General features: G+C 52.2%; 3 protein-coding genes, 1 long non-coding RNA gene, 1 other non-coding gene and 1 pseudogene across 16 annotated transcripts; 3 read left to right on the forward strand and 3 right to left on the reverse strand.

Moving 5' to 3' along the window:
- Nucleotides 1-213: 213 nt before the first annotated feature.
- Nucleotides 214-8,235, reverse strand: LOC129051128 (uncharacterized). The gene is made up of 3 exons (XR_008515211.2): nucleotides 7,967-8,235; nucleotides 7,265-7,426; nucleotides 214-634 (listed from the first exon to the last, which is right to left on the reverse strand). It is a non-coding gene; the product is annotated as an uncharacterized LOC129051128 (long non-coding RNA).
- Nucleotides 8,236-12,097: 3,862 nt separating this feature from the next.
- SOCS3 (suppressor of cytokine signaling 3) lies at nucleotides 12,098-15,613 on the reverse strand. Its single transcript, XM_002827891.6, has 2 exons — nucleotides 15,066-15,613; nucleotides 12,098-14,500 (listed from the first exon to the last, which is right to left on the reverse strand). The coding sequence occupies exon 2, from the start codon at nucleotides 14,410-14,412 to the stop codon at nucleotides 13,735-13,737; it is 678 nt and encodes a 225-aa protein (XP_002827937.1). The 5' UTR covers nucleotides 14,413-14,500; nucleotides 15,066-15,613; the 3' UTR covers nucleotides 12,098-13,734.
- A 17,397-nt stretch (nucleotides 15,614-33,010) lies between these two features.
- PGS1 (phosphatidylglycerophosphate synthase 1) lies at nucleotides 33,011-81,316 on the forward strand. Of its 12 annotated transcripts, none has more exons than XR_008514929.2 (11): nucleotides 33,011-33,523; nucleotides 46,902-47,091; nucleotides 49,822-49,890; nucleotides 50,728-50,805; nucleotides 52,686-52,785; nucleotides 53,782-53,971; nucleotides 55,112-55,290; nucleotides 57,982-58,503; nucleotides 69,270-69,418; nucleotides 73,950-74,129; nucleotides 78,444-78,570. XR_008514929.2 is itself a non-coding variant. In XM_054535185.2 (11 exons), exons 1-10 carry the CDS (start codon nucleotides 33,381-33,383, stop codon nucleotides 74,067-74,069), a joined length of 1,740 nt encoding a protein of 579 aa, XP_054391160.1. In that variant the 5' UTR covers nucleotides 33,011-33,380; the 3' UTR covers nucleotides 74,070-74,079; nucleotides 81,296-81,316.
- On the forward strand, nucleotides 54,369-54,497 carry LOC112129796 (small nucleolar RNA SNORA30/SNORA37 family). Its single transcript, XR_002912149.1, has one exon. It is a non-coding gene; the product is annotated as a small nucleolar RNA SNORA30/SNORA37 family (small nucleolar RNA).
- DNAH17 (dynein axonemal heavy chain 17) lies at nucleotides 78,075-234,350 on the reverse strand. The gene is made up of 81 exons (XM_063718301.1): nucleotides 234,213-234,350; nucleotides 231,270-231,640; nucleotides 229,321-229,514; nucleotides 228,225-228,417; nucleotides 227,912-228,011; nucleotides 227,581-227,666; nucleotides 226,880-227,005; nucleotides 226,018-226,170; nucleotides 225,807-225,893; nucleotides 223,643-223,810; nucleotides 223,267-223,383; nucleotides 218,479-218,744; nucleotides 217,502-217,697; nucleotides 214,938-215,084; nucleotides 209,179-209,287; nucleotides 208,014-208,117; nucleotides 199,140-199,280; nucleotides 193,128-193,271; nucleotides 190,694-190,876; nucleotides 185,930-186,184; nucleotides 183,777-183,946; nucleotides 182,905-183,127; nucleotides 180,116-180,232; nucleotides 179,887-179,973; nucleotides 178,254-178,406; nucleotides 167,946-168,194; nucleotides 163,537-163,659; nucleotides 161,387-161,734; nucleotides 161,200-161,291; nucleotides 160,642-160,768; nucleotides 159,085-159,237; nucleotides 156,684-156,809; nucleotides 156,388-156,495; nucleotides 155,526-155,657; nucleotides 154,968-155,128; nucleotides 154,035-154,191; nucleotides 152,728-152,832; nucleotides 149,594-149,751; nucleotides 148,662-148,800; nucleotides 148,296-148,523; nucleotides 147,732-147,869; nucleotides 146,331-146,463; nucleotides 145,146-145,273; nucleotides 144,399-144,547; nucleotides 139,931-140,213; nucleotides 139,667-139,840; nucleotides 139,257-139,464; nucleotides 138,575-138,740; nucleotides 134,343-134,445; nucleotides 133,171-133,318; nucleotides 132,711-132,802; nucleotides 130,554-130,715; nucleotides 129,122-129,286; nucleotides 128,731-128,922; nucleotides 122,524-122,790; nucleotides 120,547-120,708; nucleotides 118,034-118,267; nucleotides 116,748-116,912; nucleotides 115,421-115,516; nucleotides 115,044-115,261; nucleotides 114,261-114,468; nucleotides 113,825-113,940; nucleotides 110,917-111,109; nucleotides 110,561-110,796; nucleotides 109,446-109,568; nucleotides 107,565-107,769; nucleotides 106,778-106,942; nucleotides 106,352-106,492; nucleotides 105,519-105,689; nucleotides 101,583-101,705; nucleotides 100,649-100,842; nucleotides 96,430-96,578; nucleotides 94,433-94,560; nucleotides 93,016-93,243; nucleotides 89,420-89,611; nucleotides 83,485-83,664; nucleotides 82,884-83,066; nucleotides 81,290-81,472; nucleotides 80,820-80,963; nucleotides 79,725-79,950; nucleotides 78,075-78,536 (listed from the first exon to the last, which is right to left on the reverse strand). The coding sequence occupies exons 2-81, from the start codon at nucleotides 231,612-231,614 to the stop codon at nucleotides 78,289-78,291; spliced, it is 13,389 nt and encodes a 4,462-aa protein (XP_063574371.1). The 5' UTR covers nucleotides 231,615-231,640; nucleotides 234,213-234,350; the 3' UTR covers nucleotides 78,075-78,288.
- LOC100450922 (ran-specific GTPase-activating protein-like) lies at nucleotides 175,478-176,061 on the forward strand (annotated as a pseudogene).
- Nucleotides 234,351-256,683: the final 22,333 nt, after the last annotated feature.

Consider the following 256,683-nt stretch of genomic DNA (forward strand, 5'->3'; position numbering starts at 1 on the left):
GGTGTCTTTAGCAGAGCATAAAGTGGCATTTCACTTGTCCCTGTACCCAACAGCAAGGAAGTGGACCTCTCTTAGGCTTTTCTTGGAAGACGAAAGGAAAGAAAGAATGTTCTCAATGTGAGATCCTACAGGACCACTGTACTGGGTCGAATAGCGTCCCCCCCACCAAATTCATGTCTGCATGGAACCTACAAATGTGACCTTGTTTGGAAAGAGGGTCTTTGCAGATGTAATTAAGATGTACTCCACAGGCCTGGAGAGATCAAGGCCAAAAGCATGCTGTATTAGGATGGCCCCAGTCCAATGACTGATGCCCTTATACGAGGGAATTCTGGACACAGACACACAGAGGAGGCCACGCAGTGGTGGAGGCAGAGACGGGAGAGATGTGTCTGCAAGCCAAGGAGCGAGCAGGACCGCCGGCCACCACCAGAAGCTGGCAGGGGCGAGGAAGTCATTCTTCTGTGGGGGCTTCAGAGGGAGCACGGTCCCAGTACGCCTTGAGTGTTGGCCTTCTGGCCTCCAGAGCTGCGAGAGAATCCATTATGGTTGTTTGAAGCCGCTGAGTTTGTGGCGTTTTGTTACGGCTGTCCCAGGAAAGGAATACAATCACCAAATGTCAACCACAGGGCAGCTGGGAAAAACAAGAAGGAAATGCATGAGGCATGTGAAGAAAAGACTTGGAAGAGACCAAGGAGGGACAGGAAGGAACGCTTCCTCAACTTCCTCCTCGCACCCGGACGGGAAGTCGGAGACCTAGTGGCTGAGCCTTGGAAGAAGCGGCTACTTTTTCCCCCCACAAGAGTGGGTGAGCTTGGATGTGGGATGAATGAGAAGTGTCTGAATCTTGCTGGGTCCCAGGGAGACCCTGTTAATAATAAACTCATGATATGGTCTTGTCTCATCCTCACCACAGTGCCTAAAGCAGGTTTTATTGAAATCCCCGTGTATAGATTAGGAACAAGGCAGGGCGGTTGGGTGCCTGCCTGGGTTCATATGCCAGCAGCAGTGATCTGGAACCCGAGCCCAGCTTTCCCACACCCTGCCCTTACCGCTTGTCCTCTCCTGGTCCAGGGCTCCAGTGCCCATGTCCAGTGCCTTGGTGGGACTGGGCCAAGAGGCACAGCGAGCCCCCTGGCCACAGGCAGGGGCGTTGGAGCCCTGCTGCCTGGGTTTGGATCCCAGTCCTACTCCTGGTGAGCTGTGTGACCTTGGGCAAGTTACATTACATCCCTGTTTTGCAGTTTCCCCCACTGAGAAAATAGGGACAAGAATAGTACGTAACTCATGGAGTTGCTGGAGACCTCCATGGGTCAGTACGTTTCAGGTACTTAGAATAGTGCTTGGCACATTGGAAGCATAGCCATAAAAGTGTTGTGAAAGAAATAAAACCCGCTGGGCGAGAGAACTCTTTCCTTCATAACTGGGGCCGAGGAGAGGGCTTCAGGATGGTGGCCTGTCTTATTTTTACTCCACAGACATGGAGAGATCAGGGCCAATAGCATTCTCATGCAGTTCTCTTCTATTTCCCATAGAACCCTCAAGACCAGCAAGCGGGACACATGAGAGCAGAAAGCAGAGTTGCGCCCACATTCTGGGCAGGCTGACTCAGTTGCTAGAATCCTGCCTCTAGGGCCAAGGTCACCGTTTGATCCTGGTCTGGGCCAGCTTTGTCCTACTGGAGGAAAGCTTGGAACCCTGAATCCTCCTTGGTCGTCTCCGGCTTGGCTGTTTTGCTCACAGTGGGAACCCGGTCTGGGGTGATTCACTATCACTCATCGCTCCACAGAAAGATGGTGCCCGGTGCACATCCCCAGGATAGTGTTACCCGTCACCTTTACGCATGGCACTCAGAACGCGCAGAGTGGTGCGTGCATGCGGCAACGTGTATACACCGTGCGTGTCTGGGAGGTCCTCCAGTCATCTCTGGCCGCGTCCTGCAGAGGGTCCTGCAGCCTCTACCTGGCCTCTGGCTCTTTCTTTCCTCTCTTTCCTTTCCTTTCTTTCTTTCCTTCTTTCTCTTCCTTTCTTTTCTTTCCTTTCTCTTTCCTTTCTTTCCTTTCTCTTTCCTTTCTTTTCTTTCTTTCCTTTCTCTTTCCTTTCTTTTCTTTCTTTCCTTTCTTTCCTTCCTTCCTTCCCTCCCTCCCTCTCTCTCTTTCTGTCTTTCTCTCTTTCTGTCTTTCTCTCTTTTTCTCTCCCTTCCTTCCTTCCTTCCTTTCTCTCTCTCTCTTTCTTTCTTTCTTTCTTTCTCTTTCTTGCGGAGTCTTACTGTGTCGCCAGGCTGGAGTGCAGTGGAGTGATCTCGTCTCATTGCAACCTCTGCGACCCAGATTCAAGCAATTCTCCTGCCTCAGTCTCCCAAGTAGCTGGGACTATGGGCATGCACCACCACAAACAGTTAATTTGTTTTGTATTTTTGGTAGAGACGGGGTTTTACCATGTTGGCCAGGCTGGTCTTGAACTCCTGACCTCAGGTGATCCCCCCCACCTTGGCCTTCCAAAGTGCTGGGATTACAGAGGTGGCTCTTTTAATTGACTCCTCTCCAGGCATCTCTCCTTCCAGCCACAGAGCCTGGCCTGATGGTCTCAGGGCCCCAGGGCCCCAGGTGAAGGCCTCTCTCCTCCCCCACTCAGGTCTGACCAGCTCTGTTTCCATCCTGGTGTGGGCACAAGGTCTCTTGCTGTAGCTGGGCCAGTTTGCTGACCTTCTCAGCTCCTTCTCTTAGACTGAAGAGGCCTGGAAGGGTGCCCGAGGGAGGGTCTGGGCTGCTCTCCTGGGCTCCTCCCCTCCACTCCAGGGCTCTGGTTGGAGCCTGGTCACGGTCCTTACTGAGTTATCAGCCAAGCCCCAGCCCTGTGATGGCCTGAGGGGTCTGGTGGGGAATCCCCAAAGGGAGGGCTCCATAGCCCTCCACTGTCCCTCCCCCAGCATTGGGCAGTGCCGGCGGTCTCCGAAGTTCTTCTGGGTAGCCTTCCTGCCATATCCTCTTGCCTACTTTCTCCAGGTGGCCAAGGGACACTAAAAAAGGCAGTGAATAGCTAGAGGACCACTCTTGAAAATCAGTCTGCCTCCCTCCTGGTGCCAGCTCCTCTCCCTCCAGCCTCCTTTTCATAGAATTCTACAACAGGAGGAAACAGAGAGGTCACCTCCTCCACCTTCACCAAGTTTCCAGAAAGGATGGGTTAGAGGGATCTGGCGTTCTCTGAGGCTTCGGGCCAAACCTTGGACATTGGGATGGCCAGAAATCTTGCTGGGGTTGTCTTGGGAATTGTATATCGATTGGGAGCACTAGCTCTGAACACCTGGGGCTCCCCACTTGCTAGGAGCTGGGAGGACTCTGGTGTTCCCTGCAACCCCTCAGGGTCTGGGTGGACGGAATGGCAGCCCAAGACTGTTCCTCAGGCTGACCTGGACTCTGATGAGAGCCAAGAGTGGACCTAGCTGTCATTTAGATCCCTGGGGGAGCCTTCACAGTAGCTGCCAAGCGGAGGTCCTGGCAGTGGAGAGGGTTCTCACACGTAGGAGAGGCAGTACTTAAGCAAGTAGCAGTGGAAAGGGCACTGGATTTGACGTCAGCTGAGAGGTGGTCCATTTCTGCTTCTCTCACTGCTTATCTGTGATCTGAGGCAAGCCTAAACTCCTCTACAGCTTCGTTTGCTCATCTGGAAAGTGTGGTATATTTTCTTTTACCTGCCTTACATCTGAGGCATGGAGGGAGGACGGAATGAGATCACTTATTAAAATGCATTTTGAAAAAACAAAAGTGCTATTTATGCAAACACATGGTACTAAAAATAAAAGATGTCTGTTTGCTTCTGGAAGTAAAAGTTGTGAATGAGGCCGGGCGCTGTGGCTCACACCTGTAATCCCAGCACTTTGGGAGGCCAAGGCGGGTGGATCACAAGGTCAAGAGATTGAGACCAACCTGGCCAACATGGTGAAACCCCATCTCTACTAAAAATACCAAAAAAATTAGCTGAGTGTGGTGGCGCACACCTGTAGTCCCAGCTACTCAGGAGGCTGAGGCAGGAGAATCACTTGAACCCGGGGGAGGTTGCAGTGAGCCGAGATCGTGCCATTGCACTCCTGCACTCCAGCCTGGTGACAGAGTGAGACTCTCCATCTCAAAAAAAAGTTGTGAATTAAGTGATATTTTAATGATCCAGGAACGCCATTATTTAAAGAACATTTTGTCTTTTGTACAGCCACAGAGCCAGTGTTTGATGAGTTTCCAGCAAGCATCACCCATTCTGCTAGATTTTGTGAGGAACATAAAAAAGCAGAAGATATAGGGCCTGGTACGGAGTTGGCATTCAATTAATAATCACTGGGCAGGGCACGGTGGCTCAGGCCTGTGTTCCCAGCACTTTTGGGAGGCTGAGGTGGGTGGATCACCTGAGGCCAGGAGTTTGAGACCAGGCTGGCCAACATGGTCAAACCCCATCTCTACTAAAAGTACAAAAATTAGCCGGGCCTGGTGGCACATGCCAGTAGTCCCAGCTACTCGGGACGCTGAGGCAGGTGAATCGCTTGAGCCTGGGAGGCAGAGGTTGCAGTGAGCCGAGATCATGCCACTGCACTCCAGCCTGGGTGACAGAGTGAGACTCTCTCTCTCTATATATATATATTAATAATCATTGGATGAATAAGAGCGAATTTCTTCCATCTGAGAGTTCACAGTCCAGTTTGGACGGGGACAGTCATGTGACCAGGTGATGAATGGGTGGTGCAGGCTGTACATATAATATGCATCTGGAGGGCGGAGAGGTCTCCAGGGTGTGGGAGGCTTCAGGGAGGAGGCAGGAAAGGAGAAAGCCTCAGCAGAGAGGGAGAACTAGAAGAGAGAATTGGAGGGGCTGGCTGGGAAGGCGGGCGAGCCCCAACATGGGCTCCCAATCCCAAGTGAGCTGGGAAGTGATGAGTATGGTGAGCAGGGGAGAAGACCACCCTGATGGGAAGAAGTTTGCCTCCTAGTGTGGGGTGGAGTCGGGGCAGAGTAAACTTCCCATTGGGGCTACAGTTGAAGGGTTCTGGAAACCCGGCTTAGTGGAAAATGCCAGGGAGAACCAGTATAGATCCTACAGGGACGGGCTGCCTGTGTGCATGACATCATGAAAGCAATATTTTTAGAAGATGAGTCTGGCATGGATGGGCCCATGGGGACATACCAAACTTCTTGAAGTTCCCCAAAGTTTCCCTTTTCCAGGCTATTTCCCTGTTTCTGAGAATGCCCCATTCTCCCAAGCCTGTGGAAGGAACACCTGCTGTTTCGCCTTAACTTACGCGTCACCTCTTCTGGGAAGCCGCTAGAGGTCATTTCCTCCTGGGCACCCCCAGCTGTACCCTGTCTACCACTTTATTTTTACACCCATTCCTTTTTAGGATACTTCTTGGTTTTCACATCTGGTTCCCCTTTCAGACTGTGAGTCTCTTGAAGCCTGGAATATTTCCTGATTGTTATTTTTGTCCAGCAACAGGCATGGTGGCCAGAGCCGTGTTTCCACCTATGTTGGTATCACCTGGGGCACCTGGGTCCCAGGTGATACCTGGGTCAGGCAAACATCAGGTGCTGCTGATACACCCTAAAGTTTAGGAACACTGCAGCTCCACCCCTCTCACACAGCCTCATAGGACAACACCTACAAAGAGCATATCATGATATAAACAGCACCCCCTGGAGCTGTGCAGCACAGAGACCTCCTGGAGGACCCAGGTCCTCATGGATTTAGTTTTGTTTTGTTTTTTTTCACTTTATTTTCTTTCTCTCTCTTTCTCCTTCCTTCCCTTCCTCCCTTCTTCCTTCCTTCCTTCCTTTCTCTCTTTCTTTCTTTCTTTCTTGGTGTGTCACTCTGTGACTCAGGCTGGAGTGCAGTGGCACCATCTGGGCTCTCTGCAACTTCTGCCTTCTGGGTTCAAGCGATTCTCCTGCCTCAGCCTCCCGAGTAGCTGGGATTACAGGCACCGCCACCACACCTGGCTAATTTTTGTATTTTTTGTAGAGATGGGGTTTTGACATGTTGGCCAGGCTGGTCTCAAACTCCTGACCTCGAGTGATCAGGCGTGAGCCACCGTGCCCAGCCGGATTTAATTTTTCATGTCTGTACCTTCAACATTCTGTACATTACAGGGGCTAAATAACATTTTCTGTAGGAAAATACTATGATTGGAGATTTGGGGGAGGGGAGGTGAAAGAGAGGAAATATATCTTCTTGTGTAATGTAAATAACGAACTTGCATTCTGTTTTTTATTTTTTTTGTTTATTCATTTATTTATTTATTTATTTTTGAGACGGAGTCTCGCCCTGTTGCCCAGGCTGGAGTGCAGTGGCGTGATCTCGGCTCACTGCAAGCTCTGCCTCCCGGGTTCACGCCATTCTCCTGCCTCAGCCTCCCGAGTCGCTGGGACTACAGGTGCCCGCCACCACGCCAGGCTAATTTTTTGCATTTTTAGCAGAGACGGGGTTTCACCGTGTTAGCCAGGATGGTCTGAATCTCCTGACCTTGTGATCCGCCCGACTCGACCTCCCAAAGTGCTGGGATTACAGGCTTGAGCCACCACACCTGGCTGTTTTTTATTTATTTTTATTTTTTATGTCTGGGTTTGCAGTCTTTTCCTGAGGCTGGGTCTGAATAGTGCTGTGAATACTGGCAGTGACGGTGTTAACTGGAAGAGCCCAAAGTTTTAGCATTCAGAACCCTAATTTCTTTTCTGAAAAAAAGCCTGAAGCCTACAACCCAGCGTTCCAGCCTGCAGCCCAGCCTTCCTTCCAGGCTGCATCCCAGCCTTCCAGCCTGCAGCCCAGCCTTCCAGGCCGCTACTGTTGCTTAAGGCTGTGCTGCAATCAGAGCGCTCAGGAGTGGGAAGTCCAGAGTTCTACCCGCTTCTGGGAACAGCCCCCCATCCCCCTCCCGGCACCAGCTTCCACAGGCAAGTCCTCATGACAGTGGGTCAGGCTCACCCGAGGATTTCACAAACGCCTGGCCTGTTCCCAGCACAGCACAGCTGGGAGGGCTCAGCGCTGGGGGGAAGGAGCATCCTCCTCCTCCTCCCTCGGCCCTGCCGTCCTCCAGCTCAGGGAGAGGGAAGGGCTGCACTTGTCCATGCTTGCCGCCTACAGGCCCGCGAGCTCGGAACCTTCCCTCCCTGCTGATTTCCCAGCTTTGGCTTAGTCAAGGTACAAAGAGGAAATGCACTGTCTCACAACAAAAGGAGCATCCAGGCTTGGCTGCCCTGAAGGCGGCTGCGAGAGGTCTCAGAGTCACCTGAGGAGGCGGTTATTCAGATTCCAAGGCTGTCTTCAGGCTTCGGATTCAGAAGAGCTGGGTCGCAGTCCGGGAGTCAGCAGTTTCATCCACACCTTGGGGGACTGGCCGTAGGTGGTCCTCTGTGCTTTCAGAGGCCTTGAGGGGCAGAGAGGTGGAGCTCTGGGCAATAAAAAGTGTTTAGCTCATAGAACCCAGGATTCTAAGTTAGGGCCACCAGCTCTTTCTCTAGCTCCATGACAATGAAAGAACTGTCCTTGGATTTGGGGCCTGTTTCTCCATCTCTGAAATGGGTGTGTTCGGACCTGAGGGTACAGAGACCAACTGTCCTAGTTTGCCAGACTTTCAGAACTAAACTGGGACAAGCTGGCCACCCTACTGAGGGTGGATGCATGCTGTAATGGGAATGTGATTTGAAGATGCGTCTTCGAGGCACAGGCTATATTTATTTAATTTACATATTTACTCGTTATTGTCTGGTTGCTCCCACTTAACCTCTGAAGGGCAGGGCGAGCAGGGCCTTGTCTTGCTGGATATAGAACAGTCCTTGACCGTGGGATGTGTTCCATAGAGATTTGCTGAATGAATGAATGAATGAATGAATGAGTGAATGAATGAGTGACTAGAAGGGGAGAGGGCTGAGGCTCCAAGAACAGGCTCCCTGAGTAGAGCGTGTGTGGGGGGTGGGTTTGCTCCGCTGACCTGAAGGGGGATCTCGGCTCCCCTGGGACAAGAAAACTTGATCCACTCACGGCCGGGAAAGAGTCCAGGCTTTCTGAGCAGCCGCCCCTCGGAGGGGTCAGTGACCCCCGGTGACGAACGCCTGACTGCCCCCTTCCCCCACGCGCCCAGGGCGGCCTGGTCCACCCTGTCTCCTCCCTCTCCCGCCCCCCACCCCAGGGAGGTGCGCCTGGCAGCCTCCCGGCCGAATTTCCTGGCACCGGGCTGAGAATAAACAGCGCTCTCCGCCCGTAATCCCGTTGCCCCGGCGACCGCGCTCCGCGGGCGGGGGCGTGGCGGGGGCGTGGCGGGGCGGGGCCGTACCCGAGGCGCACGCTCTGCAGGGCGCAGCGGCGGCGGCCGCGGCGATGCGGGCCCGGGAGGTGCCACCCCCCGTGCTCGGCGCGGACATTCTTCGCATAGCTCCGCCAGGGCTCCCGCGGTGTCCGGGAAGTGACTCTTCCTGGCAGAGGGCGGCCTCGAGGCGACGCGCCCGCCCGCCCGCCAGCCCGGCGGCCGCCAGATCTGGAGGGGAGTGGGGGCGGGGCGCAAGAAGGTGCTCCCAGCACTGGGGCTCCTGTCACCCTCGGCCTCGATCGTCCCGCCCGGCGCTCCTGGGACCGGAGTCCCCTACTCCCATAGACTCTGGACTGCCTCTCCGCCCAACCCCCGCCCGGTACCCCTGCGGCGCCCCCTCCCAAACATCCTTACTCATTCCTAAGACTAGGACACATCGTGCAGGCTGATTTTCCATCGCTGGCTCCCCTGTCTGAGGCCTCCTTCCCTCCCTCCCCCAGAGCAGGCCTTAGATTTCCGATTCTTGGCTCTAGCCTCAGGAGGCCTGCCCTAAAACAGCACCACCGGAGAGAGGATAGGGCCTCTTGGGATGGAGTCTTACAGCTCTAGAAGCAAGGTAATAGGGCACAGGGCTGGGAGCGGGGATTTCTCCCCTTTCTGTTGGCCGGGGACCCTCAGCCTTGTTTTTAACCAGGCCGAGGCACGAGTGCCTGCCCAAGCCAGGAGGAAGCTGCCCACTGCCTGCAGGACACTTGTCAGCACATCTGGGAGCCGGGAACACCCCTCCTCCCCCAGCCAGGCCAGAGGGCCCCCCACTAAGTCCCTTAGAGGAGGGTGTCTTCCCTTCTGAGGATTGAGAAGTGCAGAAGGACTTCTGTTATGGGGTATGGGATGAGGAGAGAAAGGAGCTGGTGCTGAGCAGAGTCATCTGGGGGAGAGATTCTTTCCTGACCTTACCACCAGCTTGTTGTGTGGGCTTGAGCATGTCGATTCCCTTCTCTGGGTCTCAGTTTCCTTGTCTGCAAACCCAAAGGGTTGGTCCAGTCTGATCTGAAATGGAAAGACACACCAGGCGCGGTGGCTCATGCATGAAATCCCAGCGCTTTAAGAGGACGAGGTGGGCGGATTGCTTGAGCTCGGGAGTTAGAGACCAGCCTGGGCAACATAGCAAGATCCCATCTCTACAAGTATACTGTACAAAATTTAGCCAGGTGTGGTGGTGTGTGCCTGTAGTCCCACCAACTCAAGAGGCTGAGGTGGGAGGATCGCTTGTCCTCTGGCAGTTGAGGCTGCAGTGAGTTGTGATCCTACCACTGCACTCCAGCCTGGGTGACAGAGCTAGACCCTATCTCAAAAAAAAAAAGAAGAAGAAGAAGAAGAAGTGGAAAGACAGAGGAAGGTTGAGATGGGCAGTGGTCTGGAGGAGGGAAATGAGTCTTCTTGCCTTTGCAACTCCACAAAACCAAGTTTCGACCTCCCTGGGGTGGGCAGGGAGAACTACTCCCTCCCTGGCCAGAGAAGATCAAATTCTTTTGCTAGCATTCTGTGAACACTGGACAACCTAGCTAAACAGCTGCCTTCTGGGTCAAGCACAGGGACCCAGTGGCTGGGCAGAGTGGCTCATGCCTGTAATCCCAGCACTTTGGGAGGCTGAGGCTGGCAGATTGCTTGAGTTCAGGAGTTCGAGACCAGCCTGGGCAACATGGCGAGACCCTGTCTCTACAAAATATACAAAAAAAATTAAAAATTAAAAATAACTGGCCATGATGGTGTGTGCCTGTAGTCCCAGCTACTCAGGAGGCTGATGTGGGAGGATTACCCAGATGTGGGAGGATTACCCAAACCCGAGAGTTCAAACCTGCAGTGAGCTATAATAGTGCCACTGCACTCCAACCTGGGTGACAGAGTGAGACCCTGTCTCAAAAAAAAAAAAAAAAAAGTACAGGGACCCCAGGTTCACGGTTCCCTCATGGCTGTTATTCCAGTGAAAGGAGAACTCTGTGCAGCTGAAGGCAGGCAGTGGTGGCTGACCAGCAGACCCCAGGGCGAGGAAGACCCATCATCCTTCTGGAAGGCACTCGGGAGCCACACCCCACTGGGCCCCCTCACCTGCACTTGTGCTTTGGGAAGGTGGCCCTACCTGGGTCTACATTCCCAGTCTGGAGTTCCTTCATGATGCCTGTGGTGTGGCTCCCACATGCTCTGTCCCCTCAGCCGCCTCATGCCTGGCCTGGCCCCTTCTCGTCACTTCAGGTCATTTTCTCCAAAAGTCCCAGGAAATAGGAAAGAAAAACGACTTTGTTTATTTACTCTCTGTTGCCTTTTGGACCCCGATTCCTGGAGCGGTATATTGGGTGCAAGGGGGCCAGGAAGAGGCTCTGGTATTTGTGTCATCTGAGACAGATAAGGGCCCCTGACTTGGGGTTAACACTCATTTCCCAGCTGTCAGGTCATGGGGATCGGAGGAAAAGGAAGCATGAAAGGAGAATACCTCGAGAAGGTGGTTTTGTTTTTGGTTTTGGTTTTTGTTTTTTAAATTGAGACAGGGTCTTGCTATATAGCCCAGGCCGGTCTTAAACTTCTGGGCTCCAGCCCTTAGCCTACCTTGACCTCCCAAAGTGCTAGATTACAGGAGAGAAGATGTTTTTTGCTATTAGAAGAACCCTAGTGCTGAAACCCCAGAGTTGGGGAGAAGGGTACTAACCTCTTGGCTTTTAAGGAGGGACTCACTCTGGGGGCAGGTATATGCTGAGTGTATAGAGAGGCAGAGAGGCATGGGCTTTGGAAATCAAATGCTCCTGGGTTCCAATCCTGTTTTCCCCATATTCCCAAGTGGTGTGCCCTTGGCCAGGTTGCTTAACCTCCCCGAACCTGAGTTGCTGCCCCTACTTAGTTGACAAATATTTACTGAGCACCAATCTAGGCACCAGAAGTGACCAGTCCAAGTCCTGGCTCACATGGGGCACATGGCCATGTCTGAGAACACGGGGATGAGAATGCTGCCTTGTGGGAGCAGGTGGGATGCTTAATCCAGGTAACCTCTAAGTGCCCCTTAGTGTTTAAATGAGAGTGACTAAAAATAGATGGGCTGAGGGGAGGATCCCTTGAGTCCAGGAGTTGGAGACCAGCCTGGGCAACATAGCGAACCCTGTTTCAAAAAAAAAATAGATGAATAGATGGCTGCTTTTTGGGAGGAGGGTGATCCTGTCCGCTGCTCAGGTTGGGGCCCCTAGGAACAGGGAAGGGAAGCAGGCATGGGGAGCAGTGGCCGGGAAGCCCCTGAATGCTTGGGGTCCTGTGGTGGTGGGGGGGTGGGGCCCCACCTGCATGCAAGATTTGCTTCAGGACCACCCCTCCCCCCACTTCCAGTGAACCTGGCTAGACTGAGGTCATAGGTCACCACCAGGACCCTATGTCTGGGCTTTCTCGGAACGACTCCCTGCCAAGGAACCAGAGCGCCTCTAATAGCCTGGAGCCTCTAAAAGCTTTGACCACAGCTCAGCTTGCTCCCTGCAAGCCCTTTGAAGCGCTTCCTTCGAACTTGCTTTGCATATTCTGGTCAGATCTGAATCAGACTTGCAGGAATTACCCCTCTCGGTAACAGTCTAGGTGGCTGCCTTAGCTTGTCAGTGACACACGGGGCAGGCGTGCTGACGTAAGGCTGAGACGTATTTGATTCCAGCGAGGGGGCAGAGCCACCACCCTCTGCAGCTCTCTTCCTCCTCTCTGATGCAGAGTGTGGGTGTGGGTGAAAGAGAAAGCAAGGCACGGGGTGGTGGGGGGGGGGGCGGGGGTGGAGAAAAGGCTCAAGTCATGTTTTTCATTAAAAAATAGTGCTCTTTATTATAAATTACTGAAATGTTTCTTTTCTGAATATAAATATAAATATGTGCAAAGTTTGACTTGGATTGGGATTTTGTTGAGTTCTTCAAGCATCTCCTAATAGCCTCAAGGGCCTGAGTAGGGGGGAGGAGAGAGGACTGGAGGTGGAATCTTTATAAAAGACAGAGTGATTGAGGCAGATTGTAAACATTATTAAAAAACAAGAAACGAACCAAAAAATAGAGAAAAAAAACCACCCCAACACACAACTGCCCTGTCCAGCCCAATACCTGACACAGAATACTTTGTGTTTGTTTAGTTGTCCCCCCACAAAAAAACAAAACAAAAACAAAAACAAAAAACTGTTCCAGGTAATTCCATCACTGCTACATTCCTGTAAGTTGTCACTGATCAGTGCTATGGCAGAGCGGGAGCACCCGGGGTGGCAGCAGTCCAGCCTCTCCAATGACCTCCAGCCTCCCCCACCCAGGCAGGAGGGAGGGCTGTGCAGGGCTGGGGGCAGTGGGACCTGGTGGCTCTGCTCTGACCACGAGGCGCCTGACTGGCCGATACTTGCTGGGCTAACATTTCCAGTGCTCAGCTGGGAGGCATGGGTTTCCGCCCCCCCTCCCCACTTCCCTGGCTGTGGGCTGGCTGGGTGCCCTCCGGTGAGTCCCTCAGCCTCTCCACGCCTCCAGGCTGAGTATGTGGCTTTCCTATGCTGGGTCCCTCTCCATGGGACAGGGAGCATTTAAGGCGAATCTCTTAGCCAGACATAGTCAGGAGGCACAGAGTAGAATCCCGTCTTCTCTACCAGGAGCCTGAGGTGAAAGATGTCCCGTTTCCTCCATCCTCCCGCTCCATCCACCCAGGTACAGGAAGGTATAGTATGAGTAGGAAAAGGAGACCAGCTGACCAGCCCATCCATCCCCTCCAAATGTTGCTTCCCCCTTAAAACGGAGGAAGGGCCCTGGGCTCTCAGGCACCAGGTGGACTTTGGAACCTGTGTTTTCGGTGACTGTCCCGGAGGAGAGGATGTGGGGCACCAGGATGTTTCCCTTCAGGTCACCCTAAGCCCTTCTCCCCGGAGCCAGAGAGAGGAGCATGCCACCAGGATCCTCGCCTGGGGTGGGCGGGGGGTGTGACCATTTCCTTAGCCAGCCCGCAGCCCTGGGGCCCTAAGGACCTCTCTCTCTTCCACCTTTCCCAGGCTCCACAACCAGCTCAGGTTTAAACCAAATCAAAGAGCAAACAAGTTCCGTTGGAAAGTTTGAAGATTCCCTGGCAGTTCTCATTAGTTCAGCATTCCCCAAGTGTCCCCTGTTTGGAGGCAGAGGGGAAGCTGAGGAATTGGAGGAGAATCCACTTGTGGTTGCTATCGTCCCACCAGGCCAGCTGGCTCCTCCGGAGAAGCTGGAGACTCAGGTGGTACTCCCCTTTCCCTCCAACACATTCCAGGTCCGCCTGCCACATTCTGCAGGGGGAGGGAGAGGGAGGGGCCTGTCCGCCCTCTTTCCCCCCAGAGCTACAGGACTCTCTCCTGGTTGGCTTCTTGTGCTTGTGCCATGTGCCACGGAGGAGAGGGGACGCAGGCCCCTCTCCCGACCCATGCCCTTTGCGCCATTTACCCCTTAAAGCGGGGCATCGTACTGGTCCAGGAACTCCCGAATGGGCCCCGGCAGCTGGGTGACTTTCTCATAGGAGTCCAGGTGGCCGTTGACGGTCTTCCGACAGAGATGCTGAAGAGTGGCCACGTTGGAGGAGAGGGGCCGGCTCAACACCAGGGGGATCTTCTCGCCCCCGGAGTAGATGTAATAGGCTCTTCTGGGGGGACTCCCAGGGAGTGGCTGGGCAGACGGCTGCTCGGGCACCTCGGAGGAGGGTTCAGTAGGTGGCGAGGGGAAGGAGGGGGCTCCAGGGGGCGGCATGTAGTGGTGCACCAGCTTGAGCACGCAGTCGAAGCGGGGCACGGGCTGCGTGCTCCGGGGATCGCTCTGCAGAGAGAAGCTGCCCCCCTCACACTGGATGCGCAGGTTCTTGGTCCCAGACTGGGTCTTGACGCTGAGCGTGAAGAAGTGGCGCTGGTCCGAGCTGTCGCGGATCAGAAAGGTGCCGGCGGGCTCGGCGCTGAGCAGCAGGTTCGCCTCGCCGCCGGTCACTGCGCTCCAGTAGAAGCCGCTCTCCTGCAGCTTGCGCACTGCGTTCACCACCAGCTGGTACTCGCTCTTGGAGCTGAAGGTCTTGAGGCGCAGGCTGGTGTCCAGGGGGCGGCTCATCCCGGCGGCGGGAAACTTGCTGTGGGTGACCATGGCGCACGGAGCCAGCGTGGATCTGCGCGGCGGCGGCTGCAGCTGCTTCGCGGCCTTCGCACAGCGGCCGCTACCGCATCCCGGGGGGCTGCGGAGAGGAAGGCGCGAGCGCGTGAGTGCCCGGAACCCTCCAGCGCGCCCTGCCCGCCCCGGCTCCCCTGCCTCCGCCGAGCGACTGAGGCACCCACTGCCCCGGGGGCCCTCTCCTGGGCCCGCGCTCCGATCCAGGCGCCTCACGGAGCCCGCACGGCTCCCGCCCCTGCCGGCAGGGTGGCCCCGGGCAGCCCCTTCCCCAGCGCGCACTGCAAGGGCGCAGCGTGGGAAACTCGCGCGCGGAAGTTAGGTCTCCAGGAGTGTGGCCGGGTGGGGAGCAGGAGAAGGGCCCCCGGGACTGCCTGGGCGCCGCTTAGTCCAGTGGCCCCGAGCGGTGTGGACGGAGGGAGAAACCCGAGGCACGGGGGTAGGGAGGGGACAGGAGAAGCCCGAAGGCCCCAGCCGGAGTATTCCGGGAACCTGGGATCTCCGGCTTCCATCCGCTCTGCCCCTACCTCGTCACCTCCCTGCCGGGAATGACCCGGGAAGGGGAGGGGAAACCGGGAAAAGCTCCCGGGACTGAGCGAGACCCCTCCCCACGCCGCGCTCCTCCTTCCTACCTGGTCCCGAATCGAAGTCTCCGTCCTTGGGGCTGAGCCCCCTCGGGTCCCCAAGGCGACGCGGCGGCGAGACGGCCAGCGGTGGCCCGCGCTGCGCCCAGATGTTGGCGGCCGTGAAGTCCACAAAGGAGCCTTCGCGCGCGCGTCCCTCGAGCTTCCCCTGGGCGCCCGCCCTGCCCCCTGCGCACCCCCGGACCAACCGGGAGGGGACCGGGAGAGGGACCGCGGCAAGGGGCCGCGGCGGGAGCTGGGCCGGGCGGACGGCGGGCGGCTGGCTGCGTGCGGGGCCGAAACGGCGGCAGCGGCGCGGGGAGTCCAAGTCGGAGCCGCCGCGGAGGCCGCGCTCGCGGGTATATAGGCGGCCGCCGCGCCCCGCCCCCCGATTCCTGGAACTGCGCGGCCGGCCTTCTTGTAATGTTTAGTCACTACTCGCAGCAGAGAAAGGCTGAGCGCGGAGGGTGAGGGAGGGGCCGCGGGCGCCGAGGGCGGGCCGCGAGCAGGGGCAGGGACCGGGAGGGACGCGCGCGGAGACAAAGCGCGACGAGAAGCGGCCGAGGCGGCCGGTGGGCGCGGCGCCAGCCCCGGCGGCGCGTTCCTGGCAGCGGCCCCTCCCCGCCGCGCGCTCCGCCCCCAACTTCTCATTCACACTTTCCCCCCACCCCCCTCCCTTCTAAGAAGGCCAATTTCTGGCAGAGGCGGGGGCGCCACTTCGGGAGAGCGGGCAGTTCTAGGAGGCCGACCTGGAGAGCCTCCCGGTTCCCCTTCCCCTTTTCTCGGACCCCGCGGGGACACCCCCTCGCCGCCACCCGGGCCTCCCCGAGGGCCCAATTGCGGGTCCAGGAGGCCCGGGCCAGCCGAAAGAGAAGTGGGGCTACCCCACAGACAGGCAGCGGGGCTGGGGTCAGACCCGGGAGCCGGAGGTTGGAGACGTGCGACAGTCACCTGCGGGCAGATCCCAGAGGGGAGACCCAGGGCTGCAGGGGACGCCCCTGCGTGGCAGCTACCCAGCCTCGGCCCACTGCCAGGTTCTTTGCCAACCCTAACGCGAATGTGGAGCTCCCCCCCTCCTCTCCCCCGTGAAAACGCTTTCATGCACTGGGGTCTGAAAACCTGGTTGGTACGGTGTGGGTTGGGCCAGGTGCTCTCGGCCGGGCTGGAGAGCGCGAGGTGGAACGATGGCCCCAACCTACGGCCCGCGTCCGCCAGAGGGCGCCCTGGGGTCTCCTAGGGGCGTGCACTTTGGTGCTGCGCGCCCCAGGCCTTGGAATAGGCACGCCAGGGGTCTGCGGGAATGGCTGTCTCCGGAGCTGGAAAGGTGGCCGAGAAGGGGGAATTCACACCCCAGGCTGGGGTCAGACCTGGGAATAAAATTCTAGCAGGAGAGAATTTCCGGAAAGCAGTTTTCAGGGGTTCAGGCTATTGCCAGATGGCCCACACCCCCTGGGATGTGACCCCCTGCCTCTCTTGGGGTGGGGGGAGGACTTGATCGCTGGCAGGGAGGGGGTAGAGGGGAGGAGAGGAAGTGATTGAGGTGGAAGATTGGTTTGCTGCTCGTCACGTTGGCACTGATGTAGATAGTTTGGGCTTGGAGACCCGGGGCCAGCCTTATGAAGGATGGCAAGTTTTGTCATCTTGTCCCCAAATGGGCTGTGTGGTGCTGGAGACACCCAAGAGCTGCCTCAGTGGCATTTAGATTTTCGCCTCCCGGGATGCAGAGGCTGTGGCCTGGGGCCCTGCACTCTTCCTAGATACCAGAATAATGAGGTGCTGAAAGGGAAGGAAGAGACTGCCGCCAGGGACAGGGAGCTTGGGATGCCAGAACCCAGAACTGGACCTTTCGCCGGCCCTGGAATTGATAGGTGCACACTGCCCTTGCCACTGTATCCTCAGTCCGTGCCATCACCTCTGTCCAACATGTGCTGGGGACTCAGTGATATTTGGACAAGACACACAGTTTCTCTGGGCTTCCGTTTTGCCATCTGTAAAACTGGAGCCAGAACCTTTTCCTTCCCTTTGGCAGGCGGAGGCCAGAGGATCACTCGAGCACAGGCATTCAAGCCCAGCCTGGGCAGCAAAGTGAGCACCCCCATCTCTGCAAAAAATAGAAAAAAGTTAGCCAGGAGTGATGGCCTGTGCCTGCAGTTCCAGCTACTTGGGAGGCTGAGGTGGAAGGATCACTTGAGTCAGGGAGGTGGAGGCTGCAGTGAGCCATGATCGTGCCACTGCACTTTAGTCTGGGCAACAGAGTGAGACCCTGTTTAAAAAAAATAATAATAAAATAAAAAGGGCCGGGCATGGTGGCTCATGCCTGTAATCCCAGCAGTTTGGGAGGCTGAGGTGGGTGGATCACGAGGTCAGGAGATCGAGACCATCCTGGCCAACATGGTGAAACCTCGTCTCTACTAAAGATAGAAAAATTAGCTGAGTGTGGTGGCACATGCTTGTAATCCCAGCTACTTGAGAGGCTGAGGCAGGAGAATCGCTTGAACCAGGGAGTCAGAGATTGCAGTGAGCCGAGATCGCGCCATTGCACTCCAGCCTGGCAACAGAGCTCTGTCTCAAGAAAAAAAAAAAAAGGAAGAAAGAAAAAGAACGTTTTGCCATAAGAGATTTGAAATTAAAAAAAAAAAAAAGATTCTGCACATCAAAGCGTGATAGAAATAGAAGTAACCTAGTTAGTTCAACTCTCCTCCAGCCTATTAGGAGAGCAGAGGAGGAAACTGGTTTATTCAACACATTTCACAAATATTGAGCTCCATGCACCAGGCACTGGGCTGGGCATTGATATATAATGATGAGTAGGACCTGGTCTTTGCCCTCACAATGCTTGCAGGGTAATGAAATGGATTCTCCTTCTCTCTGTAATCAGTTCATTCTTTTTCTCATCCATTCAGTGTTACGTGGCTGCATGACCATACACTTCTGGGTAGAGCCCAGTGAAGACAAAGAAGACTCAAGGAATAGCCCTTGAGCTAATGGATGAGAAAGTGCTTTGTAAATTACAATGCTCTGACACAAGTCAAGTTCATTCATCCATTCCATAAACCTTTGCTGAGAGCCTGCTTTTGCCAGGCACAGGGCAAAGTGCTGGAAGACAGAAGTGCTGGGTGAATCCTGCAGGGGTAGATGGCCGAGGCAATCGACATGGAGCCCCCAGGTGATGAGTGAGGTGGGAGGTGCAGGGCTCCCTGCCTACTGACTCAGGAGATCCAACTGCTGTTCGGGCTCTATCACCCAGTAGCTGTGTGACTTTAGGCAATCTGCCTTACCAGCTGTGCCTCGGTTTCCTTATTTGTAAAATGGTTGGAGAGTAGTACCTACCTCATTGAGTTGTCTGGAGCTCCCACATGCAAAATGCTTAGAGTGGTGCCTTGCACATAGGAAGTGCTCAGTGCATTTTAACTGTCATGATTTTGAAAGCACTGGGGAGGCTTTGAGGAGAGGGAGGAGTGAGCTGAGCTGCTGCAGCTTGGGCTCATAGGGTTGGCTATGGATGTAAGCTGCCTTGTTTTGGGGAACCATACATCTCCTATGGAAGATACATTCCAAAAAGCTGCTTGTCTTGAAACAGGTCAACCAGCCACCAAGCTTCTTTTTTTTTTTTTTGAGACGGAGTCCCACTCTGTCACCCAGGTTGGAGTGCAGTGGTGCCATCTTGGCTCACTGCAACCTCCGCCTCCCGGGTTTAAGTGATTCTCTTGCCTCAGCCTCTCAAGTACTTGGGATTACAGGCGTGTGCCACCATGCCTGGCTAATTTTTTTTGTATTTTTAGTAGAGACAGGGTTTTGCTATGTTGGCCAGGCTGGTCTCGAACTCCTGACCTCAGGTGATCCGCCCGCCTTGGCCTCCCAAAGTGCTGGGATTACAGGCGTGAGCCACCGTGCCTGGCCTTCCCTTTGTCATTCTCTCCCATGGTCTCCCATCGCTTTCTGGATGAATCCAGACTCCTCGGTGCAGTGTGTGTCCCACGCTGCTCCATGTCAGTTTCATCGGCTGCCACTGCCTCAGCGGCTGGTGCCTCGTGCTCTAGCTACATGGAGCTCCAAGCTGTCCAGAAGGTAACGTTCCTCAGTCCTGGGTTTCTGCACATTTGCTTCCCTGTCTGGGGACAAGGAGGGAACTACCTTCCACACCTTGGCTGATTTCTACTTTTCCTTTAAAATTTGGCAGAAGGGCTGGGCGTGGTGGCACGTGCCAGTAATCCCAGCACTTTGGGAGGCCGAGGTGGGAGGATTGCTTGAGCTCAGGAGTTTGAGACCAGCTTGGGTAACACAGTGGAGACTCCATCTCTACAAAAAATTTTAAAAATTTGCCGGGCATGTTGGTGCGCGCCTGTGGTCCCAGCTACTCGGGAGGCTGAGGTGGGAGGATAGCTTGAGCCCAGCAGGTAGAGCCTGCGGTGAGCTATGATTGTGCCGCGGCATTCCAGCCTGGAAGACAGAGTGAGACTCTGTCTCCAAAAAAAAAGGAAAAAGGCAGACACTCTAAACTTTCAGGTAGCTCTTTTTGCATTAACCAAAATGTTCTGACCGCGTCTCCAGTGAGGATCTTGGGGAAACAGACTATATTTGATTTTTTTTTCTTTTTAAGACTGGAACCTGGTACGTAGAATGAATCTCTAAGTCGAGGATGATGTTGACTTTTTTCCATTGTTTTTAGAGACCACAACCTGCTTTCTTCTAGAGTACTTTTTGGTTTTCCATGCAGGGCTCAGGAGCTATACAGATGGGATAGAGGGTGTGAGTGCTGGGAAGCCCCATCCATGGTTCGCTGGAGATTAGGAGGCCTGTTAATCTGAAGACAAAGGAATGAAGATGAAAACATTTCTGAAAATGTGGGTGGAGACACCTGGGCCTTTACAGGGTACACTCCAGAGCTGCTTCCAGGCAGGGACCCCGACTGAGAGAAGCCAGAGCCAGAGAGTCACAGGCTTGCTTGCTCTTATCTTCCCTCCGCTGGGGGAGTCAAGGGGAGATCTGGCCCCTCTGCTCTGCCCTCCTGATTTCCCGTCTAAGGGATTTAGGAGACTCTCGCCTTTTCCTAATCTCTCCCTTTGCAGAATTTCTGCGAAGTCACAATCCCATTTCCAGGCAAAGGTGCTTGGTCATAAAGATAATAAAGATATTCATTCATGATGGAGGGGAAGTACACAGTGGTTTCAGCTGCCTGTAGGGCTCCACTTACTCATGGTGTGCGACAGATGCTGAGCCCTTCCCCAAATCTCATGGATGGGAAGGAAACCTGGCACCGCAGGGTGGTCGCGGGAAGCCATGGCATGGCTTGGTGAACACAGGCTTGCCAGCCCGGGGGCGGATGCTGAGGTTGCCATTGTTGGTGGCTGCATCTGCAGCTAGATGGGTCAGGATGCCGGCCTCAGACCACAGCGTTGCTAAATGCCAAACCCAAGGCCTCCCTGTCTTTAACACTGCTGGGCATTCTACAGCGCAAGGAGGCAGCTGGGGCTGGACTGCCCAGTGCCTGCCATTGACTGTGCATCTTCTGCCTGTGAGCTAGCCTGCCACACCTGGGGATACACGGTGGGGAAATCAATCAGCTTCCCTCCCTTCTAGAGCTTCAGGTCCGGCGTTGGTGTCTAGAGGCAAGGGGAGAAGGCAGGGAGGCCTCTTCCTTTCTGTCCCCCTTTCTCTTGGCCAATTTGGAGGACATAGTGGGGGACCTGTTTCTCATCTGACCTCCTGGAAGCCCTGCCTGCTGCTCCAGTGTGGCTCTCCCAGGGCTGAGGCCTGGAACCCAGGGCTGGGCTACCTGGGGTGCTCAGCTCTGCCGCACCCCAGCCCTCCTCGGCTGCAGCCCTGGCTTCTTTTCTTACCCACCAGGATGGCCCGTGGGACTAACCTTGCAGCCTGCAGGACTATGGCACAGATGACCTTTCCGGAGCAGGGGAAGAGTTCACAGGTCTCAGACCAGGTTGACCCTGAGCCCTCTCCTTCCTGCTTCGCATAGGGGCGGGCCAAGGGAGGCAGGGACAATGGCATTCCTGTTTGCAGGCCTTTGTTCCCGCCAGGAGGGGCCCCGGAGCTAATAAAAAGGTTTGTGGCTCCGACGTCTAAGAGGCAGTGGAGGAGTTCTTTCAAGCCTGACATTCCAGGCCCAGCCGGCCTCTGGCATTTCCCAGAAAAACTTCGAGGAGGGGAGGGGAAAGAAAACACTTGAGGGACCCACCCACCTACCCACCGCCCGCCTTCTCGGATTCCTCGTTCCCTCTGGGGATTGGGCTGGGCTTGAGTGCCAGGACCCCTGCCCTGGGGGGCCCATTCCTCCACCCACAGAGGGGCCCTGGGAAGTTGAGAGGGTGAGAGTGGGTAAGTGGGGGGTGACTCTAGGAGGGTGCAGAGAGGATGAAATATTGGGGGCGCAGTGAGAAGAGGAGGAAAGTTTCTTCCCACTTTGTCAAAGAGGAATCCACATCTGCTACAAGTTTGGAGTTGGAGGGTGGGGAGTGAGGAGTTAGCTCCTAGCCAATATCTCCTCTGACCCCAAACCGACAAACGCTGCTGTGTCCGAGGCTGGGGTGGGAAGAGTTTCTATTTGCCCTGAAGCAGCTGCGGGAACAGACATCAGGGCAGCAGGGCAGTTCTGGGAAGTGAGGCTGTGGTGAACCATCTGGGCGGCAATGCAGACGAGGCAGTGCCCAGGAGGGGGAGGGCCCGGGAGTGGGTGAGGAGGCCATGCTGTCTCCGGGAGACGTGCCTCTTGGGATGTCCTGGGCCCAGGCGCCCTTGGAGAGGCAGGAGCTGGTGGGGGACCAGCTGAGTGCAGCTGTTCGGCTCGCCCTGCAATACTGCAGTTGGGCTGGCTGCTGGAGCCAGGGGGGCACGGTCGGGTGCCCTGACTCTCCTGGGGCTCTGGGGCAGGTGCTCCTCACAACCATGGTGTGCCTGCAGCCTCTGGTCAAGCTCCTGCAGCCCGGATGCAGGCTTCCTTCTGAGCCTCTCACCCTCTGGGAAGTCTGTGCCTCCTCTGCAGGGTGAAGCACACCTGGTGTGCACTGTGCCGTGCACTGATTGTTGGACAAGTTCAAATAGAAAATGATAGGCCGGGCGTGGTGGCTCACACCTGTAATCCCAGCACTTTGGGAGGCCAAGGCTGGTGGATCACCTGAGGTCAGGAGTTCGAGACCAGCCTGGCCAACATGGTGAAACCCTGTCTCTACTAAAAATACAAAATTAGCTGGGCGCAGTGGCGCATGCCCAGTAATCCTAGACCCTCAGGAGGTGGAGGCGGGAGAATCGCTTAAAACTGGGAGGTGGAGATTTACAGTGAGCTGAGATTGTGCCATTGCACTCCAGCCTGGGAGACAAAAGCGAAACTCCATCTCAAAAAAAAGAAAAAAGTAAAAGAAAAAGAAAAAAGAAAATAATACCTCTCTCTGGCTCCCAAGATCCTGAACCAACTTCGAAGGCAGAGAAGTGGGGCTGGAGCCTCCACCAAGGACAAGGAGGTGAGACTCTAAGGCGTCTAAGGTGAAACTGGGGCAGCTATCCCCACGTGTTCCTTCCTCCCTCCCCTTGCCGGCACTGTACTCACTGGGCCTTAGGTTGCTGTTGTTCAGAGTTTCTTAACCTGGAGTACATGAACTGCCTCTTCCCAGGTTTCATACTCCCCCAACAGCCACTCCCCCGATAATTGCAAACAAAATGCTGGCGGAGGGTCAGGCCCCTGGGGGCTGCAGGACCCGCTTGGAGTCACTTCTTGTCTCTGCAACACTTGTTTTTTGTTTGACATAGTATCGCTCTGTTGCCCAGGCTGGAGTGCAGGGGCGCGATCTCAGCTCACGGCAACCTTTGCCTCTGGGGTTCAAGCGATTCTTCTGCCTCAGCCTCCTGAGTAGCTGGGATTACAGGTGCACACCACCACGCCTGGCTAATTTTTTGTATTTTTAGGCAGAGACGGTGTTTGCCATGTTGCCCAGACTTGTCCTGAACTCCTGAGCTCAGGCAATCCACCGGTCTCGCTCTCCCAAAATGCTGGGATCACAGGCGTGAGCCACTGCACCCAGCCATAACACTTGTTTTACACTACCATTCATTCCTTGAGTAGTTATTTATTTATTTATTTATTTATTTAAGATGGAGTCTTGCTCTGTCGCCCAGGCTGGAGTGCAGTGGCACAATCTCGGCTCACTGCAACTTCCGCCTCCCAGTTCAAGTCATTCTCCTGCCTCAGCCTCCCGAGTAGCTGGGACTACAGGTGCCCACCACCACGCCTGGCTAATTTTTGTATTTTTTAGTAGAGATGGGGTTTCACCATATTGGCCAGCCTCCTGACCTTGTGATCCGCCCGTCTCAGCCTCCCAAAGTGCTGGGATTATAGGCATGAGCCACCGCACCCTGCCTGGAGTAGATATTTATTGAGCACCTACTATGTGTCAGGTATTGAGTTAGGTGCCAGAAATTTATCAGTCTTGGATCTCATGGAGCTTAGATGTTTTTCCAGAAGGACAAGATTCTTCCAGAATTATATCGGGATTGATTAATTTTGACTGTGCTGCGTACTATGAAGAAGTCCCAGGAGCTATGTGAGCCTATTACGGGGAGACCTAATCTATTGGGGGGACAACCAAGGGGGATTCCCTGAAGAAGTAACACATATAGGCTGATGGGAAGCTGAGGTCTAGAGCGGTCCCTGCCCGGTGCGAGGTCTCCCAGTCAGATCGTGGCAGAGCTCCAGCTGGTGCCCAGGTTGGTTGACTAGACTCCCAGGCTTTCCCCACACACAGGCTTGTCCGGCCTCCCTCCAGGCCACTCGGTGGCATACACAGGGGAGGGAAGGATGGGGAGCTGGCAGAGGCAGGGAGGACCTGCTGGTGGGACAGGCATGCCCCTGGTGCCAAGTGCCCAGGCGTCTGCTGCCCACTGTCTTTTCCCATTCACTTCTACTTCACTCTCCCTCTCACTCCCCAAAGGCCTTAGCCCCCTGCTTCCAGCTCAAGCTGAAGTGGCTGTGAGCTGAGCTAAGAAGACCCCACTTCACCAGGAGGAGTGCCTCACGCCTGTAATCCCAGCACTTTGAAAGGCCGAGGCAGGTGGATCACGTGAGGTCAGGAGTTTAAGACCAGCCTGGCCAACATGGCGAGACCCCTTCTCTACTAAAAATACAAAAATTAGCCCGGAGTGGTGGCGCGCACCTGTAGTCCCAACTACTCAGGAGGCTGAGGTGGAAGAATCTCTTGAATCGGGGAGGCAGAGGCTGCAGTGGAGCTGAGATTGCGCCACTGCATTCCAGCCTGGGGGACAGAGTGAGACTCTGTCTCAAAAAAAAAAAAAAGAAAAGAACCCATTTAATTCTACCTGTGGGAGGTGGTTCAGGCATTTGTGGAACTTTGAAAATTGAAAACATAGTTTGTGAATAGGTAAGACAGCCAGCCCCATAGGTCAGCATTCGAAAGGTGCAATCAGGCAAGCCAGAGTCTTCCCCTCCTGTTCCCTGGCTTCCTGTGCCACCTGGGGCATTTTTTTTTCTTTTCTTATTTACAGACCAGAAGATTCAGGCTACTCTGGGCACAATGCCTGTGAATTAGCCCTGCTCTGCAAGAAGCAGCCAAAAAAAAAAAAAAAAAAGATGCAGAGTGGTGGCGTGTGCATGGCTGAATGCAGTCTGTAGATGCAGTAGCTGTGTGGCCTATACAGAATTAAAACAATTTTTGAGACAACATTAAGAAAATCTGGAAATTTCACATCTACATTTAAATCTGGAGCTTTTCTTGGAAAAATGGGACACTCTGTAGCAGTAGACCACATTCTGGCACATCCCCATTGGCCCTTCAGGTGGGGCATGGGCTCCCCAGGTCAGCACAGGCCCACCCTCCAGGGTGACCACCTTCCCCTTCCTTCCCTTCCCTGCCAGGGTCTGCAGGCATTGAGGCAGCAACTCAGCCTGACCTCTGCCTCTCCCAAGCTAAAGGGCAAGGAAGGCTATGGACTTTGGGGGATTTATTTTGAGTCTCTTTCCTGAATTTGAGGAGACTGGAAATAAATAAAGTCTGGCCAGGAGGAGGAGTCCAGCTCTTCCTGTCCCACTGGCCCTTCCCTCTTGGACCTCATCTTAAGCAGGTATGCTCGGCCTCTTCCTCTACTTCATGGTGGGGGCTGGGCAGGGAGAAGCTGCGGGGCCGGGGACCCTGGGATTCCCTGGGACATCACTGGGTTCCCCATGCTATGGGCTGCTGGATCTCGAAGCCTGCAGCTCCTTGCTCGGGTGGTGCTGGCGACCCGCCATGCCACAAAAGGCTGAGATTCCCCTGAAACCTAGAGCTGCTTTTATCTCTCACCGGTGACAGAGAAACAAACCAGGATGCTCTGCCCAAAAGGCATTTCCAGAAATCTGGGCTCTGGCTTCTTGTTGATCAAATGCCAGAACATCCTGGGCTTCTTTGTGGCGAGGGAGCCATTGAGCATGGGTGTTTTGTTTTGCAGATGACAAGATTTTCCACACTGAAAAGTTTAAATGATGAATGGAAGAGCTTTGACCGGCTCCCATCCCTGCACAGGGAGGTTGCTGATTCGAGCTTCCGTGTTTGTCTAATTTGTTCCTTCCGACTTTCGGCTCTTTTGCACCTTCCCTCGGCTCCAACAGGCTCAGGACCCTAGTCCCAGAAATCCTCATCTCTTCCAGTTTTAGGGCCATACAGGTCTAGCAGGGCCCATGCCAGGTACATGGCAACGGCTGTGGGGAAAGCTGTTTTTTGTCGTTGTTTCTTTTTTTAAGTACAGGGTTTCAGGCTGGGTGCGGTGGCTCATGCCTGTAATCCCAGCACTTTGGGAGGCCAAGATGGGTGGATCGCTTGAGCTCAGGAGTTCAAGACCAGCCTGGGCAACATGGCAAAACTCTGTCTCTAGAAAAAATACAAAAATTAGCCTGGCGTGGTGGTGCGCACCTGTAGTCCCAGCTACTTGGAAGGCTGAGGTGGGAGGATGGCTTGAGCCCCGCAGATGGGGGCTGCAGTGAGCCAAGATCATGCCACTGCACTCCAGTCTGGGCAACTGAGTGAGACCCTCTCTCAAAAAGAAAAAAAAGAAAAAAGAAAAAACACAGGGTCTCACTCTGTCACTCAGGCTGGAGTGCAAGTGGCTATTCACAGGCGCGATCTCGTTACTGATCAGCATGAGAATTTTTACCTGTCCCTTTTCCCACCTGGGCCGGTTCACCCCTCCTTGGGCAACCTGGTGGAGGCCACCATATTGATGCTGAATTTAGTGAGAACACCTGATTGGCATAGTGCCCTACAGCCGGAATTCCTGGGCTCAGGTGATCCTCCTGCCTCAGCCTCCCAAGTAGCTGAGACTATAGGCACGTGCCACTGTGCACAGCAGAAAACTTTTCTAAGCCAGGAGTTGGCAAACTATGGGGCACGTGCTGGAGGACGATTTTTGTAAATAAGGTTTTATTGGATTGCAGCCAGGCTCATTCAAATTGTCTGTGGCTTTCACACCAGAGTTGAGTAGTTGCCACCGAGACCATCTGGCCTACAAAGTAGAACATATTTATTTATTTATTTGTGTGGGGTTTTTTTGTTTGTTTGTTTGTTTGGCTTTTTTGAGACAGGGTGTCACTCTGTCACCCAGGCTGGAGTGTAGTGGTGTGATCACCGCTCACTGCAGCCTCCACCTCCCAGGTCCAAGTGATCCTCCCACCTCAGCCTCCCAAGTAACTGGGACCACAGGCATGAGCCACCAGGCTTAGTTCATTTAAAAACATTTTTTTTTTGTAGAAATGGGGTTTCACTATGTTGACCAGACTGGTCTCAAACTCCTGGTCTGAAGCCATCCTCCCCCTTGGCCTCCCAGAGTGTTGGGATTACAGGTGGGAGCCACTGCTCCTGGCCGAAAATATTTACTATTTGCCCTTTAAGAAAACATATGCTGGCCAGGTGCGGTGGCTCATGCTTGTAATCCCAGCAGTTTGGGAGGCCGAGGCGGGAAGATTGTTTGAAGTCAGGGGTTCGAGACCAGCCTGGCCAATATGGAGAAACCCTGTCTCTACAAAAATGCAAAAAAATTAGCTGGGCATGGTGGTCCATGCCTGTAATCCCAGCTACTCTGGAGGCTGAGGCACGAGAATCTCTTTTTTTTTTTTTTTTGAGACGGACTCTCTCTTTGTCGCCCAGGCTGGAGTGCAGTGGCGCAATCTCAGCTCACTGTAAGCTCCGCCTCCTGGGTTCACGCCATTCTCCCGCCTCAGACTCCAGCTGGGACTACAGGCACCTGCCACCATGCCTGGCTAATTTTTTTTTTTTTTTTTTTTTTAGTAGAGACGGGGTTTCACCGTGTTAGCCAGGATGGTCTCGATCTCCTGACCTCGTGATCCGCCCGCCTCGGCCTCCCAAAGTGCTGGGATTACAGGCGTGAGCCACCGCCACCACCATGCCCGGCCGAGAATCTCTTAAACTCGGGGCGGAGTTTACAGTGAGTGGAGATCATGCCACTGCATTCCAGCCTGGGTGATAGAGCGAGACTCTGTCTCAAAAAACAAAACAAGACTTGGCTGGGCTTGGTGGCTCATGCCTGTAATCCCAGCACTTTGGGAGGCTGGGGCGGGCGGATCACCTGAGGTCAGGAGATCAAGACCAGCCTGGTCAATATGGTGAAATACCGTCTCTACTAAAAATACAAAAAATTAGCCGGACGTGGTGGCAGGCACCTGTAGTCCCAGCTACTCGGGAAGCTGAGGCAGGAGAATCGCTTGAACCCAGGAGGCGGAGGTTGCAGTGAGCTGAGATTGTGATTGCGCCATTGCATTCCAGCTTGGATGACAGAGTGAGGCTCTGTCTCCAAAAAAACAAAACAAAACCAAAACGTATGCTGAGCCCTGCTTGTAGGGAAAAGAAGTCTGTCTTGTGCCAGGGAGAGCTGGAGTTAGGGCTTAGTGTTGGTGGGAACGGTATCAGGGACTGCTGTGAATGATCAGAGTAACAGCTTAGCAGGGAGAGGAGAACTTGGGGAGGTATTGGAAGGGGATGAAGACAGGAAAAGGGCTGGGGCCTGTGGGGAGACTGGGGGCTCAGGGAAGCCAGCCCCAAAAGGTGGACTGAGCTTTCAGCTTGCAAACTGATAGCAAACAGCAGGTCAGAGGTCTCCCCAGGAGGCCAAGCCACCCTTGTCCCCAGCATTGGTGGAAAAGCAAGACCACAGTGGTTCCCTGTTCCAGCTGGGAGGCTCCAGAGCTCCCTGCCTTTGGCCCCATGTGCATTCCTCACTCCAGCATTGGTGCCCGGTTCTGGGGCCAGATCCTCTTCACAGTGCTCAGAGCACACAAAGATTCATGAGCTTGCCTTCTGATGGGGCAGAGACAAAACACACAACAGCAAACGATTAGGTCACTGTATGGAAGAGGAAGAAACTAAAATCCTGTCATCCAGGTTGGTCCATCTTCTTCTTCTTTTTTTTTTTTTTTGAGATGGAGTCTAGCTCTGTCGCCCAGGCTGGACTACAGTGGCGTGATCTCGGCTCACTCCAACCTCCGCCTCCCAGGTTCAAGCGATTCGCCTGCCTCAGCCTCCTGGGTAGCTGGGACTACAGGCACGTGCCACCCCGCCTGGCTAATTTTTTTGTATTTTTAGTAGAGACGGGGTTTCACCGTGTTAGCCAGGATGGTCTCGATCTACTGACCTCATGATCCAACCACCTCGGCCTCCCAAAGTGCTGGGATTACAGGTGTGAGCCACTACACCCGGCCTCCATCTTGCTTCTAACCTTAAGCCGTCCTTGTTGATTCCTGGGCATAGGCCGAACTAACTTTGGGAAGGAATTCAGTTCATGGTTTGACTCTGAAACAAAATTGACAACAGCCCTTTCCCGAAAAGACTCCCTTCTTGCCTGGGGTCCAGTCTGCCTTTGCAGGACTAACAAATTAGCTATAAGATTAGAAATTACAGTTTAGGGTCATGCAGCCTCTGGCTCCAAGAATCTGAACCTCCCCAAATTGCTCCTGGGGATAACATCACTATTGTAAAACTGCAGATCAGTGCGTGAGATATTTTGCAGACCCTGCACTCATGGATCAGCTGACACCACCCAGACTGGTTATCTGGCTCAACCAGTTCTGCCATCCCACCCAGGAATAGAAGACAGCAAGAAAAACTCACTTCAACCTTCTACGATTCCATCTCCAACCTGACCAATCAGCACTCCCCATTTCCCAAGCTCCCTTACCAGCCAAATTCTCTTTAAAAACTCTGATCCCCGAATGCTTGGGGAGACTGATTTGAGTAATAATAAAACTCTGGTCTCCCAGTCTCCCGCACAGTCAGCTCTGCGTGAATCACTCTTTCTCCATTGCAATGCCTCTGTCTTGATAAATCATTTCTGTCTGGGCGGCAGGCAAGGTGAACCCATTGGGCAGTTACAGTTTCATCCCATCTCCAGCACGCAGGCTGCATTCCTTTTAACAAAGAACAGGCTCCTCACAAACAGCTGATCAGCCCCCCGGGACAGTTTCTCATCTCTGGAGGCAGAAGGTGGGCCGGACAGCCACTTCCTCCCTTTGGAATTTGCTAACAGCTCTGTGTTTGGGAGAGACCCTCTCTCAGCAAGCAAGGTAGAGGAGGAGGGGCCTTCCTCTTGTGTTACTGTGATTTTCGGTTCAGGGAGTGAATCACAGGCAGTGAGGCGTGGGCTGTTGGCTCAGGATTTCCTGGTGTTTCCTGCCTGGGATAGCTGCCCCACTCTCAGGGGCAGCAGCCCACCACTCCTTGACGTCAACTCTCCCCCCAATGAATGGGTTTCCTTTTCCGTTTGGGAAGACATGGGATCTGCCGTCAATCCCGTCGACCCTGTCTTTCTAACTCTGGCACCTCCTGTCTGGGAAGGAGCGAGTGCGACTAACGAGAAGGCAGTGGGTGAGGGCAGGAGGGCGAGGGGGACTCAGAGGACAGATGTCTTCTTGCCCGCAGTCATTGAGATGGGAATCCAGAAACCCCATCCACAGCAGTAGTGTCCAACCCAGATTGCGAGCTGGCCAAGCAGCTTTGGGATACCCTGAGTGCTCCCAGGCAGGCTCTCTGGGTCACCTTTGTTGTCTGGGAGGGTCTTATCTCCTCTACTTGTTTTCAGTAACTAGCCCAGATGAGACCTCCTGACACGAAGAATGCATGTGCTGTCATCCTGTAAATGGAATCATTTAAAAATTGCACAATCTCTGAAAACCATTATTTAACATTTTTGCAACCTCGAAATGTATGTGTCCCCGGGCAAAGTCGTGGTTGCCTCACTCTGGTGAAAGCTCTGTCTGTTTTAAACTAGCCATGAAGGCCAGAGGCTCTCGATGTGTGGTTTCAGAAGGGACTGGGTCATTCCTTGATGTTTATCCTTAGTGTAAATACTTATTAGTGTGACTTACCATGCTATCAATATTGCTGTCTGTTACTAGCATTTCTTTAAGGTTGGGAATTCCCGGTGAGCCTGTACCATGGCTGTTTGTCTCAGTACCTCGCACAGCAAAGTGCCCATGCAGAAAAGCTGCCAGCTCCTTCTAGGATGATAACCAGGCTCCCACAGCCCATGTGGCGCTCACCGCTGATCATGACGGTGTAGCCATACAGCAAGTGTTTACTCTGCAACAACCGTGGGCCAGGAACAGTGCAAAAGTGGAACCATGCAATGGATGGCCTCATTCTAGTTACTGGAAGTTAGGAAATTTGATGATTCACCATTTCTAACTTGGAAGGGTTGAATCAAATTCCATGTAGTATTAGTAAAGCTATCTAAATGCAAAAGAAAACTTTAAGCCAATCTGAAATACTTGTTGATTGTCAACAATTTGGAAACTCCTTAATGGCACCAAATAACCAACATTAACATTTGGGGGTATTTACTTTCAGTCTTTCTGTATACATACACGCATTTCCTCTTTCTTTCTCGCCTTTAATGAAATGAGATGGTCTCTACACTACTCCTTGGTAATTTGGCTTTTACACTAATGTCATTAAATATTCTTCCAGAACACGTTATTTTTATGAATGTGTGGTCTTCCAACATACTGATGTATCATTATTTAACCAACCCCCCTACCCTGAAGATATGCTTCCACACTTCTGATATCATGAACAAGGCTGAGATGAACATTCTTGTGGGAATGTGTAGTTGATTTCCCTGCATAATCTGTGGAAGTGGACTTTGGAGTGTTTTTTTCAGTGTGTCCATATCTTTTTTTTTTGAGACTGAGTTTTGCTCTTGTTGCCCAGGCTGGAGTGCAATGGCGCGATCTCGACTCACTGCAACTTCCACCTCCCAGGTTCAAGTGATTCTCCTGCCTCAGCCTTCCTGAGTAGCTAGGATTACAGGCATGTGCCACCACGCCCGTCTAATTTTGTATTTTTAGTAGAGACGGGGTTTCTCCATGTTGGTTAGGCCGGTCTCGAACTCCCGACCTCAGATGATCCGCCCGCCTCGGCCTCCCAAAGTGCTGGGATTACAGGTGTGAGCCACTGTGCCCGGCCCACATGTCCATATCATTTTAACCTCACAACACAGTACACTATGATTATGTCCTACAGCTTTTCCAGTTTCCAGGTCCCAGCCTATGTGGGTCAGCCAGGGAGCTGCATATTACAGATCAGAGATCACCTCTCCTGCCTTTCAGAATGCCACAAAGTTTTCCATTTTAAAATTAGCTGCAAAAAGTGTTCTTGGGCCGGGCGTGGTGGCTCACGCCTGTAATCCCAGCACTTTGGAAGGCCGAGTTGGGCGGATCACTTGAGTCAGGAGTTTGAGACCAGCCTGGCCAACATGGTGAAACCCTGTCTCTACTAAAAATACAAAAATTAGCCAGGCGTGGTGGCGCACGCCTGTAATCCCAGCTACTCCGGAGGCTGAGGCAGGAGAATCTCTTGATCCCAGGAGGCAGAGGTTGCAGTGAGCCAAGATTGCGCCATTGCACTCCAGCCTGGGTGACAAGAGTGAAACCCTGTCTCAAAAAAAAAAAAAAAAAAAGTGTTCTTGGTGTATGAGGATGTGCTCCTTCAGCTTTTTGGGCATAGAACTGTGTGTTGCCAGGGGCCAGTGATATCTGTGTACTTGGGCACATCAGGAGGGTGGAAGACTGTTCATCTCACGCAGATTTACTGAGGCTGTTCTGTGCCATGGAGCTGCAGCCTCTGGGGCTAACAGGGTGAAAAATGATTCCTCCCTCAGTCTGGCGGGGATTTTCTGTGGTTCTGTGCACCTTAGTGAGTCAGCGTTAACCAGGTTACAAGACTTTGTACAAGAACAGACTTTGTTCAAGTTTAACATCTTAGGGGTGTTGTACAAGTCTAAAGAACACCCTATCAATTAGAGCCTCAAACAGTAATTTCCCCACTTATCAGTGAGGAGTCCTTTTTTTTTTTTTTTTTGACGGAGTTTTGCTCTTGTTGCCCAGGCTGGAGTACAGTGGTGCGATCTTGGCTCACTGCAACCTCCGCCTCCTGGGTTCAAGCGATTCTCCTGCCTCAGCCTCCTGAGTAGCTGGAATTACAGGCACGGGCCACTGTGCCCAGCTAATTTTTTGCATTTTTAGTAGAGATGGGGTTTCATCAGGTTGGCCAGGCTGGTCTCGAACTCCTGACCTCAGGTGATCCACCCGCCTCTGCCTCCCAAAGTGCAGGGATTACAGGCGTGAGCCACTGCGCCGGCCGAGGAGTCAATTTTGACAGCCAGTGGCCAGGCTTGGTGGCTCATGTCTGTAATGGCAACACTTTGGGAGGCTGAGGCTGGAGGATCTCTTGAGCCCAGGAGTTCGAGACCAGCCTGGGCAACGTAGTGAGACCCCCCCATCTTGACAAAAAAGTAAAGAATTAGCCGGGCATGGTGGCACACGCACTTTGGTGGTCCCAGCACTTTAGGAGTGGTCCCAGCACTTTGAGAGGATCCCCTGAGGCCAGGAGGTCGAGGCTGCAATGCGCCAAGATCGCGCCACTGCACTCCAGCCTGGGACACAGACCGAAACTCTGTCTCAAAACAAACAAAGAAAAGCTTTTTTGACAGCTGGTGAGTTGGAGCCAAGTGTGAAGGTGCTAGAGCCCCTGCGCCGCATCCTTTCCTCTGCGACCTGTGACGAGTGACTGCAGGAATGTAGTCCACCTGGCGCCCTTACGGATTTAACAGGCGGGCTTCCGACCCCTTCCTGCGGCGCGACCACTGTTCCTCGCCTGTGGTCGAGGCGAGGAACCCAGAGGGGAAACTGAGGCTTGGGGGCGGTGCAGCACCGCCCTCCCCGAGCCAGGGCTTCCGCGCCTGCGCGCCTGCGCCGTGTCCGCGCTCGCCTTTGTCAATAAAGTTCGCGCGCGCCGGGAGCGGAAGCGGAAGCGGCGGGTCTCCATGGCGGTGGCGGCGGCAGCGGCGGCGGGACCCGTGTTCTGGAGACGACTGCTGGGCCTCCTGCCTGGCCGTCCAGGGCTGGCCGCGCTCCTGGGACGCCTGTCCGACCGCCTCGGCAGGAACCGGGACCGCCAGCGCAGGAGGTGAGAGAGGCGGCCGGGCTGAGAGTGTAGCCCTCGCGGCTGCGGCCCGGCCCCCCGGCGCTCAAACTCCCGGCCCCAGCGTCCTGGGCATCCGCAGCGAGTCCCTCTCCGGTTCCCGGGCCCATTTCTGTCTCCCGGGGCTCGGCGCCTGACCTATGTGCTTCTTCACTGGCCTTCTTGAGGGAGGGTGGGCGACTCGTGCTCCATTATCGGCCGGGTCCAGCCGGCGGGCCTCCTGCGCAGCCCGGCCAGTCCTTGCTCCCCGTCTACACCGTGCTTGTTGGCGAGCCCCGGCCACCGTGCACTTACACGTTAAAAGAGGGACTGTGTGTGCGTTCAGGGAGCTTCGGTCAAGCTCCAGAGGCTGTTTATATCATGGTTTCGGCCCCAGGATGTGAGTGTCGGAGAGTTCAGAGGGGTCTTTTCCTTAAGTAATCCTGGCTGTGAGTGAATCACCCTTGCTGGGATTTTGTGTATACAGCGTTTCTCACATCCTGCCAGAAAGAGCTGTGAAGCAATCCTTAGTAACACTCAGGCATGGGAAGAGGAGCCACTCGAAACACTTTTTACACATTTCAAAGGGCCTGTGTTCTGGAAAAGTACTGAAGTTATGTAAATGATGAAGTAGGCTTTGGAGCAATTTGTTCAGGCAGTGGTCTTTTAAAATAAACATTTGCCAAGAACATGCTGACCTGAGGCTTGCTAATATTAAAAAAAAAAGGGGGATAAATAATTCTTGGCCGGGTGTGGTGGCTCACGCCTGTAATTCCAGCACTTTGGGAGGCCGAGGCAGGTGGATCACCTGAGGTCAGGAGTTCAAGACCAGCCTGACCAACATGGTGAAACCCTGTCTCTACTAAAAATACAAAATTAGCTGGGCGTGGTGGTGCATGCCTGTAATCCCAGCTACTTGGGAGGCTGACCCTGAGGCAGGAGAATCGCTTGAACCCAGGAGGTGGAGTTTGCAGTGAGCCAAGATTGCCCCATTGCACTCCAGCCTAGGCAACAAGAGCAAAACTCTGTTTCAAAAAAAAAAAAAAAATTATCTTGTGTGCAAATAGTTTTCTTTTCTTTTCTTTTCTTTTTTTGTTTTTTGAGACAGAGTTTCACTCTCGTTGCCCAGACTGGAGTGCAATGGCGCGATCTTGGCTCACCTCAACCTCTGCCTCCCAGGTTCAAGCGATTCTCCTGCCTCAGCCTCTCGAGTAGCTGGGATTACAGACATAAGCCACCACGCCCGGCTAATTTTGTATTTTTAGTAGAGACAGGGTTTTTCCATGTTGATCAGGCTGGTCTCGAACTCCCAACCTCAGTTGATCCGCCTGCCTCGGCCTCCCAAAGTGCTGGGATTACAGGCGTGAGCCACCGTGCCCGGCTGCAAATAGATTTCTTAATTGAGTCTTACACTTGATCTTTAAAAAAAAAAAAATCTTAGAACTGCTTCCTTTAGTTGAGGTGGCATTGTGTTAAGATTTTCTATCTGTACCTGTACTCCTTGGGTGAGATTTGACCTCCTGGGGTCAGACATCTAGTACAGAGATCTGGGGTCCAGTCATGTGTACTGATTCCAGGTACAGAAAAGAGCTTGCTTCATGGTGATCTATGGTGGAAGATTTTCATCGAAAACTCAAGTTTGATTTAGGGGAATTTTTAGGTGATAGAAGCAGGGCAGGATGGCGCTCTTGGAAACCTGCTAAGTTTCACGTTGGTGAACCCAGCAGTACTGGGGCTGTAAAAGAAATGGCCTCTCCATTTTTTGCATTTTCATTTTTTCAGTGTTTGACAAAAGACCTGCTCATCTGGGTGGTGAAGTCAGATGACTTCTACATCCTGGCATCAAACCACTGAGATTTGGTTCACAGTTTCAAAAAAATGTTCTACCCTCTAAGACAAGATTTAGGTGACTTTGTCATTTCCCTCTATATGTTTAAACTATATGAAAAACACTTCATTATAAATCATTGTTCAACGTTGGAATTGATTACTAAAGGATGTTGGGGCAGTTGACACAAATATTTTAAAAAGAAATCTCTCATGAGTGTGCTTTTTTTTGTTTTTCTTTTTGTTTTTTTTTTTTTTTTTGAGACAGAGTCTTGTTCTGTCGCTCAGGCTGGAATGCAGTGGTGTAATCTCGGCTCAGTGCCACCTCCACCTCCTGGGTTCAAGTGATTGTCCTGCCTCGGCCTCCAGAGTAGCTGGGTCTACGGACACATGCCACCACGCCTGGCTAATTTTTGTATCTTTAGTAGAGACAGGGTTTCACTATGTTGGCCAGGCTGGTCTCGATCTCCTGACCTTGTGACCCGCCCGCCTCGGCCTCCCAAAGTGCTGGGATTACAGGCGTGAGCCACTGCACCCAGCCACTTTTTTGTTTTTTGGTGGTGGGAGGGGCAGTGTGGCAGTGGAAATAGTCTAAATTGACTTTCTAAACTCTTTTTTTTGTAAATTGTATGAGTGGATGCAGTTTGCGTGCCTTCATCCTTCTTCATTAAGCTGAGAGAGATGATTGTTTCTCTGGGACAGCAGTTCAACCAGCAACTCAGTTTCTTGGGCATTAAGACAGAAGTTCTTGCTTTGTAATCCTCGGAAATAATGCCTATGGTAGGACTGAGGATAAATGCTTTGACCGGTATTGAGTGGTAGTGTAGGTTTCTGAGCCTTTCTTTGCCTTATTCGGTTTGCACTTTTTTTCTGATTTGTTGTGGCCTTGGTGTTCGAGTTATTCATGTTTGTTGTGGCTGGTACCCTTTATTGGCTGCTGACTTTCATTTCTTCTCCATTATTCAGTTGCACCTCCCAATTTCTCATTCCCCGAATGATGTGGTTTCTTGTAACTCGCTGATCATTGATTCATTGATAATAGTTCTGTGCAGTCATGAGCTTGAATTATTTTAGGTTTCAGGTTGTCGATCTGAGTCAGCTGTTGGAGGGCCAGTGAACCCTCGTGAGGGGACGTTCCTTTTACTGCCGCGGTTTCCTTTCAGGCATAGAGACAGCCACAGAGACAGAGAACTCTACTTAAAATTACTTCTATTAATGATTTAGAAGCACTGTCATTTCCTCTTAAGCTAGCATCTGACTCATTATCATTAGGGACTGCTGGATCCATTAATTTATTCATCATGTGTGTATTGAGCACTGCTGTGCTGTGCTAGGTACTCAGGAAGCAAAGATAAAGACACAGCCCCACCTCCAAGACGCTCAGACCCATCAACAATTAGAAGAAGTAGGTAGAAGCTCATGGCAGTACCTTGGAGAGGTCATGGAGGGCTTTCTGGTGCAGTGGCTGAGAGCTGTTTTGAAGGAGGGGTCGGAGTAGTTAGTCTCCGTGAAGAAGAGGGGGAGTGGATGTTCAAGATGCGATAGTGGCATTGACTGCAGCGAAAGGCAGTTCTGAGGGCCCACCAATACCGAAACCATTTCCAGGAGCTGACTAGGGGTACCAAGTAGGGGATGGAGGGAGGGAAGAAGAGGAGCTAGGAGCAAGCCAGTCTGGGCCGGAGACCCAGGAAGACAAGTTCTGAGATTCCATCTTTTGATTCTGGTTCAGCCTGAGATGGTGGGGGCTTTTATATGAAGTCAGGGGCAGTGGGAGCAGAAAAGAGGGCTGGGTGAGAATCAGTCTTTGATGGGGTGCATGGATGTTGGTACATTTCACGAAAACGGAGTAAAGAAGAGGCTCAGGTTTTGGGGATAATGGTAAAGTGCATTTGGGTCATGTTAATCAGTATCCAGGTTCCTCTAGGTGATGTGTTCAGTGTCCAGTTGACTGTGGCAGAACTGGAGCTCAGGAGAGGGAGACAGATGCTTCAGATAGGGTTTTTTTGAGTCATCCGGCTACACAGAATGGTCTTGTTACTTGGAGTAGATGAGACCAAGTGGGAAATGTATCATGAGAGCATTAGTTCCTAATCTTGAACTTGCCTACTATACAAGGAAATATTTATCTGTGGCTTACTTTTTTTCCTTTTTAAACTATTTTCAGTTTTAGCTATACATGCAGAATCATCTTTATGTTTGAAACTTTTTCACAATTCGAGGAGCTTGTGAGTGTGTGTGTTGGATGGGTTAGGGGTTCCTAACTTCTCTGAGTTATAAGAGGGGAACAGGTGTCCAGCAGATTATTTTCAATTAGATTTTGTTTCCTTTTTTTTTTTTTTTTTTTTTTGAGACGGAGTTTCACTCTTGTTGCCCAGGCTGAAGTGCTGCAACCTCTGCCTCCCGGCTTCAAGCCTTTCTCCTGCTTGAGCCTCTCGAGTAGCTGGGATTACAGGCATGTGCCACCACGCCCATCTAATTTTGTATTTTTAGTAGAGACGGGGTTTCTCCATGTTGGTCAGGCTGGTCTGGAACTCTTGACCTCAGGTGATCCGCCCGCCTCGGCCTCCCAAAGTGCTGGGATTATAGGGGTGAGCCACCACGCCTGGCCTAGATTTTCTTACATTGTAGTGGCAGGTCACTTGTTCAACATGTAAGTAGTTTTTACTCTGAGGGACCACCAGATTTCCAGAAGTTACGTTTCTTTGAACTTTGTGATGGGATTCAGTCTTCCTTACTCTTCAGAGTTTAGTATAACCATCTCTTGGTTTATTTGTAGCAGTATAATGGATGGGAAGGGCATATTTAGAATCAAAGCATAGTTTTCCCAAATAATTCAGATTTGATCTTGCAGTGAATTAAAAGATTTACAACAGACTGACTTTTCTCCATTGTAGCTTTAAGTGAATATTAATGTGAGTATCCCTGAGCATATTATAGTTGGTGATGAATTAGACTCAATCAGTTGTCTGCTGGTAGGCAAATAGAAACCAGCCTGGGATTAAAATGGTCTGAATGATAATCCCTTTGTAATAGCGTGATGTGATTTATGTAAACGGGTCAATTTTGAGGGGGCTAGGAGTCAGGCTGGCTGAAGCCCTTTGGAGTCATAGAACATGCGATTGGTTCTCGTCAGGTACTTTGATGTGCCTGGTGCATTTGGCCACCCAGGCTGTATTGTGGGTTATAAATATATTTTGGATTTCTGGCCCCCAATGTAATCGACTTCCTTTTGGCGAAGCCAAAGGGAGAGTCATCTAGTCAGCATGTAGCTGCATGCTGGCAGCCTGGGCCTCTCGTGCCGGACTTGTTATGGGAGTTCAGCAGGCCGTTGGTCTTTTGTAACCTACGGGAATCCACACTCATTTCCCTTACTCGGGGTTAGGTCTTGCATTAGTCAGGAAGGGCCGCCTGCTGCCAGGGTTGCAGGAAGTACGGTACCTTCTTGTAGTTTCTGGAGCCTTTCTCAGGAAGTGTTATGACTGTTGCTTTTTCTCATCAGTTCACTTTTTTACATTTAAATATTTGTGACTGAGGGGGTAGGGTGAGTTCTCAAAAAGTAGTTTCTGAAAATATTGCAATCCAGAGAGCTCAGTTTCTTTTAAAAACTTCTTTTTTCATGGTTTTATACAGATTTGGATGGGTTCCAGGCCACAGAGTCTGTACCGTGAATGTTACCTTACGGTTAAAGAAGGGCCCCCTGGACCTTCAGACCACGCCTCTGAGGGACACTGAATTACCGACCTGTGTTCGGTATGGAGAGCGCAACTTCTGCCCTGTTCAGTGAGGACAGCCCTCCAGCTTTACCGTACTCTTTCATCAAAGTCCTACATACCCTGTTTTGAAAAAACCCCAAGAAGTTGGCCTGTTACATGTGTCCCATTGGTAGTGGGTGACAGTAAGTACTGCAGCTCTAGGGGGAAACACGTGTTCTCTGACACCGGGAGAAGATGTGGAAGGGATGTCTAAAGGTGCAGTGTAGACCACGGTGTAATTCCCTGGCGTTTGCCTGTCTTCAGTGGCATCCCTTCTCTGAGAAGTGGGAGCTCGGTAGGGCCTCCAGGCGCTGTTGACACGCACTGAGGAGAAAGGCGAGGCGTGCCAGTGTTTTCCATGAAGCAGAGCACGCGCAGCTGCAGAACGGTGAAGTGGAAAACCGTCTCCCCACAAAAGGGAGAAATGCCTTCTGTTTTCCCCAGGTTTCTTTCTTTCTTTCTTTCTTTTTTTTTCTGAGATGGAGTCTTGCTCTGTCGCCCAGGCTGGAGTGCAGTGGCGCAATCTCGGCTCACTGCGACCTCCGCCTCCTGGGTTCAAGCCATTTTCCTGCCTCAACCTCCCAAGTAGCTGGGATTGCAGGCGCCTGCTACCATGCCCGGCTAATTTTTGTATTTTTTTTTTTTTTTTTGAGTTGGAGTCTCGTACTTTCGCCCAGGCCAGAGTGCAGTGGTGTGATCTCGCCTCACTACAAGCTCTGCCTCCCGAGTTCATGCCATTCTCCTGCCTCAGCCTCCCAAGTAGCTGGGACTACAGGCGCCTGCCACCACACCCGGCTAATTTTTTGTATTTTTTAGTAGAGACGGGGTTTCACCGTGTTAGCTAGGATGGTCTTGATCTCCTGACCTCGTGATCCGCCCGCCTCGGCCTCCCAAAGTGTTGGGATTACAGGCGTGAGCCGCCGTGCCTAACCTAATTTTTGTATTTTTAGTAGAGACGGGGTTTCACTGTGTTGGCCAGGCTGGTCTTGAACTCCTGACCTCATGATCTGCCTGCTCGGCCTCTGAAAGTGCTGGGATTACAGCCGTGAGCCACTGCGCCCAGCCCCCAGGTTTCTTTTGTAAACAGGTGTGTTCCATAGCTTCTCAGCTGCTTCCTGCTCTCACTGTTTCAGTTTGGCTGATTATTGTGAGCTCAGTTCCCACTGAGGCCTCTCATGGGGGCAAGTGTGTGCAGGGCGCGTTGTCCTGCCTGGGGCTGCCTGGGTGGCTAAGCAGGCTTCCCTCTCCTTGCTTGGTGGTGGCCGCAGTCCTGGCTCACCGCTTCGTCAGAGCGGTTCAGATGTGGGTCTTCCTCAAGATGATGGGAAGAAACTTTCCTCCCCTCCCCAAGGCACCCTGCTGCCTTCTTTGGCCCTCTCTCGGTAGAGAGGACCTGTCTCCGTCTGGGGTCCTCAGCACTTAGGCCCAGCCCACTCCTCAGTTCAGGGAATTTGCCTGCAGATTCCACAGGAAGCCTTAAATCAGGTGGACTGAACCTTTCTCCGGAGTCAGGCTTCCTGGGGTGGTGGCTGGAGCCGGGCCACGGGCTGGTCCTCTGAGAAGATGCTGGTCTCATTTCACCTTTAGAATGGCAGGCTGAGGATTGTTTTGCATTGTCTGTCATTTGTTTTGGCTGTTGCTGAGGTTGGTGTGGTGATGTAGTACGGCTGGTTTGATTTTGAATGCTGGGGCACTGGTGCTAGGGGGTATCAGTGGCTCTTGCCCTGGTCCTATTCTCTAAACTTCTCCAATATTCCAGGGTAAAGGAGTGGCCTTCAGAGAGGCAAGGGTGGCAGAAGCTTATTATCTGACTCCCCAGCCCCCACCACTTCCTCCTTCCCATAACTAGAACTGGGCGCTAGATGGTGTCTAGAAAGAGATGATTCAGGGGAGCCCAGGTCTTGATGTGGAAATTGTGTGTGTACTGGTTTAGTTCTCTAAATGGTGAATGTGACATGTAACTAGGCTTTTTTGGTAAAATAACCACAGCCTCTGCTTCCTCACGTCTCTTGGGGCTTTGGGGTTGGGCCATGTGCTTTCTTGGTAAGTAAGCCTCCCTGGGATGGGGGAGTTGCTTGTGTAGGTGGTCAGCCCCTGGAGGCTGGGATTACTATGCAGTGGGGGCTGCTCTAGCACGGGGATAAACCTTTTCTGAGCAAATTCCCAGGAGTTACATTGTGGAAAGCCAGGAACTGACCCCCATGGGGTTCTGTCTAATGTGAAAGAAAAAAATAGGTCCCTGAGCACCGAGCAGTATAGTTTCAGAGCAGGAACTGGCTCCTTCTGTCCTGGCCGATGTGCAGCAGTTAGATTATTATTATTATTATTATTTTTTGAGACAGAGTCTCTCTCCGTCACTCAGCCTGGAGTGCAGTGGTGTGACCTCTGCAACCTCCACCTTCCAGGTTCAACCGATTCTCCTGACTCAGCCTCCTGAGTAGCTGGGACTATAGGTGTGCACCACCATGCCCAGCTAATTTTTGTATTTTTAGTAGAGATGGGGTTTTGCCATGTTGGCCAGGCTGGTCTCGATCTCCTGACCTCAGGTGATGTGACTGCGCAGGCCTCCCAAAATTTGGGATTACAGGTGAGAGCCACTGTGCCCAGCCTTTTTTTTTTTTGAGGCGGAGTTTTTCCTCTTGTTGCCCAGGCTGGTGCACAGTGGTGCGATCTGGGCTCACTGCAACCTCCGCCTCCCGGGTTGAAGTGATTCTCCTGCCTCAGCCTCCCGAGTAGCTGGGATTACAGGCATGTACCACCAGGAGCAGCTACTTTTGTATTTTTAGTAGAGACGGGGTTTCTCCATGTTGGTCAGGCTGGTCTTGAATTCCCGACCTCAGGTGATATGCCCGCCTTGGCCTCCCGAAGTGTTGGGATTACAGGTGTGAGCCATCGCGCCCAGCCTTTTTTTTTTTTTTTTTTGAGGTGGAGTCTCACTCTGTCGCCCAGGCTGGGGTGCAGTGGCACAATCTTGACTCACTGCAGCTTCGAACGCCTGGGTTTAAGCAGTCTTCCTGCCTCAGCCTCCTTAGTAGCTGGGACTACAGGTGCACGCCACAATGCCTGGCTAACTTTTAATTTTTCTAGAGAGGGGGTTTCTCTATGTTGCCCAAGTTGGTCTCGATCTCCTGGCCTCAAGTCATCCTCCTGCCTCGGCCTCCTAAAGCACTGGGATTATAGGCACATGCTACCATGCCTGGCCATTCAGTTTTTTTGAGTGACACCAGTCCAGATGTGGTCTCCTTGGCGTATGTTGTCATTGTGGCGACCTGTGTAAAACACTCGGCTCCTTTTTTATGCACCTTCCTGTTTTGGGTATTTAAAATTGCCACTTGAAGGTTAAGTCTCCTCCATAATGTATCCATGAAACGTAGTTGGCTTTCAGCTCCTTTTCCTCTCTAACAAAAATAAACCTGTCAGTACACAGATTAAACAGGAAGCCAACATAAAAAAGCCTTCAAGAACTCTTGGCCTGAGGCCCTGGTGGAACATTCCCAGTGAGAGCTGCCTGGTAAGGAGGAGACCTGCCTAGGATAACCCCAGAGGCTCTGGGCTCATCAGCCCTGTACCTGCCAAAGTGGGTCTCTGCAGGTAGGACGGAGGTGATAGGTGAACCCTGACACCTGTGTAGGCTCTGTGTATGTGTGTTTTCTCTGGACTATTGAGGCCCTCTTGGGTTTTTCTGCTGAAAGTGGTCTTGTTCCTGTTTATTTCTTTCTGCACTTGACCTCTAGGGTCACGCGATTGTCCCACCTCAGCCTCCTGAGTAGCTGGGACTACAGGCACGTGCCTCCACACCTGGCTAATTTTTTTTTTTAAATTTTTTGTAGAGACAGGGTCTTGCTGTGTTGCCTAGGCTGGTCCGGAGCTCCTGGTGTCAAGCGATTGTCCTGCCTTAGACTCCAGAGTGCTGGGATTACAAGTGTGAGCCACTGCACCCAGCCCAGTTTCTTCTGCTTACGTCCCTTCACACTTCCTGCCTGAAACATCCTCCCCTCTGAGTTCCTTGTTTGAATCCTACCAGCTTTTTGAGGCCACTGGGGGAGAATGCTGCAGACCCTTCCCAGTAGCCCAGGCATCACCAGCTCCCCTTTTTGATGCCTTGAAGCACATGCACTGTCTATTTGGACATTGATTTAATTTTAGCATCTTTTCTTGTGTTCTTAGATGATGTCAGGTATGTAAGTCTGTGAGGCTACCAAGGTTGTGGGAGGCAGAGACTGCCTGGGTCAGGTATGTAAGTCTGTGAGGCTACCAAGGTTGTGGGAGGCAGAGACTGCCTGGTTCTTCATTTGTACCCTCCATGGTATGTCATGTGTGCTCACCTGATGGCTTTGTTGGGGGTTAAGTTGAACTTGCCCTCTCCTGGGTTGCTATGTGCCAAGGAGTGTTTCCTCTTCTTCCTTTTTTTTTTTTTTTTTTTTTTTTGCGGGGGGACAGGGTCTTCCTCTCTCACTCAGGTTGGAGTGCAATGGTGTAATCTTGGCTCACTGCAACCTCTGGCGCCCAGGTTCAAGCAGTTCTGCCTCAGCCAAAAATTAGATGGAGTATCGCTCTGTTGCCCAGGCTGGAGTGCAGCGGTGGGATCTCAGCTCACTGCAACCTCCGCCTCCCAGTTTGAGTAATTCTTCTGCCTCAGCCTCCTGAGTAGCTGGGACTACAGGTGTGTGCGCCACCATGCCCGGCTGATTTTTGTATTTTTAGAGAGACAGGGTTTCACCATATTGGCCAGGCTGTTCTCGAACTCCTAACCTCATGATCCGCCCGCCTTGGCCTCCCAAAGTGCTGAGATTACAAGCATGAGCCACCACGCCGGGCCCAATTTTTGTATTTTTAGTAGAGGTGGGGTTTCACCGTGTTGGTCAGGCTGGTCTTGGACTCCTGACCTCAGGTGATCCACTTGCCTCGGCCTCCCAAAGTACTGGAATTATAGGCGTGAGCCACCGCGCCCGGCCCCTTTTTTTTTCTTTGAGACGAAGTCTCTGTCACTCAGGCTGGCATGCAGTGGTGCGATCTTGGCTCACTGCAACCTCCGCCTCCTGGGTTCAAGCAATTCTCCTGCTTCAGGCTCCCAAGTAGCTGGGATTACAGGCATGTGCCACCACACCCAACTAATTTTTTTGTGTTTTTAGTAGAGACGGGGTTTCACCATATTGGCCAGGCTGGTTTTGAACTCCTGACCTCAAGTTTTCTGCCCGCCTTGGCCTCCCAAAGTGCTAGGATTGTAGGCATGAGCCACCGTGCTGTGCTGCGGCTCTCAGCTTCTTTGAAGGCTGTGTGTGGACTGACCACATGACCTGGAGCAGTACAGCTGGCACCTGATTTTTGGATGGTCTGAGAGATGGCAGAAGTACTGTGAGGCAGGGGAGACATCGATTTTCTGCTGCTGTTGCCTGTTCCCCCGCCCACCCCACAGACCATGTTTCATTAGTGAATAGGAGACTCTAGCCCCTTAGGGCCTCGGGTTGATGGATCGCTGTGCACCTTTCCCATTGTCCGGTGGTTTCTGCTGCACTGAAGGGTCCTTCGCTCTCCTCTCTTGAGCTTTGCAGGAGGGTGGCCCAGGATTTGGGAAACCCAGGCAGCGAGCCCTGCGTTACACATCTAGGCCCTTCATATGCAAGCTGATGCCTGTGAGTGTCATCACCCCCTCTAGAGACAGTGGGGGAGAACAGCTGTTTCCCACCTCTGCACTGGGTGGCCACGGCCAGTCGCAGACTTCCAGGATCCACAGAGCCAGCACCTTCTGCTGTTGACTAAGGTTTTCTTGGCAGTGAATCGGCAGTGACAGACCGGTGGGCTTTCTGGGAAGCGCAGCTGTGGGCCATCTGGTGTCTGTGTAGGGACATTTACGAAGCCTGGGAAGATTGAGGGTTTTATCATGAAGCAAGGGAGTGAAATCATCTTCCTGGAATTTGTGGCCATTCAGGCCTTGGGATGTTTGAGCATCCTCTCCCCCACGTTCCTCTTGAGGTCACACACTGAAGAGGATTTTCCTGCTGCTGTTTGCAGGACTAGGATTCATAGTAGGTCAGGTTTGTGTGGGGCTCTGGGTGTGCAGTCCCTCCACCCCCGTCTCCCGCAGGTTTTTAGTCATTGAGCGGCAGAAATGAAGTTCTGTGGGCAGAAATGCATCTCCTTCAGCCTTGGCCTCAGTGGAGTGTGGAGTCCACCGGGGTGCAGCTTTATGTGGTCGAGCTAACACTGGCCAGAGATGGTGTGTGACCCCACCAAATAGGATGTATCTGATGGTGAAGGAGTATGGCTCATCATCACTCTTTTTTTTTTTTTCTTTGAGATGGAGTCTCGCTCTGTCGCCCAGCTGGAGTGCAGTGGCACCATCTCAGCTCACTGCAACCTCCGCCTCCCAGGTTTAAGCGATTCTCCTGCCCCAGGCTCCTGAGTAGCTGGGATAACAGGCGTCTGCATCATGCCTGGCTAATTTTTTTGTATTTTTATTTTTAGTAGAGATGGGGTTTCACCATGTTGGGTAGGCTGATCTTGAACTACTGACCTCAGGTAATCTGCCCGCCTCGGCCTCCCAAAGTGGTGGGATTACAGGCGTGAGCCACCTTGCCCGGCCACAGTTCATCATCACTCTTGAGAGGAGCTCATTTTCTCCCGTCTCTCCCTGCTCCAGCTTTTCTTTCCGAGTCTGATTTTGATTGATTGAGACAGGGTCTCGCTGTGCCACCCAGGCTGGAATGCAATGGCATGATCATAGCTGGGAGAACAGCCTTGAACTCTTGGGCTCAGGAGATCCTCCTGCCTCAGCCTCTTGAGTAGCTGGGACTACAGGTTTGTGCTACCATGCCCAGGTAACTTTTTTTTGAGACAGAGTCTCGTTCTGTCACCCGGGCTGGGGTGCAGTGGTGCGATCTCGGCTCACTGCAACCTCCACCTCCCTGGTTCAAGCAGTTCTCCTGCCTTAGCCTCCCAAGTAGCTGGGACTACAGTCACATACCGCCACGCCCGGCTAATTTTTATATTTTTAGTAGAGATGGGGTTTCACCATATTGGTCAGGCTAGTCTCGAACACCTGACCTTAGGTTATCTACCTGCCTCGGCCTCCCAAAGTGCTGGGATTACAGGTGTGAGCCACAGTGCGCCCAGCCTGCCCAGCTAATTTTAAACAATTTTTTGTAGACACTGGGTCCTGCTGTATTGCTCAGGCTGGTCCTAAGCTCCTGGACTCAAGCAGTCGTCCTGCCTCGGCCTCCCAAAGTGCTGGGATTATAGGCCTCAGCCACCATGCTCGGCATAAGTTGGATTTTTAAAGAGAAAAGTTTCTTTTTCTGGGTGCTTCCTTGAATAGAAATCTTGTTTATCTCATGAGTCATAAAGCGGGGCGTCTGGGCTGTAATCATCAGACTTCTGCCAGACTTACCCTTCTGCTAGGTGTGTTTTAGTGGTGGCTGCAGGCAAATATTTTTGAGGTAGATTCATTAGAAGGTTGCCGTGTGGTAGCTAACCATGTGGTAACTTTTATGAGTTTACTTGTGGTTGCTCTAAATTTGGTTCCTGAGTTGTTTGGAATTAAAGTTTGGGATTTATCTATAGGTATTGACACTTATCAAGTTGCTCAGTTAGTAGGCTCTTCAAGGAATAAGAGGAAAGGGGGCTGAAGGAAAAATCCTTTAGCAGAGCTTGAGTTGGGCTCACTTTTTAAAATGTTCTAGGAAATCTCACATTCATAACACAAGCAACACACCCATCTCCCAGCCCCTCTTCACCCCCCCAGTAACTGAGGGGGTCTTCTGCAGAAGTATTTGAGGTGTGACCCAGTTGCATATTTCTTTAACCAGGTCACCATGGCTGTTATTGGCTCCCTTGCTGTCCCCAGCTGTTCCCCAGGTCACCTCCCCACCTTGCTGCCTGTGTCCAGAAGGCGTGCACCGGTTCCAGTGGATCAGAAACCTGGTTCCAGAATTTGGAGTCTCCAGTTCTCATGTCAGGGTGCTTTCTTCCCCGGCAGAGTTTTTTGAGCTCATGAAGGTAAGTGGTATCTAAAGGAAAGAAGTTTGAGTTAGAGCTTTTGGGGATCAGGTTGGTGAGTCCTGAGTGCTTTCTAGTCTAGAAACTTTTGATAGCTGCTCAAGCTTATTCCTTCTGGGTTTTACCTGTCAGGTTTCAGCTTCATAGATGGTTGAGCTGAACCACAGTCAGAAACTTGCCTGTGGGGCCAGTGTCTCAGGTGGAGAAGCTCTGAGAAGGCAACAATGAGGACAAGGACCTAGACCTTATTTTTATTTACTTATTTTGTTATTTTTGAGAAGGGGTCTCACTGTGTTACCCAGATGGGTCTTGAACCACTGGGCTCAAGTGATCCTCCTGCCTCGGCCTCCCAAAGTACTGGCCACCGTGTGCGGCCACAGGCCTAGACTTCGATTCTTTTTTTTTTTTTTTTTTTTTGAGACGGAGTCTCGCTCTGTCGCCCAGGCTAGAGTGCAGTGGCTCAATCTCGGCTCACTGCAAGCTCCGCTTCTCGGGTTCATGCCATTCTCCTGCCTCAGCCTCCTGCGTAGCTGGGACTACAGGCGCCCGCCACCACGCCCATCTAATTTTTTGTATTTTTAGTAAAGACGGGGTTTCACCGTGTTAGCTAGGATGGTCTCGATCTCCTGACCTCGTGATCCACCCGCCTTGGCCTCCCAAAGTGGTGGGATTACAGGCATGAGCCACCGCGCCTGGCCTAGACTTTGATTCTTATGGGTGCACTGATTCCTTTTCTTCCATGGTGAAGTTGTGGACCACGAGAAGGGAGGTTGGTGAGGACTGAGGACCCGTGGGCCACATGGGTATGTCCTTGCTAAAGGTGACAGGTGAGGAGGGCATCTTTATCTAGTCTGTGTATGATGGACCCTTAACCCGGGAATCATCTCCAAACACAGTAGTGTTATCTTGGTAGATGTAGTAGGAAGTAAAAACTCGTGGGTGCGATTTGATATGCATGAAGAGGCCTTTCAAAGTAACTGGGAATCTAGACATCCTGGGTCTAAGGCTTGTAGTCTTGGTTCTTTAGGGACTCTGTCTTAAGTGTGTGTCTTTCCTCTCCTGGTAGTGATGTAAGTTTTGCATTTGGGGGGTTCAGCTTTCAACATGTTACTCAGGTTTACATGCCACGTCTGGTTATTCTGGTTAAACTGCTAATTGGAATGAAGTAATTCAACGCTAATTTTTAACAGCATGAACTCTGAGTTTGTATTAGCAATGATATTAGAATGAAGGTCTAGGCCAGGCACGGTGGCTCACGCCTGTAATCCCAGCACTTTGGGAGGCTGAGGCCGGTGGATCACGTGAGGTCAGGAGTTCGAGAACAGCCTCGTCAACATGGTGAAACCCTGTCTCTACCAAAAATACAGAAGGGTGGCACACACCTGTGGTCCTAGCTAGTCGGGAGGCTGAGGCAGGAGAATTCGCTTGAACCCGGGAGGTGGAGGTTGCAGTAAGCCAAGATCGCGCCATGGCACTCCAGCCTGGCCAACAGAGCGAGACTCCGTCTCAAAAAAAAAAAAAAAAGAATGAAGGTCTGATGGGGCCAGGCAAGCAGGCAGAATGCTGAGAGACAATAGGAAATCTAGGTAGAGACTCACCTTTCACCTTTGTGCAGAAAATGAACTCTCACTCATTTGAGTGCCTGCCCATTTTCTCTCCTTTTGCGCTTTTGTTCTGTTTGTTGATCCACACACAGCTTGGCTGGCTCATTCAGAATGCATTCTGTGTGTGCACACAGGTGTGTCCTTTTGTTCTCCCCTCTCACCTGCCTCCCTGCTCTGCTCACCTGTCTTGGGCATCCTTGTTTGTACCGAATGATGCTGCAACTGTTGGCTCTTTGCTCCTACTTGATTTTCTCCTTGGCTTGAAGAAACAGGTTTTTCTTTTCTTTTCTTTTCTTTAAGACGGAGTTTCGCTCATTGCCCAGGCTGGAGTGCAATGGCACGGTCTCGTCTCATCACAACCTCTGCCTCCTGGGTTCAAGTGATTCTCCTGCCTCAGCCTCCTTAGTAGCTGGGATTACAGGCGTGCACCACCATGCCTGGCTAATTTTATATTTTTAGTAGAGACAGGGTTTCTCCATGTTGGTCAGGCTGGTCTCGAACTCCCGACCTCAGGTGATCTGCCTACCTTGGCCTCCCAAAGTGCTGGGATTGCAGGCATTAGCCACCGTGCCCAGCCTGAAGAAACAGGTTTTTCAAAGGCAGTTTTCTCTGTCCTAATCAACTCTGGGAGGATGACTGACTGTCTCCACATAGTGATCCCCTGGCCAGGAGGTTGGGCCCTGCCTGAGGAGGGTGGGCCTGCAGAGAGCAGGAAGGGGCAGAGAGGCTTGCCTCAGCAGGCCGAGAAGACGCCAGGGCCTCCTTTCCCTGCCGTCTGGGCTGAAGCGTGGGCAGATTCTCCTGGTTTGTGTCACACCGAGTAGCACGTGTTTCTTCCCAGGGTGCACAGCGAGAAGGGAGGACAGTGCTGGTTTCTGCCTGGTCCCCGTGCCTTCATTATCGCTGTGGGGCCTGGTGTCCTGTAGTAAACAGTCAGATATGCTTTGGTTGCCTGAACTAAATTGTCTTATGCCTTATTTATTTTTTCCCTTTCTTTATAATCATCACCCCCACAAACATCTATTTTAATTGGTAACAAAACAAAGGAAATAGCAACCTTGGGAAGCTGCTTTGTTTTTTCCTTGTCCGGAAGGCTTTCCTAGTGATTGTTCATGTTTCTGTCTAGGCAAGTTGCCTGTCTTCCCGTGTTGACGATGCAGGGTGGGCTGTGATGTTCCTTCTGATAGGGAAGCAGGTAGATGTGAAGCTGCCTCCCTCTCACCTGGGTCTCCTGTGTATCTTTTGGAGGTTTGACCTATGGTAGCACTGCCATTCTTTGTACCCCTGCCTCCTTCTCTGGGGTGGGGCTGCTAGGGAGAGGCCCCTGGCTGTTAGGACTGATGTGGGGTATCATCTTGGGGCACTGGTGTGTTCTGCTCATGTGTCTGTATTCCTGTCCGTCTACGTTTCAAGAGTGATTCGTGCTCAGTATGGACATTGGAAACTGTGCAGATGGGTAGAAGGTAAAGAAGGCAGGTTTGAGACAGAATCTTGCTCCATTGCCCAGGCTGGAGTGCGGTGGTGTGATCACAGCTCATTGCAACCTCTGCCTCCTGGGTTCAAGTGATTCTTCTGCCTCAGCCTCCCAAGTAGCTGGGATTACAGGCATGCGCCACCATGGCCTGGCTAATCTTTATGTTTTTAGTAGAGACAGGGTTTCGCCATGTTGGCCAGGCTGGTCTCGAACTTCTGGCTTCACGTGATCTGCCTGCCTCGGCCTCCCGAAGTGCTGGGATTAATAGGCGTGAGCCACTACACCCAGCCTTCCTTCATTCTTCTTAATGGCCGTGTTGCATTTTATAGTTGGCCTAAACTGAGCTTTACTTTGCAGGCTGAGTATTTTCATTTAGGATTGTGGGACCTTATTTGAGAGGTTACCATACACGTTTCGAGCTTGCTTTAAATATTAATTGGTGAAGACATAGGATAGTTCAGCTTGGAGTGGGATTTGCCTCCCAGGTCAAAGCGTTCTGTTTTCTTAGTGAACCGTGAAAATGATGAATTTGAATTTTGAATTTTTCTCCTCTCTCAGGGGCAGATAAGAGTAGCCAAGAGGCGGGTCGTGATGGCATCCCTCTACCTGGGGACAGGTCCTTTGGAACAGGAGCTGGTAAGGTTTGTGGGGAGATGGTCGTGGCAGCAATAGTGAATGGGCCCCAACATGCCACAGCTTTTTGTGCCATGGAGGTGGTGTGGAGCTGCCTTTCCTTGGCCTCCATGTCAGAGCCAGCTCTTGTTTTTGTTGCCCCAGATATGGGCATGTCAGGAGAGCCTGGTGAGGAGAGCGTGGGGGAGGGTCTGGTGAGGAGAGCGTGGAGAGGTCTGGTCTGGGCCTTCTAGGCCTCACTGGCAGTGTCCTCCTACCCACACAGGGCCCCAGGCAGCTCTGTCTGCCAGTTCAGGGCTTGGCCGACTGTGGCCTGCCACCTGTTACGGTGTAGCCTGTGAGCTAAGAAAGAATGGTTTTTACATTTTCAAATAATTGGGGAAGAGAAAAAATAAAATTTTGTGACTTATGAAAACTTTAAATTTCTGTATTGGTAAATAAAATTTTGTTGGAACACAGCCACGCTCATTCATTTGTGTATTGTCTGTGGTCACTTTCATGCTGCAGCGGCAGAATGGGTAGTTGTGACAGCGCCCATCTGGCCTGTAAAGCTCCAAATATTTACTCTCTGGCCGTTTACACAAAAGGCTTTCTGACCCTGTCCTAGACAAACGGACCTGAGTGCAAGTTGGGCTGGCTGGCTGTTTCTGCCAAGGGCTGGTGTCAAGTGCCAGGGCTGCGGCCAGCCTTGTTTCCCTTGGACTTGCTGTTGTGCCACACTTGTCACTTACAGTGAGATAGGTGGGTGGGAAGGAGCCAGCAGTCACCAGGTTTATATGAAGTGTTGGGGCCAGCGCAGGTTCTGGTGCATGGCGGGATCTGAGGCTCAGCTGAAGTGAGTCTGTGAATGAGATCAGTGCTTTCTCTTGGTCTCCTGGGATTGCTTTCTGCTCGGTATAGTGAAACAGATGGGCCCATTGCCCAGAGTTAGTGCTGTTTCTTGGTCTGTCCTTGTTCAGAGTCACTGGTGGGAGCTATAGGGATTGGAGTGTGGAGAGAGAGGTGCAGTGGGTTCACATGAGCTGTCCTCCCCTTTCTGCCTCTCCTAGGAAGGAGGCCTCCCTCTTTTTTTTTTTTTTGAGATGGAGTTTTGCTCTTATTGCCCAGGCTGGAGTGCAATGGTGCGATCTCGGCTCACTGCAACCTCCGCCTCCCGGGTTGAAGCGATTCTCCTGTCTCAGCCTCCCGAGTAGTTGGGATTACAGGCATGCGCCACCACCCCGGCTAATTTTGTATTTTTAGTAGAGACGACGGGGTTTCTCCATGTTGGTCAGGCTGGTCTTAAACTCTTGACCTCAGGTGAGCTGCCCGCCCTGGCCTCCCAAAGTGCTGGGATTACAGGCCTGAGGCACTGCGCCCGGCCGCCTCTCTCTATTTTTAGGATATACCCTCCACTCCAAGCCTGGAAGCCTGTCTGTTCTCATGGGAGAAGAATGGAATGCCCGCACTGCGGAGGGTGGCCAGTGGGCAGGCCATGTCTTGGATTCATTCATTTGCCAAATATTTACTAAGCACTCTTTACGAGGAGGGCACTGTTGGTTGTGTCTATGAGGATTGTCTGTGTTGAAATGTACGTGAGACCTGGTGTCGTAGCGTTTCCAGGGTGGCATGGGCTGGCTGTCAGGCAGCACGCCTCTGCCTGCAGGTCCCTTTCCATTCCTGGAGGCCTGGGCCGATCAGGCCCCTGAGTGCTGCTTCTGATGATCATGAAGGTGCTCTTAGACAGAGAGCTTTTGTGGTGTTGGTGTCTGAGTGCTGATGGCACAAACCTATCTTTGGAGAAGATGATGAGGGCACTAGCCGATGGGGCGATTTGTTTTTCTTTAAGTACACACACCTCTTTGGGTCTTCATCTTCTCTTCTTCTGTGTTCTTTCTTGGTAGGTGGACTGCCTGGAAAGTACTCTAGAAAAGTCACTCCAAGCAAAGTTTCCTTCAAATCTCAAGGTCTCCATTCTCTTAGACTTCACGCGGGGCTCACGAGGTAGGTGGCATGCAAGCCTGGCCCCTCATGCTTCCTGTGTCAGATCCTCAGTCCCAAGAGGAGTTACTGTCACCCCCTCGGCCCCAGGCAGAGACAAGGCTATTTGAAGATCATCCAAGCTGGCCCAGGACTGCCTGATTGTGTGAGTTAGAATTTTTTTCTGCAGCAAGTGACTGAAAGCCCAACTAAAAAGAGCTTAGGCAGGAGCTGAGTGTAGTGGCATGCCCTGTAGTCCCACCTGCCTGGGAGGCTGAGGTAGGAGGATTCCTTGAGCCAGAAGTTTGAGTCCAGCCTGGGCAACGTAGCCAGACTTTGTCTCTTGAAAAACTGCCTTAGGCAAAAAGACTTTTTCTGGACTCCTGTGACTGATCTGCTTTGGGTGGCTTGTGATTTGGGGTTTGGCCGTGTCGCCAGGATTCATCCCCTAGCTGTTTCCTTTGGGCTGGCTTCCTTCTCAGGCTCTGTGTGGTGGCCCCTGGTGGCTTAGGCTTGTCTCCCCATGACACCTTGTCCTTTGGAAGAGTTTGGTTCCATGAGAATCGAGTCAAAGCTCCTGACTGGCCTGACGGTGGCATGCCCAGCTGGGAGCTTGGAGTGTGCCAAGTAGCCCAGCCCAGGCCTGCGTGCTCCCCCATGGAGCTGGGGGTGAGGGGCAAGGTGGGTAGGGTCGTCTTCAGCCAGAGCAGAAATGCTGCGAGTGGGTGGGGTAGTGCCCCAGGAGAAGGTTGGGTGCAGTTACCAGGAGAAGGGTGAATGGGTGCTGTGTGGCAAAAAGAGCAGGCGTCTGCCATGCCGAGGACTTCAGGCCTGAGACGTGGCCAGCATGCAGGACAGAGGTTGGCCTGGAAGTCCTCTGTCTAGGAGTAGCCCCAGCTGGTGTGACTGATTCAGGTGGACGGCACAGGTGAAGGCGAGGCCACGTGGAGGTGGCTCCTCATTGGGGGCAGGACACCTTCCTGTCGTGAGTCAGCTGCCGCTTTCTCTGTCTGTGTTCAGGCCGGAAGAACTCCCGCACAATGCTGCTCCCGCTCCTGCAGAGGTTCCCAGAGCAGGTCCGAGTCTCCCTCTTTCACACGCCGCACCTCCGTGGGCTGCTCCGGCTCCTCATCCCTGAGCGCTTTAACGAGACCATCGGCCTCCAGCACATTAAGGTGTACCTCTTCGACAACAGTGTCATCTTGAGCGGGTGAGTGCTTCCCACCGTCAGTGCTTTTGCCCTCCTGCTCTGCAGACTGGAGGGCAGTGGAATAGGAACAGTGGGAAATCCGTTCCCCTCAGCCTTGGAGAACCTGCTTGTAGGTCTGGCTGCTGTGCACCCGCAGCACCTCCCCGACATTGTCTCTGCCACTAAGGCTAGAAGCCCCCAGGGGCTGACTGGAAGCCACTGTTGACTGGGCACTTAGCCTGTGCTGGCCACTCAGGTGTGTTGTCTGTTTCCACCCTCAGTGACCCTCTGTAGTATTTTCCTCACTGTGTACATGTGGAAACAGATCAGAGAAGATGAGTCACTTTGTCAGGTAGACAGAGCCAGAAAAATAAACAAGAGTCAGACCTGGAAGTCCAGGTCCTTAGGTTGATAAATATGGGCCCTTTCACAGGCCCTCCCCTCGGCAGTGGGGCCAGGATTGGGTTGCTGGTGCTGAGAGAAAGCCCTTGATTGCATCCTTGCTTTGGGACTGTACCAGTGGCAGCTGTCACTTAGTGGGACAGAGAAAACAAACAAACATGGGCGCTGATAAATAGCCCTGCATGGGCTGGGCGCAGTGGCTCCTGCCTGTAATCCCACACTTTGGGAGGCTGAGGCAGAGGGATCACCTGACGTTAGAAGTTCAAGACCATCCTGGACAACATGGTGAAGCCCGTCTCTACTAAAAATACAAAAATTAGCTGGGTGTGGTGGCGCACGCCTGTAATCCCAGCTACTTGGGAGGCTGAGGCAGGAGGATCACTTGAACCTGGGAGGCGGAGGCTGCAGGGAGCCAAGATCATGCCACTGCACTCCAGCCTGGGCGACAGAATGAGATTGTCTCAAAAGGAAAAAAAAAGCCCTGCGTGGTTAGTTGACTTTCTGTGTCTGCATCTCCTCTTCTCAGCTAGATGGTTGGCTCCTTGAGAGGAGGAGCCTGTGGGTCACTTTGCTGTGTCACCTTGGATCGACTCTGGCTTTGTCTTTTGCACATGTTCATTGCTGAGTAGCTATTTGTTAACTGCATCTTGACCTGAGTTTGTCACCCTCCTGCTAGTTCACCTGAGACCTGGGTCACCAGGACACGCTGCTGCATACCCTTGCCTGAGTCCTCCTCACCTGCGTCTTCCCTCCCTGTAGTGCAAACCTGAGTGACTCCTACTTCACCAACCGCCAGGACCGCTACGTGTTCCTGCAGGACTGTGCGGAGATTGCCGACTTCTTCACGGAGCTGGTGGACGCGGTGGGGGATGTGTCCCTGCAGCTGCAGGGGGACGACACGGTGCAGGTGGTGGATGGGATGGTGCATCCTTACAAAGGTAGGGGCTGCTGCTGACACCCTTCTGTGGCTGTGGGTGGGGTGGAGTGAGGGCCCGCGAGAGCACACCTCTGGGTGGCCCTGCCACAGGCATAGGGGACTTGGGTGGCAGGGCTTCATTCTGCTTTTGTCCTTGAAGCCAGACAGATGTGACTCACTGACCATCAATCATGCTCTGTGGGTGAGAGAGCCGGCCCAGGAAGGTGGGAGCGTGGGCTTGGGACTCCTACTCCTTGAGGCGGAGTCACTCAGGTTTGCACTACAGGGAGGGAAGACGCAGGTGAGGAGGACTCAGGCAAAGGTATGCAGCAATGTGTCCTGGTGACCCAGGTCTCAGGTGAACTAGCAGGGGGGTGACAAACTCAGGTCAAGATGCAGTTAACAAATAGCTACTCAGCAATGAACACGTGTGTCTGGGCGAGTGACCCAGGAGCCCGCCCTGCATCACAGGAAGCAACCAGGCCAGCGGCTGTTCGCCTAGGGCCCATTTCCCCAAGCCTATCATCTGGGCCTGTGGCTCCCAGCTCCCTTGAGCTCTGTGGCCCCCTGCCTGGAAAGTGAAGTGGAAGAGCTCTCAGCTCTGCCCACTGGAACCAGGCAGGTTCTGGCGCGAGTGTTCTGGGGCATTTGCATTCCTGTGATTCCCGTGGCTGTGGCTGCCCCATGGCCTTTACAGGGCTGCTGCTGGATCTGCAGCAGTGTTCTCCACGTGGGGAGGAGGGGCTGAACTTGGACCTTGTTGGGAGAAGGGCTCTCCGCGTCTTGTGGACCTAGAATGGAAGCATTTAAGTGGGCCGTCTGGTGGAAGCCCTGTCCTTGTGTCAGGGGAGCCCTGGGCCTCAGACCCCGACTGTGATGGTGTGATGCTCTGCCTGCCGCCATGCTCAGTTCCTACTGTTGTATTTTGAATTTCATCTGTAAAGAGCTTGTGGAGCTCTGTATCTCTCTTGCTGAGTGCCTACCTAGCATCCTCAGCTTTGCCTTTTGGCCCAGAAAGCCTAAAATATTTACCATCTGACCCTTAAAGAAAATGTGTGTGGATCCCTGGTCTGATGTAACGGGCCAGGCATAGATATGAGAGAAAACAGGGCATACTTAGGCCAGGATGAGAACCAGCACGCTCGGAGCAGGAGCGGGGAGACTCGAGCCCAGCTGTGCTTGGGAGAGTGAGTCCACAGAGAGGCTCAGGCTGTGCTCAGGGCCCCCGGCGCTCCTCCCTCCCGCAGCCCTGTCCAGCATGCGGCAGTGTGACTCCTTTCTCCCCTGGAGGGTGTTGGCATCAGCAGGCTAGACTCCTGCATGGGCTGGTCCTTCTCTTTGTTCTGTAGCCCAGCCCCGAAAGGCACTGAGTGTCTGTTCCTGCCCTCAGCTCAAACCATGCAAGCCAGCAAGGATGACCTGGGACAGCCGTCCTTCCCTGTTTTACTTCCCTGATCAGCCTTGTCAAAGCCTTGTTGTTTTATCAATCCTTTATCAGACAATCAACTTTGGACAGTTGATATTCTCCATTTTTGTATCATTTTCATTCTAGTAATTTCTATTCATATATATACATATATATACACACATATGTATGTATATATTTTTGAGATGGGGTTTTTTGCTCGTCACCCAGGCTGGAGTGTGGTGGCACGATCTCAGCTCACTGCAACCTCTGCCTCCAAGGTTCAAGTGATTCTCCAGCCTCAGCCGCCCGAGTAGCTGGGGTTACAGGCACACACCACCACACCTGGCTAATGTTTGTACTTTTGGTAGAGGCAGGGTTTCACCATGTTGGCCAGGCTGGTCTCAAACTCCTGGCCTCAGGTGATCTGCCCGCTCCAGCCTCCGAAAGTGCTGTGCTGGGATTATAGGCGTGAGCGACTGTGCCCGGCCTGTTCTTATTTTTATTTTTTGCTTCTCTATACTGTATTCTTGGTTTTATTCTGTTGTTTCTTTCCCCTGTCTTCTTGAGTTGGATGCTTAACTCATTAATTTTTAGCTTTGTCTTGTCTGATAATAGCATCTTTCTCTTCAGAGTGTCTGCGTGGTCACCTGTCACCAGTGTCTTGTCCGAATACAAAAGGCACCCCATGCAGAGCCTGAGCCTGCCTGTTCTTCCTCTCTCTCAGGCACTGTCACTGCTGTGGGAAGCCTTCCCACATGGTGATGTGCTTATCCAAGCTGATGGCTTGCCCTGTGACCCCATCTGTGGAATACGTACGCTCCTTTTTTGGTTATACTTGCATGTCTTTATTTGACTGAGCTTCCTTATTGAAGTAGAACATGCACCCCGAGCACCAGTCGCAGGTATACAGCCATGAACCTGTTTCTAGTGGACCTGCTTCCTGGAGGCCCCCTGTATGTCCCCCCAAAAGGAATTATCCCAAAGGTAACCACTATCCTGATTTCTCTCCCTGTCAGTTTGTCTTGCCTGGTTTTGAGCTTGTTTGTAATTGGAATGATATGTCGACATGCCTTTCACTTCTGCCTGAGTGTGGCCTACTGTGGACCAGGCCCTTGTCTTGGGCAGACTGTATCCCCAGAGGAGCGTTGCTCTGGGCTTGGGGTCCTGGGCCCACTCAGTGAGTGTTCATTGAACATCCAGTTGTAGCATCTGCACCTGCCTATCACATGCCCTGTCCCCTGAGCTGGGCAGAGTCCAGACCCTCCATTTCTCTTCCCTTCACCCTTCTTTCATGTCTTCCTCTAGGTGACCGGACCGAGTACTGCAAGGCAGCCAATAAGAGGGTCATGGATGTGATCAATTCAGCCAGGACCCGCCAGCAGATGCTGCATGCCCAGACCTTCCACAGCAACTCTCTTTTGACCCAGGAAGATGCAGCAGCTGCTGGGGATCGCAGACCAGCCCCTGACACCTGGATTTATCCGCTGATTCAGATGAAGCCCTTCGAAATTCAAATCGATGAGATTGTCACTGAGACCCTGTTGACTGAGGCGGAGCGTGGGGCAAAGGTCTACCTCACCACTGGCTACTTCAACCTGACCCAGGCCTACATGGACCTGGTCTTGGGCACTCGGGCTGAGTACCAGATCCTGCTGGCCTCACCAGAGGTGAATGGCTTCTTTGGGGCCAAGGGGGTGGCCGGCGCCATCCCAGCGGCCTATGTGCACATCGAGCGACAGTTCTACAGTGAGGTGTGCAGCCTGGGACAGCAGGAGCGGGTCCAGCTTCAGGAGTACTGGCGGAGGGGCTGGACGTTCCATGCCAAAGGTGCGCAGCGGCTGGCTGGAGGACGGCCCAGCCTGGGACAGCCACAAGCATGGGCAGGGGGTGGGGATCCCTGGCGCCTGCCTGTGAGAGTGCTGCACTTCTCCCTTCTTACCTTCCCAGCAGCCCTTGCAGGCACATCATAGCTGTCCCATGACTTGGGGAGAGGAGAGCATTCATCTCAAGGGGATTTTTTTTTTTTGAGACAGTCTTGCTCTGTTTCCTAGGCTGGACTGCAGTAGCATGATCTCAGTTCACCGCAACCTCCACTTCGTGGTTCAAGCAGTCCTCCCACCTTAGCCTTCTGAGTAGCTGGGACTATAGGTGCGTGCCACCATGTCTGGCTAATTTTTGTATTTTTGTAGAGATGGGATTTTACCATGTTGCACGGGCTGGTTTTGAACTCCGAAGCTCAAGTGGTCTGCCTGCCTTGCCTCCCAAGAAGTGAATTTCAGTTGTGTAAAATCCGTCTCTTTTATGCATCAAAGACTGTATATGGTCACATCATTTGGTGGCTGTGGTAAAGATGTGGTGACATAACCTCTCCTAAGAGATGGAGAGGGACATGCCTTAGCCGTGAGATGGAATATCGCTCTGGTCACCCAGGCTGGAGTGCAGTGGTGCGATCTTGGCTCATTGCAATCTCCTCCTCCTGGGTTCAAGCAGCGATTCTCCTGCCCCAGCCTTCCGAGTAGCTGGGATTACAGGCCTGTACCACCACGTGTGGCTAATTTTTTATTTTTAGTAGAGATTGGGTTTCTCCATGTTGGTCAGGCTGGTCTTGAACTCCTGACTTGAGGTGATCCGCCCACGTTGGCCTCCCAAAGTGCTCGGATTACAGGTGTGAGCCACCACGCCCGGCCCTTAGCCTTGTCTTGATTGTCAGAGTTTCTGTTTGTTGGCAACTTTTTTTTTTTTTTTTTTTGAGACGGAGTCTTGCTCTGTTGCCGAGGCTGGAGTGCAGTGGCACGATCTCGGCTCACTGCTACCTCCGCCTCCCGGGTTCAAGTGATTCTTGTGCCTCAGCCTCCCTAGTAGCTGAGATTACAGGCATGCACCATTACGCCTGGCTAATTTTTGTATTTTTAGTAGAGATGGGATTCCACCATGTTGGCCAGGCTGGTCTCGAACGTCTGACCTTGTGAGCCACTTGTCTCGGCCTTCCACAGTGCTGGGATTACAGGCGTGAGCCACTGCGCCTGCCTTTCTCAGGGAGAAAGAGGATTCATTGGGGATCATTTGTTTTGGCATCAGCAGCCCAGTTGTTTTGTCTTTTCCTCACTATTGCTATTGGTTTTTCCCTATATGCCAGTGTCTGCCTTTTCCCCATAGCTGAGGAAATGGAGGCTCTGTGCACAGTCTTGCTGGTGGGGGTGGTAGGAAGAGGGTCACCCTCTCAGGCGTCTGGCGGAGCGGCCGAAATGGGGCACAATCACAGGGGCAGCTCTCCGAGACATGGGTACAACATGCTGGAAACCTTGTGCTTAGCAGTGGGCTTACCCCATGGCCTCTTAATGCTGGGAGGGTGCCCGCCTCTAGCAGCGGGACCATAACTCCTTTCTGACGCTGGGGACTCCCAATCCTGGGGCTAGTCTGTCTAGAGAAGGGGAAATGGTGCCTGGAGGCCCCTGCGCCGCGAGTACATCCCACGGCTTGTCTGGCTTCTCCCGGGCAGTCCAGAGGCCTGTTTTGCTCATTCTCTTGTCCTGGTCCTGGTGGCTTTCGGAAGAGCCGAGGGAGTGGAAGACCGCCACAGCTGGGGAATCTAGGCTGTGGGCTGCCGTGGGCACACAGCTGTGGTGTTGACACTTGAGGCATCTTCCAGTGCTTAGGTGGTTTGTTTTTGTTTTTGTTTTCTTTAAACCAATGTTTTTCAACTGGGGGATGTGTCGTAAGACATACTGAAGCCGGCCAGGCGTGGTGGCTCACGCCTGTAATCCTAGCACTTTGGGAGGCCGAGGTGGGCAGATCATGAGGTCAGGAGATCGAGACCATCCTGGCTAACACAGTGAAACCCTGTTTCTACTAAAAACAAAAAATTAGCCAGGCGTGGTGGCGGGCGCCTGTAGTCCCAGTTACTCGGGAGGCTGAGGCAGGAGAATGGCGTGAACCCGGGAGGTGGAGCTTGCAGTGAGCTGAGATCGTGCCACTGCACTCCAGCCTGGGCAACAGAGCGAGACTGTGTCTCAAAAAAAAAAAAAAAAATACTGAAGCCCAGGTTCCCCTAGACCTTCATCCAGCTCTGTGGGGATTGAACCCACCATGGTGTTTGAAAAACGCCCCTAGGAGATTCTGATGCCTAGCCTAGCCTTAAGAACCGCTGTCCCAGCTTGGAATGGGAAGCTTCTGGCCTGTCCAGGGCATCCCATGTGCTGCTTTGAGGCCCACAGGCCTGTCTAGGCAGGTGGCATTGTTTGGTGCGGGAAGTGACTGCCACACTGTCCTGCAGGGCCCATCCTGGTGTGTGTTGTGGCTGAACCAGGCTGGTGGTCAGTGTCTCACGGCAGGTGGCCCCACCCGTGGTGGGTGTGGAAAGTATTTTTGGATTGGCATTACTTCTGGGAATAACAACATTACCCAGGGATATAGGGTATTGAAAGAGTTGGCCAGCGGGGCAGCTTTGACCTTTGGGGAGGCCTCAGACCCACACTGTCGTGTGCTGGAGAGGTGCAGAGGAGTGGCTAGGCGTCGGTCTCCTCAACTGCACTGTGCTGGAATGATGAGGAGGCCCCTTAACTCAGCCTGGAGGGTGGGAGGCTTCTGGCCTGTGGCTTCTGACTCTGCCACGGGTTATTTCCCTGAAGCAGCTTTGATAAACGTGAGCTGACTCCCCAGTTACTGCTGAAACAGAAACGCCCAACCTGCTTTTCCGGTGCGTCTTGCCTTTTCCCGGACTGATGTGCTTCTGCCGCTCCCTCTCTCCTGCCCTGGTGTGGGTGGTGTTGGGTGGGTGGATGGGGGGGTGCCCTGCAACCCAGGAGTGCTGGACGAGTGGGAAATTGGGGATGATCTTACAGCTGGATCCCAGGGCACGTGCCCGTGTGGGGGATGGGATTGGGGGAGAGTTGGCAGAGGTGGGTGAGGGATGGATGGTGCGTGGAGGGGGCTGCTGCTGAGCAGAGGGGCTTCACCTAAAGCCAGGAACCAGAGGTCAGAGGTCACTTGATGCTGAAGTGAGAGGCGAGGGTCCTTCCCTGCTCAGTGGTTGTGTCCCCAGTGGGATCTTAAGTCAGCACCTCTTCAGGCCCATCTTTTGATGGTCACTTCCTCCAGGGCAGCCTGTGTCAGGTGAGAGATGAGTGGGCAGCCGCAGGGTGCTTATGGATTTCGATGGCTGGCCCAGTGGACCATTTCCTGACTGTCTACCCTTTGCAAGGTGCTTGCTGGGTACAGGCTGTGTGCCTCTTTGGGTGTGTCTGTGTTTGGGCCCCAGAAAATTCCTGCCGGTGGCTATGCACTGATACCTCCACTCCCTTACTCAGGCTCCGGTAGGACAGGCCTGGGCTGATCTCAGCTCCTCCTGCTCCCAGAAGCCCTTGGGCAGAGGCGGGTAAGCCAGGACTGTGTGGATTCCAGATTCTTGCCCCTCAGACAGCACTCTGCTGTCAGCACAGCACTCTCTGGGAGCCAGGCAACAAGAGGCTTCACGGAGTGACTGTGTTGAACTTGCTGGTGGCCCCATGAGTGTGGTGATGCAAGGAAGAGCAGCGTGGGGGGAAGAGGCACCTTCTCATGTGAAATGACTCCGTGGCTCAGCAGCTGCCAGTGGATTTCAGTGCAGTCTGGTGACAGAAAATTCAGAGGGCTGGCGTTTATTCTTTAGTGTTTTCTGTGTTGTCAAGTATTGCCAGGACTGTCTGGCAGTTGCTTAGATGCCTTGTTGGAAAGATTCTTGTGTGATAACCATTTGCCGATTGTTCAACAGCCTGATACACCTCTTTTGCATACTATGCTGATTTCTTAACATATTTTATCTATCAATCAATCAGTCAGTCTATTATGTATCTCTATCACATTTCAATAAATTGAGCTGTTTCTAAGAACCAGAGGAACACTCAGCTATTTAAAGGCATGCACTAGAGACTTCTTTTGCAATATGGTTTATCTGTTTCATTCTTACTTGGATTTTTGCAAAGGGTGTCTATTTAGAATACTCAGGAGAAGCCATGCAAGTGTGATTTGGCGTAGGGATTACTAGACTTGAATTCTAGAAGCCTGGTTCTGAGTCCACATTTACCTGTGGCCACAGCTGAGGGGCCTGGCTTAACCTCCTTCCTGTGCAGTCGGGGGATGGCTCTAGATTGTCAGGAGGACACGGGGAACAGGGCTGATGTTTGACTTTCTGTAAAATAACCGTATGGTTCCTAGGCCAGGTGAGGCACCCTGGTGGGGTGCGTGGAGGTTGAAATCACACTGGGGGCTGAGGGCCGCTGCGCGTCCCTGAGCGAATAGATTGGCAGAAAGGAGTCAGGTGGGGGTCTTGGATCCCTTGGTGCTGTGTCTCTGGCCTTGCTCCCTGTAGTTCTGTTGCGCTGATTCGGTCGCGAAGGAAGGTGCTGCCAGGCCTCTTCACCTGCATCGCCTTGGCTTTGGGAGGTGGGGCTCAGTGGGCATCTGGATTGGAGCTCAGGCAAGTGGCAGTTCCTCTGATTCATGGTTGTCAGTTTCCTGTTGCCTGGCCCTCGCTCCTCGCCCAGTAGGTGTGGTGGGACAAGGTTCTGGGAGCTGGGGTAGAATTTGGACTCTTAACGGGAAGTGCCTCGTGCTGCCGCAGACACATCTGGATGGGTGCTGAGCTTTCCTTCCCAAACCCGGTCCTGATCGGGGGTGGGGTACAGTCAGGAGCAGCCCGGCCTTGTCAGCCATTGAAAGTGTGGTATCTGCTGGGTGCCAGTAAGCTCACTTCGAGGTCTTGAGAGGCAGCCGCAGGGGAGGCTGAGTATGAACTGTGTCAGGCCAGTTCTTATGTCTCTCTTCATCTTTCTGCTCCATGGAGGTGAGGGACAGAGTGAGTAGTGCCCATCCCATTATCACATTCAGGCAGGAACCACGCTGTGCTGAGCCAGGCTGTGGCCGTCTGCTGGGACATGGGCTCTGCCCTCCGGCGTGCATTTCATGAGGAAGATCAGAAAGTGAGTTTTAACATGTTGACTTCGATTTCTTCTGGACGCAGTATTCTAGCACTAACAACATAATGTGGGTGGCTAGGGCGGAGCAGGGTGTTGGATTAAGAGATTTCTGGCTCATGCTGACAGGGAAATCTGTTAATGGTTGTGAGAATGTCACTATTTTTATTGCCTTCCTGATAGGCCAATTGGCATTCTGCCCAAAGGTGAACTGATGGTGAGAGGCGGGCATCCCCACCCTGTTTGCCTAGGCCACACGTGGGGTGGTTCTCCTCTGGGCACCCCGTGGGTGTGGTAGGGGTGCTGTGCCCGTGCAAATTGCTTGCTTCAGGCTGAGCACACACACCAGCCTGTGGGCCCTTACAGTTTCTCAGAGCTGTACTAACGTCAGAGCAGGCGAGCGCTTATCCTGTAAGGATAAGACTGTGATGTCTTCTGTCCCCTCCGTGTTTTTACTGGAGTCTGAGAAACTTGTGAGATTTATTGCAGAATACTGTGGGAGCGCTTGCGGGAGGAGTACGTGTTCATGCATGTACTCTTAAAATGTTCATGCACTTCTGCCTTAGAACTGCAAAGGCCTGGCACAGTGGCTCACACCGATAATCCCAGCACTTTGGGAGGCCAAGGTAGGTGGATCACCTGAGGCCAGAAGTTTGAGACCAATCTGGCCAACATAGTGAAACCGTGTCTCTACTAAAAATACAAAAATTAGCCAGGTGTGGTGGTGCATGTCTGTAATCCCGGCTACTCGGGAGGTTGAGGCATGAGAATCACTTGAACCTGGGAGACGGAGGTTGCAGTGAGCTGAGCTCGTGCCACTGCACCCCAGCCTGGGCGAGACTCCGTCTCAAAAACAAAACAAAACAAAACAAAAAAACAAAATAGGCCAGGTGCAGTTGTGGCTTTACCCCTGTAATCCCAGCACTTTGGGAGGCAGAGGCGGGTGGATCACCTGAGGTCAGGAGTTTGAGACCCAGCCCGGCCAACATGGTGAAACCCCGTCTCTACTAAAAATACAAAAATTAGCTGGGCATGGTGACAGCCGCCTGTAATCTCAGCTACTCAGGAGGCTAAGGTGGGAGAATCACTTGAACCCAGGAGCCGGAGGTTTCAGTGAGCCAAGATCGCGCCATTGCACTCCAGCCTGGGTGACAAGACGAAACTCTGTCTCAAAATAAAATAAAACCAAAACTTCAGAGCTTTTTTTTTTTTTTTTTTTTTTTTTTTTTGAGATGGAGTCTTGCTCTGTCACCCAGGCTGGAGTACAGTGGCATGGTCTCGGCTCACTGCAATCTCCACCTCCTGGGTTTAAGCCATTCTCCTGCTTCAGCCTCCCCAGTAGCTGGGATTATAGGCATGCACCAGAATGCCCAGCTAATTTTTGTATTTTTAGTAGAGATGGGGTTTCAGCATGTTGGCCAGGCTGGTTTTGAACTCCTCACCTTGTGATCTGCCTGCCTTGGCCTCCCAAAGTGCTGGGATTACGGGGGTGAGCCACTGCACCCGGCCGTCAGAGCTTTTTTTACACTTAATTTGACCTTTTTTGGGAGAGACATTGTTACTCTCAGTTTGTTTATTTTATTCAAACAGATACTTAACAAATAACACCTGTGTCCCAGGCATCATTCGGGACATTGGGAATGGATCACTGGGTACCAGATAGACTAACTCCCTGCCCTCCTAAGACTTATAGTTTGATGGAAAGCAGATAATAAGCAGATGCGTCTCTACAAATATCAGGGAACGAGCTACAAAGAGCAGAGCAAGAGAAGGCTCCAGGCTGCTACAGGATCTGTTACAAGGGGGCTCAGGGAGGGCCTCTCTGAGGAGTAGACACTCGGGCAGTTGTCCTGAGTGAAGAGGGAGCATCCATGCCACCGTCTGGGGCCGGAGTGTCCTGGCAGAGGGGACAGAAATGAGAAGCCCCCTCGACCACATGGGGCTTGCAGAACAGCAGGGGCGCTGGGAGTGGTGGGCACTGAGATTAGCGGGTGGGCAGGGCCTGTTGGAAAGGGCTCAGAAGCCACGGTGCGAGTGCTGAGGGAGAGCTGCCGTGGAGGCCAGGAGTGCCGAGGCCTGGATCAGCCTTCCACAGGGCAGTATGACTGTGCAGAAGAGCAGGGGCAGGCGTCCTTTCTGAAGAGGAGGCCCAGAGCTGGGAGGCAGCAGCAGTCCCAACTCCAGTCCAGGTCCTCCCCTGGTGTCCCCGCGACACTTGATTTATAGTGAGTGTTTGTGGAGTAGCAGCTGCCTCTGCTTCCCCTGCACCCTGCCCTCTCTGGCACCCAGGGCTGCAGCATTTATCTCTGCCCCATGAACTGCCAGCAGTCAGTCCCCTCCCAAAAGCACTTGGTCCGCAGGGGGCTGCTTCCTCCCTCCCCAGGCTACCGTTCCTGCTGCAAGTCTCCCTAATCTGATGGTTCCTGGAATAGTAAAGATGTCAGGCCCAAAGGTCAGGCCCTGGGATGAAGAGTCGGGCGTGATAACCAGTTTACAGCCTTGGACTGGGAAACAGATTTCCCGACAGCGAGTCCCAGGCCTGATAGTCTTAGCCCTGTGTATACACAGCCTGACATCCTGACTGGTGGTGCAGGTCTGACCGGAGCTCCAGACCGCTTAGGCCTAGAGCGAGGGAGATGAAACGGAATTTAAAGGGCTCCTGCTTTTTTTTTTTTTTTTTTGAGATAGGGTTTCTCTCTGTTGCCCAGGCTGGAGTGCGGTGGGGGTAATCTTAGCTCACTGCAGCCTTGACCTCTAAAAGGGCTTTTAGATTCCCCTTCCCCCATTGGAAACTTCCCAGTTGTCCTCAGGGCACAGACCAATGGTTAAAACTGACTTGGAGCTGAAATCTTGAAAAACCATTGTTCCCAGCTGCCCTGGCCTGTGGGGCACGCTGGGGTGTGGGCATGTCACAGCAGCACCCTGTGGCATCTCTGGACCTGGCAGGTGCTTGACTCATGCTGTCTCTTTAGGGCTCCCCAGAGGGCATCAGACTGGCCTGTGGTCGTTATTTTCTTTCTGATGGAGAAAGATTGCAGTGCAAATAATTCTGGTGGGGAAGTTCATGGGCAATCTCAGGTACATTGAAAACGTGAGCTACCTCTCTAATCCTGAGCACTCACCTGCTGAAAAACCCTTATTCTTTCTATATGAGAAACATAGATAGACATAGAGACTGTCTACAGATATGTATACAGTCTGTCTTGGGGTCAGGAATGAGCAATAGATGGAGAAGCGGTTGTGCGTATGATGAAGTTGTGCACTGGAGGTGGCCTGCCTGCCTCTGAGCGCTGGCCTCTAGGTGGCCTCATAAAGAACGGAGCCAGTGCTTAGGTGGATTTGGCAAATAAAAAGTATGTGTAGAAGCACGCACCTCCAACCTTCCCCACCAGATTCTGTGGTCTAGGAGCTGTGGGGTGGACACCGAGTCATGGTGGCGTGACACAGAGCAGCCTGACCCTCGTCACCCATGTGGGCGTGTGGCCTTCCTACTCGTCACCGTCACTCTTCCCTCAGTGGGCTCAGGAGAGCCAGCTGGACAAGTCACACTGAACAGACCCAGTGTTTTAAGAGGCTGATCTTGTCATCAGAAAAGTTGGAATGAGCAACGGCAGGTGGGAGGAAGCTCCTGTCTCTGGTCTGAGGCTGGCGGATGCCTGCCTTGCACCTCGTCTTGCCAGCTCCATGCTCTGGGGAAGAGGGGGTGGGAGGGGGGCTGTGTGTACGAGGGGCCACGAGTGCTCTTCTGCTTGGACCAACCTGGGCAGCGTGAGCCATCTGGATCAGAGCTGCCAGGGGAAGGGGGCAGCCTGCCCACTCCTGTGGTCCTGTGAACGGCCTGCACGGCCAGTGGCCCAGCGGGGCAGTACTGTTTATGGCGCGATGCACACAGGCCAGCAAGTGGCTTTGATGTGGCCCTTGGAGGGGTGGAGACGAGCCATTACAGGAACAGGCGTAGGGCCTCGTCACCTCTTACCCAAGATGTTCTTGGAAATGCTCTTGCTCTGAGTGAAGATTAGGAAACCGTCTTCTATTTTAGGAGCCTGGTGTGTGTTATGTACTGTGTTGACTCGCCCATGACGATTGTGTGGGTCCTTTGAAAGGGGCGTGTCAGTGGGGGAGAACTTGAGACCCCATGGGGAGGGGCGACTCGGGGATGCTGGGATTAGTGCAGGGCACCCCAGAGGAGCCCGTGGCCACCTGCTTACCCTCACTCACAGCTGCTCACGCCACTTAAACTTACTCACACCTGCTTGCTCTTGCCCACAGCCACTCGCTCTTGCTCACACCTGCTCTTGCTCACACCCGCTCCCCCTCCCTCACACCTGCTCACTCTCATTACCTTCTCACCCCCACTCACACCTGCTCACACTGACATCAGGCAGGAAGCATTCTTGGTGCCGGTGAAGGGCAGCACGGAGGGAGGTCTTGAGCTCAGGCCGAGCCTGGGTGCCCTGTGGGAGGAAGGGTGTCTCAGGCAGCACGTGTCCTTGGGGTGCTAGGTCTTGGTAACAGCCTTTTTAGAAGTAGTTCTGATGGGTGCTGGGCAGCGGGAGTCGGCCCTGGACCTCGGGAAGTTGTGGAACGGGGCGCAAAACTGTGCCTGTCATCTCAGGTAACACGTCAGTATTCTGAGGACGCCTGTGGCCTTGTTACAGAAATGGCCCCGTAGTGTGGCTCCCCCTGCCACACGGTGGCACCCCATGCCCTGCTTTTTCTCTAACTGTAATACTGACTGGCTCATTTCCCAGCAAAAAGGGGGATATTGTTCTCTGGGTGGGACAGAAACTTACAGGGCCCTTTGGCTTTCTCCTCCATTGCCTTTTCCAGCCAGGAAGTCCCTGGGCCCTGTGGGCAGTGATGGCAGAGGTCTCAGGCCTGGACCCCCTTTGTCCTCACAGGATTTTGGTGCATCAGCAACTTGAAATAGGGAGGCTGAGTCAGGGAGACTCACTACATGTTCCTCAGTCAGAAGGGCACAGACGGCCTACCCAGGACCTGTAAGGCAGCCAGCCTTCAAGGCAGACCTGTTCTTACCAGCCGCTTTTGCCACCCCGCTGACAACCCCACATCTGCTGGCTTGGGTCGCGTGGTTGTCCTTCACCATCTGCCATGTTGCGCGTGAGGTGGCTGCTTCTGAGAAGCACGTGTGAGCTGATTCTCAGTGCTCACAGGAAGGGATGGCCAGTGCAGGCTCTGAGATTAGTAGGCAGTGTCAGCAGGTCTGGATGTGCAGAGGCAGTTCAGAGTGGGGTTCGAGGCCCTGAGCTTTCTGGGGAGAGGCTTACTGGGCAGCTGGGCAGGGGTATATGAGAGCAGGCCTGTAGGCAGCGTCACCATGTTCCCTTTGGGAAAGCCTGCTTCTCGTCCTGCTTGGGACACAAGGCCACAGTGTGAGTGGTGAAAGCAAAGACCAGCAGTTGAGCTGAGGCTGCACCCTGATCCTGGGTCCCTGCTTCCTGCCACGCCGGGGTGGGGGTGGAAGAGCGACTCCTGGCGTGGCCTGTCCGCCGCTCTGCAGCAGCCCCTCGTGTCCAGGCACCCAGGGTGGGCCGCCTTTCTCTTAGATTGCAGCAGCGTGTGGAGAGGACTTCGGCAGATGCTGTGCTCATTTCCTGTCTGCACGTTTCCTTTTCCCCGCAGGCCTCTGGCTGTACCTGGCAGGGAGCAGCCTGCCCTGTCTCACGCTGATTGGCTCTCCTAATTTTGGGTACAGGTCAGTTCACCGGGACCTGGAGGCCCAGATTGCGATCGTGACGGAGAACGAGGCCCTGCAGCAGCAGCTTCACCAGGTTGGTCGCAGCAAGTGGGATTTCCCAGGGCGCTGAGGGTGTGGCTGGGGGCCCAGGCTCGCCCATGCTGTGGGGCTGCCCTGAGAGCTGTTTCCTGAGGCAACGAGTGCGACTCAGAGCAGAGCAAGAAAGACTCTGGGTCTCCAAGAGTGCAGTGATGGGTGGCTGAGCCTTGAAAGCTCATGCCTGTGACTTCCCAGACGCTTCGCACCCCACGTCCTGGGGACTTTTTCTTTCTCTGCACTAGAGGAGACCACCATTTTCTCCCTGGGACCTTTCCCTTTTAAGAAAAAGGGTCAACTGTTAAAGGTTCGGCATTGGGGCTGGGCGTGGTGGCTCACGCCTGTAATCCCAGCACTTTGGGAGGTCGAGGCGGGTGGGTCACCTGAGGTCAGGAGTTCAAGACCAGCCTGGCCAACATGGTGAAACCCCACCTCTACTAAAAATGCAAGAAAGTAGCCAGGCATGGTGGCAGGTGCCTGTAATCCCCGCTACTTGGGAGGCTGAGGCAGGAGAATCGCTTGAACCTAGGAAGCAGAGGTTGCAGTGAGCCAAGATCATGCCATTGCACTCCAGCCTGGGCAACAAGAGCGAAGCTCTGTCTCAAAAAAAAAAAAAGGGTTCAACAGTGGTTTCGGCCCTCCTTTGATAATAGTAGCCCATTTTCTCTTTGAGGGAGATAAAAGAAGGTTAACAGGAGTTGGTGAATGCTTCGGGATGACCCTCTGATGACCTGTGACAGTGTGGATAGACTTTTGAAATGGGAGAGCGTTACCCTTTTGTCTGAGACCTTGATGGTGCCTTGGGCTCATGAATTCGTGACCTTTGCAATAACACTTTTCTATGGAAGGCACCAACTTCCCTTTTCCATTCCTGGAGATGCAGATAACACTGCTGCAGGCCAGAGCCCGGAGGCATCGGAGGGTAACTTTGTGAAGCTTTTACGCTCCAGGGTTTGGGAATAACTGTTGTAAAATTGTCAGAGCCTTTGTTGATGGATGAGGAAATGGTCACTGATGTGTTCTCTGGGATCTGTCCTCCTGCAGCCTGGGAATCTTGTCAGTGACCCATTGGGGCCTTGGTGCCAGGAAAGGCTTCACGACCACGACAGGCGCGAGAGGAAGTGAAGTGGTCATACTCTGGGTGGGCCAGTGGGGTAATGGGTTTGCTCAGGTTTCTTCCTACAGTGAGGTTTACAGCAAATGACTGAGGAAGCCCCCACAAGCTGAGAGATTCCAGTAATAGGGTGACAAGCTGGCCTTGGAGCCAGGCTGGTGGGAAAGACCTGAGCCTGCAGCTTTCAACAGCGGGCTTTCCTGGACTTCTGCTTCAGTTGCAGAGAGCTGTTCGCAGAGACTTCCACCGTAGCTCTGCGCCAGGGCGGTAGAGAGTCCTTGGTGACTTTGGCCAGGGGCCGGGATGCGTTCTGCATGGATCTGAGTTGCTTGGGGGAGCAAGTCCTCCAGGCCTGTGCCTGGGGTCCTGATACTGACCGTCCTCCCCCACTGCCCTAGTAAGGGCACTGAACCCACATCCTGGATCTTGAGAAAAGCTGGGGCCGCTTGTGGTTAGCAGCTGCTTTCTCAAATGACATATTTGGGATATTTTCTTTTTCTTCCCAAACCTGAATCCCAGGGGCTTTTGCCTGTGGGAGGGTGGTGGCTCTGCTACTGTAGCTCTTCCATTCCTTAGGGATAGACTGATTTCTCTGCCTGTGAAACGCAGAAATACGTTTCCAGATAATTCCACCTATGCTTATATACTGGGACGGCAGCTGCTCTCCTGAGCCCTACAGTGCCCGGTCCCTAGATGCCAAATCCTGCTGGGACTGCCCAGCCTCTAGCCTCCCCACAACCGAGAAAGTCCCTAAAGCCCCAGCCACCGTGGGCTCCCTGCTCTCTGAAGCTGTCTCTGGAGATCTACTTGGGAATTCAGGGAGGGGCCCTCCTATTCATGTCACATTGGGCGCTGGGAATGGGGAGATATTTTTATCAGAATCTGAAGTCCCTCCCTCCACTTAGTACATACAATAAACACTGAAAGCTTCCTGGTTTTGTTCAGGGAACACAGTTTACCACTTGTGACCCAAGAAAGACTCCCTCGAACAGCGTCGTAACCTCGTCAGCTGACTTCCTTCTCCATCCCTGTTGTGGAGTCTGTGAGGAAACCTAAGTGTTTCTGGTAATTTAGTTGCAATCTTGGCCGGGTATTCATTTGAAGACACAAAGCTGGAGCCAGGTCTGTGGAGACTCCTGCAAACCAGCCCCCTGAGACCAGAGCTGGCTCTTCCATCAGGCACGTCCAGCCAGGGATTGGGACCTCAGCAGCAATTAGGAGGCCCCATGTCTGTGACACGTGGGGCTGTGGGGCTGCTCAGTTGGGAGTGTGGCATGGACCCACGATGGGGCCCACTGAGCATGGGACGGGGGCAGAGGGAAATGAAGTCGGGGCCTGGCTTTCCCCAGCTCTTGATGGGAAAAACCAAGGCCACAATCTGTAGGGTTCTGGAGTGTGGGGTGACCCCTTCCTGACCCCCTGGGGCAGAGGAGTTGCCAGGGCTGTGTCCTCCCTCCCGGCCCCCTGAGCAGGGAGTGTGCCACTTTGAGTGGCACAGGCCACCGCTGCTGCTGTCCTGCGGTTGGCACTGTGCTTCTGTGGTCATCACCTGTGGTCCTCACGGCAGTGTGGATGTAGGTATGGCTTGGACATTACAGTGGAGAGTGCTGGAGACTCAGTGGAGGAGAGAGGGCTAGAGTCGCGGTACGACTGTGTGAGCGCTGCCAGGCGCCCCACTGAGGAGAGAGCACTTGGAGGGTAGACTCTTACAAGAGAAGCTTTTCAAAGATCCCGAACACCATTTCGGACAAAACATATATAAATTAATTTTTTTTTTTTTTAAATGGAGTCTTGCTCTGTCGCCCAGGCTGGAGTGCAGTGGCGTGATCTCTGCTCACTGTAACCTCTGCCTCCCGGGTTCAAGCAATTCTCCTGCCTCAGCCTCCCGAGTAGCTGGGATTACGGGTGCACGCCACCACGCCCGGCTAATGTTTGTATTTTTGGTAGAGATGGGGTTTAATCATGTTGGCCAGGCTGGTCTCGCACTCCTGACCTCAAGTGATCCTCCGACCTTGGCCTCCCAAAGTGCTGGGATTACAGGTGTGAGCCACCACGTCCGGCCGCATATATAAATGTTTTTAAACCTGTTATTAAATATGAAATTAACAAGTGTTCACTATAAAAATTAAGAAAAACGGAAAGAAACTAACCCTTTCATGTAGGGAAAACCACTGAAGCCACTGTGATGATTGGCTGCCTTCCTTCTGTGAACAGCACATGGAGGCAGAGCTTTAAGCATCAGATGATGATTCTGTCGTGTGCGTGTATTTCGTGTCCGGCTTCCTTTGCCTGCCGATTCTGGGCACTTTCCCATATGATTAGGTCAACGTTCTTCTCATGGCAAAAACTGGTTTGTCATATGAGTTGTTAATAAGTTCGTGGTGAATGCTCGTTTGTCATATGAGTTGTTAATAAGTTCGTGGTGAATGCTGGTTTGTCATATGAGTTGTTAATAAGTTGACTGTTGGACATTTAGGTGGTTTCCAGTTTTTCCTTGTTATAAATATTGTGATAAATATCTGTATATAAAAATCTTAGTGCATAGTGATTTTCTTGGGGTAAGCTCTTGCAAAGGGAGCTTTATAAGGTTCTTGATACCTGTTGCCGGAGCTCACTCTAGAAGATGACTTGTCCCGGACCCTTGCCTTCAGCACTAAGCGTTCATCAGTGTGGGGGATAATGACATCTCAGAACAGCTTTGTGCCAATTTCACAGAAGAAAAACCGTGTCTCATTTAAAAAATACCTCATTTTAATTTGCATTACCTCGTTTAGTGAGGGTGAACATTTAAAATATTTTTTCTACCAGTTATATTTCTTCAACTCTAAATTGAAGAAATTTAGAGTCCTTTACATGTCTTGGTCTTAAAAGCTTTTTGATTTTTTTTTTTTTTTTTGAGACAAGGTCTCACTTTGCCACCCAGGCTGGAATGCAGTGGCACCATCACAGCTCACTGCAGCTTTGACCTCCCAGGCTGAAACCGTTGCCTGCCTCAGCCTCCCAAGTTGCTGGGGCTACAGGCACACACCACCATACCCGGCTAATCTTTAGAATTTTTTCATAGAGATGATGTCTTCCCTGTGTTGCCCAGGGTGGCCTCAGACTCCTGAGCTCAAGCGATCCTCCTGCCTCGGCCTCCAAAAGTATTGGGATTATAGGCTTTAGCCACCGTGCCCAGCCCTTAAAAGTCTTTAGGAACATGGCTTCTTAGCTTTTCTAAGGAATGTTTGACAGTGGCAACTTGTAGGGCCTGGCCTCGCCTGCCACCAGAGCACCCTGGGAATCTCTGGGCCAGGTAAACATGGGAAGTCAGGGTTTTCCAGGCTGGCCTGAGGGGCTGGGCTGGGGCCAGCCGGCCATGTGGTATGGTGCTGGAGGGGACTCCTCACTATTCCTGTCTGTTCCTCTTCCTCAGGAGCAAGAGCAGCTCTACCTGAGGTCAGGTGTGGTGTCCTCTGCCACCTTCGAACAGCCGAGTCGCCAGGTGAAGCTGTGGGTGAAGATGGTGACTCCACTGATCAAGAACTTCTTCTGAGGACAGACAGGTGCTGTCTCTAGCATCACCTCTCAGCACGGTTTTCCCGAGAGTTCACAGGTGGGGCAGGTGGTCGTTCTGACTCAACCAGAGCTCCCAGAGGGCTCTTTGAGCCCTTTCTCAGTTAAACACAGAGCAGCATCTTTAGGGGCATGGCAGCTGTCCTCAAAGTTAGAAGCTGGATGCTAAATTAGGCAGTCTGTTCACTTTCCATCTGGTACCCACTCCACTAAGTCCCAAGGTGCCTGTGCTGGGGTCGGCAGTGGCAACCTGTAGTCCCCTTCTGCTCTCCCTTCCCGGGGGGTCCTGAAGAAGCCCTGGGTCAAGGGCTCAGGGATGAGGGGGCAGAAAGGCAGATTGAGCCCCTCCAAGCTGAGTACACTGGTGCAGGAGATGTAGACGTGGGAGGAGGGGAGCACGGTTGCTCGTGAGAGCAGCTCTGGCTTGCTGCCCTGGCCAGCTGTAGCGCACAGGGTGGGGCGTCAGTGGAGCCAGACCGTGGGCTGCTGCCTGGACGCCTCGCTGACATCCCTGTGCTGCGGTTAGAGATGCGCCCTTCTAGACTCTGGAAGTTGAGTAACAGGACCCGCTCTGCCCACCCAGGAGGGGCCTGCCGCTTCACCAGAGGCACCAGTGGGGTCCCACAGTCACCTGAGGTACCCCTGGACTGTCTTGACGCCTAGAGGTCCGGGCAGGTGGTGGCTGCCATTAAAGGTGGGGTCTTTGCTGAGTGACCTTTTGTGTCCTGGATCCTTCAGGGCCTGGACTGCACTCCGGGTGGGATCAGGCTCCCGAGGCCCCTGCTCTCTGGGTCTGGATGTTGTGGGTAGTTCTGTTGCTTTGGATGGTTGGGCCTTTGGATGGTGGCTTGTGGGGAAGGGACGGTGAAGAGTCAAAAAGATGAGCCAGGATCCATGTGGCCGGCACATGCACTAGTGCCGGCACCTCACGTGTGCAGTGTGGGCTCCCTTAGTGCCTGACACCTTAGTTCTCTGCTAAATCTCATTTTTTAAAAATGTGTAGTTTATCTTGCAGCTTTTCCTAGTTATTTTAATTACTTTTATTTAAATAATATGTGCAAATATAGAGCGTAAAACAATACTGCGGCCATTTCCTGCCCTCCCTTCCCCCAGGCAGCCACTCTTGGCTTGTTTCTTCTGATGTGCACACGCGTCCGTATTTCTAAATAACGTGCATGTCTTGCTATCTTCCCCCAAAATGTGTACTTAACCAAAACAGCACCAGTGTCACTCCTGAAACAAAAACTGCCAAGAATGTCTTAGTGTCATCAAATACCTAAATGGTGTTCACAATTCCAGTTGCCTTAAAATCTTTTCGATTATTTGACTTGAAGTCCAATTAAGGACTATACCTTGTGATTGTTTTTTCCCTAGCAATTTATTTTTTGAAGAATGAACTTTATTTTTATTGGATCTACTTAAAACATTTTTGTGTCACCTAGTAGCAGGGGATTTTGAATACACGTCATGTGTTTATAAAGCCAGCTCTCCACATCCCCCAGTGTCTCCAGGAGCCGCTTTTGTGACCTCACTGCCTGATCTCTTTATTGTCAGGTGCTTGACCCTTGCACAGAGAGAAGCTTCCTGGGCTACAGGGCATGGCAGCCTGTCCTTTCGGGGAGTGAGATTAGATTTAGTCCCTGCACTTTGCCTCTCTAGAAGCAGCTTCTCAACTTTCCCTCCTGAGGGCTGGCAGCAGTCACTGTCACCCTTCATGGGGTCTGAAAGGTTGCATGGGCTCACCTGGTCTTAGACAAGGACAGCTGCAGCTTCCACACCAGGCAGACCTGCAGTTTGAGTGGCTGGGGATAGGTGGAGCGGCGGCCTGGCCACAGTGCCCTGGACAGCAGCACATCAGTTAACACTGTTTGCCTTCCAACTAGTTATTATGGTGTCCTGTGGGACAATTAGACTGGAGGAGCCAAAGGAATGTGCAGGGGCACTGGGTTTCTGTTTGGAGAGAGGCTCTCGGTAAACAGAGTTCGCATTCCTCCAGATTCTGTGGGACCAGAGTAAACATCATTGTGCCACAGCCAGGCTTAAGCAATCTGCGGTGCCATTCCCACAGCGCACACTGCTCCCTCTGTCTCTGCTAATGACCTTCGAGGCTGTCCTAGGCAGGTTTTCCCTGAGGAGCTCCCCACACCAAGCCTCCCTAACTCTGCAAAGCAGCCGGAGCAACAGAGAGCAGCCGGTGGCGGCCGCCGCAGTCCTCCTGGCATTCTAGGTGCACGGGGCTGTCCCTGTGTTCCAGTCCCTGTGTTCCCCGTCGCTGGAGTGCAGCTTAAGTGCGAATCATTTCTTGGAAAGTTTAGAGATAATTTTGTCAACTACCCACAATACGTATGTGTGGAATAGGTTACTTTCTTATTTCAGGATCTAAAGGCAAAATGGAAAAAACTTGACATTTTGTGGTTATTACCAGGGACTGAAGTGAGTTGCCTGGTGGCCCGTGGCGGCTTTATCTCCCCTGGTCACATGAAGGGCTGCAGTGACCCCTCCTGGCCAGCAGAGGTATTGGCCCAGCCAGGCTGGGGGAGACTGAAACTGCTTCCTTCTCTGCAGCCGCAAAGGGCTGGATTCCTTGGGCGCCAGGAGGGGAGGATTTTTCTTCTCCCTCCGATAGCCCTACTGGGCCCTAAGATTGTTGTGAATCATTACCCTCAGAATTTGGACTTTATAGCTGCTTCTTAACCCATGATTTAGGTGAGTAAACTTGGAAAAATGTTTTTGCAAAACTTGATGATCAAGCTGAACTTAGAACGATATTCCTAGTGGGTGTGTTTGCCTTTTTTCCCCCTTTTGAGACAGACAGGGTCTCACTCTGTCACCCAGGCTGAAGTGCAGTGGCATGATCATGCCTCGCTGCGTACTTGACCTCATGGGCTCAAGCGACCCTCCTGCTTCAGCCTCCTGAGTAGCTGGGACCACAGGCACATACAACATTCTCAGCTAATTTTGTATTTTTGATAAGAGATGGTTTTGCCATGTTGCCCAGGCTGGTCTTAAACTCCTGGGCTCAAGTAATCCGGCCGTCCTGGGATTAGAGGCGTGAGCCGCTGCACCGGCCTGCTTTTCTTTGAAGCCTAAGAAACACTGAGGGCCGGGCACAGTGGTTCACACCTGTAATCCCAGCACTTTGGGAGCCCGGGGTCGGTGAATCACCTGAGGTTAGGAGTTTGAGACCAGCCTGGCCAACATGGTGAAACCCCATCTCTACTAAAAATAAAAAAATTAGCTGGGTGTGGTGGCGGGTGCCTATAATCCCAACTACTTGGGAGGTTGAGGCAGGAGAATCGCTTGAGCCCAGGAGGTGGAGGTTGCAACGTGAGCCGAGATTGCGTCATTGCACTCCAGCCTGGGCGACGAGTGAAACTCTGTCTCAAAAAAAAAAAATAAATGTTGACCCTGTCTTGGTCCCCCTGGGATCCGTCTTTTCTGATGTTTGCCGCTGTCTCCCCTCATCCCCCAGGTTGCTAGTTAATTCTCTCCCCTTGTGCCTGCACCCTGCTGCCCTAGCTAGCCTGGCCACCTCACTGCCGTGTCCTGCGTCAGCACAGCCACAGAGTCCTACAGGTCCGGGGCTTGCTTGTGGGAATGGCTTGTTCTTCTAGACTCTGGGGGCGGGGGCTTGGGTGTGTTTCCTTACTTGTAAAAGGTCCTGTTGTTTTTGGGAGCGGGGAGTAATGGCAGATGAGACGCTGTGTGGAGGCGGCAGCTCCTGGTATGGGGTAACGCCCTGTCCCCTCATTGGCAGGTGGTTTGCACGTAGCATCAGGCCAGAGGGTTTGAGTGCCAAGCCCTCACCCCACATGCTGCTCGTGTTAAAAGCAAACCCCACTGACCCCCCCCCAGGAAGTCAGGATTTGGGGTTTGCTTCCTGGAATGCTTGCCTCTGGCTGCTGGGAATTGGGGACTTTCCCCAAAGCCTGAGCCGGGCCTCACAGTGGCCATCAGGCACAGAATGGAGTCGGATGGGCACAGCTGAGTGGCTCCACTGGCTTTAATCTGCCCCGCCTCTTCCACACCAACCTCCACCCTCTGGTTAGTTCAGATGTGCTTGGTTACAAAGCACCTTGATTATTTAAGAGAACAAAAAACCACCACCAGTTCCTGTAAAGAATAAGTCACAGGTGCACAGGTGAAGGGCTGAGTTGTGGTCCAGCCCCAGGGAGTGTGGGCTGTGAGGCAGGAGCGAGCTAAACCTGTAGGAGCAGCGCCACAGCTGCCAGGATCCACTTCGCTGCCTTCTCTTTGGTCTTCAAGTTAAAGGTCCAGACATAGGTGGGGCCGCGGATGCGTGTTTTGTATACGGGACACTCATAGATGTTCTTGGTCTCCATGCGGTCCACAGGAATGGCCTTGATGAAGATGACAGGCATGGCCGGGGTCAGCTCCTTCAGCCGCGCTTCGGCGATGACTCCAGTCTGGGTGTCCCAGCGAGCCCCTGCAGGGACAGTATGGCTGAGGGTCAGGTGTGCTGCCAGTAAGTGAGGGAGGGGCTGGCAGGAACGGTAGGGTCCTCACACTCCCCGCCCTTTGCAGAGATGGGCTCCACCCCAAAAGGCTTCAGGCCAGGTGCCACAGCTGGAAGCAGAGGCCTTCGTAGGTGATGGCCTGCATGTTGTAACTACCCCGTCTCGCTGGGCACAAGGAACAGGTCAGCTAAAGCCCTTGGGTTCCATCCGTTTAAATCTGTGGCATTTTCAGAGCCTCATCTGTCAGCCTTAATGTCACTGGCAGGAAGTCATAACTCCAGCTAAAAATTACACATGAAGAATCAGGGAACGTTACTCTAATGTCTGCCCTATGTGTACATATACAATATAATTATATATCTATGCATATAAATATTATTTGCCTTTAACCAGACTATTATTTTTACTCGCCCTATTTAATGGTGTTTCTGTTTCCTGTCTGAAATCTCAAAATAAACATGGAGAGCTTATCTTTGGTTGTGTGGGAAATGGGGTGCCTGAGCCATTGCTGGCCCAGCCCTGCCACCCCACAGGTAACAGGGTGACGTCAGCTGTTAAAGGGGACAGATATGTGGTGGTGGCACTGCTGTTCAACTCAGAGGCGGGCTGAGGAGATGGCCGGCCTCAGTGTCCTGTCTGACCTCTTCTGTGTAGCAGGACGGGGGTGATGTGGGGGCGGACTTCTAACAGGTGCCCCAGCCTCTTTTCCCTTGAACCCTGTGCTCCAGGAGCTGCAGCAGCTGGGGAGTGGGTGAGACTGGGCCAGCCAGCGTGCCCTGGAGTCTCAGCGCAGCCACAAAACGCACTTCTGTCCTGGGCTGACTGCTCCATGGCAGGGAAGGCCGGAGCTTTTCAGCGCTTTTCATCAGGTCGGAGCTGCTCTCTCACACGCTCTGCTTTTTTCAGTAAAGCAGAGGCCAGGTGACTGGGGTGTTTTTGGTCTCCTCCAGACCCCTGCACATTCCCTGAATCCTCTCAACCCTCTCTAAGGTCAGCGTGGCTCTGACCTGCAGGCTGATGCCCCCTGAGAGCACCTCTGTCCTGCCTGTCCCCACAGCTCTTGAACAGCCTGTCTTTGCCAAGAGCTAGTTTTATCTTGTCTTGGCAAGTAGCACTGGCTCTGGAAGCTTCTGCAGACAGACAGGAGCCCTCCTTACCTTCCATGAAGAGTCCGTACACATAGGAGCCCTCTCGGGGGGGAGCGGCCATGTCCTCCCGGCTTTTCTTGGTCACCTCGACAGACAGACACATCTTGTCCAGGGGCCACTCATTCCTCCTGGCCATGGACTGCATGATGGCCGTGAGGAACGACTGGGGGTTGAAGAAGCCGGCCAGCCACACGGTGGTGGGCAGGGCAAAGTCTGTCGTCCAGGCCTCAAGTTCCTGCAAGGACACATGAGCCGCTAGGAGGAGAAGATGTAGAATGACATGGGAATGACAGGGCCTTGGCCGTTCTGAGCAGGGGTCACGCCAGAACCTTCCACGGGCCACTCAGTTAGCTAGAAGTGCTGGATAGAGTAGGGGCCATGGAGCCCAGCCACCTGCCATGACGCAACTTTGGTGTCTGCTTTTTCTTTGAGATGAAGTCTCGCTCTGTCACCCAGGCTGGAGTGCAGTGGTGCAATCTTGGCTCAACGCAACCTCCACCTCCCGGGTTCAAGCAGTTCTCCTGCCTCGGCCTCCCGAGTAGCTGGGATTACAGGTGCAGGCCACTATGCCCGGCTTATTTTTGTATTTTTGGAGATGGGGTTTCACCATGTTGGCCAGGCTGGTCTCGAACTCCTGGCCTCAAGTGATCCGCCTGCCTTGGTCTCCCAAAGTGCTGGGATTACAGGCGTGAACCACCACGTCCAGCTGCTGTTTGCTCCATTTTAAACAAGGGAATGGGTAGAGAAGGGTAAGGAAGCAAATGGCTTCCCGTTTGTGGATAATTTAGGAGCCCAAAGAGGCTCTTGCCTTCATTGCCTCGCTCCTTATAGAGGACGGCTTACCCTTTGAGGGTCGCTTGAGGAGGAGCTGATGGAAGCTGCTCTCTGCGGCCTGGCTTGTTTTCCTCCTTTGGGAGGAAATGGCTGCACTGTCAGGGCATGGGAGGGGCGTGGGCTAGGCCCTTCTGGCCCTGATGTGACAGAGGACAGGCCCCCAGGAGCCCCCTTGCCATGCTCCTGCAGGCTCTAGGGTGTGGGGTGTGCCGAGCTCTGGGCACTCGGTCCCCGAGTCTTAGGAAGCCTCTCAGAGAAAATGGCACTTACCCTGATGCGGAGCAGCAGATCTGCGTACCAGGCAGCCAGGCCCATCATGGAGGGGTAGGCCCGGGCCATCCACGTATCAGGCACAGTGTCATAGAAGAGAGCCGTGGACAGATCTTCCATGTCAGTCGTGATGGTCAGTTCTCCCTAGGAGACACACAGATGGGTGTGGGGAGCCCTGAGCTGGGGCCTGGGAGAGCACCAGCCCCAGTGTGTGTCATGAGTTGTCAACACAGTGTGGCTTCGTGCTGTGCCTCTGGAGACGCCCTGCATCAGGGCTGCGCAAGCGCTTGCTGCTGAGGAACGGTCTAGATGAGCTCCCGGGGCTTGTTCTGGAACTGCCAGAGCTCTGGAGAGGGAGCAGTACCATGCTGATCCCGGGGCCCGTGCTAGGCCTGGGTTGGCAGAGGCCTGGGTTTCTGCTGGTTTCACCATCCAGCCACGTCTCTGGGGCCTGGCTGACCCATATTTACCTTCAGCCCTAGGTTCAGCTCCTTCAGCGAACGGCGCATTTCGTTGGTCAGGATGTTCATTCTTTCACATTCTTGAAAGGCGACTACCACGTAGGGGGTCTTTTCCACTGCCTTTGCCATGATCTCAGCCATGTTGAAAGTCTCCGGAATCTTCTCCAGGATGTCGTCCAGCACGGCCTTCACCTGGAAGCCAGTCCCCAGACAGCCCCTGTCACTGCAAGGAGCCCGCCCCACCCGCTGCAGGGTCAGGGAGCCTGCCCAAAATGTTCCCAGCCCCAAGTCCTGGAGAGGAGGGAAGAGGCAAGTGGAGTTGCCAGAAGTGCAGGGTCGTGGGTGCAGCTACACATTTGACAAGGGGAGGGAGCCTTGGCCAGCAGCTCCGAACGTTCTGATCTCACTACAAGTCCCTGCAGCTGCGGCCGTGGGCGCCTCAGGCCACCTGGCTCGGTGCCTCATTTGTTCCTTCCCATGCACCAGCCTCTGGTCAAATTTAGCCAGCGGTTGAGGGATTGCGACTTTGTCCTTTACGTGGGCTTTCTGTAGGGACCATGCTGGTCACACCCTGTTAAGGAGTGGCCCACACAGTGCAGTGGCCACCTGCACCACCGTCTATCAGTCAATTACTGATTTCAATCATTAAACTAAGAGAAAGTCCTGGACCTAATAGCAATAAGGGTCTCACATCAAGAATTCAGTCTTTACCGGGAGGTCCAGTACTTAGCTAATACATAGTAGAGCTTTTCCACATTCTATTAAGAAGTACAGGCCAGGTGCGGTGGCTCACGCCTGTAATCCCAGCACTTTAGGAGGCCGAGGCGGGTTGGTCACCTGAGATCAGGAGTTCAAAACCAGCCTGGCCAACTTGGTGAAACCCTGTCTCTACCACAAATACAAAATTAGCCAGGCGTGGTGGTGGGCGCCTGTAATCCCAGCTACTTGGGAGGCTGAGCCAGGAGAATCGCTTGAACCTGGGAGGCGGAGGTTGCAGTGAGCTGAGATCATGCCACTGCACTGCAGCCTGGGCAACAAGAGCAAAACTCCATCTCAAAAAAAAAAAAAAGTGGAGGTACCAGGAGGCAGCACAGAGCTACCCAGACAAGTGAGAATTTGTTCAGAGCACTGGCGTCCCCGAACTCTTCTAATCCTTCGAGCAGTAACAGGACCTGCCATTGTGGCCACTGAGCTGCTCTGGAGCACCTGCCTGCGCGTCCGGCTGCCCTGTGTGAGCTGCTACTGCTGTTGTGCTGGCCAGGCCAGGGTGGGGAATGGTCGGTGCCCTCCCTGGAGCTCAGCTGGGGAAGCTGGAAGACTGCAGGGTAGAGGGCTGGGACGCTCTCGGAGCCGCATCCACACGCCTAAGGATCCCTTTTGTCTGGGCCCATACCCTCACCCGAAGCCTGCAGCTGCCACGCCTGAGGACCTGCTGACCAGACTGTGGGCGACACCCCAGTGTTTCTGATATCCAAGCTCGAGGCTGGGGCAGAGTGTACCTCACCAGCAAGTTCCCCTGTACTGCCGCCAGTCCCTGTGACCCCCTCCCCAGTTCTAGATCCTCCCCCTTCCTCTCGCTTGGGAGCAGTTTTAAAGATCCTGCCTTCTCCTCGCGGGACACTCCTGTGCCTGCCCCCGAGTCCGTCTCTTTCGGCTGCATTTCCAGGACAGTGCGGAACAGCTTCTCTGAGGTGACCGTCAGAAAGCCAATCTCTGCGTTGGGGTGCAGGCCATACAGATAGGGACTCTCAGGGGGCAGGTTCTCATCGATGTATTCGTGGTAACCCTGAAAAAGAGGGCAGTTTGTAAGCAGAGGCAAAGCTGTGCAGGCTGAAACCCATGTCCTGTTGGTTAAGCGTTCCTTGCCAGAACGTTCACCCACATCTTGCTGTCTGTACAGATCCCACTTGTTTCCCAGCCCCCTTTGTGGGCTGCCCCCTGTGCTCCCAGCAACATAAAGGAAAATTCCATTCCCCCTTCCCTGAGGCTGCATTTCTTTTTTTTTTTTTTTCTTAATTAAAATAAAAAAAGGTTGTTTGTATTAGCCTTGTGCTTCTTCCAAGTGAGACGCATTTCTCATCCTCTCTTATTTTGGTTGCCTGGGTTCTTGCTCAATTATTGATACTCCATTTATGCTGCCAGGCTCCCACTGGGAGGCACGAGCCTTCATTACATTGAGCTCCTGTTTAACTTGTCATCCTTACCTTGTAGTCCAGGTTGGGGGGGATCTGAAAGCCGGGGGCCAGCAGGACGTCTCCCTCCAGCATCTCCATCCGGATGTATTCAGCCAGGTAGGTCCTGCACAGCCGACGGTCCCAGTCATCTGTGATGTGGCCGCCATACATGATTTCACCAAAAAGGTAGCGGAGATCGTCCCAGGGCACCTGAGGAAGGATGACAGCGGGTAGTGGAAGGTGCCCCTGTGCCCCTTCTCTGCCATGAGAGGGTCAGGCTCAGGCAGGCAGGGCGTGGGAACCCAGCCTTCGGTGCTGCGTCCTTCTCACCCTCCAGGTCAGCCTCCTGACCATTTACCTTCAGGGTCACCAGGCCCCAGGACCACCTTTCTTCCCCTCCCGCGCCACCAGACGCCAGTGTCCGGCTCCTTTGGCTTCTCTCACAAGGGGCTGTGCGGCACCTCCCTCCACCTTGCACAGTGCTTCCACAGCCGGCGCGCTCTGCACCTCCCGTGGGACAGGTGTTTCTGCTGTGCCTCACTGTGCCTCAGAGGCCACAGGGCTGAATCGGAACTCGCTCCCTCTGCCTCTCCCGCGCTGTGTTACCATCCGAGACTCTGCCCTTCACGGTCCAATTTCAACACAAGTGGTTTGATTCCGTGTGGCTCAAGGATTGACTCCAGTGCTGTCAACCTTTTGGCCACGAAGTCCAGTTAGTCACGTCTTCAGATGCATCTGGTGAGTCTCCCTTCCACCCTGTGGAAGTAGAGTCCTTCCTGGTTCTCATCCTTCCAGTAGCTCCTGTGCTCCAGGGTCTTTGCAGCCACACAGAGGGTTTGAGCAAGTGACTTATCTGACCGAGGCTGCCCGGGCCTTAGGGAACGAAGACCAGACTCGGCCGTGTGGACCAGAGCACACGCCAGGCAACCACATGCTTCCCACCCCGCCGCCTTCCCACTGCCCTTCATGCTTCCTTGCAGTCTCACGTCACACCTTCGCCCCGGAACACTCTTCCTCCTACAAAGCCTGGCTCATGGGCGGCCTCGCCACGAAGCCGGGCCCTTGTTCCTCCCGCCTCCGTGTGCCCGTTTTGGAGCCTCTTTCTCCTGCACAGCGCAGTTCAGCAGAAGGACGGTGGGAGCCACGGATTGAGGCCACGTGTCATTTTAAATTTTGTGGCAGCCACTTTTTTAAAAGAGATCATTCCAACATGTAATTGGGATAAAAATAAGATAATTGACATTCTTTTTTGGTACCCAGCATGTGAAATCCTGCTGCTCATGGTCAGCTTCTCTCCGCTTCTGCACACCTGTTCTTTCCCTGAAGTTTGCAGCTCCTGAAGGGCGAGGCAGATGTTTTTATAACATCACTTCCACTGTGCGCTGCCCGGAAGAGCTGTCATCAAATACCAGTGAGAGTTCATTGAATAAGAATCAGTTGATTAATCAATTATCTGATTTGGTCTCATGAATTCATATACATATATATATATTTTAGGTTGCTTATTTTTGAGGTGGAGTCTCACTCTGTTGCCCAGGCTGGAGTGCAATGGCACAGTCTCTGCTCACTGAAACTTCTGCCTCCTGGGTTCAAGCAGTTCTCCCTGCGTCAGCCTCCTGAGTAGCTAGGATTACAGGTGCACACCACCACAGCCAGCTAATATTTTGGATTTTTAGTAGAGATGAGATTTCACTATGTTGGCCAGACTGGTCTCGAACTCCTGACCTCAGGTGATCTGCCTGCCTCAGCTTCCCAAAGTGGTGGGATTACAGGTGTGAGCCACTGTGCCCAGCCCATATGTATATGTTTTTTAGACAGGGTCTTGTTCCATGTCCCAGGCTGGAGTGCAGTGGTACAAACATGGCTCACTGCAGCCTTGATCTGGGTTCAAGCGACCCTCCCACTTCAGCCTCCCAAGTAGCTGGGCCTACAGTCACTCATCACCATGCCAGACTAATTTTTTTATTTTTTGTAGAGACAGGGTCTTGCTGTGTTGGCCAGGCTGATCTTGAACTCCTGGGCTCAAGCAGTCCTCCTGCCTCAGCCTCCCACAGTGCTGGGATTGCAGGCTTGGGCCACTGCACTCGGCTTAATCTCAAGACTTTTTACTCAAAACACTAATATTTTCCAAATTATCATTTGCGACTTAAAACCTCCTCTGTCTGGTCAACACGACTGTATGCGGGCTGCTTTTCCTGCATCTTGCTTAGGAGCTTTGGAGGCAGCGTCTGTGTCTCCCGAGAGGCAGGGAGACCTGTGTCCCACTCCCCCTCCTGGCCCCACACGCTCCTCAGGAGGGTTTTGCTTCCCGCAGGGGGCGGGGGTGAGTGCTGTCTGCATTTCCCACACCTGCTGAGGGAATCCCCCAGAGAATCCTGGGGGCGCTGTAGCTCTCAGGCCCCTCCCTGGAAGTCCCTGCAGGTTGCTCTGTGTTTCAAAGCAACGTTCCAGCAGACTTCTGTGTTCCGTTCGCATGGGAATCCCTGATCTATTTCTCCAGAGCCCAGAAGGCTGAGCAGACCATGGACACAGATGACATCATTCCCGGTGGTCACTCAGCGTGTAGCATGACCTGTGCCATGAAGGGAATATGGGAGCTGGTGGGGAGTCTGTGGAGGGGGATGGAGGCCTGAGGACAGAGGGAAGGTTGGCCAGCGCAGGCCACATCAGGACACAGCTCCTCAGGATGTGGCAGCCGCTGACGTACATGGTACTCGTGCGGCTTCTCAGCAGCTTAGAAGCTGACACTTAGAAGTGTCAGTGGGCAACGGCTAAGGAAATGTCTTAAAAATCCTAACCTGGCCAGGCGCAGTGGCTCACGCCTGTAATCATAGCACCTTGGGAGGCCGAGGTGGGCAGATCACTTGAGCCCAGGAGTTTGAGACCAGCCTAGGCAACATGGTAAAACCCCGTCTTTACAAAACAAAACAAAAAAACAAACAAACAAATAACCGGGCGTTGTGGCCCCTTGTAGTCCCAGCTACTTGAGAGGTTGGGGTGGGAGGATCACCTGAGCCCAGGAGGTTAAGGCTGCAGTGAGTTGTGATTGTGCCACTGCACTCCTGCCCAAGTTAACTGAGGCCCTGTCTCAAAAAAAAAAAAAAATTTTTTTTAAATAAAAATTAAAAAAAAAAAAATTCTAGCCAGGCTGTTTCTCTCAAATTAGTCTCTGCATGGTTGGGCTGTCCCTCTGTGCTGAAAGTCCCTTTGAACATCTTGTGTGCCTCTGGGAGTGTTTTCAGATCCGGGTCTTGCTCTGGGTGAAACGTCCCGCCGACACCCTGCCCCACTGACCGGCAGATGGAGGCTGCCTTCCCCCAGTGGCGTCTACGGCCCATGGTGGCCCATTGCCAGGGAGCACAGGCGAGTCTCGGCCCAGTTCTGCTCCCTGCTGCTTCAGGGCTGGTGTGCCTCCCAGGGAACTAAGCATACCAAGTTCCAGGCCCAGCCTTCGCCAGCAGCGATCCTGGGAGGTCGTCGTCCTCCAGTCTCGGTGAGGAGGCTCCGTCATGGCCTCCCAGGCAGGGTGCTTGACATCAGAGGTCACTTCCTGGGGGCCTTCTCAGGACACCCACTGGGAGCACGTGTGCCGTGCATGCCTGGGGCTTAGTGGCCCAGGTCTTGAGCTTTATTACAAGGAGATGGAAAAAAGGAGGGGGTTCCTGAGACTGGCATTGCTAGGCCAGGCTTCCCTCATTGAACCCCCAGGCCCTGAGGCGGAGGTGTCATCCCCGTTCCGCCCATGAGGAAGCAGGCTTAGGAGTCCAGTGACTTGCTCGAGGTCTCAGTGAATGAATAGCAGAGCAGGCTTCAAACATGCCCCCCCCCCACCCCGGTGCCAGCACCGTTTCTCACCACATCACAGGGGCAGGTGTTTCGACCACCCAGGCCCTGGGAGTGCTCCAACCCCGAGGCCCCACGCAGGCAGCAGCCCCCCTGGGCAGCTGAGTGCAGCTTTCTTCCCATCCCTCTCCCAGTCTGTAAGAGGGTGCCTGGGCCTTGCTCTCTCAGAGCCAGGGTCCATGTCGCTATTGATTTGGAGGCCGAGAGTGAGGAGGAGGACCCAGGGTTTATAGGGGTGTGCACCGCCCCCTCTGCCTTCTGGGCGAGGGGCTCCTGGGCCCATGCCAGGCTTAGCTTGAGTCAAAGCTTCGTAAGAACCGTGTATGGTGGGCACTGCCGCTCTCTCCAGTTTATGGGTGGGGTAGTCAAGCCTTAGGAGACCGCAGATGGGGCTGCAGGGCCTAGCAGGGTGCGTGCTGCTTACAGAGGGCCCCCCTCCAGCGAATAGCAGGTCTGGGATTCATACGCTACCGTCTGGTCCCAAACCTGTGCCCTCCCTGCTGCGCACCTTGCTCTGTGCCCCGAGCTGCTGTGCCTCCTGCTGCAGACCGTTTCTGGAGGACGTGTGGCTTTCTACTCAGTCCTGTGGCAGTCTGCATGTGCCTTTATGCATTCTCATAATGGACACAGCGCTCCCTTCTATCCAGGGAGGTTTTTTTGCCCCTCCTGCTCCAAACCTGGGTTCTCTCCAGACACTGACAGAGCTGTGGTGAGGCCTGCAGCCCGGGAAGCCCTGCTTGTCCTCCCCACTGAGTCCCAGCTCACACCCTGTGGTGCCAGGATTCTGGGGAAATCCCCGTCCAGGTGCAAGAGGGGCAGGCAGCGTGGAGTGTGCTAACAAGCAGAAGAGCTGCCCAAAAGCCGGCTCCTGCAGGAGGTGGGGGCAAAGAACTCGACCATCATAATTATATCAGGTTGGAGAGATCACAGATGGCGCTGCCTTTCAAGTTCTCTTTGGTTTGTGAAACCCTCTTGATGTCTTTTAAGCCTAAGACAAAGACCAAAAGGAAAGGGAAGGAGGGAAGGAGGGAAGGAGGGAAGGAGGGAGGGAAGGAGGGAGGGAGGGAAGGAGGGAGGGAGGGAAGGAGGGAGGGAGAGGGAAGGAGGGAAAGAGGGAAGGAGGGAGGGAGGGAAGGAGGGAAAGAGGGAAGGAGGGAAAGAGGGAAGGAGGGAGGGAGAGGGGAGGGAGAGGGGAGGAGAGAGGGAAGGAGGGAGGGAGGGAGGGAGAGAGGGAGGGAAGGAGGGAGGGAGGGAGGGAGAGAGGGAAGGAGGGAGGGAGGGAGGGAGGGAGGGAGGGAAAGAGGGAAGGAGGGAGGGAGAGGGGAGGAGAGAGGGAAGGAGGGAGGGGAGGAGAGAGGGAAGGAGGGAGGGGAGGAGAGAGGGAAGGAGGGAGGGAGGGAGGGAGGGAAGGAGGGAGGGAGGGAGGGAGAGAGGGAAGGAGGGAGGGAGGGAGGGAGGGAGGGAGAGAGGGAAGGAGGGAGGGAGAGAGGGAAGGAGGGAGGGAGAGAGGGAGGGAGGGAGGGAGGGAAGGAGGGAGGGAGGGAGGGAGAGAAGGAGGGAGGGAGGGAGGGAGGGAGAGAAGGAGGGAGGGAGGGAGGGAGAGAGGGAAGGAGGGAGGGAGAGAAGGAGGGAGGGAGGGAGGGAAGGAGGGAGGGAGGGAGGGAGAGAAGGAGGGAGGGAGGGAGGGAGGGAGAGAAGGAGGGAGGGAGGGAGGGAGAGAGGGAAGGAGGGAGGGAGAGAAGGAGGGAGGGAGAGAGGGAGGGAGGGAGGGAGAGAGGGAGGGAGGGAAGGAGGGAGGGAGGGAGGGAGGGAGGGAGAGAGGGAGGGAGGGAAGGAGGGAGGGAGAGAGGGAGGGAGGGAGGGAGGGAGGGAGAGAAGGAGGGAGGGAGAGAAGGAGGGAGGGAGGGAGGGAGGGAGAGAAGGAGGGAGGGAGGGAGGGAGGGAGAGAAGGAGGGAGAGAAGGAGGGAGGGAGGGAGAGAAGGAGGGAGGGAGGGAGGGAGGGAGAGAAGGAGGGAGGGAGGGAGGGAGGGAGAGAAGGAGGGAGGGAGGGAGGGAGGGAGGGAAGGAGGGAGGGAGAGAGGGAGGGATATATCCAAGCACAGGGCACACTGAGCCCCTCACCTTGGGGTTGGCCTCCAGGTAGTTGTAGAGCACATTGATGGAGATGGTGAGGTCCCCGTTGTTGAAGGGGTACGGCCGGTTCCAGCCCTGGGCGCCGAACTTGCGCCTCTCTGCCACCACGGCGTGGAAGTAGCACAGGGCGAAGAGGATGCACTTGAACTCCACCTCCTTGGTGCACATCTCCAGGGTGTCCTGTGGGGCACATGCTCCGGTCAGGTGTTAGGGAGAGGGAGAAATTTACACAGAAATGCCCCCGAGGGTGACCAGCGTCCAGCCTTTGCCAGATACTTTGCTAGGGTGGGGGCGGTGGGGGGACGAAGCTGTGGGCTGAGCGGGTCTCCATCAGACCAGCTGCAGGGAAAGCTGGGCTGTCATGGCTGAGTACGATCTTCTTGTTTCTTTCAGAAATGCAGTTTTATCTCTTTTAAGTACTTATTACAAGTTGAATTATTGATACTGCTTCCTAATAAGATCTTCCCAAATCCTGGACATTTCAGGACTACTTTAATAAGAAATAATGTTCCTTTGTAATTATCAACATTCCTCATCACTTCTGCACAGTATCCCAAACTCTAAAAACAACTGGTAAAGTTCCATCAGGATGGGGGATGGGATAGAGGATGGGGGATGGGATGGGGTCGCTTCTCAAACCCTTTCTTTTTATCTGGCTCCAGGGAAGGGCCAACTGAGCGCAAATTGTGACTCCTTCGTCTCTGGATTCGTGAGCTTTTACTCATTAATCTTTGCTACATAGTGACTCCTGAACACACAGAGGCTTCTGGAAGCCAAGCTGTGCTCCATCTGCTCTACTCAGCAGCTGATGGAGCACCTCTGGGGCCAGGCACTCTGCGGGTGGCGGGGGGGCTTCAGGCACAGTGGCCAAGACTCCTGCTGGGGAGGGACAAATAAGTGCCAGGGGAAGTATCCTGGGTGGATCAAGAGCAGGGCCCTGTCCTGGGCATCGTGGAAAGCCTGGCACAGGCCCCTCTGGCAACATGGACAAGAAGGGGAGCAGCTGGGGTTCCATCACTCGAGTATCCCCTCCTGGCTGCCTGGGATGGAGACGATGGGCCCAGGAGACTGGCCTGGCCAGTCCCTTTCAGACCTCAGCTCCCTGAGGAGGGTGCTGGCAGTGAACACTTGGAGAGCCAGAGCGACACCAGCCAATGGGAGACTCACCAGCCCCCAAGGACAAGGGAAGGCCTGGCGGGTGTCACCGTCCATCCATCCTCCAGAGTCCATCCGATCCAGTGCTTTTCACCAGCCTGTCCGCACTCAGGTCTGTGGCATCATGGCACACAGGTTCCACCCACCACTGCTTCTTCCTGTGGGCCCTTGTTTTCAGAGGCCCACAGCCCCTCAGAGACAACTGGTCCCTGAACTTGTGAAGGGTCTCCTTACCCGCAGGTCTCAGCTGTCACTCCCTGGCCACCCACCTCCCCAGCCAGAGATGGGATGAGGTGCCCACTCCCGTGTGCTGGCTGGCAGGGCTCCACGCTGGCTGGAAGTGAAGGCCCAGTCCCTGCCTAAGTGCCCCAATCCCTGTCTGTCACTGACTGACACTTTGCAAAATACAATAAAATGAAACACCAAAGGAAAAACTACCCCTGTGCTTGGATTCAAAACAGTGTCGGGTCGCTGCAAAGTTTGCTAAGTGCCTCCTGGATTTCTGCGCTGATCTCATACAGACTGGCAGAAACCGTTCCAGGACTGGTGCTGACCTCAGGGCCGCTGTGAACTGCATGGCCCCGTAGCACCGTGTGCACCCCACAGCACTCATCACACTAGGGTGCTGCTTCCAGGACGTATCCTCGCGCCTCTCAGCAGGGTGCAGGCGAAGGTGGGAGGCGCGTGGTATTGATTGATTGGTTAATGGAACGAGGGACCCATTTTAAATATGTTTTTCTGCTTTTTCTTTTACTTTCACACTTTGACAAGGGTGTATCCTTTAAAAGCTGGTTGGAAATTGTTAATGGGTGACTCTGATATTTCTATATAAGTAGTTTTTAAAAATGTATCAGGCATGGAAGCCACGCATTCATGGACTGATACACCCCATAAGTAGATCTTTGTTAGGTGTTACAGAAGAATACAGGGTGTCGGCCGGGCGTGGTGGCTCGTGCCTGTAATCCCAGCTATTTGGGAGGCTGAGGTGGGTGGATCACCTGAGGTCAGGAGTTTAAGGCCAGCCTGGCCAACATGGTGAAACCCCATCTCTACTAAAAATACAAAAAACTAGCCAGGAGTGGTGGTGGGTGCCTGTAATGCCAGCTACTGGGGAGGCTGAGGCGGGAGAATCACTTGAACCCAGGAGGCAGAGGTGGCAGTCAGCCAAGGTTGCGCCCTTGCACTCCAGCCTGGGCAACAAGAGTGAAACTCCGTCTCCAAAAAAAAAAAAAAAAAAAAAAGGTGTCAAAACTCAAAAAAGTTTTAGGCTCCACTTGGTTGGGAGATCAAGTTTGTACACAGAAAAAGTTCTAGACAGAGAAAATGCTGAGTTGCCAAAAGAAGAAATATTGACATGAGGACCTGCAGACAGGAGCACCCCCGAGGACAAGAGTGGCCAGGATTTGGGAGCCTGAGGCAGGTGGATCACCTGAGGTCAGGAGTTCGAGACCAGCCTGGCCAACATAGCGAAATCTCATCTCTACTAAAAATCCAAAATATTAGCTGGGTGTGGTGCATGCCTGTAATCCCAGCTACTCGGGAGTCTGAGGCACAAGAATTGCTTGAACCCGGGAGGTGGAGGTTGCGGTGAGCCGAGATTGCACCAATGCACTCCAGCCTGGGTGACAGAGTGAGACTCCCATCTCAAAAACAAACAAACAAAAAAAACGTGGCCAGGAAGGCTGTGGAGAAAGCTGCATTTGGGGGAAGCCTTGAGGTCTGTGAGGGAAGAGTCAGGTGAGGACAGACCCCAGGCAGATGCAGAAGTGGGATCCCAGCCAAGGAGGGTCCTCAAGCCCCAGGTGCCAGGCAGGCCAGGCCCTCACCCTCCGTCCTGGAGGCAACCAGCAGCCGCTGCAGCTGTTAGCAGAGGAGGACCAGGCTCCCTAGCTAGCTGTGTTTTGGCAGCTGTTCCTGCTGATGGTGGGTCAGAGCGGGGTTGAAGGCAAGGAAACCTGGTCACGAATCCAGAGCCTCAGCGAGTACAGCATCTCCATCTTCCCCGGTTACCCATAGCCTCCAGCAGTGGGGCTCTGTACTCCCAGGAAAGCTGACCGACCTCCAGGGAGTCCCCCACAGAGCTTGGCCCCATTTCCAAGGGCCAGTTATGATGTGTTCCACGCTCTTCAAACACAATGGACAGCATCTACCAGCCCTCATTTGCAGGTTCATAGAACCGATTAAAAACTATGTGTTTCTGCATCTAAAGCTTTAAGTAATAAATAGTGCCATAGCACCTTAAATTATTTGCATCTTTCCGCCTTTTAGGAACATGTTGATTTTGACTGCGAGGGGCGTGTGGACGGGAAACCCAGAGGGGAGGTGTCCCCAGAGTTCAGGGTGGTCCTTAGTGGTCCTCAGGGCCCCAAGGGATGGATGCCAGGCCCTGGCACGGGATGGGGAGGCAGCCCGAGTAGGCGTGGCCCTACCTGAGTGAACAGGTCCAGGGCCTTGTGCAAGTTGGCATGCATGCCCGTGGGGGGCTCGTTGGTGATCTTGATGGCGTTCTCCAGGATGCCCTGGGGGATGATGTGGGTCTCGGGGCTGGGTGCAGGCTCTGCGCTCATGAACACCCGGTAGTCCTCATGGCTGCCTGTGCTGTAGCGCTCCAGCTTCTTGTCCAGCGTCCCCAGCCACCGGGCCACCAGGTGGATGTTCTGCAGCCAAGACCAGAGGCTGGTTACACGCTTTGCCCGGCCCCGGGCCCACGAGGAGAGACAGGCACGCAGCTGTGTTCCCTGGTGAGGGAAGGGCTCTTCTGCCAGCACCCCACACTTGCCTGGTGCTGGCACTGCCCCACCCCTCACCTGTCCACCCTAACCAGGTGCTGGGCATGCCAGGATGTCTTCAGCGAAGCAACTGAGGCCCCAGAATCAATTTTTGTGTTCAATGAATTGGAAACCTCCAGCCTTACGGTGAGTCCTTCGTGGCCTCCCTGGCATAAGGCTGAGATTCTGTGGTCCCCAGCCCTGCTCTTGAAGCTGAGGGCTTCCCACCGGGGCAGGCTTAGCCCTGTGGATTGAGGTCGACACACACTGTAAGACCCGTGGAAGCTGGGACAGGCCCAGAGGCGCTCGAGGACAAGCGGTAGTGAGGAGGGGTCTTGGATGGGCTCCAGGGCTGAGGAGGGGTGGTTGTGCTAGGGTTGAACCAAATGTGCAGAGAGCATCTCCTGGGCGCTCTGGGCTTCGCTGCCTGCCCCAAGCGAGGAGAAGGAGGAGGAGGATGGATGCTTTTGTCAACCCAGTACTTGTTTTTTTTTGTTTTTTTTTTTGAGACAGAGTCTCACTCTGTCGCCCAGGCTGGAGTGCAGTGGTGCACTCTTGGCTCACTGCAACCTCTGCCTCCCGGGTTCAAGCGATTTTCCTGCCTCAGCCTCCCAAGTAGTTGAGGTTATAGGCATGCGCCAGCACACTTGGCGAATTTTTGTATTTTTAGTAGAGACAGGGTTTTGCCATGTTGGTCAGGCTGGTCTCGAACTCCTGACCTCAGGTGATCCGCCTGCCTTGGCCTCCCAAAGTGCTGGGCCTACAGGTGTGAGCCACCGTGCCCAACCATTTGTTGTTTAAATAATCTCTGTTTGGGGTACTCTCGTGTAAAGCCCAGCTTCCCTCTCACTGTTGAAGAATCCACGCTTTCCTCTGGGCAGTCATGGCGCCCCACACCACCCAGCTGACTCCAGCAGAGCCGACACTGGGGGTGCCTCCTCCTTGAGTGGTGTTAGGATTTCCACCCACATTTCTCAATGCAAACTCCACATCCTGCTTCCTTCCGGGCCTTCTGGCCCATCCCCACGGCCGCCTCAGTGCGGGGAGCCCTTACCCCGCAGTGCTGGCCCCCTCGTACCTGCAGAATGACCCAGTGTCCTTTCTCTGCAGCCACATCCAGGGCGTTCTCAGCCACCACCTCTTGTCCCTGCCCCAGGGACACATTATGGAGTTTTCCATTGTCTATGGTAAACCCTAGTTTTTTTCCTAAAGAAAAGAAAAACAGGAAAAAACACCAGGTAATTAAGTGACACAGGTTCAGGCTCTGTCATCTACAGCCAGGAATTCCACATGCCTCCCTCATTTAGTTTTGGTGGTGAAATACACATGACATAAAACTTGCTGTTTTAAAACCCATCTTAAAGCATACAATCACTGACATTCAGTATATTCACAATACTGTGCAATCATCCGTTTGGTTCTAGAACATGGTCATGGCCCAAGAGGTGGTCCCCATACCCATTAGACAGTCACTCCCAATCTCTCCTCCAGGGGCTCCTCCAGGAGCCCCTCGTCCACAGTCTCCGTTGTATCTCCATGGATTTACCCATTCTGGATATTTCATATCAAGGGAACTGCACAATATGGGGCTTTTGTGTCTGGCTTCTTTCACTGAGCATAGTGTTTTTGTTTTCACTGAGCATAGTGTTTTGAGCATACATCCACGTTGTAGCATGTATCAATCAGTACTTCACTTTTTTTTTTTTTTTTTTTTTTTGAGACAGAGTCTCACTCTGTCGCCCAGGCTGGAGTGCAGTGGCACCATCTTCGCTCACTGCAACCTCCACCTCCCGGGTTCAAGTGATTCTCCTGCCTCAGCCTCCCGAGTAGCTGGGACTACAGGCGCCCACCACCACACCTGGCTAATGTTTGTATTTTTAGTAGAGATGGGGTTTCACCATGTTGGTCAGGCTGGTCTTGAACTCCTGACCTCAGGCGATCCACCTGCCTTGGCCTCCCAAAGTGCTGGGATTACGGGTGTGAGCCACTGTGCCTGGCCTCACTTTTTTTTTGAGGCAGTCTCACTCTGTCACCTAGCCTGAACTCCACTCCCCAAGCTCAAGTGATCCTTCTGCCTTGGCCTCCAGAGTAGCTGGGACCACAGGCATGCACCACTATGCCCAGCTAATTTATAAAATTCTTTGTAGAGACAAGGTCTCCCTATGTTGACCAGGCTGATCTTGAACTCCTGGGCTCAGGTGATCCTCCTGTCTCAGACTCCCAAAGTTCTGGGACTACAGCTGTGAGCCACTGCACCTGGCCGACTTCATGCTTTTTTTTTTTTTTTTTTTTTTGAGACAGGGTCTTACTCGGTCACCCAGGCTGGAGTGCAGTGGCTTGATCACGGCTCACTGCAGCTTCAACCTTTTGGGCTCAAGTGATCTTCCCACCTCAGCCTCGCAAGTAACTGGGACTACAGGCGTATACCACCATACCTGGCTACATTTTTTTGTACGTTTTGTAGAGACGGGGTTTTGCCATGTTGCCAAGGCTGTTCTTGAACTGAACTTCTGTGATCAAGCGATCCGCCCACCCTGGCCTCCCAAAGTGCTGGGATACAGGTATGAGCTACCGTGCCCGGCCTGCTTCACTCTTTTTTAATCGAGGGATACTATTCCACCGTATAGATCCACCACATTCTGTTTATCCACTTAACCATTCATCAGTTAATGGACATTTGGGTTGTTTCTGCCTTTTGGCTATTATGAATGAACGTTTGTGTAGAGTACTTGCTTGAACACAAATTTAAATTTCCAATTCTTTTGGGTGTATACCCAGGACTGGAATTGCTGGGTCATGTGCTAATTCTATATGTAACTTACTGAGAAACCACCAGACTGTTTTCCACAGCAACGGCCCCATTTTACATCCTCTCAGCAACCTACAAGGGTCGCAGTTCTCAGGCCTCACAACACGTGTTATTTTCCTGTTCTTGATCATTCCCATCCTACGGGCGTGAAGCAGCGTCTCGGGTGTGAAGTGGTGTCTCGTGTGCTTTTGGTGTGCATTTTCCTGGTGCCTGGTGATGCTGACAATACTCCGTCTTTGAGAACATCACTTGCCTGCTACACTTACCCAGGGCTTCCACGTCTTTCAAGGGGTCAACCCCCGGGGAGAGGATGAAGAATATTGGCGTGGAGGGGCTGCTCTCCTCGTAGGACTTAGAAAACTCAACGCTCCGGCCTTCCACGAACTTGCTGCCCATCTTTTCCTCCACGAAGTTCCTAGGGGTGGAGTGCATCAGAGGCAGCGGAACCTGAGGCTCTGGGCCAGGGCGGGGGGCTTGGGGTGGGCTGTGGCCCAGGCAGGAGGGCCATTTTTTGGTGGACTTTCTTCAGCGGGACAAGGCCTGTGGCAGGAGAGCAGTCTTTACCGGTCTTTCCTTTCTGCGAGGGATTGGCCTTGTTTGCCCCGGGCACCCTTTCTTTCCCGAGGGGCCCTGCACTGTGCTCCTCCTTGGAGCAGTCTAAGCAGGTGCAGGGAGAGGCCAGCCTTGGAAGGCACCCAGGGTCAACTGTGGGGGGTGGGGGGGCTGAGGAGGAAGGAAGTTCAGATTAGAGCAAAGCTTTGGTGAGCCTAAAAAAGTCAAAGAAAAAAGCCACTTCAGATGATATAAACATCTCTCTCTACAAAAGCCCCCAAATCTTTCTAACATGACCCCAATAAGTCTGGGGTCAGTCGGGGTCTCGGCTAATCCTCCCATGGAGGACCTAGTGATGTTCTGGTGATCTTTGGATCAGGTGTCTGCCTTTCTCCTGTGATCACAGAGGCCTGAGCTTACTGTATGTGGAAAGAATGAATCACCTGAGCTAAGATTAGTAAACTTGCCAGTGCAGTGGCTCACGCCTGTAATCTCAGCACTTTGGGAGGCCAAGGTGGGCAGATCACTTGAGGTTAGGATTTTGAGACCAGCCTGACCAACATGACAAAACCCTCTCTACTAAAAATACAAAAATTAGCCAGGCGTGGTGGCACAGGCCTGTAATTCCAGACACTCAGGAGGCTGAGGCAGGAGAATCTCTGGAACCCAGGAGGCAGAGGTTGCAGTGAGGTGAGATGGCGCCATTGCACTCCAGCCTGGGCAAGACAGCGAGACTCCATCTCAGAAAAAAAAAAAAAAAATTGTAAGATTTTAGTGGCCAGCTGGTCTCTGAGAGGAGGACAAATGGCCGCATCCCAAGGGGTGAGAACTGCTCGTCCCTGGGCAGGTGAACGCCCGAGTGCTCCGAGTCTGGGTTGACTTTCAGAAGGGTCTGCTCACACTCAGGCCGCCCAGCACGCACCTCAGCTCCTCTGGTTCAACCAGGAATCAGCCGGCTAGTGCCTCTCCATGCCCTTGGGACTTTCTGGGGACACCTGGATCTGCTATTCCTTTCTCTGCACTGGCCTTCGCTGGCTTCTCTCTGGTGTCCTGAACTGGGGCCAGCCTCAGGCAAGGGTGGGGAGGAGTTGCACCTCCTGAAGGCCCCCAATTCTTTTCAGGCCTCTGGAATGGACCCAGACCCTAGATGCTGTGATCCTTGTCTAGGAAGGAACTTCCAGAACATATGAAGTCCTGCCCCTAGGCAGGAATGACTCTAGATCATCTTTGCTAATTACTTGGCCAGGCCAAATGGTCATCGGCTGTGGATGAATTAATGACGCGGAAGCACGCATGCCGGGTTCCAGTCAGGCGGAAGCACGCATGCCGGGTTCCAGTCAGGCGGAAGCACGCATGCCGGGTTCCAGTCAGGCGGAAGCATTATGCATGCCGGGTTCCAGTCAGGCGGAAGCATTATGCATGCCGGGTTCCAGTCAGGCGGAAGCACGCATGCCGGGTTCCAGTCAGGCGGAAGCACGCATGCCGGGTTCCAGTCAGGCGGAAGCATTATGCATGCCGGGTTCCAGTCAGGCGGAAGCATTATGCATGCCGGGTTCCAGTCAGGCGGAAGCACGCATGCCGGGTTCCAGTCAGGCGGAAGCATTATGCATGCCGGGTTCCAGTCAGGCGGAAGCATTATGCATGCCGGGTTCCAGTCAGGCGGAAGCATTATGCATGCCGGGTTCCAGTCAGGCGGAAGCACGCATGCCGGGTTCCAGTCAGGCGGAAGCATTATGCATGCCGGGTTCCAGTCAGGCGGAAGCACGCGTGCCGGGTTCCAGTCAGTCAGGCGGAAGCACGCGTGCCGGGTTCCAGTCAGTCAGGCGGAAGCACGCGTGCCGGGTTCCAGTCAGTCAGGCGGAAGCACGCGTGCCGGGTTCCAGTCAGTCCGGCGGAAGCACGCGTGCCGGGTTCCAGTCAGTCAGGCGGAAGCACGCGTGCCGGGTTCCAGTCAGGCCTCACCACCTCTGACATGCAGGCTTTGACAAAGGAGCGCTGGAGCCGGCTGGTGACAGCTTGCAGCACACCCCGGCAGCTTGCAGCAGACCCTGGCAGCTAGTGCAGCCGGCCACAGAGGAAGCACTTACACCATGGAAACTGGCACGTGCTGTGCGTCAGGGTTTGTGGTGCGAGCCCGGGGGTGGCCTGGCCTGCCCTCCCAGTGCCTGTGACCTGAGCGTGGAAGTGTTCCCACGGCTGCCAACGTTTCCAACAGTGCCTGACACGAGACACCCTTGGCCAGTGCTGGCTTTGTTGTTAGTCACGTCTGTTTCGATCTCCTTGCTTTTAAGCGACCCCCTCCCTATACAATCAGGACAGTAAATCTGCTTTGCTCCACGTCATAGAAATGTGAAACATGTCAATGCTGAGGGATGATCTGGGCTCACGGGTGTTTGGGATGGTCCAGGCCACCGCAGAGCACGCAAATGCTTCCGCAGTGGGTGGCTGTTTCCTTCTTTGAGATGGCCAGAGTGCAGTCACACAGGCTAAACTTAGGCGATTCTCAGAAGCTCTCAGGAGACGGGGAAGCTCACCTCACCTCATCCTCTAGACGAGGAATCGGATGCACACTGGGTCTGGTGACCCAAACATCCAAACATGCTGCATGCTCCCACAGGAGAGGGTGATCCCGCTGCGATGGCTGAGGGACCTTTACCTTGGCCTTTCCCAAACTCTGACCCCCGCTTCCTCCAGCTCTGAGTCCGGGACGCAGCTGGCATTCTCCCTGGACCTCACTGCTTTCCTGTATCACAGAGACTTCAGGCTGCATTCCGCCCCCTCCTCCCCACCGCCCTCAGTCCCTGTCCTCTCCTATTGGAGGAAAACAAGGCAAAAAAAACTCACTCCTGGTAGTTAGGCCTCTGCTTTGTCAGAAGGGAATTCTTTTTATTTTATTTTAATTTTGAGGCAGGGTCTTGCTCTGTCGGCCAGGCTGGAGTACAGTGGCGCAATCTTGGCCCACTGCAGCCTCCACCTTCCGGGCTCAACCGATTCTCCCACCTCAGCCTCCTGAGTAGCTAGGACTACAGGAGCCCGCCACTGCGCCCGGCTAATTTTTAGACTTTTTGTAGAGATGGGGTCTCACTATGTTGCCCAGGCTGGTCTCAAACTCCTGGGCTCAAGTGATCCTCCCCAAAGTACTGGGATTACAGGTGTTAGCCACCGCACCTGGCCATCAGAGGCTAATTCTATGAGGGACATGAGTGTCTTTCAGGAAACCTGGCTGCTTTCAGGCTACTTGGAGAAATGAAAAGGGAAGAAGCCAGACAGGCCACAGGTGCTCTGAGGACGGACCCCAAGCTCGTTTCTGTGCTAAACGTCACCTCCTTCCTTTAACAGCCCATCCTTCCAACAGGGAAGAGTTTCAGGTCTGGAGAAATTGTTGGTGAAATCAGAACAGTTCTTTTGCAAACTAGCCATATTAATATACTTTGATTGACTTTATGTTTTGCCACAGAGGTACTCAAAGTCCTCGAATGCTGATGGTTTTGCCATTGTTTTCTCCCTCAAAACATCCTAAAAGGACCCCATTTTTATGGCCTCGGTGCATATTCACGTCCACACTTGACATCTTACTTTCAATCTAGGAGGCTCATGTGGGGAGTTCCTCTCATGTATCACAGGGCACCCCTCCCTCAGTCAGGTTAGCGGGGGACAAGGGGCTCCCCTAATGATACTCTGAGACATTAAGGATTAACAAGAACTCAGGACTGGAGTCTGCAGCCTGGGGTGGAATCCTGCCGGTCCTCGAAGAACTTTGTGTGAAATGATTTAGTCCCTCTAAGCCCTGTTTTGTTTCTATGTAAAATGGGGAGAAGAAAGAAGTTCAGGGGATCAACTCAAGTCCACAGATTGTCTAGCACAGCAGCTTGGTCAAGCTTCCATCAGGCCTGGGCCTCGGGGGCGGGGCCGCTGGCGCAGCGGGACACTCACTGGATGGCGTAGGTCATGCGGTCCGGTCGCATGCAGCGCACCATGCACAGCTTCTGCAGGGCCGTCTTGTTCTTCCACTCCTTGGGGAAGATCTCCTTCTCCGGGGCTTCCGACTCCACCAGCTTTTTCCAGCGCTTGGCAGATCCTTCGATGTCACTGTCCAGGTTTTTGAACTCATCCATCTCCGAGAGGGCCTAGGGGCAGAGGCAGCGGGCGCTGTGACTCTTCCCACTTACCCGGGTCCCGAGAGCCTTCCTGTACAGTTCATTCAAGGAGGAGAGGCCATTGCCCTCCGAGGAAACTGGGGCTCTGGGATAAGGAAGCCCAAGAGGCCAGCCACCAAAGCACGAGCTGTCCGTGCCCAGCTCAGGCATCCCAGGACAGTGCCGAGAGCCTCCTCGGCGGGGTCCAACCTGGGGACATGAGGCATGGGAGGGGCTAGGGGCTGCTTCTCTAGGGGTCTCTAGAAATGGGGCCATTCTAGCTCAGGGGACGACCTTCTTCAGGTCTTTTTGAACAGACCTTGAGACTCGAGGGTCCCTGACCGTGTCCAGGAATCTGAAGAACAAACTTTTCACTTGCCACTTCCCTTACACTGGGAGGAGGGGAGGCTGGGGTAGGAAGGGAGGTTGAGGGAGGGATGGTAAGAGGCCCTGAGGCCTCTTCTGGCCCCCAGAGGATGTCAGTCTCTGCTTGCTGTGTGCAGGTCTCAGGGACCTAACACATGTCACGTTCCCCATAGGAACGCAGAGCTATCTGTGAGCTGGCAGCCAGCCCATCTTGGTCTCCATCCCTATCTGTGGGGCCTCCTTGCTTTACTGAATTTTATGGGCCACAGAGCCTGGTATTCTGGCCTTGTAAACATCCACAGCATCAGCTGGAAAGGCTCCATGGCAGGAAGAAAGCACAACGTGTTCAACATCTAAAGACGAACCTTGATCCCACCCCAGCCTTGATGCTGCAGGAAGTCCACTGGTGAGACCACTCCGGCCTTAAAAGGGAACCGCAGGAGGAAATCCAGCTCCACTGGGTTCAGCTCCTTCTTCATGGACAGGACCTGGGGGAACATGGAGGTGTACACACTTAATGCAGCCAGTAAAACATCGGCAGCCCTGAAGAAGTGCGCTGGACCCGAAGAGGAATTCACACTCCCGGCCTGCAGGGGGCGCCCTGTCCTGCCCCTTTGGGTTGGGGTAAAGTTTTGTCTTCACCTTGTCTCGCTTTTTAAGTTATGAAATACACATACCATAAAATTGACTATTTTGGCCAGGCACAGTGGCTCACGCCTGTAATCCCAGCACTTTGGGAGGCCGAGGGGGTGGGGGTTGCGGGGGGAGGGGGGTGGATCACTTGGGGTCAGGAGTTCAAGACCAGCCTGGCCAACATGGTGAAACCCTGTTTCTACTAAAAATACAAAAAAATTAGCCGGGCGTGGTGGTGCACGCCTGTAGTCCTAGCTAGTCGGGATGCTGAGGCAGGAGAATCACTTGAACCTGGGAGGCAGAGGTTACAGTGAGCCGAGATTACGCCACTGCACTCTAGCCTGGGCAACAGAGTGAGACTCTGTCTCAAAAAAAAAAAAAAAAAAAAAAAAAGGACAATTTTTATTTTAGTGTACAATTCAGTGGCATTTCACATATTCACAGCATCGTGCAACCGTCAGCACTCTCTAGTTCCAGGACTTTTTTGTTACCCCCTCGCCCTTTAAGCAGCCACTCCCCATCTCCCCTCGCCTCTGAGAGCTGCTCATCTGCCTTCTGCCTAGGGATGCCCCTGTTCTGGATGCTTTGAATAAATGGAAGCACACAACGTGCCCCGTTTGCATCTGGAATCTTTCACTTAGCGTGATGCTTCTGAGGTTCATCCACATTGTAGATGTGTGAGAACCTCCTTCCTCTGTAAGGCCGAGTAATATCCCATTCTTGAATATAACCACGCTGGTGTTCTCCATTCATCTGCTGATGGATAGCGGGTCGTTTTGGCTGTTGTGAATTGATTGGCTTTGTTGATTTTTTAAATTTATTTTATTATTTATTGTTATTTATTTTTTTGAGACAGAGTCTCACTCTGTCACCCAGGCTGGAGCGCAGTAGCACAATCTCAGCTCACTGCAACTTCCACCTCCTGGGTTCAAGCGATTCTCCTGCCTCAGCCTCCCAAGTAGCTGGAATTACAGGTGTGTGCCACCATGCCTGGCTAATTTTTGCATTTTTTGTAGAGATAGGGTTTCACTGTGTTGGCCAGGCTGGTCTTGAACTACTGGCCTCAAGTGATCTGCCCGCCTTGGCCTCCCAACGTACCAGGATTACAGGTGAGAGCTACCACGCCCAGCCTTCTTGTTGTCTTTGAGAGACAGGGTGTTGCTCTGTTGCCCCAGCTGGAGTGTAGTGCTGTGATCATAGCTCACTGCAGCCTTGAACTCTTGGGCTCAAGCGACCCGCCCATCTCAGCCTCCCAAGTAGCTGGGACTACAGGCGTGCATCACCTCACCTAGCTATTTTTTTGTGGAGATGGGATCTTGCTATATTGACTGGGCTAGTCTCAAACCACCTCAAGTGATCCTCTTGTTTTGACCTCCCAAAGTGTTGAGATACTAGGCATGAGCCTCAGTGCCCGGCCTCATCTGGCTTTTGGCTGCTGTGATTAATGCTGTTGTGAATGCTGGTGTACAGGAATCTGGACAGATGCCGGACTTTGGCTGCTGCGATTAATGCTATTGTGAATGCGGTATACAGGAATCTGGACAGATGCTGGACACCTGTTTACAGGTCTTGTGGGTGTGTGCCCAGAAGTGGAAGCCTGGGTCATATTCCATGCCATCTTGTCACTTGTGCATGCCGGCCCTCTGGACCTCCTGTGGGCAGGGTCTGGGTCATTTTAAAGTGGTGTATTGGGCAGCTAACCTGGCACCCTCTATCTCAGATGGGCAGCAGGTGGCTGGGAGCAGGGGCAATGGCCACTGCCATCTCCTCAGTCAAGTGCCCAAAGGGTCTGTTTTTCAGATCCCATAGAGAGTTTCTTCCTGAGCCGGACTCTTTCTTTTGGTCAAACAAAACGTTCTTTGGGACCAAAGAGAATGCTTTCTACCCTGGAAAATTAGGGGGAGCACTGAGGAACTCTTATCCTGTGACCTCTCGGCCAGGAGAAAATCTCATAGTGAACCTATGATTCAGAGATTCACATGTAAAAGGAACCTTCGTAATATGGACGCCATTGGTTCAAAGTTTGAGTTTGAATTGAAAGCTAGGCTTACACTGATGCGCAACCTGTTTATACAATTAGTGTTGCCTAGCCTGGGCAATGTAGCAAGACTCTGTCTCTTTAAAAACATTAAAAAAAAATTAGGGCTGGGTGCGGTGGCTCATGCCTGTAATCCCAGCACTTTGGGAGGCCGAGGCTAGCGGATCACCTAATGTCGGGAGTCCGAGACCAGCCTGACCAACATGGAGAAACCCCGTCTCAACTAAAAATACAAAAATTAGCCGGGCATGGTGGCACATGCCTGTAATCCCAGCTACTTGGAAGACTGAGGTAGGGGAACTGCTTGAACCCGGGAGGTGGAGGTTGTGGTGGGCTGAGATTGCACCATTGCACCCCAGCCTGGACAACAAGAGCAAAACTCCATCTAAAAAACAAAACAAAACAAAAAACAGAAAAAAAAAAAAAATTAGCCAGGCACAGCAGTGTACACTTGTATTCCCAGCTACAGGGAGGTTGAGGCAGAAGGATCACTTGAGCCCAGGAGTTCAAGACCAGCCTGGGCAACAGAGTGAGACTTTGTCTCTACTAAAAAATAAATAAATAAATAAATAAAAAATAAAAAAACTGAAGAATTAGCCTAGCATGGTGGCACATGCCTGTAGTCCCAGCTACTGAGGAGACAGAAGTGGGAGGATTGCTTGAGTCCAGGAATTCAAGGCTACAGTGAACTATGATTGCACCACTACACTCTAGCCTGGGTGACAGAGTGAGATTCTGTCTCAAAATAGCAGCAGTAGCAACAACAACAAAAACTAGTGTTTCCAACCATACTTATGGCACAGTGTAAAGGAAATTGCAGAGGGGCTGTACTATGGTTTGAATGTGTTCCCCAAAAAGCATATGTTGGAAACTGAATCCTCAGTGCAGCAGTGTTGGGAGGTGGGGTCTGAGAGGCAACTGGGCCGTGACAGCAGAGTGAATGGCTTAATACCATGATCAAGGGAGTGGGTCTGTTACACAAGGAGTTTGGCCCCTTTTGTGCTCTCTCTCACCCTCTAGCCTTCCACCATGGGATGACACAGCAAGAAGGCCCTTGCCAGATGCCAGCACTTTCATATGGAACTTCCCAGACCCCAGGACCATGAGAAATAAATTTCTATTGTTTATAGATACTCAGCCTTGGGTATTCTGTTATAGCAGCACAAAACAAATTAAGACAGGCTGTTTAATCAATTTCAGAGAATGCAGATCTTTAAATATTTTAGCAGGACTGTATAAACAGGAGGAATATTTGTTTATTCATACACTTATTTCTTAAGAAACATCACTCACCCCACAGTGGGCTAAGCACTAATGCAGGACTATTTACTCAGCACAACTTACATGTAAAATGAATTTCCTTGTGAAATTCTCCTTAAAACACCACCCCTTCACTAGCTCCCACTGGAATACTGTGCCAGCTTCCCGAATATCAACTAAGAGAGCCCCAGGCCTGTTCCACATCAGGCATCTCAGACTTTATAATCACCTGGGTATGTTGCTAAAATGCGGATTTTTAATCACCAGGTTTGGGTGGGGGCCCAAGAATCTGCCTTTCCACAAAGCTCCCAGGGGTCACTGACACCGCTGGTCCACGGGCCACACTAGGAACAGTGAGGCCAGACATTACCTGAAACGTAACTTGTGCCAGGAAAATGAGTTTGTCCCTCTCGAAGAGCCCCCGGGCCGTGTACATGTAGACGGAGTAGGTGATCTCGTCCGTCAGGTTGATCACCCGCTGCTTCACCTCATTGGCAGGGGTGGTCCTCTGGATGGCTTTCTCAAACACCACATTGAAGGCCTGGGAATCCGCCACCGAGAGCCGTGGAGGTGTACAGAGATGGAGCCCGTCACCGCTCCCCGCCACCACTCCCTGCCACCTGTGGTGGCCCCCAGTTTGTTTTGTTTGAGACAGAGTCTCGCTCTGTCGCCCAGGCTGGAGTGCAGTGGCATGATCTTGGCTCACTGCACCCTCTGCAGTGAGGGAGGTTGCAGTGTTCAAGTGATTCTCCTGCCTCAGCCTCCCAAGGCACATACCACCATACCTGGTTAATTTTTGTATTTTTAGTACAGACAGGATTTCACCATGTTGGTCAGGCTGGTCTCGAACTCCTGACCTCAGGTGATCCACCTGCCTCGGCCCCCCATGGTGCTGAGATGACAGGCATGAGCCACCATGCCAGGCCATCTAGTTTGTTTTGATTGGGTTGTGGGTGCCTGGAGGCACCAGGGGAAGAGCAGGGAGGAGAGAGCAGCTCATACCCTCTCCTGGGGAGAATGGGTGTAGGACTGATGGGGGCCCCTGGCTCCCCCTCTTCCAGCCCCATCTGCAGGCTGGACCAGGTCTGCCCTCTGAGGGTGGCCCTGGCACTGCCTGATGGCTGTGCGGGCAACAGGCCTGGCTGTAGAGCCCAGATGCAGCCCCACCTTAGGGAGGCACCCAGCCCCAGCTGCAGGGCACACCTTGAGGGAGAACTGGTAGATGGGGTTGATTTTGTTGAGGTCGTTCAGTATGAAGTAGAGCAGAGATGCCCTCTCTGCAGCCGGGCGGTAGTTCTCTCTTGCTTCATTGATTTTAACTTCTGTGATTTTTGCCTCCACCACCTCGACACAAACAAAAGGGGTTTGAATAACACAGCAGATGGGCAGTGCCATGAGCAGGTGGACTTATTCCCAGCCACCAGCCTCGCTCCCTGGGAAGCCACCCAAGGGCTCTCAGCAGCAGCTGGGTACAGGATGGGAGCCCGGGCCCCTTCTCCTGCCCTGGGCCCACTCGGGCACATATGACTGAAGCTACTTTTCTCCTTGCTCATGGGGGAGGCACCGATCGCCCGTGGCCCAGCCTCCCATGGCCTGGCTGCCAGGACACGTCACCGAGGCAGCTCTGACCTTCTCCTCGATCTCGCTGGCTGTATGCTTGGTGGTCTCCAGATTCTCCACCAAGGCGGTGTCTCCCAGAAAGTTCCCCGACGCAGCCGACAGACGGGCCAGGAGCGAATCTTCCAACTCTTTCAGAACAATCTTAAATTCGTTTTGAGACTTGGTGAGGTTCGCCTGCAAGGGGAGGTGCAGTTGTCACTGTATTGCCAGGCTCTGTCCACCGGGCACCCGGGCCTCCCTCAGGTGGCCATGTAGCTGAGCCAAGGCCCAGGCTTTGAGCGGGAGGAACGAGCTCAGGGCCTGGAAGGGGCTGCAGAAGCGGAGCCCCTGGAACCTCAGAGAGGCCCTGGCCCTGCTCCCAGCCTCGAGGCTTCCTGTAACGGAGACTATGGGGGCAGAACGGGGACAGGCGGGCCTGAGCCTCCTGAGCCCACGCACATGGCTGAAACAGCCAGACACGTGGCGGGCACAAGGGCTGGCAGCCAGGCCATTCTTGCAGGGCAGCCCTTTGGAGCTTAGAGCCCCCTGAGGACTGCTGTGACTCATGTTCTTTAAGCAAAGCAGTCATGTGACTTAGAATTAAATTTGAGAGCTGGAAGAGGGGACAGCTGGGGAAAGAAATGACCCATCCTGTCATATGAGAAGCTGCGATGCCCCGGGACACACTGAGGCACCTTCAGAGAGAAGCAACAACACACACTGGGCTGGTGGCCCTGGTCGGGGACCCTCATGGTGACCCGGCCCCCTCTGCGTGGGACAGCCCCTCCTCCCGTGTGACCGACCTTGAGGCCGTTACCTTCAGCTGTTCTAGATCTGGGCGCTCTTTGGCCACCACAGCAGCCAAGAGTTGGTCCTCGAGTCCATCCCTGGTGACCAGGAAGTTGATGAGGGTGCACTGAGCCTGCATCTCTGGCTTGTAGTGTGGGTTGAAGTACTTGGTGTGCAGGATCAGGCGGAACTTGGGGTGGTACTCCACCTCCTTGTCGCCGATCTTAATGTACCTGGTGGTTGGTGGAGGAAAGGGTTAGTGGGCCTCCCAGTGACCAGGGGAGAGGAACACAAGTACAGATCACCTTTCATCCTAGCCCCAGGCCAGGCCGCCACCTTGAACCCTCCTTCTGGTCCCTGGAAGAGCACTGCACCTTTCTTGTCTGTTCCTCCTCCCCAGATTGTGACATGGGCCCTTCTGGGAGATGCACCTGCTCTTTCCTTGGGTGATCAGGCTCATCTTTGCAGCAGAGTTTACACCCCTCTGGCTGCACACTGTGCTCCCCTGGGAGCCCTGACCGAAACCCTCTGCTTGGCCTCCACCCAGACCCATTTGCAACATCATTCCATTCTGGAAGCTCCCAGGACTGCAACCCTGGGTCTGCTCATCCACTGTGGGGGGCGCTTCTCTCCAGCTCTACACCCTGCTCTCCCCTCTTTGTAGTTGGGCTCACTTTGAGGGGTCTCTGGCTAGCTCAACCCCTCAGCACTTACACCAGGCCCTTCCCAGAGTCTAGGACCTCCGCATATTGATTTGCCACCCCGTTCTGGGTTTCTGCATGCGTCTCTGCATTTAAAGGTGGCTTCTGTCAGCTCTGACATTTACATTTTTAAAGTAGATTTAATTTTTTAAAACTGTAAAATGAATAATACAAGCTCCATGCATCAGCTGATGAGTGGACAAATAAAATGCGCCCAGCCACACATGGAAAATGATTCTGCCATAAAGAGGAATGAAGGACTGACACATGCGACCACGTGCATGACCCCAAAAAACATGCTAAGTAAAGGCTGGGTGTGGTGGCTCCTGCCTGTAATCCCAGCACTTTGGGAGGCCAAGGCAGGTGGATCACCTGAGGTCAGGAGTTCGAGATCATCCTGGCCAACATGGGGAAACCCTGTCTCTACTAAAAATACAAAAATTAGCTGGGCATGTTGGTGTGTGCCTGTAATCCCAGCTACTTGGGAGGCTGAGGCAGGAGAATCACTTGAACCCAGGAGGCAGAGGCTGCAGTGAGCAGAGATCGTACCACTGGACTCCAGCCTGGACGACTGAGCGAGACTTCGTCTCAAAAAACAAACAAAAAATGCTGAGTAAAAAGAGCCAGACACAAAAAAGACACACGTTGCTTGATTCTATTCAGAGGAAATGTCCAGAATAGGCAAATCCACAGACACAGAGAACAGACTAGTGGGTGTCTAGGGCTCAGGAGGGAGGGGAATGAAGAAGAAGAGTGGGTACAGGGCTTCCTTTCGGGGTGGTAAAAATGTGCAACTGGACAGATGTGTTTGTACAACATCGTGAGTGTACCAAATGCTCTTGAATTGTGCACTTTAATGTGGTTAATTTTATGTGAATCTCATGTGAATTTTTAAAGGTAATACAGTCCCAAGATTTGCAAAATGCCAAAGAACAGAAAGAAGAAAGACGTCACCCTCAAGTCTCCCCATCTGGAGGCGATCACTGATAAAATGTTGGCGGAGATATTCCTAATTGGGATGTGGCCCCTCTTTCCAGTCGTTCCTTGGGAGCTGGGGGTTCCTTCCCACCAGCAGGCATTTTGTAAAAGCCCTTGCTGCTTACCAGGGAAGCAAAGGAAATTCCGGGCGTTTCTCTACATGCGCACACCCAGGCCTCGGGCCTGAAGATGTTTACCTGGCTCAAGCCACGGAGGTGGAAACAACTCACTTTCCCTTTTTAATCGTGTTCCTGCCCAGTAGAGGGTCCAGCACGGGGTCCACGGTTTCGCCGATGTTCTCAATGAGCAAGGTGTCCCCTTCCGAGATGGCCTGCTCGATGACATCCAGGTAGCTGCGGGCACAGCACGGAAGCTGGTTCACGGCAGAGGGCCTCGCGATGGAACAGTGCGCACGCGCCGACCAGCAGCCCCTGCCCTCTGAGCGAGATGGCGCCAAGCAAGGGCTGACCTAGGAGCCCACAACTTGTTCCCAACAGCTCGCCCTTTCCTGAAAGGAGCTGAGGGGCTTCTTTGTAAACTGCCCCTGTGCTCTTATGGGAGTAGAGATGAAAATGGAAAGAGTTTTGCTTTTTGAGACAGGGTCTCATTCTCTGGCCCAGGCTGGAGTGCAGAGGCGTGAGCAGCGTTCACTGCAACCTTGACCTTGGCCTCCCAGGCGCAAGTGATCCTCCCATCTCAGCCTCCTGAGTAGCTGGGACTACAGGCTCCTGCCACCACACCAAACTAGGTTTTTTTTTTTTTTTGAGAGATGAGGTCTCATTCTGTTGCCCAGCCTGGTCTCAAACTCCTGAGCTCAAGCGGTCCTCCTTCCTCAGCCTCCCAGAGTGCTGAGATTACAGGTATGAGCCACCACGCCTGGGCTGGAAGCAGCTTTGAGTAGCTTTATGGCCACAGAGGCAAATGTTTTCATATCCACCCGCCACTGGATTTTCCAGCACCGCTAGGAAGGCAGGGCATCACTGTACTTGTGTCATTACAGCCATTGTTTCTCAACTGTGATGAGAACACAGACCACGAGACCCAAGAACATGACCAGCCTCAAACCTCCCAGCCAGCAAATGGCAAAGCAGGAGGCAACCCCAGGCCTGAGCCTCCATCTCACTCTCCTTTCCCTACAGGAGCAGCAGGTGATGGGGAAAGGGGAAGGGAAAAGAGCTCCTCATTTCATTCTTTACTACTGCTGCTGTTCCCCAAGACAAATTTAAAACCTGTGGGCTAGTACTTGTATTTAAAGACCCACCCATCCATTGAACAAATGTGGAATGCCTAAGGTGCATTTCCAAGCAGAGGTGGGCTTTGGCCCAGGTCCTGCGCCCACACACACCTCTTCTGTCCCAGGCGGATGGCTTTCAGTTCACTCCTGTATTTGTTTTTGATCCACTTGATTCCTTGGAGCTGGGCGTCCACGATCAGTGGCCACCGCTCGGTGTTGCACAGGATGGTGGCATTCTCGGTGGACATGCGGTCGCTGGGGAGGCCCTGGTTGTTCCAGGTGGCCACATCTGCATCATCTGTCAGCAGGCTCAAGGGATCCAGGCCATTCGTGATCGGGATGGGGACCTGACCCGGGAGGCACACTTTCTTAGATCTCCTGACCTCGTGATCCGCCCGCCTCGGCCTCCCAAAGTGCTGGCATTACAGGCGTGAGCCATCTCGCCCAGCCAGGACTCCACTCCTTACCTTTAAGTTACGTATGTAAGGGATCCAGAATTTCTCCATCAGCTCATTCCGGTATTTCTTGGTGAAGTAGCCCACGTAGGATACGAAGGCAGAGATGAGCAGGACATCCCCACACAGCGTGACCCCCTGGCTCCTGAAGTTCTCCACGGACTCAGCCCAGCGGATGTTTTCCGATGCTAATCCCCCCACCAGCCTGAAGCGGAACGAGAGAGAATAAAACATGTTTGCATAAGTGAGAGAACTGGACCAGACAAGCCTCCACCTCTGCACCTCTGTGAATCTTCAGAAGTGTCTGCACCTGGCTCAGTGGCTCAACGATGAAAATGCTCTTGGGGAGTTTTTGTGAGGAAATGCTTTAGAGAAGCCCAAATCATGCTTTGTGGCCGTGTGTGGTGGTCATGCCTGCAATCCCAGCACTTTGGGAGGCTGAGGTGGGGGGATCACTTGAGGTAAGGGGGTCGAGACCAGCCTGGCCAACATGGTGAAACCCCGTCTCTACTAAAAATATAAAAAACTAGCTGGGTGCGTGGCCCATGCCTGTAGTCCCAGCTATTCAAGACGCCAAGGCAGGAGAATTGCTTGAACCCGGGAGGCGGAGGTTACAGGGAGCCGAGATTGGGCCACTGCATTCCAGCCAGGGTGACAAAGCAAGACTTCGTCTCAAAACAAAAACAAAAAACTCCTTGGCAGCCCTTAGGAATGCTGTGTTTCCTCTTCCCAAGTCGCCCGCATTGACACCCAAGTTGCCTGCATTGACACCCGGCTATGGCTGATGCCATTTGATTGCCTCTCCCCTGTGCTGAAGATGCCGCCAGACACCACAGAGCACCGTCTCGACCAGCTGGTGACAGAGCCCGGGTGAGGACCACGGTGGCCACAGAACGATGTGGCATCCAGAAGGCACCTGGTCCTGCATGGAGCGGGGACTCCACAGTGCACCTCGTGCTTCTCAGGCTACCAGCTTGAGGACTGGTCCCTGATCTTCAGAGGCGCACCATGGGTCTGAGAGCGTTGGCATGTTTGTTGCAAGTCCAGGTTTCCTGTTAGGGCCACTGAGGGTCTGTCTGTGGCACCATCTGAGCAGCCCTTACTTCCCAGTGACCTAGAGATCACTTGGATTTGGCAGGTGAGGTTAAATCCCTCATACCTGGGGCACTACCCTGAAGGCCAGCCTCATACAGCCTGGGGCACTCACGGCTGACAACTGGCCCATCGCTGCCAGCCACCCACTGAGGAGGAGAAAACACAGCTTGCAGGCCTGGAACAGACTCAGCCCCAGGCTCTGCTGAGGCTCCAGGTGCTCCCCTGTGAGAACAGGAAAGGCACACTCCCGAGCTGCATTGTTCAGCAGGCAGCTGCCAGCCCTGGGGCTCCCAAACACTGGGACCATGGCAGGTCTGCTCTGAGATGTGCTCTGTGTTAAAAGGCATGAAGGGGCCGGGTGCGGTGGCTCACGCCTGTAATCCCAGCACTTTAGAAGGCCGAGGCAGGTGGATCACCTGAGGTCAGGAGTTCGAGACCACCCCGGCCAACATGGTGAAACCCTGTCTCTACTAAAAATATAAAAATTAGCCGGGTGTGGTGGCATGCATCTGTGGTCCCATCTACTCGGGAGACTGAGGCACAAGAATTACTTGAACCCAAGAGATGGAGGTTGCAGTGAGCCAAGATCGTGCCACTGCACTGCAGCCTGGGTGACAGAGTGAGACTCCATCTCCAAAAAAAAAATTAAAAAAAAAAAAAAAAAAAAAAAAGACATGCAGAGTGTCAGGGCTCAGGGTGAAAACAAGCAGAGGAAATACCTCATTGATAATTTTTATATTAGTTACGTGTTGAAATAATATTTTGGATATTTGGGGTTAAATAAAATTATAACTATTTCTTTGTACTTAAACAATTTTTTTTGTAGAGATGGGGAGATGGGGTGTCACTATGTTGCTCAGGCTGGTTGCAAACTCCCACCTCAGCCCTCCAAGTGCTGGGACTACAGGTGCGCACAGCCATGCCTGGCCTTTTTTTTTTTTAGACAGTTTTACTCTTGTTGCCCAGGCTGGAGTACAATGGCACGATCTCGGCTCACTGCAACCTCCGCCTCCTGGGTTCAAGTGATTCTCCTGCCTCAGCCTCCCAAATAGCTGGGATAACAGGCACCTGCCACCACACCCAGCTAATTTTTGTATTTTTAGTAGAGACGGGGTTTTTACCATGTTGGCCAGGCTGCTCTCGAACTCCTGTCCTCAGGTGATCCACCCACCTTGGCCTCCCAAAGTGCTGTGATTACAGGCGTGAGGCACTGCGCCCGGCTTGTCTGGCTAATTTTTGTATTTTTAGTAAGATGGGGTTTCGTCATGTTGGCCAGGCTGGTCTCGAACTCCTGACCTCCAGTGATCTGCCAGCCTCGGCCTCCCAAACTGCTGGGATTACAGGCGTGAGCCACTGCACCCAGCCAGCCTCTGTGCTTTTTAAATGTGGCTGCTGGAAAAGTTAAGGTGACACATCCACATCTGGCACCTGGCATTATATCCCTAGTGGACGACACTACTCTGGAGCCCCAAACCGTGATGTAATCCGTGAAATGACTGTCCACTGGCGCAAAATGACTCTGGAAGCCACGTGGTGGCTGAGAGTGGGTTATGACTGAGTAATGCCCCAGATCAAGCCCCGTGGGACCCAGTGTCCCAGGCCAGTGTGGGTTACTTGGAACCACGCGACAGGGCATATTTTGTGGAGGCCACTGACTATGCAAGAGGCCAAGTTTTATCCTAATTACTTTGAGCTCAAGAAGTGAAAGTGGCAACCTGGCTGCTTCCACCTGGGCTCCCTCCTCTTCCTCCCAAGGCAGGTGCATGGGCTTGTCCCTCTCAGGGGGTCTGAGAGCAGGAGGGTGGTCTCGGGGAAGAGCCGATACCTGTTCGCCAGTAAGATCACCCTGTTCGTGGCATCGGCCTCTTGCTGACACTTGATTTTCTCAGCTGTTGCTTTTTCAAACGCTGAGGTTAGGTTGCTCAGGTTGGCGTTAAGTTCCTGCAAAACCAAGTTGGAAAGCCGCTGGAAAACCCCACTAGGCATCTCTAGCACCCTGCAGCGGCAGCAGGGCTGGGCCCTGTGAGCGTTCAGTGTGGAAGAGGCTTCCATAAAGGCTGAGAGCCCTCTGGAGCATGGAGGCCAAGGACACCAAGCAGCTCCCGGCACCATCTGGCCCCTGCCTCTGGCTGCATCCTCTCTCACTGCTGAATAATTCACGACGGCGGGCCGTGCCAACCCATTTTCAACAGAGGTATTGACCGGCAGCGCGAGCAAGTGACTCTGGTGTTTCGCAGGGACGGGAGCGAGCCGGCACTTACGGCAATCTTGTTTTTGATCCGGGACAGCTTCTCTTGCGCCTCTGCCAGCTCTGCATTAGCCTCCTCCAGTGCCTGCCTCTTGGGCGCCACGTCGCAGTAGACCTCGTAGAAGCGGACGATGTTGATGCACCAGGAGCACAGGCCGGCGGCGGCCGTGGACTTGGAGCGGATGAACTCGGGGTCGAACGTCGGGTTGCCTTGGTAGGGCCTAGCGAGGGAACACCAGCGGGCCGGAGTCGTCACCCTGTCCTGCTCCGGCAAAACGGGCTCAGAGAGGCTGAGTGTCTTGCCCAGGGTGGCACAGCTCTGGAGGGGCAGCGCTGGGATTCACACACTCAGGCTGGCCCTAGAGGCCACCCCCCACCGGCTCTGCTCTCCCACTCCCATTACCCCACAGTGGCATTGCCCAGTTTTCCAAGTCGGCACCAGGAGACTGAAACTATAAGGTTAGATGGATGAGACGCAGAAGAGATGATGTGGCAGGTGTTACATTTTGGGGATGGTATTCATGTGTGCAATGCATGTACTTGTGTGGTCAGCTGTTCTCACAGGTGCCGCTGACCTCTTAGGGCCTGGCCGGCCTCTCTCTCAGACCTGTGACCTGAGGGTTCCCGCTGCTGAGCTTGTCAGCTGTGTTCTTGGGGCGCTGTATGGGGAAGGGGCTGCCTAGATTTTGAGCCACAGGCCCCAGGAGCCTGAGGCCACGCTTCACCTCAGCACTCTGCCTTGGCCTGATGGAGAATCGGAGGGAAGCCCTGGCCGTGAGGCCCAGCCCCGACTCACTTGAAGGCCTTCAGGCAGGCCTCGGGGATGTGCTCCTTGTCAAACTTCTTCAGGGAGTCTAGGAAGGTGTCCACCTTGCCCATCATGATCTTGGCCGCCTTCCAGCTCTTGTCCTTGGGGATCTTGCCCCCAGGCGCAGTCAGAATCATGACGGCGGCGGTGACGTTGACCACGGCGTCTGGTGGGGACCCAAAAGACTTCAGCTCTGTCAGGTTGTTCTGCATATAACAGACAGGATGAGTCCGATGGAAGTTTGGACCGGGTCCTCGGCGATGCCCCAAGGAAGCCGCCATGAGTGTGTCACCACCCACGCCAACAGCGAAGGCAGCTTCCTCTCCAACCAGGCCGGGGTCCCCTTTCTTTCCCTCCCCCTTTACCTTATTCAGAGTGTCCAGAGCCTCCTGGGCTGCCAGCAGGGCCGGTTCTGCTTTGGCCAGGTCTGTTTCACAGGCCTTTTGCTTCTCAGTGACATTCTGGAAGGAAGACGGACAGAAGAGGTTACTGCAGGTCTGTCCGTGTGCCTGTGGGGGCGTGTACATGCATGTGTGTGCATGTGTGTACATGTGTGCATGAGTGTATGTGTGTGCATGCGTGTATGTGCACATGTGCATGTGTAGGCAGCAGTGGCGAGGGGCAGCCCAGGCCCCAGCAGGTCTGAGCTCCACAAGAGAGGCTGCCCCTCCAGCCACCACTCATTTGCTGCATTTGCTGACTGTGCTGCTTTGCCGACATCCCTCCGTGTGTGCTTGGCCCCTGTCTGGAGCCCACCTTCCTCCCTGCCTCCTCTGCTCTGCCCCACAACGCTCAGGTCAGAACGAGCAATGCCTTGGCAGTTGGGTGGAATTCTGGAATGGAAACTATTCCTTCTATTGGCTTGAGCTTCCAAGACTGGAGGGGAAATCCAGGGGCTACTGAGACCACCTTGACTTTGCAGTCCTGTTTCTGGGGCTGTTTCATAATCCATCCAAAATGGAACATCTCAGAGTGTATAGCTCACCCACCTCTAAGAAAGTAGCACCTCCCTCATTCATGCACATACTCATTCATTCACTCAGGAGACAGTGGGCAATGACTGGAATGCTCCTAAATAATTACACAGATGTGGGACTGATGACCAAAAAAGCACCCAGGGAGGGGTGATGAGAAGCTGCACCAATGATGCTGTGACCTTCAGGCTCCAAAGATGATGAAGACGCTCCCTCTAAGCAGTGGTTCTCAACCTCAGCCACCCCCCAAACCAGCAAGGAGCCCACCCCCAGGCCAGTAACATCCTACCCTCTGTGGGGGGCCCCAGAGCCGCACGTCTGAGGACCAGGCTCCAGTGAGGTCTTCTTAACCCCTCCCATGCTCACGGATCGTGGGCATTTTGTTGACATGCAGGCCCCATTGAGCAGAGCTGAGCTGGAGCCCGAGAGCCTGCATTTCTCACAAGCTCCTGGTGAGGCTGCCACTGTGGGCTGGGGGCTGAACATGGAGGAGCTCGGCCACGAGGATGGGAGTTTTCTAAGGAAAGCCTGCTTCAGAGTGGGGGCCTTCCCTGGGAGAGACTCCTTTGGGGGTCCCACTGGTTTAGGAACCTTGTCCTTCTATGTAAGTCTCAGCCTTGCCCACGCCTGTCAATGGCACCTGACCACATGGGGAAGCCCGGGAGGCCTGGCCAGTGCAGCAGCCTTCCCGAGGCCACGCTGGGCTGCCTTCACCTACCTTATTGATGACCTCGACCTTGACTTCTTCCTGGTCAGCAATGGCCTTCTCTTTGCTGACCTTCTCGGCCTCGATGCCGACCACCTGGATCAGTTTATCTGCGCTCTCATTCTTCTGCGTGAGCTCAGCCTCCTGAATCGCCAGCTTGGCTTTCAAGTCATCCACCTGGGGAAGGAGAAACCGAGAAACAGCAAGCGTGGGCCTCAGCCAACACATGCTGCTCCGCACTGGGCAGACGAGGGGTGGGAGCCACAGAGGGGCAGAACGGCAGGGCTGTGTCTTAACGACTCCCAGTGACTCATTTTGGAGAGTCTTTTCAATATCTTAAAAGTAAGTATTGAACCCTGACTGCGTACACAGGGTCAAAAGTATGAGACATTCCTGGTGCTCAAAGGAGTTGGCAAGGTGACTGAATAGAAAAATATCAACTGCAGCCTGGGCAACAGAGTGAGACCCTGTCTGTATAAACAATAAAAAAAATTAGCAAGGCATGGTAGCCTGTGCCTGTGGTCCCAGCTACCTGGGAGGCTGAGGTGGGAGGATCGCTTGAGCCCAGGAAGTCCAGGCTGCAGTGAGCCATGATTGCACCACTGCATTCCAGCTTGGATGACAGAGCGAGACTCTGTCTCAAATGCCAACTGAGTTGCAGTGCTGAGCAGGGCTGGCCAGGGCCCCTCCAGGCTGGTGGGAGAGTGACAGCGAGAGTTTGGGAGGGGGGCAGGGGTGCGAAAGCTCCCCCGGAAGCAAGTGGGAGGTCCCAGTCTGTTCACAACTCCAGCAGGGAGGTGGCAGCTATTTTCAGGCCCCCTCACACGGTGTCAATGGTAGGCAATAAAGATGAAGGAGCCGGGACTGCACGATGGAGGAGGCTTGAAGCAGGCAGAACCCTTAAAGATCAATACGGTGTGGAGGAAAGGATCCAGGGAGGTTTTTGAGCCAGGCCCCATGGTATGAATGGCATTTACGAATGAACAAATGCATTTTTATTGACTGCACTGGGCATGATGATCAAATCTCACCAGACACGGGGCAGCTGCCATCCCCTGTGTAATGCGCCTCCATACGATCAACATCGTGAAAGCATTTTGAGTCTGTTTTTTTGTTATGACAAGTATACTAACTCTAGCATAGGAGTGAATGCTTCTCAAAGGCAGGAAGTGTGCTCATCTTACTTTAGGCAGTGCTGAGCCCCGGTGTGACCAGCCCGTAGATGCCTGTGACAGTAGCAGCTCCTGCGAGGCCTCCAGGGGACTCACGGGAGCTGGCAGCCAGCCCCTCTCTCCTACCTGGGAAGCTGTGCTCTGCAGCTTCATCAGGCCATTCTCCAGCCTCTCGATTTTGGCAACAAGTTCCGTTCTCTTCTTGGCCAGCAGGTTCTGGTACAGTTTGATCTGCTCCAGAAAGGTTTTGGGTGTGGTGTAGTTGTAGCGCCTCTCGGTAGCCAGGTACACCCTGGACATCTCGTTGACGGTGGTGTGCACGTAGGACATGAAGAAGCTGATGGAGGCCTTGACTTCCCACTACAAAGATGAGACAGCCAGTCATCCCTGGGACACCATCCTGCAAATCAGCAAAGTGGGGCTCCCCGGACTCACCAGGGGCCCTGGACAAGATGCCCCAAGACCGCTCTCAACCTCAGTGTCTTCAACTGCCCAAAGGGGCTCCTGAGAGCAACAAATCCTGGGGCCCTTGTGGGCACTGCACCATGGAAGGGTTTAACTCAGTGCACAGGACACAGCAGAGCTTATTATCATTATCTGACACACACACGCATACATGCACACACATGCATACACGCACACACACGTATATGTGCACACATTCACATACCTGCATCTACACACATGCACACGCATTCACATACCTGCATATATACACGTGCACACACATTCACATACCTGCATATATGCACGTGCACACGCATTCACATACCTGCATTATGCACGTGCACACGCATTCACATACCTGCATATATGCACATGCACACACATTCACATACCTGCATACCTGAAAAAGTACAAGGCTGAGAATATGTTTTCATATCCCAGGTAATTCTGCAAATATTTATTGTTCATTACCAAGGCCGGGTCCTGGGATTTAGAACCTGTTTCCCCAGCCCTTTGGGCCTGCCCACCTACGTGAAGGCAGGCACTGGGAGCTTTGCCCCAGAAGTTGTCTCAGCAATGTTAATTTTAATTCAGGACGTTTTGAAAAGTAATGAATTCATCCAACACACACATTTCAGGATGTATATATAGTGCTGGTGGTGGGGCCAATGCCTGTTTCTAGGAAGTCTCCGCCTTGGGAACTAGAAACCCAGATCTATGCTCCAAGGGACACCTTTGAACTGCAGAGTTCCTGGGAGTGGCTAATCTCATAAAATGAATGCTCTAATGGCAAGCAGGCTTTTTTTCCCATCTTTAAAAACTAGGAAAAAGAGAAGCTAGTTTCAGGTTTATTCTTTTTTTGAGACGGAGTCTCGCTCTGTCACCCAGGCTGGAGTGCAGTGGCGCGATCTCGGCTCACTGCAAGCTCTGCCTCCCGGGTTCACGCCATTCTCCTGCCTCAACCTCCCAAGTAGCTGGGACTACAGGCACCTGGCACCACGCCCGGCTAATTTTTTTTCTATTTTTTTAGTAGAGACGAGGTTTCACCATGTTAGTCAGATGGTCTCGATCTCCTGACCTCGTGATCCACCCGCCTCGGCCTCCCAAAGTACTGGGATTACAGACGTGTGCCACCGCGCCCGGCCTGTTTCAGGTTTATTCTATTTTACTTAATAACTGAATATGTGTTCAAAAGAAACAAGAGATGGTAATAAAGGGAGGTTTATTCCAAGGGCTGCTCATCCCCACTACTGAGTTGGTCAAAAGTGAGCCAGGGTTTATGGGTAATTTCCAGGCAAGCATTGAGCTCAAACAGTGAACATGGGCACCATCTTTCACTGTTTTTTGTTTTTTTTGACATGGAGTCTTGCTCTGTTGCCCAGGCTGAAGTGTGGTGGCACAATCTCGGCTTACTGAAACTTCCACCTCCCGGGTTTAAGCAATTCTCCTGCCTTAGCCTCTGGAGTAGCTAGGATTACAGGCATGCACCACTACACCCGACTAATTTTTTATATTTTTGGTAGAGACGGGGTTTCACCATGTTGGCCAGGCTGGTCTCGAACTCCTGACCTCAAGTGATCCGCCCGCCTTGGCATCCCAAAGTGCTGGGATTACAGGCGTGAGCCACCGCCCCCGGCCCTGGGCACCATCTTTCAATGAAAAGAGACTGCAAGAGAATGTCGGACTTGTCATTTCCCCTGAGGTGCATGAGGCAATGCGTGTGCCCTTGTGTATACTTATCCCAGCAAATACAGGCTCTCCAGCCAAGTGCTCGAGGCAAGGCAGAAAGCCTGAGTGGCCCGATCTGTCTGCACGCTGCGTGTCCTCAGCCCTCCTGAACTGGCCCTGGAGCCTTGGCCAGGCGGGGGCTGATTGGAAACCACCCCTCCCTGGCACAGGATTGCAGGACAATGAAACAAAAAAACCCAACAGCCCACCTTGGTTTACAATTCTGATGGTGTGTTGATCATGAATTTTTTAGCGCCAATTTTGATTTTCAAAAATATTACATTAAAACCTCACTTATCTTGATGCCTGAGGTTTCTCGCAGCCTCTTAAACGTTGAGCCCAAGGCGGATGCCTCACTTGGCTCGCCTTAATCCCAGCGCCCTTTTCTCCCAGGGAGCCAGCCCTTGGGCCTGTCCTTGTCCTCTGGGCTCTGTGCTCAGGCAGAGGTGGCCTCAGTGACTCACAGGAATCCCCTCGGTCTCCTCCAGGAAGCGCGCGCTGACGGACACCAGGGCATCTTCCGGCCACTCGTGGAACCAGTCGATGGCCGTGCAGTTGACCACAGCTGGAAATTTTCTGGCTCGTACCCGCAGCACGGAGCCCACAGGGGAGAAACACAGGATCACCTGGGTGTGGGAGACACAGATGCGCTGCCCACTGGGACTGCAGTGCTGGGGCCTAATCCATCACTCTGCAGAAAGCTCTGCCAGAAAGCAATGCACCCTGCTGGGCTCAGCTGCCCAGGGTCTGGGCAGCACAGTCCCAGTTCTGGGTTTGAAGGGCGGCCGCTGCATTGCAGTGGATAAATGCTCATCTGGCTTCATGCCTCTCACTAGCAGTCCCAATCCCTCTGGAAGGGGCCCTTGCCTCTCTAAAAAAGGCCGGGCAAAGGAAGGAATGAGGAGTGGGCATCCACACTGGGCAGATGAGGCCCCAGAATGGGCCGGGCTCCAAGCCCTTAGGTTTAGCAGGAAGGGTCCCCGCTGGGCCCTGAGAGATAGTGGCTAATTCCAAGAAAGGGCAGGGAGTCCCTGGGACCCCAGCTGGAGAAGGTGCTGTGGAGACAGGCCTGAGGGGCTCTCTGGCTAGATGAGGACCTCCCTTGTCATGGGTCTCAGCCTCCCAGCTGCCCTTGCTCTCTGGTCCCCTTTCGTGGCGTAGGTGTTGCACGGACGCTGCCATTGATGGGGGTGGCTCACGCTTGGCTGACTTTGCACCCTTCACTGCGTGATGACGTGAGGGTGAGGACAGAGCCGGCACTGGCAGGGCACCAAAGAGGATCCAGAAGCAGGCAGCGCCCATCAGGGGACGCCTTTGGCTCACAGATAACATTCACTAACTGGGCTACACAGCCCGCAGAGGGGAGGGAGGGCCCCTGCTCTGTTTGAGTCAAGCAGGGGAAAACGATGGCCGGCAGGTGCCCAGGAGAGCTATGGGGTTGTCACCCCGCAAAAGGCAGCACCACCGAACTCTGGAGAGGATGGGGCCAATAGGTCCAAGGGGTTCTCTGTCCTACTAGGGGAGTTTAGCCTGCTTACCCTAGAGGCGATGTCGAAAGTCAAGGTTGGCCAGGCAGCACTTTGGGAGGCCGAGGCAGGTGTATCACCCGAGGTCAGGAGTTCGAGACCAGCCTGGCCACCATGGTGAAACACCGTCTCTACTAAAAATACAAAATTTAGCCGGGCGTGGTGGTGGGTACCTGTAATCCCAGCTACTTGGGAAGCTGAGGCTGGAGAACCATTTTAACCCAGGAGGCAGAGGTTGCAGTGAGCTAAGATCGCACCATTGCACTCCAGCCTGGGTGACAAGTGAAACTCCATCTCAAAAAAAAAAAAAAAAAACAAAAAAAAAAGAGAGAGAGAGAGAGAGTCAAGGTGCATTTATCTACTTAAACTAGCCATGTATGGGGAGGGGGTCCACATAGAGTCGGCTGTCTGTCTACATCTGTGGATTTAACCAACCATGGACTGAAAATTGTTAAAAAAATAATATAACAATAAAAAATAATACAAATAAAAATATAGTATAACAACTATTTACATAGCATTTTACATTATATTAGGTATTATAAGTAATCTAGAGATGATTTAAAGTACAGGGGAGCGTGTTCAAAAATACGACACTGTTTTATATCGGGGCCTTTAGCATCCATCCCTCCGTGGATTCTGGTATCCATGGGGGTCGTGGAATCCAACCTCCTCAGATACCAAAGGACGACTGTAAAACACTTCTTTTGGCCCCAAGATACCTCTAACAACCCACGTGAAAAAGTCTCCAGGCTCGGGTTCATCAGACAGCCCCACCCCTCACACTCTCCTAACAGGATTTCACATCCCGTGAAGGATCATTCCTCCTGCTCTATGCAGAGCAAAAACTCAAACCCTGTATGCCACGGGCACCAAGCTGGGCTCCTGAGGCCCTGCCGAAGACGGGAGTCCCACCTTGAGCTGTCTGCGCACTTTTTCGATGAAGAACTTCCAACATGTTTCCCGAGTGTCATTCATGCCAAGGGACTTGACTTGGGGTCGCATGGAGGAGATGATGTTCTCCACCTCATCCTCCATAAACAGCCCGGGGATCTCTCCTGAAGCCAGCAGGTCATTGATCAGCACCAGAAACTGCTCCTCGGCCACCTGGGAGTCTGTCATCAGGAACACCGAGGGAATGTTCTTCACGGCAGCCTTTATGTACTGAGCAGCGAGGTCGATCTGGACGGAGTGAGGACACGCTTAGGGGCCTTGGTAAGAAGATGCTCAATTAGAGACATCTTCCACAACCACCCAGAGCACAGGGCCATGGGGCCAACTTTTTTTTTTTTCTTTGAGACTGAGTCTCGCTCTGTCACCCAGGGTGGAGGGCAATGGTGCAATCTCGGCTCACTGCAACCTCCGCCTCCTGGGTTCAAGCAATTCTCTTGCCTCAGCCTCCTAAGTAACTGGGATTACAGGCACATGCCACCATGGGGCCAACTTTCTTTTTTCTTTTTCTTTTTTTTTTAAGACGGAGTCTTGCTCTGTCGCCCAGGCTGGAGTGCAGTGGCGCGATCTCAGCTCACTGCAAGCTCCGCCTCCCAGCTTCACACCATTCTCCTGCCTCAGCCTCCCGAGTAGCTGGGACTACAGGCACCCGCCACCAGGCCTGGCTAATTTTTTGTATTTTTAGTAGAGATGGGGTTTCACCATGTTAGCCAGGAGGGTCTCGATCTCCTGACCTTGTGATCCACCCGCCTCAGCCTCCCAAGGTGCTGGGATTATTGGTGTGAGCCACCGCGCCCGGCCCACGGGACAAACTTTCTAAGAAACATAGGCCAGGTGCGGAGACTCATGCTTGTAATCCTAGGGCTTTGAGAGGCCGAGGTAGGAGGATCGATTGAGGCCAGGAGCTCAAGACCAGCCTGAGCAACACAGCAAGACCTTGTCTCTAAGGAAAAGAATAAAAGAAGGGTGCAGGAGACCCAAAACCTTGAATGGGGCACGGCCAGGTTCACAGCAGCCATCAGGACAACCCAAGTGTCCATCCATGCATGAACAGGTACACAAAACGTGGTCCATCTGTGCAATGGAATATGATTTGGTCTTAAAAAGGGAGGAAATTCTGACATGTGCTATAGCATGGACAGACCTTCAGGACATGATGCTGAGTAAAATAAGCCAGACACGAAAGGACAAATACCATGTGATTCCACTTACATGAGGTCCCTAGAGCAGTCAAAGTCAGGGACAGAAAGAAGAATGGAGGTTGCCAGGGGCGGGGCTGGGGGATTGGGGAGTTGTTGTTTAATGGAGACAGAGCTTCTGTTTGGGAAGATGAAAGGGTCCTGAAGAAGGAGAGTGGTGACAGTCACACAACAGTGTGAATGTGCTTCATGCCACCAAACTAGACGTTAAAGGTGGTGAAAATGTCTTATTATTATTTTTTTTTTTTGAGACAGAGTCTCACTCTGTCGCCCAGTCGCGATCTCGGCTCACTGCAACCTCTGCCTCCCGGGTTCAAGGAGTTCTCCTGCCTCAGCCTCCTGAGAGATTACAGGCATGTGCCACCATGCTGGCTAATTTTTGTATTTTTGGTAGAGATGGGGTTTTACCATGTTGGCCAGGCTGGTCTTGAACTCCTGACCTCAAGTGATCTGCCCACCTCGGCCTCCCAAAGTGCTGGGATAACAGGCATGAGCCACCGTGCCCAGCCAAAAATATCTTACTCTATTTGTCTTAGAAAAAAAAAATTTAAAAACAGGCCGGGCACGGTGGCTCACGCCTGTAATCCCAGCACTTTGGGAGGTCGAGGAGGGTGGCTCACCTGAGGTTAGGAGTTGGAGACCACCTGGCCAACATGGTGAAACCCCATCTCTACAAAAAATACAACAATTAGCCAGGCATGGTGGCACGCGCCTGTAATCCCAGGTACTTGGGAAGCTGAGGCAGGAGAATCGCTTGAACCCAGGAGGTGGAGGTTGCAGTGAGCCGATATTGTGCCATTGCACTCCAGTCTGGGCAACAGAGACTCCGTCTTAAAGAAAAGAAATAAATAATAGTGAAAATGGTCAATTTTACACTATGTATATTTTACCACATATGCAAAGGGAAAGAAAAAAATCTTAAATGGAGACCCTAAAAGGGGCCCTGAATAAATATACTGCAGGCTTGGACTGGGAGCCTTAACAGTCAACCCCCTTTCACAGTCATCCACAGCAGGATTTAAGGACAGGGCGAGAAGATGATTTCATAGGAATTTTGCAAGAATAAATGAAAAGTGTTTTTTTTTTTAAGCATTTTACAGAGCAGTAGGAATAGCTCGTTATTTTTGAATATGCCATTTCCACGTATATATACGTTCAGAAACGCCTGCCAATTTCATCCAAGTAGTGATGTGTATTTCCAGCGCTTTGGCGATTTGCTTATCTATAATATTTAATTTAAAAAACAAGACCTGTGGGCTTCTGTACTTATTGAAGAGGCTTTAAAAGTGTCCATATAGGGACCCCAGTGGCTGCTCCATCCTTCGGAAGCAAGTCCGACTCCCTGAAATCTCTCTGTTCAGAGAGAAACCTCACTAGGCCTCCTCTTTGGGAGTTGACTGGGGTCAGAAGCCAGCCTCAAATCTCCTATCTTTTGACAAGCTAAGAAAAAGCAAGGGGAAGCTCTGAGCCTGGAAAAGCAGGTGGGCCGCAGGTGGGACTTGCGCCAAGGCTACGTCCTTAGACCCTGCCTCGAGGCAAGGGGCATAGTGTGAGAGCCAGAGATGACCTTGAGTCAAAGACAAATCACTCTTCTCATTTCACAGTGTAGCAAGGACATTGGGTGGAGACTGACCATACCAGAAATCTTTTCCTTTTTTGTTCTTGTTTCTGATTTTACTTTTTTAGAGTTAGGGCCTCACTCTGTCGCCCAGGCTGGAGAGCAGTGGCATGATCATAGCTTATTGTGGCCTCGACCTCCTGGGCTCAAGGGATCCTCCTGCCTTGGCCTCTCAAAGTGTTAGGATTACAGGCTTGAGCCACCGCTCCCAGCCCGTCTGGCTTTCACAGCCACACTGTCCCATGTGGAGTGGCCCTCACCCTGCCCACTGTGACTGCTGGGCTGCCCCTGGATCCTGGGCTGTCCCCACCTCACCTTCCCCGCTCACTCTCTGGCACAGTCCCCTCCACTCCCGTCCTCTTATGCTGCTGAGGCTGGCCCCCACATCTCTACCCGCATCCTGTCCCTGCACTTCCCAGCCCCATGTGTCCCGCTGTGCACTGGCCACCTCATCCCCAGGTATCTCATCTCCTCCGGGCCTGGCTCCAGGGTGGTTCTCCCCCACCCTCCCTCCTATCTTGGTTGAGAGCCCCATGGTGCTACTGAAGCTGGAGCTGCCTGCGTCCCTGTCATCACTGTCAGCCAACGATGGCAATCGTCACCTGCATCTAGGCCCGTCTAGGGACCAGCCATTAATAAGAGGGCACAGGCTTCCCTTTCTCTGGCCAAAACATCAGCAGCAGTGCCTTTCCTTGCCATAGCCAATGCCACTGGCAGTAGATAGGCAGGACATGGAGCCGAGATTTGGGAGTGGGGGTGTGTGAGACATTAGGGTTAGGGAGTAGGGGTGTGAGGGTTAGGATTAGGGAGTAGGAGTGTGAGGGTTAGGGAGTAGGGGTGCGAGGGTTAGGGTTAGGATTTGGGAGTGGGGGGTGCAAGACACGCAGCAAGGCCTCCTCCCTGAGAATAACATGAGGCCAAGCCCCCACCCCACCCGATGGCTGCTTCTCACCCCTCCCCTTTCATTTGCAGGAAGCTGGGGGGTGGGGGGTGGGGGGTTGGGGGCCGGGGGGCCGGGGGACCTGAGCCGCTGAGACCACGGCCCCTCATTCTGCTGACAGGCTTTCTTCATGGGGCAGCCCAGCTCTGGCTGCTGACTCAGGCCGGGGGGGAAGGTTTCACAGAAATAAAAACTCCCCACTGCCTGGCCCCGGGGGCTGTGTGTGGGGTGTGGGGAAGGGAGCTGGGGTAGCACCTGAAGGTTTCGGATCCTGGACCCCAGCCGAGTCCCTGAGGTCACGCACGCCGTCTCTGCAGGCACAGCCCCCGCTGGCCCTGGTTTCCCCTCACCCTCTGTTCTCCCTTCTCATCGCACCTGCCCGCTTTCAGCCTTTGTGGGGTCGCAGAGCTTGTGCCCCAGCTCCACCCAGGTCATCCTTCAGCAGTTTCTGTGCTTTCAAACTATCCTTCCCGTGTCCTAGAACACTACCATATCCTGCCCGCTCCATCCCCTGATCAGACATCTTAATGGAGTCTGGTTTTCTTGGGACCAAGCCCAGGGCTTTTCACACGGCACGCTGTCCTCCAGGGTCCATTCTCCACCCATTTCCTGTGCACCCCTAGCCTCCAGCAGGTGCCACAGCTTCCGGGACCTACTTTATAATATTACATAATCACAAACATATGTTACCCTCATAGGGGTGAGCCTATTACTATGGCAGCACCATTAGAACAATAATCATGTGGAATGGCTCAGGAGTCTGGCTCCCCCAATACAATACAGGAACTTTTAGCCCTGTTTACCTCTGCTCTTAGTTCTGAATCCACAGAAGCAGCTTAAGAAATGACAGTGATAGCAAAGCTGATTTGTGATGGGTGTAGGGGCAGTGAAATTCCACAGCCCAGATCATAGAGCCGCAGCAGCTGATGCTGATGAATAAAATAGTACCGCTGAGGCTGAGGCTGAGCACCCACGATCAGCCCCAACAGGGAGGATCAGGGAGAAAATCCCCACAGGGAGGCAGAGCAAGAAAACGATGCCGTCATGAACGTAAACCAACATGATTTAGTTAATAGACTAGAGATTTCAACGGAGAAAGCTCAGTAAAACTATACGGCTCCAGGTTCAAATGACACTTGAGTGGCCGCAGATACCAATATGAACTAACTCCATCAGATGCGCTGAGAACCCATGACACACTACCACTCATGGGTCCAGAGGACAGGGCTATGTTCGGGAGTGCCCATCTGAGGAGTTCAAAAAAGAGCAGACCGGCCCCTTTATACATGGAATAGAATCTGCTGGGAAGGCAGAGAACAGCCAGCCAGAAACTGGAGGCTCTCCCAGAGGTTGGCTGTCCCTGGCACAGCCTGCATTGCCCCTCCAGGGTCTCTGTCTGCAGACATCTCCCACCACTCCCAGCATCACTGGCTCCAGGTCCGCCTGCTAAAGCCACCAGCCCAGCGACTGTCTCAGGGCCACGTACTGCGGGAGGGTCCCCTTAGGTTCCCCCTTGGGTCTGGCATCGTCCTGGCCCCACAACAGCGGCCCCAGCACAGACACAGAGAAGGCATGGCTGTGTAGAATGGTCCAATCAATTTCAGGTCTAATCTCAAGTATGATGATTCCTTCTGAACTAATGGCACGCAGTTGCCTGGGAGAGCAGATTTTCAGGAACAAGAAATCAATAAAAATCCGCAGCAGTGTGTCTTGGGCATGGGAGACCTTATGTTTACTCTAATGTTTATTTCATTCATTCCAAAAGCAGCCATTCAGCATCTCAGGCATGCAGTTAGACACCCAGTCATGGCTCTGAATTCTGTAATCTGGAGAGAGAATAGGGAACAATTTGGAACACTCAGTGACCAAGGGCAGGAATCCAATCTCTCTGCCTCTGTGATCTCGGTTGATTCTGTGGACTTGTGTCCATCGAGTAGTCGACAGATGCACGCTCCACCTCAGTCACCCGGGCACGCACACGGGCCGGAAGCTTTCACACCCTTCACCCTCAGTCACACAGGCCGGAAGGTTTCACACCCTTCACCTCAGTCACACAGGCACGCACACTGGACGGAAGATTTCATACCCTTCACCTCAGTCACACGGGCCGGAAGGTTTCACACTCTTCACCTCAGTCACCCGGGCACACACACTGGCCAGAAGATTTCACACTCTTCACCTCAGTCACCCGGGCCGGAAGGTTTCACACCCTTCACCTCAGTCACACGGGCACGCACTCTGGCCGGAAGGTTTTCTGGCCTCTGCTTTCTAAGATAAAGACCCTTTAGATAAGGACTGTTGGTGATGCTCGGACTCCCTGTACTCGCTGGCTTCATTTTGGAAAAGGGAGTGAAGTTTTTCTTTACTCCCTAACCCTACCCCAAAAGGCAGCTTATTGAACAGTAAGCTCTCACCTTGAGGTCGGGGATCCCGTAGCCCTTCTTGAGGGTGATCTGAAACACGTCAAGGCCACTGATGTACGCTGCCAGGCGGGAGAGGCTCTGTTTGCCACTGCCACCCACCCCCACCAGCAGGGCATTTCCCCGGGGAGACTCCAGGATGCGATTAATTCTGCAGATGTGAGCCACGGCGTCCTCAAACAGCACCTGCAGAAACCGGAGAGATCCCGCAACATCCTGTAGCACCTGGAATCACCTCTGTCACCAGCACGGACTCTGCACACGCTGAGGTGTGCACTGTGTGCCGTGCAGCCCCACACAATGCCACTCAGATGTCGATAATGCAACCGGAGAGGGTGACCCTGTCCAGGTCCTGTGCCCTTGCTATCAGCTCCAGCCTGCTCACCAAATTCATGACTGCATTAACTTCATTGTAGCTGTCCAGGACGTCCGCAAGGAGCTTGTTTAGAGGAGCCATGTCGGTTACAGGAATGTATTTGGGATCACCAATCCCTTGAGCAAAGTGGCAGAAGATATTTGGCTTGGCAAATAAGAGTTCATCACCAAGATCCTAGGAAAAAAAAAGACAATACTTCTGGTTTTTGCCAGCATGACCACACAGATAGTTAACAGCAGCTCAGTACTTTGCTAAGGTGGCCTAGGAGGTCATCCCAGGGTACGAGGCCAAGTCTCCAGGGGCCCCAAACCTGCTGTCGTGGGCCCAGCAAACCACTGGGGCAAAATTTCCTAGAGTGGGAGGGTCTGATCCCCACTGTATCAGGAACCAATTCATAGTCCAAAGAAATGATTCCGCCAAGGACACATGGGACACACCAGCGAGGCACACTGAGCCAAGCAGGGCCTTTCTCCACCCCAAGTAGACAGAGGGAGGTGATCACACCCTGATCTACTGAGCGGTCAATTCCTCCTCACTCCGATCCACAGCCACGTGCCGGAATGCGTGGCACCCTCGGACCCACAGCCACGTGCCGGAATGCGTGGAACCCTCAGACCCACGGCCACGTGCCGGAATGCGTGGAACCCTCGGACCCACGGCCACGTGCCAGAATGCGTGGAACCCTCGGACCCACGGCCACGTGCTGGAATGCGTGGAACCCTCTGACCCACAGCCACGTGCCGGAATTGTCGCGTGGAACCCTCGGACCCACAGCCACGTGCCGGAATGCGTGGAACCCTCCGATCCACAGCCACGTGCCGGAATGGTCACGTGGAACCCTCGGACCCACAGCCATGTGCCAGAATGCGTGGAACCCTCGGACCCACAGCCACGTGCAGGAATGGTCACGTGGAACCCTCGGACCCACAGCCACGTGCAGGAATGGTCGCGTGGAACCCTCGGACCCACAGCCACGTGCAGGAATGGTCGCGTGGAACCCTCGGACCCACAGCCACGTGCCGGAATGCATGGAACTCTCGGACCCACAGCCACGTGCAGGAATGGTCGCGTGGAACCCTCGGACCCACAGCCACGTGCAGGAATGGTCGCGTGGAACCCTCGGACCCACAGCCACGTGCTGGAACGCGTGGAACTCTCGGACCCACAGCCACGTGCAGGAATGGTCGCGTGGAACCCTCGGATCCACAGCCACGTGCTGGAATTATCGCGTGGGACCCTCGGACCCACAGCCACGTGCCGGAATGGTCGCGTGGAACCCTCGGACCCACAGCCACGTGCTGGAATTATTGCGTGGAACCTAACACAGATCTTCCCACCCCCAACAAAGGGCCCTTCTGAGAGGGCTGCAGTTCTCATTGGCCGCCGACGCTCCACCCTCTTGGAGCCATTCTGGGCTTGGCAGAGGGACTGGGCAGCTTACATCAAAGAACTTCTTAGTGGAGGCCATGGTGACTCTATGCAATGTTTCCTGGTCTTTTTCGTCAACCATTTTGTCACCATACACTCGTTCAGCCTCATGTAGCCAAAGGCGGACAAGGTCCAGTGGGGTTTTCAGAACTTCTGCTGTGGAAAATAAGAGTCCCTACCCCAAACACGGGATGGTCAGCACCATCAGCTGTTACGAAGGCGCTGGACATAGATGACCCTGAGGAACAGCCCCCTCCCCCGGGGCGAGGGGACCTGTTCAGCTGATGGCACAGCATTCACTTGGGGCCAGGGAAGCCACTCATCATGGAGGTCCCACAAATCCCGGATGCCAGTGTGAGTGTGTCCTGAGAGATGTGGAGTTTTCCTCGTAGAACAGGATTGGGGCCTCATCCTCTAGTAGAGTGAACGGTGGAGAAGGGACAAGGGAGGCCAATTGCAAAGGAAAGCAGGTGACTGATGCCACAGGGCAGGTCACAGGCTTGGGTACCACAGCAAGCCTATCTGGTCCAGTCCTGGCTTGGCCATTTACTAAGCAAGCGACTCTAGGCAAGCTCGACAAGAGCTTATTGAGGGCCTGGAATTTCCCAGGCACAGCAATGATGCAACAGACCCTGACGCTGCGGAGTTGACATGCTAGTGGGGGAGGTGGCCAGGTACACAAAGAAATAAGGTAATTGCACAGTATGGTGTGTGCTCTGAATGACACACCCAGGGCAGTAAGACAGAGTGTGAGGGATGAGGAGTGGCCTCTGTGAGAGCGTGACATTTGGGCCGATACTTTATTTTTTTTTATTGTTACTTTTTGATATGTAGTCTCACTCTGTCGCCCAGGCTGGAATACAGTGGCACGATCTCAGCTCACTGCAACCTCTGCCTCCTGGGTTCAAGTGATTATCGCATCAGCCTCCCGAGTAGCTGGGGCTACAGAGGCACACTCCACCATGCCCGGCTAATTTTTGTATTTTTAGTAGAGACAGGGTTTCACCACGTTGGCCAGGCTGGTCTCGAACTCCTGACCTCGTGATCTGCCCGCCTTGGCCTCCCAAAGTGCTGGGATTACAGGCGTGAGCCACTGCACCCAGCTGGGCTGATACTTTATATGGGAGGAAGTGGGCATAACTTAGCCTCCCTCAGCCACAAACTCCTGCTCAGTAAAATGGGGATATAAGCACCAAACTTATGTGTTGTTGGAGGAGGAGAAAATGGGAATGTAAGGTGCCAAACCCAATCCCTGACTCAGAGTAAGCAGTCAGTAAATGAGAGGAAATATTACCATCACCGCCATCACCGCCATCACCACCATCATCACCACCATCACCATTATCATCATCTCCACCATCACCACCATGTGGCATCATCACATCACCATCATCCCCACCATCACCACCATCACCACCACCATCACCATTACCACCATAACATCACCATCAACACCATCATATCACCACCACCATCACTATCATCATAACTATCACCACATCACCACCATCATCATAACCATCACATCACCACCATCATCACCACCATCACCATTATCATCTCCACCACCATCACCACAATCACATCACCACCACCACCATTATCACCATCACATCACCATCACCACCACCATCACTGCCACCACTGTTATTATCATCACCACCACCATCACTACCACTATCACCATCATCGCCACCATCACCACCACCATCGCCATCATCACCACCACCATCACCACCATCACCACCATCACTATCATCACTATCATCACCACCATCACATCACCACCATCATGACCATCACCATTACCACCATCACTACCACTGTCACCACCATCATCACCACCACCACCATTATTAGTCATTATCACCATTACCATCACCACCATTATCATTACCATCACTATCACCATCATCACAATTATTACCATCATTACCATCACCACCATCACTACCACTATTGCCATCATCACCACCACCATCACCATCATTATCACCACCATCACTATCATCATCACATCACCATCATCACAACCATCACCATTATTATCATCATTATCATCACCACCATCATCAGTCCACACCTCCCTGAGAGCTGTGATGAGGAGAGCACCTGTGGATCAGGCACTGGGCTGTAAGGCAGGCATGACATAAAGCTACAAGAGCAGTACCTGGAAAATACTGGAGAGGTCCCTGAGGTTGAAGACATAATGAAACTTAATGGCCGTGGGAAGAAATGTTGCCGCGATTTTCTGATGCAAAGCTGTTAGAGGAAAAAGACGCGTCAATTCTCATGTCCTCTTAATGGCCCCAGGAAGTGCAAGCCTCAAGTTTCTAAAGCCAATGGACTACGAAATGGTGACAACTGGAGTAAGAAATCTGCACAGCTCTTTGAAGTGGGAGGGAGTTTGCTGTTCTCCTTAAATCATTTGTGTATAGAATTTCCCAGCCTCTACCTCCCCATGAAGCAATTGTATTTCACAGTTTCTCCTGTCGAAACATAGCATCGTTTTTAAGATACTGATTTAGAATTATAAATAAAATATTTATCAAGGGAAAATGTGAAGAACCATCAGCCCACAGAGCCATAGGTTTTACCGATGGGAGAGGGGATGAGGCCAGCCAACTTACCCAGGGCCGCGGCCACCAGCTGGCTGCTTATCCTCTGGATAGCCACAGAGACCAAGCGGAAGGCCAGGTGCTGTGTCAGGATCGTGTTGTAGATGGTGGTGAGGGCCTCCTGGCCGGGGAAGCTCACAGCAAACACGCAGAAATGGCGCTACCCCGAAACAACCAAACGTTCCCGTCAGCCAGCTCTTGGGGACCTGCCCGGGGCCAGGGCCACCTTCGCGGGAAAGTGGCCCCTGTCCTCATGGGCTAAGGCCTTTTGGGCACTGTCAGAATGGGCAGTTACCCTCCTTGTGCCTTGCACGTGGTAAAACCGCATTAAGTATCATTACACATCAAACAGCCAAATTTACTTCACGCTCTCAAGAAGAATTTTGGCAAAGGCAAGAGATGGGCTCAGAGTACAGGCCTGGGTTTAAATCCAGATCTCTATGTGTTTAGATAACTTAGAGGCAAAGTCTGTCTGGGTAAGGGCTACAGATAAAATACAGGATGCCCTGCTAAATCTGAATTTCAGATAAACAATACTTTTTTTTTTTTTTTTAAGGAATAGTATGTCCCAGGCCGGGCATGGTGACTCACGCCTGTAATCCCAGCACTTTGGGAGGCCAAGGCGGGCAGATCACTTGAGGTCAGAAGTTCAAGACCAGCCTGGCCAATATGGTGAAACCCCGTCTCTACTAAAAATACAAAAATTAGCCAGGTGTGGTGGCACACACCTGTAGTCTCAGCTACTTGGGAGGCTGAGGCAGGAGAATTGCTTAAACCCGGGAAGCGGAGATTGCAGTGAGCTGAGATCACACCATTGCACTCCAGCCTGGGTGACAGAGTGAGACTCAGCCTCAAAACAAAAACAAACAAAACAACAACAGTATGTCCCAAATATTGTATGTAACATACTTAGACTAAAAACTTATTTATTTATCTGGAGTTTGGATTTAACTGCATTTTTATTTGCTAACTCTGCCAGTTGACCAGGTCACAGGGAAGGCTGGCTAGCTGCTTGTCCTCTCCATGCCCTGGAATTTTCTGACACATTCTGCAAGGTTAAAGAGTTCTCCAGAGAATGTCGGCCTGCAGCCCTAACACCCTAAACCAAAGCTTTTCCTCTCATTTGCCAGAAGCAAGCCTCAGACTCATGGCAGGTGACAGGGATGAGTAAGGTTTCTGCTTACCTGAAGCCTGGAGTCGATGGTGAAGGATCCAGAAGTGGGGTTCATGCAGGCCACGTACTGACAGTTATGGACGTCTTTTAACGTCAGCTTATGTCTGTCATACCTGAGGGGGGAGACCAGCATTCATGTTGTGCCCCCAGCCTGGAGGAGCCATCCCCTGCCCCTACTTCGCTCCTAAGAATGCCCTCCTTGTTTTTTTTTTTTTTTTTTTTTTTTTGTTTTTTTGAGACAGAGTCTCGCTCTGTCGCCCAGGCTGGAGTGCAGTGGTGCAATCTCGGTTCAATGCAAGCTCTGCCTAATTTTCTGCATTTTTAGTAGAGACAGGGTTTTCACTGTGTTAGCCAGGATGGTCTCGATCTCCTAACCTCGTGATCCGCCCGCCTGGGCCTCCCAAAGTGCTGAGATTACAGGCATGAGCCACCGCACCCGCCCCCCCAACCCCCTCCTTTTTTTTTTTTTTTTTTGAGACGGAGTCTCGCTCTGTCACTCAGGCTGGAGTGCAGTGGCATGATCTTGGCTCACTGCAACCTCCACCTCCTGGGTTCACGCCATTCTCCTGCCTCAGCCTCCCGAGTAGCTGGGACTACAGGTGCCTGCCACCACACCCGGCTAATTTTTTTGTGCTTTTAGTAGAGACGGGGTTTCACCGTGTTAGCCAGGATGGTCTTGATCTCCTGACCTTGAGATCTGCCCACCTCAGCCTCCCAAATGCTGGGATTACTCCATGTGGTTTTAAAAACCCTCCACAGATACTGATAGTATGTGAAGCAGCTGCTGTGACTTCATGCTCTCAAGAGAAATTTTGAAACAAGAGGCAAAAGAGTGGCTCAGAGAGCAGGCTGGGGTTTATGTTCCAGCTCTTCCCCTGAGCGGTGCTGGGGTCTGGGAAGTTGGTTAACATCTCTGTGCCTCAATATTCTCACCTGTGCAATGGGTCATTAGGAGGATAAAATGAGCTAACATATGAAAAAACACTGGGAAGTGTACCTGACATACAGTAAGTATGCAATAAATGTTCACCGTCCCTGTCATCAGGATAATTATTAATGGCTGCTATTATTAAATAAGCTGAATAGGCCGGGCACAGTGGCTCACGCCTGTAATCCCAGCACTTTGGGAGGCTGAGGTGGGCAGATCACTTGAGGTCAGGAGATTGAGACCAGCCTGGCCAGCATGGTGAAACCCTGTCTCTACTAAAAATACAAAAATTAGCCAGGTGTGGTGGCAGGCACCTGTAATCCCAGCTACTTGGGAGGCTGAGGCAGGAGAATCGCTTGAACCTGGGAGGTGGAGGTTGCAGTGAGCTGAGATCATGCCATTGCACTCCGGCCTGGGCAACAGAGCGAGATTTCATCTCAAAAATAAAATAAAATAAGCTGAATAATTTCCTTGATGTCACACTACACTAGTTACTTTTTTTTTTCTTTCCCCTGAGACAGGGTCTTGCTCCCTCACCCCAGCTGGAGTGCAGTGGTGAACACAGCTCACGGCAGCCTCTATCTCCTGGGCTCAAGCCATCCTCCCAACCTCAGCCTCACACTACCATGCCCGGCTAAGTTTTTGTAGAGACAGGGTCTCACTATGTGACCTGGGTTCAAGTGATCCTCCCGCCTCCACCTCCTAAAGTGTTGAGATTACAGGCCTGAGCCACTGCGCCCAGCACCTTTTTTACCCCCATTATGCACTTTGTGTGTTGGAAATTGTTGTCTCTTGTTAGTTTCTAGTAATTCCTTGTATATTTCAGATATTAATCCACTGTCAATTTTATACATTGCAAATGTTTTCTTTCATTCTTTTATTTCTCTTTTATATCTGTCCATGGTGTCTCTCACTGAGCAAAATTCCTTAATTTTAATTTAAATCACAGCCATCAATGTTTTGCCCTTCTGTGTGTGCTTCTGAAATTTTGCCTGTGCAGTCCTCCCCTGCGCACACTTCTCAGGTCACAGATGTTGTCCCTGTTTGCTTCTGCCCGCCTCACAGTTCACCCTTTGCCTGCGGGCCCGTCCTTCCCACGGGCCCCACCCTTGTCTGCCTTTTTCTTCCACAGGTGAGAGTTTTCCTGACACATCCACTAAACAGTCCATCCTTTCCTGTTGTCATGGGGCCATGTTAATCTGATATTCTAGAGGGATCTTTTGAAAACTCAAATCTCACTCTGCCACCCCTCCTGAAGATCCTTCAGGGTAAACTCCAGGGCAGATGTGGACCTAGGGCTGAAGCTTAAGAACATGGAGGCTCCTCCTTAAGGAAAAGAAAGCAAAAATCTTAAGCAAATTTTACAAGGGCACATGACCGTTTGAAGCCCTTGGAAGGGGCCTCACGAGTTGCAGGGAAACTGAGGCTGAGCCCCCACAGCCCTCACAGTAGACCTGCCTGCAGAGAGGAAAGGGTGGGCTCTCATGCATGCACCTGCCCTCCTCTCCTGTCTGGATGCCCTCAAACCTCCCACCCCACACCACGTTCGCTTCTCCTCAAATGATGTCAAACTCTCTCCAGGCTCCCTGCTCAGAGTGGCAGCTTTGTCACCTCCCCCAGGGAACCACCTCTGATGCCTCCATCCCCACATCACAGCCTGCAGCCCAGCATAGGCTTCCTATAGTTGTGAGCTCTGGGAGTGTCGTTTAGTGAAGAAAAGACAGGTGATGCAATCAGACATATCTGAACTCAAAATCCAGCTCCAGCTGAGCGTGGTGGCTCACGCCTGTAGTCCCAGCACTTCAGGAGCCTGAGGCGGGCAGATCACCTGAGGTCAGGAGTTGGAGACTTGCCTGGCCAATACGGTTAAGCCCCATTTCTACTAAAAATACAAAAATTAGGTGGGCATGGTGGCGGGCACCTATAATTTCAGCTACTCGGGAGGCTGAGGCAGGAGAATCGCTGGAACCCAGGAGGCAGAGGTTGCAGTGAGCCAAGATTGTGCCATTGGACTCCAGCCTGGGCAACAAGAGTGAAACTCTGTCTTGGAAATAATAATAATAATAATCCAGCTCCGCCACTCATTAGGGCCATGACCTTAAGTAGGCAACCTAACCCCTCATGCCTCCCTTTCTTGGCATGAGGCCAGGCTTCACGAACAAGCAGACTGGTTTCTAGGCTCCTTTGGCCTGAGAATGCTCCGGTTTGGCCTGGGCTACTTACTTATTTTAAGAGACAACTGCAGCTGGGCACGGTGGCTCACACCTCTAATCCCAGCACTTTGGGAGGCCGAGGCGGGCGGATCACCTGAGGTCAGGAGTTCGAGAACAGCCTGGCCAACATGGCGAAACCCCTTCTCTACTAAAAGTACAAAAATTAGCCGGCGTGGTGGTGGGCACCTGTATTACCAGCTACTCAGGAGGCTGAGGAAGGAGAATTCCTTGAACCCAGGAGGCGGAGGTTGCAGTAAGCCAAGATTGAGCCATTGCACTCCAGCCTCAGCGACAGAGCGAGATTTCAACCCCCTCAAAAAAAAAAAAAAAAAAAGACAACTGAACTGAATATTCTCATCTCTCCAAACTGCAAACCTAAACGTGCCACCCTCGGCTTCTCGGTGCCGTTAGGAGAAAATCTGCACTCTGTCCCGAAGCCCTGGGATTCCGGCTGCAGCTGCCCTGGGCACCCTCTCCCTCTGGCTCTCACATCCCTGCCACACCGGCCTCCCTGGGCTCCTTCACGTGCGGCAGGGCCTTTACACTTGGCAATCTCTCCACCCAGAATGCTCTCCCTCTAAGGTCCCACAGCCAGCACGACACTACTGCCAGCTTCCAGCTGCGCACCATCTCCCCAGGGGCATCTCTCTGCTGGGGCTCCCAGCTGGGAGGCTCCTCTGTGACTGCACTGGGGGTTTTTCTCAGGGCTCTTCCTTTACCGGGTAATGTGCTTCTTCCTCTCCCGGCGGGACACCTCGGTGGAAGGGGGGAAGGAGGATCCCCCTCCACTGGGGCTCTAGGCCACTGCTGCATGTTTGTGAAACGGGCGATGGATGAAACTGATACAACCTCTCCCCTGCCCTGGCCCTGCCTCAATGCCTTGTGGCCCCACAAGCTTGGGGGCCCAGCTACGACCCGTGTCTCCTTACCCACGTTGCAGTCCCGTCCCCACCGCCCCCACCGCCCCCACCGCCCCCACCGCCCCCACCGCCCCACACCAGTCCCGCCCTACTGCCCTGGGGCTCCGCCTCTTCCTGCGCCCCTCCCTGGCCCCGCCCTCACCGCCCTGTGGCCCCGCCCCCAGGCCCCGCCCCGTCTAACCAATGCCGGTGGTCCATGTGCTGCCGGATGAGGGTGTGCGGGGCCACCGTCCCATACTTGTCCACCTCGGGCATGTTCATGTCGTCGATGAAGTAGACGAGCTTCTTAGTGCCTGGCGGCCCGTAGTTCCTCCCCGATTTCTTCTCCAGCGGCTTCTCCAGCACCCCTAGAGAGGGCAGAGGGTCAGCCGCCCGCCTGCGCCTCCTGAGCCAGAGCCTGTTAGGTAGGGAGGGGGGCTACCTGCTCCCCCGGAGGACAGAAGGTGGGACCTGGCTGGGATCTAGGTTTACCAAACGCACCTGTCCTGGGAGTGGCCCTTGAGGGGGCACCGGGTACAGCCCCAGGAATAAACAGAGCGATCAGAGGCGAGGGTGGCAGGAACCTTGCTCTCCGTCACCTTTGGGTCACCTCAGATTGGCTGAGACACTCCTGGGGGACCTGCTGCCTCGACTGGCCATCAAATCCCCATCACCATGCCCACCAGGGAACACCAGAAAGAGGGGTCCCGGCTGCTCCTCCTCTGTCTCCGACTCAGGAAGGAAAGGCCAGCGGCTGGGGTGTGGGAAGTGAGGAGGTGCAAAGTGGCTAGCGAGTGCGTGGGTCTGCAGTGAGAGGGGACAGGAGGGAATGGGGGCTGGCGGGGGGCAGCCGGGTAGGCGGGGCGTGGCCGGACCAGCCTCACCCTGCAGCATGGCTGAGGTCGTGTAGAAGTTGAAGGGCACGGCCTGTACCAGGTAGTTGTCGGTGTTCAGGCTTTCCAGCTTGTCCCCCATCAGCACCGACTTGCCCGTCCCTGCGTTCCCCACCAGCATCACCGGCCAGGACTTCTCCATAAGCAGGTCCATGAAGTAGCGGATGCGGATGGTTTCCGTGGTGTGGACCAAAGAGGCCTGGGGCAGGGGAGGGGAGGGGAGGGAGCCGTGACTCTCAGATACTTCCACCTCTCATTAGCATGCAGGCCATGTTCTACCGAAAAGGTCCTACTGTTGAAAATCGGGTGTGTTTGGACATTCCGTGCAGGCGTGTGGGGGGTGCTGCACCGATTCCTGCCTCTAAATCGCCAGTCGGTGGCCCTGCTTTGGGGACAGTTACCTGCAGTGGGACATCGGGATCCAGCTCAAAGGAGGGCACTTTATCTGTCCAGGGCAGGAACTTTTTCGTGTCGGGATCAATGTAGTAGTCGAAGATCGTTCCCTGCGAGGGGAACTTGATGGTCTTAAATTCGTTGATCCACCATTTGCTGAACTCCACTCGATAATCTACAAGCTGTTGAGACACAGAGGTGAAAATAAGGGCCCAGCTAAGCAGGATGCCGAGAGACCCTGTGTGGGTGGCCAGGCCCCCTAGGTGCATCACCTGGTCCTGGAACATGGCGCCACCGAAGGCCCAGAAGCAGGCGAACACGAAGTACAGCTCGTACAGCTCCCTGGGGGAGTCTGGGGGCACGGTCTTCTCCGTGAGCAGGCACTCCAGCAGGTACAGGATCGTTTGGATCACCGTGATCTCCGGCACTGGTGTGATCTTCTTGAACCCAAAGCGCAGCTTGTCCAGGCACGTGGGCAGGTACTTGTCAAAGAGGATCATCAGGTTGGCCTTCTCTGACTGCACCTTGCGCCTCTCGATCCAGCTGCTCACCACCCTGGGGGTGAGAGGAGGCGCCGATGACACAGCCGCTGCTCTGGGTCTGCCAGTGTCCCTGCCTTGGTAAACGCCCCTCCCCACCTCCACCCAATTCTGCTGGGGCTGCCCTCAGGGTCACCATGCCTGCATGGCAATGGGTCCAAACGAGGGTGCCAGGGGGGCCAGTTGCAGGCCCTAAAAGGGTCGGAGGAGGATGCTAGGGTCGTGGGGGCTGTGCCCTCTCTGGGCTTGCTAGCTATGGGGGTGCTGTAGGTCTGGAACAGCTGGGAGCCGTTCTTGCTACTACATGGGAAGCACATACCAAGGGCTGGCAGATGGGGCAGAACAGAAAAGGAGAAAGATCTCATGATGTCATCTGGGGGGGCAGGAAAGTGGGAACAGGAAGGGAGGAGAAAGGAGAGACAAGGATAGGAGCAGGGACATTTCATTACATCATCTGGACTCCTGAATCCAGCCACGCCTGAAGCACCCCTTGGTGCTTTTTTTTTTTTAAGCTTCAGTTAGTTTGAGTTGAATTTGTCACGTTCAGTTTAAGAGTCCAAATCAATACAACCAGCAATCCTTGAAGAGCCACGCCAGACTGTCGGCCACAGACACCTCTGGGTGGCCGTGTGGAGGTGGCCCACCACGGCAGTGAGGGGTGTGGACTCTGGGGCCTGACTGCCCAGGCTTGAGTCAGCTCTACCATGGCCAGCTGCTGCCTTAGGCAAGTTACTGCACATGCCTGTGTCCCTGGTTTCTCATCTGTAAACAGGGGTGATGTTTCCATGACCCTCATTTCCAAGGACTACATGGGCTGATATTTTTAAAGCTCAGAGAAGGGAGCCTGGTCCAGGGTAAGTGTTGCCAAATCAGCATCTGCTAAAAGCATCACTAGCGCCTGGCTCCCTCGAGTGCCAGTGAGCTCAGCATGTGCATCATTTCCAGGATGCCCAGGGCCTAAGAAGGAAGCTCCTGTTAGCACACACAGCCAGCCTGCCCTGCGTTGACCGGCAGACATGCCTCTTTAGACAGACACTCACTCTTTTTTCTTTTTTTTTTTTCTTCTTCTGAGATGGAGTCTTGCTCCATAGTGCAGTGGTGCGATCTCGGCTCACTGCAACTTCTGCCTCCTGGGTTCAAGCGATTCTCCTGTTTCGGCCTCCCAAGTAGCTGGGATTACAGGTGTGCACCACCACACCCGGCTAATTTTTGTATTTTTAGTAGAGACAGGGTTTCACCATGTTGGCCAGGCTGGCCTTGAACTCCTGACCTTAGATGATCTGCCCACCTCAGCTTCCCAAAGTGCTGGGATTACAGACATGAGGCACTGTGCTTGGCCAGACACCCACTCTTCTGTGAGTGTGCCCTGGGGGAGCTCCGCTTCTTCCTGAACCTCTATCCAAGAGAGAATTAAGAGCTGAACATCTTTGCCGCATAGCATCCCGTATTATCCAGCATAATAGAGTAAACCTTTATACGTCTCTAAGCGAAGCAGGGTGTCTCCATGCCTGTCGCAACTAAGAACTGAATTCCGAGTCCAGTTGGTCTTCAGTAGGGGAGACCGATTTGCAAATCTACGCAGAGGCTGCTGCTTTCTGCCTTCTACTTTGAAGATGTTTGTGTCGAATTTGTGATGCTGCCTTGGTAGGAGTCACTGAGTGCGGGTGGATGTGTGTGCTGGCTTTGATATGCGTAGCACAGGCCCCAGGAGAGGCACATGCTTGTGAGACAGGCTGACTTTCTCACCTCTGGTCCATATGGCTTCTTGCCCTGTCCCCAAGGCTGTTCTGGGTGCATCCGGCATTCCTGCCCCTGGCAGCTGCCTATAGGAGGGCTGCTCCTGCTGTCTGGGGACCCTGTGCCTGCTTCTCGTCCACTTCCATTCTCTCCTCTGCCAATACTCAGGTCTTCTCCTCCTGCTTCCTCCAGGTCACTCCTTGGAGGCATCCAGTTCCCTGCCTTGGCCCATGCTGGCTTTGTTTCTGGCTCCCTCTTCTCCGCTCCCATAGGGTGTCCCCCTGAGGACTCCACGATCCTGTTTTCTTCCTGTCCCCATCCCCATGTCTCAGCAGCTCCTACCCAGGCTTCATTTCAGTTCCCCGGACATTGTCTTTGCCTACTGTGAAAACTCCCACACATGGTATAGTGGGTAGGATGGTGGTCTACAAAAGAATGTCCACCCAGAACCCAGAATGTGCCCTGATTTGGAGAAAGAGCATTTGCAGATGTCATCAAGGATCTTGAGACAAGATCATCCTGGATTTAGGGTGGACCCTGAATCCAATGACTGTGTCCTTATAAGCAATGGGAAATTTGGACACAGACATACAGAGAAGGCCACGTGGAGACAGAGGCGGAGATGGGAGGGGTGTGTCCATAAGCCGAGGGATGCCAAGGACTGCCGGGAGCCCCCAGGAGCTGGGAGAGAGACCTGGGACAGGTTCTCCCTCAGAGCCTCAGAGGGAACCAGCACTGCCTACTCCTTGACTTCTGGCCTCCAGCACTGGGAGAGGATAAATGTCTGTTGTTTGAAGCTGCCCCATTAGTGGTCATTGTTTCAGCAGCTGGAGGACGCTGTATAAGTAGACAAGTGTTGCTGGAGAAGCCAACACAGAGGCACCCAGGCTCAGCAGCTCCTGGCCCTGTCCCCATAGGGAACATTCCACTTGGTATCCCTCTCAAACCCTGGCCACGCTGTGCTGCCTGCCTCCCAGCAGAGGGTCTCACTTCCCATGCAGAGAGCAAAGTAGTGCATCAGCATGAACTCCGGAAAGTTAATTTTCTCTGCCTATAGACTCGCATGCATCTGAAAACAGCCACGCCTGCATCCCATAGCCAAACATCATTCTTGTCTCGACAAATACTACAAAGCTTCATTCCTCTTGTTCCAGCCCTACCCTCCAGCACTCAAAGGCAGGACTCGCCTCACTTCTAGCGCCTCCTGCGGCCTCCTCCATACCTCATTGCTGTCTGGCTCTGCCCTCAACACGCCCTGAAGCTGTTCTCCCTGAGCGATGGAGGTGCGCCTAGTTCCCAAATGCAATGGGAACTCTTCTGTCCTTGGCTTGACTCTGGGTGCCATCCTACTGAGTCTGCTCCCTTCTGAAGCTTTTGTTGCTGGGTGTCTGGGATGACGCGTCCTGGGTTCCCTTCTGCCTTTGGTTCGTTCCTCCTCTGAATCCCTCACAGATTCTTCTCCCTCCCCAACAGTGCTGGTTTTTCTCAGAAAGCCAACTTCTTTCATCACTCTCTACATCTTTCCTGGAGAGCCCAGCTCCTCAGCATGGAATATCCTGGGGTTGGACACACATGGCAGGTGTGCAAAGTACTGGGTGGGTGGGTAGGTGAATGGATGGATGGGTGGGCGGATGGATAGATGGATGAACTATGACCTGCAGCCAAGACGCTCCTCTGGAGCCTCTTGCCTCAGGAACCCCCCACTGGGATTTCTGCCTAAGTCCATGCAGGACATTTGCACAAAGCTGTTGTTTCTATGTCCCCAGGAAATCCCTTACTCTGTCAATCACCAGCCATGTGTCCGAGCCTGAAAATATGCCTCTGGAATCAATATCAAGTCTTCCATTTCTCCAGATTTCAGATATTTCTTAAACCTATCCCTTCCTCTCCGATCCCTAGCGGCCCCCGTCTTGCTGGCATGACCGGCTGCTTTTCCTCGTCACGTTAGAAAGGGCCGCTTGCACCCTGGCCCAGCATCAGCGCCTTCCCGTCAGGAGCAGCCTCCCCCTTTATGCTCTGGCCAGGAGAATCTGACCACTGCCCATCAGGGAATGCCCCACTCCTCGCCATGCCCTGTGAACACGGGCTCTTGTCTGGTGTGCTTCTCTGTTTTCGTCCCTGAGAGGCAGCCTGACCCTCAGATGGCAGCCCAAACTTCAATCACCTGGGAAGACGTCCCACCTCCACAGAGGTCAAGACCTCCCTTCCCACACCAGCCCTTGTTCCCGGCACTTTGTGCAAACATCCGCTTGCTCAGCCGCCCTGCCTCGTGTCACTGTGAATTTACACCATTTATTCCCAGGTCTGTCTCTCACCCCTTCACTGCTGCGACCCTGGTGCCCGGTGAGGGCCTGGTACACAGTTTGTGACATGGATGATAAATGAATATGCAACTCTGAAACAGGCCAACAACTTCCTCTTTCCCTGCCGAGGTTTGGAACAGGAAAGCCAGAGCCCCACTCACGGGTTCCACCCCAGGTCGGCTGGGTTGATATAGAGGATGCCGGCTCTGGAGACGGTGGCTGGGGTGGCCGTCCTCAGGTGGCTGATTTCGAACACCAGCCTCATGGTGCGGTTCAGGGGGATCCGCTCGTTGCTGGCCAGGGTGAGGACCTAGGAGGGGGACAGCAGCCCATGGGGTCCTACGGCGACACTTGCCGTCCCGATGGTGTTCCGGGGCAGGGGTCACTCGGAGCAAACCTCTGAGCAAGGAGGAGGGGCTCAGGCCAGCCCTGCCACCCCTGGCCTGCAGCCCTAGTCCCTTGGCCCAGGGCTTCTCTGCCCTGCCTGACTCCAGCAGCCTCGAGACACCCACACCGTGGAGGCTACAACATGGAGTCAGGGCTGCTTTCTCAAACCATCACCCCGCCCCATCCTGGAAAGTCTTGTGTTCCTTCCTGCATCCGACTGAGGAACCTTTTTAGAAAATGGCTTCTAGACAATTCTAAATAACCATTTCTGCTTCCCAGGCCTTTACTCTGAACCCATCCTGCTGCTAAAATGTAAGGTGAGGCACACGCAGAACCACAGCACATGTGACAAAGTCTCGCGACAAGGTGCCCCTCACTCATAGCTTCCTGTGGAGTTCCAGACACACCACCTGCCCCAAGCCTGGCGTGCAGGGCCCGAGTGCTCCATAGGCGCCTCCCTGTGAGCCCCCGTTGTCCCTGCCTTGGGTGGCCTTGGGGCTTAGAGTCCGGGGCCCGCGAACCTTGTTGTCATCCATGACTGTGTTGAGAGACTCGATCCACATGGGGTCTATGTCTCCGTCAAGGATGATCCACTTGGGGCCGTCATGGGTGATGTTGGCCAGATCTCGCATGATGGTGGAGAACAGGCCTGGGGGAGGCGGGTGGTGTAACCCCGGGCCCTTCACTCCGGCCCCATTCCAGTCCCCACCAGGCCTGACCCTGGCCTCTGTCTCGGAGGGGGCCTCTCCCCTACTTCAGAGGGACAGCAGAGGCCCTTGGGCATGAGGTGCCCAGGCTCCCTGCCCTCCGTTCTCTGTGGCCTCCCTCCTACGTGCCCTCTCCATGCCTGAGGCCCTGCCTGTCCTCCTCCGACCCTGCACCCTCCCTGTCAGCTCCTCTTTGTGGCCCTGGCTGGCTCAGTTTTTCCAGGCTCAACACCCCACGGGGCTCAGCACCTGTGCACCCAGCTCTGTCCATCTGTCCACTCATACGCTCAGCAGAGGTCTGCGGAGCACGCTTCATGCGTCACGCATGGAATGGAGCAAGGTAGGTGCTGGGGGTACAGAGCTTGCCTTCTAGTAGGGGAAGTGAGCTGTACATGCAGGAGCCAGCAAAGGGGGACAGGGAAAGCGGGTCAGGGGTAGGGCCGCTTCTGATGGGTAGGGTGCGGGGGACAGGCTAGGCACAGCCCTCCACTAGGCTCCTGGTCAGGACCACCCTGCTCCCGCTGACTCCTCAGCTCTCGCAGCTCCTTTCTGCAGCCCACTCTCCAACGTCCCGAGTTTCTTTCATAAAGTGCAAACCCGATCACGCCACCTCCTGGGGGAAGCTCCTCCCCAGAGCCCACCGACTGAGGCCAGGGCTCCCCGCACAGCCTCCAGCCTGCACGTCTGGGCTCCCATACACTCCTCACAGGTCACACCCATCCTTGCTCTGGCCTCTCCCCTTGGCCTGCCCAGGGCAGGCCTGCAGTTCTCACTGTCCCAGCTCCTGTGGCCCCCATTCCTTACCCCCCAGCCCGGGTGCTACGTACCCACTGCTCCCCATAAACTTTGTTACCATGGTGCCACCATTGCAGGCCACGTGCCTGTGTACCCCACCCTAGCCTGGGGAGGCTGGCCTTCCACATGGGAACGGCTCAGCACACGCTTGCTGCACTGGACCGGGTGCGCCCCCGCAGCCCGTCCCGGGACCACCCTTGTTACCATCTTTCCATTCCCTGGTCGCTGGGTTGATGATGCCAAAGAGCTCGTCGCAGGTGACGGCCTTGGGGTCCAGGTCCACGGCGACCGGCTTCCTCTTCAGGTTCTGATAGGTCTTGTTGAGGGATTTGAGGACCTGGCAAAGGTGGGGGTCACTCACGTGTGACTCCCTGTTCCTGGAACATCCTGCCCCACTAGCCCCAGAACCATGGGTGGGCCTGGATGCTTTTTTTTTTGAGATGGAGTTTCACTCTTGTCACCGAGGCTGGAGTGCAGTGGTGTGATCTCAGCTCACTGCAACCTCTGCCTCAGGGTTCAAGTGATTCTCCTGCCTCAGCTTCCCGAGTAGCTGGAATTACAGGTGCCCACCACCACGCCCAGCTAATTTTTGTATTTTTAGTAGAGACGGGGTTTCACCATGTTGGCCAGGCTGGTCTCGAACTCCTGACCTCAGGTGATCAGCCCGCCTTGGCCTCCCAAAGTGTTGGGATTACAGGCATGAGCCACCGTGCCCGGCCCTGGATGCCTTTTATGAACCACCAGGCTGAACCCTTCTCTGGATCACGTTTGCTCTGGAGGCACGTAGGTGAGTTTACACCCCCCAACCATGGCCGAGGCAAAGGTGGCCTGGGTGATAGGAAGCTAACTGTTCGCTGTGCATGTCTGCAGCCCGCAGAGCGCTGCTTGCCTAGACTGTGCGAGGCTCTGAAAACATTCACATTCCTTTCTTCCTCATGGTACAAGTAATACGCACTCACTGAAATACCATCTAGGAAAACTCCCCATGATCCTCCATTCAGGGAAAATGAGCTTTAAAGACGCGGTTGAGGACATTTCCTGTATGTGTATGTCCGAGTTCCTTTTTAGGAAACTGGGCTCATGCGGCCTCTGCCTTTTAAAACATCACTTGTGGTGAGCTTCCCCGTGTGACTGGCTTTGGGAGTGATCTCAAACAATAGCAGAAGGGTCCAGCCTGTGGGCCTCTGGCTGGACATTTGGCTGGCATGGAATTTTCCACATCACAGACATCAGTCACGTCCGCCACCACCCTCCGCATGTCACCACTCCCTAGGCCATGGCAGGGGACAGGAGGGCGATGGGTCAGGCCGGCCACAGGGACAGGGAGACAAGTGACTGACGTCAAGGAGAGAAGAGCAGGAAGACAAGGAGGAAAAGGGAGGGAGGCCTCACCCAGGGATCAGGGATCAGGGCTGTGGCCGCTCCTCCCCTCCTCCTCGGCCTCCAGCTTCCTCCCTGGACCATGACTCAGGCCGGAGGGCTCCCGGGAGGGATGTGCTGGGTTGGGGTCTCCGGGGTGGCGGGGAGTGAAGGAGGGCCAACCCTTCGCCCCAGCCCACCCCCACCATGCCGGGTCCCTGCAGGTCCCTGGAGGGGGTGACACACCTGAGATTTGCCGCTGCCTGCGTTCCCGATGACGAACACCGAGTGGCGGACCTGCAGCAGCTCCTCCAGCTGCACCACCTTCAGCACGAAGCTGTCCTCCGCCTGCAGCTTGAGCTCCACGATGCTCTGCTTGATGATCTGGAGAGACACGGATGAAGCTGGGTGAGGAACTGAAGCAGCCTTTCTTTCTTCTCGCTGGGAGGCTGGGAGGCTGGGGGGCTTCCTGCCCCGCTGGGGAGATGATAAAGGCGCCCTTGCCCTCCGACACACATGCGTTTGCAAGTTCTGCTATCAATGCTGAGAGTTCACATAGCTCCACCTCGACCTCGTGCAGGGGGTCGGTTTGCCCGAAGCCCCCCAACCCCAGTTGAGAGAGTGACCTCCCCCAGCACTGAGAGGGTGGGGCTGGCCAGGGCCATGGAGGCAGCTGTGGCTCAGAGATCTCTTTGTAGCACCGGGAAACGTGCGTGTGTGACACGGGTCTCCACCCGTCCAACATCAGAGGGAAGGAAGCCCCAGCCAGGCAGCCTTCTCCGGACAGACCCGAGGCCCAGGAGTACCGACCTTTTCAAAATTCAGGTCTCGTTTCCGAGGCACGTCCAGAGCCGGGAAGAGGTCCCCGATCAGTCCCATGAACACGGGCAGGTCGTCTGTCACAATCTTGGGGATGTTGAAGTCTCTCAGCGCCCGCATGAGCACCTGGTCCTCTGCCCGGCTGGGGTCGCCCCTCTTCAGGGAACCCGCCACCACCAGCACAGATTTGATGGCTCTCAGGCCCCAGTCGTAATGATCCTGCCGGCAGCGGGCACAGGTGGGCAGACGTGAGCTCACCTTCCCACGGCCAGCAGGCAAGTCCGGAAGCCAACCCTGGCTGCTTCCCGCACCTCAGCCTCCCACCCGCACCCGCCGTGAGCTCCGGGACACACACACCTGCTTCGAGAGCAGCTCCTTGCACAAGGTATACAGGGTGATGAACTTCCTGGCCAGAAGGCGGGCTTCCAAAAAGCCCTCGGCCACCAGCATGATCTCACATATCAGTTCGAAGTCGGGGACAACCATGGCACAGGGCCTGGGGAGGTCAGTGGTGCCCATGGGCGTCTGCCCACTCTCTCTCCCACCTACACCCCCGCCTGTCCCTCTTCACCTAGGAGAGCACACCTCGACTGCCAGGTGGACCACAGCAGAGTGTTGAACCTTCTGTCCTAAAGCCGGGCTCCCAGCCCGCCTGCTCCCTCCTTCCCTCCTCCTCCCACATCATCTGCTGGGTGCACCTTCAGGCCCCTCCTCTGAGAGCCACCCCAACCCCCCAACCCCCCAACCCTGCTTTCCATCACTGTGTCCCAGGTGCGGTCCTCCCGCCCAGGGGAAGACAGAGCACTTTCTAAGGAGGCCCTTGGCCTGCCTCATCCTGGGAGCTTTTTTTTTTTTTTTTTTTTTTTTTTTGAGACAGAGTTTTGCTCTTGTTGCCTAGACTGGAGTGCAATGGTGCCATCCCGGCTCACTAGAACCTCTGCCTCCCGGGTTCAAGCGATCTTCCTGCCTCAGCCTCCCGAGTAGCTGCGATTACAGACATGCACCACCACACCCAGCTAATTTTTGTATTTTTAGTAGGGACGGGGTTTCACCATCTTGACCGGGCTGGTCTTGAACTCCTGACCTCAGGTGATCCACCCTCCTCGGCCGCCCAAAGTGCCGACATTACAGGAGTGAGTTACTGTGCCCGGCCATCTTGGGAGTTTTGATGACTTCTTCCCTCCCCAGCTTGCCCTCTGCCCCTCCCCTCTGCCCACTCCTTGGCACTGGGACGCTGCTGTTGCTGGTCTGGCTCACCGCAGCCACTCACTTTCACCTGGGCCACGTACCTGAATAAGGCTTTTAGGTTCTCAGGCAGCTCTGCGCGTCCGGCGTACCCAGGGTTCATGGTGATGAAGATACCGACAGTGGGAATGAGGCCTATGATCTCTCCCAGGAAACTGAATGTTTTTTTCTTGGCCCGAATTGCATCCTGGACACATTTTACCTGCACAGTTGGTGACACAGACATGTTAGCACGGAAATGGCCAGCTTCCACAGGCCAGAGGGGCCTTCATGTATGTTAAAGCATGAGGCTGCGAATTTGCGCCTGCAAATTCAAACCTCTTAGTTTCTTTTTTAAATTAAGCCTTTTATTTTTGAGAAAGTTGTAGATTTGCATGCCATGTAGGAAATAATACAGAGGGCCAGGCACAGTGGCTCACACCTGTAATCCCAGCACTTTGGGAGGCTGAGGCTGGAGGATGATTTGAGCCCAGACTGGGGCAACATAGCAAGACCCTGTCTCAACAAAAAATACAAAAGACAGGGATTGGGGGGAAGAAAAAAAACACAAAGGCAATTCTGCGTACTGTCTGCCCCATGTACCCTGATAGGAGCATCTTGCCTAATGACAGTGCCAGTCACAGTGGGGGCGGCAGGGGGCGGGGAGGGTGGGCGTGACACTGAGGCCAGCATTGCTGTCACCACGGGGACCCCTATATCGCCTCTTATAGCCACACCCACTTCCCTCTTGCCCCCTTCCCTCCATTTGACCCCTGGCAACCGTGTCCTTTGTTTCTGTGATTTGGTCGTTTCACAGATGTTATATAAGTGGAATTGTATCATACATGATCTTCCCAGATGGACTTTTTTTTGTGTGTGTGTGTGTGTGTGACGGAGTCTCACTCTGTCGCCCAGGCAGGAGTGCAGTGGCACAATCTCGGCTCACTGCAAGCTCTGCCTCCCAGATTCATGCCATTCTCCTGCTTCAGCCCCCCAAGTAGCTGGGACTACAGGCTCCCGCCACCACGCCTGGCTAATTTTTTGTATTTTTTAGTAGAGACAGGGTTTCACCATGCTAGCCAGGATGGTCTCAATCTCCGGACCTCATGATCCTCCCACCTCGGCCTCCCAAAGTGCTGGGATTACAGGCATAAGCCACCACGCCCGGCCCCCAGATGGACTTTTATCACTCAGCAAAATTCTCTGGAGATGTACCCAGGCTGTTGCAGGAACCAGTAAGTATTTCAACACCTCGTCCCTGCTGAGCGGAGCTCCACTCCCAGCCGTTTTCTGTCCTGTTACTACTCCGGCAACGACCTGTCAGAGGACCGGTTAGCGGCCACCTCCGTATCAGTCTTGAAGGCCACCTGTCAGCTACGAGGTTAATCCTAGAGCGTCAGGGGCTGTTGCCTGCTTGAGGTCTCCTCTGGAAACCTGCAGAAGGCAGCTGCGTCTCTCCAAGTTGCCACTTGAGGGGGCCCAATACTCGCGGTAAAGCTGCTCCCAGCACCTGCCTTTCCCTGTCTTCCCCAGGAGAGCCAAGTCCTGGTGTCCTGGTGATCCCAGACACCCCCATGCCCAGTCTGCTGAGCGTGCAGCTCGCCCCCTGGCAGGACTGGGGCCCTTCGGAACGGCACTGCTTCCTCCTAGGCCAAGCCTCTCCTGTGGTCTCCATCGGAGCCCGTGAACATTCAGTGCCCGGAGTAGGGGCCACGTAAATATTCTGGGGTTTGTTCATGGACGTCGGAGGTGCTCAGCAACTCTGCTCCTGTGCTGGGGGCAAGGGAGAGGGTCCCCACGGCAACAGCCAGCACTGCCCATGGTTTGGGGTCCCCATTCTCTTGGTCATGTGGCCTCCGGCCCTGGGGCTGGGGGATGACTGGGGCAGAGGGGGCATAAGGAGAGGAGGAAGCAGCCACCCCAGGCCCCTCTAATCTTGCTGGCAGACCTGTGTCACCAACACTGTTTTACAAATTAGAAGACGGAGGCACAGGGAGTCCACATCACTGCCAAGCCGAGAGTCAGGGCTTAAGTTGGTGTATAAAGCGGGCTCTCAGCCGGGCGCGATGGCTCACGCCTGTAATCCTAGCAGTCTGGGAGGCCGAGGTGGGTGGATCACCTGAGGTCGGGAGTTCAAGACCAGCCTGACCAACGTGGAGAAACCCCATCTCTACTAAAAATACAAAATTAGCCGGGCGTGGTGGTGCATGCCTGTGATCCCAGCTACTCGGGAGGCTGAGGCAGAAGAATTGCTTGAACCCGGGAGGCGGAGGTTCAGTGAACCGGGATTGCACCACTGCACTCCGGCCTGAGCAACAAGAGTAAAACTCCATCTCAAAAAAACAAAACAATAAATAAATAAACAAACAAACAAATAAATAAATAAAGCGGGCTCTCCACCCAGGTTGTGGGGCTTGAGCAGCCCAGGAGGCATTGGCACGTCCACACCCCACATGCTCCTGTCTATCCTGGGGTGGGAGGACCTTGACACCGTCAACGCCCTGACTTGCGTTTCCTTTTGGAAGAGCACAATTGTCCCAGGCCGCTAGGTCGGCCTCCACTTACCTTAGAGAGCCCAGTGCTTCTCAACCCCCGGGCATGTGTCAGGATCACCTGAGGCATTTGTTTAAAATGCAGAAATGCTCATCCTATCAAGTGGGGCCCATGCTGGAGATTTTAACAAGCATCAGTGGGGGCGGGGCGCTGGCCCAGGCCACTCCCCACTCTGAGGTCCCTGCGCCCAGGTCACTCCAGCCACTCGGCTGCACGCTGTGTGCCCCAGCATGGTTGTTCCCAAAACACACGGGCGCATTTCCTCCCTCCTCCTCTTCCTCCCTCTCTCCCTCCTTTCTTTCTTTCCTGCCATTCCCTTTCAGCACCTCCTATGCCCAGCTCCGCTGATACCAGTAACAAAGCACTTTGTCCTTCTTTCCTAAGCAAAATTAATTATTCTCCCACTTGTATTTTGTTACATGTACGCTACCATACACGTAACCTGTAATCTGATTCTGTTTTCAATGTGTTTGCCTAACCAGGCTGCGGGACCCTGGAGGGCAAGAGCTCAATGGCACCACACCACCCTTCGGTGCTTGGAGCGTTGCAGACAGGCAAGGGGGGTCTATCTGGTGTGTGAGGTCACAGGAAAGCCGACGAGCCAGTTACCCGACGAGACCCCGAGGCCACAGGCAGGGGACTTTACCTGCACGGCAATCACAGACAAGACTTCCACTGAGATGCGATTAAACTCATCAAAGCAGCCCCAGGCTCCCGTCTGGGCCAGGCCCTTGTAGATATTTCCACAGGACTGGAAAGGGCGAGATGGAGAATGGAAGAGCTGGGAGGCTGGGAGGGTGGCAGGGAGGGCGGGCGCTGCAGGGGCCTCCCCCTGCCTCTTCAGCTGTGTTCTCTCTCCCCAAAGCTCGCTCAGGCCCCGGTGCATTGGGGCCTTCCTCAGGCCAGCAGGCAGGTCAGCTTACTGCCCAGGGTAACACCGTGGAGGGCTGGGTACTAGGAAGAGCCCATCCTTTCACCCTTGACCCCCAGAGCGTCGAGACCCCAGGGTGGAGACTTCCTGGAGTCCCTAATGAGGGGGCTCAGAGGAGCACACCGAAGTTCTAAACCTCGCATGTTTTCTCAGCCCTTTTCTTTCTTGCGTGGAGAGGAGAGGGAGTCCTCTAAGGTGGGATGGGGGCATGTCGAGCAGGCCAGAGGCTTTTCCTCAAGACATCTGTGTCCCTCTAGGCCCCACCTGGGCAATCAGAAGGACTCTTCCCATCTACACCTGGGATTCCAGGTGGATGTTAACTCCCTTCTAGGGAGATCCAACTTCAGATTTCACTTTTCTAAAATCCAGGAGGCGGATGTGGACTGTGTGGCCTTGACAGTGAACTTGGGCTGCTTGCCCCATCCTCAGCTTCAGGAGGGGTCCCCCAGATTGTGGGGCTCAGATCCAGGCCGGGGAGGGGAGACCCTCTGCAGGCCTAGGGTCCAAAACTCAGGGATCCATCCCCCTTGCCTCCCCATCTTGCAAGAGGCTGCTGCAGCCTGGAGCTCCGAGGTATCCCCTCCCTTGCCTGGCCTTCTGTGAGCTGACGATGTCCTGTGCAGGCTCTGATGACTGACGGGACTGGGCCCGTCCCCTGCTCCCCTCCCAAACCCACCTGGACATTGCTTGTACCCCACCCCATGCTGAACCATGAGGAAGGTGCTTACCCCTGTGTGGAGTCCCCAGTTTGGGGCAGTCTTACAACTGAAATTGAGAGAGGGTCACCTCCAGGGCAGGGGCAGGACATTTGGGGCTGCGTCTGTCCACCCTGGGAGTCTCTCCAGAGGGACCACCTGAGAGGGATGCTACCAGCAAGTGGGGGCCCTAGCGCCTCCTCCCCAGTGTCATTCACAGGTATCCAGAGATCTGGAGTTCACTGTGGGGCCTCAGAGGACAGGGTGCTAGGATCTGCTTCTATAATAGGGGACTCTGGGTCCCTTCTCCGGACCCCGGCTGCGTACCTTGTAGTCCATCTGCTCGGAGCAGTTGAAGACGTAGACCATGGTGCCCAGGGCTCTGCCCAGGTCCTTGGTCGTCTCAGTCTTACCAGTCCCAGCGGGGCCAGCGGGGGCTCCACCCATGATGAGATGGAGGGACTGGGTCAGGGTGATGTAGCACCTGCAAGTGACCACAGGTAAGTGCGTGTGCCAGTGACCCCACGGCCTCCCTGCTTTTATTTTTTTGAGACAGAGTCTCACTCTGGCACCCAGGCTGGAGTGCAGTGGTACAACCTTGGCTCACTGCAACCTCTGCCTCCTGGGTTCAAATGATTCTCGTGCCTCAGCCTCTCAGGTAGCTGAGACTACAGGCGCCCGCCACCATGCCCGGCTAATTTTTGTATTTTCAGTAGAGACGGGGTTTTGCCATGTCGGCCAGGCTGGTCTCGAACTCCTGACCTCAGGTAATCCACCCACCTCGGCCACCCAAAGTGTTGGGATTACTGGCGTGAGCCACCACGCCCCGCCACAGCTTTCTCTTTCATTGCAATTATTACACTTGCTCGGCCCCAGGAGACACATGGGAGAGGGCAGAAAACCTTCAGGTGTGACAGAGGAACCACCACCGTGGAGCAGAGGCAGCCCAGGTGCCTTTCCCACCTGCGGCACTCAGGGAGGTGGGCACTGCTACGACGACCAGAGTCTGCTCATGAGGGTCCATAAAACATGACCCCAACTCAGCAGGCCCACAGAGGGGTACAGGAACTCTCCCAAGGCCACACAGCCAGTGCTGGAACAAGGACACGGTGGCAGAACTGAATGTGAACACAGGTCCACCTGACACAAATGCCCAGTCCTTCCAGCCTCCACAGCTGACATCCAAGTCGGACAGTTCCAAGAATCATGGGGAAGGGACCCACCAAGAGCACATGTGAGTTACTCAGGGACAGGCCTCACCTGTCAGTGAGTGGGGTGATGACCAGCCGCGGCGTGTTGCCCAGATACTCGTAGGAATACTGGATTTGGGCATCACAGATGTTGGCAAAGCAGTGTCGCTTCTCTTCGTCCCAGCGATGCCGGAGCTGGGCCTGCCAGGTAAAGGCCTGAGAACTCTCCACCTGCAGGATGAGCCGGAGCTCTTGTTGCCAGGTGGAATGCAAGAGCTAGGGCTGGCTAAGGAAGGCCAGCATGCCTCCAAGGCCGGTCCCCTGGTGCCCAGGGAACCCTCCCCAGCCCTCTTTCCCCCTCCAGCGCCCACATCCAACTGTATGGCCACCCTCAGTGGAATCTCGCTACGGAATGGCACTTCCAATGGGCGGGCACCGCTCATCTGACTGCTGTGTGTTGCTCACCAGGGGTGAGTCCGGGCAAGGTGGTTATGAGGCAGCTGCAGCCAGCAACAGAGTCAGTGCCCCAGGAGGAGGAAGTGGCAGGATCTGGAGTCCCTGAATGCACTGCCCTGAACCCGGTGTCCCCTTGCCCTTCCCCAGGACCCTGGGACAGGGGCGCTCATGCCTTGGCCATGATCATTTTGGCCACCACGTCCCGTGCATGCACATCGATGGTGCAGATGGTCATGATCTTAATCCTGTCGCCAGCGTTGAGGTTCCCAATGAGCAGTGTGATGAGTACGTTCAGCTGGCTAATCTGCGGGGGAGAGTGCCTTCGCTGAGACGCCACGGGGGCCCACATGCACTAGGGGGTCTTGTGGCTGGGTGCCCACAGCTGCACAGGGAACACCACGATGCTCTTGTTTACAGTAATGAAAAACAGGAGTGCCCTTGGTAGGCCCCAGCCAGGCACTGGTTTCACCAGGGTGCAGCCCTGATGGGACACCTTGCAGTGGCTAGCACGGACGTAGTAGAAGGAAATTCAAGGCCACGAGAGAGGGTGGATGAGAAGCAAAAACAGCTGACTTTAACGCCATCCAGAGTCTGTATATTTTTACATATGAATCAATTATACACACACACAGAGTGGCAGGTTGCATAAGGGAACAGTGTCATGCTTGGGTTGTGGAATTACAGGTAAATTCTCCTTCTTTTCAAGATGATCTTTAGTTTCCATATTTCTAACCAAGGACTTTTCTTTTTTATTTATTTATTTATTTTTTAAGACTCACAGTAGCATTTGCCAATTTTCAGGTGAGAAATCAAAGTACATATTTCTGAAGGTGTCTGTTACTCGAGGGGAGAGGTGCCTGGGGCTGCGGTGCGTGGCTATTATTTGGCCTGTGGAAACGACGGTTTTGCGGGGCTCAGCCTCCCAGAAGAAGGCGCTCCAGGTACTCGCCCGGCAGGTTTCAGAAGGACACATGGGGCCACACACCTGCTTCTTAAACAAGTTTTAAAAACATAACTACACGCTAGTGACGCACCTGCTTTTTGTTATAATCTTTGATAGCGTTTTCATAGCCTTCCTCCAGCCTGGCAAATGCCAGGCCCACCTCGGTCGTCCACCAGATCTGGGTGCAAGTCAGGGCCACCTGAAAGTAGACGCCCCCCCATTGCCCACGCAGTGAGCGATCGCTGGCGCCAGCTAATGCAGACGTTCCTGCTGAAAGCTTAGACGGTTTTCCAGGGAACCACAGTTAACAGGGGAGCCCGTGAACGCAGAGAAACTCGCCCCTTATCTCAGCCACGAGGCACTGCCGAGCCCCCACCCGCCTCAGACCTGGGCCGGGTAGTCCATGATCCACTGCTCCCTCGGCTTCTCTTCGTAGGTCACCACGGCCTCTGGGATTTCGTGCCGGAGGGTGGAGCACATTCGGTCCAGCACTCGATTCAGCCACACCTCCACCTGGGGACGGGAGCCACAGTGACCAATACAGCCATGTATGCCTGCCTCTAGTTCCAATAATTTTGTTTGTATTTGTTGTAAAGAAAAACGTTTGTCATCATCCTCATCCCAGGGGCAGACATGTCAAGGATTTTACAGAGCAGTAACAGTGACACACCTTTTCTTTTTTTTTTTTTTAAAGACAGAGTCTCACTCTGTCACCCAGGCTGGAGTGCAGTGGCATGATCTCGGCTCATTGCAAGCTCCACCTCCCGGGTTCACGCCATTCTCCTGCCTCAGCCTCCCGAGAAGCTGGGACTACAGGCGCCCGCCAGCACTCCCAGCATTTTTTTTTTTTGTATTTTTAGTAGAGGTGGGGTTTCACCATGTCAGCCAGGATGGTCTCGATCTCCTGACCTCATGATCTGCCCGCCTCGGCCTCCCAAAGTGCTGGGATTACAGGCATGAGCCACCGTGCCTGGCCACACATTTTCTTCTTAAATTGAGATAGGATCTCGTTCTGCTGCCCCGGCTGCTGTGCAGTACTGCAGTCATGGCTCACTGCAGCCTCCACCTGTGGGCTCAAGTGATGCTTCCACTTCAGCCTCTCAAGCAGCTGGGACTACAGGTATGCACCACCACACCTGGCTAGTCAAAGACTCACTTAAAAAATGTGGCTGGGGACCGGACACAGTGGCTCACGTCTGTAATCCCAGCACTTTGGGAGGCTGAGGCGGGTGGATCACCTGAGGTCAGGAGTTCAAAACCAGCCTGGCCAATATGGTGAAAACCCGTCTATACTAAAAATAAAAAATTAGCCAGGCTTGGTGGCAGGCACCTGTAATCCTAGGTACTCTGGAGGCTTAGACAGGAGAATCACTTGAACCCGAGAAGTGGAGGTTGCAGTGAGCCAAGATCGTGCCATTGCACTCCAGCCTGGGCGACAAGAGTGAGACTCCATCTCAAAAACAAACAAACAAACAAACAAAAAACAAATGAACAAAAAAAAAACCATACTCACAAGTAAATGCTACTGGGAGAAAAAAACCCTCAAGTGGACATGAGGGTAATTTTTTTTTTGGAGATGAATTTTTTGGAGATGAAGTCTCGCTCTATTACCCAGACTGGAGTGTAGTGGCGTGATCTCGGCTCACTGCAACCTCTGTCTCCCAGGTTCAAGTGATTCTCATGCCTCAACCTCCCGAGTAGCTAGGACTACAGTTGTCTGCCACCACACCTGGTTAATTTTTGTGTTTTTAGTAGAGACCAGTTTCGCCATGTTGGCCAGGCTGGTCTTGAACTCCCGACCTCAGATGATCCACCCACCTCAATCTCCCAAAGTGCTGGGATTATAGGCGTGAGCCACAGTGCCCAGCCAGAATTTTCCTTTTAACTGTAAACACAGTGCAGGTGGGCCTCGCTGTGGTCTGCAGTTCTGTTGGCAAGGGGTAAGCCCAGGAAGCGAATCTGGACAGATGCTGTCACTGCCCCGCCCACCCCATCCACATAGAGCAGGCCACGTGTGTGCTGTGTTCAACTCTTTGAACCTCAGGTTTTCTCGACATTTTTTTTTTTTTCCTACAGCTGATTTACCTCTGCATTGTATTTTCCTCAGGCTGATGTTAAAATGGTTGCTATTGCTTGATCAATAGTTGGGTAATGAGACAGGGGAGGGGGCAGCCCGGAAGTTTTCTGACGGCAGAAGGAGCCCGCCCTGAGCCGGGAGACACGCTTGCTGGGGAAGGAAGAGGCTGTGGAGGCCGCTCTGAGTGGTGGGTTGTGCAGCCGATTATTTTGGACAGGTGTTGGGAATTGGTGGTTCAGAGATGTGCAGCCCCTTTTAAAGCAGTCCCTTTGGCAAAAGCCATGGAAAGGATTGAATGACGTTGACGGGGCTTTTTTTTTTTTTTTTTTTTTTTTTTTTTTTAAGAGATGGAGTCTCACTCTGTCACCCAGGCTGGAGTGCAGTGGCGCGATCTTGGCTCACTGCAACCTCCACCTCCGGGGTTCAAGCGATTCTCCTGCCTCAGCTTCCCTAACAGGGCTTTTCTCCCGCCCTTTCCCCTCCCCTTTCTCCCTAAGGATGCACTCGTGCTATATGGGTAAGGCTGTGCCAGAAATTCTATAAAGAGGTCCATCCCTTAAGCGTTTTCTAGAGGCAGAGGAGAGGAGCAGGGGTGGGCTGGCAGCTGCACAGGGTGGTGGTTCTATGGACGTCACCATCTGAGGGCGTGTGGCCCACATGGATGCTGCACCCTTGTCCTGGGTTCCCTGCGTGGTGTTCGCACACACTCACCTGCCCCGAGAGGTCGCATTCCTGATCAAAAACCATGTACTCGTCCTCCTTGCTGTACATTCCCAGGCCCACCTTGAGAGGTTTGTCATTGGCATCGAGACGGAACTTCAGTTTACACAGGCTGTCGAAGAGTTTGGACAGGTGGCGGCTCACCTGGGTGGAGGGGAAAGGCGGGAATTATGCAACGGGGGATTTGAAAGGCATGTGTGTGGCTCAGGCTTTCCGTGGGTGGTTTTAGGCATCATTCTTTTTGGAATATACTCCCCATCTTTGATTAACGTTAACTAAACATGGCTAAGTCAACAAAAGGAATCAGTGAAGACTGCTCCAAGTCAGGACACAGAAACCAGGCCAGGAACTGCAGCCCTTCTAAGCCAAACATCTATTCTGGAAGATGCCTTTTTGGCGGGACATGGTGGCTCACGCCTGTAATCCCAGCACTTTGGGAGGCCAAGGTGGGTGGATCACCTGAGGTCAGGAGTTCGAGACCAGCCTGACCAACATGGAGAAACCCCATCTCTACTAAAAATACAAAATTAGCCAGGCATGGTAGTGCATGCCTGTAATTCCAGCTACTCAGGAGGCTGAGGCAGGAGAATCACTTGAACCCGGGAGGCAGAGGTTGTGGTGAGCCGAGATCACGCCATTGCACTCCAGCCTGGGAGACAAGAACGAAACTCCATCTCAAAATAAAAAAAAAATTAATACATAAGATTTCTTCTTTTTGAGAAGGTTCTGTCCCAGATCCCAAGCCACACACTCAGTCTATTCTTGCATATCCCTTCTTCTTGTGTATCCTCTAACCTTACGGTCAAAATAAAATGCAGGCGCTTTTCCTTCACCTATTTTGTTTTTGTTTTTGAGACAGTCTCACTCTGTCGCCCAGGCTGGAGTGCAGTGGTGCGATCTTGGCTCACTGCAACCCTCTGCCTCTCGGGTTCAAGCAATTCTCATGCCACAGCCTCCTGAGTAGCTGGGATTACAGGTACATTTCACCATGCCTGGGGTAATTTTTGTATTTTTAGTAGAAACGGGGTTTCACCATGTTGACCAGGCTGGTCTTAAACTCCCAACCTCCAGTGATCTGCCTGCCTCAGTCTCCCAAAGTGCTGGGATTACAGGTGTGAGCCACTGTGCCTGACCTCTTTTCTCTTTTAGAAGAGCCCCAAGGAGGCACCTGTTCCTTGCTCTCGGGACCCTGAGATTTACTAGCTGATCGGAGGATGACCCACTGAGAAGTGTGTCTTTCGGAAACAGTGTCTTACTAGGCCTCTGGCATATGACCCATTTTCTAGAAGGGGAAAATGAGGCACAGAGAGACAAATTAACTTCTCCAAAGCCAGGCCAAGTGCAGAGCAGGATGTGAGGTGAGTCCGGCCACGTTTCTGCCATTGCTAGGGACCCCAGGGCAGCTTCTGGTGCAGAGGGCTTCCTGGAGATGATGGGGCACGTCCAGGGACACTGTTACCCCATCCTAGGGCAGTTCAGGTAGAGGTGCCCGCCTGGGGTCTGGCAAGATGTTGGCTTAAACACCAGAATGCAAGGGGCCCCACCTACCTCCACGGGGTCATTGCCATTGGAGAGAATGTCCAGGAGGTCAGCCGAGGAGACAAAATAGAACCTGGGGAAAGCCAGTCTTTTCGTCTCTAAATACTCTGCCAAAGCCTTTTCACAGATGGCCAAGCTGGGAGGAAGGAAGGAAGTAGAGGAGGTCAGTGACCCTACTCTGTAGGGATGTCTGCCACCCACCCTATTGGCTCAGGAAACTGATCATCCTGGAGATGCCTAGACTGCTGTTCACAGGCCCGGTTTAATTCAGAACCTCCTACCGGAGGCTCTCATTTCTTTGCCATCCCCTGACCTTGTGGGCACTCCTAGGCAGGAGGGAGCATCATTTATTCTCCGGGTCATTGCTTCCTTCAAGGCCAAGGCATCGTGTGGTGGGATGAGGCCGGGGAGTGTGTGCTCCCCAGGAAAAGGCAATAGATTAACCCAGGACCCGTGGTTTTGCCCTGTCCTGGCCAGCGGGCTGCACAAGACTGAAGTGCCCTCAGACTTAAGACTTAGGGAATCAGCACCCCTGACTCCCCTGGTCTGGACAGGTGTGAGCTGCACCTCTTCTTCAGGGCCTCCAGTTTATCGTAGAGGCCGGGTTGGTTGGTGGCTTCCACCACGTTGGGTGTTTTCACTGCATCTTCCATCAAGGCCTGAGAAGAGAAGGGGATTGCCAAGGCATTAGGGACCCCGTTTTGTCCAACACAGTCATTTCTGAAATGCGTGGGAGCCACCGGGCTGTGCTCACCTTGAATTCCTGGTCGATGTCGTCAAAGCGCTGGGAGTCCCCCGGGAGCTGGGCGCGGATGTCTTCGGAGCCGATGAAGATGCTCTCCAGGTGGCTCCAGGTTCGCTGGACCTCAAACCAGATGGAGATGACGGAGTCTGCCGTGGACAGCTTCTGCTGCCAGCTCATCACCTCCTTCAGGAAGTGGGCCAGGTACTTGGACGTCATCAGGTTCTGCAGCTGCACCTGGTTGTCCTCCAGCGTCTCCACCAGCACCTCGCTGGACTTGAGCATCATGGTGCCTGTCCGCGGGTGCGGCTCGTGCTGGAATTCCATCATGCTCCAGGTACTGTCCAGGGCTTTCAGCACCTTTTGGGGGAAGAGAAAAATAAGGTCACTGAGCATTTGGCATGCAAAGCTCAGGCAGGACCCAGAGTTTCCAGGACATAGACTGAAGCTCCATGATTAGAAAGCAAAAAGGCTCAAACCAATGTATTCACAGGAGCCAAAGACAGATCCAACCCGAACCTTCATCCCCCAATGATGGATGCATGTGATCTCTGTCCATATAATGGAACATAAGCCACTAAAGGAATGAGGTACAGACACCTGCCACAACGCGGATAAACCTGAAGACCTTAGGCTGAGTGAAAGAAGACGCACGCACGGACCACATAGTGCATGCGAAGGAGCTCAGAACGTGCCACCCCAAAATATGCCATCCTGCAACTGATGATTTTGAGTCAGAGGCACTTGAAGGGCAGCAGATGCAGGACTCTCTCTCTGAGCCTCATGCTGTTCCTGGGAAGCAGGAGATGCAATTCCCAGGTGAATGATGCTTTTCTGGAACCAGAATGAAACGATCATTCTCATCACTAGGATGGGAAGTGGAGGTGGAAAGAATCCTGTCCGCTCAGACCTTTTTAGAATAGCTCTCACCTTCCAGCCTCTCACACAGATTACTTTTCTACAACTTACGCTTTCTGCAACTCAGTACTTAAGTGTTCAACTCTAACTGCGTTTTGGAGTCTTCCTTTCCTCCCATACCACAGAAAACTTGGATTAAATAATTTGCATCCTTTTCTCCTCTTGATCTGTCTTACGTCAATGGAATTCTCAGACCCAACTGGGAAAAAACCTACAAAGCATAGAGTGACAATGTTGCCTCCTCTACCTATGATGCCATTCCTATGAAAGTGTGGAAGAGGGGGGTCTATAGAGGTGGAAAGTGGATTAGTGGTTGCCTAGAGCTGGAGATGGGGACACGTGAGAGGAAAGGGGTAGGGGATGATGGCTAAAGGATATGGGTTTCTTTTTGAGGTGATGAAAATATTCTAAAATTTGTTAATTCTATTTTTTATTTTTATTTTTTAAAAATTATTTTATAATTTTTTTTAGGGACAGGGTCCAGCCCAGGCTGGAGTGCAGCAGCATGATCACAGCTCACTGCAGCCTCCATCTCCTGAGCTCAACTGATCCTCCCACTTCAGCCTCCCAAGTAGCTGGGACTACAAGTGTGTGTTACCATGTGCCCAGCTAACTGTTTTTTTTTTTTTTTGAGATGGAGTCTCACTTTGTCACCCAGACTAGAGTGCAGTGGCGCGATCTCAGCTCACTGCAACTTCTACCTCCCAGGTTCAAGCGATTCTCCTGCCTCAGCCTCCCAAAGCGCTGGGATTACAGGCATGCGCCACCACGCCTGGCTAATTTTTGTATTTTTAGTAAAGACGGGGTTTCACCATGTTGGCCAGGCTGGTCTCAATCTCCTGATCTTGTGATCCACCCACCTTGGCCTCCCAAAGTGTTGGGATTACAGGCATGAGCCACCACGCCCGGTCCTCAGCTAATTTTTTTAAATTTATTTATTTATTTATTTATTTTTTAATTTATTTAACTATTATTATTATTATACTTTAGGTTTTATGGTACATGTGCGCAATGTGCAGGTAAGTTACATATGTATACATGTGCCATGCTGGTGCGCTGCACAAACAAATAGATTCCAGAAGTATTTTTTAAGATTTGTCACAGGTTGTGTAAGAAAGGCCCCCCAGACTTCCTGTGAGTGCGATGGGGCTGCAGGACCCCTCTGGGTGCTCTCAGTGCCGGGGGGCGGGTGCAGTTTCAGGCTGATCCCACGTGGCACAGACAGCGCCGCCAGCACGGCCTACCTTTTCCATGCCCGACTCCTTCACGGCCTTGTCCACGATGTTGCGGACCTCATCCTCATAACTGTGGAGGTTCAGCTGCAGTAAATCCGCCAGGGTCGTCTCTTCTGACATTTTAAATTTCACCTAAGGGAAAAAATTCAGGCAGGATTCATTTCAGGTCATGTGCACTCTGCAGTGGGCAGACATCATCATCCTTCATGGAGAGCCATTGCCGGGGCGCGATCCCGGGCTGCTGGAGGGAGGGAGGCGAGCTCTGCTGTCCCTTTTTCAGCTCTGGGACTTGAGGAAGTGACTTCTCCAAGCCTCACCTTCCTTCCCTGTAAAACCGCATAAGAGCAGAACCCACCTGCACTGGGCGGAATTGCGGCCCCCTCAAAATTCACATCCACCCAGAACCTTCGCATGTCACCTTATTTGGAAATAGGGTCTTTGCAGATACTAAGGATCTTGAGATGAGTTCATCCTGGATTTTCCAGTGAGATATAAATCCAGGGCCAAGTGTCCTCAAGACAGGAAGGAGAGGGAGATCTGAGTCACACAGGAAAGAGGGCCTTGTGACCGAGGCAGAGATGGGCATGATGCAGCCACAGGCCAAGGAATGCCTGCAGCCCCCAGAAGCTGGAGGAGGCAGGAAGGACCTTCCCCCGGAGCCTCTAGAAGGAGTGCAGCCTGCTGACACCCTGATTTCAGAGTCCTGGCCTCCAGCACTGTGAGAAAACACAGGTCTGTTTTCTTTCTTTCTTTTGAGACAGAGTCTCCCTTTGTCACCTGGGCTGGAGTGCATCTTGGCTCACTGGAACCTCCACCTCCCGGGTTCAAGCGATTCTCCTGCCTCAGCCTCCCAAGTAGCTGGGATTACAGGCACGTACCACCACGTGCAGCTAATTTTTGTATTTTTAGTAGAGATGGGGTTTCACCAAGTTGGACAGGCTGGTCTCAAACTCCTGAACTCAGATGATCCACCTGCCTCAGCCTCCGAAAGTGCTGGGATTACAGGCATGAGCCACCGCACCCCTGGCTAGATCTGCTGTTTTAAGCCTCTGGGTTTGTGGTCCTTTGTCATGGCAGCCCCAGGAAGTGAATCCACCACCTTCGGCAGCTGCCGCGTTCACAATAGGCAAAGCACTCTGTGGCGGTGGCCGAATCACAGGTACTGTTACTCTAGTACCAAATCACCGTTACTCCAGTACCAAATCACCGTTACTCCAGTACCAAATCACCGTTACTCTAGTACCAACATACCAGGTACTTGCCTAGTGCCACCCACTTCCCAAATTGCTTCCATGTCCCTTGTCTAATATTCTTTTTGGTGTCACATAGTCAGATGTTTCTGAGCACCGATTCTGAGCCCACCATGGAATTTTAACCAACAGATGGAACCTTGCATCTCTCTAATCACATTTGGGGACATATGTGCCCAAGGCTTACCAAGACCTCAGCTGTGCCCAGCTCCTTTCATGGAGATATTTAGCTGGCTGTTTATCACTGCCCAAGCGTCTCTCCCAGGGCACCCAGAAGGGGCACATGAGCCTGTTACCAGGCATCTGGGAAATCTTTTGTCTCAACACTTGAGAGGCACACCCAGGGGCTGGCTCCCAGACACCCGGACACGCAAATCCCTGGGGAGCAAGTGCGTGCCCCTGTGCCCTCAGGGTGGCCTGCATAGCTGGGTTTGCTTTTCCTTCCTTTGGCCTAGGGAGCAGCAGAAGGGCCCTGGACAGTGTGGTGGGGGCGGAGCGGAAGCCTCTAACACTTCTCCTAGGTGGGCACCCTCCTGGGCTGGCCGGGACCTAATGAGAGATGGAGGGAACCATTTGTCCCCATTCTTCTACTTCCTGCATAGGTAGGGATCTCTTGGGAAGCCGTGGGCTAAGCATTGCCACTGTGCAGGCTTTGGGCCACGCTGCCCTTGGTCCTTGGGGTATGTTCTCGCCGTTGTTCTTGCATTCTTTCATGCCGAGCCCTGTCCCAGCCTTTCTGCTTGTCTTCACAGTTCTCACTCCCAAGGCCCAAGCCAAATTTCACACTCACTCAGAGCTTTTTCTTCCCTTCCCACCCCTTGAAAGTGGCACCCTCCTCTAGGTCTTGGGATCATCACTGAATAGCTCCTGCACTTGGCATTCAAACCTGATCACGAAGGTTGGCAGAATTTGCCACCAAAATATGCCACTTTGGCTTAAGGGTTGTTTTGAGCTGAAGGCAGTTGAGAAGAAGCAGATACAAGAGAAGCTCTCTGCCCTCCCCCTACTTGCCTACAAGCAGGAAATAAATTTGCCAAGGAGTCCCACCGCCCCCTCTACCAAGAATGATAGAAGTTAATCAATAGAGACCAGGTGCGGTGGCTCATGCCTGTAATCCCTGCACTTTGGGAGGCCAAGGCTGGCAGATCACCTGAGGTCAGGAGTTTGAGACCAGCTTGGCCAAAGTGAAACCCCTGTCTTTACTAAAAATACAAAAAATTAGCCAGGCATGGTGGCCTGTGCCTATAATCCCAACTACTTGGGAGGCTGAATCAGGAGAATCACTTGAACCTGGGAGGTAGAGGTTTCAGCGAGCCGAGATCGTGACACTGCACTCCAGCCTGGGCGACAGAGTGAGACTCCATCTCCAAAAAAAAATAAAATTGATGGAGACAGCTTTAGCCCCTTATCAGCCCAGAGGAAGGAGAGGAATCTACACAACGCACCTTGCTGAAGCTCACCTCATCCTGCTGTAAAACAAAAATAAAATCCTAAGCCCCCGAACAAATTGAATGAACCCCTGTCTCTGCTAGGGGCATTCCAAAGTAAACCTGAAAAACGAGTTCAGGCCATGATGGGAAGGGGGTTGGGGGACAGGCCTCATTATATCCCCTTCCCTTTGGGATTCAGGCACAGCTGACCAGCATTAACATCAACACAGAGATCCTAAGACTGACCAAACGGAATGTTTGTAGCAACATGATACATCACATGACAGATAGCAGGCCCTGAAAGAAATCACAATATTTTACCCCAAAATATCTTTCTTTGACATAGTTTGATAGTCCTGCAAAGCTGTCTCTTGTAGGGGAAATCTACATTCTGTAGAGAATCCCCTTCTCTTTCCTGGTCTTTTCCTATTTTGTTAGAGACAGAGTTTCACTCTGTCACCCAGGCTAGAGTGCAGTGGCATGATCTCGGCTCACTGCAACCTCCACCTCCCAGGTTCAAGCGATTCTCCTGCCTCAGCCACTCAAGTAGCTGGGACTACAGGTGTGCGCTACTACACTTGGCTGATTTTTGTATTTTTAGTAGGGATGGGGTTTTGCCATGTTGGCCAGGCTGGTCTCAAACTCCTGGCCTCAAGTGATCCACCCACCTCGGCCTCCCAAGGTGCTGGGATTACAGGCATGAGCCACCGTGCCCGGCTTTCCTCTAGTTAATCTGTCTCTCATCGGTCTAATTTACAGGAGCCCCAGCCAGGCAACCTAAGATGGATAGATGGAAAAATAATTTTTTTCTCTGCTGCAATTGCCAGTACTATTATTTCTTTGCTTCCTTGAGAGCAGGGGCCATGTCTCCTTTCTCTCTGTATCCTTTGCAGCTAGGTGGGGCATCTGCAGAGTAGCTGCTTAAAGTCATTTTTTTCAGTGTTGGCTGAGAGAGGGGAGTGTTCCTGTTAGCCTTCTGCAGGTGTCAAGGCCAGTGCCTGGCAGTACTGTGGGATATTCCTGGAAAGATTCAGTTGCTAAGACTCTGAGTTCCTGGGGTCATGAGGACCCCAGTGAAGCTGTTCATTTGCCCCAAACTTCCTGAGCCTTATGAACATGCAACCTACAACCAGAACTGCCTACCTAATTTGCAGGGCTCAGTGCAAAATGGAAATGAGGGAACTCCTGTTCAAAAATTACTAAGAATTGGCTGGCGCGGTGGCTCATGCCTGTAATCCCAGCACTTTGGGAGGCTGAGGCATGCGGATCATGAGGTCAGGAGTTCGAGACCAGCCTGGCCAATATGGTGAAACCCCGTTTCTACTAAAAATACAAAAATTAACTGGGTGTAGTGGTGGGTGCCTGTGGTCCCAGCTACTTGGGAGGCTGAGGCAGAAGAATTGCTTGAACTTGGGAGGCGGAGGTTGCAGTGAGCCAAGATTGCGCCACTGCACTCCAACCTGGTGACAGAGCAAGACTCCGTCTCAAAAAAAAAAAAAAAAAAGAAAGAAAATTATGAAGAATTTTGAGATGGTGAAGTTGAGATGGTAAACGGAGCCTGCCCCACCACCCCCAACCAGCATGGAGCCCTGTGTGACTGCACAGGTCTCTTGTGCACAAAGCCAGCCCTGCCCACATTGGGCCCTGAACACCTTGGCTAGGCAGCTCAGGCCAGCCCATCCTGCAGCAGGGCTGGCCGCCAGGGGCGGTCCCCTCCACCCGCCATGGCGCATGGTACCTGGGTGGCCTGCATGAGCTGCTGCCAGTGGCGTTCCCGAATGGCAGGGTTCTGCAGCTCGCTCACGGCACGCAGGGATGTGATCATGTTTTTCACGGTGTTGTCGAGCCCCACGAAGGCATCCCAGGTTTTCATCTCCTTGTCCAAAGACCTCATGTCCTTGGCAAACTTCTTACAATCTATGTCCATCTGCTCAACGTTGATATCTTTCCACTTGGTGGTCTTCCAGTCCTCGATGCTGGTATTTACCTGAAACAAAAACGTCCCGTTTCTCCTTCCACTCTCGTCAAGGAGGATTCAGGAAGAAAACCCTCTTACCTTTCTGCACTTACTTGCAGGGAGCAAAGCCCAGTGAGGAATATTTAGAACTAATACCTGAGATCAGTAAAGTGATTAGATACAAGAAAAAACAACTGTGGCATCACAAAAGGTAAGATTTAAAAGTTAACAGTTGGCCGGGCACGGTGGCTCACACCTATAACCCCAGTACTTTGGGAGGCCGAGGTGAGCAGATTACCTGAGGTCAGGAGTTCGAGACCAGCCTGACCAACATGGTGAAACCCCGTCTGTACTAAAAATACAAAAATCAGCTGGGTGTGGTGGTACGCACCTGTAATCCCAGCTACTTGGGAGGCTGAGACAGGAGAATCACTTGATTCTGGGAGACGAGGGCTGCAGTGAGCCGAGATCATGCCACTGCACTTCGGCCTGGGTGACAGAGTGAGACTCCGTCTCAAAAATAAATAAATAAAAATAAAAGTTAGCAGTTAAGAGGCATTTTAGCAAAAGCCTGTGTTAGGGCCCTGCTGTTGCTGGCCAGGACCCAGTTTTCTCTCACTTCTCAGTATGTCCACGTAGCTTGCCTTCGCCAAGGAAAGGTGAGTGATGCCTGACAATACCCAGCTTGGCATTCCCCTTGCCTGCCTTGGCAATCACGAAGGGGCATCGCTGAAACACAGCCTGCGCTGTGGAACCAGTCCTTGGCAGGTAGCTTCCCAGGAAACAACTGCTTGGAACTACAGCATGCACTTTGCATGAATGAGAAATACACTTTTGTTCAGTACAGACATGTGTGGGGTTGTTACTGCACAGTAACGCAGCTTCCACTGACTGGTAAAAAGACAACAGAAGAAACTTCATTCACAACAATATGAAACAGAATATACAAACTACCCAGGAATAACCCCACCAACAGTATAAACATGAAAATGGCTGTGAAGCTGGAAACTGCTAGTCATTGAGGGAATGAGAGATTGTTGACACGGGCATTTACAGTGAGAAGATCTGGACTTGAGAAACATCCGTGCTTGAGAAAGTAAAAACTGGGGGTGTTTACAAGATGTTTGCCTTGAAGATACGATGATTTGAAACTTTAATCTACACAGGAGTTGATGGCTTTTTCTGGCAGGTTCGAGATTACCCTGCATCCTATTATCATAAAATGTCTTGGCTAGTGTGTTTTGGATAGTTTTTCTTGAATTATCCTGACTGCAAATGCTGTCATCTCCTGGGAAATGTGGACTTTATTCTCCCGTCTACGCAAACAATTTTTTGTCGTGGGAAAGCGTATATCCCATTCTCTCAGATGCCTGCTACGTTCTGTAATGCCACTCATGTAAAAGAAACTTGAGGCCGGGCGCGGCAGCTCACGCCTGCAATCCCAGCACTTTGGGAGCCCAAGGCGGGTGGATCACCTGAGGTCAGGAGTTCGAGACCAGCCTGACCAACATGGTGAAACCCCATCTCTACTAAAAAAAAAAAAATACAAAAATTAGCCGGGCGTGATGGCAGGTGCCTGTAATCTCAGCTACTGGGGAGGCTGAGGCAGGAGAATCACTTGAACCCGGGAGGCAGAGGTTGCAGCGAGTGGACATCATGTCACTGCACTCCAGCCTGGGCCACAGAGCGAGACTCTGTCTCAAAAAAAAAAAAAACAAAAAAAAGGACAGGGAGAGACTCAAAATCAGTTAATTATTGAAAAAGTATCAAGAGGCCTTCAATCCGTACCTTCTGTTAAGGCCTGGCTGTAATAAAGCCTGTGTCTCTAAAAACGTTTCTCCCCCCTGTGTAAGAAATATGCAGACTCAGTACGGTCAGCAAGAAGACATTTACTATAATGTATTTTAAAAATTAAATAAAAGAAGAGACAGAGCACGCTCTTGTATGGGAACATGGAATACTGCCAAGAGATTAATTTTCCTCAAATGAGTTAATTCAATTCCATTTAAAGTCATAATAGCTTCCTTTTGGAGGGGAGGAAGATTTGACAAATTATTCTTTTGTGTTTGAGACAGAGTCTCACTCACTCTATCGCCCAGGCTGGAGTACAGTGACATGATCTCAGCTCACCGCAACCTCCACCTCCTGGGTTCAAGTGATCCTCCTGCCTCAGCCTCCCCAGTAGCTGGGACTACAGGCACATATCACCACACCCAGCTAATTTTTATATTTTTAGTAGAGATGGGGTTTCGCCATGTTGGCCAGACTGGTCTCAAACTCCCGGCCTCAAGTGATCCGCCCACCTTGGCCTCCCAAAGTGCAGGGATTACAGGCGTGAGCCACCACACCAGGCCGGATTTGAAAAAAGTTCATTCAAAAAAGTAAAAGAGGAAAGAGTTCAACTATTTTTTAAAACAGATGAGTGAAGAGGAGACAGAATGGCAGAAACCAACATATACACACACACAAAAGAATACTTGGGAAAAAGAGGCCCTGTGCTTGGAGTCCAGCCTCCCTTCACACACCGAGACTTGGCCTGTCCTTATCTTTCTGCTGCCTAGGAGGCCACATAGCAGCCTACAGAGACATGATCCAGACTGTCCTTGTTTGGTAAATTCCCAGGCTCCCGAATTGCCTCTTCTTCTCCCTGAATATCACCCCCTCCACAACCTACCCAAATTCCCATTTCCTCAGGGCTGTCTTAGCATCTGACCCAAACAAAAGGCCTGCTGGCTTTGTTTAAATAGTTGTTAGTTCTTTCATTTCTGCCAAGATGGAGCAGCCCTGCTACTTCCAGCTTCTCCCTCTTACAACTGAAAAAGCTTGGAGATATCACAACAAACAAGATCATGGAAGATTGCTCATATATTGAGGAAATACTTAAGACAGTTATGTTATAGTTAAGAGGGGCAGAGGTGAGGGCAAAGAGATCTAAATGGAAGTAAGATTTCTACACTCAAAAGTGATAAAATGTTGACATCAGTGACTGTCAAACAGCCACTAAGAAAACTATATAAAGCGCTATGTTCAGAATCACTCTAAATAAATCAGGATGGATCCTAAAAATGTTAAAATAAAAGAGAGTCAGAGGAATGAGAAACAAAGGGAACAAACAGAAAACAAAATGGCAGACATAGGCTGTAACATGACGATAATTACCTTAAATGCAAAATGGTCTAAATAGATCTATTAAAAGCCAGAGACTGGCAGAGTGGATGAAAAAACATGACCCAATCATATGCTGTATATAAGAAACTCAAGTTCAAATACAAAAATATAGGTAGCTTGAAAATTTAAAAATGGAAAAAGATCTATCAGGACGAACACTAGTCAAAAACAATAGAAAAAACAGAAGCAGCTATACTAGTATCAGATAAAGCCAACTTTAGAGCAAAGAAAATTCCTAGAGACAAAAGGAACATTATATAAGGGGAAAAAGGGTCAACCTATAAGAAGACAATAATCCCAAATCTGTACACACCAAGCAACAGAGCCTCGAAATACACAAAGCAAAAACTGATCGAGCTGAAAGGAGAAATAAACACATCTATAATTATAGTTGGAGAGATTTCAACACCCCACTCTCAGCAGTTTATGGAATTGCTAGACAGAAAATTAGCAAGACTATAAAAGGACAGAACAACACAACCAACCGACAGGATCTAATTGACACGTATAAAACACTCTGCCCAACAAAAGCAGAATACGCATTCTGTTCAAGTGCCCGTGGGACATTCCCCCAGACAGACTGTATCCTGATCCATAAAATAAAGCTTAATACATTTAAAATAATGAAAGTTATATACAGTGTGTTCTTTGACCATAATGGAATCAAACTAGATATCAATAATAGAAAGGAAACAGGAAAATCTCTAAACACTTAGAAATTTAAAATATAGGCCAGGCGCGGTGGCTCATGCCTGTAATCCCAGCACTTTGGGAAGCCGAAGCAGGCGGATCACGAAGTCAGGAGATCGAGACCATCCTGGCTAACATGGTGAAACCCCGTCTCTACTAAAAATACAAAAAATTAGCCAGGCGTGGTGGCGGACACCTGTAGTCCCAGACACTCGGGAGGCTGAGGCAGGAGAATGGCGTGAACCCAGGAGGCGGAGCTTACAGTGAGCCGAGATCGCGCCACTGCAGTCTGGCCTGGGCAAAACAGCAAGACTCCATCTCAAACAAACAAACAAACAAAAAAAAGAAATGTAAAATATACTTCTAAATCATCCATGGGTCAAAGAGGAAGCCTCAAAAGAAATTAAAAAACACACAGAGCTGAATGTAATATCAAAATATGTGGGACACAGCTATTGTAGAGAGGGAAATTTTATAGCACTAAGTGTTTCCTTTAGAAAAGAGAAAAGGTCTCAAATCAATAATCTAAGTTTCTACCTCAATAAACTAGAAAATGAGCAAGATAAACCCAAAGCAAAGGAAGGAACAAAATAATAAAGATCAGAAACTGATGAAATTTAAAACAAAACAACACAAAAATTAAACAAAAATCTTGTTCTTTGAAAAATCAATAAAGTTTATAAACCTCTATTATGACCGACAAAGATGAAAAGAGTGAAGACATAAGTCACCAATACTAGGAATGAAAGAGAAGATACCACTGCTGAGCTTGCAGCCATTTAGAGGATAGTATGGAACTAGTATAAACAACTTTATGCTTGCTTGAATTAAACAATTTAGAAGAAATAAACCAATTCCTCAAAAACCACAAGCTACCAAAATTCACTACCAAGATTTTCACAAATTTGAAACAGACCAACATGAACAAGCCTATATGGCCATTAAAGAAACTGAATTTGTAACTGAAAATCTCATAGAAATGGCCGGGCGCGGTGGCTCACGCCTGTAATCCCAGCACTTTGGGAGGCTGAGGTGGGTGGATCACCTGAGGTCAGGAGTTCGAGACCAGCCTGACCAATATGGTGAAACCCCGTCTCTATTAAAAATACAAAAAATTAGCTGGGTGTGGTGGTGGGCGTCTGTAATCCCAGCTACTCAGGAGGCTGAGGTGGGAGAATCGCTTGAGCCCAGGAGGCAGAGGTTGCAGTGAGCCAAAATCACACCACTGCACTCCAGGTCTGAGCGACAGATAGAATGAAACTGTGTTTCAAGAAAAAAAAAAGTCAACGTAATCCACTATCTTAGCAGACTAAACAAAAATCAATCATATCAGTAAACACAAAAAAATTTGACAAGATCTAACACCTGTTCATGATGAATTAAAAAAAAAAGGAATAGAATTTCAATTTGAAAACTTACAGCTAATATACATAATGGCAAAGTGGTTTTCTCTTAGACTGGGAACAATTCAAGGATGTGTGAACTCACCACTCTTATTCAACAGAGTACTGGAAGTTCAGGCCACTGCAATATGGCAAGAAAGAGAAGTAAAAGACATACAGAATGGAAAGGAAAAATAAAACTGTTCCTATTTGCAGAAGATATTATTGTCTATGTACAAAATCCCTCAGGAGTCTAAAAAAGCCATCCTAGAACTAGTAAGTGAGTTTAGCAAGGCCACAAGATAAAAACAAACACACAAAAATTATTCACATTTGTATATACCCAAACAAACATGTGCAAACCAAAATTTAAGATGCAATGCCACTTATTAATACAATCACTTCTCAAAAGAAAAGGAAAGACATATGAGGTATAAATGTAACAAAACACGTATAGGATCTTAAATGCTATAACAAAATGAAATCACAAAAAAATCAAAGAAGAGCCAAATAAATGGAGAGATACACTATGTTATAGACTGAGAGACAGAGTCAACATGTCAGTTCTCTCCAAATTGATTAATAGTTTTAATGCAATTCCTATAAAACCTCCAATAAGGTTTTATTTTTTTATAAGCATAACAAGCTTATTCTAAAATTTATATGGAAAAGTACAGGTCCTAGAAGAGCAAACCAATCTTGACAAAAAAGGATAAAGTGGGAGGAATCGCTCTGATAACAAACCTTACTAGATTGCTCTAGGAATCAAGACTGCAGTATCATGGAGGGACAGACACAAAGACCAATGGTACAGAACACAGAACCCATTAACAGCAGCAGTCTAAGGTGCCCAACTGACTTTTGACAAAGATGCAAAATAAATTAAATGGAGTGGGGCCAGGTGCTGTGGCTCACGCCTGTAATCCTAGTACTTTGGGAGGCAGAGGCAGGTGGATCGCACGCCTGTAATCCTAGTACTTTGGGAGGCTGAGGCAGGTGGATCACTTGAGGTCATGAGTTCAAGACCAGCCTGGCCAACATGGCGAAACTCCATCTCTACTAAAAATACAAAAATTAGCTGGGTGGAGTGGTGCGTGTCTGTAATCCCAGCTACTCAGGAGGCTGAGGCAGGAGAATCGCTTGAACCGGGGAGGTGGAGGTTGCAGTGAGCCAAGATCGCACCCAGCACTCCAGCCTGGGTGACAAGAGCGACACTCCATCTCAAAGAAAAAAAAAAATTTTTTTTTTTTTTAATGGAGGGACCGACTTGTCTACAAACAGTGCTGGAGCAATTAGATATCCATAAACAAAAATAATAAATGAAACTCAACCCAATAAACCTCACTCCTTATATAAAAAATTAACTCAAAATGGCTCATAGACAAACAGAAAGAAGAAAACTATAAAATAAAAGCATAGGAGAAAATCTTGGATCTAGGAAAAGAGTTCATAATCTATGAAAGAAAAATTGATAAAATGGATTATATCCAAGTTTCATATTAAAAACTTTAAAGATTATACTAAAACTGGCCGGGCATGGTGGCTCACGCCTGTAATCCTAGCACTTTGGGAGGCCAAGGCGGGCAGATTGCCTGAGCTCAGGAATTGGAGACCAGCCTGGTCAACATGATGAAACCCCATCTCTCCTAAAAATACAAAAATTAGCCAAGTGTGGTGGCGTGCGCCTGTAATCCCAGCTGCTCGGGAGGCTGAGGCAAGAGAATCCTTGAACCCAGGAGACAGAGATTGCGGTGAGCTGAGATGGTGCCACTGTACTTCAGCCTGGGCGACAGAGCGAGACTCCGCCTCAGAAAAACCAAAATTATGCTAAAACTCTTGCTCAGCGAAATACCTTGTTAAGAGAACAAAAGGACAAGTTACAGACTAGGAGAAATTACTTGCAATCACAACCTGACAAATAGCTAGATTCTAGAACATATAAAGAACGCTCAAAATTTAACAGTAAAAAACTTAGTTTTGGTTGCCAGGCGGGAGGAAGGTGCTGGCTGCAGAGGGAAGGAGCTCCCAGTGGCTGTGGAGAACCCATCCCAGCTGAGCCGAGCCACGGCCACCATGGCGGCTACCAAGGATGCTCACGAGAACCACAGTACCTCCACTGAGAATGCAGACAAGTCCAACCAGGACCCTCAGTATGAGCCAATAGTTTCTATTCCTGAGCAAGAAATTAAAATGCTAGAGGAAGAGGAAGAGGGACTTTTTAATATGTGAGTGAAACTATTCTGATTTGTTTCAGGGAACATCTTCCGGAATGGAAGGGTGGAGGCACTGGCAATGTCAAGCTCCTGAAGCACAAGGAGAAAGGGGCCTCACGAGGAGGGACAAGACCCTGAAGATCTGCCAGCCCCAAAGTCACGCCCATGATGGAGCTGAAGCCCAACGCAGTCAGCCACCGTGCCTGGGTCTGCAACACCCACGCCGACTTCACCCATGGGTGCCCAGGCCAGAGCTGCTGGCCGGCCGCTTCCTGAATGCTGAGCATGCACGGAAATTCCAAAGTTCAGAGAATGCAAAAAAGACATCAAAGAGAGACAAAAGAAAGGACCGGGCAAAAACAATAATGCCGAAAAAGTGGTGGAAAAGCTGGAAGCTCTTTTACTAAAGAGGAGACCAAGGAAGACACCGAGGAAAAGCATTAAATTCTTCCTTTCTTTCCTTTTTCTTTTTTTTTTTTTTTTTTGTTTTTTGAGATAGGGTTTCACTCTTATAGCCCAGGCTGGAGTGCAGTGGCACCATCATAGCTCACTGTAGCCTCCACCTCCTGGGCTCAAGTGATCCTCTCACCTCAGCCTCCTGAGTAGCCGGGATCACAAGTGCACACCACCACGCCCAGCTAATTTTTTGTATTTTTAGTAGAAACAGGGGTCTTGCTATATTGCCCAGGCTGGTCTTGAACTCCTGAACTCAAGTGATCCACCTGCCTCAGCCTTCCAAAGTGCTGGGATTATAGGCATGAGCCACTACACTCAGCCTCCTTTTTCTTATCTGTTTATTTGAGACGGAGTCTCACTCTGTCCCCCAGGCTGGAGTGTGATGGCGAGATCTTGGCTCACTGCAACCTCTGCCCCCTGAGTAGCTGAGATTACAGGCACCCGCCACCATGCCCAACTAATTTTTGTATTTTTAGTAGAGACGGGGTTTCACCATGTTGGCCAGGCTGCTCTTGAACTCCTGGCTTCAGGTGATCCACCTGCCTTGGCCTCCCAAAGTGCTGGGATTACAGGCGTGAGCCACCCCGCCTGGCCTCCTTTTTCAGTTTTACCCTGTCCCTCCTTTTCAGTTTGTTTTTATTGTATTTTATTTTTACAAGGGACTTTATATGAATAACTGGATTAAAAATAAACTTAAAAAAAGTCAATTAGAAAAAAAAGTCAACTAGAAAATGGACAAAAGACATGAATATGCAGTTCACCAAGGAGGATATATAGACGTCAAATAAGCCCATGAGAAGATACTGGAGGCTGATGCCTGTAATACCAGCACTTTTGAAGGATGAGACGGATGGATCGCTTGAGCCCAGAAGTTCGAGACCAGCCTGGGCAACACAGCAAGATTCCATCTCTACATAGAAGTGTAAAAATTAGCTAGACGCAGTGGCACAAGCCTGTAGTCCCAGTTACTAGCGAGGCTGAGGCAGGAGGATTGCTTGAGCCCAGGAGGCAGAGGTTGCAGTCAGCTGAGATCGTGCCACTGCACCCCCAGCCTGGGTGACAGAGCAGGACCTTGTCTCAAAAATAAATAAAAATACTTCTTAAAAAAGAAAATATGCTGGCATCATTAGTCAGTAGGAAATACAAATGAAACCACAAAATCTTTCTCATAGATTGAGCCTCTGATGGTCTGAATATTTCCCCCAAAATTCCTCTGTTGAAATCCTTACCTCGTATTAGGAAGCAGGGCCTTTGGGAGGTGATGAGGTCATCGGGGCGTGGCCCTCAGGAATGTGATTTGTGCTCTTATTTATGTGTTTATTTTTTGAGATGGAGTCTCACTCTATCACCCAGGCTGGAGTGCAGTGGCGCGATCTTGGCTCACTGCAGCCTCTGCTTCCCAGGTTCAAGCAATTCTTCTACCTCAGCTTCCTGAGTAGCTGGGATTAGAGGTGCACACCACTACGCCCAGTTAATTTTCGTATTTTTCGTAAAGACAGGGTTTCATCATGTTGGCTAGGCTGTTCTCGAACTTCTGACCTCAGGTGATCCACCTGCCTCGGCCTCCCAAAGTGCTGAGATTACAGGCATGAGCCACCACACCCGGCCTGATTCATGCTCTTATAAAAGGGACCCTGGAGAGATTTCTCAGCCCCGGCCTGCTCCCTTTCCACCGTGTGAGGATGCAGTGAGAGGGTGCTGTCTATGAGCCACAAAGTGCGTCCTCACCAGACATTACATCTGCCTTGATCGTGGACTTCCCAGCCTCCAGAACGGTGAGGAATAAAATGTTTGTTGTTTATGAGCCACTCAGTTTATGGGATTTTGTTAGAGCACCTTGAACAGACTAAGTGGTATTCCTTACTTAAAAAAATTTCTTTAAAAGAGGTGAGAGGTGAGAGAGAATGAGAGGAGGAGGAAAAAGACAAAGGGAGGGAAAAAAGAGAGGGGGCAGTCGAAGGCGAGCCCCCACCCACATACAGAGAGAGGTGAACATATCTGCTTTAGTGGAGGTACCCCACCTCGTGATCTCAGGGCCCTTCGGATGCCTCCACCCAACACTAGAAACCTCGTTGTCACATTCTTACAACCAAAGGGTGCCTGGAGCCTGCCCTCTTGTTTCTGGGGGCAGCTCCGTGCAGAACCCCAGGCCCCACCCACGCGGCGTGCCCTGCACTCACCATGACAACCATGTCCCAGAGCTCCTTCAGCAGGCGGACCTCCCGGTGGCAGGCCTTGAGCTGCTTGTAGTCTGGCACGGTGACTTCAAACAGGCCTCCGGACTTGGACAGCGCCTCCATGATACCTTCCATGGCGGAGATGCTCTTTTGTTGCTAGGGGCGGCGAGGGGGCCGTCAGCAGGGCTGCCTACCCTCAGCGGCGCCGCGCCCCACCCCACTCCCCGACGTTCTGCCCGTCTCTCCAGTGTGTCCTCCCTGATAAACCTTCTAGGAGGAGGTATCAATACAACGGTGTCCCACTGGGAGGGAGTACAGAGCCCTCCATCCCCCAAGGCCTCCTGGGTCCTACCTGCAGGGCAGGGCGGGTGAACTCTACCCACCCCAGCGTGGGGACTGACTCCCAGTGGGCATGGTACAAATGCCTCATTTCCTCCTGAGAGTTCCTGATTTCCCAGCATTTCTTCAACTTTCATATTATATTTTTATCTTATTAAAAATGACTTAAGTAATGCTTTGAAAATGAGATAATTCAGATAAGCAAAGAGGAAAAATCCGCAGTGTCCTCTCAAATCCCATGACTGAGCTGGCCGTCGTAGCACCTGGTGTTAGTGGGTGTGTTTGCGTGGACACGTAACAGGCAGGCTGTGGCAAAGGTGGGCTCGGAGCATGTGCACACACATGGACACGCAGGGACCGCCTGCTGGAGCTCCACAGCTCCCCTTGGATGGGCATGGGGCACCCCTCACCCCAAATCTTTCCAGAAAACCCAGCCCAGGGCCCTAGGGAGAGAATGGCTGCATCTCCATCGTGGCTGGAGGAATGCGACATGAGGAAATGGCCATGAGGGAGGGTCGGATTGGAGCTGGGGGCCAAAGAGCCGAAGCTCAGGGAGGGGAAGAGTGGGGCAACCCTGAGGACCCTGGGGTTCATATTTGCTAGAGCCTGTGAGGCGGAGGTGCAGGTGGGGCTGGCCCAGCAGTACCTGGGCACCGTACTGGGAGCAAAGAGGCACTGACAAAGGCCCCACTGGGCCCCAAGAGGCCCCCCTGGGCCCTGAGCACCCCACACGCTCCTGCCCACAAGGGCCTCTTGGGCCTGAGCTTGAGTGGGCTGCCAGGTCCAGGGCTGTGTGAATTTGTGCATTGGACGTGACCATGAACTTGGACAGTGGCAACGGAGTGGGAACACGAGTGCAGCCTGGCTGCTGCCCGATGTGGTGGGTCAGGAGAGGCAGGAGGCAGGGAGGGATGGCAGGTGAGTGTTAAACCTGGGGGACAGGAAGCTGCTAAATGTGAACAGAGTGGGGATTAGGGGGCGGAGCCAGGCTAAGGGACTGTGGGTCACACAGGGTGTTAAGGGGCCTGAGCCGTGGGCCTGGAGCCATGCTCTGAGCTGCAAGACACAGAAGGGACACCCTGTGGTCTGGGGGCTGCTCGGTTTGCATGTTCACGTACACACCCATGCATGTGCTCGCACACATATGTGCATGCATACACATAACAGCACTCGTGCATGGCCCCAAGGTCAGTCCTGCGGAGACCACGTTTCTGGACTTGAAAGAATAACTACTTGAGAAAAGAAAGCAGTGGGGTTCCCAGACTTACCCCCTGAGCTCACCCTTGAGCAAAAATACCTTATTCAGGGACTTGTAGGGGTTGGGGTCGCTGAAGGAGAACGGGGCCTCGCGCCTGAACCTCTCCCTGAACTCATGCTGCTTGAGCTGCGAGAGGAGAGTGCAAAGTACAGAGAGTCACGGGGCGGCCACCTGCCCCAAGGGTGGCCCCACCCTGTATGCCGCAGGGCCCTGTGTGAGCCCCACACTGCTCCCTGGAAATCCCGCCGCCCTGCCCTAGGTACAATACCTCGAATTGCTGGCATTTCCGCCGCAGGATGCTGACCTCGTTGGCCTGGAGTGGTGCCACGGTCTGCTTCACCTGAATGGCCAGTTTCTTGGTATTTGTCCAGTGCTCCGGCAGCTCCTGCGGGAAATAAAGGCAGAGGAGGGCTCCTTTCTCGTTTCTTTTCTTAAACCTTCTATTGTGAAATAATTAGAGACTCGTAAGAAGCTGCAAAAACAGTGCAGGGGCCAGCGCGGTGGCTCACACTTGTAATCTCAGCACTTTGGGAGGCTGAGGTGGAAGGATCACTTGAGCCCAGGAGTTCGAGACCAGCCTGGGCAACAAAGTGAGACCCCATCTCTACAAAAAATACAAAAAAATTTTAGCTGGGCGTGATGACATGGGCCCGTAGTCCCAGCTACTCAGGAGGCTGAGCTGGGATGATCACTTGGACTCGGAAGGCAGAGGCTACAGTGAGCCAAGATTGTACCACTGCACTCCAGCCTGGGTGACAGAGTGGGACCCTGTCTCAAAAAAACAAAAACAAAAACCAGCCTCCTTAATGGTGAACTAGGACATCGACATTGGTGTCTCTGTTAACTAGACCAGAGAATGTACTCACCTTTCATCATGTTTTTAAACCTGAATCCATTTGTGTGGGTGTGTGTGTGGGTGTGTGTGTGTGTGGGTGTGGGTGTGTGTGTGTGTGTGTGTGTGGGTGTGTGTGGGGGTGTGTGGGTGTGTGTGTGGGTGTGTGGGTGGGTGTGGGTGTGGGTGTGGGTGTGGGGGTGTGTGTGTGTGTGTGTGTGTGTGGGTGTGGGTGTGTGTGTGGTCTCCTATGCAATTTTATCCCACGTATAGATTTGTGCAAACACCACCACAATCAAGATACAGATTGTCCATTACAACAGAGAAATTCCCTTTCCATCCCTCCACCACAATCCTGCCCCTGGGGACTGCTAAGCTCTTCTCCAGCTCTATAATGTTGTCGTTTCCAGAATGGCTGCAACAATCAGATGGATTTTTGTATTTCCCAAGTTCCCCACACTTGGGTAAATATTATAGTTGTAAATATTTAATTATCATTAATTCATTTTTGAGACAGAGTCTCACTCTATTGCTGAGGCTGGAGTGCAGTGGCGAGATCTTGGCTCACTGCAACCTCTGCCTTCCGGGTTCAAGTGATTCTCGTGCCTCAACCTCCCGAGCAGCTAGGATTACAGGCGCCTGCCACCACACCCGGCTAATTTTTAAATTTTTAGTAGAGATGGGATTTTGCCATGTTGCCCAGGCTGGTCTTGAACTCCTTGGCTCAAGTAATCTGCCCACCTTGGCCTCCCAAAGTGCTGAAATTACAGGCATGAGCTACCACACCGGGCCAGAAAATATTTTAAAGAAAAAAAAAAAATCCCAGCCCATGAACTTTTTGCCCACAGTGGAGACTTCTCTATTTCTTCCATGGTTGCTGGCTCTATGGTTTCTCTCTGCATTTTTACTACCCCAGTTGCCTCGTGTGTGGCTTGGAGCACCTCAGGGTGGGACGGCTGAGAACCTGCTCAGTCATTTCATTTCCTTTCTTTTGACACAGGGTCTTGGCTCTGTCACCCAGGCTGGAGTTCAGTGGTACAATCATAGATCACTGCAGCCTTGACTTCCTGGGCTCAACTGATCCTCCCACCTCCTGAGTAGCTGGGACTACAGGTGTGCGCCACCATGCCTGGCTAAATTTTTAAATTTTTTGTAGAGACAGGGTTTTCCTGTGTTGCCCAGGCCGGGGCCCCCCATCTTGTCACCCCCAGGGCTGTGGGGTCTTGGGCACTGGCTGGAGTCGGTACATAAGACAGGGGAGTGGGCCCCGTCTGTGGCTGGACACAGAGAAGGGGAGAGGGAGGGAGGAGGGGTGGACGGGCTGGGAGGAGTTGGAAACTCCAGGCCAGACTCAAGAGAGGAGGGAGCGGGGTCTCCTCGGTGGCCACACCTAGACGTGGCTGGGCGGCAGCTCTAGGACACACCCTCTCCATCCTTCCACCCTCGCCCAGCCTGCACACACCCCTCCATGCTGACAGCCGAGGTTCTTTGAATTCGCTGTCAAGTGCTGTGCAAACGCAGCTGCCAGCCCCGCCCCCTTCAGCTGCCTAATCCCTCCCCAGGGTCCCCCTGACCTTGTTCTCTCTCCACCATCCTGGCACCCACCTCCACCGGCACTCCCACCAGGCACTCAGGAGGAGATGTGGGACATAAAGGCATTTTGTATTTTTTTTTGTTTTTTTTTTGAGACAGAATCTCTCTCTGTCGCCCAGGCTGGAGTGCAGTGGTGCGATCTCAGCTTACTGCAACCTCTGCCTCCCTGGTTCAAGCAATTCTCCTGCCTCAGCCTCCTGAGTAGCTGAGACTACACTAGCCAGCCACAGCTGGCTAATTTTCTGTATTTTTGTAGAGATGGGCTTTCACCATATTGCTCAGGCTGGTCTCAAACTCTTGAGCTCAGGCAGTCTGCCCGCCTTGGCCTCCCAAAGTGCTGAGATTACAATGAAGACATTTTTAATCCAACAAAACACCAATGGAATGGAGGGAGCACTGGCCTCAGTGTGGAGGCAGTCCCCAGGGTCTCCTGTCCCCCAGAAACCTCCTCCCCGTGCCTCCCTGTTCCATGGGGATACGATGTCCAGAGGGGATCTAGCCCGCAGCGTCCCCCGTGGTTGTGTGTGATGGGCTGATCCATGGTCGCGGCCGGGCTGGCTCTTCCTTTGGTGGTGCCTCCCGCAGTCTTCTCCCTGCTCACCTGGACGCAGCCACACCCACCCACCACGTACCTGCAACTTCAGGTGGATCTCCTCTGGCATCTCCTCCCCGTAGGTCTTGAGCAGCTCGATGGTTTGCTTCAGGGGCTCAAACATGTTGTCGGTGGCCGCTTGCCTCTCCTTGACCTTCATCAGGTGCCCCATCACCTCCACCAGCCCGTCATAGTCCCCCTCCTTGAGGGGTTTGGTCAAGCCCATTCTGGCGACTTTCATGAAGGCTTCCAGGTCAGCCAGGCTAGGGGACAAGGGGACCATTTGTGATGGGCCCAGTCCCCCTTGGGCCCACCCTTGATGGTACGGAGCCCCATCAGAGAGGGACGACCGTGGTGAGGTCAACTGGCCATCACTGAAGGCCCCAGGTGGGGAGGAAGCACCCCTGCCCACCTTGGATCCTTCCAGCTCACTCAGCCCCTGCCCGGACATCACCCCAAGCCTCAGCAACTTAGCTCAAGCCCATCCTCGAGTCCCAGGCTACAGCCACCTCCCAGAGGCCTTCACTAGCCTCCCGGATGGAATTCAGCCAGGCAACGCTCTCTCCTGGCACTGTACCCAGCATGGCCCTGACGGCCGCCTGTAATTCCACGGCTGCTGGTCTGTTTGTTCAGTGCCAGCCTCCCCTGCCAGACTTCAGGTTTCCTCCGCATCTGGCACCCGGACAGAGCAGGTGCTCGGTACACCAGGGTTGGAGGAGGAATAGTGTTTGCTCGAAGCCTGGTGACACCTTTCTGCTCACGCTTGGTGGGGCAGTTGGCCTTGGAGCCCAGCCTCCAACCCCTGCTACCCCGGAGGAGGCACCTGACAAATGCCACCCACTCGAGTGGAGGGCCACTCCCCGGTGCTCTGCACATTCCTTGGGCTCCCCGAGGACACGGCTGGGGACCCACCTTTTGGTGACATGGTTGCTCAGGTGCCGCTTGAACATGAAGCCCCAGCGCCGGATTGTGCTGAGCAGGGCCTGCTTGAAGGGGCGGCAGTCGCACTGCAGCCAGCCGTGGAACACCTTGGTGTTCTCGCACTTGGACACCTCCTCGTACAGCTTCTCGTAGGAGTCGATCTGGAAAACACAGCCACCGGCAGCCTGTCATAGCCTGCAAGCCTAGCGGGGGCGGCGTCAGCACGGGGCCTCAGTTCAGGGCCTTCCTGCACTGCACCTGTGCCGCTCACCTGCCGGCCACGGTGGCGCCGGGGTCAGCAAAGGGCAGTACGGGACACATGGGGGCCCTCTTTCCAAGTTATTTTTCCTTCCAGCCCCAGAGTCTAGCCCCAGAAGGTGCCAGTCCATCAGAAAGGGGCAGAATGGGTCATGGCAGCAGGACTTCTGAAGCTGGGTAGGACAGAAACTTCAAGAGGTGAACCGGGTCACAGGCTCCTAAAGGGCACCCCTAGCTCATCCTTCTTGGTGCTGATTTACGACCTGAGGCCCCTGTCACTCCTCCTGCTGCCCCAACCCTGTGCTACAGAATGTACCCCTAGGCATGGGCCACCGTTGCCCACAGGGCCCTCTCTCTCACTGTGTGTTGGGAACAGAGCTAGAGGTTTGTGCGTTAACTATGTTTTCTTATTTTCTACATTCTTTCTGCAGCTGTTGGATAAAGTGTTCTGCAGCTGTCTGTTGGTCCCTGTGGTCTAAAGTGCAGTTTAACTCCAACGTTTCTTTGCTGATTTTCTGTCTAGATGATCTGTCCAACGCTGAGAGTAGGGTGTTGAAATCCCTGTTACTGTATTGGGGTCTCTCTTTCCCTTTAGATCTACTACTGTTTGCTTTATATATCTGGGTGCTCTGGTGCTGGGTGCATAGATATGTAGAATTGTTAAATCCTCTCGCTGAGTCGATCCTTTTGTCATTACATAGTGACCTTCTTGGTCTCGTTTTACTGTTTTTGACATCAAGTCTGTCTTTTTTATTTTTTGAGACAGAGTCTCGCTCTGTCACCCAGGCCGGCATGCAGGGGCACGATCTTGGCTCACTGCAAGCTCCGCCTCCCGGGTTCACACCATTCTCCTGCCTCAGCCTCCCAAGTAGCTGGGACTACAGGCACCTGCCACCACGCCCAGCTAATTTTTTGTATTTTCAGTAGAGACAGGGTTTCACCGCGTTAGCCAGGATGGTCTTGATCTCCTGACCTCATGATCCACCTGCCTCAGCCTCCCAAAGTGCTGGGATTACAGGCGTGAGCCACCGCGCCCGGCCGACATAAAGTCTGTCTTATCTGACGTAACTATAGTTATTCCTGCTTGTTCTTGGTTTCTGTTTGTGTGGAATCTCTTTTTCTATTCTTTTGCATTCAATCCATCTTTACAGGTGAAGTGAGTTTCTTCTAAGCAGCATATATTGGGGTCACCTTAATCCATTCAGACAGTCTATATCTTTTAAGTGGGGAAGTGAATCCACTAACATTTGAGGTTATTACTGACAGGTGTGATCTTCTGTGTTCTTCATGCTCTGACATCTGAGGTCTTGCCCATGGACGACCACCCACCCCCCCAGGCCTAGTCGATTTCGAGAGATAACAAACAATTCACCTGGGGGTGTGGTTTCACACGCAAAAGAGCCAACCCGGAGCCCACACCTCCGACCATCCCCTTGATGGGGCTCTCACAGGGTTTTACCTTCTGGGCTGCTACTCACTCGCCCTCAGCCCTCATCTCCCTGAGGTCAGGTACCAGAGAGCACCTATAGCCTAGAGCCTGCTGAAATTATTCAAACTTGCCAACCCTAAGCCTGTGACCTCTGCCCATTCCTTCCCTGGAAGCCACAATAAAGGATCTTTACTGCCCACATTTTCCTCAGCTCCCTCTGCCTCCTGACTGACCCTGATGCTCCCCCGGGAAGGCCTGTGTGGTGTGCTATGCCCCCTTCTTGGGAACGGTGAGTAACAAACTGCCTTTCTAATGGTGGTCACCTCCTGATGTTTGCCTTGCCCTACCAGGAAACCTGCATCTTAAAACAATTCACCCAAGTTTTAAAGCAAGCCTGGTGATCCTCTCCTGGAAGACTCTGGAGACAAGGAGGCTGGTGGGTGAGGTCTGCACGCACCTGCTCCTGGAACTGTGCCAGGGTGGGCGGTGTCTTGGGGATGGTGTCATCTGTCCGGGTGTCCAAGTCCTCCGCAGTGACTGCACACCCATATATCAGAAAATTCTTCATAAACTCCTGGAGGTTGTCCGTCCAGAGGTAGGAGTACCTCTCAAAGGAATCCTGGTACTCCTCGGCCTCCTTCATGGTATTGATGACCAGGCTGGACACCTCCTCCCTCATCTCTATGAGGTCTGTATCATCTTCCAGGTCCATCTGAAAGGGGCAGGGCAGAAGCAAAAAGGGGAGGTATGTTGCCTGGTTCATAATTTAGGTGTTGTCCTCTCGGCCTTGAGAAGTGGTTCTCTGTTGGCGAAAGGGCTTCCAATCTCTCATGATCACCTGCTCTTTTTCCAGCCTGGGCCGATTCACCCCTATTTAGGCAAGCTGGTGGTCCCCCGCTCCTGGGAGGTCACCATACTGATGCCAAACTTAGTGCATAGCACACTACAGCTCAGAACTCCTGGGCTCAAGCGATCCTCCTGCCTCAGCCTCCCAAGTAGCTGGGACCACAGGCACGTGCCACTGTGCCTGGCCCAAGCTCTCCTATAGGAAATAGGAACCTTTGCCAATTTGCAATATTCAGCCATGGGAAGATATGCCAAGTGTGACGTTTGTCTGGGGAACCCGAGATGACTCACACATCGATTCATGCATTCAAAAGCTCGCCTTCGCTGTGTACCACATGCTGGGATAGATACTGGGGACACAGGCAGAGAGTGTACAGCCCAGGAATGGGGTCCGACATTCATCAAAGAATCACAGAAAAAAGCATCTCCGCCCTCCCCCTTGTTTCAGGTGAAATGGGGAGCAGGTCAGGGAACGGCCCTGAGGAAATGGCCATTGGTCTGAGAGCTGATGGATGGGTAGACAAGGAGCAAGAGAAGCGGCTTTACTGGCAACAGCAAAGCCCATGCAAAGGCCCTGTGGTAGGAGGAAGCAGCGTGTTAGGGGAACTAAAAGAAGTCTACCGTCGGTGGCTAGAGCAGGGAGCACAAGAGGCCAGTGCTGGACGGACCTTTTTAGTTGCCAGTGACAGAAAACCCAACCCAAACTGGTTAAGCAAAAAGAGAACTCATTGGCTTATATACAGGACTGGAGAATCCCAAGGTGGTCGGTGTGTGTATTAATCACATTTTTATTGTCTGTATCTTATGAAATTTTGACATCTTTATTTTTTTTTTTGAGACAGGGTTTTGCTCTGTCACCCAGGCCGGAGTGCAGTGGCCCGATCTCAGCTCACTACAACCTCTGCCTCCCAGGTTCAAGCGATTCTCCTGCCTCAGCCTCCCAAATAGCTGGGATTACAGGCTCCCACCACCATGCCTGGCTAATTTTTTGCATTTTTAGTAGAGGCGGGGTTTTACCATGTTGGTCAGGCTGGTCTCAAACTCCTGACCTCAGGTGATCCACCTGCCTCAGCCTCCCAAAGTGTGGGGATTACAGGCGTGAGCCAATGCGCCCAGCCCAATTTTGACATCTTAAAAAAATAAAATAAAAAAACCTATGAGCCAGGAAGAGCCTGCCCTTCCCAGGGCTAGGCAATTCTTTGAGACAGCAAAAGGCTCATCTGGGGGCATGCCTTCCATATGCAAACCAGCCGACCGTCAACCACTCCCCTTTACCCAACTCTCACACCAAGCCAGTATTTCCCCTGCCCTAAATCACCCAGGGTCAGGTACCAGACAACTGAAGACGGCCTATAGACCAGAGCCCACATGACAGCTGCAGAGAGGCCCCATCGGGACCCAGATGTGCATGGAGATCTTGTCTGTGCAGGGGACCTCGTTGGTAAGGGGTGGGACAAAGAAACGGTGTAATTGAGGAGGTGAAGTCAGTGGGGCTGGGATGGAAGGGGAAGGTTGGCCCTAGGGCTGGACCGGGCCACTCTGCATGTAAGTTGTAGATGAAAAGAAACCACAGGGGAGAGAAGCCTGAAGCTCCTCGTGGCTGCAGGAAAGCATTTGGTGTGTGCTTCAGAATTCAGCCACGGGCTGGCCTGTGCTGACATGTGGCTCTCGCCCCTCCTCATTGCCCCTGTTTCTGCTCGGGGTCGGGAGTGCAGTGTTCACAGCACAGGCAGGTGCTTCTGGATTTCAGTGTGGTAACTTCCAGGCATCCACCTGCTCCAGCCGAGATTGTCCCCTGCACTCTTTTGGATCTCCCCAGATGGGATCCAAGTTCCAGTTGGGGTGGGCTGGTGGCAGCCTGGCATACCAGAGGCAGGTGAGGCCTACTGCCTGGGGTCTTTGCGCCTTGCTGGTGTCCCCTGTGGGCACCTCAGCTCTCTAGATCCCTGTGGCAGCCTGGGGCCCACATTCTCTCTCCTCCTTGTCCTGACCCCAACTCCTCTGGGTTGGCCACCCTGGTACCCATGGGAAGCATCCCTTGGGTACTCTCTGCCACCAAGCTAGGGTACTTGGGTCTCTGGGAAGTGGCCCTGGGACCCAGCGGTCTAGATGCCTGACCCTCTCATTGTCTTCCACAGCTTGGCACCAGGTAAGACTCTGCTAGACCAGCAGGCTTTTGAGGGACCCTTCTCCCGGGCAACAGGCCCTTCAGCTCTGGAATGTTCTGCCTGAGCGTCCCAGAGTGTCTGCAAGACAGCCTGAGTGTGTGTGCTGGCAGAGCCCAGGGGTGGAGCAGCTCTGTCTGCAGCAACCGTGGGTGCCCGAGAGCAGCCTGCTTTGGGGACAGTGGGAGGGGCACAGCCGGGACACACTGATTCTGAGGACACGTGCTAACCTAGCGTCTGCGTAACTGGGGCAAATTCTATTCTCAACTCTGGAACAGCTTGCTGCCTGCACTTGGGCTTAAAATCACAGCCATCTTCTCAGCATGGAAACCTCCTCCCGCCCTCCCAGAATCCGTTCACATGCCCACTCCTCTCGGGAGCTGTCCTTGACCTTCTCAGGTCATTAGCTGTTCCCTCGTGTCCTCACGTCACCTCTGTACATGCATGCCTGCCTGCCGCACGTGCATACACACACGAGCACACGCACATGCCTCCCTCCCGGACAGGACAGCTCATCTCGCTGTAAATATTTGTTATGACAAATCATACGTGTCCATTATTTTACAATTCAAACAACACAGAAATGCATGAGGAAAAGCCTGCAGCCACATCCCTCTCCCCTCCCTCCTTTCTCCCATCCTGGTAAGCACTCAGCCAGATTTTTGCTTGTTTAAGCAAATGAAACCATATTCTAAACATTGTTCTATAACTTGATAAACATCTAATAACCTGTCACAACACCTTTCCATCCTTGGCTCATTGTGACAATTCACAGAATCTGTGTTTGGGCCAGAAGTGGTCAAGCCACTCCCCTCTTCCACAAACATTTAGGTCATTTAAGTCTTTTCAGATTTTTTTTTATTGCTATACAAACAGATGCTTTGACAAACACACCACCTCAAACCTCCCTTAAGCGGGGAGCTAAATTTCCCATGACTTTTGTCCTTCCTACCCCAGAGCCTGGCCAGGCTCTCCGTGTGTCTTGTTTGATGCGTTTAGAAGAGATGATTTCAGAAGGCAGTGGGGAGAATCAGTGTTTACATTACAGGACTGAGGCTGGGCACGGTGGCTCACACCTGTAATCCCAGCACTTTGGAAGGCCAAGGCGGGTGGATCACAAGGTCAGGAGATTGAGACCATCCTGGCTAACATGGTGAAACCCCGTCTCTACTAAAAATACAAAAAAAAAAAAAAAGAAAAATTAGCCAGGCATGGTGGCATGCACCTGTAGTCCCAGCTACTCAGGAGACTGAGGCAGGAGAATCGCTTGAACCCAGGAGGCGGAGGTTGCAGTCAGCTGAGATTGTGCTACTGCACTTCAGCCTGGGCGACAGAGCAAGACGCTGTCTCAAAAAATAAAAAAATAAAAAAATAAAGAAGTTTAAGACCACCCTGGGCAACAACATGGCAAAACCCCATCTCTACAAAAAATACATAACCAAGTTGGGCTTGGTGATGCATGCTCGTAATCCCAGCTACTTGGGAGACTGAGGTGGGAAGATCAATTGGGCCCGGGAGGCAGAGGCTGCAGTCAGCCGAGATTGAACCACTGCACTCCAGCCTGGGTGACAGAGTGAGACCCTGTCTCAAAAAAATTACAGGACTGAGTGAAGAGTCAGGAAGTTGGGAAAGGTTACCCTCTTGGCATCGTGTCGGGGGATTGGAGGAATGATGAGGGAATGAAACCCAGGCAGGTTGACTGAGAAGCTGCTGCTTTGGGAAGGAGGACAGATGTGGGAGTGGGGAAAGAAGTGGCCATGTCATCCTAGAGGTCACACGATGTCATTTAAAAGGTAAACAGGGCTGGGCACGGTGGCTCACGCCTGTAACCCCAGCACTTTGGGAGGCCGAGGCAGGTGGATCATGAGTTCAGGAGATCGAGACCATCCTGGCTAACACGGTGAAACCCAGTCTCTACTAAAAAAAATACAAAAAATTAGCCAGGCGTGGTGGCAGGTGCCTGTAGTCCCAGCTACTCGGGAGGCTGAGGCAGGAGAATGGCTTGAACCCAGGAGGCGGAGGTTGCAGTGAGCCCAGATCGTGCCACTGCACTCCAGCCTGGGCGACAGAGTGAAACTCTGTCTAAAAAAAAAAAAAAGAAAGACAAAAAAAAAAGGTAAACAGCCAAGCCTTGCTGAGTTAGGGCGGCAACGCCAAATGGGGAAAGCAATGGATGGCCCTGTGTACAGCCAGAAGAGGCCAGGACTGACCTTGTAGTTCATCCTGTCCTTGGCCAGCCGAGGGATAAGCCTGGCTACGTTGTAGATGTCATTGACCAGGCCCTCGATCAGCGCCAGGAAGCCGCGATCTGAGCCCACCTCCAGGGTCGGGTTGAACGTCAGCCCATCCTCATCCAGCTCCATGCGGATCTCAAACAGGGGAGCGATACTCTCCTGAAACAGGGGTGGGGTTGGCAGTGGTCAACACCTCTGTCCTCCATCGGACGATTATCAGTGCCCTGATCATCTACTCCGTACCATCAATGTGTCACTGCCTTCCACTTATCTGAGAAGCTTCTGAGAGCTCATGTCTCAGCGCACCCTACTCCTTGAGCAATCGCTGTGGAGCCAAATGCACAACCACAAGGCCAAAAGCAGGCAGGGGCAGGTTGGGGCAAAGGGAAGGGCAGGATCAGGTAGAACTCAGACCTCGGTTCAAAGCCCGCACCTGCTACTTGCCAGCTGTGAGGCCTTGGGGAATCACTTAACTCCCAGTTTCCCCAAATATATAAAATGAGGCTAAATATTTTATAGAATGGAGACATTGTTGGCTGGGCGCGGTGGCTCACGCCTGTAATCCCAGCACTTCGGGAGGCCGAGGCGGGTGGATCACCTGAGGTCAGGAGTTTGAGACCAGCCTGGCCCACATGGCGAAACCCCGTCTCTACTAAAAATACAAAATAATTAGCTGGGCGTGGTGGTGGGTGTCTGTAACCCCAGCTACTCAGGAGGCTGAGGCAGGAGAATCGCTTGAACCCAGGAGGCGGAGGTTGCAATGAGCCGAGATCGCACCATTGCACTCCAGCCTGGGCGACAAGAGCAAAACTCTGTCTCAAAAAAAAAAAAAAAAGAATGGAGACATTGTTTCCATTGTTCTGGGTTACTGCAGGGGCTAAATGAATCACTAACACACAAAGCAGGTACTGCAGGGGCTGGCCAAGCCTGCCTGTCCCTCTCCCTTGGAAGTCCCCATTTACAGAGCTATGGAGGCCCCTGTGAGGCTGCAGGGCTGGAGGTGCTGGTCTGGTTTACAGTGATGGGATTGAGGTCAACCCTAGTGCTTTTCCTGCCAAACTAATGATTCTCAAAATGTGGGCCAGGATCCACCAGGCTGTGAGATCACACCGTGGCCACTGATCTGCCCCCGAACGAGTCCTCATTGGACCTGTGGGTGGTGGGCTTTTGAGCCCCCCAATTTGTCTATGAGCAGGAGGGGGCTGTATCAGTATCTGAGTGAGGTGCTAATTGGGACTAACGGTCAATTGTCCTGGACTTGGGTGACCAGACTTTTCTAAAGACTCCGGTCTGCTCCTGCCCCCAGGCTACTTGCAAAGTAGGAGGACTCCCCGGAACTCTTTGAGGAGGACACTTTGTTACTTGGACTTCTTTATGGTTTTCATTGAGACGCTTTCATTGGGACAGTTGTAGTGACGACTACTTTTGTCAACTGAATTTTGGATCTGTGACTGGTTACCAGCTGGCCTCTGAGACCCATATGCCAGGCTCAAACACCATCCACCCTCCCTGATCGGCATGACACTGCCGCGTTCCTTTGTTGTTGGTAGCCTGGGGGAGCCTTTGATCTTGGCCTCCTGGTGGTACTCAAAATCATTTGGAAACCATCACAACAAAAAAGCAGCAGGGCTGGGCCCGTGGCTCATGCCTGTAATCCCAGCACTTTGGGAGGCCGAGGTTGGTGGATCACGAGGTCAGGAGTTCAAGACCAGCTTGGCTAAGATGGTGAACCCTCACCTCTACTAAAAATACAAAAATTAGCCAGGTGTGGTGGCAGGCACCTATAATCCCAGCTACTTGGGAGGCTGAGGTAGAGAATTGCTTGAACCCAGGTGGTGGAGGTTGCAGTGAGCTGAGATCATGCTACTGCACTCCAGCCTGGGCAACAGAGTGGGACTCTGTCTCAAAAAAATAAAAAATAAAAAGAAGATACAGGTAGGAAAGGGGCCATTGCCATGGAAAGCCTGCCTCCATGGGATTAACCAGCACAACCTCTTTGCTGACTGGTTTACCTTCTACTCAGCCATATAGAATTGAGTAGGTGAGTGGCTGTTGTTGCTGACAGGAGACCCTCCCCTCAATCCACATGAGTAGAGGGCAGTGGTGTCCACTTTCCTTCACCTGGCAGTGAGGTAGGGCCAGCCTCTTAGATCTCTTGAGGTTTTCTGCGGCCAAATTTATGTTATGGCAGATTTAAGGTGACCAGTGGTCCTGAGTGCCTGGGACTGAGGGGATTCTGGGATGCAGGACTTCCAGGTTTAAAACCAGGTCAAGTGGATTGCCTAAGGTATATTTTAATAAGTCTATTTATAAAATGATAGGCTGTTCTTTCATCAGGAAATTAGAAACTATAGATTCTAACAGATAAGAATACATATACATATATATATATATTACGTTTACAACTTACATCTATAACCATGTTGTCCATTAGGAAATTCAGAGATTTGCGAATGAACAGGTCAAATTCATCTAAGACCATGTCGTCAATGTAGATGACATAATCCTTCCAGGGCAGGCTCAGTGTGTCTGCCCTGAAGAGTTCTGCGTTTTCCTGCAAACAGAAACACACAGTTGGGCCTCACTTCACTGGCTGTGCTTGCTCTTTGATCACACTGTTTAGTGACTCTCTGGACCGCCCGTCCATGTTCACACACCGGACACACGGGGGCTGCTTTGAGCATCTTGCAGGTGCTGGCCTCCTCCCTATGCGAGGCTTTGCACGGCTGCTCCCTCACTTTCTTGCTGGGTCTGGCTTCCAATCTTTTTGATTTCAGCTCAAATGTCCCTTCCTCCCAAAGGAACCCTCCATCTCTAGTTGGGTTTCCTCTAGCAACCTGTTATTTATGCCCGCCATGGCTCAGAGGGCCACTCAAAATCATTTTATTTACCTGTCTGATTTGTCTTTGGTCTGCATGCCCTTTTGATGCCCAAATTCACGAGGGCGAAGGTTGACCATCCTCTCCACCACTGTACCCCCAGCACTCGGCAGTAGGCCTGGCACAGAGCAGGGGCTGATGGGTGTTCGGGTGGGTGGGTGGGTGGCTGGTTGTACGGGTGGATTAGTGGGTGGGGTGGGTGGATGGACAGATGAATGGGGTGGATAGATGGATGGATGGGGTTGGTAGATGGGTGAGTGGGTGGATGGGTGGGTGCGTGGATGGATGGGTGGGTGGATGGATAGGGGGGTGGATGGATGGATAGGGGGGTGGATGGATGGATAGGTGGGTGGATGGATGGGTGGGTACGCAGATGGATGGGTGGGTACACGGATGGATGGGTGAGTGGCTGGGTGAGGGACTGGGTGCGTGAGGGACTGGGTGGGTGGGTGAGTGAGTAGATGGGTGGGTGAGTGAGTGGATGGGTGGGTGGGTGAGTGGGTGAGTGAGTGGGTGGGTGGGTGAGTGAGTGAGTGAGTGGGTGAGTGAGTGAGTGGGTGAGTGAGTGAGTGAGTGAGTGGGTGGGTGAGTGGGTGAGTGAGTGAGTGAGTGGGTGGGTGGGTGGGTGAGTGAGTGGGTGGGTGGGTGAGTGAGTGGGTGGGTGGGTGGGTGAGTGGGTGGGTGGGTGGGTGAGTGGGTGAGTGGGTGGGTGGGTGAGTGGATGGGTGGGTGAGTGGGTGGGTGAGTGGATGGGTGGGTGAGTGGGTGAGTGAGTGGATGGGTGGGTGAGTGGGTGAGTGAGTGGATGGGTGGGTGAGTGGGTGAGTGAGTGGATGGGTGGGTGAGTGGGTGAATGAGTGGATGAGTGGATGGGTGGGTGGGTGGGTGAGTGGGTGAGTGGGTGGATGGGTGAGTGGGTGGATGGGTGGGTGGGTGGGTAGGTGGGTGAGTGGGTGAGTGGGTGAGTGAGTGGATGGGTGGGTGAGTGAGTGGATGGGTGGGTGAGTGAGTGGATGGGTGGGTGAGTGAGTGGATGGGTGGGTGAGTGAGTGAGTGGATGGGTGGGTGGGTGGGTGAGTGAGTGGATGGGTGGGTGAGTGAGTGGATGGGTGGGTGAGTGAGTGGATGGGTGGGTGGGTGGGTGGGTGAGTGAGTGGATGGGTGGGTGGGTGGGTGGGTGAGTGAGTGGATGGGTGGGTGGGTGAGTGAGTGGATGGGTGGGTGGGTGGGAGGGTGGGTGGGTGGGTTGGTGGGTGGGTGAGTGAGTGGATGGCTGGGTGGGTGGGTGAGTGAGTGGGTGGGTGGGTGAGTGAGTGAGTGAGTGAGTGGGTGGGTGGGTGAGTGAGTGAGTGAGTGAGTGAGTGGAAGGGCGGGTGGGTGGGTGAGTGAGTGAGTGGATGGGTGAGTGAGTGAGTGGATGGGTGGGTGGGTGAGTGAGTGAGTGGATGGGTGGGTGGGTGGGTGGGTGAGTGAGTGAGTGGATGGGTGGGTGGGTGGGTGGGTGAGTGAGTGGATGAGTGAGCGGATGAGTGAGTGGATGGGTGGATGGATAGGTGGGTGAGTGAGTAGATGGGTGGGTGAGTGGGTGAGTGAGTGAGTGAGTGGGTGAGTGGGTGAGTGGGTGAGTGGGTGAGTGAGTGGATGGGTGGGTGAGTGGGTGAGTCAGTGGATGGGTGGGTGAGTGGGTGAGTCAGTGGATGGGTGGGTGAGTGAGTGAGTGGATGGGTGAGTGGGTGAGTGAGTGAGTGGATGGGTGAGTGAGTGAGTGAGTGGATGGATGGGCGAGTGAGTGAGTGGATGGGTGGGCGAGTGAGTGAGTGGATGGGTGGGTGGGTGGGTGAGTGGGTGGGTGGGTGAGTGGGTGGATGAGTGAGTGGATGGGTGGATGGATGGGTGGGTGAGTGGGTGAGTGGGTGGGTGAGTGGGTGAGTGAGTGGATGGGTGAGTGGGTGAGTGAGTGAGTGGATGGGTGAGTGGATGGGTGAGTGGGTGAGTGAGTGGGTGAGTGAGTGAGTGAGTGGATGGGTGGGTGGGTGAGTGAGTGGATGGGTGGGTGGGTGAGTGAGTGGATGGGTGGGTGGGTGAGTGGATGGGTGGGTGGGTGGGTGAGTGGATGGGTGGGTGGGTGGGTGAGTGGATGGGTGGGTGGGTGGGTGAGTGGATGGGTGGGTGGGCGGGCGGGTGGGCGAGTGGGCGGGTGGGTGAGTGCATGGGCGGGTGAGTGAGTGCATGGGCGGATGGGCGGATGGGCGGGTGGGCGGATGGGCGGATGGGCGGGTGGGCGGGTGGGTGGGTGGGTGAGTGAGTGGATGAGTGGATGGGTGGGTGGGTGAGTGAGTGGATGGGTAGGTGGGTGAGTGAGTGGATGGATGGGTGGGTGGGTGGGTGAGTGAGTAGATGGATGGGTGGGTGGGTGAGTGAGTGGGTGAGTGGGTGGGTGGGTGGGTGAGTGGGTGAGTGGGTGGGTGGGTGAGTGAGTGGGTGAGTGGGTGGGTGGGTGAGTGGGTGGGTGGGAGGGTGGGTGGGTGAGTGAGTGGGTGGGTGGGTGGGTGAGTGAGTGGGTGAGTGGATGGGTGGGTGGGTGAGTGAGTGGGTGGGTGGGTGGGTGGGTGAGTGAGTGGGTGGGTGGGTGAGTGGGTGGGTGAGTGGGTGGGTGGGTGGGTGGGTGGGTGAGTGAGTGGGTGGGTGGGTGGGTGGGTGAGTGGGTGGGTGGGTGGGTGGGTGGGTGACTCTGTGGGTGGCTGGGTGGATGGATGGGTGGATGGATGGATGGGTGGATGAGTGGGGTGGGTAAATGGATAGATGAACAGGGTGGATGGATAGATGGATGGATGGGGTTGGTAGACGGGTGAGTGGGTAGATGGATGGGTGAGTGGGTGGATGGATGGATGGATGGATAGGTGGGTGGGTGGATGGATGGGTGGGTACGTGGATGGATGGGTGGGTACGTGGATGGATGGATGGGTGGGTATGTGGATGGATGGATGGGTGGGTACGTGGATGGGTGGATACGTGGATGGATGGATGGATGGGTGGATGGGTGGATGGGTGAGTGGGTGAGTGGGTAGGTGGATAGATGGATGGATGGGTGGATGAGTGGGGTGGGTGGATGAGTGGGGTGGGTGGATGGGTGGGGTGGATGAGTGGGGTGGGTGGATGAGTGGGGTGGGTGGATGGGTGGGGTGGATGAGTGGGGTGGGTGGATGGGTGGGGTGGATGAGTGGGGTGGGTAGGTGTGTGAGTAGATGGATGAATGGATGAGTGGATGAGTGGATGAGCGGATGAGTGGATGAGCGGATGAGTGGATGGGGTGGGTGGATGGCTGGGTGAGTGGGGTGGATGGCTGGGTAAGTGGGCTGAGTGGGGTGGATGGCTGGGTGAGTGGGGTGAGTGGGTGGGGTGAGTGGGTGGGGTGGGTGGATGAGTGGACAGATGAATGGATGAATCTCTAGGATACTAAGTGCTTTAGGGAAACTCAAAGATTAATTCCACTCAGTCTATCCCCTCAGTCAGGTTTATTCTAATAAGGGAGAGAAGACTTGGGCACAAATAACTTCAGCATAAGATAAAAAGAAATAGCTCTAATGACTGTCATGAGAGTAACCATATGTGGTGACAGAGTTGTGCACAAGAGGCAACGCCATCTCATCACAGTTGGGGAACAGGATAGGCTGGCTTGTTGCCTCTGCCCCTCTTAGGCTCCTGTCCCTGCTGCTTGGCCTCAGCCTCAGCCCAGTCCTGCCTTCTCGCCTGCCCTCTTGCTATGCTCCTGCCCTCTGAACCTTTCCTAACCCTAAGTCAAATCTCTCTCCTGTGCTCTTGTTTCCAACCCTTCTGAGAGTGTTAACAAGCTAATCAGTTAACTCTTCCAAGTAACATTTTTGCAGTTTAGCATTTTAATTTAGAGGGAGCTTCTGGCACCATGGCAGGGAGGGGAGGGATGGGAACTGGGAATAAGGCAAACAGATTCTGGTTCAGTCAAGTCACTTCCTGGGGTGATCTTTAGAGCAATGACGTAACAATAGGAACAGCCAATAATGGCTCATCCCCCGGGTGCGGCCTGTTGGTCTGTCTGGAAGGGGTGACTCATCATTAAAGTCCACACCACTGATTTGCACCATCCACTGGAAACCCCCACCAAAAAAACTGCCCTAAAATACTTTTTTTTTTCTGAGATGGAGTCTCACTCTCGTCACTCAGGCTGGAATGCAGTGGTGCAATCTTGGTTCATGCAACCTCTGCCTCCCAGGTTCAAGCAATTCTCCTGCCTCAGCCTCCAAAGAAGCTGGGATTACAGGTTCCTGCCACTATACCTGGCTAATTTTTGTATTTTTAGTAGAGACAGGGTTTCGCCATGTTGGCCAGGCTGGTCTCAAACTCCTGACCTCAAGTGATCCACCCACCTTGGCCTCCCAAAGTGCTGGGATTACCAGCATGAGCCACCACGCCCAGCCATATTTTGAGCTCAAGGGAGAATATTCTCTTTTACAGGCCAATGCAAAGCTCCACCTTTCACATTCTCCTCAGAGACAAACTAAATTGCAAGCTGGGTGAAATGACTACCAAGTAAGGAGGACATGAAAACCCTTACAATACAATGTCAGGACTCCAGACAGAGCACCCAGGAATGCCAGTCTACTGTTCTGCATTCTCCCACTGAACGTGCCAACCATGGGGGCTCCCAGGAGGCTGGCAGGGACATAGAGTCATGTGCTGTTGGGACTACTGGCAAGAAGGACCAGCCAGCATCCTAGGTAGCAAAGCAGTGTGCGTTATCACATTCTATCCGTTCCCATGTGTGGGTAGTGATACACCCTGTGCACGTTCGAATGGTCCTCGCTCTTCCCAAGTTACTGTTCCCTGCCCACACTCATGGATGGGAAATCCACAGGGGATACCGATAAACACACGGTGCCTGCCCTCAGCAGTTCATCCTGGGAAGACAAGATTTGTTGACCTAGTGTGAAGACGTCACTTGGCCATACCCACATTGTGCAGGGCGAGGGCTCTGGTACCCTTAGCGGAGGGCAGGCCCATTACAAGAGGAACCAGGCTTGGAAGTGTAGAGCCAGGGTGGTCCACTACTTAAAGATAAGGCTCACTTGGATTAAAGATCATAGGCTTTTTTTTTTTTAGAGTCTCACTCTTTCACCCAGGCTGGGGTGCAGTGGTGCAATCTTGGTTCACTGCCACCTCCGCCTCCCAGGGTCAAGCGATTCTCCTGCCTCAGCCTCCCGAGTAGCTAGGATTACAGGCATGTGCCACTGTGCCCAGTTAATTTTTGTATTTTTAGTAGAGGCGGGGTTTCACCATGTTGATCAGGCTGGTCTCGATCTCCTGACATCAGGTGATCCACCCGACTCAGCCTCCCAAAGTGCTGGGATTACAGGTGAGAGCCACTGCATCCAGCCAGATCACAGACTTCTATGATTACTAAAAATGTGTCACTAATCATTTTTATGAAATCTCCACTTCTGCCTTTACTCTCTCCTCCCTGCTAAAAGCAGGTGGGTTCTCAAAAAACCTCCTGAATGTTTCCTTACTGCAACCATGGCTTGGATCTTCACGCCAGCATCCCGGACTGCTGTGTAGCGCTTGTTGAGGTTGGCAATTCTTCCATCCAAGTCTAACAGGGCCTCTTTCTTATTGTCCTTTCTTTCAAACAGCGGGTTGGCCGACCAGTCCTGGAAGGAAAGCACAGGAGTGAGAAAAGGTGTTCTGGAGAAACCGCTTTCGGTCGCAGTCCTTTGCTGCATGCTTTTGGTGTGAGCTTCCTCACTGCTGCCTGATCTTGGATTGGAGTCTAGTTCTCCATGATCCGTGCCCATCAGGGGCCACTAAGGACCTGTGCCTAATTGACTGTTGACCAGAGAGCCTTAAATAATTTAGCTGAAAACCAAAACCAGGGCCTAGGAGAACCACAGATAGACCATTGAGATGTTTCACTCAACTGGGCCAGAATGGGGTCACTCTCAGGAAAGGAGCATCTAATTCTCTCTTTAGGGGGACGGAAGGACCTGAGGGTCGAGGAGTGTGTGGTCGATGCTGGGTGGATCGTCCATAGCTGCAAACGGAGGGCCAAGTGGAAGTAAGTCCCTTTTGTGGGGGCCACTGACCTGCTGACAGGGGTGGGAAAGGGTAGAGAGTAGGGTCAGGACCCTGGCTCCCCTGCAAGTGGGAGTTCCACCACAAGGGTGGTGGCCACTTGGCCGAGCGCGGTGGCTCATGCCTGTAATCCCAGCACTTTGGGAGGCCGAGGCAGGAGGATCACGAGGTCAGGAGATTGAGACCATCCTGGTTAACAAGGTGAAACCCTGTCTCTACTAAAAATACAAAAAATTAGCCGGGCGTGGTGGAGGGCGCCTGTAGACCCAGCTACCGGGAGGCTGAGACAGGAGAATGGCATGAACCCAGGAGGAGCAGCTTGCAGTGAGCCGGGATTGCGTCGTTGCACTCCAGCCTGGGGCACAGAGCGAGACTCCGTCTCAAAAAAAAAAAAAAAGGGTGGTGGCCACTTATGATTTGGACTTTACTGTTATCTGTCATTAGATTTTTTTTCCCTATACATCTCCATTAAAATGATACATACATGGTAACAAAACACCTAATAAGTTTTTTGTTTGTTTGTTTTTTTGGGTCAAAAAACAGTCTTTGGCCCATGTCTCCCTATCCTCCATCCCATCCCCCACTGGAAACATGAGGGAACCTCAGCTTTCCTCCTCACGGCTGCCTCTGTCACTCTGACCATTTACGGACTCTATATCCGTTCAGCTGTTTCTCAGCTGTCTCTGACTCTGGTGTGAACAATGAAGACTTAGATCACCCGCCTCCCTCCTCTGGCCAGTATCCGATATTTACATGAGTACTTTTAGTTTTTCTACTGACGCTTTTGTGTGAACATAAACGATGTGATTAAGCCTCTGCATTTCCCTTGTTAGAAGGATTTCCTTTTTTTTTTTATTAGCAGTTTTATTGCTTCATGGTCAGAAAAATGTGTTCTGTGTATGTCTTAGTCAGCTTGGATTACTATAAGCAAAATACCATATACTAGGGCGCTTAAGCAACAGACATTTATTTCTCATAGGTTTAGAGGTTAGAAGCCTGAGATCAAGGTGCCGGCATGTTTGGTTCCAGGTGAGGGCTCTCTTCCTGGTGTGCAGACGGTAACGGCCACCTTCTTGCTGTGTCCTCACATGGCGGAGGGGCAGAGTGAGCTCTCTCATGTCTGTTGCTATAAGGGCACGAATCTCCTCCGTGATAGCTCTATTCTCATGTTCTAACTGCCTCCCCAGGGCCACGTCTCCAAGACCCATCACAGTGGGGATCAGGGCTTCCACAAAGGAGTGTTTGGGAGTCACAAACGTGCAGTCCGTGGCACTATAATAATGCCGCGTTAGCCTTCCCATTACATTTGCGTTCTGCCCATTTTTCAACTCTTCTAATAGCTTTTGCTTTTATTTATATATTGACAATATTCTCATTGGGAACACAATATTTTAGGACAACTATAATTTTTATATAGATTTTACTTGATTATATATGGTTAGCTAAACATATATTTTTGCCCCGAGTTGTTCTTTGCCGATTAATATTTTGTTTATGTGTATGTAATGTATGCAAGGATGTATATATATGTCTGTGAATAAGATTACCATTCGAAATTGCTTTTTTTTCTCCCTTTGAAACAGGGTCTTGCTCTGTCACTCAGGCTGGAGTGCAGTGGCACAATCTCGGCTCACTGCAGCCTCAGCCTCCCAGGCTCAAGTGATCCTACCTCAGCCTCCAGAATAGCTGGGACCACAGGTGTTACCCAGCCTGAGCAACATAGGAAGGCCCTGGGCTCAAGCAATCCTCCCGCTTTGGCTTCCCAAAGTGTTTGGACTACAGGCATCAGCCATTGAGCTCAGCTGTGAGAATTGCCATCTTTTAAAGGTCAAAAACAGTCAATTATTAGAAGTTTCATACGGTTTCACCTACTTGTCAATCATTTTGTCTTCAACCTTTCCATTTTGTTTTAGATATCTCTTGGAAGTAACATATAATTACATTTTTAAACAATCTAAATATTTTGCTTTTAAATAATTTATATATACTGTAACTAATGTTTGCCCTTTGTTATCACGTTTTATCCTTTCTGCTTTCTCACTGTTTCCCTTTGTTGTGGTATTTTGCTTTAAAAACTATAGCTTATTTGCTTTTATATTCTTTAGTGATTTGGATAGGAGAAATCCTGTTTATAATTCCACTAGAACTTGCCATTAAGTTTATTAAAGCTATCTTTTAAGTATTTCTATAATTTTGGAAATAAAAATTGCAGCTCGGCGTGGTGACTCATGCCTGTAATCTCAGCACTTTGGCAGGCCAAGGGTGATGGATCACCTGAGGCCAGGAATTTGAGACCTGCCTGACCAACATGGTGAAACCCCATCTCTACTAGAAATACAAAAAATTAGCCAGGCATGGTGGTACATGCCTGTAATCCCAGCTACTTGGGAGGCTGAGGCAGGAGAATCACTTGAACCCAGGAGGCGGAGGTTGCAGTGAGCCGAGATTGTGCCATTGCACTCCAGCCCAGGTGACAGAGCGAGATTCTATCTCAAAAAAAAAAAAAAAAAAAAAAAAAGAAAAGAAAAATTGCTTTTGATTCCCATTATCCATGTTTAGGAATTTAGGATATGGTTAACTTCCCTGCCCCACCTTTTTTCCTCCTCCTAACTTCCAGTTATTGATCACGTTTATCACCATGGATATGGTTTCTACCATTTAAATTTTTATTTTTGTATTGCTTTTGACTTTGGAATATAACCTTTTACAACCATATTTATCTCTTTATATACTTATCTCTTTAATTGGTTCCAAGCTCATTGCTAGTCTTTTTAAATGTTAATTATCTTCTTGGTACTCTAGAATGTGGTTGATCTCTTGGTGTCCTGGAATACATCCTGGGATAGGTTTCTCAGGAAGGGTACCCAAATGGTATTTTTCTAAGCCCCTGCATGTGTGAGGATGACTTTACTGTTGCATTCACAGATAATTGTCAGGAGCCTCTCTCAAGACTGGCCATTTTTATCATGTTCTGGAAATCTGTGTAAAGTCAAAAGGCTGCCTGATTTTTGTTTCTGTGTGGGCTACCTGCTTGATAGAAACACGCAGAATGTTGTTCTGTATCCTTGTGATTTAAAATTTTGGTCAGAATATGTCTACATGTGTCATCTGGCCTGGAAATCAGTTACCCACTTTGACCTCCACACTCAGGCCTTCCTTTAATTTTTGTCTCCCCAGCTTGAGAAAATTTTCTTCTATTACATCTGTGTTCATTACTTTTTTTTTTTTTTTTTTTTTTTTTTGAGATGGAGTCTCACTCTGTCGCCCAGGCTAGAGTACAGTAGTGTGACCTCATCTTACTGCAACCTCCACCTCCCAGGTTCAAGCAATTCTCCTGCCTCAGCCTCTCTAGTAGCTGGGATCACCGGTGTGTGCCACCACACCTGGCTCCTTTTTGTATTTTTAGTAAAGACAGGGTTTTGCCATGTTGGCCAGGCTGGTCTCAAACTCCTGACCTCAAGTGATCTGCCTGCCTTGGCCTCCCAAAGTGCTGGGATTACAGGTGTGAGCCACCATGCCCAGCCTATTACTTCTTTAGTAACAACTATGATTTTTATGTTGTTCGTCTCCCTCATCTTACACATTATCTATTGTTATTTCCCTTTGCATGTTAGCAATTTCCTGAAATTGTCCTCCGTTTAATACATCCACTGTTACACAGCACTAGTTCTAGTCTAACTGGTGCTTCAGTATATTTTAATTCTGCTTTTGCAGTTTTGACTTTGTTAGCCATGTCCTTTCCCTTCTCTGCTTTCCTCTCATTCTGTTCTTCGTTCTCGTTCTGTTGTTATTTCATAGATGTCATGGACTTTTTTTTTTTTGAGATGGAGTCTCACTGTGTCACCCAGACTGGAGTGCAGTGGCACGATCTCGGCTCACTGCAAGCTCCGCCTCCCAGGTTCACAACATCCTCCTGCCTCAGACTCCCGAGTAGCTGGGACTACAGGCGCCCGCCACCACGCCCGGCTAATTTTTTGTATTTTTAGTAGAGACGGGGTTTCACCATCTCGTGATCCACCCGCCTCGGCCTCCCAAAGTGCTAGGATTACAGGCGTGAGCCACTGCGCCCAGCCATGGCCTTTTTAATTTAAGAAAAAATGTCTTAGGTTTACTACATAAATAGCTTCAATCGTGTTTTTCTGAGATACCAAAATGACTTGCTCCTCTCAAATGCTGCACAATCTTTGAACAGCCTCATTTTGGTCCTAACCCCTTTGCTGTTCACCTGAGTGCTAAGGGCACAGCCTGAGAATGTACAAACTCCAAACAGGAATTATTGATTCCAGGCCTGATGGACTGAGTTTGAACCATTTTCTTTTCCAATTGCTTGGTTTTCTCACTAAGCTGGGGAGCTAGATGCTGCTGGCTGTCATGTCTGTTTTTGCTAGTTTTGAGGTGGCATGATGCATCTGAGGGCATGTGCCTGGGAGCCAGTGTTCTGCCCGGCTCTGCTTCCGCACCTAAGTGCAGAGCACGCTGGCCCCTCCACCAAGCCCCTTGGCTTTCAGCCTGGTCACTGTGCAGCTGCTGCAGCTTCAGAATGGACATGATGAGGAAAGTGATGGGGATGGAGACACAGGAGGTCAGCTGATTCTGACTGTGGCCAGTTTGGTGATTATTCTCCTTATAATGGGGGTTAGCAGAGCCCCTATTGGGTGAATGTTATGAACTGCACGTCTGTGTTCTCTCACCTCCCAAAATTCACATATTCAGGTCCTAGCTCCCGTGTGGTTGTAGTAGGAGGCAGGGACCTTGGGAAGTGCTTGGGTTTAGATGAGATAATGAGATCATGAGAGTAGGGCCCACCCCCTGATGAGGTTAGTGTCCTTTAAGCAGAGAAAGAGACACCAGAGCGACCTCTCTCTACTACGAGAGGAACATCGAGAAGGTGGCCGTCTGCACGCCAGGAAGAGAGCCCTCACCAGGAACTGAGTCTGCAGTATTTTCTTGTAGCCTGCTGAAATGACCAGGACAGTGAGCCCAAGTGTTTGCCTTCCCTGCTCGGAGGTCACCTTTGCTTTTCTGATGCAGAGGTGAACTTCTTCAAAACGCACCCCTGAACCCAACAACCTCAGAATTGGCCAACAGATCATTCCTTCCTTGATGCCCAGAGACCCAACTACCCGGCTTCAGCATCTCAGCTCAGCACCAGGAGAAAGCAAATACTTTGTGGTTTAGTTAAAACTTCTGGTGCAAACAAGCTAGCTCAGGTAAAGGGGGGTTTACGTAAGACAGTGGGTCTCAGAGATGGAGAGAAAGTGCCGCCCTGGTCCTCTGATGGGCGGTGGGCAGCAGGCAAGCCGGGGCCTCAGGGGCAGCAGGAATCTCTGCAGGATCTGCCTCCAGAGTGGGCCTCTCCTGTCTCCTGCTCGCTCCCCACCGCCCAGAGCCTGCAGCCGACCCTCTGAGACCCTGCACCTGCTGCGGCCCCTGCTGAAGATTCGGAAGCCTGTGGGTTTGAAGGGCCTGGTTTCTGGATTTAACAGTTCAGTAGAGGAGAGAGAGAGAACAGCCACAGAGGAGGCTGCGTGAGCATTGCAGGCAACAGAAAGGACAGAAACCCCTCGGCGTGAAACAAAGTGAAGAGATTGAGAAGCCACACGTGCAGAGACAGACAAGAGACCTGGCCCCCAGACCTGAGACGCTGGGGAGATGGACTGTGTGCCAGAGCAGACAGGGAGGTGTGGGGAGGAGGAGGAGCGACGTCATGCCCCCGAGCTGGCAAGACAACACCGTCATCAGGCTGGAAGAATGTTATGACGTCCAGCAAACATTAACACAAAGAGGCACACGTCTGGACACTTTGGTGACATTTTCTGACCCTAAAGATAATGAAGAACTCTGCACGCCCCAGACAGAGAAGACAGGCTCGTGAAGGAAGGAGCTAGAGCATTGCCAGCCTGCCCAGCACCAAAACTGGGGCAGGGCTGGTAGGGGCTGAACTGTGCCCCCCAAAGCCATGTGTAGGGGCCCTGACACCCATACCTCGGAATGCAATGGCATTTGGAGATGAGAGCTTTAAAGAGGTGCTTAAGTTAACATGAGGTCATTAGCGTGGGCCCTCATCCAGCATGACCAGTGCCCTTATGAGACAAGGAGATGAGGACACAGACACACAGAGGGAGGACCCTGTGAAGCCACAGGGAGAAGACAGCATCTATAACTAAGCAGAAGCCAACCCTGCCGACACCTTAACCTTGGCCTTCCAGCCTCCAGAACTGTGAGAAGAGAAACGTCTGTTGTTGAAGCCGCCCAGACTGTGGCACTTTGTGATGGCGGCCCTAGCGAACACACACACAGCCGTTTCTAGAGCATTGAAAGAAAAGGACCGTATCAAAAAATCCCTGACCTGGACAAGGTCATTGTAGATGAGGTCAAAAGAAAGATATTTTTTGGACAAGGGAGGACTCAAAGGATGCTATCAATGAGCCCTTTCTGAGGAAACTGCTTGAGAAATTATTCCAGTCAACTGAAAATTGAATCAGAGCCAGGTGCAGTGGCTCATGCCTGTAATCCCAGCACTTTGGGAAGCTGAGACAGGCAGATCATTTGAGGTCAGGAGTTCAAGACCAGCCTGACCAACATGATGAAACCTCATCTCCACTAAAAATACAAAAAAAAAAAAAAAATAGCCGAGCATGGTGGTGCATGCCTGTAATCTCAGCTACTTGGGAGGCTGAGGCACGAGAATCACTTGAACCTGGGAGGCGGAGGATGCAGTGAGCCAAGATGGTGCCATTGCACTCCAGCCTGGATGACAGAGCAAGAACTCTGTCTTAAAAATAAAAGAAAACTGAATCAGGAAAAAAATAGTGGCGAGCAATGATTTCTGTCCACAATTTACTGGGTAAATCTAAGTGGATGATGAGGAAATGAACATGAACTATAAGAAGTTTCACACTGCGACAAGCCAAACGATTCTTGGACTAGGAGAGGTATGTTCCAATGAAGACATTAATGATGGCCCAGATCAGAAATTCTAAATGATTTCTACTCAAGGGTTTGTGGGGAGGTTGGGGAGGGAAGTGGTGTAGTGGAATGACATGTAATCTGAAGTCCAATTGTAGTGAGTGGTAAAACAGAGCAGGGTGGGTGGGGCATCATGATGATTTAATTTTGATATGTTGATAGAGAAATACAGCTTAAACATCATCATTTAAAAATGAAATAGAGTTGCCTAGGCTCAGAAGCTCACACCTGTAATCCTAGCACTGTGGGAGGCCAAGGCAGGCAAACTGCCTGAGCTCAGCAGTTCAAGACCAGCCTGGGCTACACAGTGGAACCGCATCTCTACTAAAAATACAAAAAAATTAGCTGAGCGTGGTGGCACACACCTGTAGTCCCAGCTACCGGGGAAGCTGAGACACAAGAGTCACTTGAACCCAGGAGGCAGAGGTTGCAGTGAGCTGAGATCACACCACTGCACTCCAGCTGCAACAGAGCGAAACTCTGTCTCAAAGAAAAAACAAAAAGAAAGAAAAGAAAAGAAAAGAAAAAAATAGAGTTGCAGAGTAGACATTGCAAATTAATGAGAGGAGACATTTCTTAAAACTTCATTTTGGGACCGGGCGTGGTGGCTCACGCTTGTAATCCCAGCACTTTGGGAGGCTGAGGCGGGCAGATCACCTGAAGTCAGGAGTTCAAGACCAGCCTGACCAACACAGAGAAACCCTGTCTCTACTAAAAACACAAAATTAGCTGGGCATGGTGGCGCATGCCTGTAATCCCAGCTACTTGGGAGGCTGAGGCAGGAGAATCGCTTGAACCCAGGAGGCGGAGGTTGCGGTGAGCTGAGATCACACCATTGCGCTCCAGCCTGGACTCGAAACTCCATCTCAAAAAACAAAAACAAAAAAACTTCCTTTTGGATATACTGCTGCAAGTGTTTTTGCACATTAGAGCATCAGTGACAGACCAGACCACCTAGAAGGCTAATGAAGGATTTCCCCAGTGCTCTGGAAGGAGCTTGAGTTAGAACTGTACTGCTTCTGTACTGAGCAATGGGCTCGTTCCCAGTGGGGGTGAGTCTTGGCAGATCTCTTTCCACCCCTTGCTACTGGCACTGGCCTGGCAGAGAGGGGGCCTTGCTGAGCTCAGCAGAATGGAGCAGAACTAAATTCCACAGAGCAACTGGGCTCTTTCTGCCCTGGGACCACTCTGATATCATCCTACCAGTGGAGAGCACTGCACGGCGGCTCCCACTGCACCCCACACATCACAGCACTTTCTATGGGCCTCTACGCAGGCCGGTTTGCCCCAGGGCAGCCCCAGGCCCCCACAAAGGCCCGCTCTGTGCTCTGTCCCTTGCTTACCTTCATAGCCTGGGAAATTCCTTCTATATTTTGTTTTGCCTTTTGCATCCTGTTCTGCAAGTTGTGCAGAATTTCTCGCACCTCTTGAATGTACTGAAACACACCTAAAATGGAAGCGTAACGGAATCTTACAAAATGAACAATTCAGGCCGGGCGTGGTGGCTCAAGCTTGTAATCTCAGCACTTTGGGAGTCCAAGGCAGGCGAATCATGAGGTCAGGAGTTCGAGACCAGCCTGGCCAACATGGTGAAACCCTGTCTCTACTAAAAATACAAAAAATTAGCTGGGCATAGCAGTGGACACCTGTAATCCCAGCTACTCAGGAGGCTGAGGCAGGAGAACAGCTTGAACCCGGGAGGCAGAGGTTGCAGTGAGCTGAGATTGTGCCATTGTACTCCAGCCCGGGTGACAGAGGGAGACCATCTCAGAAAAAAAAAAAAAAAAAAAACAATTCAGCAGGATGAAAACTTCTCTTGGGTTGGCTTAAACTCATCACTACGAGACAGCCCTGGGAAAATACCCTTCCTATTCTGGAACATGATTCCCAGAAGAAATCGTTGAGCGTTCTCTGAAATGAAATGCCAAGGAATCACAAATATAGTTTCCCTTTGGACATAGGGTTTGGAGAATATGTGGACCCTTCACCCCACGTAGGAGCCCCAGACTCCTCATGTTAAAGGGTTCCACCTCTGGGAGCATCAGAGATGGGGCCAGGGGGTCGAGGACCTTCTGCCTCGTCCAGTGGTGGAATGAAGGGAAGAAGGGGACTCGTGACTACACTTCTTTCTACTTTCCTGATGTCTGCCCTGAGTTAGCCAAGACGTGCACCGGCTCTGCTCACCAGCTGTGCATACTCTGTGCATGCTTGATAAACCAACAGTGGAAACCGGGCCTCCAGCAAGCCCCGTTTGGGAACCTTGCAAACCTCTTGGCAGTTCCCAGGGAGTCTTTGCCGGATTCCGTTCCTAAATGACACAGATGGGCTTTTTTTTTTTTTGGCCTGGGCAAGCAGGGAGAAGTAACTATCCTTTAGCCCCCTTGCAGTTAAAGCAGATCCATGCAGCCAGGAGGCAGAAGTGGCCACTGCAGTGGTGTTTGAGGACAGATGCTGGGCAGGGTGGACCCCCAAGTTTCACCCAAGGTTGGAGGAATGTGGCCTCTGTACCTTCGCCATTCCAGAATAATGTTGTTTCAGCGCTCAGTAACTTGACGTCGATTGCTTCCAGTTCTGACTTTATTAGTAGAAATTCTACTGCCTTCACTGAAGTCTTTATCTGCAAAACAGAGGGGACACGTTTTGTTCCGAATCCAACCAGATTTTACATTGTTCTCTGGTAAGGACTTTTATTTCTCAACACCAACTAATACGGTTTGGATCTGTGTCCCCACTCAGGTCTCATGTTGAATTGTAATCCCCAATGTTGGAGATGGGGCCTGGTGGGAGGTGACTGAATCATGGGGACAATGATCTCATGAATGGTTTAGCATCATCCCCTAGATGCCGTTCTTGGGATAGTGAACGAATTCTCGTGCAATCTGGTTTTTAAACAGGTGTAGCACCTCCCCCGCTTCTCTGTTGATCCTGGCTTGTGCCAAGTGGTATGCCTGCTTCTCCCCTTCATCTTCCACCATAATTCCAAGTTTCTTGAGGTCCCCTCAGAAACAGAAACCACTATGCTTCCTGTACAGCCTGCAGAGCCATGAGCTAATTAAACCTCTTTTCTTTATAAATTACCCAGTCTTAAGTTTTTTTGTTTTTGTTTGTTTTTTTGAGATGGAGTCTTACTCTGTTGCCCAGGCTGGAGTGCAGTGGTGTGATCTTGGCTCACTGCAACCTCCACCTCCTGGGTCCAAGTAATTCTCCTGCCTCAGCCTCCCCAGTAACTGGGACTACAGGCGCCCACCACCACACCCAGCTAATTTTTGTATTTTTCATAGACACAGGGGTTTCACTATGTTGGCCAGGCTGGTCTTGAACTTCTGACCTCAAGTGATCCACCCGCCTCGGCCTCCCCAAGTGCTAGGATTACAGGTGTCAAGTATTTCTTTATAGCAATATGATAATAGCCTACTATACCAACTGAGCCAATGATGATTAATGTTTTTTGTTTGGAAATCGTATTTCAGGACACTCCAACTTTTAGAATGACTTTTATCACCGAGGATTTATGTACACAGTTACTGTTTTTATGTTATAGTATTCCTCTTTCTAGCCCATACCATGGCTAATTAAGAATCAACTGTGTATAGGTTGGTACAAAAGTAATTGCCATCTTTGCCATTACTCTTAATACATAAATCGTTGGTATGTAATCCCAAACTTTTTGTATTTGATATCTTTTTATGATTCTAAGCCAAAGAAATACATGTGGATCACTGAGCATTTCTTGGCTCAGACCCTTTCCCCGGTCATAAATCTAAAGCTCAAAATCTTTTTTTCTATTTTTTAAAATATAGAGATGGGGTCTTGCTATGTTGCCCAGGCTGGTCTCAAACTCCTGAGCTCCAGCCATCTTCCCACCTCAGTCTCCCAAAGTGCTGGGATTACAGGTGTGAGCCACCGTGCCCAGCCCATTTTGGTACTTAATGTTTTTTTTTATTTTTAACTTTTTTTTGAGACAGAGTCTCACTCTGTCACCCAGGCTGGAGTGCAGTGGCACAACCTCTGCCACTCAGGTTCAAGCGGTTCTCCTGCCTCAGCCTCCCAAGTAGCTGGCATTACAGGCTAGCCTGACACCACGCCTGGCTAACTTTTGTAGTTTTAGAAGAGACGAGGTTTCATCATCTTGGTCAGGCTGGTCTTGAACTCCTGACCTCGTGACCTACCCACCTCAGCCTCCCAAAGTGCTGGGATTACAGGCGTTGAGCCACTGTGCCCAGCTCATTTTGGTACTTTAAATAGTGCACCCGCACCCATGCCTTCGAATGTTTTCCAACCATTAACTCTTAGGATAAGTGGGTAGGGCAGATAAATAGAGTGTAAGGGCTGTTACTGGCTGAAAACCAGACAGAAGTAAAGGATGCATCTACAGGATTACAAAGCAAGATGATGTGTAGCAGGATTCCATCCATCAGGGTTGGGTTGTTAAACAATGACAAGGACAGTGGTTTCTCCCCAATCGAGGAAACTCTGCTCTGAGACTACACTCTACGTGAGAGAACCTCAGAACACACCTCTTTAGTGTGCTCATGAGTAAATCACGATGCTCCTACCATACCTGGAGTCCAAAGGGGGATATCTTTAGACAGAATTTAACCAGCTAGAAAAAGTTGCTGTGTTTCTAATGAATGCACTGTGGACAAAAATATTAGGGCCCCTGGTAAACAGAATCCGGGGAGCCCTGCCGCGGCTGCCAGGGAGGGAAGGGCTCCTCTGTGTGAAGGCTGGGCTTCAGGTTTTGCCCACAACTTACACAGATCCTCAGGAGGGCAATGTATTGTCTCACTGTAAATAGCCCAGAAAAGTGCCTAATATTATGACTTTGTAATTGCCAGAGTGAACATGGCTGGTGGGGGTGAGATCCATTTAATCTACCCTGCTGATTATTTTTCCACAACCGATATTGGAAAGTCCATGTGAGGGCTTCTTCTCCGTCCCTTGGGGTCTGTCCCTTGCCTGGGCCTCTCAGGCCACCTGCTCCATTCCCCCTGCAGCCTGCGTTCCTGCTCACTCGTGGTGTCTCTGATCCTCCATGGCTGTAGTGTGGATGGGGCTGGGGCTGACTGTACGATTCCCTCCTGTACCCACCAGCATCGGACTGACACATCCTCTCTGGGACCCAATTCCAAATTCCCAGGATTCTAAGGAGAGGGAATCTTGTTGGCCCCTGTTGGATTAGATCTATAGAAGGCTAAATTGTGGCTCCCAAAGATGTCCACTTCCTAATCCCTGGAACCTGTGACCATAACCTAATATGGTAAAGAGAATTTGCAGGGGATGACTGCCTTAAGGATCTGGATGGGGGTTGCATATGTGGGTGGGCGGGATTGTCCAGGGAGGCCAAAGGCAATCTCAAGAATTCTTGTAAGAGGGAGGCGAGGCCAGGCGCGGTGGCTCACGCCTGTAATCCCAGCACTTTGGGAGGCCAAGGCAGGCAGATCACCTGAGGTCAGGAGTGCAAGACCAACTTGGCCAACATGGTGAAACCCCGTCTCTACTAAAAATACAAAACTTAGCTGGGCATGATGGTGGGAGCCTGTAATCCCAGCTATTTGGGAGACTGAGGCAGGAGAATCACTTGAACTTGGGAGGCGGAGGTTGCAGTGAGCCAAGATTGTGCCACTGCACTCCAGCCTAAGTGACAAGAGCAAGACTCTGTCACACACACACACACACACACACACACACACACACACACACACAGGGAGGCAAGGAGGTCAAAAGAGAAGGCATCAGTGTGACGACAGAAGCAGAAGTTGGAGTGATGTGCTTTGAACATGAAATCATGTGGCCATGAGGGTTAATCTGTCAACAGGACTGTGCCACGGGGTGCCGAGATTAAACAAGGTTTCTGAGGTGCATGTGAGGTTGTTTCTGGAAGAGATAAGCATTGGAATGGGTGGGCTCAGGAAAGCAGATAGCCCTCCCCAGTGTGGGTGGGTCTCATCCAATCATTGAGGGCCTGAATAGAACAAAAGGCAGAGGAAGGAGGAATTCACCCCTTGTTTCTGCCTCATGGCCTGAGCTGGGCCATCTCATCTTCTTCAGCCTTTGGACTGGGATTTACACCATCTGTTCCCCTGGTTGTCAGGCTTTGGACTCAGAGTAATACCACCTGCTTTCCTGAGTTTCCAACTTGCAGACAGCAGGCTGTAAGACTTCTTAACCTCCGTAATTGCATGAGGCAATTCCTCACAATAAATCTCCATATATACATGTCTATATCTCTATCTGTCTATCCATCCATCTCCATCCATCCATCTGTATCTATCCCCCATCTATAGCTATCTATCCATTCCTCCATCCATATAATCTATCCATCCATCTACCTGCTTTCCTATCTCTCTAGATAACGATCTATCTATCCATGCATCCATCCCTCCCTCCATCCTCCCATCTGTCTATCCCATTGGTTCTGTTTCTCTGGAGAACTCTGACTAATACAATGGCCATGAGGCCAGGAATGTGCAGCCTCTAGATGCTGGAAAAGACAAGGAGACAGACCATCCCCTTGAGCCTCCAGAAGGAGGCAGCCCAGCGGATGCGTTGACTCCAGCAGAATGAAACAGATTCAGGACTTCTGACCTCCAGAACTAGAAGGTAGGAAATATGTGCTGTTTAAAGCCACTCAGTTTGTGGTGATTTGTTACAGCAGCAACAGGAAATGAACAGTGTCCAGACTGGCCCCTTTCCGCCGTGGCTTGGGGTGGGGTCAAGGTTGTATGGTACAAATGGTCACCTTTCCCAGGACATATGAGTGGAGTCCATAAGAAAGGGTGTCTAGAAGGAGGACAAGCACAGTGACTGCTTGCTGAGCCCCACAGCCACGCTCTCCGGGCCCCTCGTGATTGCACAGGGATGTTTGTAGCAGATTTATTTGTAAAAGCGAAAACTGAAAACAACCCAAATGTCCATCAACAGAGGAATGGCTAATAGTGCTATATCCATGCAACACATTGCTACTCAGCAATAGACTCAAATTTAAAAAGAAGAAGAATGGTGCTACATGCAACAATGTAGACTAACTCAAAATAATTAATCGAGTGAAAGCAGACAGAGAAAACAGAACACGTATGATACCATTGCCCTCTGGTTCCCGACTCGGCTTCCAGGGCCTCGTACCAGGAAGGAGGTGCCCTCAACAAGCCCTGTGTTGCTGGATGGGACCGCCCCCCCACCTCCAACAATTACTGGGAAGTTTTTCCACAGTCAACCTCTTTTGATTACTGTGTCAGGTCCCTAGATCAGATGGACGCCAGGAATCAAGGCCAAAAAGGAGTTCTTGAACCAAAGAGCTGAGCGGGGACCGCCACCTCCCAGCCCCTCACACACAGCTTCCTCATGATAATCCTGCTCTGGGTTCCAGGAAATGCCCATCCAGTCCTCCTCACATTAACGGAAGTAATGGAAGCCATGTTGAGTGACTTTAATATTATCCAAAATATATTCAGGACGGTAAATGGATCTATAAAGAATCATGTAATTGGCCAGGCTTGGAGGCTTATGCCTGTAATCCCAACACTTTGTGAGGCAGAGGCGGGCAAATCACCTAAGGTCAAGAGTTCGAGACTGGCCTGGCCAACATGGTGAAACCCTGTCTCTACTAAAAATACAAAAATTATTTGTATTTTTACTACCACCAGCTGGGTGTGGTGGTACATGCCTATACTCCCAGCTCCTCAGGAGGCTGAGCCAGGAGAATCGCTTGAACTTGGAAGGCAGAGGTTACAGTGAGCCGAGATTGTGCCACTGCACTCCAGCCTGGGTGACAGAGTGAGACTGTCTCCAAAAAAAAAAAAAAAAAAAAAAAAAAAAAGTAACGTAAGCCAAAGCCCAGTGGGAATAAGATATTCATCACCAGCTGTTCTGAGTCATCACTATCTTTGCTGCTGCTATTTGCATGAATAATGAAGACTAGCTTGAACCATGTCTAAATATTAAAATACACACTAATTTAATTCTGTTCCACTTGGAGATCTTACACCAGCAGTTGTTGGGTGACAACAAATGCTGGTGTAAGATCTCCAAGTGGAACAGAACAGGATGGCAGGACAGAGATCTCTGACTCCCTAGTCACGAATTTATCCCAAGCACATACACATAATAGGTACTCAGTAAATATGCAGTGAATGAAAGAATGAATTTGAGTGAATGGGAAGATTTCCCAGGAAGAGCCACACCTCTGAAACACACAAACTGCAACTTGACAAAAAACAAAAACAAAACAAAGCTGCATCAGGAATAGTGCCAACTCACCAACTCACCTCATTATACCAGCCAACGATGAGCTCCAGGTTGCCCACAAACTTCCGGAAAGTTTCGTTCTCTGAGAACAGACTCTCTGCACTGTCTGGAATCTCTTTCTGTTGCTGGAAATTCAAATACTTGACTTCTCTCAGAACTGCCACCAACTAAACGACAAATGAAGATCAAAGAACACGTCAGCAGGTCACGTCAACAGTACAGTGTTCAAGCAACAGAAATGAGCATCTGCCCTGGGATGTTTTGACAGCCGGGGAGAATCTCAAAGTTGGTGGGAGGCAGTGTTTGCTGGCAGGACCAGGACGTTTTCACCCTGTTGGCTGATCCTGAGCCAGAAAGCACTGATATCATCCTTATGGGTGGATGACATCACCCTCATGGGTGGATGACATCATCATTGCAGGTGGATGACATCATTGTCATCACCATGGGTGGATGATGTCATCATTGTAGGTGGATGACATCATCATCACCATGGGTGGCTGACATCATCCTAATTTTCTTATCTCTGTCCTCTCCTACCTACTACCCGCAAGTGGTTTGGAGTAAGACTTCGGGTCTTCACTTGTGTCCTCCCTGGAATCTAACCTTCCCTTTTCTCTCTGCTTCCACCTGGTTATGACCCGAGATCAACAACAGGGACATCCCTTCCAACAGTGCTTCTGTCCACAAAGCTATTCTCAAAGTTGAGATAACCTCCATATTGCTGAACTCACTGGTCACATCATGGGCTTCATCTCATGGGATCCCCCAGCAGCTAGCACTCTTTCCTCCTGGGCACACAGTGTCCTCCTGGCTTCCAGGACACTAGACATTCCTGGTCACCATTATTAGTCTCTTTTGATCATCTCAAGATGTCCATGATGGGGCGCCACAGACCTTGTTCCTTCTCAATTTACCCTCAGTTGAATGAGATGTGATGTCATCCAACGTCATAGCTGCCTGGACCAGCCAGCCCATTTGTCATCTCCACTGAATGAGGTAATGAGATGTCCAGTGCCGTGGCTACAAGTACCGTCTCTGTGTGGATGGCTCCCACATTTATGTCTCCAACCCCAGCCTCTCTCGTGACTTCCAGCCTTCTGTATCCACCCGCCTACTCAGCTCCTCTGTTTGGATGTCCAGGTGACATCTCACACCCAACAAGGCTAAAGCACAGCAGCCCATGCTCCCCTGTGGCCTCTGCCCCACCTGCCCTGTTCGCCGATGGCAATTCTACCCGTCTACTCACCTGACCCCAAAACATTGGGACTGACTCCCCTCCTTCCAATAACGCTCCATTTCCAACCTACTAGGAGTCTCCATGGCACTATGATCAAGTCCAGAAGCTCACCACCACCTTCACCGCTGCCACTCTGGTTCTAGCCACCACCTCCCAGCTGTCATCTCTTGCCTGGATTGTGGCAACAGGCTCCCAACTGATTTTCCTGCTCTTTCCTCCAGCCCCGGCTCCGTTCAATCTACGCACCTCACAGCGTGGAGAAGGGTCTTTTACAACTAGAAATCTAATCGCAGCACACCTCTGTCTGACACCCTGCAGGGGCTGCCATCTTGCTCAAACCAAACTCCAAGTCCCTCTGTGGTCATGGGGCCCTTCCTCGTCACCTCTCACCACTTCTCCTAGGACCTTCCCCTTTGCCCATTCCCCCGCCCCACTGGCCTCCTTGCTGCTCCTGGACTGCACCAGGCTCTCGGGCACCTCCTGACCTTTACTTTAGCTGCGTGCTCTGCTGCAAGGCTGTCCCCTCCATCTCTGCTCAGCGGCTCTCTGACCTCCCACAAGTCTCTGCTCACATCTAAAATTGCACCTGCCCCTTCTACCAGCTCTATTGATCTTCTTAACCTACCCTTCCTGCTCTTCCTTCTGTGGAACCTGTTGCACCTTCTACCGTATCATACGATTGACTCCCTCGTGAATGCGAACTCATCATCCTCCCCACCCTCCTGCCTGGAGGTCGGCTCCAGGAGGGCAGGACAGACAGCTCTCTGTTTGGCTCACTAATTTATCCCAAGTACATAGACGTAGTAGGTGCTCAGTAAGTATTCGGTGAACGAAAGAATGAATGTTAATGAGTGGGAAGATTTCCGAGGAGGAGCCGCATCTCTGGTTTCCCTGCCTTCCCACGTGCAGATTGGGCAGCTCTGGGGCTGTGCTTGTAGGAATTTGGTTCCATCCTCCGTTCTGGACTTTCCGGGTTTTAGCCACAGAACCCACATCCCAGAGCCCACAAGTGTGAATTCTCCCCAGCGTGCCTGCCTTGACCAGACAACGCATTTGTCTAGATTCGGCAAAGACATTTTTTTCCCCAAATGTCAAGTTTCAAATTGACATTTCTTCTTGGGATCACATGAACGCTTTCAAGAAGATACTCATTGAAGCTATTGTCAAAGTTGCTTCTGCTTTCCCTCATGTCTTAAATATATCCTAGACACACTTAAAAAGTAAAGCTTTAGGCTAACTGTGATATAAACATCGACCTCCATAAATCCGTGCTGAGGGAACCTTGGCAGGTCCTCCCCCCGCTCCCAAGGAGCCTTTGACGCGGTCCCCACTCCTGGCACCCACCGCTTTGCTGAAGTTGACATGGATGAGGTTGCTGGTGGCGTCCCGCAGAATCAGCGGCTGCCCCAGGTTAAAATGGCAGTCCTGGTCCACGCCCGCCACCCACTGCTGGTAGATCTTCTCGCGGTGGCACCTCAGCAGCTCCATCATCTCGTCATACTTCTGATAAATCAGCTTGGCCTCCGCTCCAGACATGACCCTGGAATCAGAGTGGGAAGGCAAGGCCCCACTGGATATCTCCTGTGGGGTCTCTTCGGCACGTCCCATTGTTGCTGCCCCATCTGGGGTGCCGAAGCGACCAGCCACCCATTTACTTGAGGCTCACAGACTGAATATGCAAACGAGCAGTGGCCAGACCAAAAGTTCAAATGGAACTCTGACCTGCAGTCTGCAGCCACCAGCCCAGGAGGCCAAAATAGAACCCACGCAGCAACTGGCTCCCGACCGCCAGGAATGACTGCCAGCCCCTCTCCAACCTTCCTTCTCCCTTTCAACCTGGGGCCAACCAGATGAAAGCAAATATGCCCCCCAAACGACCACATAAAAGGCCCCTCTCCTGGTCAGCTGCACCAGCCTCCCCAGGCCAAGCTGGGGCTCCCCTGCAGCCGTGCCTGCGTCCACCATGAAGCCTCCCCGGCCCCTGGCTGTCCCAGAGACTCGGCCAAGTGCACACAACAGTGGCTAGGCCAACTGCATACACAGCCTCTTCCTGTTCCTGCCTGGGTGGTCTTCATGTCTACTAGGCTGGTGGGCAAGGGTGGGGACCAGCCAGATTCCCCCCGAGCACTCCCACCGAGAAGGCGATCGGGGAGGAGGGAGGACCAAACGGGGTCTCCTTCTGGGCTTTTGCTCTGGGAGGTAACAGTCTGGTCGACAGGAGGGGTGGTCCCGCTCAGGGTTGGGACAGTCCCTCTGGCTCTCCCGCGCCATGGAGGCGGGGTGCCTGCCCCTGCCTGCCCCTGGCCAGGGCTGTGACTCACGGGTGTTCGATGTGCTTCAGGTGTTTCATGGACACCTCCAGCCTCTCCTGCATCTCCAGGCCCCACTCGAGCTGCCCGGCCACGGGAGGCATGTTTTTGTGGATCAGGGGGATGTTCCCCTCCTCGGAGGCCGCCATCTGGGCATCGTACAAGATCTTAGCATTGTCTAGCTCAGCGTCAAACAGCTCCAGCATGACTGAATACCTGGGCGCCACCTCGGCAAGAATCAGGGGCCGCTCCATGAGGCCCCCACACATGTACAGGAGCTGAGGAGAAAGGAGAAGCGGGCCTCTTCGCCACAGTCCCCTCCCCTTCCCCAGCCTGTGGCTGTGGACAAAACGGGCAGGGCCAACCTTCAGGAGCGAGGGAATGTGTACCTTGCCAAAACAAAAGAATCCATCAGAACCTTTCTGTGTGTGTTAACTGGCTCAGTGGAAGCCTCTATGATTTTCGGTTGACTTAGGCCGAGTTCCCCAATACTTGGCTTGTAATCCCACAGTACAAATAAGTCCAAGGGCTACAAGAGTTTTTTCTAAGCCCAGGAAAAATGAGAATTCTGGTAAGGAAGATTTAAACAATTAAAAAATAGACTGAGCACCACGGCTCACACTTGTTATCCCAACACTTTGAGGGGCCGAGGTGGGAGGGTCACTTGAGCACAGGAGTTTGAGACCAGCCTGGGCAACATAGCAAAATCCTGTTTCCACAAAACAAACAAACAAAAACAAAGAATACATGAAACTAGCTGGGTCCAGTTTTTGTATTCTTTTGGGTATGCGCTTATAGTTCCAGCTACTCAGGAGGCTGAGATGGGAGGATTACTTGAGCCCCAGAGGTCAAGGCTGCAGTGAGCCAAGATTGCACCACTGCACCCCAGCCTGGGCAACAGAGTGAGACCCTGTCTCCAGAAAAAACAAACCCAAAACAACTCCAAGTAAACAATTTTAAAATAGCCATAATGTTGCATTTATATTCCTGGGCTTCTACTCCGATAAAGATAAATGGAGAAATGTTTTATCCACAAGAAGTATTCCTCTTAGGAAGAGCACTGCCGCTCTCAGGGGCAGCTGAGGCAAGAAAACCACCATCAGAAGATGTGTTTTGCTCTGCAAAAGCTCTGAGGGTCAGACCAAGTGGGTGGGGGACCAGAGAGAGGGAAGACGACCTCACACGAAACAGGGTCCCCCAGTGCTGGGTGTGAGTGGGAAATCCGAGAGAGTTTCCCGGGGCTGCCATAACCCACGCCCGGTGGGGCCAGACCTGCTGCGGTGAGCCTGAGTCTCAGACTTGCCCCAGACTTGGGTTTGAGAAAGGTGACCACTGTCCCTAGAAATGGCCGCGGGAGGAAAGACCAAAATATGACCGCGAAGAGAGGGAGAACTTTCAGGCCCCAAAAAGTACAGATTTCCCAAATGCAAGACTGTGGCTATTTTTAAGTTAATTGTGTTTTTCAAAATTGTTCAAATCTTCCTTACCCAAATTCTGATTTCTCCTGGGCTTAGAAAAAAATTGTCACCCTTGGACATATTTGTATTGTGGGTTGTACAAATGGAGCAGCCGTGGGCTCTCAGGCAGACACGGAAACGCTGGTGTCCTGCCAGCTACCGCCTTCCTCCATGATCGCCTGCTGACGTATGAGGTGACCAGTTTCATTTGTTCAAAGCACTGACATGGGGCAGTTGGAAAAAAAATGTTCCTCTTAATGGTTTATGACCATCCTGTCCTGGCATTTTTTTTTTTCTCTGTCTTCCCATTTCTGTCTCCTGCTTTTCATGTTTATATAGTTTTTGGCTTAATGACTTTTGGAAAGGAAGTGAGTTCTATTTTCTGCCAAGAGGAGATCATGTGGAAAATTGCTCTAGAACGTTCCTGGCTGCGTGTGAGTTGCTGATAATGAGAACTCACTCCAGAACAGGCAGGGGATGGAAGGCACAGAAGGGAGAGAAGCCCCAGGGCCCTATCCTATTTAGAGCACAGGGCTGTCAAACCAGGGGGAAAAGGTTCTTAGGTCAAAGAGAAACGCGAACAGATGGCGATGGAAACGGGTTACAAGAGTTATTTCTCCCCACCGCCTCCCCGCCCTTTTCTTTGTTTTAAATCGAGCATAAACACACGTGAAAATTTTTAAAAAGAGACTCTTTCTTTTAGAGCCCAAAAGCCCCTCTTGACCCTAACAGGTGCTGGGGGTGCAGGGGAAAGCCTGGGGTGGGGTGACTGCATTTGTTCCTCGCTGGCTCCATTCTGCAGAGGCCGAGTTGGGTTTCTTCCAGGACCTCCTGCTCCTCACAGGGTAGGGGCCTAGGGCTCCCTAGGGCTCACAAAGTGGAACTCGCCAACCCAGCTCCCTCCCCACTGCTGGATCCCCTAGTGAACCCTGGTGGAAGTTCAGTCCAGATCCATACACTGGTCCTTATCTGCTCTTCCCCTTGTGCCAAACTAGATGCAGGGGACGGAATCTCCATGTTGGGGACAGCGAGACTCTGGGGACTCGTCTGGCCCTGGCCAGGTGGCCAGTTACTTAATTTTTCAGGTTTTCCTTGTTGGAACAGCAGCAGGGAGTCACAGCACCTCCCCGTGGAGCCGGTGTTAGGGGTGCAGGAGCCGCCAAAACCAGCTGCCTGCCTGCCTGCCCAGCCCATGCGCCTGTGCCCCATCTTTAATTTTGGAGACCCAAAAGTGAGGTTTCCAAATGAAAGAATTGGCTCCAGTGGGACCCTTCTGCGCTGGGGCAATCCTGACGCTTTTGTGTTATCCTTCAGGGGCTCCACGTGGAAGGCTTATGCTACAGCGAAACTACCTCCCCACAACATCCAGAACAACCAGCCTCCCTTGGCAAGAGCCAGTTCTGCACCACAGGAGATACTCAGAAGCGCCTGCCCTGTGCTAGGCTCAGTTCTAAGGAAACCCAAAGCCAGTGCCTGCCCTCAGGGAGTTTACCTTCTAGTCGGGAAGACAATGAACACACAGACATTAGTATACAACTGAATATGAGGGAGGGCCATTGCTGAGAAGGGAAGGCAGGCTGCTTCTGAAGGGACCAGCCCGGGGGCATTTGAGTGGAAGGAAGGAAGTGAGGACCCTGCAACTAGAGATGCAGCTACCTGGGGAAGAGCCTTCTGAGGAAGGGAACATTGCCAGATTATTTGCTTAGCCAAAGATTCTCATCAGGGTCTCCATCCTCCACCATCTCCCAGGGGATGTCTGATTACCCTAACCTGCCTCCAGCTAGAATCTTGAAGTTGGTTTAGCCAGAATCCCCCAACCCCTGATGTCTCCTCTAAGTAATTTTCCATCCACGGACCCCCACCCTGCTCCTTTGCTAGAAATTCCTACTTACCTGCGGTGTATTCAAAGTTGAGCTCCATCGCTCTCCCTATGCCTGTATCTATTGAGATGGTATAAATCATGAATAAGGTCTGAATCCAGTCAGCCTCATCTTGCTTTAGCAAGTATAACTGAATAATTTTTTCAACCACAACAAGGAGGTGCTGTATTAATTTGCATTCATTGATATTTTGCCTGGAACACCAACTCGATCCAAGACTTACTTGATCCTTAATTTGCGGAGCTTCAAATTCTCATGTATTTGCATTTTTGCAAGAGTGTTCAAAAGGGCCAAGGAACATCCTGACGTTTGTGGGGGAGAGATCTTTGTCCTTAGCCATCTCAGCCCTGACATCCTCCTGAAAGATGACCACCAGCCCAGGCTGCCCAGGCCAACCCGATTGCCTTCACAGTCATGGGAGCTGGTCTGGCTAAACGGTTCGGGTCAGGGGCCCTGGAAGCAGTCAAGCCCAGAACTCATGGGCCTGGGCAACATAGCAAAACCTTGTCTCTACAGAAACAAAAAGTAGGCCAGGCGTGGTAGCTCACGCCTGTAATCCCAACACTTTGGGAGGCTGAGGTGGGCGGATCACCTGAGGTCAGGAGTTCGAGACCAGCCCAACATGGCAAAACCCCATCTCTAGCAAAAATAGAAAAATTAGCCAGGTGTGGTGGCGTGTGCCTATAATTCCAGCTACTAGGGAGGCTGAGGCAGGAGAATCGCTTGAACCCGGGAGGCAGAGGTTGCAGTGTGCTGGGAGTGTGCCACTACACTCCAGCCTGGGCAACAAGAACAAGACTCCATCTCAAAAAACAAACAAACAAAAACAAAACAAAAAACAAACAAACCCCTTAAAACTAAAAATAAATAGAGACCCTAGAGACCTCCCTTGCCCCTTCTGCCATGTAAGGACCAAATGAAAAGATGGCCATCTAGGAACGGAAGTACACCATCACCAGACACTGAGTCTGCTGGACCTCCCAGCCTCCAGAACTGAGAGAAATGAAATGTTTGTTGTTTAAGCCACCTGGTCTACAGCGATTTGTTATAGTGGCCTGCATGCACGAAGGCACTGTATAAATTCAGCTCAGTGGGCCAAAATCTGCATGAATTTTATTTTTACGCCAACTTTACCTAACTTTCACTCCTTTTGAGTAGTGGGAAAACTGAATCAAGAATAAATGGTCCCCTTTTTTCTGAGTGAGCATAAGAAGTATCAGTAAAATAATGCCATCTCACACTCACTTCCTCCTCTTCCTCTAAGATGCGGCAGTAAGAACCACCAGGAGCTACACTGGGTGTTCACAGCTGACTGACTCTGAGGCACAGGAGAAAGGGCCCTCCCTCCCTGGACATCAGCTCTACATGGAGAGGATGAAATGGTCTCCAAGATCGTTCTTGATGTGAATCCACCACCACGGTGCCAGGCTTCAGATCCGCCTGCGTCTCCACTGCATGCTTACCTTTGCAGAGGACTCGATACAGCTGCAGTCATCAAATCCTTGGCAAAAGATCGTGGCCAGCCTCCTATCCAGGTCTTGGATTTTGATCTCAAAATCAGCATAATCACGGTCAAAATTCTAAAAGCAAATGGAAATGTCAACCTTGTAATCAGCGTGGAAAGCAAGCCAAGGGCACCCTCTCCAGCCCCTGCCCTGCTGAGAGGACTTGGGACTGAGGTGCAGCTGAATGTGCTGTTGTGGGGACTGCTCTACACAGTTTTCAAAGTGTTGGGATCGCCCAGCACCTGCTTCCTCTGTGTGCCCTCCCATCACTCCCCTAAGCTGCTGGTGCTGTTCTCACCGAGTCCAGTTCATCCAACCCTGCCCGAGGACCTACCGAGTCTCCAGGGTCCAAGGGATCATATTTGCAGTCAGCAAAAACCTTCACCAGCTCAAAGACCTCATCATAGATACGGGTCACCAGGCTCCCGAGGAGGTTCCCACGCACGCCCCCAAGCTCGATTTTCTCCAGCTTCAGAAACTCAATCGCCGTTTTGTAGAGTTCCTAGTGGAGGAGAAAAACACAGTCAATTCATCTTCACAACCAGTTATCTTCACGGGTCCAGTTACAAAACTAGCTCTGACCCCAGGCAGGAGGAGCTGGAGAGCAAAATGTCCCCAGGAGACACCAACTGTGGGAGTGGGAGGACACCCTCTGTGTCTGTGCTGTTAAGCAAATGTTCCATCCCCTGCAGAAAGGGGGGATGGAAGGAAGGGCTCTGTGAATTATCTATGAGGTGTGAATAAGGAGGAGCTGGAGAGGATAAAGTTTGGGATCCCGTCCTGACCCTAGACTGGCCAAAACCGTATCTCTAAATAAATCACACTCTGCTGGGACCTCCGTTTTCTCCGCTGTGGGAAGCGGTTGGAATGGTGCTGAAGATTTCTGATGCTCTTGCTAACTTTAAATTCCCCGCTACCTGGAAGACCACCCTATGCAGAGTGCCGTGTCCTGAAGGTGATCCAAGAGGAAAGCGGCTGGAATGCCTGGATGGACACATGTGTAGAAAATTCTGCTTCCTCACAGGAGTGGCTCATGCCTCCTCTCCCTGAAGCGCCCCCCTGACTATTTTGGCCCATAGCAATGCATCCTTCCCAGGGGCCCGGTCTCCCATCTGCGCCGCTTGTGTTTCCTTTAGTCACATTCAGGCCCATTCCATTAGCTGGTTCTGTGTGTGCAGTTCTTGTTTCCCAAATGAGGTCTCCAAGGCTCCCCGGATGCTCTTCTGTGCCCCTGCACGTACCAGGCACAGTGCAGGCAGAGTTTAGACTGGAGATCTTCCTGTGGACTTGACCTCACTCCCCTAAACTGATGCTGAGGTTGGTGCTAATCTCCCAAGTCCAGGAAGCATCAGGCCACGCACCAACACCACCCCGAGGAGACAGGCACCGAGGGCCGGGAGCTCTTGGCTCTTCCACTCAACGCGGAGGACACAGACAAGCTGGCATGGCCTGTTGTCAGGGGGTGACAGCAAAGCCATTTCCTCCACCTCCAAATCCCCTCCTGCCCAGAATCTTCCTTCTGATTCAGAATCAGTCATGTGGAAACCAGAGCTCCTTGGCCAGAAGTGTGACTGCAACCCTCCTCCACATTCTTGGTCTGGGAGATTTCAGGCACGAGTCCGCGCTCTGTGACTGCAATTTTGAACTCCTGAGCGGGCCTCCCTCCTCTGCCCCCCAGGAGGTGTAGATGAGAACTGGACAAGCCTCTCCCAAGCCGCTGACAATGGTGTCCTCCCTAAAGTCAATGCTTTACAGTTACAGGATGGTTTTCCCCCTTTTTAAGGATGTGAGTTATACAGTTATATATGCACAAAGTTTTTAAAAATTACACCATGCAGAAGATACAAAAGGCAAAACTTTCTTGCCCTACCCCGTCTTGATCCCTCTCATCTCTTCTCTCCAGAGCTTCAGAGAAAACCGCCTTGACGCTTTTTTTTTTTGAAACAGGGTCTCACTTTGTCGCTCAGGCTGGACTGCAGTGGCGCAATCATGACTCACCACAGCCTCAAACTTCTAAGCTCAAGTGATCCTCCCTCCTCGGCCTGCCAGAGTTCTGGGATTACAGGTGTGAGCCACTGGGCTGGGCCATGCACCATTTTTTAAGTTTTTATCTGCTGTGCGTCACTCCGTGTATCCACACGGTGCTTGCGCCGGGGCCTTCCTAAGTCTCCATTTGTAATGATTGAGTCCCACTAAGTGACTGCTCTTGGCCCCCAGGCGTCCTGAACGTGGTGGTTTATCAGTAACCTGCTCATGACAGAATGCACGAGATAAGGGGAGAAGCACCCGAAGTGGGTCATTTTTATTCTTGGCTAACAGCTCCAGCCATGGTGGATGCTGCTGCAAAGCCTTGGTTTCCCCATAACAGATGTTTGGGCCTGACTTATTTTCTGCCTGGGGGATTATTAGCAAGGGGGGTAGGGATGGATGCTGCAGGTGTCCTAGGGTAGAAGCAGTCTGGGAAGTGGAGGTCAAGATGCACCAAATTCTGTATTCACCTCAATGGTCTGGATGCGGCGGAAGAAGGAATTCATCCTGGAAAAGGCAAGAGAAGAAGGGAATTCCCAAGGCACGGGCTCTTTGTCCTTAGAGGAGAGAAAGAAAGGTGAGGCCGCGTTTGCTTCAAATGTCCCAAGTTTATCAAATATCGGGGCCCATATGAACTCACTCTTGTCTCGCCTTGGCCCTCGCCCTGCAAGGAAGGGGTACCTTAAAGAAAAGCTTCATGTTCACACAGCAGAAGTCATACGTCTGGTAGAGCTCCTTCAGCACGTTCACAGCCAGGGAGATGCTGCTCAGGACTTCCTCGATTTCGCCTTGCAGGCCCTTCAGCACCTCTTCCGGGCTCAGGAAGGTTCGCGTCTGGGCAAAAGAGAAGACAAACATCTAAAGCTCCGACAAGCCATTTGGGGTGATGTCCAGGCACGCCGCCTGCAGGACTTGTGATCTGTTCTGACATATGGATATCCGAAATAACCCCTCCTATCTGCCTGCTGCTGGGCCGTTTTTAGGGGACCGAGCTGCTTCCCCTCCTCGGCCCCTCATCCTTTGCCAAGGCTGCAGCATAAATGGGTGGGGGTCGCAGGTGATGAGAGGCCCTCCAGGGACAGGGGAGCCCGGTGCCCTTCTGGTCCTGCAGACGGGGCCACAGCATGGTTTTAATATATAGGTGGCCCAGGGATACAGCCCTTCAGTTCGAATGCCATGGCTGGCTTGCAGGTGCTTATGAATGGGAAGAAGGAAAAGAAGTCTCTGCTAAGGGAGACGGAAGGTGGTTTGATGTGGGATTAGAGAAACCTACAAAGCACTAGATGGGTCTCGGGGTGCGGGGACTCTCAGGGCAGACCTCCTGCTCCGTCCCCGTCTTCCCTTTCTTCTCCCTCAGTACCCTCCCCTAGAAGAACTCTAGGTAGCCTCAAGGAGGGCTCCATCTCAGCTCGGGGCCTGAAAAGGCTTGTGCTGACATCTTGGCCTGCTTTCAAACTGCTGGAGAACACGGGCAGCAGGAAAACAGTGAACTGGGGAGGGGACCCAGCCAGGAGGGGTGGAAGGGGACCCAGGGGCGGGTTACCATCTCGATGATTTGGTTGCAGAACTCCTGCAGGATGACGATGATCCTGGCAGGTGTGTTATAGTACTCAGAGGTGGCCCAGATGAAGCAGATGGTGTCCAGCACCTTGGCAATGAAGGTGGGGAGCTGGGGGGAGACAGGCCCAGGTGCACTGGAGGGGACTGGCTGCTGCAACTTATCCCAGCGTCCCAGCCCTTCCCTTCCCATGGCTGTCACTGGGCATCCAGCAGAGGGTTCCCAAAGAGGAGGGGAGAGGCAACTCCCTAGGCCCACACATCTGATGACAGCCAAGAAACCCACGGCCCCACATGCCTTGAAGAAACAAGACCCAGGCTGGGTGTGGTGGCTCACACCTGTAATCCCAGCACTTTGGGAAGCCGAGGTGGGCGGATCACGAGGTCAGGAGGTCGAGACCATCCTGGCCAACATAATGAAACCCCATCTCTACTAAAAATACAAAAATTAGCCGGGCATGGTGGCACATGCCTGTAATCCCAGCTACTCGGGAGGCAGAGGCAGGAGAATCCCTTGAACCAAGGAGTTGGAGGTTGCAGTGAGCCGAGATCGCGCCACAGCACTCTAGCCTGGTGACAGAGCGAGACTCCCTCTCAAAAAAAAAAAAAAAAAAAAAAAAAAGAAAGAAAGAAAAGGAAAGAAACAAGACCCTCCCCATCAAAGCTGGCTCTCCCTTGCCAGCGCACCATCGTGAAGTCAGCTTGTTCCATCTCCTCCAGCAGGATCTGTAGAGGCTTCAAATAGAGCACGATGTCATTGGCTTCCTTCAGCCCTGCACGGAACAAGAACAAGCACCCACCAGTAAGAGAGCAGAAATTGCTCAGAAACGACGCAGGTGCGGCTCCATGTGCTGAGACCTGCTCCTTCAGGAAATGGGGCCTTTCTCAAGTGGAGGGGGCTGAGAAAGCTGCTTGCAGAGGGAGGCCAACGTCCTAGGGTTGGTGACAGGCCTGACCCAGCCCTCCCGGGAGGCGTGAACAGCTTCGTGCAGAACTCACAGCGGGGTCACGGGCTCACCTTCAGTGACGTTGGTGTAAACGTTTTGCAGGGCTGGCCAGTAGCAGCTTTTGGCTTTCTCTAGGATCTCAACAATCTTGTTCACTTTGGGTCTGTTTAGCTGAGAAGGGGAGGGAAGATCCACCTCTTTCATTGAGCTGGAAGACCCTAAGGCAAGGCCAACCTGACCTTGTGGCTGGCTGGAGCTGCAGAATTTACACAGGTCATCAGAGCCCTCAGGACTCCTGGGAGGTTGGCACTGGGAGGTGGAGAGCTCGGCCCAGTCGCCCAGCTGGGACGAGGCTGCAGCCCCACAGGAGAGAGGAGGCCGTACCTGCTCATGGATGCACTTGAGGTTCAGCAGCCGAGCGTCCCAGAACTCAAACTCCACTCGGGGCAGGGGGTGCAGTCCATCCAGCAGCGCCTGGGCTGAGTCTTTGCTCAGCACATCCCGGATCTGGTGGGACCAGTCAATGATGATGGTTTCGATGGCATGCAGGAGCAAGTTGTCCAGTGAAGAGGGGATCCTGCCCAGTAGAAGGTTGGGACATTGCTCTCATGGCCACACACACATGGGTCCCACCAAGCTCTCCCCTGAAGCCTTCTGCCCACCAATCCCAAACCACCAGCAGCAGCACTGTCTGGTCTCATGTCCCTGGTGCCTCCAGCCACCTCAGGGAGGCTAAAGAAGTTCCCAAGACTCCCAGCTAGGAAGAGACCCCAGGGAAATAATGGGTGTGGTCAGAGATGCCAGTGCCCGGAGGCGCTCACCTCCAAGGAAGAGGGAGAGAAGTAAGTAAACCCTATTTAAACCCCATTCAAGATGGCTCCTCTGGTGTCACCACCGGACATGGTGCTTGGGGCTTTGTGAATGATCAGTGGAGGACTTGCCCATGTGAGGCAAAGTATGGAACTAATTGTCACGAGGGTCTCACATATCAGGGCGTTTGCAAATTGTGGCAAGGCAGGTGTGAGGGGACAACTTGGAGTCCCTTGGGCTTCCCAGGGCCTCTGGGGCACCACAGCCTCTACACAGACTTGCATGTACCTGTTAAGAATCCCTCCCACTCCCAACTCACTGACCCTGTCCCGCATCTTAAAGCTGTGCCTCCTGTTTCCTGGCCATGCTGAGAGGTGGGACACCTTATGTGTGCTGGGTGGTGACTGGACCAGCACACGTGTGACCCGGGGAGGTGGGGGGTGCAGATGCCAGAGCCCCAGGGGCTGCAGAGCCTGCTCCCTCCCTGCCCTGGTTTCATCTTCCTCAGTCTCAGCACCACCTAACGCACCACCTTGCCCTGCGTTTCCCTGGCTTTAACACGTGAAGCCACTCTGCAGGGAAACAATGGGTTGGGGGGGGTCGGGGGTGGGGGTCAAGCATGCGCCACTTCCCCACCCAGCGGCGGCCGGAAGCAGCCGGGCCCACACACCTCTCCATGGACTCCAGCGTGCCGTCCAGGCTGCCCAGGTGCTCTGGGATGGGCAGCAGGGTTTTGCCTTTGATCTTGCCGCTCATCACAAACATTTCATTCTTCAGCCTGTGGACCTGCTTCACGATGTCTTCTGAGACCACCTGGGGCCATCCAGCCATGTTCTCACTTTGGTTTAACAGAGAATAGAGGACCTAAAAGGAAACACTTCTGTGGTTCCGCCTCCTGTGCCTTCGCCAGCTCGGCAATCGCATAGAGCCAGGTCCCCAGGGGGATTCCAAAGACCCCGTGTCTGGAGCCCTGGGAAAACTGGTTCCTTCTTCCAGAAGGAGGTGGGGCTGGTCATGGAGTTTATACCAGCTGCCCTGTCCTGGTGGTGCCAAAGCCAACCCCAGGCTCTTGCACCCATAGCACACACTCCTTGCTAAAAGCCTAGGAGGACTGTGATGGGTCAAACTGTGTCCCCCAAATCCATCTGCTGAAGCCCTAACTCCCAGCACCTCAGAATGTGACTATTTGGAGATAGGGTCTTTAAAGAGGTGAGTAAGTGCTGGGGGCAGTAGCTCATGCCCGTAAATCCTAGCACTTAGGGAGGCCGAGGCAGGTACATCACTTGAGGTCAAGAGTTCGAGACCAACCTGGCCAACATGGTGAAACCTCATCTCTACTGAAAATATAAAAATTAGCCAGGCATGGTGGCATGTGCCTATAATCCCAGCTATTTGGGAGGTTGAGGCAAGAGAATCATTTGAACCTGGGAGGCGGAGGTTGCAGTGAGCTGAGATCACACCATTGCACTCCAGACTGTGCAACAGAGCAAAAATATTGTCTTAAACAAAAAAAGAGGTGAGTAATTAAAATCAGGTTACTAGGGTGGGCCCTAGTCTGACGGGTGTCCTTACGGGAAGGGGAGATTAGACACGCGCACAGAAGGCCGACCACGTGAGGACGCAGGGAGAAGATGGCCATCTGCAAGTCAAGGAGAGAGGCCTTGGGGAAAACCAACCCAGCCGACACCTTCATCTTCAACCTCCATCCTCCAGAACTGTGAGAAAATGTTTGGTGCACAAGCGGAGCACACAGGCCCCTGTGCTGCAGATGAGAAGGGTGATGGCCAGGAAGGATAAGGCACTCCCATTCTGGAGATCCGACTCCCCAAAGTGTGTCCCCCCAACCCCCCCACTGACACAGCACCTGCCAAGAGTGACAGCGGAGGGACACATAAAATGACACTCCATTTTTTCCCCTTTTTTAACTCAAAGTCTCAAAATTGGAGAAACCTATCTGCCGCTACTCAGTCCCCACCTTCCCAGGCCATGGGCGGCAACCCTACCCGGCTCAGCATGGCAGTCTCAATGCTGTCCAGAGAGAACAAGGGGATGCACGGGGCTTCTCAGACTTCAAGGGCACGAGCACCACCTGGAGATCTTGTTAGACAGCAGGTCTGTGGCTGGGCATGGTGGCTCATGCCTCTAATCCCAACAGTTTGGGAGGTTGAGGCAGGAGGATTGCTTGAGTCCAGGAGTCTGAGAACAGCCTGGGCAACAGGCTATTTTTTGGAGAGACCTCATCTCTTACCAAAAAATACAAAAATTAGCCAGGTGTGGTGGTGCATGCTTCTGGTCCCAGCTACTCAGGAGGCTGAGGCTGGAGGATTGGTTGAGCTTAGGAGGTTGAGGCTGCAGTGAGCTGTGCTCCCACCACTGCACTCTAGCCTGGGAAGCAGAGTGAGACCCTGTCTCAAAAAATAAAAAATAAAAAACCAAAAGCAAGCAGGTCTGTTTCAGCAGGTCAGGGTGGACAGGGCCCAAGCGCCTGCATTTCCAATCCCTCCCCGGCTCTGCGGCTGCTGCCGGCCCAGGGACTCCAGGCTGAGCAGCAGGACTCAAGGCCGCTCTCGAGAAGTCGGCCGTGCTGGAGACCTTGGACGCCAGCCTGGACGCACTCACCTCCTCCACCACCGCGATCAGCTGGTCCACAGGCGTGGGGCTGATGTCGCCGTAAAGGAGCCGGGCCTTGTAGTTGTCCTTGTTGATGTTCTCGGGCTTTGTCTTGATGAAGTAAACCCCTTTGGACTTGAGGGACTCGGGGAAGCCCAGGCAGGGTATGATCATGCCGGCCGCATTGAGCGTCAGCACCAGCACCTGGATGTCGGGCTTTTCAAAGAACTCTGTGAACAGGGCCATGTTCTCCTCGGCGCCTATCAGCTTGCTCCACTTGTCCGGCTTGAATTTCAGGACGATGGAGGCAACTTCCTCCAGATACTCTAGTCTGACATCCGAGGCCATTGTCATCTTGGCCTTTCCTTACACCGTGGTATCTGTTAAGAGTGCAAGAAACAGGTACGAACTGTCTCCCGGGCTCCCCAATTTCCCACCCATCCCTGGGACCGCAGGAAATCTCTGTTCCACCGGAGCAGGAACAAAGGAGTTGGTCGGGAGTGTGCAGTTTTTAGCTGTGGATGGGTTGGGGTGGGGGTGCTTTAGCCAGCGCTGGCACCTGCCCCAGCCCCGCCATGGGGGGTCCCCCGGGAGTGAGGCTGCCCGAAAGTGGTGTGTGCTTACGCTCCTGTGACCATAAAGCTCAGAGGATGGGAAAGATAGAGATGAATGCTGGAGAAAAAGAGAAAAGGAAATGGCCACTACCAGACAGTGTGAAGGGGATGGGGTAGGAAAAGGCAAAAGGAGAGGCTGGAGGGTCAGGTTGAAAGGTCCCGGGAAAGCAATAAAAGACGTCGCAGCCCCAGAGTATGTGCCAAACGCAAGGAGGAAGCAGACCCCACGTGCAGGCAGTGAGGCTCAGCGCTCCGTCTTAGCCCCAGCCGCGGTGCACCTTAACTTTTACCCTGCTCTGCACCCTCCCTTTGTCCCTCCAGCCCCCAGCGTGCGCCCCTAAAGGAATCGAGCTGCCAATTCCTGACAGACCCCTCACAAGCTGCTCAGATGCTCGGGGGTAGGGTTAACTAGAGTTGGGGGGAAGGGATCCCCTTAAAGAACACCCTAAAGTCCCAAAGTTTAAGGCAAGTGAGGTACTCACTGTAGGCACAGAAGTTAAAGGCACACCCAAACAGTCATCAAGAGAAAAGGCATGTCAATATTTTTAAACATCAAAACGAGTGCAAACAAATTCATGATGAACAAAATATCAAAGTTTCAAATAAAGACAGGCTCTGGCAAGAGGCCTGGGGTGGGGGCCTCGGAGGCAAGTTCTGCAAGGGCAGGGTTGAATGCAAAGGGTCGCCTGATGCTGTGTTTTTATCACAGTCTGGGAGATATGCAGCTCCTGAATTTCTAGGGGAACCCTGGGGTACTCAGCTGCTCTGGGGGTCCCGTGGGCTGGGGCTGGCCTGCTCCAGACCTGGCGGCTGCTGAAAAGCATCAGCATGGACAGATGACGTTGGAAGCACTCACAAATTCTTCCTTTTGGTTTGACCCAAGCTATTGCTTTTAAGTTTGTAACAGCCTACAGTTCCCCAAAAGACACGTAATACCACAGAACAGGTTGTATTTCACCCTGGCCACTATATATCGGCAAAACAACTATATGATGGGAAGCAGTAGTGGATAGTATGCTATTCAAATGGTCTGAGATTTATTCAAGGCTCCTAACATCTCTGAGAGAGGACTTGGGGAATATTTGGCCAGCAAGTGGCAGAAACATGGCGGTCCACGAGCAAAGCCACCCGATTCAGGCACATCTGTGAAAGAAAAAGGGGACGCCACCAGGCAAGTAGGAGGAGCACCGCGTGGCATTTATGGAGACGACTTGTTCACCAGGTTCCCACAGGGCTTTCAGCACGCTGCTGAATTAATCTCCACCCAGGATCTCCGAGACCCGAGGAGGCGTCACGTCCTCATTTCCTAGGAGGATCAGGAACTCAGGGGAGCCCGAGTCCTGGAAGGTTCCTGATTGGAAGTCTTGCCAAGCTGGTCAGGTGACTGGACTGGAGGGAAACATCCTCTGGTTTACTGATTTTGTGGATTTGGGCTTTCACAAAATCATCTTTTCTTCCAAGAACGGCATGGGGTGGGCTGCCTCCCAAGTCATAACGTGTGTGGGCTGAGGGGCCCCTACACCCCGCAAATTTCTCGCACGATCGGATGGTCTCATCTCAGGCTCCCACCCAGCCATTTCCTGGGTTGAAGGCCAGGAGGTCCCAGTTAACAATAGGGTTGTCGGCCGGGCATGGTGGCTCACGCCTGTAATCCCAACACTTTGGGAGGCCGAGGCGGGCGGATCACAACGTCAGGAGATCAAGACCATCCTGGCTAACACGGTGAAACCCCGTCTCTACTAAAAATACAAAAAATTAGCTGGGTGTGGTGGTGGGCGCCTGTAGTCCCAGCTACTCAGGAAGCTGAGGCAGGAGAATGGCGTGAACACGGGAGGCGGAGGTTGCAGTGAGCCGATATCGCGCCACTGAGCTCCAGCCTGGGTGAAAGAGCAAGACTCCGTCTCAAACAAACAAAAGAAACAACAACAAAACAAAAAACAAGTAAACAAAAAAAAACAATAGGGTTGTCCCAGGCCATGCTTCTGGAGGGTCAGGGACGGCTTCTCTGGGAGATGGCCCCTGCCCCAGGCCTCCTTCAGGACTCCACAGGAGGAAGCTGGGGGCTGGGGGCTTCCAGGAGAAGCCAGGGGGCTGAGGCAAGGCCTTCACAGGAGCAGGGAAGAGTCTGTAGCCCTGGAAGAGGTCAGGCTGGTAGGGGGCAGCCAGCCTCGGGGGCCCAGAGCCATGACCAGCTCCCGGTGGCGAGCAGAGCCACTTCTGGGGTAAGTGGAGGGTCTGCCATCTGCCAGGGCCTGGGTCCCACCTCCATCCTCTGAAGGCCTCCCCGCTCCCTCCAGCTTGTCCTCCGACTCCCCCAGCACGGTTGAAGGCTGCTCACCAGCTGAAGGCAAACAGCTTCTCCCGCAAACTGATGAGCAACTCTTTCCCAAACCAGGAAAGAAAATGGCTCCCTTCCCTCGAGGGGCTCCAACTGCCACAGAACTTCTGGAAGTCTCCTCAGGGTACCTGGGGCTTCTAGAACCTTCCCCTTGGGACCCAAGTAACCAATGATAGCGCAGCAAATGAGGAACCAACCATCACCCAACAGTGGAAAGCCTCTTAGATGATCATTTTGAGGGGAGGTTGGAGGGGGGGGACAGGGTCGTGCTCTGTCACCCAGGCTGGAGTGCAGTGGAACGATCATAGCTCACTGCAGCCTCAAACTCCTGGGCTTATGTGATCCCCCCACCTCAGCCTCCTGAGAAGTTGGGACAACAGACGCACACCACCACACCTGGCTAATTTTTGTTCTTTTTGTAGAGATGAGGTCTCACTCTATTGCCCAGGCTGGTCTGAAACTCCTGACCTCAAGCAATCCTCCCAAAGTGGAAAGGAAGACATTATCTCTGTTTACAATAAGGTGATCTTGTATGTAGAAAATCCTAAGAAATCCATAAAATTGTACAGCTAATAAAGGAGTTCAGCAAGTTTGCAGTATACAAGATATTTGAAAATTAATTATATTTCTCTGTAATCATATTATGAACAATCTGATGATGAAATTTAGAAAACAACTCCCATTTACAATAGCATCAAAATAATTTTGTTTACAATAGCATCAAAAACAACAAAATACTTAGGAATAAACTTTAAAAAGAAGTGTTAAGACTTGTACACTGAAAACTGCAAAACATCATCAAAATAAAGACAACCTAAATCAATGGAAGGACATGCTGTGTTCATGGGTTAGAAGATTGTTAAGATGGGCTGGGCGTGGTGGCTCATGCCTGTAATCCCAGCACTTTGGGAGGCTGAGGCAGGCGGATCATGAGGTCAGGAGATGGAGACCATCCTGGCTAACACAGTGAAACCCCGTCTCTACTAAAAATACAAAAAAATTAGCCGGGCGTGGTGACGGGTGCCTGTAGTCCCAGCTACTCGGGAGGCTGAGGCAGGAGAAAGGTGTGAACCTGGGAGGCAGAGCTTGCAGTGAGCCAAGATCCGGCATTGCCCTCCAGCCTGGGAGACAGAGCAAGACTCCGTCTCAAAAAAAAAAAAAAAAAAAAAAAAAAAAAAAAAAGAAGATTGTTAAGATGACAATTCTCCTCAAGTTGATCTGCAGATTCAACACAATCCTTATCAAACTCTCAGCTGCCTTTTTTGTAGAAATGACCCTTGATTTTATAGGGAAGTGTGAAGGAACAAAAACCGTCCAAACAACTTTGAAAAAGTACAAAGTTTGAGGACTCACACTTCCTGATTTCAAAACTCACTACAAAGCTACAGTTACCAAGACAGTGCTACCAGCATAACAATAGACAGAGATCACTAGAATTGAGGTTCCAGAAATAAATGCATACATTTATGGATGATTGAGTTAGCAAAAGTGCCAAGACAATTCAACGAGAAAAGAATTACCTTTTCAACAAATGGTATTGGAATAACTGAATACCCACATGCAGAAGAACGAAGCTGGGTCCTTACCTCACACCATCTACATGAATTAACTCAGCATAGATTAACAGAATGCAAGAGCCAAATGTAAGAGCTAAAACTATAAAACTCTTAGAAGAAAACACAGGAGTCAATCTGACCTCAGATGAGGCAATGATGTCTTACATATGATGCCAAAAGCATAAGTGACCAAAGGAAAAAAGGTAAGTTTAACTTCATCAAAACTAAAAACTTTTATGCTTCAAAAGGCACTCTAAAAAAGGGAAAAGATGACCCATAGAATGGGAGAAAATATTTGCAAATCATATATCTGATGAAGGACTTGTCATAATACAATAAAACAACCTAATTTTAAGAGGAATAAAGGATATAGATATTTCTTCAAGAAAGATACACAAATGACCAGAATGCATATGGAAAGCCGCTTGATATCATTAGCCATTAGGAAAATGCAAATCAAAGTAAAATGAACTTCAGTGAGGTCCCTAGAGTAGTCAAATTCATTAAGTAGAATGGAGGTTGCCAAGGGCTAGGGAGGGAGAATAGGAATTTATTTTTTAATGGGGCTGTCAGAGGCATTTGAACCAGAGCCACTCCATTTTGAACGGGGTCTGGGTAAAATAAGGCTTAGGCCTACTGGGCTGCATTCCCAGGAGGTGAAGGTATTCTTAGTCACAGGGTAAGACGGGGTCAGCAAAACATACAGGTCATAAAGACTTTGCTGATAAAACAGCTTGCGGTAAAGAAGCCGGCCAAAACCCACCAAAACCGAGATGGCCACGAGAGTGACCTCTGGTGGTCCTCACTGCTACACTCCCACCAGCACCATAACAGTTTACAAATGCTGTGGCAACATCAGGAAGTTACCCTAGATGGTCTAGAAACGGGAGGCATGGATAATCCACCCCTTGTTTAGTATATCACCAAGAAATGACCATAAAAATGTGCAACCAGCAGCCCTCAGGCTGCTCTGTCTATGGAGCTGCCATTCTCTCATTCCTTTACTTTCCTAATAAACTTGTTTCACTTTACTCTATGGACTCGCCCTGAATTTTTTCTTGCACGAGATCCAAGAACTCTCTCTTGGGGTCTGGATCTGGACCCCTTTCTGGAAACAGGGTCAGAGTTTCACTTTGGGATAGTGAAGAAGTTCTAGAGATGGATGGTGGAGGTGTTTTTACAACAGTGTTAAGTGTACTCAGTGCCACTGAACCGTACACTTAAAATGGCTAAAATGGTAAATGTTATGCTCTGTGTATTTTACCACACAAAAAAACCCCAATTCATTCCCACAAGAATGGATAAAATTGAGAAGACAGAAAAAACAAAACATCAGGCACGGGCAAGGATGTGGAGGAATTGGCACCCTCATCCACGGCTGATACTGTATAAACATTGCAGCCACTTTGGAAAAGTGTGACAGTTCCTCACAAGTTAAACATGGGGCTACCGATTAGCTACCCCCTCCTAGGGGTACACCAGGGAGAAATCAAAACACACACGTGTTCGCAGCAGCATTATTCATAATAAACTAAAAGTAGAGGTGAAGGAAGACCTCTGTCCCAGCTCAGAGGGACACGGGAGGGGTGGCAGGGTCCTGTCCCCGGTGGGCTGAGGGCAGTCACATTGGCAGCAGGGTGCCCAGCAGCATCCCTGCCACGTGAGGCTAGGAAGGCCACCCTCGGGCTCTCCAGAAGCTACCAGGGAAGGGGAATGAATGGAACAGGCTTTGTACAATCTTAGGGTGTGTCCACCACAGAAGTTGGCACTGTCCCGCACCACTATCCAGGAGCAAAACCAGTGCCACTAAACCGTCACTTCAGTTCTGTATATCACCCCAGAGCTCCCAGACACAGGGGGACTCAGGAAGCCCCCACAAATTCCAGCTGTCTGCCACTTGAGCCAGTAACACAGGCCCTTCTGGAGACGTCGGCTTCCTCGGCCACAGGTCTGAGGATGAGTATCCCCAAGCCATGGGGCGTTAGGGGCAAGAAGGGCATTTCTGGTTCCAGAAACACATGGTGCTTATTGCAAAGGAGAGCTGGCCAGCTCATGCCCACACTGGCCTAAGAAGAGTCCTGGCTACCGTTTTCTGAGCGATCAGCAGGTGGCAGGTTCTGCACTTCACGAGCCTCCTGGAAGGCACAGGAGCTCCAGCCTTCTTCAGCTTCTGCCCGTGGCCCTGCCCTCGACCCTGGGATGTCACCTCCTTCCCCCTGGGGAGGTAGCAGCTTCCTGCTGCTGATCTCTGGGTCCCCTTCCGGTCCCGCTGGGCTCCTCAGCTCTCCTGTCCTGTGCAACACAGCCTCTCCAGCTTAAGTACCCACATGGTTCTCCTCCATGTTCTGCTTAGATATTGTCGCAGTTTCTTGTGGCTGCTATCACAAAGCACCACAATCTTAGGCAGCTAAGACAACAGAAAGTTCTCTCTCCCGGGGGCTGAGGTCTGAATCAAGGTGTCGGGCAGAGCTGTGCTCCCTCCGCAGCTCTGGGAGCCTTCCTGGCCTTTTCCAGCCTTTGGTGGCCGCCATCAAGCAGTCCTTGGCATCCCTGGCCTGTGGCTGTATCCCTCCCATCATTGCCTTTGTCCTCACACGGCCTGCTGTGTGTGTGTTGGGAGCAATCTCCCTTTGCCTCTCTCTTACAAGAACCTCTGGGAAGGCATTTAGGTTCTCCCCACGTAATCCAGGATTATATCATCATCTCAAGATTCTTAATCACATCTGCAAAGGCCCTTTTTCCAAATAGGGTAGCATTCATATGCTGAAGCTTTAACCCCCAACATGGCTGTATCTGAGATGGGGTCTTTAGGAGGTAAAGTCAAATAAGGTCATTAGAATGGGGCTATAATCCAATGGAACTTTAAGAAGAGAAAGAGCAGCTGGGAATGGTAGCTCACGCCTGTAATCCCAGCAGTTTGGGAGGTCCAGGTGGGTGGATTACCTGAGGTCAGGAGTTCAAGACCATCCTGACCAACACGGTGAAACCTTGTCTTTACTAAAAATACAAAAAAGAAAAAAATAGCTGGGCATGGTGGCAGGTGCCTGTAGTGCCAGCTACTAGGGAGGCTGAGGCAGAAGAGTTGCTTGAACCCTGGAGGCAGAGGTTGCAGTGAGCTGAGATCATGCCATTGCACTACAGCTTGGGCCACAGAGCCAGACTCCATCTCAAAAAATAAAAATTAAAAATAATAATAATAATAATAATAATGAGACAGATCTCTTTCTCTCTCCACCCTGTGAGGACACAGCGAGAAGTCAGAGTCTACAACCCAGGTGAGGGTCCTCACCAGAACCCAACAATGCTGGTCCCTGATCTCCGATTTCCAGCCTCAAGAACTGTGAGAACATGAATCTCCGCTCTTTAAACCTCCCAGTGTGTGCCAACACATGGTTCATTTTACCCATCAGCTGGAACAGCCATGGTGCCCAGATTAAGCATTAATTCTGGGTGTGTCTGTGAGGGGGTTTCTGGATGAGCCTGGCATTTGATGGTGAACTTGGTAGATTGCCCTCCCCAGTAGGCAGGCATCCCCCAATTCTTCAAGGTCTTGAATAGAACCAAAGGCAGAAAGAGAAATTCACCCATCTGCTCCTGCCTTTGTGTCTGGGCTGAGACGTCTCATCTCATCTTCTCTTGCCCTTGGGCTGCTGTTGACACCATCAGTGCCCCTGCTTCTCAGGTCTTCGGACTTGGACTAAACTACACCGTGGGCTTTCCTGGGTCTCCAGTTTGCAGACAGCAGAGTGGAACTTCTCAGCCTTCATAATCACGTGAACCAATACTCATGAAACTACTATCCCTCTATCTTGCCTGTTGGTTCTGTTTCCCTGGAGGGCACTGATACACATATATGATATACAGCATGAGCAGTCCAATCCTTTCCTCGTCTGTCTCCAACCTCTTCTATCATCTTTCAAACAGCTGAAGTCACTACCATCTTGGAAAAAGCAATCCTGTTCAAGCTCTTCGCCTTCTCCATCTCTATGCCTCTTCACTGCCATATTTCTCTAAAGAATGGCCTGGCCAGGCAGGGTGGCTCACACCTGTAATCCCAGCACTTTGGGAGGCCAAGGTGGGTGGATCGCGAGGTCAGGAGTTCGAGACCAGCCTGGCCAATATGGTGAAGCCCCGTCTCTACTAAAAATACAAAAAATTAGCCGGGCGTGGTGGCACGCAACTCTAGCCCCAGCTACTTAGGAGGCTGAGGCAGGAGAATCACCTGAACTTGGGAGACAGAGGTTGCAGTGAGCTAAGATCACACCACTGCACTCCAGCCTGGGTGAGACTCTTGTCTCAAAAAGAGAATGGCCTGGAACACCTATTTCTACTTTCCCACTTCTTTCTCGCCACACCACCACTCCCATGAGGCTTCCGCCCTGCTCACTGCACCAACCCTGGGAAGCCAGAAGAACTTAACTGCAGGGAAGAGATGTAACCTGAATGGCTTAACCCAGAGGCTGCTCATAGCTCGTTGGCTCACCCCATATTGGTCACACCAGGTCACATGGTCACAACTCACCGCACAGGAGGCTGGGAAGTGTAGTCTTTGGCTGTGATATGGTTTGGATGCTCGTCTCCTCCAAATTTCATGTTGAAATGTGATCCCCCATGTTGGAGGTGGGGCCTAGTGTGAGGTATTGGGTCATGGGGGCAGATCCCTCATGAATGGTTTGGTACCCTCCATGTAGTAATGAGTGCCTTCTTGCTCTGTGAGTTCATGCGAGATCCAGTTGTTTAAAAGAGCTTGGAACTCTGGCTGGGTGTGGTGGCTCATGCCTGTATTCCCAGCATGCTGGGAGGTCGAGGTGAGTGGCTTGCTTGAGGCCAGGAATTCAAGACCAGCCTGGCCAACACAGTGAAACCCCATCACTACTAAAAATACAAAAATCAGCCAGGCATGGTGACTCATGCCTGTAGTCCCAGCTACTAGGGAGGGTAAGTCATGAGAATTGCTGGAACCCAGGAGGCAGAGGTTGCAGTGAGTCAAGATCACACCACTGCACTCCAGCCTGGGTGACAGAGTGAGACTCCGTTTCAAAAAAAATAAATAAATAAATAAATAAAATAAAATCCTGAAACTCCTTCCTTACTCTCTCACTCTTTCTCTTGCCATGTTCTTGCCATGTGATACTCCAGCTCCCCCTTCATCTTCCACCATGATTGGAAGCTTCCTGAAGCCTCCCAGAAGTTGAGCAGATGCCAGTGCCATGCTTGTACAGCCTGCAGAACTGTGAGCCAAATAATAGACCTCTTTCCTTTATAAATTACCCAGTCTTAAGTATTCCTTTATAGCAATGCAAAATGGACTAACGCAGGCTGGCATCCAGCTGTCCAATGCAAAATGGACTAACGCAGGCTGGCATCCAGCTGTCCACCCTAGACTTGGAGAGTTATGTTAGTAAATGGACAAAGAGAGTCCATAGAAAGATTGTCCACAGCCAATCTCCACCACACTGGCTTAGGTTCATCCTCAGAGCTCAAAGCAACTCTTTGGAAGCCTCATGGGACCCTCAAAACTCAACACATACAAAACTGACCTCTGCCCATGCGCCCCCACCCTGCCATCCTCACACTCCTGGTCTTCTTACAGGTTCCCTGGCTCCGTGAGTGACCCACAGCTGCTCAGGCACCCAGAGGACCCTCGCCCTCACTGTGGTACCATTCAGTCTTACCTTCTCAATATGTCTGAGCTCTGTCCACCTCCTTCCATAGCTAATGCTCCTGGTCTAAGCCACTCTCACCCTCCCTAGGCCTATGGATACCCATTCCTTTCTTAACACCTTCTTTTGTCCCCACGTAGCCCATTCTCCAGCATCTTTAAAAAGGCAACTCTCAGGCCAGGTGCCATGTCTCACGCCTGTAATCCCAACACTTTGGGAGGCCAAGGCAGGCAGATCACTTGAGGCCAGGAGTTCCAGACCAGTCTGGTCAACATGGCAAAACCCCATTTCTACTAAACAAAAATACAAAAATTAGCCAGGCATGGTGGTGGGTGCCTGTAGTCCCAGCTACTGGGGAGGCTGAGGCAGGAGAATGGCTTGAACCCAGGAGGTGGAGGTTGCAGTGAGCTGAGATCGTGCCACTGCACTCCAGTCTGGGCAACAGAGACTCGGTCTCAAAATATAAAACATTTTAATTAAAAAAAGAAAAAGATAACTCTCAATGTCAACACCTTGCTTAAAACCCATGAACTATTGCTCCTAGGATACAATTCAAATGCCCTCCATGGGCCCTGTAAGATTTGATCCCTGCCTTGCCCACTCTCCCGGGGCCCAATCCTGGCTCCTGCTATAGTCACATTGGTCTCTTTCAGGTCCTCCAAGACACCTGCCCACCATAGGGTCCTCCTGCCTGGCCAAGAATCCTATGCGTGCGCACACACACACATACATATGCACACACACCCCTACCAGCTCCTACTCAGCCCTGAGAGCCCAGCTTCAGTATCATTCCTTACTGTCTCCCGTCAATCTCCCTGCTAGTCTCTTTTCATTATAGCTCCTTGTGCTCCTGTGTGGCACCCATCCCGCTGCAGCGAGCCAATCACCTAAGCACTCATGGGTTACGTCACTGCCGCCTCTCTCACACCTAGGGCCACCCCTTCTGATCAGCACCATCACTCTGGAATCTGACACTATGTCTGGCCCACAGCCAGCCTTTGATAAACATCACTGAAGGGACAGCAGCTCTGGGAAGTCCTGTTACAAAGACTCGTCTAACCTCACCTTACCCAGTAATCCCCAAACTTGCTTGGCCCTGGAAGCCTTCTTTAAGTTTGTTTGTGTTTGCTTGTTTTTTGTTATGTTTGTTTTTGTTTGTTTGTTTTTTGTGACGGAGTTTCCCTCTGTCACCCAGGCTGGAGTGCAATGATGTGATCTCTGCTCACTGCAACCTCCAGGTTCAAGCGATTCTCCTGCCTCAGCCTCCAGAGTAGCTGAGATTACAGGTATGCGCCACCACATCCGGCTAATTTTTGTATTTTTAGTAGAGACGGGGTTTCACTATGTTGGCCAGGCTGGTCTCAAACTCTTGACCCCAAGTGATCCACCCACCTCAGCCTCCCAAAGTGCTGGGGTTACAGGCGTGAGCCACTGCACTTGTCCTGCTAAATCAAGTTTATCCTAAAGCTGCCTTCTTACATATTTTAAGTTTGGTCTAAAGGTTTCTCTGTACGTAGTGAGCTATAACCTAAATAGAGTTGTAAATAGACTATAACCTACTCTTGTGCCAATCACAGGGTTTTGGCCAATCAAAGAGGGCCAACTGTTCAAACCACGTTCAAGTCCAACATGGAGCTGTAACCAATCCAGCTGGTCTGTGCCTCACTTCCATTTTCTGCGCATCACTTTTCCTTCTTCTGTCCATAAATCGTCCACCACGCGGCTGCCCTGGAGTCTGAGCTTACTCCAGCTTGGGAAGCCGCCCGATTTGCAAATTGGTCTTTGCCCAATTAAACTGTTACATTTAATTTGTCTAAGGTTTTTAACACCTGAAGCCTTATCACTACTCTGAGGAACAGTTTGAAGAACACCAGACCAAGGTCTCAGTGGGTCCAGCTCCCACCGGAGCTGTGCTTCTCTGGGGTCTCCGAGTTCAAGGGCTCCATGATAGATGCAGGAGGCAGATAAGCAGGAGGATCCCCAGAGAATCTCCAACCTGCGCGCTGGGTGGACGGGGTGGAGCCACGGGAGGTTCTCGCTGTTAGCATGGGGGAGGTGAGTGAACCTGGCCTCTTTAGTCCCTGCATGTGTGGCCTGGAATGAATCTATGAGGTGGGGGGGCCTGTTAGTGCGGCTCCCTCTCACTTTGCTGGGAGTTTTTTATTTTTCTTTTCATTTTTGCCCAGTAAATTCCGTTCCCCTCCTGCTTCAGTGTGTCTGCGTGCCTAATTTTTCCTGGTCGTGTGACAAGAGCCTGGTTTTAGCTGAATGAAGGAGCTAAGTTCTGCAACACCAAGACACCAAGACTGGGACATCTGTTGGTGACATGGTCACCTGAAGGGAGTTGGGGATATGGCCCCTTGAGCCTCAAACTGCAGCACTAGGGCTCTGTCAGGCATTGCAGGAGGCTTGAGGGATGTGGAGAAACAGCTTCCAGCTGCCCTGACGTCACACCTGAGGACCCTGAGCAAAGATGATAGAGAAGGACCCTCACTTTCCAGGAGCACAGCCAGCCTTTTGGGGTGGATGCACCACACTGTCCACAGGGCAGCAGAAACATCAGGTCCTCAGGAAGTGGCCAGAGCAGTGGGGACAGAGTATGAAAGGCAGATAAATCTTGGGAACCCCAAACTCACTAAGCCAAAGGGAAAAGTCAAGCTGGGAAATGGACCATGCGCTCCCATTTTTGTTCCTAAGTGAGATGGCTACAAGATAAGGCCACACACCTCCCTCACATTGCGCCCACAAGGAAATTCTCCTTTAACTACTGAAGCCCTCAAAATCAGATAAAGGCATCAACTTGCCTCCCAAGCACATGTCCTTAACTTTTGCAAGTAAACCTCCTGAAATGATTTCATTTTCCTCGATTGGCAGGAGCTTGCTGTGTTTCTTTTCCTGAGTGGGCATTGGATTTGTGTGTGTGGGGTTGTCTGGCTTCAGTCCTCCCTGCCAGGGCCACCAGCCAAGGACCCCCTTCACTCATTTTTTGAGTGAAATTTCTTGTGGGTCCCAAGATCTTTACCCTAAAGGGTTTCTGTTAAATTTCACCATGGCAATGTCAATTGATAGCTTACCTTCACAGGTGTCGGGGAGACACTGCACCGACTCAGACATCCCTCTGCCCACCTGAGACAAGTGCATAGCTGATTGCTTCCTCTGCCCCATTGTCTACGTTATCTTAGGTAACGATGCAGATTCACCAAGCCAGACAAAGGCATGAATGACTATTTTCCCCTTCCTTCCTCTCACATGAAAATTGTGTATTTCTGGCTGGGCACAGTGGCTCACACCTGTAATCCCAGCACTTTGGGAGGCCGAGGCATGTGGATCACTTGAGGTCAGGAGTTCAAGACCAGCCTGGCTAACATGGTGAAACCGTCTCCACTATAAATACAAAAAAATTAGCTGAGCGTGGTGGTGTATACCTGTAGTCCCAGCTACCAGGGAGGCTGAAGCAGGAGAATCATTTGAACCTGGGAGATGGAGGTTGCGGTGAGCTGAGATTGCACAACTGCACTCCAGCCTGGGCAAGAGAGTAAGACTCCATCTCAAAAAAAAAAAAAAAAAAAAGAAAAGAAAAGAAAAGAAATTGTATTTCTCAATAGCCTGCCCTTTTCCCTTTAAATATTGAAGCCCTCAAAATCATCTTCAGAGAAAGGCATAGACCTGCCTCCCAGGTGTGCGTCCTTAATTTTGGCAAATAAACCTCCTGAAATAATTGAGACTCACCTGACTCATTTTCCTCGATGGACAGGCTCTCGCCTCGTGTTTCTCTTCCCGGCTGGGTGTTGGACTGGGGGCAGGGCAGTGGGTATCTGGCTTCAGTCCTCCCTGCCAGGGCCACCAGCTGAGGACTCCCTTCACTTTTTTTTTTGCTTCCATCAGTCACAGCCCACATCGAAGTAGGGCCGGGATGAGCTGAGAGAACTCAGTCGTCCCCCGGGGCGACACTTCCTCCTAGCTGAATGAACTTGGAAGGCAAATTTCATGCAGACATTACCCATCATTAAAGAAAATCACAGGTCCCTTTCCCCCTGCCGGGGATGCTTGCAGACACAAGAGGCCGGGCCATCTGGGTTTCATCAGGCTCCCCACCTCCCTCTGTCTACTGGGGCCCTGCCGCGTGTCCTCCTGCTGCGTTCCCAGCAGAGGAACAGGAGGTGGCCTTTGTCCTCCTGCCCAGGCGCGTCCTTGCCCTTGAAGTTGGGTGGAAAGGGAGGGCCGAGCCCCGAGCAGTCAGGCTGGCCAGGCAGACGACCCTTCCCTTCAGGGGCAGGACACCGCGGCCAGAGAAGTCCCTGCCAGCCAGGTTTCCAAAGGTCATAACAAGGGTACACGCTGTGGAGACCTGGGAACCTTTTCTCTTTAGGAGTCTCTGCACACAGATCCTGAGGGTGAGGCCCCCTACAAAGCACAGAAATGCGTGGATTGCCAGCCACCCAGGCTGGGAAACAGTGTGGGGTCTCTGGAGGAGTTTGCCTCCGCCCACACAGGGAGACATACCTGAGGCAAGGCGGTGGTCACAGACGCGCCTCATGTAGACTCAAAGAGATAGGGACAGACCATACACAGGATGTTGCAACCGGGGAGCCAAACTTGATCTCAACACCACCCTGCAGATGGGGACTTACAGCCACGAGCAGCAAGGGGTCAGTGGATGGAAAATTGCTAAGAGGAGAACTTCAAGGGGAAGGGGTTCTTGCTAAAGGCAGACCAAGGACCTGGACATGGCCGGGGGAAAGGAGAGGTGCTGAGGAACTCGATCAGATTTCAAGGGTTGGGGTGACTCAGTAGGATTCTCTGCTGAGACTGGCTTGGGCAGGCTGAGGACAGGGCTCGAGAACGGAGGCCTCATCAAAAGAGGGTTCAGTGGGCCAGGCGCAGTGGCTCACTCCTGTAATCCCAGCACTTTGGAAGGCCGAGGCAGGTGGATTGCCTGAGGTCAGAAGTTTGAGACCAGCCTGGCCAACATGGTGAAACCCCGTCCCTACTAAAATACAAAAATTAGCCGGGCATGGTGGCAGGTGCCTGAAATCCCAGCCACTTGGGAGGCTGAGGCAGGAGAATCTCTTGAACCAGAGAGGCAGAGGGTGCAGTGAGCCAAAATCGCACCACTGCACTCCAGGCTGGGCGGTAGAGCGAGATTCCGTCTCAAAAAAAAAAAAAAGAGGGCTCAGGAGAGTCTGCCCGAAGTTGGGTCAAGGAGGGAGCCTTTTGTCAGGCCTCAGCATAATAAGGGGGTTCTGAATTTGGGGAAGGAGAACGGTAGATTCTCAGGACTCTAGGCAGGGCGCATCCCTCCCCTGGGGTGCGGTCTGGCTCCAGGGGGCTGGTGTCTGTGTTCTCAGCCCTCAGTAGGAACCCTTCCACTTCACATGGGGTGCCTGTGATGTGAGCATCACCAAGCCCCGTCCCTCCTACCATCTCCCCATCTGCACGTTCTGTGTCCATTGCAAGCAGCTGCAGGTGGCATCGGTCCATCTGACGCGTGCTGAGAAGGCGGTCCAGCCTGCAGTCGTGGGGCTGCCCTTCCCTGCCTTTCCTCTCTGCTCAGTCACACACACACGCAGCTCATGCTGTGATTACGTTAAGAATGCACCTGCAATCTGCATTTTTATTTATTAGATAACACAAGTCTTCTATAATTTTCATTTTTATTCCCCTCCCCACTCCACTTAGAGCAGTGGTTCTCAGAGTGGGGCCCCTGGACCAGCAGCCTCTGCATCAGCTGGATTCTCATTGGTATCACAGAGCCCGGGGCCACCCCAGGGCCACCCCAGATTGTGGGGCAGCAATCTATATTTCACAAGCCCCCAAGGGACTCTGATGCAGACTAAGGTTTGAGAGTCACATATTTAGAGTAAAATTTTGGTTTCTGTTTTAAGCAAATTCACTGAAAGTCGCCAGTTATCCTTGTTAAAAAGGCCTCAGTGTTTCCCTCTTTTATTTTAGGGATCTTGCTGTGCTGCCCAGGCTGGAGTGCAGTGGCACGATCATACCTCACTGCAATCTTGACCTCTGGGGCTCAAGCCAACCTCCCACCTCAGCTCCTGAGTAGCTGGGACTACAGGGGCACACAACCATGCCTGGCTTTATTTTTTATTTTTTTGAAAGAAAGAGTATCTCTATATTGCCCAGGCTGGCCTTGACTCAAGCGATCCTCCCATCTCAGCTTCCCGAGTAGCTGAGACTACAGGCCCTTGCCACCACGCCTGGCTAATTTTATTTTTTGTAGAGACAAAAAATAAGACTCACGCTGTTGCCCAGGCTGGTCTTAAACTCCCAGTCTCAGGCAATCCTCCTGTCTCGGCCTCCTGAAGTTGTGGGAGTGCAGGTGTGAACCCCCACGCCCAGCCTTCCCTGCTTTATGGTCATTCACACCTGAGGCCTGAGTTGCCTTCAACAAGCCCCACGGGTTACCTGAGTGGCAGGTGTAACTTAAGGCTGAGGTTCTCTGCTTAGCCATAGGCAGAATCACCTGGGACGCTTTGCGAATTAAGGGCACTGGAGGGTGAGGGCCAAGCGTGGAGGCTTTCGGAGCTCCTGTTTGGGTCCAAGTACAGATAGGGTGGGGAATCTTTGCTCCAGGGATCCATGATCCTCAGAAGTCAACCTTGCTGCTCTGGGTCTATTTGAGCAGAACCATCGCCAACCAAACAAATGAGAAACTGGGGTGGATTGGACTCAGAGACAAATGCTTTCCGGTGAGCAGCCAGGCGCACAGCAGAACGATAGAGGGGTGCTCAGAACTCGGAGTACCTGTCACCTCAGCCATGGCGGCTGGGCTCGCTTACGGTGTCTGTTTCCCTAGCAGGACAGACCTTGGCTGTGACCCTGTTGCAGAGAGAGAGGGAGTACCCGGTGCCTACCTGGCCTTTTCCGGGCTGTCCGTCCGCTCATCACGCCCCTTGCCCCAGCTCACTTCACATCTCCGCGGGGTGGGGATTCAAGGACAGGCTGGGCTCTAGGAGGTCAATGGTCCCTTCCCGGGCTTCCAGCATGTTGTAGCTCGACTTCTACCAGACACTTGGAAATATCAAATTTCTTTTCTTAAAAGGACAAAGACCCCTTTTCTTTGGAATATATATATTGCACAATCTCGGCTCACTGCAATCTCCGCCTGCCAGGTTCAGGTGATTCTCCTGCCTCAGCCTCCAGAGTAACTGGAATTACAGGTGTGCACCACCATGCCCAGCTAATTTTGTATTTTTTGTAGAGACAGAGGTTTCACCATGTTGGCCAGGATGGTCTCGAACTCCTGACCTCAGGTAATCCACCTGCCTCAGCCTCCCAAAGTGCTGGGATTGCAGGTGTGAGCCACTATGCCAGGCCCTGGAATATATTTTTTTAAACCCTAAACTGTATTATAGAATAATCTCTTCCCCAGTGACTTGGTTTATAATGTACCGGAAAAAAATAACTCTGTGATGAAAATCAAGTGCTCTAAGTTAAATATCTGAGTCCAAATAATGTCAGAAAGCGGCAAGGCACTGGGTTTCCCCCATTCAGATAGCATCCTCCCCTTCCTGCCCCGCGCTTCTGTTGACCTTTGGTCCTGTTTGCAGGAAGCTCTCAAGTTTAACTCTGAACTTGAGGGGAAGGAAGGGAGTGAACCACATGGCCCTGGGGTCAGGGCCTCTGGCCAGAAGGGCTCTCAGCTTGGTCTGTAAAATGAAATGTGTTTTGAATGTCATGAGTCAGGAAAAAAGAATTTGAGCGCAGTCTGGAAATGAAATTTCCTACCTGTGGTTTGACTCACGTCTGTCTGTCTCGAAATCTACCCCAAGGACATTTATTCCACTGTGACAGGGCTCATCTCTGAGGAGCACCAGACTCCTGCGGTGGTGAGGGAAGATTATCTGCACTGCAGAGACTAGCTGGCCTCCGGAGGCCACCTCCTGACCCCGTGTCAATCACCGCAGTGGATGGCGCAACCCAGCTTGGGAATTAATTACCCAAGGCGCGTTTCCGTGCAGTCTGGCCTCCCTCCCTGAAGGCTTCTTAAGCAATAGGGAACTAGGAGGAGTTCAAGACCAGCCTGGCAAACGTGGTGAAACCCAATTTCTATTAAAAATACAGATGGGGGCAGGGTGCAGTGGCTCACGCCCGTAATCTTAGCACTTTGGGAGGCTAAGGCAGGCGGATCACCTGAGGTCAGGAGATTGAGACCAGCCTGGCCAACATGGTGAAACCCCGTCTCTACTAAGAATACAAAAATTAGCTGGGCGTGCATGCACCTGTAATCCCAGCTACTGGGGAGGCTGAGGCAGGAGAATCGCTTGAACCCAGGAGGCGGAGATAGCAATGAGCTGGGATCACACCACCGCACTCCAGCCTGGGTGACAGCGGGAGACTATCTCTCAAAAAAAAAAAAAAAAAAAAAATTACAGATGGGAACCAGGAATCGCAACAGTCCTCACTGCCTTTCTTGTCTTGCCTGGCTAGTACTAAAGTATGTTGACGAAAGAAAAAAATTATTTTTTATGATTTCAAGTTAGTTTTATTTAGAAGTTTTATTGAGGACTAGAGACTGACCACAGTCTGGGAGAAGTCTTTTAGAGGGGGTTTGTCGGACTGTTTTGAAATAGTGTTTTAATTTACAGTTTATATACAGGTAGTGGGGGTTTAGTAGGTGTAAAATTTTATTAAAGCTTGGGTATAAGAGTATATCTGGTTGTAGATTATAGAATAATTATTAAAAATGAAAAATAAAATCCTAAGCCCCACCACCAACTGAATGAACCCCCTCTTGGCCAAACTGACCACAGAGACACCTGAAAAATTGAATTCCCAGCCCGACCTCCCAGGGAGGTGAGGCACATCTGCTTATATCCCCTCTCTCTCTTTGTTTTTCTGTTTTTGTTTTTTGTTTTTTGTTTTTTTTTTGAGACGGAGTCTTGCTCTGTCACCCAGGCTGGAGTACAGTGGCACAATCTTGGCTCACTGCACCCTCCACCTCACAGGTTCAAGCGATTCTCCTGCCTCAGCCTCCTGAGTAGCTGGGATTACAGGAGCCCGCCACCACACCTGGCTATTTTTTTTGTATTTTTAGTAGAGACGGGGTTTCACCATGTTAGTAAGGATGGTCTCTATCCCCTCTCTTTTGGAGTTTAGGCACAGCTGACCAGCACTAAGGTTAGAATAGAGCTCAGAAGGCTGGCAGAAGAGACTCCTGTGGCAATGAGATACCATGTTCCAACTTGGCCCTGGTGTAGTATCACATGACAGATGGCAGACCCTGAAGGAAATCAAAACATTTTACCCCACAATATATTTCTTTTTTTTTTTGGAGACAGGGTCTCGCTCTGTTGCCCAAGCTGGAGTGCAGTGGCACATCTCAGCTCACTGCAACCTCTGCCTCCTGGGTTCAAATGATTCTCCTGCCTCAGCCTCTCGAGTAGTTGGGATTACAGGTGCCCACCACCACACCCAGCTAATTTTTGTATTTTTAGTAGAGAGGGGGTTTCACCATGTTGGCCAGACTTGTCTCGAACTCCTGACCTCAGATGATCCACCCACCTAGGCCTCCCAAGGTGCTGGGATTACTGGCGTGACATATTTTGAAACGGCCCTGCAAAGCTGTCTTTTGTGAGGGAAATTTGCATTCTGTAGAAAATCACCATTAATGCAGCCAGGCCTTTCCCAGATCTAGGAAATATTAAGAGTCTGACACGTTTAAGGTCTGAAAAGAGACATTGACCACCTATTTCCTCTGAAGGCTGTTACCTGGAGATTTCATCTATACAGCAAGAACCTTGGTCTCCACAACCCCCATTATCTTAACTCAAGCTTTTCTTTCTACTGACCTCAAGCCTTTAGCCAAAGCTTAACTCTTCCAACTAATTGCCAACTGGAAAATCTTTGAATCTTCCTGTGACCTGTAAGCCCTCCAACTCCCATTTCAAGGTATCCCACCACTTTAGGCTGAACCAATGTATACCCTCCATGTACTGATTTATGTCTTTGCCTGTAACTTTGGTCCCCCTAAAATGCATTGTAAACCAAAAATAAAATTCTAAGCTCCCGCATCATTTGAATGGACCTCTCCTCTTGGCCAAGGGCTTTCCAAAGTTAACCTGAAAAACAGTTCAACATTTTAAACATTTTAGCAAAACTATTACTTCATTATGTTCCAAATTATTCCATTGAATTCAGAAGATATTTTCTGAGAGTGCCTATTACATGGAAAAGGTAATCACAGAATCTGTCACACAAACTGGGATACCTTTTTTTTAAGAGACAGAGTCTCGCTATGTTGCCTAGGCTGGTCTGGAACTCCAGCCTAGAAGGGGATGTTGGACATGCCTCATTATGCCCTCTTCCCTTTGGAACTCAGGCACAGCTGACCAGCAGTAACATCAACACAGAGACCCTAAGACTGATAGAACAGACTCTTTAGGTCTGATAAGAAACATTTACCATCTATTCTCTCTGAAGCCTGCCTCCTGGAGGCTTCATCTGCATGGTAAAACCTTGGTCTCCACAACCCCTTATCTTAACCCAGACATTCCAGGTCTTTAGAGATTAGCTCTTTAAACCAATTGCCAATCTGAAAATCTTTGAATCTACCTATGACCTGGAAGTCCCCCCCAACTCCCACCCCCACTTCCAATTGTCCCACCTTTCTGGACCCAACCAATGTACATCTTACATGTAATGACTGATGTCTCACGTCTCCACAAAATGTATAGAACCAAGCTGTAACCCAATCACCCTGGACACACGTTCTCAGGATCTCTGGGGGCCACTGGTCACTCATATTTGGCTCAGAATAAATATCTTCAAATATTTCATACAGTTTGACTCTTTTTTGTCAACAATATAAAACCAAATTGTAACTTCACCACCCTGGACACACTTTCTCAGGAACTCTTGAGACAGTTCTGCCACTGTGGTTGCTCATGTAGGCTCAGGATAAGCATCTTTGCATATTTTACAGAGTTCGGTTTTCTCATCAACATTATGACTCTCATTAGTGGTTACCATGTGTGTAGGAAACAGCAAGGAGTCAGGGTTTTTTTTGTTTGTTTGTTTTTTTGAGATAGAGTTTCATTCTTGTTGCCCAGACTGGAGTGCAATGGCATGATCTCAGCTCACCACAACCTCCGCCTCCCGGCTTCAAGCGATTCTCCCACCTCAGCCTCCCGAGTAGCTGGGATTGCAGGCATGTACCACCACACCTGGCTAATTTTGTACTTTTACTAGAGATGGGGTTTCTCCATGTTGGTCAGGCTGGTCTCGAACTCCTGACCTCAAGTGATCCGCCCGCCTCAGCCTCGGCCAAAAATTTGTAAACTCTGGGTTCTCTGAGTTTGCTGAAATGCAAAACCTCTGAGCTCACAGCTGCTCACACCAGCCCAAAGTGGTGGGATTACAGGTGTGATCCACTGCGCCTGGCCAGGTCAGGTATTTTTTAAGGAATATAGTGACTTAGGTAAGAGATGTTGCAGGGGGCAGGTGTTTTGTTTTGTCTTTTAAATATTTTTGTGGAGAGTTATATGTCAGCACAGAGTCAGGGGCTATGCGAAATTATACTCACAAGCAGAAATGAGTAAATATGGCTTTTAATATTTATTTCATTTTGTAAGTTTTCTCTTTTGCTCATAAATCCACCATGCAGTTATGTTGATAAGATCAATGTTGATTGTCTCATGGTTAGGAAGGTTCTTTTTTAGGAAGACATGTAATTTGTACTTGTAAGGAATGAGTATTGGGCCCAGTATGTATATTTGTCTATTTATCGGAAAATATGTTTTGGATTATATCTATTTTTTAATTAATATGAACTGGAGTTTTTTTTTCTGAGGTTCTCACTCTGTCACCCAGGCTGGAGTGGAGTGGTATGATCACAGCTCACTGCAGCCTTGACCTCCCGGGCTCAAGTAATCCTTCCACCTCAGCCTCCTGCATAATGGGACTTCAGGCACATGCCACCATGATCAGTGTGACACACTGGCCTCCTGGCCACATCTGCACTCTAGCAAACGGCTTGCGGAGAGAGGAAAATGCAAACTCCTCCTCAGGCTGTGAACTCTCTGTGGCTGGAAATTTGTAAACTCTGAGTTCTCTGAGTTTGCTGAAATGCAAAAACTCTGAGCTCACAGCTGCTCACAGGGCTTTTCCAGGATTTTGCAAGGGACTAGGTCTGCCCCTAACCCTTCCTTCAAGTTCACAGCCTACCTTAGGGGTCACAGAGGTCAACAAACTTCCCACAAAGGGCCAGGGTGTACTTTAGGCTTTGAGAGCCAGATGATCTCTGTAGCAGCATTTCAACTCTGACGCTGGAGTTCTACAGCAGTCACAGACAATATGTAAGTGAATAGGCGTGGCTGTGTTCCAATAAAACTTTACTTAAAACAGGCAGAGGGCTAGATTTGGGTCCACTTCAGTCACCTCAGTAATTGGCAGAGGCAAACTCCCGTTTCTAAACTATTCCTCTCTGTTGCCTTCTCAGAAACTTTTTGCCTGCTATTGTCCCTACCCCCACTTTCTCCTCCTTGTCTACCAGCTTGCTCCCACCAAAATGCAAATATGCCATAGAATCCTGCATCTCAGAAACAAGACAAGGGCACCTCCCTCCAGCTGCCACCCCCCTCCAGCTGCCACCCCATCCCTCTGCTTCAAGTAGCGGATTCAAAAAGCCTACAGCCCACGCACTCCTCAGCCGCCTCTGTGGCTTTGACCTCCACCCTCACCTTCTCTAAACCAGCTCTCATCAAAGTCCCATACAGATCCTGCCAACCATTTTTGCCTGGGGCAGTGTGTGTAGCCAGGCCAGCAGGCCCAGGGCGCAGGTTAGGGAGGTTCAGAGCACAAGGAAACAGGAAGAGCAATACTTTACTTAGCCTTTCAAAATGTTTTATTTTTGAGACAGTCTCACTCTGTCGCCCGGCTGTAGTGCAGTGGCACAATCTCGACTCACTGCAACCTCTGCCGCCCAGCTTCAAGTGATTCTCCTGCCTCAGCCTCCCGAGCAGCTGGGATTACAGGCACCCGCCACCGAGCCTGGCTAAATTTTTTGTAGTTTTAGTAGAGAAGTGGTTTCACCTTGTTGGCCACGCTGTTCTCCAACTCCTGACCTCGTGATCCGCCCGCCTCAGCCTCCCAAAGTGCTGGGATTACAGGCGTGAACCACCGCGCCTGGCCAGCCTCTCAAAATGTTTACTGACCTCATAGAAAGCCCTAAAAAAGGCAAATGGCTACTTACTGGGCTAGCTGGGCCTTGCATACTGGCATCTGTTGGTTTACAGCATGACTGGTATTTAGAATGACCTGGAAGCTCCCAACTTCGAATTGTCCCACCTTTCCAGACCAAGCCAATGTACACCTTATATGTATTGATTGATGTCTTATTTACCCCCAGAAGTTCTATAGGTTATACATCTCCCATTTTGTCAGTTGCTGGGACTATTGAATTGCAGAAAATGTACAGTTCACGTCTCCCAAATCTATGAATTGGCACAGTGGTTGCTCTGTGGTCTTTGCCTCGTATCTGTTGTCTAAACCCAAGCCCCAGTGGGGACATATGTTCTTATCCAAAATGTCCATTTTCCTCACAAGGCATAAGCCAGAGATCTCTGAAATCCACACAGCCAAGCTCCTCAGGCTCCATGCTCAGCCATTCGTATCACAGCATAGCATCTGCGGTGGAATCACTGAAGCAAGAGCAACAGTTTTGGGAGGGACAGAATCTTGTCACCTCCAGCTACATGACTCCTAAACCACGATTTCCAATCTTGTGGCTCATGTTAGTCCTACAAAGGCAATCTAGTCCCCAGGCAAGAAGGTCTGCCTTGGGAAGGGGCTGTTATCGTCTTTGTTTTAAACGATAAATCATATAGTTATAAACTATAAACTAAGTTTCTCCCAAAGCTAGTTCAGGAATGAGCTTTGGAATGATCTCATTCCACCCAAGCCCAGGAATGAGCAAGGACAGCTTGGAGGTTAGAAGCAAGATGGGGTCGGTTAAGTCAGATCTTTCACTGTCTCAGTCATCATTTTGCAAAGGCAGTTTCAACACCACACTGTCACGATTACTGGAGCTTTATAGTAAGTTTTAAAAATGGAGCAGTGGAGGTCTTGCAGTTGTGTTCTTTTCTTTTTTTTCTTTTTTTTTTTTTTTGAAACGGAGTCTCACTCTGGCTCCCAGGCTGGAGTGCAGTGGCGCGATCTCGGCTCACTGCAAGCTCTGCCTCCCAGGTTCACATCATTCTCCTGCCTCAGCCTCCTGCGTAGCTGGGACTACAGGCGCCCACCACCACGCCCGGCTAATTTTTTTTTTTTTTTTTTTGTATTTTTAGTGGAGACGGGGTTTCACCGTATTAGCCAGGATGGTCTCCATCTCCTGACCTCGTGATCCACCCGCCTCGGCCTCCCAAAGTGCTGGCATTACAGGCATGAGCCACCGCGCCCGGCCGTGTTCTTCTTTTCAAAGGCGTTTTGATTAGCCTAGGTCCTTCACATTTCCATAGCAATCTTAGAATCAGATTGTGAATTCCTATTTTTAAAAAATTATCTACTGGCATATTTGTTGGGACTGCAATAAATCTGTAGATCAACTTGGGGAGAACTGACATCTTTACAATATTGAGTCTTCTGATCTGTGAGCATGGTGTATCTCTCCATATATTTAGGTCTTTGAAATTTTCTCTTAACAAATGTTTGCAGCTTTTAGTCAACAAATTGCTACCCAGCAGATATTTAAACACACACACACACACACACACACACACGCACACTCCACTTCTGTAATGCAAAGATAATGTCTTAACAATGAATGAGAAAATAACTACTTTTGAAGCAAATTCTTCCTATAGTTCACACTGTTTTGAAAATAGATGTCGGGAAGCATCTCTATGGTTATACTGTTTTTGTTGCTGAATATGATCTAACTCTTTCACTTATTAAAAACTCTCATATTTGTATACTTTCAATCATTTTGTTACTTCTTTAGAAATCCTCAAGGGCTAGTACCATTTGTTTACAAGAAAACCTGACTGACGTGAAGAGAAATGGAAATTTCCTAGTCAAATTTCAGGGGAAAAATAATTGCATTATTGGTAGCTGAAAATGAACAGTGAATACCATGATGTAATCAACAGAGCGAATGATGTAACTCTATCCGTGGGGTCTTATTGGGATTCAGCAAGCTGTGATAAGACCATATGGTGCACAACTAGAAAGCTCTTTTTGTTCATGGCAGCAGCTACCAAAATATCCCAGAGGGGAGAGCTAGCCCCCCCCACCCCAATC

The sequence above is a fragment of the Pongo abelii genome, chromosome 19, assembly GCF_028885655.2.
Source record: "Pongo abelii isolate AG06213 chromosome 19, NHGRI_mPonAbe1-v2.0_pri, whole genome shotgun sequence".
NCBI lineage: Eukaryota > Metazoa > Chordata > Mammalia > Primates > Hominidae > Pongo > Pongo abelii.

Excerpts from the sequence above, each read along its gene's own strand:
- PGS1 (XM_054535183.2), top strand. The coding sequence starts at position 33,381 with ATGGCGGTGGCGGCGGCAGCGGCGGCGGGACCCGTGTTCTGGAGACGA. Across the intron at positions 50,806-52,685 it reads GTCCTTTGGAACAGGAGCTG|GTGGACTGCCTGGAAAGTAC; the intron begins GTAAGGTTTGTG and ends CTTTCTTGGTAG. Across the intron at positions 55,291-57,981 it reads GATGGTGCATCCTTACAAAG|GTGACCGGACCGAGTACTGC; the intron begins GTAGGGGCTGCT and ends GTCTTCCTCTAG.
- DNAH17 (XM_063718301.1), bottom strand. The coding sequence starts at position 231,614 with ATGACAATGGCCTCGGATGTCAGACTAGAGTATCTGGAGGAAGTTGCC. Across the intron at positions 145,274-146,330 it reads GACCAGGGAATGGAAAGATG|GCCTGTTCTCCACCATCATG; the intron begins GTAACAAGGGTG and ends CGCCTCCCCCAG. Across the intron at positions 132,803-133,170 it reads GCTGGTGGCCGCGGCCCTGG|CTTTGCATCAGAAAATCGCG; the intron begins GTAAGTTGGCTG and ends TTCCTCTAACAG.
- SOCS3 (XM_002827891.6), bottom strand. The coding sequence starts at position 14,412 with ATGGTCACCCACAGCAAGTTTCCCGCCGCCGGGATGAGCCGCCCCCTG.